Source organism: Drosophila ficusphila, unplaced genomic scaffold, assembly GCF_018152265.1.
Source record: "Drosophila ficusphila isolate 14025-0441.05 unplaced genomic scaffold, ASM1815226v1 contig_412, whole genome shotgun sequence".
NCBI lineage: Eukaryota > Metazoa > Arthropoda > Insecta > Diptera > Drosophilidae > Drosophila > Drosophila ficusphila.
The window spans coordinates 4,554,935-4,824,104 of NW_025064326.1; the positions used below are offsets into that span (position 1 = coordinate 4,554,935).

At 47.0% G+C, this 269,170-nt stretch overlaps 33 protein-coding genes, 2 long non-coding RNA genes and 1 other non-coding gene across 50 annotated transcripts; 16 read left to right on the plus strand and 20 right to left on the minus strand.

The window, feature by feature from the left end:
* Nucleotides 1-1,532: 1,532 nt before the first annotated feature.
* On the minus strand, nucleotides 1,533-2,652 carry LOC108101265. Its single transcript, XM_017205520.1, has 2 exons — nucleotides 2,451-2,652; nucleotides 1,533-2,105 (listed from the first exon to the last, which is right to left on the minus strand). The coding sequence occupies exons 1-2, from the start codon at nucleotides 2,497-2,499 to the stop codon at nucleotides 1,756-1,758; spliced, it is 399 nt and encodes a 132-aa protein (XP_017061009.1). The 5' UTR covers nucleotides 2,500-2,652; the 3' UTR covers nucleotides 1,533-1,755.
* Nucleotides 2,653-7,093: 4,441 nt separating this feature from the next.
* On the plus strand, nucleotides 7,094-7,946 carry LOC108101298. The gene is made up of 2 exons (XR_001772069.1): nucleotides 7,094-7,363; nucleotides 7,417-7,946. It is a non-coding gene; the product is annotated as an uncharacterized LOC108101298 (long non-coding RNA).
* Nucleotides 7,947-14,433: 6,487 nt separating this feature from the next.
* On the plus strand, nucleotides 14,434-23,203 carry LOC108101296 (TNF receptor-associated factor 4). The gene is made up of 2 exons (XM_017205599.2): nucleotides 14,434-14,925; nucleotides 21,358-23,203. Exons 1-2 carry the CDS (start codon nucleotides 14,659-14,661, stop codon nucleotides 22,549-22,551), a joined length of 1,461 nt encoding a protein of 486 aa, XP_017061088.1. The 5' UTR covers nucleotides 14,434-14,658; the 3' UTR covers nucleotides 22,552-23,203.
* Nucleotides 23,204-23,268: 65 nt separating this feature from the next.
* LOC108101295 (vacuolar protein sorting-associated protein 53 homolog) lies at nucleotides 23,269-26,524 on the minus strand. The gene is given in 5 exon segments (XM_017205598.2): nucleotides 23,269-24,464; nucleotides 24,533-24,873; nucleotides 24,875-25,708; nucleotides 25,764-26,270; nucleotides 26,334-26,524. Coding segments are annotated over 5 exon segments (2,688 nt in total). The 5' UTR covers nucleotides 26,430-26,524; the 3' UTR covers nucleotides 23,269-23,554.
* A 132-nt stretch (nucleotides 26,525-26,656) lies between these two features.
* Nucleotides 26,657-27,597, minus strand: LOC108101297 (probable DNA replication complex GINS protein PSF2). Its single transcript, XM_017205600.1, has 2 exons — nucleotides 27,139-27,597; nucleotides 26,657-27,080 (listed from the first exon to the last, which is right to left on the minus strand). Exons 1-2 carry the CDS (start codon nucleotides 27,381-27,383, stop codon nucleotides 26,714-26,716), a joined length of 612 nt encoding a protein of 203 aa, XP_017061089.1. The 5' UTR covers nucleotides 27,384-27,597; the 3' UTR covers nucleotides 26,657-26,713.
* Nucleotides 27,598-28,664: 1,067 nt separating this feature from the next.
* LOC108101305 (alpha,alpha-trehalose-phosphate synthase [UDP-forming]) lies at nucleotides 28,665-33,118 on the plus strand. The gene is made up of 5 exons (XM_017205607.2): nucleotides 28,665-29,179; nucleotides 30,540-31,080; nucleotides 31,143-32,035; nucleotides 32,099-32,720; nucleotides 32,788-33,118. The coding sequence occupies exons 1-5, from the start codon at nucleotides 29,046-29,048 to the stop codon at nucleotides 33,025-33,027; spliced, it is 2,430 nt and encodes an 809-aa protein (XP_017061096.1). The 5' UTR covers nucleotides 28,665-29,045; the 3' UTR covers nucleotides 33,028-33,118.
* LOC108101306 (protein YIPF6) lies at nucleotides 33,097-34,238 on the minus strand. The gene is made up of 5 exons (XM_017205608.2): nucleotides 34,111-34,238; nucleotides 33,842-34,055; nucleotides 33,602-33,773; nucleotides 33,379-33,536; nucleotides 33,097-33,320 (listed from the first exon to the last, which is right to left on the minus strand). Exons 1-5 carry the CDS (start codon nucleotides 34,126-34,128, stop codon nucleotides 33,208-33,210), a joined length of 675 nt encoding a protein of 224 aa, XP_017061097.1. The 5' UTR covers nucleotides 34,129-34,238; the 3' UTR covers nucleotides 33,097-33,207.
* A 1,500-nt stretch (nucleotides 34,239-35,738) lies between these two features.
* Nucleotides 35,739-41,719, plus strand: LOC108101315 (transmembrane protein 94). 2 transcript variants are annotated; one of them, XM_017205617.2, is made up of 9 exons: nucleotides 35,739-36,011; nucleotides 36,071-36,704; nucleotides 36,762-37,476; nucleotides 37,538-37,700; nucleotides 38,323-38,419; nucleotides 38,556-40,679; nucleotides 40,745-40,916; nucleotides 40,976-41,222; nucleotides 41,281-41,719. In XM_017205617.2, the coding sequence occupies exons 1-9, from the start codon at nucleotides 35,863-35,865 to the stop codon at nucleotides 41,351-41,353; spliced, it is 4,374 nt and encodes a 1,457-aa protein (XP_017061106.2). In that variant the 5' UTR covers nucleotides 35,739-35,862; the 3' UTR covers nucleotides 41,354-41,719. The 2 variants fall into 2 exon arrangements, with proteins under 2 accessions (XP_017061106.2, XP_017061107.2); XM_017205618.2 differs by having other exon boundaries at nucleotides 37,538-37,655.
* Nucleotides 41,720-42,649: 930 nt separating this feature from the next.
* Nucleotides 42,650-45,045, plus strand: LOC108101259 (extensin-2). 2 transcript variants are annotated; one of them, XM_017205513.1, is made up of 3 exons: nucleotides 42,650-42,980; nucleotides 43,041-43,489; nucleotides 43,755-45,045. In XM_017205513.1, exons 1-3 carry the CDS (start codon nucleotides 42,811-42,813, stop codon nucleotides 45,002-45,004), a joined length of 1,869 nt encoding a protein of 622 aa, XP_017061002.1. In that variant the 5' UTR covers nucleotides 42,650-42,810; the 3' UTR covers nucleotides 45,005-45,045. The 2 variants fall into 2 exon arrangements, with proteins under 2 accessions (XP_017061002.1, XP_017061003.1); XM_017205514.1 differs by having other exon boundaries at nucleotides 43,041-43,414.
* A 172-nt stretch (nucleotides 45,046-45,217) lies between these two features.
* Nucleotides 45,218-45,879, plus strand: LOC108101331 (thioredoxin-like protein 4A). Its single transcript, XM_017205640.2, has 2 exons — nucleotides 45,218-45,374; nucleotides 45,435-45,879. Exons 1-2 carry the CDS (start codon nucleotides 45,297-45,299, stop codon nucleotides 45,783-45,785), a joined length of 429 nt encoding a protein of 142 aa, XP_017061129.1. The 5' UTR covers nucleotides 45,218-45,296; the 3' UTR covers nucleotides 45,786-45,879.
* A 115-nt stretch (nucleotides 45,880-45,994) lies between these two features.
* LOC108101320 (flocculation protein FLO11) lies at nucleotides 45,995-86,658 on the minus strand. The gene is made up of 6 exons (XM_017205627.2): nucleotides 86,494-86,658; nucleotides 84,614-84,901; nucleotides 51,563-51,684; nucleotides 50,767-51,490; nucleotides 50,206-50,516; nucleotides 45,995-50,137 (listed from the first exon to the last, which is right to left on the minus strand). Exons 3-6 carry the CDS (start codon nucleotides 51,665-51,667, stop codon nucleotides 48,077-48,079), a joined length of 3,201 nt encoding a protein of 1,066 aa, XP_017061116.2. The 5' UTR covers nucleotides 51,668-51,684; nucleotides 84,614-84,901; nucleotides 86,494-86,658; the 3' UTR covers nucleotides 45,995-48,076.
* Nucleotides 61,628-61,699, minus strand: Trnaw-cca. Its single transcript has one exon. It is a non-coding gene; the product is annotated as a tRNA-Trp (tRNA).
* LOC108101322 lies at nucleotides 78,632-79,784 on the plus strand. 3 transcript variants are annotated; one of them, XM_017205631.2, is made up of 6 exons: nucleotides 78,632-78,806; nucleotides 78,919-79,048; nucleotides 79,111-79,245; nucleotides 79,319-79,433; nucleotides 79,492-79,615; nucleotides 79,671-79,784. In XM_017205631.2, exons 4-6 carry the CDS (start codon nucleotides 79,337-79,339, stop codon nucleotides 79,771-79,773), a joined length of 324 nt encoding a protein of 107 aa, XP_017061120.1. In that variant the 5' UTR covers nucleotides 78,632-78,806; nucleotides 78,919-79,048; nucleotides 79,111-79,245; nucleotides 79,319-79,336; the 3' UTR covers nucleotides 79,774-79,784. The 3 variants fall into 3 exon arrangements, with proteins under 3 accessions (XP_017061120.1, XP_017061119.1, XP_017061118.1); XM_017205630.2 differs by having other exon boundaries at nucleotides 79,111-79,433; XM_017205629.1 differs by lacking the exons at nucleotides 79,492-79,615; nucleotides 79,671-79,784 and having other exon boundaries at nucleotides 79,111-79,338.
* Nucleotides 79,826-80,514, plus strand: LOC108101321. The gene is made up of 3 exons (XM_017205628.2): nucleotides 79,826-79,936; nucleotides 79,990-80,122; nucleotides 80,295-80,514. Exons 1-3 carry the CDS (start codon nucleotides 79,834-79,836, stop codon nucleotides 80,395-80,397), a joined length of 339 nt encoding a protein of 112 aa, XP_017061117.1. The 5' UTR covers nucleotides 79,826-79,833; the 3' UTR covers nucleotides 80,398-80,514.
* On the plus strand, nucleotides 83,249-83,694 carry LOC108101323. The gene is made up of 3 exons (XM_017205632.2): nucleotides 83,249-83,301; nucleotides 83,361-83,510; nucleotides 83,566-83,694. The coding sequence occupies exons 1-3, from the start codon at nucleotides 83,274-83,276 to the stop codon at nucleotides 83,637-83,639; spliced, it is 252 nt and encodes an 83-aa protein (XP_017061121.1). The 5' UTR covers nucleotides 83,249-83,273; the 3' UTR covers nucleotides 83,640-83,694.
* A 515-nt stretch (nucleotides 86,659-87,173) lies between the features above and the next one.
* Nucleotides 87,174-88,790, minus strand: LOC108101258. 2 transcript variants are annotated; one of them, XR_001772064.2, is made up of 3 exons: nucleotides 88,557-88,790; nucleotides 87,409-87,557; nucleotides 87,174-87,351 (listed from the first exon to the last, which is right to left on the minus strand). It is a non-coding gene; the product is annotated as an uncharacterized LOC108101258 (long non-coding RNA). The 2 variants fall into 2 exon arrangements; XR_001772063.1 differs by lacking the exon at nucleotides 88,557-88,790 and having other exon boundaries at nucleotides 87,409-87,958.
* A 3,308-nt stretch (nucleotides 88,791-92,098) lies between these two features.
* On the minus strand, nucleotides 92,099-92,686 carry LOC108101257. The gene is made up of 2 exons (XM_043207915.1): nucleotides 92,436-92,686; nucleotides 92,099-92,372 (listed from the first exon to the last, which is right to left on the minus strand). Exons 1-2 carry the CDS (start codon nucleotides 92,645-92,647, stop codon nucleotides 92,270-92,272), a joined length of 315 nt encoding a protein of 104 aa, XP_043063850.1. The 5' UTR covers nucleotides 92,648-92,686; the 3' UTR covers nucleotides 92,099-92,269.
* A 337-nt stretch (nucleotides 92,687-93,023) lies between these two features.
* LOC108101279 (protein FAM32A-like) lies at nucleotides 93,024-93,615 on the plus strand. The gene has a single exon (XM_017205572.2). It carries the CDS (start codon nucleotides 93,120-93,122, stop codon nucleotides 93,474-93,476), a length of 357 nt encoding a protein of 118 aa, XP_017061061.1. The 5' UTR covers nucleotides 93,024-93,119; the 3' UTR covers nucleotides 93,477-93,615.
* On the minus strand, nucleotides 93,491-95,304 carry LOC108101275. Its single transcript, XM_017205563.2, has 2 exons — nucleotides 95,093-95,304; nucleotides 93,491-95,021 (listed from the first exon to the last, which is right to left on the minus strand). The coding sequence occupies exons 1-2, from the start codon at nucleotides 95,234-95,236 to the stop codon at nucleotides 93,690-93,692; spliced, it is 1,476 nt and encodes a 491-aa protein (XP_017061052.1). The 5' UTR covers nucleotides 95,237-95,304; the 3' UTR covers nucleotides 93,491-93,689.
* A 45-nt stretch (nucleotides 95,305-95,349) lies between these two features.
* On the plus strand, nucleotides 95,350-97,357 carry LOC108101274 (elongator complex protein 3). The gene is made up of 4 exons (XM_017205562.2): nucleotides 95,350-95,448; nucleotides 95,503-95,744; nucleotides 95,826-96,691; nucleotides 96,746-97,357. Exons 1-4 carry the CDS (start codon nucleotides 95,427-95,429, stop codon nucleotides 97,275-97,277), a joined length of 1,662 nt encoding a protein of 553 aa, XP_017061051.1. The 5' UTR covers nucleotides 95,350-95,426; the 3' UTR covers nucleotides 97,278-97,357.
* Nucleotides 97,304-99,503, minus strand: LOC108101276 (solute carrier family 17 member 9). 3 transcript variants are annotated; one of them, XM_017205567.1, is made up of 4 exons: nucleotides 99,464-99,503; nucleotides 99,009-99,335; nucleotides 98,557-98,944; nucleotides 97,304-98,503 (listed from the first exon to the last, which is right to left on the minus strand). In XM_017205567.1, the coding sequence occupies exons 2-4, from the start codon at nucleotides 99,068-99,070 to the stop codon at nucleotides 97,640-97,642; spliced, it is 1,314 nt and encodes a 437-aa protein (XP_017061056.1). In that variant the 5' UTR covers nucleotides 99,071-99,335; nucleotides 99,464-99,503; the 3' UTR covers nucleotides 97,304-97,639. The 3 variants fall into 3 exon arrangements, with proteins under 3 accessions (XP_017061056.1, XP_017061055.1, XP_017061057.1); XM_017205566.2 differs by having other exon boundaries at nucleotides 99,404-99,491; XM_017205568.1 differs by having other exon boundaries at nucleotides 99,445-99,479.
* Nucleotides 99,504-99,562: 59 nt separating this feature from the next.
* On the plus strand, nucleotides 99,563-101,762 carry LOC108101273 (zinc finger protein 182). Of its 2 annotated transcripts, none has more exons than XM_017205561.2 (2): nucleotides 99,563-99,698; nucleotides 99,756-101,762. In XM_017205561.2, exon 2 carries the CDS (start codon nucleotides 99,760-99,762, stop codon nucleotides 101,266-101,268), a length of 1,509 nt encoding a protein of 502 aa, XP_017061050.1. In that variant the 5' UTR covers nucleotides 99,563-99,698; nucleotides 99,756-99,759; the 3' UTR covers nucleotides 101,269-101,762. The 2 variants fall into 2 exon arrangements, with proteins under 2 accessions (XP_017061050.1, XP_017061049.1); XM_017205560.2 differs by having other exon boundaries at nucleotides 99,565-99,694.
* Nucleotides 101,763-101,955: 193 nt separating this feature from the next.
* LOC108101272 (PHD finger protein 14) lies at nucleotides 101,956-105,646 on the minus strand. 2 transcript variants are annotated; one of them, XM_017205558.2, is made up of 2 exons: nucleotides 103,381-105,646; nucleotides 101,956-102,924 (listed from the first exon to the last, which is right to left on the minus strand). In XM_017205558.2, exons 1-2 carry the CDS (start codon nucleotides 105,551-105,553, stop codon nucleotides 102,110-102,112), a joined length of 2,988 nt encoding a protein of 995 aa, XP_017061047.1. In that variant the 5' UTR covers nucleotides 105,554-105,646; the 3' UTR covers nucleotides 101,956-102,109. The 2 variants fall into 2 exon arrangements, with proteins under 2 accessions (XP_017061047.1, XP_017061048.1); XM_017205559.2 differs by lacking the exon at nucleotides 101,956-102,924 and adding an exon at nucleotides 102,965-103,266.
* Nucleotides 105,647-105,828: 182 nt separating this feature from the next.
* LOC108101277 (tRNA selenocysteine 1-associated protein 1) lies at nucleotides 105,829-107,052 on the minus strand. The gene is made up of 2 exons (XM_017205569.1): nucleotides 106,940-107,052; nucleotides 105,829-106,877 (listed from the first exon to the last, which is right to left on the minus strand). Exons 1-2 carry the CDS (start codon nucleotides 106,973-106,975, stop codon nucleotides 105,906-105,908), a joined length of 1,008 nt encoding a protein of 335 aa, XP_017061058.1. The 5' UTR covers nucleotides 106,976-107,052; the 3' UTR covers nucleotides 105,829-105,905.
* Nucleotides 107,053-107,408: 356 nt separating this feature from the next.
* LOC108101280 (NADH dehydrogenase [ubiquinone] 1 alpha subcomplex subunit 2) lies at nucleotides 107,409-107,974 on the plus strand. The gene is made up of 3 exons (XM_017205573.2): nucleotides 107,409-107,571; nucleotides 107,635-107,741; nucleotides 107,804-107,974. Exons 1-3 carry the CDS (start codon nucleotides 107,474-107,476, stop codon nucleotides 107,884-107,886), a joined length of 288 nt encoding a protein of 95 aa, XP_017061062.1. The 5' UTR covers nucleotides 107,409-107,473; the 3' UTR covers nucleotides 107,887-107,974.
* LOC108101278 (probable pseudouridine-5'-phosphatase) lies at nucleotides 107,945-109,530 on the minus strand. 2 transcript variants are annotated; one of them, XM_043207971.1, is made up of 4 exons: nucleotides 109,432-109,530; nucleotides 109,121-109,240; nucleotides 108,847-109,065; nucleotides 107,945-108,474 (listed from the first exon to the last, which is right to left on the minus strand). In XM_043207971.1, the coding sequence occupies exons 2-4, from the start codon at nucleotides 109,182-109,184 to the stop codon at nucleotides 108,062-108,064; spliced, it is 696 nt and encodes a 231-aa protein (XP_043063906.1). In that variant the 5' UTR covers nucleotides 109,185-109,240; nucleotides 109,432-109,530; the 3' UTR covers nucleotides 107,945-108,061. The 2 variants fall into 2 exon arrangements, with proteins under 2 accessions (XP_043063906.1, XP_043063908.1); XM_043207973.1 differs by lacking the exon at nucleotides 108,847-109,065 and adding an exon at nucleotides 108,590-108,808 and having other exon boundaries at nucleotides 109,434-109,523.
* Nucleotides 109,531-110,370: 840 nt separating this feature from the next.
* LOC108101326 (60S ribosomal protein L27a) lies at nucleotides 110,371-111,537 on the minus strand. The gene is made up of 4 exons (XM_017205634.2): nucleotides 111,453-111,537; nucleotides 110,901-111,218; nucleotides 110,541-110,675; nucleotides 110,371-110,457 (listed from the first exon to the last, which is right to left on the minus strand). Exons 1-3 carry the CDS (start codon nucleotides 111,453-111,455, stop codon nucleotides 110,547-110,549), a joined length of 450 nt encoding a protein of 149 aa, XP_017061123.1. The 5' UTR covers nucleotides 111,456-111,537; the 3' UTR covers nucleotides 110,371-110,457; nucleotides 110,541-110,546.
* A 149-nt stretch (nucleotides 111,538-111,686) lies between these two features.
* On the minus strand, nucleotides 111,687-112,329 carry LOC108101327 (39S ribosomal protein L27, mitochondrial). The gene is made up of 3 exons (XM_017205635.2): nucleotides 112,190-112,329; nucleotides 111,976-112,139; nucleotides 111,687-111,924 (listed from the first exon to the last, which is right to left on the minus strand). The coding sequence occupies exons 1-3, from the start codon at nucleotides 112,251-112,253 to the stop codon at nucleotides 111,721-111,723; spliced, it is 432 nt and encodes a 143-aa protein (XP_017061124.1). The 5' UTR covers nucleotides 112,254-112,329; the 3' UTR covers nucleotides 111,687-111,720.
* Nucleotides 112,330-112,603: 274 nt separating this feature from the next.
* Nucleotides 112,604-114,462, plus strand: LOC108101287. The gene is made up of 2 exons (XM_017205587.2): nucleotides 112,604-112,834; nucleotides 112,902-114,462. The coding sequence occupies exons 1-2, from the start codon at nucleotides 112,679-112,681 to the stop codon at nucleotides 114,270-114,272; spliced, it is 1,527 nt and encodes a 508-aa protein (XP_017061076.1). The 5' UTR covers nucleotides 112,604-112,678; the 3' UTR covers nucleotides 114,273-114,462.
* On the minus strand, nucleotides 114,289-115,639 carry LOC108101288. Its single transcript, XM_017205588.2, has 2 exons — nucleotides 115,279-115,639; nucleotides 114,289-115,219 (listed from the first exon to the last, which is right to left on the minus strand). Exons 1-2 carry the CDS (start codon nucleotides 115,601-115,603, stop codon nucleotides 114,468-114,470), a joined length of 1,077 nt encoding a protein of 358 aa, XP_017061077.1. The 5' UTR covers nucleotides 115,604-115,639; the 3' UTR covers nucleotides 114,289-114,467.
* Nucleotides 115,640-115,685: 46 nt separating this feature from the next.
* Nucleotides 115,686-116,954, plus strand: LOC108101289 (gastrula zinc finger protein XlCGF8.2DB). The gene is made up of 2 exons (XM_017205589.2): nucleotides 115,686-115,827; nucleotides 115,884-116,954. The coding sequence occupies exon 2, from the start codon at nucleotides 115,888-115,890 to the stop codon at nucleotides 116,950-116,952; it is 1,065 nt and encodes a 354-aa protein (XP_017061078.1). The 5' UTR covers nucleotides 115,686-115,827; nucleotides 115,884-115,887; the 3' UTR covers nucleotides 116,953-116,954.
* A 227-nt stretch (nucleotides 116,955-117,181) lies between these two features.
* On the plus strand, nucleotides 117,182-120,104 carry LOC108101286 (polyphosphoinositide phosphatase). The gene is made up of 3 exons (XM_017205585.2): nucleotides 117,182-117,364; nucleotides 117,427-119,050; nucleotides 119,117-120,104. The coding sequence occupies exons 1-3, from the start codon at nucleotides 117,284-117,286 to the stop codon at nucleotides 119,986-119,988; spliced, it is 2,577 nt and encodes an 858-aa protein (XP_017061074.1). The 5' UTR covers nucleotides 117,182-117,283; the 3' UTR covers nucleotides 119,989-120,104.
* Nucleotide 120,105: 1 nt separating this feature from the next.
* On the minus strand, nucleotides 120,106-129,597 carry LOC108101285 (sodium- and chloride-dependent GABA transporter ine). Of its 5 annotated transcripts, none has more exons than XM_017205582.2 (10): nucleotides 129,388-129,597; nucleotides 126,615-127,545; nucleotides 125,778-126,069; nucleotides 124,146-124,324; nucleotides 123,222-123,356; nucleotides 121,997-122,126; nucleotides 121,841-121,933; nucleotides 120,810-121,761; nucleotides 120,518-120,694; nucleotides 120,106-120,459 (listed from the first exon to the last, which is right to left on the minus strand). In XM_017205582.2, the coding sequence occupies exons 2-10, from the start codon at nucleotides 127,255-127,257 to the stop codon at nucleotides 120,214-120,216; spliced, it is 2,847 nt and encodes a 948-aa protein (XP_017061071.1). In that variant the 5' UTR covers nucleotides 127,258-127,545; nucleotides 129,388-129,597; the 3' UTR covers nucleotides 120,106-120,213. The 5 variants fall into 5 exon arrangements, with proteins under 5 accessions (XP_017061071.1, XP_017061072.1, XP_017061069.1 ...); XM_017205583.2 differs by having other exon boundaries at nucleotides 126,615-127,513; nucleotides 129,378-129,597; XM_017205580.2 differs by having other exon boundaries at nucleotides 129,378-129,597.
* A 441-nt stretch (nucleotides 129,598-130,038) lies between these two features.
* Nucleotides 130,039-238,809, minus strand: LOC108101266. The gene is given in 72 exon segments (XM_043207965.1): nucleotides 130,039-132,332; nucleotides 132,407-132,832; nucleotides 132,900-136,127; nucleotides 136,238-137,233; nucleotides 137,294-137,488; nucleotides 137,555-137,755; nucleotides 138,067-139,752; nucleotides 140,044-140,979; nucleotides 141,046-141,705; nucleotides 149,498-150,020; nucleotides 150,022-150,461; nucleotides 150,528-151,175; nucleotides 151,236-151,550; nucleotides 151,614-153,212; nucleotides 153,276-153,590; nucleotides 153,654-154,916; nucleotides 154,979-155,317; nucleotides 155,378-155,689; nucleotides 155,753-156,400; nucleotides 156,461-156,766; nucleotides 156,824-157,138; nucleotides 157,195-157,527; nucleotides 157,591-157,908; nucleotides 158,016-158,966; nucleotides 159,027-159,326; nucleotides 159,387-159,731; nucleotides 159,792-160,103; nucleotides 160,167-161,123; nucleotides 161,187-161,495; nucleotides 161,559-162,209; nucleotides 162,267-162,911; nucleotides 162,969-163,583; nucleotides 163,651-163,986; nucleotides 164,044-164,361; nucleotides 164,416-165,063; nucleotides 165,118-165,420; nucleotides 165,475-165,771; nucleotides 165,832-166,176; nucleotides 166,234-166,554; nucleotides 166,612-166,938; nucleotides 168,469-171,654; nucleotides 171,734-173,326; nucleotides 173,407-173,733; nucleotides 174,131-174,422; nucleotides 174,424-174,440; nucleotides 174,507-174,845; nucleotides 174,908-175,537; nucleotides 175,740-176,063; nucleotides 176,139-176,465; nucleotides 176,871-177,188; nucleotides 177,427-177,753; nucleotides 177,821-178,156; nucleotides 178,220-178,537; nucleotides 178,717-179,040; nucleotides 179,334-179,651; nucleotides 179,724-180,341; nucleotides 180,404-182,836; nucleotides 182,900-183,385; nucleotides 183,636-183,818; nucleotides 185,186-185,263; nucleotides 185,322-185,465; nucleotides 198,219-198,311; nucleotides 198,372-200,180; nucleotides 200,308-200,616; nucleotides 201,105-208,382; nucleotides 208,965-209,321; nucleotides 209,561-210,070; nucleotides 216,537-216,653; nucleotides 216,725-216,826; nucleotides 216,906-217,134; nucleotides 220,740-220,798; nucleotides 238,192-238,809. Coding segments are annotated over 71 exon segments (48,000 nt in total). The 5' UTR covers nucleotides 220,794-220,798; nucleotides 238,192-238,809; the 3' UTR covers nucleotides 130,039-132,090.
* On the minus strand, nucleotides 185,480-194,024 carry LOC122320022 (mucin-2-like). Its single transcript, XM_043207964.1, has 2 exons — nucleotides 191,882-194,024; nucleotides 185,480-191,572 (listed from the first exon to the last, which is right to left on the minus strand). The coding sequence occupies exons 1-2, from the start codon at nucleotides 192,966-192,968 to the stop codon at nucleotides 186,621-186,623; spliced, it is 6,039 nt and encodes a 2,012-aa protein (XP_043063899.1). The 5' UTR covers nucleotides 192,969-194,024; the 3' UTR covers nucleotides 185,480-186,620.
* On the minus strand, nucleotides 224,227-224,870 carry LOC108089874 (chromobox protein homolog 1). Its single transcript, XM_017188328.2, has one exon. The coding sequence runs from the start codon at nucleotides 224,796-224,798 to the stop codon at nucleotides 224,298-224,300; it is 501 nt and encodes a 166-aa protein (XP_017043817.2). The 5' UTR covers nucleotides 224,799-224,870; the 3' UTR covers nucleotides 224,227-224,297.
* Nucleotides 238,810-269,170: the final 30,361 nt, after the last annotated feature.

The following is a 269,170-nucleotide window of genomic DNA, read 5'->3' on the forward strand; positions in this document are numbered from 1 at the left end:
GGTACGAGAATACAAAGGCAACAACTCATTTGGTTAGCCCCCAAAGGCCTGGCCAACATGATTTGTAGTTTCGAAGGGCAAAGGGGCTTAGGTAAAACATTGTTTACACATGAAAATACCAGTAGCCGATTTATACAATTTATACAATACAATACGAAGATCTGCGAGGGATCCAAAAGAAGGGCGGCTAGAACGAGTGATATTCTGGGAGCAGCGTGGGAATTGACTTATGTAACTCGGTGTAAGGTGAGGTGTCCCTCAGATTCCCAGAGCCCCATTAAACACCATGAGCTGGTGGTAAATTCTAAGCTGATTTGGGGGAGACCTTTCGCAAATCAATCAAGGGCGCAGAGAATCCCCCTGACAACTCAATTACAAATGCAAATGCTGGAACTCAGGCAGGGAAAATTGCAAAGGCCAGAGAAATAGGAATTAAAAATATCTTTAGAACTGTGAAATCGAAGTAAGGGGAATATTAAGTATTTAAAGACCTTGTCACAAGCACTTTCTTTTGAATAATAAACTTTGCCCGCATCAAATTTTAAAGATATTACCATAAATCACTAAATAAACGAAAAACCATAAAAGTAGCAATTATAAGTTGTTCTACGTTCATAATTAAAGTGGAATTGCCTGTTAATTAGCAATTATGAGGGCACACTTTATCGCTTTCGGACGGATTAAAAGGGGCAAAGCTCTGGAAGCTCAGCCCTCCGAGGCATTTGGCGAATCTGATGGTGCCACTGGCATAATCCAACCACCATGCATCTCCAGATCGAAACCGCTCTTGGTTGCACCACACTCTTGCTTTCATGTCGACCAGCCATTATAATTATGACGACGAGTCTGTTCTCCTTCTCAGTCTCCTTCTCTTGGGCATTTTCCAGAGCTCTTTTCATTACATTTAATGCCACAAAGGAATTTGAAAAGCATAACAACAACAAAGAAATACTTCGCTGCTGACGTCGCACTGGTCGGCCAAGTAGAACTCGTGGAAGTGCACTGCGAAAAATACCAATACGATGGAGAAACATCTCATTTCAAAAACATCGGAAAACATGGAAAATTTTGCATCAAAAAAACTGAAAAAAATTTGGCCAAAAAATAAAAAATTAACTAATGGTGCAGTTCGATATAGGATTAAAATACAAACTTTTAGAGGTATGCCATTCTGATTAAATCTAGAAAAGTTATTGACTTAGAGTTAGTGAATTTTAATCAATTTTCAGCCAACCCATTTTTTGGTAATTAGAAAAAATCGGTAAAAATATAGAAAAATCGTCATAGCTTCAATGTTTTTTTGCCTTAATGCAATTTGCTTGACATTTGTAATGACTTCGGCTTGCCGAAGCTACATTCCTTTCTTCTTCAGTAACATAAGTGGTATCTTTTCAAAATATTCTGTATTTAATCTTTTATTTAAGAGACACTTTTTTCTCAGTGTGCTGGCAGTTGGGGACGTGGCTTGGCACTGGATGGATGCGACGCGCTCGGTTGACTTTCATGGATCAGTTGGGGCGGGCTCGCAGCTCCGCAGCTCCACAGCTCCGAACTCCAAAGCGGTAGCATGTCGCAGTGTTTTTGTTGCCGCTCGCCGTTTGTTCTGGCATATACTATATAGTATAGTATAGCTGGGTATTTGTTGTTATTGCTGTTGCTGTTACTGCAGTCATTACCGGCATGACAAGCACAAAAATGCGTCGTCGTTCGTGCGCAGACGATGCCGCTGCCCGCAAAAACTAAAGTTGCATTTAACTAGTCGAGGAATAGGGCTAGTCGGGGCACTAAATAGTCACTCCAACTATGCAAGTGCCCGCTGCAAGCCCATCGATTGATGGACTCGGAGTCGCAGTTGGAGTTGGAGTGAACTTGGTTGAACCCATCCGACGGACAACACGTGTCCAAGTCGACGGGCAGACGGGAGCTGATTTCCATATCTCTATCTGGCGGACGCACTTGGCCAGTTTGGATTGCAGATACGAGTACTTGGAAGCGATCTTCTCCTCCGAATGCAGCCGAGCGTTTCGCCAGAACAAGATCAAAGGGGCCAGCGGAGCGAGCCACTAATTTGATCTGTTTACTAAGAAGGTTAGAAGTGGGAGCCACTGCAAATAGAAGATTAGGAGAGTTTTGCTTAGGTAATGCAGTACAAATTAACAACAAAACAAGCTTAAATAACTTTTGGGTATCGGAATGATCTGGGAATGAACTGAACTCAATAATATTTTGACAAGCAATTATCATATTAATTTTGATCAGCACCAAGTTGGATTGTGCTAGTTTATTTTAGAATCTTTTACAGTATATCCTATAATTCATATCAGAACTTGCTTTATGACCTTTAGCTTAATGATTAACAATCTTTTCTGTCCAAAGGTAACATCAAGTAAACAATTTTCTGTGTTCTATGCGCACATCAAATCTCCCAGCAATTATGCCCCCTGAATAACCTGAAATCCAAGCCCAACTATATTTGGCAATCAGCGTAATCGAGCACATAGGCCGCACCCAGATGCCAGATGAGAATGTTCCGAGTCCAACAAGTGGTGGTCAGGTTTCCAGTGCCGAAAGCTCCAGCGATTGTTGCCGGGCCAGTGAGCAGCTCCAATCTCGGATCTGAAACAAAAACCCGAATGGCACACGAGTATAGAGTTTAAGATTTTTGTATAGCCGTTAATAATAATTATGATACCCCAAAATGGTGCAAAAAAATGCCAGGAAAAAAAAGCACAAAATGTTCTGACTTCCGTTGGGCAACTCATCCTGTTCGGGATCGAGATCGGGATCCCCAACTCGGGTTTCCAACTGAGTAAGAGGCTGGACAACCGCAAAGTGGAAACGGAAGTGTCGCCAGGCGAACAGGTAGAAGATGCCCTCTATTAGCGATGACCTTTGGGTTTCTTCGTCTGGCACAGAAACCCAAGAAATGCGAGTGCAGCAAACCGAAATCGAGTCTGCAACCAGTTCCAGTGCCACTTTTTGTCGCACTTGGTAGATGGAGCCGAACCGGTGGCTCTGATGGAGATCATTTAGCAGCGGAGAAGGCAGCTATGAATGGTAAATGGCAGTGCGGGCCACTCGGCAATTACATGGCCAGCTGCCAGTTGTTAGGCTCCAAAAGGTATGGGATTCAGGAGGGGATCGGAGGACCAAGCCAGTGGCACTCATCACGTATTGGGAGGTAGCCTACATGGGCATACTTAAGGAGCATTAATGTGGTTTATCGCTGGAGAGCCACTGAGTTCGATACGGGCATGTTATGACAAGGATGAGATGTGGACAAGGCTCGAGCCCAACTGGTTGGGAAAACTCCACTTCTGCTCTCCCAAAGGGTTGCTTGGATCCAGTGATGCTTTTTCTAATTAACAATTAAATATGTTATATACTTTGAATAGTTGGGAAAAGGGAAACTTAATATAACATTAGCAAAGGAACTATTTTTTATTACTTACTGAATTACAATGGCTTTCTTACAACACCTTTTTTTAATCTTTACTTAAGATACTTGATATCTGTTTGTAGGTCGCTTCTCGTTTCTTGAATTTCGCTACTTCCTTTACAGATTTGCATCTATTTTTTCTGGAGTGTAGTTCTCTGCAGATCATTAAGACGCCAGACCAGAAAGAGATGGAAAAGCAGAGGGAGAGAAAAAAGAAAAGTGCACATCCGTAGAAGGACATCTGATCGCTTTTTGTCGAGGCATTACACAACCGCAAGATATCCGGGGAGGAGTGCCGGGGATGGAGTATCTTTATGAGGGGAGTGCAAAGAAGATTTAAAGATGAAAGTGCAGACAAAGCACTCGCTGGGTCCCCAAGCCGAAAGTTGTTGTTTCCACTATTTCTTTTGCACCAAGAGAAACTGTCATCGTTTTCTACTGGAAACCTTTCTTTTTAGGTATTATGAGATATTTACTGTCTTTCTCTTGTAGGCATTTACTAGCTTTCCTTTTCAAATTAACAAATATTATTTCATGTTGCTTAGCTTTACAAATAGGTTACATCGTAACAGAAAAAAGCTAATACATTTTCTCCTTATTTTGTTAGGAAAGTCATTAACTTTTCTGAGTGTACTTGTGGCTTCCTGCAGCTTACGACGTGTGACGACATGTAGAACTAATTGTCGTCCACATTGGCGAGGTAACCTCGACTTGGCGCAGGAGGAGGCACTGGGGGGCAGATCCCGAGGAGCAGGAGGAGGAGGAGGGAAGGGGAAGGGGGAGGGCGGGAGAGGAAAGACTGGAACCGACTTGGCAGCAACTCTGGCTGCAATTGGCTGCGCCGTTCGCCTTGTGACAGGCATAAATCAGTTTTGTTTCAGAAATCGGCGCAGCAAGAAGTCGAATTCGAAGTGGAAGCCACCTGTCTGCAGCTCGAATCTTGCATCGCGGTGATCTTGAGATTTTCGCGTGTGTTGCGTCATAATTGAAAATGATCGCGGTGTGACACCTTAAAAGGCATCTCCCCACTGGTGGCAGACACTCTGCTATTTCTTCACAAAAACATTTTTGGACGGCGACAACTTCGCAAACGAGTTAATTAGAGTTCGGGTCGTGTGCTCGGGGGAACGAATTGTTTTGTTTGGCTGATTTATGTTGGAGCGCTGGACAGCCATTCCTTGGCCAAAAAAGGCGCAGCAGCAGCGCTAGAAAATAAACCAAAAATTAGCAACATTTAGTTAATGCACATAAATAAGATACGGCTCGCAGACTCGCGGAGATTCGATATTGCGAGACTCCAAATTGGGCAAGTCGCTCGTGTGCCCCGAAAAGTGTGTGTGGGCAGCAGTCAGGCAAACAAAAAGCAAACAAATGACGAGTTTAAATAACACTAACAATCGGCTTTGCTGAAGCTTTGTTGGTTAATGAGCGAATCCCCATATTTGGCCGAATCAAAGTCGTCGCAAGATGCCCGCCCCGTCGGCCACAGTGAAGCCTGGCTCTGCTGGTCGCCCGACCAAGCTGAACAACAATGGCAAGTCTGGCAACAACAGTAGTCACACCTTGTGCAACTCCACCGCCCATCTGAGCGATTCAAGGACCAATCTGGCCGTCAACACGCCCACCACCTGCCAGCGATTAAGGTATGCGATTTTAACAGCTCTTCGTCTCCGATATTGGAACTAGTTTATCGGGCAGAAACTACTATATATTTCCCCGATTGTCGTCTTAATAAATTAAGCTGTGGCGTGGGTCTTCGAGAGCCCTGGGAACTGATGTGTGTTTGGTTCCATCTGGAGAGTTTGGCTAATTGTGTGTCTGCTAATAAATGGAATTTGTCAGTGTAAATTATGCCAGAACGGATTGTTTAATTTGAGATAACTGAAATGGGGGATCTCTCTACTCTATCAAAAATAAATTGGGATGTAAGACATTTTCATATAAATTCAACAAATGAATTACAATTCACCAATACAGATAATAATTTACATATCAATTGTTAGAGCAAATAAAATATTCCCACAATGTTTCAATGTTTAATTGTCTTGTATTCACAGCGAAATGTTTCGGCGTTCGATTGCCAGCAGCACCCAATCCAGTTCCAGGGAAAATACCTACGAGGAGGTAAGATATATTAACATATGAATACCCATCAGATGATCCTTAGATAAGCCATTATAATTGTAAATGTAGATCAGGAAAATAATAAATGAAGTGTTGTGCGTGAAATGTCTTGAGATCTTGCGGGGAGGCGGCAAAGAAAAGGGAATTCGAATTAACCCCAGAGATGGAAAACTGATCGCTCCTACCTGCCCCATAAGTCTTTTGTTGAATGCCCATCACAATTCGACTAATTAATCAAACGAAATGCCAAGACGCAAAAGGGGAGAAAATTCCTGCGAAGTTTCCGTTAGCTGGAGAAGAAAACTCTCGAATTTCCAGGCGTTCCGAGTTGATTTGCTTTTCATAATAAAATCTTTTAGCTAGGCCATCAAAGGAATATTATTTATAAACAATTCAGGGGACCTATCTGTATCTTACGTATCGCTATGTATCTATAAGTGCGCGGTGTGTAACCTGAGCCATTTTCGGGATGGGGTTTCGCCCAGGAGCCGTCGACTGTCGATCGATTTATAAACAGGCCGCGCTCAAGTGTTCCAGCTGCCGTTGGGATGCGTTATATCTTTCTGAGATACCTTTCCTATTGCTAAGAAGCTGCGAGGAGCCAGGACCAACGCACCGCATCTTTAAGGACAGCAGGCATTGACCTGCTTCGGAATGCCAAACGAAAACATCTGTCGCCCTCGTCTTCAAAAGGGATCGTCTCGGCAGATACTTACTATATATTTATGAGTCTCGCCCGGGTGTCCTTTTTCGTTTTGTTACAGGCGTCGTCCTCGATTTGGCGCGCTCATCGCTCTAAGACTCGGGGAATATCAGGTCGATGCTTGATGGAGCTGCATTCCATACAGGTTTCTCTGCTGCCTGTTGTCTGATGGAAAACATCTGCCTGGCTTGAAAGCGGGTCCTTTCGATAGCCAGTCCAACAGACCAATAATTGAATGTAATTTCCCTGCACTCCAACGATGGCGACAAGGTGATAAGCCAGTTTAGTCGACGGCATCCTGCAAGGATTGTTGACTGTTTCCGGTTAAGGAGAAATCTTTATGGCCCAGCCAAATGCTGTCTGAGGTTAAAAGGATCAGGATCTTATCAGAGCAGCAAGAGTATTTGGGTTTATTTCTAGACTTTTACAGTCCTGAGAGCAGTAACAATTACCTTAATCCTTAAAGGAAGAGTTATTTGTGGGGCACTAAAATAAGTTCCTTTTTTTCATTGGGCTTGAATTGTTTACAAACTCCACATTATAATTGTGTAACAAATGCAAAGCGTGAAGCCAGAAGGTATTATCCGCAAGTCATTCGATGCAAAGCGACCGCAAAACTCTCGCATGCCCAACTAAGTAGTTCTGCTGCGTGGAAATGTATCTGGCAGATACATTCAGCTCGCCATGGATACTTTCAGCCAGACAACGCGTGTAAAACGCATAAAATAGCAAATTACCGCGCTCGAATGCATTTCGTATGACGATTTCAAGCTTCAGCTTTGACTCGATTTCATTTGAATCTGCGCGACCGCAAAAGGCAGGCGGAGATGCAATCCGAGATGCCGTTCAGATGCAGATACAAATGCAGATGCAGATGAAGTCGCAAACGAAGATGGAGGCGATCTCAAGTTGAGCGTGTGGCAGGCAGACGGCGATCTCTAATGGGCAATGGCATCATAATCATCATCATTGACAGGCGGTCTCATGTTGCATTTACTATATACTCGTATGCAAGTTAGTGAACCCCGACTTAAACCAAGTTAAACCCCCTTCCCCTCTAAAAGAAAACCTCATCGCTTAATCTCTGGAAAGTGCAAGTGAGTGCACTCTACTCAAATATTTCTCTATGTCTGTTTGCGTTTTATTGCAGCGGCCTAATCACAAATCAAATATTTTTGTACGCCTCGAGGGTTTTATGGCCTTTGCTCCGCTGCAGTTCATCGTCTTTGGATCGGATCGGAATGGGAGTACTATATAGTTGGGTAGACTGATTGGGTGCCCTCAAATATTTGACAAGACCCAGTGCATTCGACTTCTGTGTGGGACTCAAACTATCCGGTTGACTTTGGCCGGATTGATAGCCTCTAATCAGTTGCTCTGTTTGTTGTCGAATGGGCCTCATAAATTACACTACTTTGCATTCTTCTTCAAGTGCTTAAAAGGGGTGACGAACCATCCAGAAATGTTTTCAATTTCTGTGCCTAATTACATGATTTATGGCTAAGAAATGGAAAATTTAAGATCCGAATTTATCAAATGGGAGTATAGAAGTATAGTTTAACATCAAATTTTAGCAAATATTTGATTGTAAATTATGATATTAATGATATTCTGAGATTTTATCAATTTCGAAACTTAATGAATTGATATCCCCGAAAAATCTTAGATATAGAATGTAAATATCTGGTTTTCTTTAAAGTTTTCCGACATGATCCCACGGATTTCCCAACCCTTTCCCTGCCAGATTTCCCACTTGGCTAGACCGAATAATGTCGCCTTCAATAACTGTAGAGGTTTCCAATCGAGGAGATATCTCAAGTCAAACATGCGATGGTTGCACGGACTTCGGGTCATGTGCCCTTCATTACTGTCTACTTTTCAGGGGGTTCTTGAGGAGGTTCGCCCCCCGACCTCATTGAAATGCAAACAGTTACGATACGCCCTGCCATTCCCCGATCCCCCGATCCGCTGATCTGTCCATGTTATTATTAAAAACACCTAAATGGGTCGCCGAGAAGTGGGCACTGCGAAGTGGGGATGGGTCGTGGGTCCGTGTGCTTTGTAGTGCAGCACGTACAATAAATTAGTGACATTATAAAAAAATTAAAACGTGAGCTCCTCTAGCCGAACATATTTTGACAATAATAAGCAGCTTTGTGTGTTGCTTTCTTGCCTTTGCCTCTCCATATAACATTTCTCGAGAGCCGCAAATTCACAGCGCAAACAACGTGACATGGGGATCGGTTTTTTTTTTTTTGGTTTTTGGTTTTTTCGGCTTTCGGGGGGCCTGTGAATTCAGATTGTTTGCCTTTGCTTTATGCGTTTTATGTTTTATAGGCCTCCTCATTAGCATGCCGATCACGAGAAGCTTATAATTTTGAACTCCTCGCTTTTTTTATTTTGGAGTGGAGTGACTAGGACAAGGCACAATTGTCAATAAAATTGCTGGCCGAGCTGACGGCACGCACTCGCAGCGTTTTGAGACATTTTACAGCGGCTCAGAAATCCGTATCTCAGCTCCGAACAATTAACGAAAAAATAAAAAGTCCGCTCCGCAGATCCCACGCTTTTTTCGAGCGGCGGGAAATGTACGGCATTTAAATAATTTTTCGATGCCAGCCCACACAAAACACCGCAAGCTGATTATTTGTACACATTTTATAGTTTAATTTATATGCGAAAAATGCACATGCGAACCGAGATTCATTCACAAAATGCTGGCGCATCTCGAAGTTCGTCGTTATCATAATCGTATACGGCGGAAATAAAGAAGACACAAACTGGATGATAGGAGCACACGAAATCTACCTGAGGGAAACTGGTGAATGAACCGAGAAAACATCTCACTATCTCTGTTTGGCGCGGGTTTTTCCCTCACCGAATCTTCGGGCCATTAGCAGCTTTTTAGCCGGAATTAGTTTGTCTCCGTGGCCGCACTTGACTTTATCTTGTCCCAGCATGTTGGGAAATGGAAAGTCCTGGGTTCCGAACATGTTTTGCACACATTTCGGGCAAATCCTGTGTGGCCTTTTATCGGCAGGTGGTCCCTGAAGGCATTCAAATGAAGGGTGCAGGGTGCCGAAACAATGGCAAAATGGCAAACCCAGCTAAAATAATTTTATGATCCGCAGTTAAGTCCATTAGAACTGATTGATTTATCAGCTAGGGAAATTATGACAAGATTGTTTTGTTTACAAAGATAAGATTATGGTTGGGTTATCAGGGTTAATAACTATATTTTATGAAAATGTTCTTTATATTTCTCTTAAGTAGTTTGCTTATTTATTTATACTCAGAACCAAATCGTCTTGAATCCATCACAAGCTGATTACTGTTGCCTCTATGATCTATTCATAGATAAAAAAACTTTCTTTTGCGGCTTTCCTCTGTTTTTCAGTCAACAAAATTCACAGCATTTCCTCATTAGTTTTTTGCGGCACAATGGAAGCTGGTCCAAGTTGCCACTGCTTTTCGTCGCTAATGATAATTAAATCAACGTTGCATGACACAACTTAATCAAAACTGAGCCGGACTGAAAGTGAATTCGGCTGGCAAAAAGCGCGGAGATGCGAAGACCGAAAACGAGGTCAATGAACACGGTCCAAGTTGTCAACTGGCACTGTAGGCAGAACCCATTAATGTTTCTTTGGGGCTTTGAAAAGTTTCCCTAAACACAAAAACAAAGCCTCGGCTTTGTATCTTTTTCGTCTGCCGCTTTTATCAGCGCATTTACGTGCCAAATCAGCGGGTGAAAGTGTTGCAAAATGAGCGAAACGAAACAGCGAAATTGCTCCGAGGTGAAAATTGTTTTTCCTCGCTCCACAAGGAAGGAAAATTTGCAAGCGAGAAATGCACCCAGAGCACCCAGACGCCTCCAGGTTTGGAATTTTCCCACACTTTGCAGGTGGACGTGTCTGAACTTTGATTAAACAGCACTGAGTTTTCCACCGCTCCAAAGTCGGGTAATAAATGTGTAACATTTTGTAATGGCTGGCGTGGTGGCATGAAAACCGATCTCTGAGTCATGCTCGATTAGTCAGAACAATTTTCGGGCAAGTGAACGGCCTTTGAGTCACTGCCACTGCAAGAGTTTCCCACTTCACTTTTCCATTTCCCGCGCTGCCAGGGAAAACTATGCGTGTTCGCATTTAATGAGTGTCACTCGTATCGATCGCAGTGGCACCTGTTTCCGTTGCATAATTTCGTTGGCTCCAGACACCAGAAACACACGAGTTCTTTCCTCTTGCCACATTAGTTTGTTCCTTGGGTGACCAAAATATTTACACATTTCTGTGAGCAAACGAACCCAGGCGCTACTTCTAATGAAGTTGCGAGGGAGTGTGGCAGGTGTCTGCCGAGGTCTCCTACGGACCATTTGTGGCCCAAAAGATCCAGTTTGCTCTCTAATGAGGGATCAGTAGGTGCACAAATAACTTAGCTGCTAATGAGTTAGAGGAAGTAGAAGTGGTCTGGAAATTATGCATAGTAAATTTCTTAATTGAGTTTAAAATATCTTGAAAAAGGAGCGAACAACTTGCACTACCTGAGAAGCCTGTTACTTTATCCATGATAAGATACATATATTTATATTTTAAAGTATAAATTTAAAAATAAAAGCTATATATTTTCATATAAGTATCCCTTCAATAAATGTAGTTTGTTCAAATACATATATGATGTTAGTTTTCCAATTATTTATTGTGGGTTTAGTTAATTGTAGTAAATCTTATATCCCGATCAGCGCCATTCTTTTACAAATGCATATCTTCAAAGAAGCCTTGACTGATAGAAGTACAATTGCTTGGATCATAAATCTTGCTACCATATCACGGATCTCCCGTCCTGAGTTCTGTTCCCAGAAACGAGCGTTTCAAGTACATCAGAGGGTACACCTCGTGATTTTCGTCATTTTGGCACTGCTAACCATCCGCAACTAATGCGGCAGAAGGAAAGATAAACTCGGATGGATCTGAAGGATCAGCCGGAGACGGAAGGCCCGGCGTGTGCGGTTGGCCAGGCTGCTTATTGTTGGGAAATCATAAAAGATCATAAACAAATAGACGGGCAGCGGAGATTTACATTTTCGGGGACTGCCGAGGGTCGGTCACACTTTAATTGCTCGAGATAAAGCGAAACTAAGCGGATCTTTTGGGCTGGGAAACGTACACAGAGTGCGGTCCAGTGATTCATGCTCATCCCTCTCGCTCCCACTCACAGTTCGAGCATCTGGCCATCTCACTCTGGGTAATTGATACCCGAGGTGTTGATTTGTAAAACAAAAAACTGTTTGCCTATAAACAAAAGGCCTTGTTATGTGCACGTCGAGCAGCGGCAGCAAGATCGGTAGGAACAACAACTGAATTTTCGGGAATTTAGATAAGAAGCGAAAATGTTTTCATCCGAAAACTGGGCACAGATAGAGATAGGTCACACCCGATGAAGGTCCGAGGTCCCAAGTCCCCACCCAAATGCAAATCAATGGACCATTAGCTCAGGGAAGCCGCGTTGAATTGAGTTCCCGCCCGAACCGCTGATGTGGGTCTCCGTTTCAGTGACTGACAGGCTGATTGTGGGTCTTCAGTAAGTAACATACCCACCCGGCTGTTTCACTACCAATCTTATCATATCTGCGAGAGGGGCCCAAATATTTGATCTGCCTGTTATGATTTCTTGTACAAACGCTAATTGTTTGTGCAAGATTAATGGTCAGGCGCACGCCTTCCTTCCTCGTAAAAGATCGCCCTTCCCCTTCCGAAAGTTCAGTTCGTCTACGAGTTACATCACCGCCGACTTTCCTCTGATCTTGAACTATTAATTAGGCGAATTCCGTTTTGATTTGTGGGCTGGCTAAGCAGCGGATGTGCCTAAGTGGAGATCAAAAACTGGAGCTTAGACTGGAAATGTCTGGGAGTGGGAAACAGCTCTGTTTTATCATAAAAAAAATGCAAATAGGAAACTTTTATTAGATAAGAATTAAGATGGACCAAATCGACTAAGCTTAAATAAGATAGATTTGAAGAAAAAGAAAATTGAATCTTTATATTTATATATTTTTTTTATATTTAACTTCCATTTTTCCATTTTAAATGGTTACAAATAATAAGGTATTGAATTCGTTGATTCAATCATGTAAAAAATGGTATTATATGTCTTAAAAAGATATATATAACACAAAGCCAAAAAAAGGAAAATTTCTTTATACAAAATGTAAAAAAGTGGATACAAAAGATCCGAAATTCTTTTGGCTACACGGCACATTTGTCCGGAAATCTGCACACAGCAACAGACATATTGTCAAACATCGGGCATGAAGGATCCTTTTGCTACGAGCCTGATCCTCTTTTGTGCGACACCTTTGGGAAACTGTCAATAAGCGAGGGCATTGTTCGACCTCATCGAAATGCAGCTGCCTTTTGGCATCGAACTGCGAATCATTTCCTAGGCCTGGGAACAAAGCCGGGGCACAGGATCCGGCAAGGACATGTGGCAGCCAGAGGACGGCTTATTGGCCAGGCAGAGAAATCACAGATCGAACGAGAGCATCTGCATCTGTCATGGCCGACATGTGCCAGCAAGATGCGAGTGGTTTTTGGCGGTAAACTGGAATTAGCACAGGGATTTTGGTAATGAAATGGTCGAAAAGGGGAGGGCAGTACTAATTACTTTAGATGTCAGTTATTTATGTGACCAAAAATTCCAGTTAATTAGTAGTTATGGCGAACAGTTTTTCCCCTTGCTTTGCATTCGAAAAAAAAGGTTTAAATTGTTTTTATTTTTACTAAACAAATTCTAAAGATCTGGTCACCCTGAGCAAGTTTTAGCTGGAAACTGAAGCCAAAGCTGAATGAACTCATTTCCCATTGCTCATGGTGGCTCAGCTTCTTAGCGGCTTTCTGGCTATCTGGCCATTAACAGAGCGGAGAGAGAGTCGGCTCTTCTCTGCTCTCTCCTCTTGGCCAGAAAAAGAAGCAGCAACATCCACGGCAGCCACTTTTCTTGTTGCCGCTTGGTTTTATGGCTCTTTTTTTTCGGCAACATGCTCAGTCAACCTTGGCAAGGCCGTTGTTGCCGGTTTTTTATGCTTGCTGTGTGCGCGTGTGAGTGAGTATCTGTGAGTGGGCCCTGTGGCTGTGTGTTTTTGCGTGGGTTTTCTTTGGTATGTGGCCAACGGAAGTCGGGAATGGGTCATAATCGACATCCCTATTCCCCTGGCCCCTCGATCAGATCCCTCTCCCCCTTCTTACCACTCCTGGCCAACAGATGTTGTGGCCCTTTGGATAATTGCACTTGGCAATGGCTTGTTGGCATCATTAGAGCCGAGTTTGGTAAATATAGCAATTACTATATCCGCAGCATGTCCTGTTGCCAAATTGAGCGGAAAGCGCGAAGGGGAAGCCCATAGAAAATGGAAAATGACAAAGGAAATCGAGTGTAGAAATTAACAGTTAAGGATATTTTGTGTGGAAGGAAAAATCAGCCAGTGAAATGGGTTGTAAAGTGCTGCTTCAAACATTAGCTTGAAAATGTTTTATTTTATTGCGGGTTAAAAAGTCTGCAAATATTTATTGCATTTTTAAATTTTATAAAAAACTTAAATTAATAAGTTCAGGATACTTTAATGATCATGTCCTACATTGCAAATGCATTATTAAAAAGAGTTTATTATTATAACCCATCAACCACCACCTTCTGGTCAACTTGAACGATTTCAACCACCGCACAGTGGTAAAAAAGTACTCATATTTGGAAAGACTACTCGTATTTCGTAGCTTAGCTTAAGCCAGCTTGCAAGTTTCTATATATAAATCGGAATTTTACAAGCTACTTATTGCTAACTGTAAATATGTGAAAAAAGGGGTGTATATAATTAACAATTTTCATCACATCGAAGACAGAATAAACACAATCCCACCCCACTGTGCAACCCGTTGGACAACAAAACTATCTTTCTCTCTTGTTTTGGCTCCACACTCTCTCCCAAAAACCAAGTTCCATCTCGCTCTAAAGTGCATTGCCAGAGGAGATCGGTAGATGTTGTCTCGCTTCCACAACCCCTACGCCGTGTCCGTGAGCATCCGGGTGCGCTTGTGTGCGTGAGAGAGCGAGAGTTTCAGAGCGGCTTGGACGTTTCTGCCGTGGCTGCTTGAATTCAATTGCTTTCGAGAAGTCGACGAAAACGGTTCGTATCCGTGAAGTTCGCATCTAAACGGAGAAAAAGATAAACGATGCGCGTGCGCCGTGTGAATTTCGCAAAGTTTTGAAACAGTCAAGATCTGTGTGATGTGCCTATAAACAGTGAATATTAGCAATCAGCTAGCAAGACAAGACCTCAAACCTGCCAATTGAAACACTTTTGGATTAGTTTCAAAGCAAACAAACAAACACAAACAATATGGTTCGCAGTTTGGCCCAGTGGACGAAGACGCTGAGTTTTCCCTCGCGCCTCTCGCCGAATCGCAACTCCAAGGACTGCTCCACTCTGGCAGGTCCTGCCCCACCACCCACTCCGCCCCGCAACAAGACGACCTCGGGCAGTGGCAATTGCGCCACCTCGAGATCCTCCTCCTCGACGGTGTCCTCCTCGCACTCGTCCTCCCACAGTTCACCCACTCCCGGAAACAACAACAACAACATGCCCATCACGGAACTGGAACAGATTGTAAGTTTACCACAAAGTCGGCTAGAATTATATACAGATTGTCAAAAGATATATTGGTAAATATATCAGAGTAATCAAGAATTTTTATCTCATGGAGAGTCAGTTCTAAAAAAAGGGTACTTTAGTCATAGTTATTTCAATAAATCTATAAAAATCTATAAAATTATTAGGACCTTTTAAAACCTTCTAAATGTATTTCACAATATGATGGGTATGAAGAGGTTATCAATATGAGTAAAGAGTGGAGTGGGTACCAGTAGGGATCGCATCCGTTGCCCTGCGGATGGGACTTCCTGTTTTGGCGAGCCAGCTGTGCAAACATTTAACAACTAAAGCCCGTATAGTAATTTTCCCAGCCATAAAAGCCTTGCCAAGTTGCCAACGCGAGTGCATTCCATTCCATTCCAGATAAAGCTCATTGACCCAATTGAGTGGGCCCTAGAGCAGAGACCAGATACTAGAGCTTAGCCGGCCCTTATCATTATCAATCAATCAGTTTCGTAAAGCAAATAGCCGTATGTAGAGCGTGGGGACTTCGCCTGATAGTGGATTTCCTCACCCGATAAGCGGACTGACAACTATCACATATTTCACGGGTCTGAGCCCCGCCGTTTGATGACCAAGTCAAGAGCAAATTGCCAAAGCTGTGCGACAGATTGCCGCGGCTCAATCAAACACATGGCATGAAAGTAGGAATACAACACAAAAAAAAAACCGAAAGAAATGGAAATAAAAATCTGGAAAACAAACAGGATGTAGACTTGAAGCGCGTCTGGGAATCTTTTTAGGGATACAGACAGGCCGATCTTGAACGACAACATATGTTCGCAACGTGGCCCGATTTCCACTGGGAAGAAGAGTCGTATCGAATGGGGAAAAAGGTTTATTGAGGGGCATAAACAAGCTGCACTTTTGAGGAAAAGGACTTACCTAGAAACTATTTCAATTATTTATTATTTGTTGTGAAAGAAATAAGAAAGCCAAACTAGAATTTCCCACCGACTAAACCCATTTCAATGCGGATCCGAGTGGGCCATGCAATCAGAATTCCCGTACTTCGATTTCGCTGGCATTTTTTCGCAATCCGCTTTTGACATTCTCCCCGGTCAGTGGATTCCGCAGACGGAGCCGCATTCATTTGCAGACCCAGACCCACTGCGAGCCACACCCACGCGGCACGACCGAGTGGCGCTGGCTGGACAAAAAAAAAGGCATTAATATTGAAAACTTCGACGGCACATGAACATGCCACAGTTTTCATCGGCGGCAGGGAAATTGAAAATCGTGACCAGCGGCGACGAGGCGCCGGCGACGCATCTGCGGAAAATGCCAAAGTTGAAGAGCACTTAAGATACTTACGATTGCCCACCGTTAGTCCGAGGAAAACCGAAAATGAGTGCCTAAGTTGGGCTTATGTAAGGCAGGCTCGCATTTTTGCCATTTGCGAAAAGCACAACAGAAATACAAATCGGCAGTGCAAACACAAAAACAAGTTTCTTGTTTTGGTTTTGGTCTTAAGACTAACGAATAACGAATCGGTCGGAAAAGTTGCCCAACGGCTTTTCAGCTGCTGCGGTGCAAAGTACAAACATCCTTGGCCAAAGGTAAACCAGTTAACCAGTTCCAGTTGCCAACTTGCTGACGACGGGGGCGTCTGCCCTGTTTCCCCAGCAGTGGCATTCCAGGAATTTCGCAATTATAGTGCAACCCGTTAAGTGGCGGAATGGGTGCTTCCGTCTGGGAAAATATTTCCCACCGATCCAGAATCCAGCCACTCAATTCCCGTTGCGTTTCCCACAGTGGAAGCCTAATAAAGATATGGTCAGCAAATTAGTTTGCCATGAGATCTCGGTTATTATATATTCAATGAAGTTTAAGGAATCCTTATAATGCTTCTAGGTTTTCATAGATACTGATAACATAATTTTATATACTGTTAATTCTCCAACTTGAATACTATATTTTTTTGCCAGCCTATAGAACGTGCTATACCTCTTTTCCATAAACATTTCGCTTTCGGTTAGCAATCAATTAACATATTGCTGGTAATGACACATTTCCCTCTCTCGCTGACTCAACGGATTTCTCCCATTCTCCGACTTTTGGGGACCTTGTCAATGCGAAATATTTACGCTAATGGCAGCAAGAATTTTGTCCAAAGTCTGACGACCCCAAAAAAAAAAAAAAAAAAACAAAAAAGAGCGATGGTTAACTGCATTTCCTGTCGCTTTTCCAGACAACCAGCTGCCAACAAGGCTTGAATAAAGGTCAGACCCGCATGAAAAAAGAGCCACAAAATGTGGCAGCTGCGGCAAAGTTCACCTGCTTGCAATTGCAGAAGTTTGGCAACAATGTCGAGGGGGCTACTATATAATGTCGAAACTAGAACATCTGATCACTGGGGATCGGAGTCATAATTTATCCATTTCTTGCGGCGAACGCATGCAAATTCATCACCGTGATTAACAGCGGCAAAAAGCGGCATTTAAGCGGAATGGATGTTGCGGTATTGCAGGTGCAGAGGGAGCAACAAATACAGATACAGATACAGATACACAGATACAGGCAACACGGTGTTTTTACCTGTTTAGAAATCAGCTGCTGCTGCTCTGCTCCGCTTTGTCCCCTCTGTGTTTCCCAGGTGAAACCAGTTTCTGGCTTTGGCCATGTTTTGTTTTCATCACTTTTTTTCCTCTCTTCGGCAGCTTGTGTTTTGTATTTTGCAGCTGTCTGGGCTCTCGCATTCGCCCATTGTGAAGATGTTGCTGCTGTTTCTTTGTTTTTGTTGCTGTTGGCTATTGCTGAAATTACATACTGGCCGAGTATTTTGTGAAATTGACAAAACTGCGCATCAGCTGTTTTATCGGTTTCCTTTGTGGCTCGCCCGTTTCGCTTACAAATTCGCCATCGATGCACTTTTAAATCCGGCATCGATGCATTTTATTAGGTCACAACAATAATAATAACAAATACAACAACAATAGCAGCAGCAACAGCAGCAGTAATAATTTACTCAGTTAGCCAAGTTTAGCAACCTGTTGGACTGTGGGAAGTTTTAGCCTTAGGCAAACAGCCGAAAAGCTGAAAAACCAATCTAATTAGTGTTCCAGCTGCGGGTAAATATCAAAAACATTTAGCACAGTTTTCATAGAGCTTATAATGTTGATACTGTAGCTCCATATGAATGCTGAGAATTTCTTGGGCAAACACCACAGTCCGGGTCTCGAAATATAAAAGCGAATGCCAATGCTCACGTACCAAATAAAAAGCATGCCAGTGGAGTTTTTTTTTGGAGGGGGTTTGTGTGCCTCAGACCCATGCCAAGTTCCCCCCTCCCCTTTCCCCTCCCCTTCCGCCCTTTGTGCATTACACAAATGAACGTCAACATATTTTGGTTGGGAATATTCTGTGTTAACTGAACAAACGGAAGTTCTCCCAGCGGGAATTCGGGGATGGGGGCTTACCAATAATGGAAGGTGCTAAGTCCCCTTGCCCCAGAACCTGGTGATCTTTTGGTTAGCAGCCCGAGAGATCGTGCTCTGGAAAAATAATAGAACATTCTTACGGCACAAAAGATAATGCCTATATTCAGATTGGGTTCAAGTTGCTGCTTTACAAATGAAATAACAAAGAGTGCTTGTTGATCAACTAATAAACTCCTTTCTATTTATGTGGGAACATGTAATAATATCCCTTCCTTATTGTAGTATTATTTAGAGCCACTTTTTAAATAGACCCAGCCAGATCCCGCATAGCTTCAGAACTCATTTGGATAATCGGACAAACAAATCAGTTTATCCCAACGGACTGCAGCCCTTCAAACTAAAGTGCCTCCCAATCAATTTGTCTATTAATAAAGCCCCAAGAGCAATAGACCTTCGGGAAACAGGCTCGAAGCCAAAGTTTTGGCCGCCAGAAACTTTCAGCAGAAGCATAAACAATGCCTTGGCATGGGATGTTGTCTGATTGAAGCCAGGCCAGGCCATAAAATCAAACAAACTTCTTCGACTACGAGCGCCTTGAACTTTGAGGGAAATTGAAAATAATGGTCGGGCGGGGGAACAGTTCCAAGTAGGAGGCACATGTCTTACACGGAATCGAATGGATTCGATGTCTAAAATTATAAATTTGTTTTCCTGCCTCTATTCCTAACTTAATTTTTATGATCTGTGCTCCCGAGTGCAGTTGGAAGGGGGGGAAGTTGCCACTCCAGGAGGCTTTGCGTCCCATAAAACTGAAACAAAATGCGCCAACTGCTGTTGCCCATAAATAATGCGTTGTTCACTCATTTTCTGTTCGGTGTTTCCACTTTCATTGGCCCAAACATTGATTTGTTTTGGAGTTGCTGTCCCTCTTTTTTATTCGTTTTTATGTTATTTTTTAATTACCGCGGCCTGAAATTTGGCCACGCTTTCGTGTCCGAATCGGAATTTCAATTGGTTTTGTCTGCGGCTTTACATAAGAACCAATCAAACTGAATGACTCTGAGCAGTTGAATAACGATATTCTTTACTTCCCTGCGTTTATTTGGCATTAGGAAAAAAGCAAAAGTTGCCCAAAAGATCGCTTAATTATATAATCATCCGACGAAATCTGGCAAACGACCTCCATCTCCAGCTTTGTGTGGTCCCCGTTGTGGAAGTCCAAGTAAATTAACCTTAGCAGAGCGGCAAGTAATTGCCACTAAAAAAATGGCTCTCCTCCCCCTGTTGTTCCTCCTCGATTTGGACCATAATTATTTGGTTTCCCCGTAAACATTCGGAGCCGGTTGACAAACAGTTGGCCGGGTGGCAGCTTTTGATCTCTGATCTTCTCGGATGCTGCTGCACGCTCTCCATTAAACCATCCACTACATGATATTTGGAATTTGTGTAAACACCGCCGCTTGTTTACGGCATCTCTCCGATTGAGTGGCAGTTACTTCCTCAACGATCTGGTGTGTGGGTGGCTTGGTTTGGATCGGTTTGGCTCTTCGAATGCGATTCCAATTGCCTAATTGGTCCATGGCCCCATCGAGAGTTCAACGCGGAGTTCAGCACTAAAAAACGTTGACATAAAACAGCGGATCGGAGAAAAAAGAGCAGCAAACTCGTTTTCACGTTAAATGAAATTACCAGCAAGAGGCGATTCCATAGAAATAATATTTTATTTTGTTTTTCCTCACTGCGCCCATTTGGAGCGGAGGGCACATGGGATCCAAAGCAATCCGAAGCGGAGCGAGATTTCCCCTTCCCCTCCACTCTACTCCCTCCCCATGTGTTAATTGCTTATTATATCTTCGTTTTAATGTCGCCTCTACGAGTCTGTTTCTGGGACCAGAGACCAGAGCCCAGATGCAGCGACATGTTCATTTATCAAAAGTCAGGCTCTGGGACAAGCCCCACGACAAACTGCAGATAAGGTCAATTAAAAGAGTCAACCGGAAATGTCGCGACGCTCGGTTAGGAGCCACAGATCCCGTACAACATCTCTGTTCTTCTCCAATTCGACTGCCCATCACTTTAATTGTTTGTCAAAATATCTCTATATCGAACAATTACCATACAAACACCCAAATGTGGGTGGTTGGCTTTGCATCCGAGAAATGGGGGCGTTTTAATTAGATTTGACGACCGGAGCCAGTCATAAATATTTTCGCACAACAACGCAATTTATTATTTTAATCTACCGGATGTGAAGTCGCACTCCTCTCGCCTTCCCCGGCAATTAAAAGCATAAAACAGAAGTGCATTGGGAAAAAAAACTGGAGAACTGGGGAGCAGAACCAGAAGCGGGTGCAGTTCTTTAGTTCTTGAAACCCGAAGTGCGAGTATGGGCAAAGGCAGTCAAGCGACGAAGTTGGGAGAGTGCCCAAAAAGAACGTTAGAAGGTAGGACAGGAAGTGCCTGTCTGGGTGTGCCTAGGAACCTGAGGAGCAGTCGAGTGTGAAAAACAAGAACCTTAAGGGAATTTGCTGGCAGGAGGAAGGTGCCGGACAGGTAGCTGGAAAATCAATATCAGCGATGGACTGGATAAACAGCAGGTCGAGGGGATCGTCGAGATAAGAGGTGCCATCTCCTGTCTATCAGCTTGGGAAAGCAAATCTTGAAAACACCTTTATAAGGAGGGGGCGCCCAGGGAACTCATTAGTTTCAGTCCAACTTCCGCACTCAAAAAGTCAGCTCGCACTCGCACTCGATGGGTTTATGGAAGCGATTTGGCAAGACAGGGGTTGCTCTTAGCTGTGAGAAGGTAAATAATAGTACAAATATAAATATTTACAAATAAGTATCCCAAACTCCATGTCTTAAGTCGAAGTACTTTTATCGATAATGGAGGGTATAGGCAAATAAGAAATGTATTTGTTACTTTACAATTCTGAAATGCAACTGATTAATAATGTGTTCTTTCCGATTAATCTAACCCATTGGTTTTCCTCTGATCTTCTTGCAGATATATCCTGGCCCCGATCCGAAGCACATCATGGGCTCCCTGGTGTTCTGCATCCACCACAAGCAGGGCTGCAAATGGTCCGACGAGCTGCGCAAGCTGAAGGCCCACCTGAACACCTGCAAGCACGACGCCACCCAGTGCCCCAACAAGTGCGGCGCCCAGATCCCGCGCATCATGATGACCGACCACCTGCAGTACACCTGCACGATGCGGCGGACCCGGTGCGAGTTCTGCCAGAGCGAGTTCTCCGGCGCCGGGCTCGAGGAGCACAACGGCAGCTGCGGCCAGGAGCCGGTCTACTGCGAGGCCAAGTGCGGCCAGCGGGTGCTCCGCGGCAGGATGACCCTGCACAAGTCGAAGGACTGCGCCAAGCGACTGCGCCGCTGTGCCCACTGCCAGCGGGAGTTCTCCGCCGACACTCTGCTCCTTCACGCCGCCCAGTGTCCACGGGCTCCGCTGGCCTGTCCGCAGCGCTGCGACGCGGGTCCGATTGCCCGCGGCGAGCTGGAGGCCCATCTGCGGGACGAGTGCCAGTCGCTGGCCGTGCCCTGCAGCTTCAAGGAGGCGGGCTGCCGCTTCAAGGGCCCCCGCCAGATGCTGGAGGCCCATCTGGAGAGCAATGCCGCCGCCCATCTCTCGCTGATGGTGGCGCTGAGCTCGCGGCAGGGACAGCAGATCCAGATGCTCAAGTCGGCGGTGTCCAAGCTGTCGATCAACTACACCGGCACTCTGCTGTGGAAGATCACCGACTGGTCGGCCAAGATGGCCGAGGCGCGGGGCAAGGACGGACTGGAGCTGGTCTCGCCGCCCTTCTACACCTCCCAGTATGGCTACAAGCTGCAGGCCTCCATGTTCCTCAACGGCAACGGACCTGGGGAGAACACACACGTATCCGTGTACATCAAGGTCCTGCCCGGGGAGTACGACGCCCTGCTAAAGTGGCCCTTCTCGCACTCCATCACCTTCACGCTGTTCGAGCAGGGCGCCCAAAGTGGCCAGGGCGGCGTGGCGGAGTCCTTCGTTCCGGACCCCACCTGGGAGAACTTCCAGAGGCCGTCGAACGAGCCCGATCAGCTGGGCTTCGGCTTCCCGCGCTTCATCTCCCACGAACTCCTGCACAGCCGACCCTTCATCAAGGGCGACACGGTGTTCCTGCGCGTCAAGGTGGATCCCAGCAAGATAGTGGCCGTCTAGGTGCACTTAAATCCACTTAGATATCTAAGACACTTACTCGCCTTGTGTAAATACCGTGTATTTAAGTGTGCGAGTGAGGCCCTTAGCCTAGCCCGTAGTCTAGCCCGTTTCAGTCCCAGCGGCGGCTTCAGGCGATGTTGGCCAGCAGGCGCTAACTGGCCTTGGAACGCCGACCGCTGGGCCACTGCGTCATAGTCATACATACTATCGTTTCGTTTAGGTTTTTGCAGTGCTGGAATTAAACCAAAGCATACTTACGCATAGATTTAGATACACTAAGAGCTCGCTCGTTCAGTTCATCCATAATTGTACGCCTAAGTTCGTGTCTTAAGTCTTTTGTTTAGAGATTTGTATTATTGCGCGCGATGCGATCACTTTCAAAAGATCTTCAAACTAGACCGTACGCTCAAAATCAGTTAGACCATAAGTTGCATGTACATAGCGTTAGAATGCGGAGCAGCCGCAGCAACCGCAAGCCTAGTTCTAGATGTAGCACCTAGTTAGTAGCCTAAGCCAACGCATTAGTCATTAGTACCATCAACACGAACATAAACATGAGAATCCAAGTTTCAACATAGTCAAATAAGTTTATGTTTAAAAGCTACGAAGTCAAACATACAATAAAACGAAGTAATTTAAATGCAAATAACAATTTTGAGTGTTTATTTGAATTTGGGGGAAAATGGGAATCGCCAAAAGATTAAGGCATGCCAAAAATTGGTTTGGGTCTTTTATTTATTTTTTATAAAGAGGAGAATATTAAATTATATAAGTCTTGTTAAACAACAGACTAAATTTTAATAAACAATTTTTAAATACATACGTGGATGGATTGCAAAATAATACAGAACTACAAATCTAAATGTGTCACTTGTCTCAATAAACTTAAATACACCATTTCAATCGGATTGGAACAATAAATTAAACAAATAAGCATTACCCAATGTTGTCAAACTAAAGCAAACTATGTGGAATGATTTTTTAGAGTAGATAGGTGTTTGGCTTAGGGAAAGCGCTTCTTCAGCAGGCTCTCCAGCTTCCTGATTCCAGTCTGGGAACTGCCATCGGCGTTCTTGTCAGCGCTGCCCGTGAAACTTCCCACGCTGAAGATGAAGGCTCGCTTGGGTGTGGATGAAGATGCAACGCTTGTGGTTGTCGCCGTTGTCGTGCCGGATTCTGCGGCTCCTGTCGAGGGTTCGGCATCGTCGGTGGTTCCAGAGGTTGCGGCACCCTGATCTCCCCCTTGAGCCTCCTCATCACCAGTTGTGGGCTCTATTAAGCCACTAACCGCAGCAGCCGAAGCCGTGTGCTTGAAGAGATCAATTAGCTGCAGTTGATCCACCCGCTTGACTGCCTTCATGTCCAGAATCTTTTGATACTCTGCAATGGTGATGTCGGGCAGGAGTTTGAGCACCTGCTGAGTGAAGTGGGCAGGTGGCTGGACTGGGGTCATCACCACCTTGATTATCATCTCGGCCCGCGTCATGTCTTTGACCACCACCTTGGTGTAGCTGGTGGGCGCCTTGCGATTTACGCTTGAGCCCACCGAAGGAAGCTCCAAAAGAGCAGTCTTTAGCGAATGGGTGTCCAACAGGAGCTGCTCGCAGCCCAGAACATTATTGGAGCCATCCGAGAGTGTAAGCTTGCAGCGATACAGCACGTTGATGAACTTCGGAATGAAGGCAGCCACGAAACGATGGCAGAACTGTGTGAAATATTTCCGCGAACTGGCCAAAGTGTCCCTGATGGTGGGCACCGTCTGCTTGAAGTTGCCGCAAAGGCTGTTGATGAAGGCGCTCTGATCGCCCACGTTGTTTATATGCTGCCACTGCACCTTGGCCATCGCCTGCAGCGAGGCCTCGCAGCCAGCCTCAAGATCCTGGACTAAAAGCTGGATGCAATTGGATATGATACTGTCAGGAAGCAAAAGAACACGATATCCAATTAAAAACTACTGTACTATAAATTTTGTCTGACTTACCGATGGAATACGTCCCTCTCCTCGCTCATGTCAATCTTGCTCACGTAGGCAGATGTCACCTTTTCCTTGAGCTTATCTTCCAACTGCTGGACAGTCTCCAAGCAGTATTCACCGGTGGTCAGGACGCAGCAGATGCGCACCAGGTCATCCCTGGTGAATCGCTGGGTGTCACCCTCTTTTAGGAAATTGTGAAACACTTGGCCAGCGGCAGTGGACAAGTTCTGCATGTCGCGCGTGAGAAGCGATACGCTTTTGCCGATGGAGCTGCCCGCGGTGGCTGGCACCAGCTTGGGGGTACTGCCCTCTAGAACTTTAGCGGCGTATTCACGAAGATACTTTTTTAAAAACCAGGGCGAGGTCGTACATAGGCTGTTCGTTGCTCAATTGGTTGCACTGCACCATGCACTTCTTGTAGAACACAAATAGGTCTCCGGAGCTTGGGTACACGGTGGTCTTGGCCTCCGCGAACTTGTAAGGTTCCCGCGACATCTCCACAAACTTGTCCATCAGCTCCGCGAGGTTTCGATCGATGCTGCGTATGTAAATATCCAAGTGCGACTTGAAGCATTGCCCGATTTGGTCATGAAAGACGGTGACGCCCACGGGAGCATCTCCCGCAGATGGGTCTGTGAGCACCCGCGCCGGCTCTCCCGGCTTAGCTCCCAGAGTGACTCCTGTAAAGCGTTTGGAGAGCAGCTGCTCGAAGGCCTGCGTCTTATTGATGGCGAACAAAAGTAGCCTTACATCGATCTCGTTGGTGCGCTTGGCCATAATCAGCGCCAGCTGCTCGCGGGTCTGCCGACAAAACTCGACTGTAATCCGTTCGGAAACCTCCCAGTCCAGCGGAAAGACCGGACCGTACTTGTCCTCAAAGTCCAGCAAATGCCGCTTCAGCCAGGCGTATCTTTTGTCTATTTTGTCCAGCCAGGCAATGTCTTGGTTCTCGTGGAACAGATGTGTGTATTCCTCAAGCTGCTGGGCAATAAACCACTTGAGCAACTCCTTCTTTACCTTGGGATCCAGCACGGACATCACCTTGCAGGCGTCCGCCAGCTGATTGAGTCCCAAACGGTGTTGGTTTTGTGCCGCAGGCTTGGCCGAAAAGGCCTCCTTGAAGTCCTCAGTAATTTGCTGTGCCAGTGTTACCTGGATCTTGTCCACGCTCTGGGAGAGATTCTGAAAGAAAGAAAAGTTTTGTAAGTAAATGGTTTTTGTTAGACTTTTGAGTTACCTTGATTTCTTCGATGTCGGAGAACTGCTGGAAGTGTTGGTTAACCTCGGTAATGGCCTGCAGGGGATTTAGTATCTCTCCATAGGATCGCCGCTCGATCAGCTTGTTTAAGCTCTCGATTCCGCCCACTAGCATGTGCAGGTGGTTTAGCGTGGTAATTGCAGCTGTGAGATTGCGCTTGGCGCAATCCAGCTGCTTGATGTCGCGGGTTATCTCCTTGACCATCTCCTCGGTGCGTTCCGCTCTCGTCTTCACGTCGATGATGTGGCTAAAGAGGGAGCTGATCACCTTCTGCGCTTCGCACAAAGCCAATTGACCATCCTGACCGGTGTTTGTCTGGCCACGAACCACGGATCGGATGTTGTCGTCGATCAGCGACACCTCGCACTGCATTTTTTGGATGGTTTCGTCGATCCCCGCCAGCGACTGCTCATTGGGGAACAGCTGGTTGATGTAGTCCACGGTATTGAAGTCCGGCGCATCCATTGGGTCGTCTGTTTTAAGGACCTTAAAGGGAGATTTTTATTGGGTTGGGTAAAAAGCATATTAAACATATGTTGACTGACTCACCTTGTCGATGACCTGTTTTACCTCCTTTGAAAAATGGATCTTGTTGTTGGCCACCATTCTCTCCTCCCCCTCCACAGCTACCGCAGCTTCGCTCATTTCGCTTTATCCTAAACAATTTTTACAAAAACTTTTTGTTTTCTTTCGTGGATGCCAGGGATGGAGAATGCGACTATCTAATAACAGCTGATTCCACTGTTATTGTGCTGTTAGAAGCAGACCGGTTTGATGACTTTATATGGTTATCGGAATGGTTATCGAGATTCAAATTGCCTTATCAGTCATATATGGAAGTTAGATGAATATATTTAAAACGCAACCAGATCTTCACTCATAATTATTTTTACTTATAAACCAACTGCAATGATATTTATATGTTAATATCACTGAGAAAATAGCGAGTTACTATTGGGACCCGAACTGGATCCCGCCATAGAGGCACTCAGCATCGAGGTGTCCCGTTGAGATGCAGTGGCCGTCCGCTGATAACGAGCTATGTGGTCAAGGGAGTACGGCAGGATGGGCCTTACGCTGTGGATCTCCAGCAGCGTCAGGTTGTCCAGCTTCGCGTAGGTGCCCTCTCCTTTAATGAAAGCATCTATCGAGGTTCGCAGCTTGGACTCGCGAATGTCGAAGATGTCTTTGATCACAGTGCGCAGCTCCTCGCAGCGGGGCACATCATCAGGAGCTGTGCTCATGACCAACTGGGCCACCACCATGTAGTGTTCGCAAGGCATTTTGGTAAAGAATCTGGGGAAGAAATATATTTAGAATGCGCTCTTAAAGGTTCAGCCTCTTTAACACATACTTCGAGCGCTTCTCCTCCTCCTTGATCTCTTCCAGTATGTCCATGTCCATCCATTCTGGCGGCACAATCCGGCACTTTTGTTGCTTGCGCAGATGCGTCGCCATCCACAGGGGCACGAAAACTGGAAATCCGGCACGGAAAGGGCCCACAGATCCGTAAATAAGATGCAGGGGTTCGTTGGAGAAGTTCGGTATAATGCTGATCATGCACTTTTCGCCAATAAATTCAATAATTGAAGGATCCATAGTTGCTGCGCCGAAAGTAAACAAATGCGGGACAATACGGTCACTCTGTGTGGTAGAGATGGCTATCGCCTACTATCGATCCTTCACCATTGGGAATCCATTCGAGAAGGTGGATAGCTCTATCACTATCGACCGTTACAAATCGTTTTGCTTCTTCAAATCAATCTGCTTGCATCACGAAGCTATTGCCTGAAGACTGCGTCAGCTTAATAACGTCAAACCATAGACGCCTGCGACTTAATAGCCACAGACCGAAACTATAAATATGCAAGCGTAATACGGCGACCTCCGGCCAGGTTATCTCACTATCGCCGGCCGGATCGGTTCGATCCGAATCAGATCGCATCACTGCACCGGTGGAGCTGACTAATTTGTGCTCTCGATGCGAAACTGTTATTGCAGATTCCGGCTAAGGCAAGGGGCAATGGGAACTATCACCAACAATCACGTAAAACGCCAGCCGGGCGTCGTGATAAGCGCATGAATGCCAAACATGATCAAGCGTTCAAGTTCAGCCAAGTTTTCCATATTATAATATATAAGCTAGTCCACCCGTAATCCCTTTGCACCACACCGCTGTAAATCCTAGACTAAAATGCACTAGATAGCGCTGCAAGTCTTATCAGCCTTGTATCTTTTCAGGCAAATACCAGGCCAAATAAAACTATTCGCAAGGTAATGAAACGGCGGTCACGGCAAGGTTAGAATTGCAGGAAAACCAAGAGATTTCCAACTGCAATCTGCAGACAAGTTCAACAGAGAAACGAAAATAGAAATCTTCTGTGTACAATTCGGATGTTCTTTATAAGGCAGAGACCCGGAGCGTAAACAACAGCATCGATTCTGTTGACTTATCGCCTTGGGAGACAACATCGATGGGTGGTGGTGTTTGGGGGGTGGAGGCTATATAGCCGCCATTGCCGCGAAATGTTCCCGAACTGATAATACCAGGCGCGGCCAGTTAATTCTAGAAAACTAGCTGCGATGTGTGAGGTGTGGCTCGCAAAGATCACAGCGGGCACCATGATCCCCGACACCTCTTTCTCAAGGATGCCCGTGTCCAGTTGGTCGGTTGACCAGGACCGGAGCCAGCAGACGGACATGTTCCGTCAGATTTCACAGACACAAGTCCGTAGAAAATACGTAACCGTAATCAGCCGGAGAAGCAGAAGCTGGGCGATTTTCTGATAAGCCGGAGAGTGGACTGTGGAACCCAAGAGTATGGAGGGGGATGGCTGGGCGGCATTCATTTTTAGCAGAAAAGTGCGACTTGAGCGACTAGTTGGCTTAGTGCTTGTCTATTTTCGGCAGGGTACGGAGCTGCTGGCTCTCGCGACCAACAAACCAACCCGCAACGCAGCCAGGAAAACTGATTTCCACGTAGAATTGCATCTCGGAGAAGCACCGATAAGAAGACAGGTCGGATTCCCAGTCTTTGCTCAGCGAATTCGAATTTAATTTCGGCAACGGTCGTTCTCCCTTCGAGAGACCCATTGATAAGCCAGGTTTCACCGCAGACAGTCGTCTAACGTCCACATCCGCGGGCATTCGCATCAGTTTTGGCCAAAAATTATGTTCTAACTTCGATCGCAGACGCCAACAGAAGTTTTTAACCAGTTCGCCAGCTGATTTACCTTCTTAGCTGATTTACCAAGGATCGCTATGCCTGATACGGAGATTATTGTCACCAATGCCGGAGAGCCGTCCACGAAGGCGAGTCTCATCGTGGTTTCCAATCGCCTGCCATTTGTGCTGATCCGGAACCCAAAAACCGATGAACTGGAACGCAGGGCCAGGTGAGTCGCGTTTTTTTTTTTTTAATTTGAAGTGTATATTTAAAAAATGTGCGTATTAAAATAATGTTTAATTTTGCTTATGTAATCCTACTTAAATTGCTTCTACTGCTAAGCTTGCTTCAAAGTACTGAAAGGCTTAAAATGTTAAAATTTTTCTGACCGAAAAAATACATTTAAAAATAATAAGCAAAACTTATAAACTAAGAGTGAAGTATAAGCAAGAAAAAGTTTCATTTCGTTTATCAACCTAAATACACAGTTCAAATTCGTTAATAAGGTTAAGCCAATAGTAAATTAAATTTGAACTGAACAAAGGAAAGTTTTAAATTGTCAGCGAGATCAAGTAATTCGAAATTTCCGATCGTTTCGTAAGCACGCTTATCAATTCTCGGGAGCTGGTGAGCTAAAGCCGAACGAGGGCGAATTTTCATGTTCTTCGCACTCCCGAAAATCCCAAGTAACCCAGTTCGATCCTCGAGCCCACAATTTGCATAGACAATAGATAAGCAGGCAGGTCCAATCGCCACCCAACTAGCAGCCCCCAACCGATTCTCGATCCAACTATACCTATAGTTCGGTTGATCCGCAAGGCTTTCAATCTTATCAGTGCAAAATACACAGAGAATCGAGATGGGCAGAGTCTGGGCTCTGGAATAGAAAACAAATTCAATAATAATGGCGGGGCCTTATCAGCGAGGTTTGTTACGCGTTTTTGACCCATCCGAGTGTCTGGAAAAAGGGTCAAAACGAGAGGCGTTATGGCGAGGCTGTTGTCGTCGTCCCGTGGAACCCGAACCTGAACCTGACCCTGAAAGCCATAATCACGTGAATGTGATTGCCCCGGTATGGAGCCGACCTATGCCAGGAACGCGCTTCTTTTGGGCCTCCGCTCTTCCAGATTGTCTCCGGATTCCGCACGGAATTGACCGGGGCCGAGTCCAGATCTTGTTGTTTACAATCGCTGGCTTAATGGGCATCTCGTTATCAGCGCACGGGTGTCATGCACTCTGCACAAAATGGGCTGGGTCCTCACCAACACACACACATTCGCCTATTCCGTTCGGTCCAGTGGTTGTGGCACACCTGATTACATCTTCCATATGTTGAAGATGGGGAAGGGCACGTTTTTGAGGAAAATGATTTAAAAAAAAATAGTTTTGGAATTATAATGATAACCTTTTTGTTGATTAGCACTTAAGAGACATTTATTTTTGAAAGGGTTTGAAAATTGCTATAAACTGTTTGAATAGCCACTTACCCATTATATTCAATAAAAGATATATTGAATATCTTGTATCTGTACGAGGATAAAATTCGGACACTAAGAAACGACACTTAAAATATTTCTTCTACATTCCAGCGCTGGTGGCTTGGTGACTGCCGTGTGTCCGGTAGTGATTAAGGGCAGCGGGCTCTGGGTGGGCTGGTCGGGCATCCACTTGAAGGACCCCAACGAGGCCATTCCCGAGTCCAATCCCAACGACCAGACGCCCACCGCTGGCCTCAAGTCCGAGCAGGTGGTGTCCGTGAACATCGACTCGAAGATCTTCGACAGCTACTACAACGGATGCTGCAACAAGATCTTCTGGCCCCTGTTCCACTCGATGCCGGGCAGAGCCAACTTTGGAGGCGAGCACTGGCACGACTATGTGACCGTCAACAAGCACTTCGCCGTCCGCACCATCGAGGCGCTGGAGAAGTGTCTGGCCAAGAACCAGGGCAGCGAAAAGAGTCCACCGATCGTTTGGATCCACGACTACCATCTCATGCTGGCCGCCAACTGGGTGCGTGAGCACGCCGAGGAGAAGAACCTGCCCTGCCGGCTGGCCTTCTTCCTGCACATCCCCTTCCCGCCGTGGGACATCTTCCGCCTGCTGCCGTGGTCCGATGAGATCCTGCAGGTGGGTCAATATCAGTCTAAACTCCAAGATCGGCGTTAACTCCTTTTCAATTGAATTTTTAGGGAATGTTGGGCTGCGATCTGGTGGGCTTCCACATCCAGGACTACTGCCTGAACTTCGTGGACTGCTGCCAGCGGAACCTCGGCTGCCGTGTGGACAGGAACAACCTGCTCGTGGAGCACGGCGGTCGCACAGTGCGCGTCCGTCCGCTGCCCATTGGCATTCCGTACGAGCGCTTCGTCAATCTGGCCACGACCGCACCCAAGGTGCTCAAGACATCCAAGATGCAGATCATCCTGGGCGTGGACCGACTGGACTACACCAAAGGCCTCGTCCACCGGCTGATGGCCTTCGAGGCGCTGCTGCTCAAGTATCCGCAGCACAAGGAGAAGGTGAGCCTGCTGCAGATCTCGGTGCCGTCGCGAACGGACGTGAAGGAGTACAGAGAGCTGAAGGAGGAGGTGGACCAGCTGGTGGGCCGCATCAACGGACGCTTCACCACCGCCAACTGGGCGCCCATCCGCTACATCTACGACTACGTGAGCCAGGACGAACTGGCTGCGTTGTACCGGGATGCTGCCGTTTGCCTGGTCACTCCGCTGCGCGATGGCATGAATCTGGTGGCCAAGGAGTTCGTCGCCTGCCAGATTAACGAGGTGCCTGGTGTCCTGGTCATCTCACCCTTTGCGGGAGCCGGCGAGATGATGCACGAGGCGCTGCTTTGCAATCCGTACGAGGTGAACGAGGCCGCCGAGGTGATCCACCGGGCATTGACCATGCCCGAGGACGAGCGCGTCCTTCGGATGGCTCGTCTCCGCCGGCGGGAGGCCGAATGCGATGTGAGCCACTGGATGCGCTGCTTCCTGAAGGCGGTGGGCGCCCTGGAGATGGACGACGTGGGCACCACCATAATGCAACCGGTCTCTGTGGACGACTTCGATGACTACTTACTGAAGTAAGTGGCTTGACATTACAATTACAGGAATAACATTAGGTAATCACGTTTCGTATCTCACAGATACATCGGCTATAACCACAAGTTGGCTCTGCTGCTGGACTACGACGGCACCCTGGCGCCCATTGCTCCGCATCCGGACCTGGCCACGCTCTCCCCTGAGATCAAGAACGTGCTGTACAAGCTGTCCAACCACTCGGATGTCTACGTGGCCGTCATCTCCGGTCGCAACGTGGACAACGTGAAGAAGATGGTCGGCATCGAGGGCATCACCTACGCTGGCAATCACGGTCTGGAGATCCTCCATCCGGACGGCAGCAAGTTCGTGCATCCCATGCCCATGGAGTACGAGAAGAAGGTCAGCGACCTGCTGAAGGCGCTGCAGGATTCCGTATGCCGCGACGGCGCCTGGGTGGAGAACAAGGGGGCGCTCCTGACGTTCCACTACCGCGACACGCCAAACCACCTGCGTGGAGCGATGGTCGATAAGGCGCGCTCCCTGATCGAAAAGTACGGCTTCCGGGCCACGGAGGCGCATTGCGCTCTGGAGGCCCGTCCGCCGGTCCAGTGGAACAAGGGCCGTGCCTCGATCTACATCCTGCGCACTTCCTTCGGCGTGGACTGGAACGAGCGCATCAAGATCATTTACGTGGGTGACGATCTTACGGACGAGGATGCCATGGTGGTAAGTAGTCTTTAGAGGCCCGTTTAAATTACTGCTCTTCGATAATTTACACTGTTTCCCTGAACAGGCTCTCAAGGGAATGGCGAGAACGTTCCGTGTGACCTCGTCGGACATTGTGAAGACCGCTGCGGATCACCGACTTCCCTCTACAGACTCCGTTTACACGCTGCTGAAATGGGTGGAACGGCATTTCATGGGACGCAAGGCGCGCGCCAATTCGCTGACCTACCGGCCCACCAAGGGCGATGGTGTCCAAATGCAAATGTCCCTGGAGGTGGCCTCTTCTGTGAACAGCCTGGAGGTGTGAACCCAGATATACATTGGCAACCCCGTAACTCAGATAACTTGTAGGATTTTAAGAATAAAAAATGAATCATAGCTTAAAGAAATGTACAATAGATTTCGGATTCTTCTTTTCTGGTTACGCTATGGAACGTGCACGGTTTTGTTTACGAACTAATCACTAAACGAAGCGTCACGAGTTGAGCTAGTTGTGGGACAGGACCAGCCACGAGATGATGAAGAAGAACAGAAAGATTGGGTAGACGGCCAGCGGTTTGCGATGCGGTGGCTGACTCTGGCCCAGGAAAACAAAGGAGGCTGAAAGAACACTTCTGTTAAAGAGGTTATCTGCAGGTTTTTGAAGTGTTCCAAATACCGTAAGTGGCCCAGGCAAAGCCCATTGTGGTGGTCACGAATCGCAGAAAGAAAAGCAGTCGCGTTTGGGTGGCCAGCAGAATAACCCGGCACACAATTAGGGAAATGGCCACAGGCGTGAGGCAATAGCCCAACACGCAGACGGATTGGAAGAACGAGCTGGCGGGAATTTGCAAAAACAGACATTAACTTCTAGGTTATTTTATGGGCGGGATTCTGCTCACATATTGCCGCCAAGCAGCTTGGAGTTCAGTGTGACTATGGCCGCGCCTATCCAGACGATGACGAAAACCTGTGCAAACTCCGGTCCATTATCGGACATGCTGTCGGCGGATGATGAGCCCTGCAGTATGGTGGCCATAAAGGTGCACAGCACCAATGGTCCCCAAAGGTCCCCTGAAAAGCGGGTAAGCCACATAAGAAAACTGTCCACGAATGCAGAAGAAAACCAACTGATGACGTACAATCGCGGAGCAGGCTGGACTTCTCCTTGGGGTAAAGCACGTGATAGAACTTGACGCCGACGGCGCGGATGTCCCGAAGCACTGTCTCTCGGATAGGTTCATCGAGGGTGTTGTAGTCCGGCACTCCACTCGCGGACGTTGCAGTTGTAGTTCTTTTGCCTGGAATTGACATGTCGCCCTCCAAAGAAGGCGACGTGTTAACGTCCTCAAACATCTGCGGGTACAAAATGGTTGTTATTAATTTTTAGCTTTTATTGCTTGACACTCACGTCTAGCTTGGAGTCCATTGGTTTAGATTTTTCTTTTGAAATAATTTACGTTTACATGGACAAAAAAAACAGTAAATACGCCAGCAAATAAGAGTGAGACCGTTTGATGTGATTTGCCAAGCTCCAAATCGTTGATATCAGTTATCGATAAACAGAAATCGGGCCGCCACAACTGTTGTCTATTGTAATTTAAAGGGTAAGAATATAAAAATTTAAAAAAAAGAATCATAGCAAATAGAGAGTTATAAAACATTAGAAAATAAAGACCTGTGAAATCTAGTACATACATGTCTCAAATTTCTAGGAAGCGTGCTTCTTAAAAAAGGCTTGGCAACACTTTCGCGCAAACAAAACTAAGGGATTCCCATTTACCTGAATTCGCACAAAAGCTTTGAACTATGAATTACCCAAGCGCCATACACAAAATTATAACTCCGACATACACAGATTCCTTTGATCTGCAAGATGCCTTCGCGGCAGAACAGTTCGAATGGCTTTTGCAGTGGAGTAAGCTTTTTTGCCTGGACTTGGAAAAGAATAATACGGACCTAGAAATGCAGCTGCATTTCATTAATTCTCAAAATCAGAAGCTCGTCATGGAGAGAGATCAACTAAAGGAGCAGTTAAGAGAAGAAAACCTGGAAAACCAGGAACTCCAAAAGGCGATTGAAAAGGCTACTTATGGCCTTCAGTTTGAAAGTGTGTTAAAGGAAGAACTTCAAATTGACCGTGATGGCATGATAATACAATTGGAAGAGCAGAAGATCATGTTCAAAGGCATCGTGGCGAAATTAGAGGAACAGGTTCGGTCAATGCAGGTCATTATTTCGGAGTCACAACAACAAATTTCTCAAATAGATGCAAATAGGCAAGAGTTGCTTAAAACGATCGAAACTCAAGAGCGGGAGCATATGCATCAAATAAAGAGCCTAGAGGATAAGTACCAGGAGAGCATAACCTGCTCCATATGCCTTGTGACTTGGGATGAGATTGGAGATCATAGAGTCGTCTCTTTGCCATGTGGTCATCTCTTCGGAAATTCTTGTATTCAACAATATGCTTTGCGACATCCTTACTGCCCGATGTGCAGAATTTTTTTCTCTACTTCAAATATTCGCCCTCTTTTTGGTCGTCAAATCGTTCCAAACTAAGTTTTTGAATTTGTTTACATATCTCTAAACTAGGCCTTTCGAATATGAATTCCTAATTTCTTATGAAGTTTAATTTAAACAAATACAAAGAATATTGCTTTTTGCTTTGTTTACATATCAAATTCATTGGAAATCGCTTTTGGAATAAAATGCTTTGCAAGCTTTGTTTTAAATATATGAATACATATGTATGTGTATGGATATACATACATACTGTACACACTGTTTGAATTTTGCGGTTACCTAAGACGTAGAATTTTTAATTTACCACAAATATTATATACTTAAATTAAGAAACTGAATTATTTTTTGTTAATTTCGGACACATAAACTAATAGAATAATAAAAAACCAATTTTTAAAAATGTAGCAAATATGAATATCGTTTACCTAAAATTAAATTCAAATTCTACCACGCAAGCCGATTGTCGTTAAAACCGCTAAAAGGGACAGCTCTATCCCAAAGTGACCGCACTTTCTGCAGACGGCTGTTGCGAACACTTGATCGGCGAACCCAAATCTAAACAGACGCGAATTCTTAAAACTATGCTGTAGACAGATTTGAGTTCTTAAACTGCAGTCGCAGGAGCACGACGAGAAACATGGCAGCCAAGCGGGCGGAAAGTCCCGAAAAGCGAAGAAGTCCGGAGCACCAGCAGCGAGGACTTACCACAAGGGTGGCACTTCGGCGTCTGCATGAGGAGATAGAACGGGTGCTGCTGGAGCAGGAGCGGCAGTATGGCGCGGAGAGGTGAGTCAGTATATATCTGGTGATAGGCACTGATAAAACGCAATCCCCTGTATTCACAGCTCCTATCGGAAGTTGCGGGCGGCTTTTGTAAAGCGGTACGATAGTCCGCTAGGCTGGCTTTCCATAGGCGCCACTTTGTTGGCCAGTGGAGCACTACTCATCACGGGCATGTTGTGGCCCGCCATATGCCTGCTAGTCATCCTGTCACTTGACCTCTTCGTGGTGGTCCGGGAAAACAATCTGCGCCGTACAGAGATTTATCGAAAAACGCGGCATGCCCTTGGGGAACTCCATTTGGCGGAAAAGCACTTCAGTGACGACTGGCAGCCGGGCAACTACCCACACCTTAGCAACCCCATGTCACCGTGCGTCTCCCTGCAGTGGACCTATCGCGACGGGAAAATTGTCAATCTACCGTGGGCTTTGTTAGTGCGCGGGGACCACATCGTCCTACGGCCGGGTCACATTTCGCCCGGCCCATGTCACGAAGTAGAGACTAACAAGTTCTTCGCGGTGAATGAAATCTATGGAGCGGCTCCCCATGGCGATCCTCCCGTGAAGCCAGTGGCGCGACCGCCGCTGCCCGATCTCATTTGTTGTTTGGAAAGCACGCCCTACCTGGACAACTTGAGCGTTTGTCTGAAAAACTCGCTTAAGCGCCCGCCCACCATCTACAATCAGCAGCGCTATCTGGTAAGCAGATCTTCGAAGGAAAATGAAACCCCTTCTTATCTTAGTTTGTGTTGACAGCTGGTGACCAAGTACATACAGCAGTGGGGCTTCATTAGTGCTTTGGTTATCACGCTCATCTCCGGTCTGCTTCGCCTCCATGGTTACGGCCTGCCCACCGACGAGAAGCACAACTGGCGCTTCGTGCTCATCGAGTCTCCAGCGGCGGCTATCATCCCGCTGTTGCCGCTGATCTTTCCGCTCATGTGGATATCCATGAATTTGTGGGGAATTGCCCGGTTGCAGTGCTTTCTGAAAACGCCACAGGCTCCTCTGGAGAGGAGTTCAAGCAAATCGTTCGAGGAGGATCTGGAGACGCCATTTTACAACTACCAAAATGTGTCGATACTGCGTTCCAATGTACTTCGCATCTGGATGGATCTTTGGCGCGGGGATAGTGAACTTCTGCCGCGCTCCGCAAATCTCGTACAGGTGTTGGGCTCCATTTCGGCTCTCTGCTGTGTGGACAAGAAGGGTATTTTGTCGTGGCCCAATCCCACCGCCGAGAAGGTATTCTTCCTACACAACACGGACGAGGAAGCGCGCGAGGACGGAGCGGGCAGTCAGTCGTCGTCGCAGAGCGAGAGCGACGATGTGCCGGACGTGGACGAGGATCACAAGGAGCGGGGCATAGTGGCCGAAGTGCTGGACCTAACGCACGACCAGCACTGCCCCTTCCGTCTGGAGTTTGACGATCACGAGTGGAAAGCACACATCAAGTCATTGAAGCCACTGGGTGACACTACTGACTCCAATTGATTGTAATAAATTCCCTAAAGTGTTTTTTTGCTTTTTAGGCCTCGCCATTTTGCTAAACACCTGTTCTCCGCTTACCCACGAGCATTACGCACAATTCTGTGGCCATGTAACTGCCGTGGCCATGCTCGACAAAGATCTGGTGCCTGTGACTAATCGGTATGCGTATGCACTCATTGAGTCGAGTAAAAGCTTTTTGCATGGGTACGTAGTTCATTGCCATACTCATCGTTAGTTTCTGTTTAACCAAACCATATATGTGGTCGATTTCATTGACCACAAAACTACTACTTATATAGTCTAATGATTTTCTCCAAAGTGGTATTGCATACCATTGCATCCAAAGCCAGCCCGATCAAATTAGTTTTTGCTTTGGGTATTTTTGATTTTTGAATCCAATTGGACGATTCCCTCACAAAAACAAACACAAGTGATTGGTAATGTTTTAAAAATTACAAGCGTAAGAAAAACGTATTTTTCTTTTGAAATAACTCGCTATTTCTAATTGTTTTGCTCTATAATTTCCCACATATCATTCGAGCCTTAAAACTAACTGCAATGCCGACACATCAACCTTGTATTTATTATTCTACCTATATTAATTTGTTTGTACTCGTAAATCGATCTCCCTAGCCTTCCTCCCATCCTCGTTGGCATGCTATTTTAAGTAACAAACGTTCAAGAACGCTTAAATATAGTAGCCCCATTCCCGTCACCGCCCCCATCCGCCGACCTCTGCCCGCCACGCTTGCCTGCATGCTCACGCACCGCCGTCGCATCCAGCGGCAGTGGGAACCAGTTCTAATCGGTTGCTCTCTATAAACAGGCGCTGTCTCTGCGAGCTGGCCAAGCAGATTGGATTCACCGACCATGCCACGGATCGGTTCGCACTGGAGGGTCAGCTAGCTAGCTACCGGCATTTGGTGAGTTAGTATTCAGATGACCAAATACAATGAAAATGTTTCATTTTGAATTAGTTCAGGAAATTACCATTGGGTAGTGCGGTTTGAACTAGGTTATTCAAAAAAAATTTGTTGAGAATTAACTTGTTTTTTTTAGCAACCGGATGTGGTACGCAGGGACATTCGCTTTGCCCGGCAGTTGCAGCTGTCCTCCAAGGTGAAGGTTCCGTTTCCGCATTCCCTATCAGTGGTTATGCGCGAGAATCCGGGTGGCTATCTGTCGCTTTTCACCCAGGGCACGGCGGACATCATCTTGGACTGCTGCGATGACTTTTGGGACGGCATGGATCTGCGCCCACTCTCCGCCCAGGATCGCAAGCGGGCATTGGACTTTTACCAGCGCAGTGCCTTGACCTCCTACTGCACGGCCTTTGCGTATCGGCCTCTAAGGCACGGCATCCACGGAGCCCTGAGCGGCCCCCAGCGAAACGGAGGCGAGTGCTTGTATCTGGAGCTGCCGCCGGAGTCAAAGCTGCGCATGCAGCACGTGGACAAGACGCACTGCGACTTCCAGGGCGGACACCATGTCAAGCTGAGCCACAGCATCAGCACTGATTCACTGCTGTTCTCGGAGAGCAAGGACGAAGAGTGCAACGATGTGGAGGGCTGCTTCGAAATGCAGTGCCATCAGGTGTTTATCGGCATGGTGACAATGCAGTACCAGGCGCAGAACGATATCGTTCGGCTGGTGGAGCATCTGGAACGGGCCTGTATTCGATTTGTGCACTTTAGCAAGGAGAACGAGCTGCGCTCGCGTGTCTTTTCCGAGAAAATGGGTCTCGAGTCCGGCTGGAACTGTCACATATCGCTGCTAAGCGAACCGGAGCCCGATGGTGAAAAGGATCGGATCACTGCCAAGGCCAAGGAGTTGCCGGAACATATTGGTAAACCCCAAGCCACCACCTCAACCACTGCCACCACTACCACCACCACCACCACAACTGACCATGAGAATAGCCATCATCCCAGTGCCAAAGTCATGTACATATCGCCCCCAGCACCCGCACCTGCCACCGCATCCGTATCCGAGTCCATATCTGCAGCTAAAGCCACTGAAATTGTAGGTGATGGCCCAGAAATAAGCTATCTTCTGGGGCCGCCAACCAATCTGGAGTCCTCGAAAAACCTCAGCTCCTCGGCACCGGGTGCCATCTCCAACCCAGATGAGTGCAATCCACTGAATACTGCCCTCCAAAACGAGGGTCCCCAATCCCCGGATAGCGAGGGCAGCAAGGACAGCTCGCAAGGTAGCACCCCGAAGAACAATCTGCCCGGAGACTCTGAGCTGGATGCGGAACCCGATCCCAGCAAGCACAGGCAGCGCCATTCGCTGGACTCCGCCATGGACGAAAACTGCCGCTCACTGAGCACACTCACAGAAAGCACAGACCAGAGTGCACCCATCAACTTTGACATGTCCAACAGGGCGAAGCTGCCCAGAGGCATTGAAAACATAAGGCCACATTTGGAGCAGGTGGACAACGTGCCTCTGCAGGTTTCACTGTTTACGGACTGCTCTGCGGAGGCCACACGCCAGATGCTGGACATCATGCAGTCGTACGGCGAGATCGTTGTCTGTTTGGGAAGTTCGGCGAGCAATGCCAACGCGGACATTTTTCTTCAGGCTGACTGCAGCATAGCCGTGGAGCCTCTATACCCGCAGGTGTGCCAGGACGTGGACGCCTACACGGAGGCGAACATTGCGCAAAACAAACTCTTGTGGCAGCGACAGGCTGGGAAGTCCAAGGCACACGATGATGAGCAGCTGCTGGAGGGCGGGCTTCAGGGTTTCGCTATGCAGTCACCCGCTCACACCATCTCGCCACTGTACCTCAGCCGGCTACTCAACTCCCTGCCCTGCTCCATTGCCGTTTGCCGCGACGACCCGCTTTCGCTGGTGGCCATAATTGAGCTGTCACGGCGCTTCTCTCTGGGTCTTTGGAATTGCATTCAATACTGGGCCTGCTGTGCCGGCTCTATCTCCATTCTGAACGTGCTGTGCGCGTGCCTCTCACTGCCGCCGCTCCTCACCCCGCTGATGGCCATCTATCTGATGTGCGTTCCGGTGCCGCTAATAGCCTTCTCGCTAGCCCACATCGACGTGGATCCAAAGATCATGAATCGGGCCACCGGCAAAAAGCAGACGGATTATGATTCACGAGCGTTTGCCTTTGTCATGTGGTGCTACGGCTGCAAGTTTATCATTCTTCTCGCATCTTTGGTAGGTTTGCTTTTTTTGAAACTCAAATATTTCTTGTCTTTTAACATTCAATATAATTTTTTTAGCTTGTTTCCTACTGGATGTTCTTGCCTAAGCCACAATTGAGCCCTGTTATTGAAACTACAGAAGAACCTGTATTGGAACGCGAGAAAGATGATGATGATGATGACAAGGACTTTTATCAGTTTTTATACTATGCTCGAAGCTGTGCCGTACTGGGCATAATCCTGCATTTTGGTAAAATAACTTAATGCATATTATTCAATTCGATGCTTAACTGGATTACTCTGTTTCAGTTTTCATCTCTGTTACTTTTGTTCACCGCGATCATGCGCTCTGGCAGCGCAATCCCTTCTCCAATCGTATCTGGGCTACTACCTGTTTGTTTTTAGTCCTTGCCCATGGTGTAATATGCAGTGTCCAACTGCTTCTTCATGATTTTGAGGAACAGCTGCCCAATCTATGGGTGGCCTTGTTAATCTTATTTGGAGGCAGTTTGCTGAGTATGATTGTCAGCGAGCTGGCCAAGTTCCAGGAGAACAAGTAAGTGCTACCTACTCTGTGGGGATAATCTACTAAATGTGTCCCTCGTCTATTTTAGGGTTAATGCGCGCTATCAGCGTCGAGCGCGTCTTGACTTTGGCACAAAGTTGGGAATGAACTCGCCCTTCTAAGAATCACGGCTAAGACTTACCAAACGAAAAGACGCCAATGTTACACATGTACTTAGTGCCAAGGCTGTATATAACACCACCACTCAAAACGCTTCTTCTTATTAGTTTTACCATTCTTCCGACTAACCATTGGGACTATGAATACCGTCGCTGTTTCTCCCAACATATGCTTGACTTTTTTTTTCTTCAGCCTCGTTATTTCGCCCATTTAAAGTATTTGACACCACCATAAAGTAACGAAACACATTTGTTATTCTTGTTTCTAAAACTATTTGTTCCGAGTTCCTTGTTTCAATAATATGACTTTGTGTACTAACATTTAAAAGACTTGCAATTATTGTATGAAATATATGTATGGTAAATCTTTATACCCATCTTTAAACAAGTAAAAGTTGCTGGCCTTTTGAGTGGACCAATTGGGAAAGTGGCAGACCCAGAACTGGTTCTCTGAAGATACTTTAAAATTGAGCTGTGAAATAGGATGGTCAACACATATATATAGCACGCCTGAATAGGTGATAATCGGGGGAGACACGCTGCAACAAGTGTCGCAGTAACTGACCCACATCCACAGCATATAAAGTTGACAAATATTATTGTCTTTATTTTGTACTAAGAAATCTATAATTTGGGTTACACATGGTAGTAGTACCAGAAGATTGAAGGGGTTTATATTAATTATCACTTTTGTGGCGCCAAAAAGGGGAATGTTCGCCGGTTTGGAATTCTTTGCACATGTCATTCATTTCTTAAAAGTGAATAACGTAAAACTTATGCATATGTTTGCGTAAAAGAAGGAGAATTCTTTGAATAAATATTTAAGGAGAATAAATAAAAGTAATTTTTTGTATAACCGGTTTTGGTAGAACGTATTTTTTTATGGTAATCCTAAATTTTTACTGATTAACTAGAATCATAATGATAAAGTTGTAGGCACATGCCATGAGGATGCTACTAACTATTTGCAAAATTGGAGCCACACGCTCCCAACCACATAAGCATTTTATGAAATAGTCACGGATTGGAAGTCTAGTTACACTCCGCACTCCAGATACTCGAATACCAGGCAACCGGGAGCACATAACGGAAGATGCTATCAGAAATGTGGAGTAACAATTAATTAGCACCTCCGAGGTCGACGAAATGAAAGTGCTGTTCTGCCCGCTCGGATTCGTCGTATATAGATCACTTCTAGTAGCACCTTTTGCCGGGAATCTGGGTCATGAAAAAACGAAATCACGAACTCCGCTGAACGGACTTGAATAAAACCAATGGCCATCCAAGTGATCCGCTGTATTCGACATTTTCACGCGACTCGGATCGGTAGTTTTATTTTCGAGCTCCGGCGGATATGGGGAAAGTATAGCCCCTAAGGATATTAAGTGATAGTGCGGATAAATAAAAATATTTACAAAAGTGTCCTGGTGTGAAACTAAATATCTGTAAAAAATACAACGATGAGATTAGAAAGCGCCAAGTGGGCGCTGTTGGTGTGTCTCGGTATTTTTTCTTTATCTGTTCGGATTCAGGCCTATTCACAGGTTTTGGTCAGTGGCAATGGAGCTGAAAACGACCAGGGACCGCGCATATTTAAGGCTCTTAATACGGACTTAATATTTCCAAAAACGTAAGTTTACCGAGTTCAAGTGGAGGTGACCGATATACCTGACAATCCTTGCCCACACAGCTTCAACTCCAGTGAGAATGTCTTCTCAACTACTGAAGCTCCTGCGACTATTTCCACACCCTCGACTATCCTTCATCCTCTTCCCTACAACCATCAACCCGAGAGAACAACAAACTCGCCCATTTTTGTGACCCCTTTGGTCGCCTCGGAGACGGAGAAACAAAGTGATCCTGCTCCCAATCCTAAAACTGATCCAGAACCGGGTCCTGTTTCCGAGGAGCAACCAGAACCAGTTGTGGAAGGAGCGTCCACAGGACGCGCCGTGGATTACCGGACAGCGTATCCCTTCGGTCAACTGATTACCCCCTTGCTGAGAGGCGGAAAACCACAACAGTACAACTCAAGACCCTCCAAGACACGTATTTATCCGCAAGGTAGACCTTCTTACTACTCCTCATCGTCACGAAATCCATCTCGCTATCAGTCTTCGAGGCCCAGCTATAAAAAAGGTATCATAACCATCCACATTTTTAAGGTTTAGGTTTTGGTTTGCTTAAAACTATTCATATATAAAAGGTATTTAAAGCGGCTTATTCCAAAAAGTAGATACCCTGTAGATTTATTAACTGATCTTTAATGACTGGCTTAGTTTAATTGAATTTTCCAGTTAAGTTAACACTCATTTTTAATTTCATTATTAACTTCTCCATTACTGTTTTTATTTAAAAAATTGTTGTATCACATTCTTAAAATACATTATTTCGTTTTTACCAGGATTCAGAGATCGCTTTGCTCCTGGCGAGGGAACAGCCGCCAATCTGTTCAAAGGTCAGCACGACCACAGCCACGATCATAGTCACGATCACAGTCACGATCATTCCCATGGCCAGGATGGCAAAGTGGCCGCCGGATCCAATTCTGTGAACTCCTATGTCGCTCCCGGCGATACCTACTCTTTCCCGCCCTTGAACACCAAATATCCGTCGCCCTCGCAGGATCCCAAGGCAGCCTTGCCTTCGGATACTGTGACCAGTTACCTGCCACCCGCCTCTGGAGGACTGAGCAATGCGGGGTACAACTATCCGGGACCTTCGTTTCCGGGTTACAAGTACCCAGGACCACTGGCCAACTCCAATGGCGACAAGGATGCGGCGGCCAGTATGGCGAGTGCATCGCCTCCGGTCGACGACGACCCCGGAAACGATGATACGATTGGAGTCCTGCCCGCCAGTGCCATGGATAACCTTCCCACGAAGGATCAGGATGCGAAGGATGCTGGCGCAGCGGCTCCTGGAATGGGAGATGGCATGGATATGGGTCCGGCAGATGGCGGAGATAATGGCGGTGGCGGCGGAGGGGATGGCGACGATAGTCCCCTGCCAGCTCTCCACAACGACGGTTCGCATCCGGAAGACGATCACAAGTACGATCCAAATATGGAATATGCCACACCACCTCCGGGATGGCTGGAATCTCACCCAGAATCGGCTGCCCCCAAGCCAGAGGATCACGATCACGACCATGCACCCGATCACGACCATGTCCACGATCATGATCACCACCACGATCACTATCCTGGTCACTTTGATTACCAGCCCTCGTATCCGGATGACTCGTATCCGGATGTGATATACGACGACCATCCACATCACCACCACCATGTTCACCACCCGCCGCCGCCTCCTCCGCCACCACCACCACCACCGCCGCCACCACCACCCACCGAACCCCCACCACCGCCTCCGCCGCCGCCAGAGCCTCGTGTTAAGAAGTACAGCTACTTCTACATTGGCCGCAAGCTCTGGTACATCCCATTGTACTTCACCGTGTGGTTCAGCTTCTACATCCTGTGGCTCATCATCAAGTCCATCGGCCGCCACAAGGTCAACCTGCCCAATCACTACGTCTCGCGACGCAGTGCGCCCGATCCGTTTACGGATCAAGGTCGGGACGAATACATTAACGAGATGACCGTAAGGGTGCTGGAACACATCGATAGCTTTAAGCAGAAATACTTGAGCTGATAAGGACGCTAACCAATTCCTAACGACTAATAAAAAATTACTTTTACACCAAATAAACAAGAATTTTTAATCTTAAGTTCGAAACTGCTTTAACTGAAACCACATTTTTATTATACATTTGCATTTGAAAAGTCGTTACAAAGCGCCACACTACAAGAAGTCATCGATAAAAGCATCGATTTTTTATAGACAAAAACATCGAGGCGCGTCCATCTCTAATTTAGCAGGTTTTGTTTACGTTTTGTTCAATTATTTTTGCGCTGAATAGTCTGGAAATAAATAACTCTTCAAGATGTCTTATATGCTTCCACATTTGCACAATGGCTGGCAGGTGGACCAGGCCATTCTCTCCGAGGAGGACCGTGTGGTGGTGAGTGATTGGAATCAGTGGCTGCAACCACTTCGTAACCTCCGCTTTTTTCTGTTCCAGGTGATTCGCTTCGGTCACGATTGGGACCCTGCCTGCATGAAAATGGACGAGGTGATGTACAGTATCGCCGAGAAGGTGAAGAATTTCGCGGTCATATATTTGGTGGACATCACGGAGGTGCCAGACTTCAACAAGATGTACGAGTTGTACGATCCCTGTACGGTGATGTTCTTCTTCCGCAACAAGCACATCATGATCGATCTGGGCACGGGTAACAACAACAAGATCAACTGGCCGCTGGAGGACAAGCAGGAGATGATCGACATCGTGGAGACGGTGTATCGGGGAGCCCGCAAAGGTCGCGGTTTGGTCGTCTCCCCGAAGGATTACTCCACCAAGTACAGATACTAAGGTCGGCCACCTTTTCACCTGAGCTTAGTTTAATGTATCCCATTTAGTCGTAAAGAATTGATAGTCCCAAATACAAGCGACAGTCTCTTGGCAACTTGTGTATATGTATTTTCTTCCGGTTTATTTTTCACTTGTCACATTTCTCATTAATATCGCTAACATGTACATCAATTTTCTTTGTTTTTCATATATATAACATTTAACTAAGTTTGTTCTTTAATAGCTCGTACTTTTTAAAAATTTTAATCCATTCTTTAAAGTAATCTTGCATTAATAATTCTTTTTTTGCGCGTTAGTAGTACACATATTTGTTTTAATTTCGAATTGCTTTCGTTTACCAATTTGATCAATTATGCTTTGAGTTTAGCTAGAGGTACATATAGACATCGAGTTTATAAACATTACGCAAATCAGATTGGACCAAAAAGAGGGAGTTACTTAGTACAAAAGTATAAAAAAACATCGCAACAAAAGGGGGGTCGAAGGAGGAATTGTCTAGTTCACAAACTGAATGCTCTACGCATTTATTGGGCTTGGCGTCGTTGTCCAAACATTGTCTTCAACATTGTTATTGTTCATTTAATACAACAGCTCAGTTTTATTACAGATTTTTTATGCTTAGGTTTAACAATTGGTTCCGCTACTCTTTGACTTACACAAGTTAGGTTTGCTCATTGGTTTCATTAAATATAGTTATGTATATTTAGCTACGTTATTAGTTATATGTATATTTCTGCTCATTTGAAACAAATCAACGCTACAATTACAATATTTTCGAATTTCATTTACTCGTACGTTCTTCAGCATTTAACCAACAATTGGATGTTTTGTGTTTTTTTGAGGGGTTTCCTTTTGATATACCATTTGCATTTCATAGGCGCCTTTCGAGTTGATCTCGTCGTACAAAACACTTACTAGTATTAAAAAATATTCAAATAGGGCTCGATTTATACATACATGTGTGGTGTATATAAATATATACTTATGCATAGGAAAGGTACAAATCAGGCTCAGGCTGAGGCTCAGGCGTGTGATAAAGTCTCTAGGGGGCGGGGCACCTCAAAATGCAGCTCTATCGTAATATCCTGTCCACTAAATATTTTGATTTGAATAATACAAGTTATTTGATTTATTTTCCGTACCGTCTATATTCCATCCTTCCCTTGGCTTTTCATAGAAAAATAGAGATGCGTAGGTGGGATGAGTTAGGAAGTTGTTTACATATATGTATGTACTTTTTGTGTTTCTTTTCTCAATTTTTGGTTTTGGTTTTCAATTTTAGAACTCTATATTCTGACAACAATTCTATTATAATTCCAACAATTCGTTTTCGAACAGGCAGGAGCGGGGGGAAATGCGAAAATGTTCCTAGAAAGTCTGCAACTTTTGTCTAGCTACGCGTAAAAGACATTTAGGCATCTTCGGGCGGACCTTTCGAGGTCCTTAAGGTCTTCTGTCAGAGTACTTCTGTTGCAAGGATAACACTCGATCTCTGTCGAAGTTGTTGTGCAATCTATAAAATTTCTAAATTACAATACTTTAAGTATTTGGCTGCTGTTTAAGACACTAGAAGAGTTTTCATTCCGTAAGAGAGGGCGAGTGAGGGATAGAGATAGAAGGAGCGACAATTGCTGGCGCCTGGCGATATATGGTATGTACCTATAGAAATATATAAACTTTCTCCTATCGCTCTATAGATAAAGTGTGAAAAATAAATCCGAGTATCACTACTTAACTTTTAGAGTTCTATTAACAATAATAGACAACAGTCTCTAAGTACGAATACGTTGTTGTTCATCTTGCTGTTCATTACCATAACTCCCTTCGTCATTTGGATCGATCTACTATAACTTTCGTACGCCAGACCCAACTAACTCATATTTCGACTAAATGCGCTTAAGCTAATCCATATTATCTATGCCTAAATACTCGTCAATACTCGCGTTTCATAGTTCCGGGTCTTTAGCAATCCAGGAATTTGGTTGCCAGACCAAGCACTTAAGAAAACTACAGTGAAAACTCTCTGTTAAATATATTTTGAAAGATGAAAAAGGTTTAGAATAGGATTACCTTTGGAGTAAAGAAGGTTTTATACTTAGAAGAAGTGAAAGGATCTTTAGTAAAAGATTGCATTATTGGAAGAATTTCTAGCATTTTTCAAATATGAGGGAGTTATGAGGGAGTCTTCACTGTAGCTCGCTTCAGCATGCGTTCAAAGTCAGTTGCTAAGCTCTTAAATAGTGGCGTGGCCCAGGGAACTGCCTTCGTTGGAGCAGTGGAAACCAGCTGGGCTAGAAGAGTGTCTCCTTGGACCATTTCCTGGAAGTGCCGGGCAGGCTGGGGTCCCGCTTCTCGCCACCCAGCTCCCTGGCGCGCTCCCGCTGCTCCGAGTGGTGCTTCTGGGGCTCCTGACCCAAGTCCTGGTCCTCCTGGTTGGGCAGCCGGATCAGGGGAAGCTCTAGCACGACGGCGGGCGTCGCGGTCGTTGTGACCGCCAGTGCTCCGGTGGCTCCACTCTCACAGCTCAGATTGGTGGCACTCCGGCTGATCCCAGTGGGCTGGGCAGGCGGCGCCTTGCGCAGGATCAGATCCTTAAGGGAGGCGGGCACACAGATGCTCTGCTGCCGGGTGGCTATCACCGAATCGGAAACGGACGAGGCGCAGGGATCGTGCGCCATCCGGATGGCGTTCGTTGGCAGTTGAGCTGGCTGCTGGCTGCTGGTCATGTGGGAATGGGCAGGAGCGGGACCAGGAGCAGGAGCAAGAGCAGGAGGCATAGGAACAGGAACGGGACTGGGCGTGGAGCGACCCACACTGATCACCGTGTTGAGGCTGCTGTACTGCGTGTGGGTGGCCGACTCCGGTCCACCGGCTCCTCCTCCTCCGAGCGCAGCTCCCGAGGCCTCCACCAGGCCCAGCTCCGTGTTCAGCGTGGAGCAGGTGTCCTCCTCCGTCGTCGTGGTCGTTGTGGTCGTCGTCGTCGTCTGCGGATCGCTGTACTGCTGCAGGAGTGGCCCCCGCCGCGGCGGACTCTGGCTGACCACCACCGCTCCGAAGTGCGTCTCCAGCGGAGGCGCCGCCTCCGACTGGATGGGCAGGCCCATGTGGAACTGTTGCAGCTGCAGTGGCTGGTTGATCAGTGCCACCCGATCGCCGGAGGAGGTGGCGCTTATGGTGCGGTGTCGCTGCAGCAGTGGCCTCCGGGGGCGAGCTCCTCCTCCGCCAGCAGCCAGCGGCGGAGGAACCGAACTCAGGCTCATCCTCTTCGCAGCTGGCATGGCCAGCTGGACAGGATTGGGCTTCGCCTCCGAGCCACCACTAGCAACCCGAACGGCGGCAGTCTGCGCTTGAGCGGCGGCCTGGGCAGCCGCCTCCTGCTCCTCGCTGTCGCTGCTCAGCTGCTGCATGTCGTCGTCCGTGTCCGCTGGACTCTCCAGCCCGAACACCGAGTCCTCGTCTAGGGAGCGCAGCTCCGAGTCGGGACACTCCAGCGAGGAGATCTTGAAGGAACTTAGTGAGGCCAGCGGCGCTCGCTTCTCCGGATTGTTATTGCCCATCGCCAGGGGCAGCTTGTTGGACACCGAAACGGTGGCCAAACTGGCGCTTCCGCCGCTCCCGGCGCCGTTCAATCGCTCCAGGCTCACCGGTGTGCTGTCTACACTGAGGCTGCTCGAGCTGGCCGCCGTACCCGCTGCTCCGGAGGGAACCGCAGTTCCGGAGGGAACCACAGGTCCGGCAGGAACTGCTGCGTTCGCCGTGTACGGGAAGCTGTTGTTGTTGCTCTCGTTGCGCTGCAGCTCCACCAGTGTCAGCTTCCGGCGGACGCCCAGGCGCAGCTCCTCGGAGGGCGAGTCGCAGAAGTGGAACGCCTGATGGGCGCTGGTGGGCGGGGCCGATTGTACCGGCTTGGGCAGGGGCAGGGCCAGGTCGACGGTGCTCCGCTGGTTGTAGGGATACACGTCCACGGTGTCCGCACTGATCGAGTGGATCTGCTGCTTGCGACCCGCCTGCGCACTGTCCGGATCGTAGGAGACGATGCTGTGCTTCCGCTTGATGTTCGTGGCACTCAGGTTGGCGGTGGAGGTGCGGCTACCATTGCCAGATCCCTCGTGAACACTCCGCTCCGAAGGACACGGCGAAGCCTTGGGCGTCGGCTGGATCACCTGGATGTCGGGGTAGTAGTAGTCCCAGTTGTCGATGCTCGACGTCCGCGAGGCGGTCGATAGCTTCCTCTGCAGCGTGGGCGGCAGGTTGCCCATGCAGCCGCCCATGTAGGCGGAGGTGCGCCGCTCCAGGTAGGAGCTGTCCGTGCTGCAGCAGGTCATGGCACTGCTCCTCCGCGAGTCCTGACCCTGTGCGGGTGGTAAGACAAACTCATTTCGATATAAGCTCATTCTGGGGTAGAACCACCACCACTCACCGCCATTGGTACGGACAGAAATCCCGGCTTGCTGCGCGTGGAATCCGTGCGCTGGTGGCTCGGCTCCTCGGCGGCACCCGGCTGCAGGTACTCCTCCGCCTCCAGCTCGTCCTCCGTCTCCACGAAGTAGTCGTCGGTGCCGAAGCTGCCGCCCATCGGATAGTTGCTGAAGATGCGCGACGACTCCGAGCCGCTCTTGCGCCGACCCACGTGGCTGGATCCGGGTCCTCCGGACATCGAGGAGTAGGAGAAGCGGCGCGGCGGCTCCAGCAGATAGCTGTAGCCCACTGGAACGCCCACGCCCACGCCACCTGGAGAAAATAAATCATTAAAAAGATGATTCACAAAACATCCAGAGAAATCAATAAAATTTGGTTGTTTCTTGCAAAAAAAGAAAAAAAATAAAAATAAATAAAAAATAAAAAACCAAATGTTTATTTTCTATGTTTTTTTTCCTATTAATTATTGTAATAAAATTAGTTTTCCTGCCATAGTGAACTAATGAAATGATTTTGAATAAGTGGTATCCCTCCATTCAAGAATCCCCTTCGAAGAACTCACCCATCGACCCGCAGCGGTATCCTCGATTCAGCAGCGGCGGCGCACTCACGTTGCCCAGCGAGAGCATCCGCTGCCTTCGGTAGACCATCGCATCGTACTCATCCGGATACAGGGACATGCCCGTGGCCACGATGGCGTCGTGGATCTCGCGCTCCTCCTCCTCCTGCATGCAGACGGCGGCCACCGCCGCCATCTTGGGATCCTTGAGGACCTTCAGGGTCTCGTTGCTGCTGCTGCGGCTCTTCCACACGATCAGGAAGACCATCAGGCCGAAGAACCCACCCAGGGTGGCCGCAATCCGCACGCCCGTCATCACGTCGTAGGTGGCGAAGAACTCCTCGCGGATCCTGGCCCGCTCCGCTGCGCTTTCCGCTTCCGTCAGATTCTGCTCGCCCGGCGGCAGCAGCGGCATGTAGGGCGTGGCCGTGACGTGGGCGTGGGCGGGTGCTGTGGGCGTGGCAGTGTTGCTGTGGTAGCTGCTGTTACTGTTGTTGTTGCTGCTGTTGCTGTTGTAATTTGACAGCGCCGCCGGTGTCGGTGATGGCGGTGGATTCTCGTGCCGGACATCAGGACTTGTGTCAATGAGAGCTGCCGCTTGGGGTTTGTTGCTGTTGTTGTTGTTGTTGTTATTGCTGTTGCTATTGCTGTTGCTGTTGGCTGCACGACGAGCAATGCGTTGCTGTTGCTCCGGCTGATGTTGCTGCTGGTCTTGCTGCTGCTGCTGCTGGTGTTGCTCCTTCGGCGGATGTTGCTGCTTGGTATGCTGCTCCTCTCGATGAAGGTTGTCGCCTGTGGCATGACTTGGACTGACTGATGTTGCTCCGGTACTCGCAGTGGTTGCTGTTGTTGCTGTGGAGGGCGTTGCTGCAGACGACGAGGCACGTCGTGAAAGTTTGGCCATCTCTATTCAAACATTTTCTGCAAGCAAAATAATAAATCAATTTAATTACTAATTTGATTGCAAATATCATAAAATTACTTCAAGGCAGCTTAACATAAGCTACAATGAATGAATTTAACTCTTCCTTTCAACTTTCTCAGATCATACATTTATCTCCATCCACAATTTTAATCCCTTGTTAAACACAACTTTGTATGGTATTTTTCTTTATCTTCTATAACTTTTCTATTGACACAAAATCGTGTTCCGATTGTTCAGCTTACTGAATACATATACTTGGCTTATTCTTTGCTGCTACTCTCCACCACTCGCCGATTTTTGGTGAGCAAACAGTGGCAGTTTTATGCTCCTCCACTGGACATGGCTAACAGCCCATGAAAGTGTTAGTCACGAACAAATTGGCCATACAATATCGACGTGACTGCCATTCAGGCCAGCTGCGAGCTGCTGTTGCCAAGGATGAAGAATGAAATTAACGGATATCCACTTGCGGCGAAAGTGCGGGAGTTAAATAGCAACATAAAATGTGTGGCATAACATCCCGAATAAAGTGTTGGAGGTTCTGTTGTACTTCAAATGTCTAACCATTTTGGGTTTCGAATTTAAGTTGCAAACATTAAATTTCATCACTTTATTTCCTGCTACTTTTGCTCAGCATCATCGCGTTTCCCTTCAGTTTCCCTCTAAAAATGATTGGGAAAATGTTGCTGATTGATGACAGGAAATGAAATATTGAGAATGCAGCAAAATAAATGGCAATCAAAGCACGCTCAAAGTATTATTGATTTCCAAGGACTCCCTGGCAGTTTGCCGTAACAAGCTCGAACACCTTTTGCTTCTAGTTTCTGGCATCCTTCGTCCCTTCAAGTCCTTCGCCCATTAAAACGCCATAAACCCATCCACATTCCGCGGCGCATTCTTCGGCAGCGCCTCAAAGTTTTTAATTGTTTCCAGCGAACTCGCTGCTTTTCCGCTGCTACCTCCTTCTCTAGGCAGCATTCCCGTGGGGAAATAACTTGGTAAATTTTTAACATTTTGTTGAAATGAGTAAATTAAGGTAACACATACACACACACACACACACACACACACAGCTTTTGCCCGCAGCATCTCCTTTGGCGGTATCCTTGGATTTCAACAAGTTGCACGCTCAATAATTCAGAAGGACACTCTGTAGCCTGTTGCCGTTGTGTGTGGCCATTGTCCATTGTCATTGGCAGCTAGTTGGTCAGCTCCTTTTGCCATTTTCCCCCACCCCCTCCCCTCCCCTCTCCCTCCCCTCTCCCTCCCCTCTCCCCGTTGGCCACCATCTAATTGTTCGTTTTGTATTGACAGTCGCGCAATTGCGGAGCTCCGCTCTGATGAATTTTTCTATCCGAGCTCTTCTTTCCTTCCCCGGATTTTTTGTCTTTTTGTTTTACATAGCCATTTTCGAGCATATATATCCTGCCAATGCTCTGTATGTCCTGTCCAAGGACAGCGACAGTCAGTCAGGGAGCGAAAAGATTATTGCAAAAGTTTTTTGGTCTAACACTCGTATTCCACCTCAAGCTCGTACCTTGACTTATTTCGGTTTTCCATTTTCCGGCTCGCTCGACGTTTTCCTTCCTTCCCGTTCCCTTTTTCCTTTCAACTTGCCGGGCAAACAAGAAAGTTTTTAATGGCTATTATACATTGGCCATAATTCGTGTCCAACTTCCGTGCAAATAATGAGGGGAAAAAATGTAAAACACAATTTGCAGTCTAAGCAGTTTGGAGTGATTTTTAATGGGCCCACAGTTGGCGGATTCTTTTGCCGGGCAATTATATTTGAATTCCACTAATGGCTGCGAAATTTGTCTCGTCTACTTTTGCAAACGGACTTGGAAAAAGCGCAACTTTCCAAAGAACTTTTTCCCGCAGAGGAAAATGGAAAAGCTTCTTTAAAAAAATTGTTTCTGATACTTTACGTGACTAGCCTTTTCTTTATTACCTAAATTTAGATTCTTCTTAAATAGAATCTCTAAATTGTTTCGGACTCTCTTTAAAAGACAATACTTTTCCTGTTCGAGAAAAAAAAGTTATCGAACACTTGTAATAAGTTGCAGCTTCCGTTTGGCGCACAATTGAGCATGTTTAAATGTGGTTGGCTCTCCGGGCTCCAAAAGAAGACAAAGTGTTGAAGCTCCCGTTGAGTCCTGGTGATGGATTAGCACATTTGGGGATTGGGTTTGCTGCTAGGCAAGGATAATTGCCTTTGGCTCCGCTTGAATACTTGTGGGTGTGTGGGCATCGAGCAAAGAAAAACATATACGAAGAATACATTAACAATGTCCGTTCGATGAACGTGTGTATCAACACCATATCGATGTCAAAGCCGGTGGTTTTTGGGGGAGGAAGAGGGACAGAGTGGAAAATGAGCGGAAAATGGGGGGCTCAAGCTAACCAAACAACAACAAAACAATGTGCTGCTTGTTGCGCCGTGTTGTTGTTGCAGCATGATGAATGATTGTGGTTGGGTTACCGGACAAGCGGACAAACGGACTGCGAATAACGGACAACGGACAAACATGCTGACAGGCGGCCTCGACTTGGATTTGAGTACACGGTGCGTATGCGTAATGCCTGAAACGAGTGGGTTTGCGAGGTTTGCACATGAGGGAAAATAATAATTCATCATGCCGAGGGGCAAGTCTGTCCCATTTATGTACACGCTATATATACGGCGAATTCTGGCGTATTTTGGGACTTTCGTATTTTCACTTTGGCAAATGAAATTGACGGCAAATCAATTGAAATTGTGTACAAATATATAAGCTCATACAAGAATGCCTTTGTCGGATTTTCGAATTGTCGAATTGACTTTGCCTCCAGCCAGCCAACAATGAAATCATTCATGTGAATTCAAGCGTTGGCCATAAATACAGAGTCCGCGGTTTGAATAGAAACAGTTGAAACAAAAAAGTTTGAATTGTTTTTATGTCTCTCTTCCCTACATAAAAAAAACATTTTTGAATCCCTGATATTTATTTATAGTATAAATATATTTATACCCCAAATAAATACATTTGGTATAAAAATGGAGGCACTGGTGATTTATTGATCAAATTGTTTTCAAGCCATTGACTTTTCAACACCCCATGAATCCCTACTTAAATGACCATCACTGTCAACACGCACACTCTCACGCCTGAGCAACTTAAGAGCGTGTACATATACACAAAGGAGACCACATACAACCACCTAAGCGGCTTAAAGGAGCATTAGGCAAATGAAAATACTCGACGGCAGAAATTTGTGGCCCTTTTTCGATTCGATTTACTGCTGTCCCCACACTTGACCTTCATTTGATTTTTTTAATTAGCTAAAACGCCGACTAAGCTGCGGAATTGAATATTTTAAGAGCTTAACGGCGAGTGGTGGCTTTAAAAAGGACAGGATAAAATAGAGAGTGGTTTTCTGCAAGTCTGCCTGCCTTATTAGTGTCTGCTTTGTCTTTTCCAAAGGAGCGCACAATGGCTCACAGTCGGGCCAAATTATGAGAATTACGGCATTCCACAGCCGCGCCTACCGAAAGTCCTGCCCGCCACCTCCCTTGGTCCTGTATTCCTGCACTCTGCACCCTTCCTACTCCTCTGCTGCTCTTCCCCCGCCCCTCTCCCCTCCTTCGCCTGCCACACAGCCGTGCGCCATTTAACAAACATTCCGTTAATCTGCTACACTTGGCAGCGCCATGGCCACGAGCCTGCCTCCCACATCCGCTGCTTTATCCTGATCCTGCGCCAGTATTTGTGCCTCCTTCAGGCCTGCCAACTTGGCTATAAAATATAACATTCTGGGTTTATACAACAAGGAGTATATCTTTAAATAGCTCGAAATTGGAAAACAAATATACATAAGAAGAAGAAAAATTGTAATATACATATGTATAAGTTTACTATTCATATTACCACATTATTAAGTAAATTTAAAATAATTTTATTTACATTAGACATTATTTGAAGGTGTTTTAAATTTGGAAATTTTATTGAATCGAATTTCATTTTATTACCAACACACCCCAAAAATATATTTCAGTAGCTTAATGAATAATAAAACATATTTTGCTTATTAAATAGTTTAGTGTGGCCAAGCATCGACAAGCCTTTGGGTGTTTGAATGTTTGATGTGGCTTTTTCGGAATGCCATCACTGGCGTTGTGTGTTTTACCTCCGCAGAGCCGTAGAGCGCGGCAATGTTGTCCTCGTTGTTACTGCTTATTGTTGTGCTTTTATTGTTATGGCCATGTTTTTTTCCCAGCCCCGCGCCTGCTCTTTTTTGTTTGCTGTTTCATTTGGCGGCATTGTTGCTCCGGCCCCTGCCACACCCACCCCACCTCCTTCGTCCTCGTAAATGTATATGTGTTTGTGAGCTGGCTTTGTCTTTGGGGCTAAGCGTTTTACGTTTATGATCGCAGCTCAGGCCAGACGATGAAACAGACAGGACCCCGAGTCCCTGACCCCGCTGCTCGCTGCACGGTCTTATGTGTCGCTTACAAATGACTTTTGAATCGCATTCCGGTTATTGCCACCCATTCGAGCGCAAATTATGCACTTAAAGTTCATTTTTGACACCCACAAAACGGCAAAACCGGGAATCGGCCTGCGGGAAAAGGAAAATTCGATTGCTTTCCGCCACCCAAAATGTGTGTCACGTCTCGAATTTGTTCTACTTTTAATATTTGCTCAAATATTTACCAGGATTACGTGCTTCGCCTCGGCAAGGGACAGGTCCTGGCAAGGATGGCAGCGATAACCGAGCGAAGATTGCTCCAGGTCGAAATGGGTTCCTTAAGCTGCTGCTGCTCCATTGCTCCTTTGCCCAGCTCCCTTCCCTTTTAGCCACGTTAATAATTTACTGTCAACTTGTATATTTATTGCTTAATCACTCGGAAGACCACAGATAATGCGCCAAACTGTGTGTGCTTGTGGTCTCTCCATAAATCAAATTCATTTCGGCAAATGAAGTCAATTTGTAGTCAAAAGTGAATGGAAACAGAATCAGTGATGCTTCTGTGACTTTTAGGTTAAATGTTTCTTGTCTAATAAATTTAATGGATCGAGTGTGGAAAGAATAAGCTTATGGTAAAACTTGATAAAAGTAGGATGATAATTCGGGTTTATTACAGAATTAATATAAAGTTTGAAATCCCTTGAAGGTGGCAGCACTAAATTAAATATCTTACAGGCAAACCCAGATATCAATAGAGATTAATGCTTGAGAAATGATTTAGGAAATCGAAGGTTGAGAAAATGTTCACATTTAATTACATTTGTTTTCATCTCACAAAATAATCATTCAATCAATGAATATCGTTTGTTTTATGTGAATTGATTTACGAATTGATTACAGCTTAATGCGATTTTCATTTGATTTTCTGCTTATGGTTTTGTGATTAGACTTAAAGTAATCATTAGCTGCTGAGCCCGTAAAGCTCTTAAAGTTGTGAATTAAGATCAACTTATTTCTAATTTTCCTACTTTTTAATGCGAAACGAGGCAATAAAACAGCTTTCCCTTTTAGTGCCCGCCAAGTAAACGATAATCCCAGTGACTGGCTAACAACCCCCCTGGTGAACCCATAAAAAGAGCCATTAGCCGTCTTCTATGGCCAACCGCTTGGCAGTTGGCTTTGGCCAAAAGCCGGCAAGTAGTTAAATTAACAACTAATTTAAAACAATTTTTATGTGGCAGCCGGACAAATGGCCGGCCACCCTCGCTTCTCGGCGAACAAAAAGCCATGTCACCATGGCTGTCCAAGGACTCACTTTTGCGCCAGAGGACGGCGGATGGAGGATGGTGAATGGTGGATGGTGGATGGAGGATGGCGTGGTGTCCTGTCATGTGAGTGGACAAAGACGTCTAGACAAATTTATAACGACTGTTGTTATCCTGTTGGCATCAGCGACAGCAACAGCAGCAGCAACAGCTAAAGTAGCAGTAGAAGCCACATTCCGGGCATTCCACTGCGGACATTTAATTTTGACACCAGGATTGACAAATGCTGGCGGGGTTTTGGGGTCAGCTGCCATGGCCATCGCATCAGTTGCTTGATGTGGCACTTGTGTCCGGGGAGTCAAGTGTCAATTAAATGCCCCTGCGGGCCACACTTCATTTTGCGACCACTGTGGGCCACACACATGGCGTATACGTAATTTACTTCAACGCAGCAACAAATGAAATTAAGGGTGCCTTCTTTCCCCCACCCTCCTCCTGCCTTCCCCCGCCGCCATTTTCTGTGGACTGACACTTGACTTGTGCTTCCTGTTTGTTTTGTTCGCATATGTACCATCTGTATCCTTTACAGCGGCGTTAAAGTGCCAAGCAAAGAAGTATAATGAAAGCGCCACAAAGTATGCAGCTGAAGCACGCACACATGCACAGGAAATAAACGTCGCTTGAGTTAACAATTACTGACACCATTAAAGTTGTTGCCTGCCACGCCCAACGCCCATCGCCCCAAGCGAAACGCCCACAGCCCAGCAACGCCCTCAACCTTTTGTCTAGCGAAGGCTGTCATTGTGCACAGCAAAAATCAAGAAGTGTGAGCTTATAGTAAGAAAATATTTATAGAGGTTTCGATTTAGAAAAGAAGAAAAACAAGTGGATTTTAATTTTATATTTCAGGTTCAGAAAGGAATGGAAATGATTTTTTTTTTAACTATGTATGTTTTGAATCACAATTATTTTCCCCCTGTGCATTCTTCTTGTAGCTTCATCTCCATTATCCTGTGCTCGCCTCATTGTTGCTCCTTGTCTTTGTGTGTGTCTTTGTGTTTGTTCCTCGTACGTGTCTGGATCTGCCTTTGTGTATGTGTGCTGGTGACATGTGCCTGGCACAGATTGCACATTGTCTGCAGCAGGCGGCTCACATTTTCTGTGGTCCTGCAACTTTTTGTCCTCCAAACCGCCATTCTGCCCAACGACAACTTGCAAGCAACGAGCATTTTATGCAAACGACGGCAAACTTTTGCCACAATTGAGCAAATTGCTGTCCGGAAATGTGCTTTGATTCAATAGCCAGGGGCCACGGACACAGGACGCGGGACACTCGCACAGGACGCGGCCGAAACTTTCGTCGAGCAAGTAATTTAGAAGTCCATTCGCCCACTGAAGTTGCAGTGGCCGCCCAAAAGTGTATTTATCATAATGCCAATGGCTCTCGCCACTCCTAACTGCAATTTTGCAGGGGGAAAGGGGCCGCAGCCGGCGCCATTAACCCATTAAAGCCCACAACAAGGACCGCATCACGTAGCAGTCGAGCATTGTACACTAAACAGAAATTAGAACCCTTTAAAACTTTGAACAAATTTGAACCTGAGGGCTACTCAATATAGAATATTTTAATAATAAAGCTTAATAAGAGCAAACCATCCAACCTTTATTATTTCCAGAATCAATTTGCATATGATTTGTACTCATTAACTCCTATGCTTAATACAAGTTTTTCGCACAGTGTAGCCCACTGCATGAGGCATCCGGATGGATCTCGAGCGCCGCAAACACAGCACGTAGCCACTTCTGTTGAGCAGGGCCAAACCGACAGATACGAAAGGGTTGGGGGTCTTAGGAGTTGGAGGGGGTTGAGGGGGCTAAAGGGTCCGAAGGGAGGAGAGCAGTTAAGTACGGTCGAGCACGCACACATACACACACAGGACCAGGTTGTTGCAGGTACTGCAACGTGGCCATTAAATCAGAGTTAACAACTGCCTTTTCCCTTAGCACAATGGATGAAATAAAAAGGAGATAAATATTGTTACCAAATCTTAAACAGATTTACCCTTTTGATTTATGAACTATAACTGGAAGAGATTCTAAACTGCATTTTAATTTAAGAATTGAATCTTTAACAAACTACTCTTAAATTATAATACATGCTAGTTTAATCTTTAAACTATAATATTTACGAAATTAATTTTCCGTATATTTTAATCAATTTCTTTCAGGAATCCTTTCGCTCAGCTTTTAACCACTGTAAGCCATCCACCCGAACAGTTTGCATTAGCCCCGCGCTTCTGGAGCAGCTGCATCCGCCAGCCTGCAGCTGTTGAAATCACGACGATGAAAAAGATTAAGCTGCGGCAACAACTTTGGCTTTATTTGCAAAAAAGTGCAGCGAGCTGGGTGGCTGGCTGGCCAAAAACAATTATTTGTATAAAAGCGGGCGAAAGAAGTCGACTGGCGGGGGGTTAAGAGGGGGTACTGTATATTTATTCTAAGGCCAGAGGCGCCCGGCCACGCCCACCCACAAGGACGTGGGCGTGGAAGAGGGAAAAACAGTGACAGGCGAAATAAATCGAGGGAGGTAAATGCCAGCAGACGCCACCTAGCGGACGATGACAGCGAAACTGCAACATATGCGGGAGCCACCTGTTGTTGTAGTTATTGCAACCATCGCTGCACTCCTTCCACACAGTTTCCCTCCCTTTCTGCCACTGGCATTCATTTTCATCCCGCAGTTTTATTTCATTTCACTTTTCCATTCGCTTTGTTGGTCTTCAGACCGACCGCCCCCTAGATTTTTCCGTTTTTCCCTATTTTTCCGAGCACTTCCCCCTTAGTTTCATCTCTTTTATTTCGTGCTGCGTTGTTTTACATTTTGTAATTGAATACTTTAAGTGATTTTTGCTTTGACTTCTCGTTGGTTAATTGACAAAAAACAAAACTAGTCTAAGCAAGGGCACATCAACGTATTTGGCTTTGAAGAGCGTCACTTAAGCGAATTGAAAAGATTTATTTGCAGCGCAAATGAAAAGGTCCCTTAACAGATTCTGTACGGTCCATTGGGTTGTAAATAGATGAGTAATTGATGGCATTGAGCTGATTTTTCCCAAACCAGGGATAAGCAGTAGAAGTAAGTAAAGTAAATTCAAATATTAGGTGGGGTAAATTCTTTTAGGAATAGCTAAGATTAAACTAAAATAAATGTTCCTATTGTTTCTGTAAATCGCACCGGCAGTGCCGGATTAGCCATATAGCAGGAGTAGCAAATGCTACGGGCCCCGCGCATTGGGGGGCCCCGCGCGGCCGCGCTCCAACTCCTACCTATCTGATCGTAAAAAAAAAAAATTTAGATAGGAACCTAATTTGCATGACTTAAGCGTGAAGCGCTTAGGCTATGCTTTACTCCCATCTGAAAATATAAAACTCGATTTCGTCACGTTATATATTATCTGAAATTAAACCACATTTCTACCCTTCAAGCGACCAGATTTTCATTTTTTTTATATAGGTATACATTTATTTTGCGAGTTTACGTAGATTACTAGTGTTTTTAAAGTATTTCGACAGCTAAAATCTCTTACAACAGAAGAGATTTTGGAAAAATCCTCAAGTATGGTCAGTGCTTGCGAAGATGATTTGGAGAACAGCCTAGGTGGCGAATTAGTGCAGTTCGCAGAGCTGCTGAAAACAGATGTGGCTAGTGCCACAGCACGAAACAGGAGCCTCTGGAACAGCAATTTTATAAACTTTTATTAAATAATTCTTTAGAATCGTGTTTCCCAAACTTAGAAATTGCCTTGCGCATTTACTTGTCTCTCATGATCACTAACTGCAGTGGCGAACGTTCTTTTTCAACATTAAAACGTATTAAATATGAATTAAGGAACACGATGGGCCAAGAACGTCTTAATCATCTCACTTTGTTGAATATAGAGCATGATTTGCTTAAAGAAGTCGATATTGAAAGTGTTATCTCTAAATTTGCCCATATTAAATCCAGAAAAGTTTATTTGTAACAATTTTGTTTTATTTAATACCGTAAACTTGAGAACCTAAAGCAAAGCAAGGGCCCCTTGACAGAATTTGCTACAGGCCCCGCGCTAGCTTAATCCGGCACTGCGCACCGGGATCAATTCAGATTATGTTGCTATGAATTTTACTTAATGCTATGCTAAATACGAAAAAATAAAGAAAATTTCTAAAAAATATATATCCGAATTGACCCCGACGTGATTTGAACACGCAACCTTCCGATCTGGAGTCGGACGCGCTACCGTTGCGCCACGGAGTCTTCTTGAAAAAAAGGCTACCCGAAACTCAAATATAATGCTCTGCTGCTGATATTCACGCGGCTAAAAATAATATACCCCCACTAAATAATGCGCCCGACTTTTCTGCTGCCGCTCGACGTCGACGTCACTGCGGTCCCCTTCCACCCCCCAATTGCCACCCGCCCGCAAATTGGTTTATCTCGTTAAATTAGTGACTTTCGTTGTTGTGTTCAATTTTAGCTATCATAGTACTTTAAAAGACCTCACCAACATGTAATGTAACCTTTAATACATAGTTATTTCTAAATTCTTAAGATTTATAAATATTTTTGTTACTTGTGTAGATCCTCATTAACAGTAAATATAAACTGGTGAGCACTAAATCATAAATTTATACTATCACATTAAGCTTGATTAGATAAGCCATGATGTCCGCAGCGCAGTTAGCGTTGCTGCAGCAGAATTACCAGCTTAGTTAGATTTAACCCACTGAGGTTGAATATAATCAAAAACTGGTTTTGCAGAAATTAGAGCTGCAGTTAGATTACTGGTAACTAGTTTTGAGCAACCAATAAATGCCAAATTAAAAAAAAATCAATTGGGAGAGTGGCTAACAGTTGAACAAACTACAGTGAAGTCATAAATTGTGTAAACGAAGTATCGGTAAAATATGTATTTATTAATGTTAGATTATTAAGGGTTATTATTTGAATTTTGGTCCAATTCTCGCCACGCACTGTTTAGGCAGAAATTGCAATTTAAATATTCATAAATCCTGAATAACGGTATATTTAATTAACATATATTGTGGTATATTTGTGTTTGCTTAGATGGTTGGTGAGCTTATTAAATTGTGCTACATTAGCCAAATCACCGTGAATAAGCACGCTAGAAAAGCTTTGAAAGCAAACACGAAATGATTTAACGCCATCCCTTTAAGGGGTTATATACCTTTTTGAGCGAAAAAAATGAGGGAACTTTGGATTTTTTTTCAGGTGTGTAGCAATTATTTTATGATACTGAGGTTATTATTTATTGATAGTACATGTTTTTATAGACACTACAAACGTTTGTTTTTAAAAAAATATAAATAACTTTCGAAGTTATGGCAATTCTCTCATAACCCTTTTTTTGTTATAGCGGCTTGCGGTGACCACGATGGAAGTCCAGCGGGTCAACTAAAATCAATAAACCAAAAAATTTTTATTAGTTTAGTATTATTTCTAGTTCGTCATTGAATTACTTCAAGAATATTTGGTTTTTTCTGCATACAGTAACAATTTTTCCCAAAAGTTGATTTTTCGAGATCTAAAAATTTTATTAAAAAATTCTTATCTGCAAAATCGAAATTGCCGCATAAAAACTGATTCAATGACGAACTCGGCACAATCATTACGAATATTTAAAAAAAAATTGAAGAAGATCGATCAAATAGTTCTTGTGCAATCGCGGTCACAGCAAAGGCACTTTTGGAAAAAAACGACTTTGAGATAATCGCATTCAAAGTTTTACGTTGCGGTACAAAGAGTGACGTACCGCGCCTCAAAACGCTGTTTTGCTATCGAACTATTATTCGGATCTCTTCAAAAATTTGGGAAAATGTTCTCTAGGGGATATACTTTAGGAATCAGCTTAAAAAATTTTTCGTTTTTTTGAAAAAAAAAAGGTATATAACCCCTTAAAGAATCCCCATTCTCATGCTGTACATTTGCAGCTCTTGAATATTAAATGCCCCGAAAAAAAGAACATAAACACGAAAGCTGATTGAAATCTCCAGTGGTTCGCTCGCCAAGTTCAACGGCAGTATCCATGAAATACCAGAAAACACCTGACTTTATGGGAACTGTGCGCCTATTTATAGATTCCTGATTAGTTTGCCCCGAACTTTCCACTGCGCACTTGAGTACTATACATTCTCTATAATTGTATTCAAGCGCAAATCCCCATGGGAGCCACACGAGCCAGACCCCCACTGCAATCCCCGACCCTCGAACCCCAGAAATCCTCCTCTGACCCTCGACCTCTGCACACACGCACACACAGAAACCATTCATGCTTGTGGAGCAACACTAATAAATACTCAACAGTTGCACATTTGAAAATTCTGTGGAAAATGAGCGGCAAAAAGAGCCTGGCGAAAACTGAAACTAAATAAAAACGAGATATTCATGCGGCCTTCTACTTTTTTGTCAGTTTGTAAATACCCTGTTGAAGGTATTTTTAATTTTGCCTACATTTCGCCAAAGTACTTTTGTTGTTCAGTTGTAAAACAAAGGACAATTTAAAATGAAACATTACACATGTTTATTCCAAACAAATGTTTTCACAGCGTGGTAGCGTAAATATGTTTCCCTTAAAAATATAATTTTCAAATGAAAAATAAATATTTATGCAAATAAAACGATGAGGAATTGTAAAGGGTTCGCCCTATGGAGATTACTAAAGGATATTCCCTACTTCGACCCTGTTTCCCTGACCTTTCCTTCGCATTTTTTCTCATTTCAGCCGCAAACTTTTCCAGCTCGTCCTTTCACGCGGCTGTCTGTAATTGTGTGCTGCAGTATGTGTGTGTTTGCCGTTTGTGCGTCCTCCGCATCCTGGCTGTTTGTATGTGAGGAGAGCACGGAATTGCCAGCCAGGCGCTCAGATAACTGCGCTGGTGTCCTGGCTCCACGTGGAGCAGCACATCCTGGCGCAATGTGCGAATGTTGCGAGTACACCGAGCCAAAGGAGGCGGAGTGGGCGGACCAGGATGGCGGAGAGAGCTCTCATTAATAAGTGAGCAGCAGCACAAAGAGAGACACAGAACAGGACGAAACAGAAGCAGGAATCAGGCATAAGGCTAAAACACAGACACCGACACACACACATACGCACACGCACACCGAGTGAAAAGCTCGCATAAAATCCGAGAGTTAATGGCCGGCCGAGTTTTTTGCTCAGTTAAGTAGTTACTGCTGAGGGGACCCGGCATAAGCTCTACTTAATTCGTTTAAGGACAAAGCAAGTGGCTTTGTCCTGCCCTTCGCCCAAAAGCCCTGAGTCATATGGATCCTGGCTTGAATTTTCCAACCAGCCGGAGCGTGTCCAAAAAGAAAGGAGCAAATGTGGATGGGCAACGAACCGGAGACCATTTGTACCAAGTCCTTCTTACCAAGGATTCTTAAACGAAGTTACTATTTAGTTAGCTTCCTGTAAGTCATCTCATATGCAAATGCCTGATTTTATGGCACTGCAGTTCTTTTAGTAAAAAAGGGAACATTACAGCAAGGAAAGAAAAAGTATGCCAGAAAAACTATATTTGTAAACTATTTTTCAACTTATATAAAAGGGCATCGAAAGTTGCCCTTTAAATCGCTGTTTGCATTAATTTTGATTAAGAATGACAATAAAACTTGATTAACGGCTTCGACAACAATTTATGGCCGAGAAAGGTTGTCGTAACTGCAGATAAGATATGGCCATGAATATCTATAGATAACTAAACGCCATGTTGACAAGATAAGGTGGTTGAGAGCTGTTCGCTTATTGATGGTTAAACATGCACCTACCCGTGGATAAATAAATCATCGCTTTCTAGCCAATTTGTCTTCGATAATCCGAATCAATTTACAACCTAAGTCAAGCACTCATAACTTTGCCCATCGCAAAGTTGAGAACTTTGCCTTAAGTTGGTTAAGTGGCAAGGATATTTCCCAAGGTGCCTGCGCAATTTCATCCTTCCCTGCCTGTTTACACTCTGCTGCATGTGTGGATGTGTCAACATTGCTTTTTTAATTAACTTTACAGCATCGACGGCAGTTGCACAAACTTATTTAATTAAATTTCGCCATTGAAGCAGCTAATTAGATTTTTAAAACACCACCATTGTGTTTGTTTCCCTTCCTCTTCCTCTTCCTCTTCCTCTTCCACATCCTGCCGCCGATGTTAATGATGATGTTGTTATTTTGTCGGTCGGCTGTTCGTCCTGCCGGTTTTTACTGCCCCGCGCCGCTTAACATAATTTTTGGCGAGCTGGCCATAAAATAGTTACAATTATGTTAGCTCAGTCGGCTGCGGGCCAAAAACCAAGGCCTCGTTGGATCCTAGCCAGCATAAATTTGCATAAATTTCGGAGCTGCCGAAAATCGATGAGAGAAATTTACAAACGAACGGCAACAAATTAATATGATTAATTGGCACGTTGCTGGTGCGTGGCAACAAGAGAAAAGTCGACATTAAGTCAGGCTGGGATATCGAATAAAGAATACTTTACAAACACTAGGTATGCATTTTTAATGGAGGTTCCAATTCTTATTTAAAAAGTATCATTCAAGAAATTGGCAAATCACTCTGGCTTAGTAAACAGAGAAACCAAGGAAAAGTGTACAGAAAAGAATCAAATTAAAATGGAAAAATAGATAAATAAACAATGTTAAGAATTGTTTTCTGACAATAAACTAAATGTTAGTTAGTAGTTCTATATGAATGCTCAAAATAATTTAATAAGAAAGGTAAGTAGACCAGTATACCCTCCGAAAAAGCTGCTACCCCTTGAGATTGTGGCCACTGGCATTGGGAGTTAACCTGGCACTGGGATCGGACCTCGGCAAACAAAATCACAACGAAAAGCTCGCTGACAGCAGGGTTTTCCAGCGGGGACGAGGTCAAAGGGCAGTCAGCGGTGAAAGAGGAGGCGGAGGAGGAGGAGAAGGTGGGGCATTTGAGGTTACGCGCGAACACAAAAACCGGACTGAGGTGGTGCTACTGATTGACAGCACGTGTAAAAATTGATGTCGGAGGTCAAGAGGGGCAGGGGTCAGCCAGGGGTCGTGGCAATTTGATAAAAACTGTGTGCGCAGAGAGGGATTTCATTGGCAGTTTAACTGGGTGTTAAATTGGCCAACAACTGATGCTCTACAAAAATATCAAGTATCGCAATTATTTAACACCCTCTTTTGAGTGGGTGTGAAAACACTCGACTGTTCTTGTGTCTGAATGAGTGAATATAAATAATTAAACGGGAGTCTTGTATGCTTTTCAATTTCATTACTCGTTCGCTATATTGTTATGGTTTTACCATAGAAATTTTTTAGAATATTTCACAGGCGCACACATTAATAAAAATGTTTAGTCAGTCTGCCTGATTTGTTTTTTTCGATCGAGAGAATGATTTAAAAATGGTTTATGTTATCCAATTTTCCAGGTGTCTGATCATATAAAGCTTTATGTATATATACTGAGCTTTTTATCTCTGCCAAACGACTTTTCTGGGAAAAACTCATTTCAAACAGTTCGCAAGACCATTGTGTTATTTGCTTCAGCGAATCCAGAAACCAGTAAAGTTGTCTCACTTTCTTGTTATCCTTGGAGTGCGGCAACCAAAGTTTTCGAGGCGGATCCCAATCGTCCATTTGTCTCGAAAAGTTTACCAGCGAAATAAAACGAGAATTTCTGCATAACGTTCTGAGTTAATTCAAACCAGGCAACGAACGGCATAGTGAGCTCAATAATTGCGCTTGTTAAATATTTAAAAGCCAAGTGCACACAGCGGGCCGAGAAGAGCGAGCAACAGGCAGCGGATATGGACGGGATTTTGTATAAGCAAGGACGAGCAGGCGCAACTATAAAATTCATTGAGAGCAAAGTTAAGCGCAAGCCAAAGCAACAAGTTATGCAATGTCAGGGGAGGGGGTGGAAAAACCCCCTAAAAAGGGGCGTTTTAGGGCGGAATGGGGGCCATGATGTCGTGCCGTGTAAGCGTCACTTAAAATGAACCGAAGCCGTTGGTAAAACGTGCTCCGTGCTCACTTGAAACAAGAACAAGAACAGATTTAAGTGCACCGCCCACACCCAAACACACTCGCCGAAAACACACAGAGCACAGAGCACAACCAAGGCTGCTCCGATATATTTTTGTCACTAAGCATTGGGCGCTCCTCCGACTGACAAACACTCGGGCGTATACGTAATCTGGATGCGGGGGCGGGCTAACGGGGCGTATGCGTGCGCGTGCTTTAATGAATGTGCGAGTATATGCGATAAGAAGCCCGGCAGGTCTCTCCGGGTCTCCGAGTCCCCGATAATGATGAGTATCATTAACTGCCTGCTGTTGACATTAAGTTGCCTTCCGCCATTGTCCTCAAAGTCCCCTTAGCCTCTTGTTGCTCACTTTAAGGCGATTTTCTGCACTCCACAACCTTGATGGTCGCCTTTCTTTTCTTTTTTGTTTTTGTAATTTTCTCAATTTTCCCTTTACGCCAGCCATTTTGTGACATTTCCCGTTTTGGATAAACGCATTTCGCGCGACCTTCGACGGCCGAATAAAAAAAAAAAGAAAAGCCCAACCAAACGCAACCTTTGACACTTTTGCAATCAAGGCAGCAAAACTGGCAGTAAGTGCACCTGTGTGGGCGTCATTGTGGCAGGCGAAAAATAAAAGGACCCTCAGACGGGCTTTGGCTTGCATTATTGCAAATGCATTATGCTGAGCCCACACTATTTTTCCCTTCTGTCGGAGGAACTCTACTTCAGTTTATGTGGGAAAACATATTCTATACAGGTTTATAAAATCATTTTGCGCACAGCTTTCCGCCAACATAATTCTAGGCTAGTTTGAAATGTGAAAGGGATTCCAGTTGGCATTGTGGACATATCAAAGAGGAAAATATTCAACACAATAACTGTTTGTAATAATCAATATTATTCACCTGTAAAAATATATTACAACTCATAATATTGAGTTGATAATATTTTATTAAATAAATACAACACATATTTGTTCATCCCAACTACATTGCTGATGATTGTTTTTCTCAGCTAATATTATTAATTTGTAATGCAATCTCTTACTAAATATTTAATTATCCAGCGAATCATGAAATTTAGTTCGTTTTGCGTAAAGCCAATGGGAAATTGAATACAAAAGAAGGAGAATTAAACAGAAATGCGGGGAAGTGGGGGAAAATGGCGGGCAGTGAAAATAGACCGACTATCAAACCGCATTTGTTGGCGTTGGCTTAACGCAGTTCTATCGATTTGCCATGTCAGTTATGCTGCACACACATACACACACTCGCAAAAACAGCAACTCACACATATAACAGCACACACATAGCACACACACAGCACACATGGAAACTGCTGATTGCTTTGCCGCTTTCGCTCTATTTTTTCAGGCTCTCTCCACTTTTTTCCAGCCATTTCTTTTCATACTGCCATTCATTGGTATATGTGAACGTGTGTCCTGCGTTTGTGCCGAATATCAAGGTAAAATTCCAGCCTCTGCTGGCTGCAATTGCTTGGCAGAGTTTACACGGTTATCTGATAGCTTAATTTGATTTGCTGCTCACAGATACTCGCACACAAAAAAAAGGACGTGCACTTGCACCCAAACAATGGCATTTTCTCGGTCTGTCCCTGTCTCAATTTCCCTTCTTGTCTGTGGTTTCCACGCTCGATTGCCGCTGCCTTTCCATTTCCATTCCTCCGTGCAACAATTTTCGGTGCAATTTTTCATAGCATACTTTGGGGAGCATCGAGTATTTGGGTCCGTGTTCGCATGCAAGTTTCTTACAATTGATAAATGGCCTGATTTCTGGCAAATCACTGGCAAATTATTGCATTTACATACACAGCCAACCAGTTTAGCAAAAGAATTTCCTAGTTTATCTGTGAATTGGGAAGCTTGCCTCTAGCAATCTTTACTCATTAAGTCGAAACGAAATTATGGCAATTCGATGTAATCCAATAATGGACCAATTTTCATCTAACAATTTTGTTTACTTGGTTTTGCAACTGGAAGGTAGCTATTTTTCCATAAATCTTTACTTGGCCTCTATAATTTGAAGTCTTAATTAGAGTAGACTTCATTACGAAACAAAAAATTATATTTATTACGTGCAACGCGTCTTAAGCTCTTTTTTCACGTGAGCATGCCAAGTTCGCAGGTTTTACATTTACATTTTTTAATTAAAAACAGAGCTGGGGAGACTGACTGACAGACTGAGAGACAGACAGACAGGAGAGCGTTGCACGTGGCGTATGAGTGATGTGAGTTTGGGCCTCAGTTTGGATGTGGGCGTCCATCACCTGGAGCCTTTGGAGCCGCTGGCGCTCTCGCAAATTTTCTTGGCTATTAAGCATGCATAAGGAATGGCAGATGCTTTTTAAGATCCATTTAAATTTATTTCCCCTTATTGTTTGGCATAAATTATTGAAATGGCATTTCCATCTGCCGCTGCCATCTGTCCTTCGGCACGTGTCCATGGTCCATGGTCCATTTGCCAGTCCACCCAACGCATGCAGCCACACATCCGGTCAACGAACGTGCCGCCCACTGCCCCGCCCACTGTCCCTCCGCCCCCTTGCCATAACACGGCGATAATTTGGGTCCACAGCCTTGGGCAGTTGACCCACAATTGGGAAGGCCAAGAAAAGACAATGGAGAGACAGAGGAGGCCGATTAATTACAAGGAATTCCTTGAAATCTCCGAAAAATCCCAGGGAAATAAAAATTGTCTGTAAAATAAACGAATGGACAGTTGTCGAAGGCAAAGAATGCAACGTGTTGCCTTTTATGTCAGTTTTTGTGGAAAATATAAAAGACTGAATTAAACTTAAAACCTTAAAACTGAGCAGGCTTAAAGTATTTAAAATTTAAATGGATAAGCTGTTCTCTTATCTTATTTATGACTGTCTTTTATTTGAGCATAAACCTAGAAAACAGAAGTTAATATGCTGTTGGTGAATTGTTCTTAAAAGCCCCATGTATTTTTAACTTTGTCTTCACTGAAAGAGAAAAATACTTCGGTATATCAGGCTAATTTAAGACATCGCGATAAAGCAAAGCTCGTAAAAGCCTCTTCCATATTTTTCAAATATCCTGTCAAATATTCCTTCTAAAATTCCAGCACTCTTAATCGACGTGTTCTCTTTACTTTTCATTTTTTTTTGTTTTTGGATTTTTCGTGTTTGCAAAAGTGCTGTTCCTCTGCTTCCTTTGCGCCGTGTTTTACATGCATGTAGCCCCCGAAAAGAGCGGAAATATGTATAAAATATACATAAAAAATAAACATTACTTATGCTCGACACGTTGCCGTTGCCGTCGACGGCTTTTTGTCGATGCAATCGAAGGGCCACGAGCGGCTCACCTGTTCGCCAGTTCGCCATTTCACCAGCTTCACCTGTTGTCCTGTTTCACCTTGCTGACGGGCTTTGTGTGCTTGTGTTGGTGTTAGTGTGCTATCGTTGTCCTGTCTATACAGGTGCCAGCCTGCAGGCGGGAAAGTCACAGGCGATGGCGATAAAAGCACACATACACACACACCAAAACACACTAACACCCAAACAAACACACGTTCATGCACATTCAAATTGTTTGGGCTCTGGCATTGGCAATTTGCTATCACAGTGCTCGGTGGAAATCGCAAATTGAATACGAAATTGAACTTTTGCCTTTGGGGAGACGGCGGAAATTTGCCATAATTGCGTTGAATGTCGATGACATTGAGAGCACAGGAAACTGTTGCAGTAGCAGTGTTCCTCTCCCCCAGAAAAAAGTACCAATAAAATGGGATGTTTTGCGAGGGCAAACTGTAATTTGTGACCTGCAACTTATTTGAGTCAGGAATCACTCTCAACGCCTCGCATCAGACACAATCGATACACATCGCGTATACGCAGCGTGGACAGGGGGACAAACACGCGCCACACAATTCATAAATGCCACGCCTCGCTGGCCCACCTGGCCAGGTTGAACAGTTTAAAAAACCGAGAGCAAAAAAAAAGGCGAGGAGAACGGATCAATATTTCCCAGCAGCCGTGAAGGCAGAAAAAGCAGCAGCAGCAGCAGTTCAGCCCTTGGCTAAGACGTTGACGTGGCAGCTGTGTGTCCTTGTAAGGACAATTGTGTCGCCGCGCCCCTCCCTCCCCACTAACCCCTCCCCCTCCCCTTTTGTCGCACATTTGTGCTCTGCGTGTGAATGTGTGAATTTGATTTTTTCTTATTTTTCCTCCTCTTTTTTTTTGGCTGCCAAGGCCCGACAATGGACTCGGCTTTGACCCGGTCGCAGTTCTGGGATTCCACGCTCAAGTGGCAATTAGTGGGGCATGCCACGTGCCGCAGCCGAAACGAAATTAACTCAAAAATACCAATGAGTACACTCGGCATATATTCCTTTTTACGTTTTGAGAAATTACCTTAGCGGCAAAGTAATAAAACAGAAAGCGAGCTATATATGTTTACCATATTTTGCACTTCAACCTTCAAAAGTGATTAGAGCAAAATCAAGGCTAATTAAACTTGATTCAAAGGAGGAAAACATTTTTATCCGTAGTGCAAACTATTTGAGCGTTTACCTTGAACGCAACCAAAGCGAAAACCCAAACCAAACACAAGCATTCAACAAATACCAGTGTAAATATCATCATCATTGGCGAGCAGCTAAAACAACAGAGAAGCATGTTAAAATAAGCCAAATTGTTTACGAAATTGGAAAAGTAATGGCGTTTAAATTACAAAAGTTCGATTTATGTCCAAAAGCTGAAAAATACAAAGGAAATTTCCCAAAAGGAAGCGGGAAGAAGATGTCAAGCGGCAGACGGGCTATATATTCTAATCCAAGGGGAAATCGTGGAAGAGTACAGTATAAATAATTGATGGAGAGGAAAATCTACTATATTTAGTAACTAATTATTTGTTTAACCTATAAATAATTGCATTGTAGGGTTCAACTGAAATGGTTAGTGCATTTGAGGTAGGGAATCCAAAGCGGCAACCGCATCATTTCGCAGACCGCAATGTGGAAACGGTTTGGCAAAAATTGGCTCAGCTTTGATTAATTAACTTAAAACAGCTATTGACATACGTGTGAGCCATCAGGCACGACACACACACACACACACACTCGCAGAGGGAAAAACAAACACACACTGAAAGGCCAGCAGCACACGGACATTGGCATTGGCATAAATTTAATTGAATTGTGTGGCCTGGTCGAAAGGGAGGTGTCGATGCAGTTGGCCCGTCCATTAATGAACTGGGCCACGAACGAATAACGGCACATGGGATGTGGCCATAAGGAGGGGGGAGAGTGAGGGGGAGGGGATGCACAGCTAGATATATCTTTTCTCTGGATGCCCCGACCATATTGACATGCCTTAATTCATATTGGAATCGTTTCTCCTTTGGCTTGTTTAACTTAAATAGAAAACAATTAATGGAAAAGGCAAATATTTATACGATCAATATGTGGTTGGGCAATGCTCATGGTCAGCAATAAAAAACCATTAAATAAATATTTTCACTGATTTTTATTCGCAGCTTGGAAATTCATTCCCGGATTGGGAAAGTCAAACGGAATTTAATTATTATATTAAATACAAAGTATAATTAAACTGAATTCCATCTGCTAGATTCTTTGTCAATTAGTTTTAGATTATTTTTTATGATTTCGCTTCCCTTTTAAAGTTATATGAAATATTAAGAAATATTGTTATTTAATAGTTGTAAAGGAATTACAAATAAAATGGTTTATTGATTGCCTCGGAGGGATGTATTTTTCATAGTTTGCAAGTGCGGCTAATCTTTGTGAGCACAGCGAAACTCATAGCTAAAACATTTTAGATCGATTGGGATTTGAGTCCATTAGCCAACTACTGACAGTTCCTGAGAGCCTATGGCGCGTAATTGTTTCGTTTCGCTTTGTTTGAATTTGGCTTAGTCTTTGTTTTGTTTTGTTTTTTTGTGTGCAGGCGCCTAAAAATAACCAACAAATCGGCACGAGCACGTTGTCTATATAAATACATATGTACACGCCAAACAAACAGCCCAGATTGGTATATACTACGTGTATCGTGTATTGGGAAGGCATTTAGCTGATGACTACACACATAAAAGTGAAATTGAGCAAAGGCGGCCGAATCGGGCGAAACGAGACATCAAAATTGAATGTGAATCAGCAGAGTCTGCTGAGCCCCATTGTTGCCCCTCGATTTTTCTCGGGTTTCTCAGGGGTCTCGTATGGGACCTGATCTCCTGACCTCCCCACTAAGTTCCTTATTTCTCCCGTCTCTTTCGTCCTTCCTCGTGGGTTCCTCATGGGCGTTGAAAGTCCAGCCTACATGCAAAAGTCAGCGGCAGACAAAGTTCCAGCCACCTTGGGGCACTCGGCCCTTTGCCAATCATTCGCAGGGCCACAGCAAACAAAGTACAACAGAAAGCAGAGAAAAAATAAATAAAATGAAATCCCACTGAAACCGAACTCGAAGCCCATTAACTGCGCTCGAGTGGATAACCTTTTTTTTTTGGGGGCCCGTTTTCAAGTGGAATTTTTAATTGCGTGAAGGAGAAACGCTCGGCGAGGGAGGCTCGAAATTCATTTCAAAGAAATCGCTTCCTTCGAGAAATGTTCGAGGCCCGAAAATTATTACTGGCGCGCATCCTTCGCGTCCTTGCCCGCCCACTTGTTAGCCTTGCGCCTTCATGGCCAGCAAAACAAAGCCAAGTCGACCTGCACTTGCCACAAATTCGGATGTAAAAAACTCAAGGTTAGTGGGGGAAAGTAAAATTGAGAAAAATATAGCTGGGGAATAGTTATATATGAAATGGTCAATGAGCCAAATAAAATAAATATTCACATCTATAAATCAATCGGTTTTATTTTTAAATTCAAAACTTTTATTTTGAATTCAAGGCTTAAAACCTTATCTCTTCCATTTCTAAACACAACCCCAATGTTTTGCTTTCCTTAACGGCAAGACAGTTATCCATAATTTTCCTAGACAGCCGACTGAAATTAAATGCTAATCAAATCATAACAAGCTAAGCTAATTACATTATGAATACTAATTATTTTCAGTGCAGCCAGGCGGCAAAGAAGGAAGGATAAAGGGGCGGGTGGCGGGTGGCGCCCCGCCGAGTGCTGCTTTGCATTTAATTACGCTTAAAAATTAATTAATTTCTTTTTGTGCGGAGTGACTCGGGTCTCGAGTCGCGAGTCTCGAGTCCCGAGACATAATCAAGCTGCCGCTGCCAAAGAGGACTTTAGTGGCGGCGTCGCCACCGACGCCTTAATGTATGCTACATTGCGGCCACTTTTATCTGCTTGGCATTATCCTTGTACTTGATGCTGGGTGGCAGTGGATGAAAGTGGGTGGTGGAAGTGGGCGGTGGCTGGTGGGTGGTGGGCGTTCTGTTCGCTGGTGCGCACTTGTGTGTCTTAAATAATTCAACAAGCGCAGTTTCGCGGTTTCCAACAACAGCAGTAAAAACAAGAGAGTGGCAGGGCAAGTCAAGCATTGTTAAATGCCAAGGATAAATTCCCGGGTCTGGGTTAATCCGAGCTGTTCGGTCACACTCACACAGGCGAGCAGCCACAAGTCCATTATCCTGCGACTTACAGCGACTTGATATCCCTTTGATCCCTGATAATAATTCCCTAAAACAATTACGAAGGTTAGGGCCACGGTGTAACTTTTTGGGGAATAGATTAAAGAACCCCAATTGTAACTCCATTCGCATTTATTAATTAAAGGGAAACGGATTACATTTTCTTCTAGCAAATCGAGTTAGCAATAATAGCCCTGAATAAGTTATGCCATAAATATAATTTTACTTGCCAGATCAAACTCCAGTAGAACCAAAATCCATAAAAAGTACTCACCTGTAAGTAAAACAAAAGAATAATTTATCAATATTTATTAAGTAGCATCTTGATTTCTTCGTCTACCGAAGAGAATTCTTTGCTCCAAAAATGTTGAACCCAAGAAATTATTATTTATAGCTGAAAAGTGCATTTCCATTCTCCCTTTTCACAGCTCTCGAATTGTTTATAATTGGATTCCTCTCAGCTGTTGCCACTGCGTTTTTTGGACACAAAACAGAGATCTGTTTTCGAGAGCGTTTCGAGTGCTGCTCGAAGTGAAACAAAGGCTAAGCGGTTTATAGACTGCAATTGCAAAAGCAAATTTTAATAACTCAGTGTGTAGGAGCTGTCAGAAACAATGGCTGCAACTACAACAGGATGAACAAACAAACTGGGAAGCCACCAGCAGCAACAACAATTGACTCAATTTTAGAATTTTCAAGGTCGTTTGCAGTGGACGCTGCAGTTGATTTGACTATTAAATATGCACACAAAAAAAATTGTTAAGCAAATTGTGATTTCAATTTCGAAGTTTTAAAATTCTGTCACTTTTCTTGTATATTTTCTTCTCTTTAGCTAACCTTTTGAATCAGATTCTTCCAGTGTATAAGGTTGTATATATAAACTGAGGGATAGCAACTTGACTGACTAAATAGGATTTTGCTGTTATCCAGCATAAATAGCTGGATTCGAAAGTTTTGTTTACTGCACTTCACTCACTCAGTGTGCGTGCGTGTGTTTGAAATTTTCGTTGTTTTTCCTCGGTTTATTTTTGGGGCATGAATTATTCAGTTGAGCGTAACGCTATTGAATATTTCAATTTTGCAATGCAATTATATATATATAAAATACGGGCAACACACTGTACGTCTGGCCAATTATTGTAACATTGTATTTTTTGGAAATTAAATTGAGATCGAAAACAGTGCGTATACTTAATATGAATGAAAATAACCAAATACCAGATTTCTTTCTGAATTATTTTGAATGAAAAATATTCAACAACATTATGCACGGCGTAGCTAAAATAAAAACTGTTCAAAGTTAATGTGACGGAATATTCTTATCCGATTTTGTGTAAGGTAAAATGACTTTCTTTTAAGTGAAAGCTAAAAGGAAACCTTTATATAACAAACATGTGCCTGACCTTCAGGTTGCTCATGCCTGCGCCTCAGTCATATCTGTTTCCTCGACTATAAATACGGGGAAAGCTAGAATTACAAATACACAAAGATATGTAGGCAGCCGTAAAAATATACGTGTGTTTGGATGAATGACTTTGCTTAAAAGCATTCCTTGTATCGCATATATTTCTCGCCCTTTTATTTTGGGCGGGGGGCTTTCGCTGCCGGCGAACGTAAATAAATGCCGAATAAAACACATGGCCGTTGGCCTTTTAACGCAGACATTTCACTGGGAGTCTGGGACAGGAAGCAATTTGGGTGCGAGTGTGTGCTCAGGTGGGCAGGCGAACAGGTGAGCAGGTGGGCAGGTGAACAGGTGAGCACCTGAGGTCAGCGGGCGTCACAAAAATTAAAAGCGTCGAAAACATAATGCCAGGCACAAGTCGAAAAAGTAGAGCAATAAAAATGAAGCATTTCGCCTGTATCTCATTCACTTTGTTTGATATGTTCTTTAATATCATTGAAATTATAATGATGTGTGCTTTTATGTGCGTCCATAAAAAAGGAAACAGAAATTCACACAAAACTCCGAGCCTCGATACCAATCTCTACCCTCAGGACCCAAAAACAAAAAAAAAAGAGGAAAAACTTGAACGGTCGGTCACCTCCGATCCCCTGAAAAAATAGAGGCCGCCAGGCCAAAAGTTGACCGGCCATTTGACCCTTATTTGGACACCTCCATCGAATCCAATCCCGACCCAACGAATAATGCCTTCACCTGGCCAATTTGTTATTTATGCCGGCGTATACGTGTTGATTCCCTATATATGCAAATACCTCGGCCAAGTGCGTGTGTAGATGGCCCTATTGCTCTATCGATCCAAATATTTTCGGCCTTTATTTATGCCAAAGCGGAAACAGGAATTCGATTGCTCAGGTGTACAGAACGGAATGAAAAAGTTAGGTAAATGGAATAATTGTGTTCACGGGTTATTTTAGGGAATTTAAAAATATATTTAAGTCCAAACTTGGTTCAATAGTCTACCAAATAATACCATTTTGCCATGAAGAATAATCATGTCATTCGAATCTGGCTAAGATTTAAAGAAGGAAGCCACGGACAAATCCATCGGCCAGCGAAAATATTGGCAAAGTCGTTAATTTGCTTGTCAACTGAAGCTGATAATACATTTTCAATTGAACTTAAATTGTATACATTGTTTTTGAATTTAAATTTATTTAATTGTATATATATTTTAATTTAGGTCCTGACCTGTGTATATTACACCCATATTTGCATAGCTTTTGCTTTGGGATTTTATTCAAAGCACTTGAATTATGTATTATCACCTGGAATAAAACGACCTGAGCCAAACATTAAGGCGTGTCAAGTAAATAAATACTTAAATATCTTAAGTTTGCCAGGAATAGAACGCCTTAAACACTTTGTTTCCTCCTCGAATTAACGTGTTGTGGCTGGCACATTGTGCCTGTGTTTATTTAAGCTTCGAGTGGGTCGGTTAATTAGCCAACCTCTGGGGTCGAGATGAGTTCATTGAAGTGCATATTTCGAGCCCAGCTGAGGCCACTCGATTCAATTAATTTCAACTGGCGAACAATGGAGGTCGCTGGCTAATTGGTCAGCCAGTCAGTCAGGCAGTCAGCTGGGCCAGAGGTAATCAAAACAACACACCGGCTAGAATCGCATTTGCTCGTTCTTGGCTCAATACTGTGGGTGACCCAAACGAGATGTGTGTGGTGGGTACACACAGCGGCATCAATTAGGTGGACCACAAATTTGTCTGCCTTCTGGGTGGCATTGCTCCGAATGGATTAGGGTCGACCTGCTGAGTGCCACACGAACAATCACAATTTACACAAGACAGACGGGCAAATAAACCAACATTTGCATTTACCCGGCGAAGAGAGGAGAGAAGGAGAATAAAGGGCAAGGGGCAAAGGGCAAAGGGCACCGGAGACAGTCGCACTTAATCGAATTATGCAACAACATCAACAGATGACACAAGCTGAATGCAGCTGCAAATAACTGCATTAACATATTCGATAACTTCATCAGCATATCCTCCCTTCGTCCTGGCCATATACATACACTCGTATATTTCCCAGCCGCCTGTCTGGCTGGATTTTAATTAAAATGCGCATACGGAATCGGCATCGAGGCAAGCCGGGCACTTTACAGGCAGACAGCACAGAAAATCGAATCTTTTAGTCAAATTTCCTGAAATACACCAGCGACACGAACACAAACACAGACAGGATGCCGCAATCCCGAGCCCTTGCTATCCTGCCACTAATGATTATAATGATTCACGTCATTTTGGCAGCCAATTTTAACTATGAAATACTTGCAGATGATGGTAAGGGGTAGGAAAAATAAAATAGATATCACTGGTATTGCTTGATTTTTGGGATTAAGACCTATTTCTTTATTATTTTTAATTACTCAAAAAAAATTATTGAATATTATAGAACATCCCAACAAGTGTGTTCTTAAAGGCCCCGCGGGAGATGAGATCGTCGAGAGCGGCAATTCAGTTCGTCATCCCACAAAGTGCGCCCAAATTGAGTGCGGCCGGAATGGCTGGGCCTTGGTTTACAAGTAAGTCAATACCCATTACTTATTAATTGAACTTCAAATATCCAACTAATTGAAACACCTAGCTGCGAAGAAGAACACCCCCCAAAGGGCTGTGAACATGATGGTTATGTGAACATAAAGGCTGAATTTCCCGAATGCTGTGACATGAAATTAAAGTGCAATAACGTTTAAAATTAATAGCTTACACTTATCAAATGGTAAACGATATCGAAGTAGCTTTTCAAAACAATTGTAAAACAATACTTTCCTCTGAAAAACTACTTGGCAAAGTAACATTTTGGGTTACACATGGCAGCCTACTCACTTTTCCTTGCAGTCACGCTCTTTGGGAGCCTTTTAATCGCGAGTCAGTCTGCCGAATGCGAGGGAATCTACAGCGATCCGAGTGAGTGAAGATAACCGCAGATGGCAGGCGAAATTCCACCGGCAACTTTCCTCCGCAGGACATCCCGGTAAGTGCACCATCAACGAGGGACTCGTCCTGAATCCGGGGGTCAGCATCAAGGACACCACGCACGAGTGCCGCAAAATCGTGTGCGGACTCAACGGACGGGTGGTTTTCCACAGGTGAGTTTCCGCACCACCAGTAGGTAGAAATGCAAATCTGATTTCCCCTTGGCAGCTGCGGAGTGACGGTCGCGTCGCCTCCTTGCCACTACAGTGGCCACTTGAGTCCAGAACTTCCCTATCCGGATTGCTGCAGACGCATCCTCGTTTGCAACTAGGCAGGCCGATGGCTCCCCATTCATAGAAATTCATTGAACTCGTATCGAACAACCTTTAGCATGTCGTTAACCCCGAATACTTTCATTGTGTTCTTACTCATCTGGAGTCTAGTTTTTTGGCAGGCATTTGCAGATTTTTCCCTAAACAACTACGGGGATTCCGGTGAGTTGAAATAAAAGAGTTCGAAAACACTTAAGCAGGAGATTCAAACGCAGCTTTCCCGGATCGCTGTGTACTCGACATTGGATCTTCGATGGTGCTGCTCAAAACTGGAGAGTCATTCCGCTTGAAGAACCTGCCCTGCACCACAGTTTTCTGCGTTGGGGATGGCTATGGCATGCTCTCCACGTAAGTATTAAGACTATAATATTTTATGTATGATTCATCCAACCAGCGAAAGTTAGAAACATTCCTTCAAGAAGATTACTTACACTTTCACCATCACCAAAATCACAAACGTTTAGAGGAATATTTCTGCTGTTCTTTTTCTAGAACATCTTGTAAATACATTTTATTTTAGATGCGATAAAAAGGAGCCACCGGAGGGTTGTCTCTACACTGATTACTTGAACTGGGACGATGACTATCCGGATTGCTGCAACCGGAACACTGATTGCGATTAAAATTTCTTGCTGGAAGATGTTTAGTTCCGAATTAAGTCATTTGCAGCCAGCGTATTATGTCAAAATTGGTTAAGCAGTCAAGGCACTTGTCGAATAAATCAATTTTACCCACTTGAATTATGTTAATTTTACAGCTCTTCAGTTTATGGTCGTAATGCATAAGTTTGTTTATTATTCAATGCACTCGGGGTCATAATTTTGAGCCCAGCCAGCTAAACTGTTTATGGGTTTTTGCCAGGCTGCTTGCAAGGGACTCGTTCTGGGCCAGATTTATTGACCGCTGGCCAAGGATCCGGATGCGGCCCTTCCACCTCGGCCTTCAAATGCTCGATGCCGATGGCTTCCCGGGGGATTGGGAAAGTGGGCAGTCGAAGCCGGAAAGATAAAAGGGCAGCGTGGAGAAATTGAAACCACAGCAACAACACTAATTGACATTTGAATGCGACTGTGGGGCAGATTAAGCCCTGGCTGCCTGCATTGCGGGTCAAATGTGACGACCTCGACAGTTGCTCCCAATTCACAGCCACCTCGGTTTAAGGCCAATTGCCATCTGACCCCTTTATCCTCTATCCTATCCACTCGTCCCCCTCCCGAGGCCTGGATTTTTCCCCCGCTCTGTGATTTTCCACAGCGTGCGATGCAATCAAAGTCGCATCTCAATTATGTGATCGATTGCCGATGGACAGTTGTTCCCAGCAGCAAGCTGCTTAATTATTCAATTCGATTTACAACCATCAAATCAACATTTAGTGCCAGAGATGCGAAGTGAGTTTAAGGACTTATACACTTTAATTTTAAAAACTAGGAATAAAAGAGGGATTTTATGTGCATATATAATTGGTTAATAAATCAATCAATTTTATTGATTAATAAAAAATCCAGCCTGTTTAAGGCTTCTCCAACTTATGATTGAAACTAATGACTTCACGATTATATATTCAATTTAGCATCTCTAATCCAGTTGCGTATTAGCCCAATAAGAGGCACTTAGCTAATCCGCAACACAGAAACTGATTTGATGGCCGTGTTAAACGCATTTAACTGAAACTAATTAATTCCGGCGACGCTGTGTATTAGCAGCGGATTTAATTTTAACTTACACGCACACCATTTGTAGGTTTTCCACTAAAATTAGCGTAGGCTTATCAAAGGTCACAAATGCCTCAGATGGAAAATGAGGAAATGTGTGTGTGTGTGGTGGTGCCATTAACCCAAATACGAATGGAGAGGACCGAAAAACACGCCACAAAAGTTCCGATTCGGCAAGGACTGGTCACTGGGCAAAGAAATCGGGCTTTCTTTGTTTGACCAACCGAAACTTGACCATGGGGCCTCGAAACTTTCGAGAAATGTGAGTGCCAATGTGTGTGCTAGTGTGTGTGCGAGTGTGTAAGCGAGTGTGCACTGTACAGAGACCGCAGATGGTTTTCAGTCGCACGCGAGAAGCGCCGGGCTCAGCATAAAAACTGAATATTACACTTTTTGCGGGCCGGGCCAAAGTTAAAGCCTTGTGAAAACACATGTACATACAGCATTTATAAATTGGCAGGGAACGGTGGTGACCTCTCGCAGCCAGCTGGTAGTGTGTGTGTGTGTGTGTGTGTGCGAAAGGTGAAGGTGATGTTGGCCGGGCTACAAATGTGTACATAAACGGAAACTGAAATAAAAGTCGGCGCAGGATGCGAAAAACGAAGGTCCAGGGGCAGTCGGTCGGTCGGCGGCTCAAACTCAAATTCGCCCGCCACACGGCATACAAAATGTAAAAGGTGCAAAGGAGCAGCTTAAAATATGCAAACCCACCAGCCAACCCACCCGCCCCCTCCTCCTCATCCAGCTCCTCTTTACACATCCACGTGGGCTGGCAAAATCTTAAACTGCTCCGATGGCGAACTACAGCCGAACTTTATTTATTCATCAGTTTTCACGCGGTGTCTTTGGCCAAAAAAAAAGGGGCCGCGACTCAGAAAAGCCAGCACACGAAATTGAATTTTGTTCCTTATGCAGTAAAATTCCTTTTCGCCTGCCAAGCACATATATTTATAAGATATTTATGAACCAAAAAAAAAATTAAAACGTATATTATAATATTACCATTACACGACTAGCATAAGAAGACTTTAAAAAAAAATCCCAATCAATGCCACATTATGACCTAAAAACGTACTACAATTTATAAATGTCAATCAACATTAGCTTTGTGTATACATAATCGCCATAAATCAAATTTTCGAATATGTTTTTTTTCGCAGGAAACAAAAGTTTTTATGCCGTCAAAATAGTTGTCAAATTGTCACTGCTCTAACGAGTAAACTGTTGTTTTCCTAACCTCACACGATTTTATTTCATTTTCCGTTGTTGGAAAGGGAAATATATATATTATTTATTGTACTCAATGCTTTTTATATTTTTTTTCTACAGAATGATGTTGCGGTCCCCAAAAATATCCTCTGAAATTGAATTTTCCCCCAATGCTCGCTCATGTGTGTTTGCAAGGAGTGTATCCTTGTTGCTCCGGCGAGTTGGAGTGTGTATGCAAAATAAATTATGAGAGTAAAGCACTGCGGACTGTTGCTCTTGTTTTACGAGCTGTTGGCAAAGATGGTTGCCATAAAAATGTTTCTGTAGTCGGGCGAATTTTTATTCGCCATGATTTGTAGTAGTCGAAACGTAATGTTCGCCATGAATTATGAAGGAGACATCCTCTGACCCATCTGCTCGTTTGCTACTCCCGGGATAGAATTCAATAGGTATGTATGCTTCGTTATAAAAATACAATCGATGAGTACTTTTTATGCTTGACTGAATATTATATTTGGTTGATTAGTCATGGCAATTTCACAGTCAAAACTTAGTCAACTAGTAGGTCAGTACAACAGATGAACCTTCTCTGGCTGCTTTCATTGGGTAAACAACGAAAAAGTCGATATTACCTTTCAACTTAAAGTGTATCTTACTACTAAAAGCTGTTGTTGCCGCGCAACACTGCGATAAGCCCTGCCCCATTAAAGATAACCCCGGATGTGCCAGGAGGGACGGAAAATGCTATTACACCGTTCGCAATCCGTGTATTTTGGAGGCTATCAACTGTTATCGGAAATCAAGGGACTTATCTGGTTAATATCGATTGAGACTTGCACTTAGTTGTTGCTCAAACATTTGATTTTCCAGCTCTGATACCCGTTTCTCGCAACAGGTGCACTAAAATGCAAACTCCAGTATGTGAGAATATTGATACATCTTGAACTAGTTTACGAGGGAGCTCTAAAATAAAGTAATAGTTTACCCTACCAAACGGAATTCGATGACTTGTTCTTTTCGATTCCTTGAAGTTGTTTACACAGAAAACGTAAGCTATTTATTTGCACACACTTGGTGAGCAGTGAAACGAGTTTCAAATTATTCTTTGAAAGGTAATAACGTATACGACCCGTTTGCCCTCCAAGCGCACAAAACTAGGCAACATTGTGGCCATTAGCAAGTAACTAGTTTTCACTAATAGCCGGTCACTGCTGCCTAATTATAACAAACTGTTTTCATTATACGCCCATCATGCCACGCCCTGTCTGTAGAGTGTCTATATTTATGGGCGTGTTAGGGGCGTGAGCCACCTCAATCTCAGCTTTAGAAGCTCGTTTATCCACGTATATTGCAGAAACGCCGACGTGACACAAATCGAAAAGTTTATTGACATTTTCCGCTGTTTGTATCTGGCTTGCCTTCGTCATCGCTTAAAGCACTATTCCTTTTTAGACAAACGGAAATTTTTGCTATGGAAATAGCCAGCAGGCTTACAGAGAAAAAAAATAGTTTAAGTTAAATAAAATACTTAAGGATTTTTATTATGTAAATGTTATTACAAAATGCTATAACAAAAACCGATTGTGTTAACCACCGTTTGTAAATGAAAGAGTTTTGATTATTATCATTATCGCCCCATTGTAAACATTTTCACCAAAAAATCGATTATCTGACTGACAACCGCTACAAGCAAATAAAATAATTTATCTGTGTCGAATAAAAAACACATTCATTGAATAATTTGGTGATGTGGGCGTTTTCATTGAAATTTTTATTATGCGTTCGATTTTTTGCTCGAACCGAATGAAAATGAATTTTACATTTCGCTTTTAAGCGATTTTTTGGCTTATTTAGGTTTGAGCACAGTTAGGGAATAATCGATTGAGCAAACGGGCGGGGAGCGAATGTTTGCACTCACCTTCAGAGTAGGCCACCAACTAGAATCTGCTGCGCCAAGGATTCGCAAGAGATGAGGATAAACGTGGGGCCGCGCCGTGGAAAAGAGCCAAGAACAACCACAATGGGCAAGTAGATGGATGCTCGGATGCTTGGATGCTTGGATGCTGCAGGATGTTTGGATGGTTTATTCTTGTCCAAGGTAACGTAGACACACGCGTGCTCCGGCAAGGCAAACACAAACAAAAACGGAATCAACTCGCTGAAAACGACCACGAAATGTTGCCAATGTTGTTTTTTCTTTATTTTGCTGTTGTTACACAAAAAATTCACGCATCACCACAAGGCAATCTTGGCCTTTGTTTTGCCTGCTTTCCACTCACTTGCCCTCTCTCTTCTTTAATTAGGCCAAACTGCCTGGCATTATGGCCCCCACTTATCTGCATTCGTAATGATTATGGCCAGTATTGTTCCGTCCATATTAATGCAAATCTCTGCCCACCTGGCGGGCCCCCGCGAATAAATATTATCTCAATGCCAGATTGCGTATACGCCGCGTCGGCGCAATGAGCATCGCAGGAATTTCACTAATGGCTTTTCAATAAGAACTGCGGGAAAAACTGGCTGACCACAGTGAAGCCTTTGCATGAATAATGCATGCCTTTTATTACACAGTCCAAACACAGACATCATGTGTGTGCTGAATAATACAAAAGCTGGCGCTTAATAATGCACAGCATTGGAAGCGTCAGGAAGCGGGGAGCTCGAGTCCTGCGGGGAGGATGTGACTGGACCCGTTTTGCATAAAGGTCATCCAGCATACGACAAACTTCAACTTGATGTGCAACAGTAATGAAAAAGTTGGCGACTTTTCAAAACCCCTTCGCCCCTCCCTTCGCCATTAAACTTTGGACATTCAAAAAGGGATTAAACAAACAGGACAAAGTGTAGAACAACATGTGCTGGCAGAAGTTGTACATTTCAAAATTAAGGATGTTCTGCTATTTAAATATTTGGTAAAGCTCTATAGCATTAAATTTAATTTTAAAGTTCCAGAAAGGGAAGATAAGAAAAAATTGTTTTTAAATTTTATAATAAATCTTTATTGAAATCAAACAAATTTATACTACTAATCTTTATTTTTTGTTGGGCTTTCGTTTCGGTTACTCTAAAAACTCTATATTTATTTCACTTAACCCGAACCTAACTTCATTTCATGACATTGAAATGGCTCTTTGTGGCAACTGTTGTTATTGACGGAACGAGTATTACGGGACCTTCCGCAAAGGAGGCCCGGAGAGCGAGAGAACGTCGGAAATACAGAGCGAGACAGGTGTCAATTGTGTTGTTTTACCTGTTACATGCCCTTGGCTAGCTGCATGTGTGTGTGTGTGCTTGTGCTCAAGGAGGGGGAACCGCAGCATCCTAAAGGACTTAACCCGTAGGATTGTCCTTTTTGGAGGCTACGGGAACCGTAAATCGTATGCAAATGCCCTCGTATTGTCGCATTCGACGGCGACTGTCGCATAAAACTAAGTGACAAAGAAGGACATTAAAGTTTGTGAGCCGAGAGAGCCTGCGAGACACACACACCCAATCAGATTAAATTGTAATATTTTCGCTCGCCATGAGAATGACGATGATGATGATGATGATATTTTCTGATATTGTTCATTACATTGTTGTGCTTTTACGACTGTTATCCTTGAGTGAAGAACTTGCTACAGGATGCTAACACGAGCACACAGACACTCTCAGGCTGGCACCCACACTCTCACACGCACACGCATGTGCGAGGTGAGCGAGCTTTTACGGTACTTCTTCTTGTCAAAACCGTTAGTTTCCGCCAGAAAAAGAGAGAGAGTGGCCGAGTAACAGAAAGAGAGTGAGCAGAATTTTCACCTTCGCGCTTTCAACTTTTTGTAAATAATTTTTTAACACTTTTTTCTGAAATGCTTTTGTTATGATTTTTAATACTTTGTGTATGGCCAAAAACACGACTTTGGCTCGCACTGGTCACTTTGAAACCACTCATTCGAAATCACTTCGCGGCTGGAATTTCTCGCAGTGTTTCGGCCTGGACCATTTATGAATGTGTTTTCAATTTTAAAATATTTACAGACGCGCCTCGAGCGAGCACAGCACACACGGTGTGTGGTTCCGTCGTCCGTTGGATTTGAACTGGACCTGAATGGCGGAATGCGAACAAGTTCGCGAGCACAGCCGCAATTTCCACCCATGGTAGAATAGGTATAAGGTAGTCTGTCGGGTCGGGCAGTCCGTTAACAATACCTCCCATGAGTGTGAGTGAGGGGGTGTTTTTGAATAAGTGCGAAAGAAACAGCAAAAGAGCTTGTAGTCTAACCCTTATGCGATGCATGGGGCCTAAAAGCCATAAAATTACGTATGGCAAATAATACTTTAATTGTAATTTTTTTTTTTAACTTTGAGCAGAGATTTTTTAATCATTGTAACTTTAAGTTTTTTACGCTCTCAAATCTGCACAGGTAATCCCATACAGAAAGCTTTAGCTCTCCGGACTCCGAACATAACACGTTAAAAAAACACTTCTTCAAAATATATATAGTCTTTTGAAACGGTATCGATTTAATTTTGAATTAAGTTATTTTTCGAATTTAAAAATATTTTTATTGCCTTTATGCGTTGATCACCTCGCGTTCACAGCAGTCTGGATAATCGGCATTCGGTGATTTTTGTCTTCCAAATTTGGTACCGATGGGGGATCCAGCAGAAGGACATCTTTATGTAAGCAAAATCATTTAAGTAATAATGTAAATAATTTCTGCGTCAACTTACGATAAGATCTCCACTAAGCTATTCTCAAAACAACTGTACTGCATACACGATTCGGAAGTAACCTGCTCACCAGCTTTTAAAACATATCCATAGACAACACACTTTCCGGGATGTGCTGGGTCATTAAAAATTCCGCCCGCAACCCCCGCCTTGAAGCCAGGTAACATAATTAAAAAGAGAAAGATTAGCATAGAGATTTTCCCGACAGGTCTCATCTTTTTTAAATCAGAACTCATACTGAAACTCAGATTGGAAAAATTTTGCCACCTAGTGTCATTTTCTAATCTACACAATGAACAAATAGCCCCTAAATTCAGATTTGTATAATTATTTCCAACTTTTCAAAGATTAATTTGTTTGCATCCAAAATCAGAAATATCTTCCAAGTTCTTACCATTGGTTTATGTGTAGTATAATTGCTTTACCGAATTTATAGATGATTATTAGAAATGTGAGAAATGAAACTGGATGAAAAATACTCTAACTATTTTTAGGTCAGGCTCACGATTGGATTATTGCAAAACTTTTTTCTTCACAGATAACTAGTTCATATGCTTGGGTAGTCGCCTCCTCACCTGGGCTTATGATAAGGTCTTTATACACGCATTTTTCTGGATGGTCTGGATCGCTCAAGGTTCCTCTCATTTAAGCTGTTTAAGAGTCTGCACTGATTCTAGCAATCTCTGAAGCTTAGTTTGCTTATCAGTTAAGTTCTGAAACGTGTATACAATATTGAACCCACACATAATCGTCGATTAAAGTTCTCTGATCATTGAAAACTTATATGTTCATTAAGCTTTTTAACAAGTGTTACATTAGTGATAGATCAAATTTAATTAATCATAAATGTAAAGGCAGTAATTGATTTTTTTCTGTCTGAGTTTATAAATTTTATTTTTTTTTCTTTTAGATGGAATTTTTACATTCGCGGCTTTACTTTTCCTAACTTTATTCGGCCGTGACATCTAAATATATTGTACTTTTATAGGGTATTTTAGAGCAAATACAGGCACAACATTTCTTCACATCTTTCTGGGTGAGTTACACTTTGGCCTCGATTCATAACTTCAATCCCTTTAATTGTAAAATGTCCAGGGCGATCGGGGTTCCTGTATACCCTACGAATGACCAACAAAAATAAACCGTACCTATTGAACCGTATATCAGAATTGAACTCGCAACGAGGACTGAAGTGCACACCCTATTGTATGGCTTAATAAACTTATATATCGGCAGGTAGTCGAGCCATAAAAAATTAATTTTTGACAAGGCCAATAAAAAATAAATAATTAACTAGAAGTTAATTTTCAAGTTATTGAACGGCTAGAATTTAATATCAAGACGTGATCTTCGGAATAAAAGTTGGGACTGAACTTATTCTACTTATCGATCCGCTACCGGGTACTAGGGTAGGGTAGGTCCGTTGTTAATGTTGGCTTATTTTTTTTTAATCTTTTTTTTTTTTTATTATTTCTATCAAAAATCTCGCGCTCGCAGCAATCCGGATAATCAGCGTTTGGTGCTATGTACTTTCCGAATCTTTCACCGCGACTAAGTCCATACACACCACATCTAAACTTAATAAAATTAATTAATTGGCTTTCGTTAAAAAGAATTGACGTACTATGCCTGTAACTTACGTTACGGTCGACGCCCAGCTATTGGCGAAACAATTAACATTCCCGCAGCCGCGTGAGTATCTAGCAATTTCACCTTTTTTAAGGATTTTGCCATCAATAACACACTTTCCAGGGTGTGCTGGATGTTTATAGAACCCAAAGCCAACTGCAGCCTCGTAGCTGGAAACAAGTAGTACTAATACTAGTAAAAATAAACCAGTACCTAGACCCATCCTAATGCCTTCAAATAGCAGCTTAGACCGAAAGCCTCCGACGAAGTTGTGATTTATTTAGCGGAACAGGTTAGGCATAGCAAAAATATTGAAAAAAGCGTATCATCACAAAATAAATCAGCAATGCTACGCTTAATTATCAACAAGTGTTTTTACGTTGTATTTTGATTATAGAATGGAACAAGTTCGTAGAAGTTCAAACACCTGCTCTTGTATACAAGGCACTTGATAACAAATTTGTTCACTTAAAGCTTGTATATCGGCATGTAGTGGAGTCATAAAAAAATTAATAACTAACTAGACAATCGCTTAATTTTATTGACCGGTTGTTAATTTACACTTTTTATATTGTGGGGAAACATGTCAACTTGTCAATGTAAAAATTCGGCGTTCGAAGCAGGCCATATCACCGTTTGGTGATATGCAGCGTCCAAAGGATTCTTTGAGATCAAGTTGAACAGGGTGACATCTAGACATCTAGATTTAATAAAATAAATTAATTGGATTTCGTTAACTCGCTCGCACCTTTTTGGGTGGCGCGCACTTTAACCTTTTTCAAGGATCAAGCCATCAACAACACACTTTCCAGGATGTGCTGGATCCTTAAAGACCTGAGAACTGTAGCCTTATAGCTCGAAACAAGTAGTAAGGATAACAACAAAAACAACACACTAATGATGCCGCAGCCTCCGTATTCCCCAGATCTGGCCCCCTGTGACATTTTCTTGTTTCCTAAATTGAAGAGGCCCATGAAAGGACGACGTTACGCTACGCTTGACGAGATAAAGACGGCATCGAAAGAGGAGCTTAAGAAGATAAAAAAAATGATTTTTTGAAGTGCTTCGAAAATTGGAAAAACCGTTGAAGGGGACAAAATAGATATTCATGAATAAATAAATATTTTTTGAAAAAACACAAAATTCGCGATACTTTTTGAACACACCTCGTAAATATGGCGCTCGCAGCAGGCCGGATAATCACCGTTTGGTTTTGTTTTTTTCATTTTTTCATTAACCATTCTAACTTTAAGTTTTTCACGCCCTCAAATGTGCAATGTGCATTCAGAGAGCTTAAAAAACACTCCTTTTAAAATATATATTCTTTTGAAGCATTATCGATTTAATTTTTAATTAACTCAACAGCACTGCAAAGTAATTTAAACGCTTTCGCAATTAAACATATTTTTGATGCCATTACGCGTTGATCATCTCACGGACACAGCACTCGGTATAATCGGCACGCGGTGCTATTTGTCTCCCAAATTTGGTACCGATGGGAAATCCATCAGAAATACATCTTTATGTAAGCAAAATCATTTAGGTAATAATGTATATAATAACGTCTATCATTTTTCTGTAAACTCACATGTATATGGTCGCTAAGCTTTTCTCAGAACAACTTATGAGCATACACGATTTGGAAGTAACCTGCTCACTCGCTTTTAAAACATATCCATGGGCAACACATTTTCCGGGATGCGCTAGGTTTTTATAAACTCCCCCGCCTCGAAGCCAGGCAACATAATTAAAAAGAGAAAGATTAGCATAGAGATTTTCCCGACACATCTCATCTTTTTTAAATCAGAACGCATACTGAAACTCAGATTCGAAAAATTTGGCCACCTAGTGCCATGTTCTAATCCACACAATAAACAAATAGCCTCTAAGTTCAAATTTGTATAATTATTTCCAACTTTTCAAAGATTAATTTGTTTGCATCCGAAAACAGAAATATCTTCCAAGTATTTACCATTGTCCTACGTGTAGTATAATTGCTCTACCGAATTTAAAGATGATTATTAGAAATGTGAGAAATGAAACTGGATGAAAAATTTATTTCAGAAAATACACATACGTATTTATTTACGGTTTACACAATTCTTATAATTTAGCATCACGCGTTAATCATCTCACGGGCACAGCACTCGGGATGTTCGGCTCTTGCTGCTGTTTGCCTTCCAAGTGTGGTACCAATGGGAGTCCCAAAAGAACCGCAACTATAGGTAAATTATTTTGTTTCTGTGTTTAAAATGTATATATATATTTCTAGATCAGGCTCACGTTTGGATTACTGCAAAACTTTCTTCTTCGCAGATAACTAGTATACAGCTTTGGGAAGTCGCCTTCTCACCTGGGCTTAAGATAAGGTCTTGAAACACACATTTTCCTGGATGGTCTGGAGAGCTGAATGTTCCTCTCATTTCAGCTGTTTCGGAGACAGCGAATAGGAACACGGCGACAACTATAAAAATTCCGGTAGCCAGACGCATCTTAATGCTAGTGAAACAGAACCACCACTAAAAACATATCAAACATTCTAGCAAACTCTGAAGCTTAGTCTGCTTATCAGTTAAGTTCTGAATCGTGTATACAATAATGAATCGGCATCTAATCGACGATTAATGTTTTCCGACCTCTCTCTTTATTGTGGCAATAATCAGTACCGCTCATTAAAAAGTAAATAAACATTAGTGATAGATCAGATTTAATTACTGATAAATCTGAATATCATAATTGATTTTTTGTTAAGACCATTCTGTCTAAGTTTATAAATATATATTTGTTTTTCTTATAGATAACAACATGCTGAAAATTTCACATTCGACGGCTTCACTTTTCACTTCGTCCGGGACATCTAAACAACTAAAAAGAAAAACGACGACCAACAAAAATAAACCTTAAGATGAAGTAATCTTAACGTCTTCACGGTACTCGGAATTGAATTCGCAACGAGGACTGAAGTGTACATCCTATTCTATGGCTTAATAAACCCTATATAGCGGCAGGTAGTCGTGCCATAAAAAATTAATTTTTAGCTTGGCCAATAAAAAATGAATAATTAACTAGACAAGCGCAGCATTTTATTGACAGGTTGTTAATGTACACTTTTCATATTGCAAGGGAACACGTCAACTTGTCAGGTAAATAATTTTTCGGAAAGCCTTTAAGTCTCTCGAACTTTTTCAATAGATTAAAATATAAATTTGTATATCTTTTAAAAATCAGTTAATCATTTATTAATAATCTTGCGCTCGCAGCAGGCCGGATAATCACCGTTTGGCGATATGTATTCTCCGAATTTTTGACCAGGAAGAAGTCCAACAGAACCACATCTAGATAAAATTAATTAATTGGCTTTCGTTAAAAAGAATTGACGAACTATGCCTGTAACTTACGATTGGATCTGCGCATTGCTATTGTCTTCACACACAACTCGCTCGCACCTTTTTGGGTGGCGCGCACCTTGACCTTTTTCAAGGATCAAACCATCAACAACACACTTTCCAGGATGTGCTGGATCCTTAAAGACCCCCCTGACAACTGCAGCCTCGTAGCTGGAAACAAGTAGTACGGATACTATTAAAAATAAACCGGTAGCTAGACCCATCCTAATGCCTTTAAATAACAGCTTAGACTGAAAGCCTCCGATCAAGTTGTGATTTATTTAACGAAACAGATTATGCACAGCAAAAATATTAAAATAACCTTATCATCGTAAAATAAATCAACAATGGTACGCTTAATTATCAACAAGTGATTTTACGCTGTATTTTGATTATAGAATGGAACAAGTTCGTAGAAGTTCAAACATCTGCTCTTTTACGATGGCGTTATATAGGCACTTGGTAACAAATTTGTTAACTTAAGTCAAATGTAAGAAATATGTAGATAAATGTGTAATAAAATCTATACAGATTTATCTTACATTTTATTTTACATAGATATTCGGAAAAGTAATCGATTTTTTTCGTGGCAACCATGAGAATGCCACCTCTAGACTTCCCTGTTTATAAAAAAAAAAGGAAAACTTGCACCAGTTGTTTTTGTTGAATTTCTCTAACAAAATAATCACCTTAACCATGTCCGACGAGTACGCATGCGTGGCCAAGGGCAAGCTCAAACTTAAGAACGACTCGGATCTTAAGAAGAAAAAAAAGAAGCACAAGAGCAAGGACAAAGAGAAGGAGCTCCAAAAGTCGTACGTAGAGCAGCAATTGGCGGAGGTGGGTTCCACGACGTCGTCCGGCACCAGCGGATACGAACGCAAGCTTACCAAGGCGGAATTGGCCAGTAAGAAGCAGCAAGAAAAGATGCGAAACAAACGGATCATGGACAAGGCACAAACAACCCACAAGGAGCGCGTAGAAAAGTTTAACGAGCACCTGGATACTCTCACCGAGCACTTTGACATCCCCAAGGTGTCCTGGACAAAATGAGGCGACACAGCTCGTAACTTAAAGCATACGTTTATTATTAGGTTAAGTAATTTCGACTATGTTGTGACCTGGGGCGCGGAAATAGTGAGAGGAAGGCCAAAATAAACAATCCGGATGGCACAACTAAGCTAAATACACAGACATATGTAGTTACAACGTAAAGAGGGGTAGTTTCCAACTTTCAGTCCAATGTCCTCGAGGGTTTTTAATCTCCTAGCGCGGTGCGATCAACTCGAACATGGCGTACTTCCAGGTCCATGAACGCACCAGTTGCTCAAACCGCTCGCGCTCGTGCTCATAGATGTAGCCAAGCTCTGGCTCCATGCAGACCTCGGTGTACGGATCGGTCAAAAGGCTCTGCACCGACAGCAAAACCTTGGCCACATTCAGCGCCAGCGACCAGTTGTGCTGCTGGAAGATGTCGATGCCCACGTCGCCGTGGCGCGAGACGTTTGGGTGCAGGATCTTCGTTAGGAATCTGACTGTCGGCGGCGTCATTGGGTAGCGCTCGGGAAAGTAGATGAACAGGAAGAACTTTCCGCCCTCGTACGGACTGCCCGGAGGCCCAAGGATCGTGGCTTGCCAATAGTTATTTTGTCGATCCAGCGGTATTGCCGAAATTCCTTCCGAATCGTAGCTGTTCAGCAGATTGGCCTCGCCGCGTAGGAAGTTGTTGCGCATCACATTGCCCGGCTCCCGTTCGTCCAGCTGTTGGTCTGCCTGCTGCGCCCCCTGACCCCGTCCGTTCATCTCGATCAGACAGGTGCGGCAGAAGCAGGAGGACATCAGCGCTCCATACAATCGGTACCAGTTGGGATTATCGGCCAAGCTCTCGAACAGCGGCCAGCGCTGCTTGATGTACGCCTTCCACATGCTCTGAGCCGTGTTCTTGCCCACAATATCGTGCCATTGCTTGCACACCTCACTTGCCATCCACAGCGACATGTCGTCCAGATAGGCAAATATCTTCAGCATCACCTCGACAGGAATTATGTTGACAATGTTTCTGCTGCTGCCACTCGCTCCACTTCCGCTGGCGGCGTTGTATTCATGGACTCGGGCCCGTCCATCGGCCAATTCGTGCACATAGTGGGGTAGGGCCAGTGGAGCCATGGCCCGTGGGCGCTTTATAGGCAGCAGAAAGGGATTGACGGCACGCTCGTGCTCAATGTCACGCTCTGGAGATTCGCGTCTTGGTGGCGCCGCTTCAGGCGCTTGCTGGGGCAGATCGAGAACTGGTTGGGCTGGCTGTTGATCCTGCGCTTCCGGCGCTGGCTGCTGATTTGGGTGCAGTGGGACGGGCGGTGGTTGGGGATCCTCCAGATCCTCGAATCCCATTATGTCCACATCGTTCTCTGTCTCCTCGTCCTCCTGCTTGTCTTTAAAGGGCGGCTCGTCGTTTCCAGAGTCCTCGTCGTCGGAGAGCTCCGTCAGAAGCTCCTCAGCCCGCTGGGCGTTGTAGAGAAAGGCATGGCACGCGCCGCACAAAGGCTCCCCAAAGTTGGGCCCATAATAGCCATTGCATACCCAGCAGGTGTTGCTGTTCTGCGAATTGGAAAGGCAGCAGGCGCTACTTATCAGTCCGCAATAAAAATAGTCGCTTGTTGTATACACACCGAAAAAGAGAACGTCGGTTCAACCAACTGCTGCTTGTCTTGGTCCGGATCGTCCGGGTCTTCCATCTCGTCGCTGCTATCGGCCAGTTCCCTCAGCAACTGCTCCTGGTCCTTTTGCTGCTGCGCTGGCACGCAGCTAGTCATTTTTATCCAGAACTCCCGAGAAACTGGTGCGAAAACAAAAACTTTGTGCGAGTAAGTGTGACCAGCGTTCTCTGCTGCCAAAACACCAGGACTCCAAAATTTCCTAAGCCCACCTCTAGATCTATCGCTCGATAGCCAAAACAAAACAGCTGCGACGTCACACGTGCAATTTATGTGAAATTCAAGCAAAATGAAGCCGAAAAAGAAATTAGGCAAGTTAAAGGCCACTAATAGCCTTAAAAGCGCTGTAACCAATATTTTTACAGGAGTGGGCCTAAGTCGCGAGGAGCGCCAAGTTCTTGTCATCGGCGAAATTATTCAGGAGCTGCTGCGGGCACATGAAGCCAAGAAAGATGTGAATCTTAACCGGATGAAATCCTTGGTCTCCTCCAAATACGGACTAGACAGTTCACCTCGTCTGGTGGACATCATCGCAGCTGTGCCACAGGATGCAAAGAAGATCCTGCTACCCAAGCTTAGGGCTAAGCCCATTCGCACAGCAAGTGGGGTAAGTTAAGCTGGTTTTTTAATGTCTTAAGTAAGTCTATCCAATCTTTACTTATACCCACTGCCACTCCACTTACTCCAGATTGCAGTTGTAGCAGTGATGTGCAAGCCGCACCGCTGTCCTCACATCAACATGACTGGCAACATCTGCGTCTACTGTCCCGGCGGACCGGACAGCGATTTTGAGTATTCGACGCAGTCGTACACGGGCTATGAGCCCACCTCGATGCGGGCCATCCGAGCGCGGTACGATCCTTTTCTTCAGACGCGTCACCGTGTCGAGCAGCTAAAGCAGCTAGGCCACAGCGTGGACAAAGTGGAGTTTATCGTCATGGGCGGCACCTTCATGTGCCTGCCGGAGGAGTACCGTGACTTCTTCATCCGTAACCTGCACGACGCACTCTCGGGTCACAGTAGTGCCAACGTGGCAGAGGCCGTTCGGTACTCGGAGAAGTCGCGCACGAAATGCATTGGCATCACTATTGAGACACGTCCGGATTATTGCCTAAAGCGACACATATCGGACATGCTGAACTACGGCTGCACTCGGCTGGAGATCGGGGTTCAATCGGTTTACGAGGACGTTGCCAGGGATACTAACCGAGGACATACGGTGCGGGCGGTATGCGAAAGCTTTCAACTGGGAAAGGATGCAGGCTACAAGATCGTGGCACATATGATGCCCGACCTGCCAAACGTTGACTTTGAGCGCGACATCGAACAGTTTATCGAGTACTTCGAGAATCCCGCCTTCCGTTCTGACGGTCTTAAGATCTATCCCACGCTCGTTATTCGAGGAACTGGCCTCTATGAACTGTGGAAGACCGGTCGCTACAAGTCTTACCCGCCATCGATGCTGGTGGACTTAGTGGCCAAGATTTTGGCACTTGTTCCTCCTTGGACCCGAGTCTATCGCGTCCAGCGCGACATTCCCATGCCGTTGGTTAGGTAAGTTTTGTCAGGACGAGATCTTTAAATGTCTAGCATACTGTTCCTTTCCAGTTCTGGCGTGGAGCACGGCAATCTACGAGAGCTGGCACTAGCTCGCATGAAGGATCTGGGAACAACATGTCGCGACGTCCGGACGCGAGAGGTTGGTATTCAGGAGATTCACAACAAGGTGAGGCCGTATGAAATTGAATTAATTCGCCGGGACTATGTGGCCAACGGCGGTTGGGAAACGTTCCTTTCGTACGAAGATCCCGAGCAGGACATACTAGTCGGACTTCTCAGACTGCGCAAGTGCTCGCCGGATACGTTCCGGCCGGAGCTACAAGGCTCCTGCTCTATTGTGCGCGAACTTCACGTATATGGCTCGGTGGTGCCAGTAAATGCCCGCGATCCCACAAAGTTCCAGCACCAAGGCTTCGGTATGTTGCTGATGGAGGAAGCTGAGCGAATTGCCTTAGAGGAACACGGCAGCACCAAGTTGGCGGTCATATCGGGTGTAGGAACCAGGAATTACTACCGCAAGCTGGGATACACCCTAGACGGACCCTACATGTCCAAAAAATTGGCTTTCTCGAGGGACTAAAATAAATAATTTTAACACAAATGTACTAAGTTGGCATAGCTTGATGAATTAAACAATTATATTTAATCACGCTAGGAGCAGAAAGATTTCGCTACTTAAAACTATAGCCTTAGATATATACATTAATATTGAGTGAGTCGATTTATTGACTGAAAATTATTAGTTATTGTTGTATCCACGATACATTTTTTTTTGGCTTAAACACTCACGAGAAAAGTTCACGATCGTCATTCGTAAATAAGAGTTAAAAATAATAGTTCTTGCATTTTTAATTGAATGCAAAAGTATAAATCGAACCACTCTAATATACACACACATAAATAAATAGGTTAGTTTCCATTAAGAAAGTGTGCAAGAGAATGTTAAACAATGGCTTCCGCCGACCCGAAGACGATAAATATGATCCAGCCCACCAGATTAATGCCAGCCGCTGCGCTAAATACCATCGGCCAACTCTGCGTAAGCTCCAGAATGTGTCCGGCTAGATAGACGCCAAGGAAGCCTGGAATGGCGCCCACCGTGTTCATGAGGCCAAATACGCTGCCCGAATGCAAGGGAGCCAGATCCTGAGGATTCACCGTCACCGCGTTGTTGTGGAAGCCCGTGCCGGCAATGATAATAGTCATGCAGATCAGTGCCGTGTGGAAGTCCGAGGTGCGACTCATCACAAAGAGTGCCAGGTTTTGGGCGGCGAAGCAGCAGCTCTGAATAAACTTACGCACCGTCGTTGTGTGCCATTCTCGAGCGAGCAATCTGGTAGTCAAGTATTTGGCGAAAAGCGTGCACGGCGGCAAGGCCATCCAGGGTATCATGTTTACAACCCAGCCCTTAGCATGCGGGAAGCCGTCATGGAAGTAGGTGGGCAGCCACGAGAGCAGCACAAAGAAGCAGTTCATCTCACAGGCGTGAGTCAACACACAGGCCCAGAAGGACAATTTACTAAAGTAGCGCAGCCAGGGCACAGCCGTGGCCTCCGCCGGACTCTTATTCGCGCACAGACGCGAGGGCGTGGCAATGTTAATGATCCGATTGCGTTCGCCGGCCATTGCATAGTAGCGCAGCACTAGCGCCCATGCAACGCCCATCAGTCCAATCACACGAAAGACGTATGACCAACCGAAATAGTCTAGCAGGAACGAGCCCATGATCCCGGTAAGAAGAGTTCCCAAAGCGGAGCCAGCTGTGAGCAGGCCAAAGAAGCTGCTCCTCTCGTTGGGGCAGAGGTTCTGAAAAAAAAAAAAATTAAGTTCGGGTACAAATCACTATATGCACGTCTTACCTGACTAGTCAAACTGATCATGCTGGGAAAATGGACGCCCTGAAGGGCACCATTCAGGATGCGAATGGCCACGATAAAGGGAATGGCATAGCTTTTGATAGAGCCCGCCGACCAGATGATCGTCGGCATTAGGAATGTGATTAGCGACCAACCGAAGGCGGCGCAGAGAATAACCCGCTGACCTCCAAAGCGGTCGCTAAAGTAACCGCCCACCACCTGCGTTAGGGTGTAGCCCCAGAAGAAGGAGCTGAGCACGGTGCCGGAATCGGTTTTGCTCCACTTTTGGGCTGATGCCACGGCCGGAACAAGGAGCGGCATTGTGGTGCGGGTGGAGTAGAGCATGCAGGTCCCCGTTATCAGTGTGATGAACCACACGCGTTTCTCGTGCCTGAAAAAAATGAAGAATGGAGTATTTAGTTAAGGGATGAGAACAGTGAATAAAACGAACTCACCTGGTCCATATGCTCTGCGTATCCACCAGTTCCCCGCGCAGCAGCGAATACTTGGCGTCCATGGTCAACAATCTGAGTCCGGATTTATTGCCACAGCTTCATGTCACATACCAACTCCAACTGCTGCGTCGCTTGCCGCTGTGGCATATTCTAATAGTTTTTGTTTACTTTCATTCAGTTGGGTTTGTTTGGGCACGCCAAATATTTTGGGCCTGTTAAAATTGGGTTTTACGTGGCCGTTTTTCCAGCAGCCGTTGGATTAGAGTATGATCCCGTCTAGTCGTGGCCAAAATGCGCTTCTCTTTGAAATCATTGTATCAGTCCAAACTATCACACCGAACGAAAAGAGAAAAGTTAACACAGTTATGTGATAAACAGTTTTTAATTAGGATAACCTTCAATTTTATAGTTAATTTTAATTTAAAAATTAAAAAACCTAAAAATAATATTTTCACTTGTTATAAAAGATATTTTCATCGGCCCAAGTGTAGGGTGCTCAAAACAATGTGCCCACATTTCGCAGTTTATGATTTGTTACGTCGATATGCCATAAATCGATTGTTATCGATAAAGCAACATATGTTCCTATGCATAACAGAACATTTAACATTGTGTTTAGAAACAGAGAAAGTAAACAAACTACTTGGAAAATATTACCAGGCAAATACGCGTGGAAAAAAACAATCGTAGGTACGCATACTGCATACTCCCGGGCAACGGTTTTAAGCAGTGAATTATTAATTTCAGAAAAATGAAAGAGAAGTGCAGAGTTTGCTTAAATAGACACCAAAACATGGTCAATATTTTTGAAGAAATTCCGCACCTTAAGATTTGCATAGCGGATATGATTTCGGAAAATATGATCCTTCCAGTTCAAAAAGAGGACTCACTTTCAGAATACATTTGTGCGCCTTGCTTGCAGGATGCGCAAAACTCATTCAGGATAAAACAGCAGTTAACTTTCCAATTCAAGGGGGAGATTATCGAGGAAGATTCACCGGATGAAAAACTTTACAATGAAGAGAATTGCACCACAAACGCACCGACTAGCTACGAAGAAATTGACGAGTTCGAGTGCCAGGTGAAGAATGAGCCATTGGAAGACGACGTTGAAGAGGAGGTCGCCCAAATAGAGCAATATAGTAGCCATGTTAAATTTGAGAGTTCTGAACGAAAAATGGAAGAAGAAGATCCCATTAATGACGCCTATTTTTTAAACCTTCACAAACCAGAAGATAAAAGTGGAAAAAATTTCATTTGCGACTTTTGTTCCAAAACTTTTCTCACTTTAGGTCAACTTAAAACGCACGTGCAAACACACATTGGAAATCGAAATTACAAGTGCTTGCATTGTTCTAAATCCTTCCTCAATAGTTCCAATCTACTGGCACACACTCGAACTCACACTGGCGAGCGACCATTCAAGTGCTCCAAATGTCCAAAGACTTTCATACAAAAAACTCATTTAGTAAATCACAATCGCACTCACACCGGAGAACGTCCCTATGAGTGCCCCCAATGCGACAGGTCCTTTATACAACCTGCTAATCTTAACACGCATATCCAAAGTCACTGTAAGAAGTCGACAATAATGAGTTTTCGCCAGAAAAATATAGTTTCTAGCACAGAGAAAACAGTTTTTAAGTGTAGCCGCTGCACCGTGTCATTCGACAATCCAGATGCTCTTCAAGACCACATCCAAACCCACAACGCGTTGTTTGAGAAGGAAATCTGTCAGATGTCAGACCCAATTTATAAAATCGAAGAGGATATTTTAAAAGGCGATGAGAAAGTCGATGAGCCAAAAAGAAACGGAAATAGTAAGGAAGAACCTCCTTTCCATAAATGCCCTTTATGCGCAAAGGTGTGCGAGCGCCGGTATGACCTTAACTGCCACCTAAAGGAGCATTTTGAGGAACCTCAAAAGTGCCCCCAATGCCCAAAGTATTTTCGTATCATTTTAAAATTTAAAAAACACTTACAGACCCACGTGGATCGATCGTTCAAGTGTTCATATTGCCCTAAAGCCTTCAGGACTGAAGCACAGCTTATGGAACACACGCGATCCCACACTGGGGAACGTCCTATGCGTATTCACACCGAAGAGAAACCATTCAAGTGCGACCAGTGTATAGCATCGTTTGCACAATTATACGATCTAAGGGTGCACATTCGCAGGCATTACAATACAGAAACCAATCCCAAAACTTCAAGAACACTTCGACAGCATGCTCACAAAAAGAAAAATGCATGTACGTAATTGTTCTGATTGCGCACCGAGTTTTCCTGGAATCGTTTCTTATAAAAACCACCTACTACTGTCTCATTCCAAAGGAAAACAGTTAAAAAGCCTCGAATCCGCACCTAAGGAAACTTCAGTCGATGAGTAACATGACTGCAGTCATGAAAAACTACACTCAACATAGATTTTTAAATGATCATCATCCTAAAGTTCACTCCTTAGCCAGCTCTAAAAGGAACCCCCCACCCCATTGCACTCACTGTTCAAAAACTTTTGTAAACAACCAAGCTCTTATTTCAGAATTCACACGGGCGAAAAGCCGTTTATTTATTCTCATTGTTTCCAAAAACCTTCGCAAGAAAAAATGATTGCACAAAGCACATTCTAAGTCAACATGGAAGAATCGAAGAGTTTTAAACATTATCTGGTTTTTGAACTAACTAACTAACTCCTTAACGACATAACTTTTTAAAAAGTTAAAATAAAGTTACATTGGTCTCTATACTTTAAAAGTACTGCCTTTTATTTTTGGTATGTAATGATTACAAATCATTAAAAAGAAAAATTAAAACTGGTCTGGTATCTCATTGTTTTACTAATAAATCCTGCACAAATACTAAACCTAAACCATGACAGATTTAAAAATGTTATCGCCAAGTAAATTTTAGTGTTGACTTTAACGAAAAAGTAAACAATAAGTGTACGCCATGGCCACAAAAATAAATAATAATACTTTATTGTTATGAAATCTAAACACGGTTTTATTTTTAATGTTAGATTTTGTTAATATCGAAAAGTCTGTCAAGTTATTACGTCTCAGTATAGTAAAAAACCTAAGCTAAATAAATAAGTTCAGTTGCTATTTCTTAGGCAGTGCATCCTCGTCAGTGGGATCACAATCCGCACAGTGCCAGGAGTAGCCACGGATCTTGGGCGATTTCTTTAACGGCGGATCTAGGCAGGCAAAGTGATAGTGCCGGTGGCACTCGTCGCAGGTCACAACCTGGTTGGACTTGCCCGTTTGACTACACACGCAACAGCTGATCTCCACATTTGGCTTGGTGTTGGACACCCGGGGTCGTCCGACGCGCGGTTTACGAGGACTTTGCTTTCGGGGGCTGACCTTCCGCTTCGGCGATGGATTGGTGATGGGGACGGCAGCAGTGATAGGAGCCTCCTTAGGCTCGCGAACCTTCTGCGGTGACGCTGCCGGTAGAACAATGGGGGCCAGCGCCTGCTCCGCTCCCTGGATACTATCCTCGACCGTTTCAACCGAGGTGGGGCGCGAGGCCTCGTCCACGGAACGCACTGCGTTGGCCGGCACGTAGAAGTACTGAGACTCCGGAGCATCTTCGCCGGGCAGTCTCAGAGCCTTGAAGATGATCTTGATGGTGCTGCCCGAGGAGTTCGCAACGTTGTCCAGGTGAGACGACGATTCGTCGAGGTGTGATCGTTTTTTTCGCTTGCGCTTGTGCTCCTTGCCAGTGGTCTTTTCCGTATCCGACGAAAGGTTGTGTTTGTTTTTGTGCTTGTCCTTGCGCTTACCCTTGCGGGACATTTTTCCGCTCGGGTCGTCTATCGAGTCCTCGCAGCCAGATAGATTCACGGCGCTAGCATTGGGCGTGGGCAATGCAGGAGCAGCCGCAGGAGTGGGAGTGGCACTGGCGGCAGGAACTAGCGGAAGAAGATCCGTGATATTAGTTTTAACTTAAAATCAAAAAACAATTTACAAGCGTTAAGTTCAAGTTAAAGATACCCAAGTACTCACCAACTTTTTTTTTAATATTTAAAGTGATACACACAATTTTTTTTTTTCTTATGCAACGTAGAGTACCAAGGGTAATACTTGAGATCCATTCTAACCACAACTTGTTTGTTCAACCCAAATAAATCCAATTGTGAGAAAATTAACATTTTTAAGGAAAACAATTTTCATATTTCATTAGCAAACTTAACGGTTTTGAAAGCAAATAGTCCTTGAAAATCACGAATACATGCAACCAAAAAGTTCAACTTCTGGTAAATAAAAAATTAACATTTAAAAGTTTTCATAAATTAAATCAACAAACTCCAAACCGATTTTGCTTTAGTAAGAAGTGTGCAAAGTAGAGCTCTTCGCATCGAACTCACCATTAGTTGGTGTTTTGTGTGGCGATTGGAGTTTAGGACGTTTCGGCGACTTGGTCAAATCCTCGATGTACTCGGGTGCAGGTGCTGGCAGGGATTTGTTGAGCGCTCGTTTTGCCGGCACCTCTTTGGGGACGATGGCAGCGGCAACTGGTATATCGTCCAGCGAGTATCGATCCACGTAGACCAAGTGGCCATCTTTGTTAAAGCGAGTGCGAGACTTTCTCGGTCCCGTAGAGATCTCGGTAACGGCATCGGAACCATCCGACTTGTCGCAGCACTCCGAGCATTGCCAGCCGTACTGCTTAGATTTCTTTGGCGGACGCGTGAGGGGAGGATTTAAGCAGCCCAGATGGTAGTGCAGATTGCAGGTGTCGCATTTGACCAGCAGGTGCTGATCCTTGCTTCTCTTGCAAATGCCGCAGGCAACCGATGGAGCAGCATCCACGTTGGCCGAGGAATTGCCGTGCTTGCCCTGTTTGGCCTGAGTGCTAAGCATGCGAGAGGAGTCCAGTTTACTGCCCGGCGGACCAAGGTGGTTCAATGGAAAGCCCACGCCCATTTTTAGGGCAGCCGCTGTGGGCACCGAGATGGGTCGCTGGGGCGGAGTGGGTGTGCTTGTCTTTAGTGGCGCCTCTGGCAATGGTCGGGCAATGACCTCGACGCTGGGTAAAGTCAAATTGGGTGCGATCTGAGCAAGATTGGCGTGCAGACTCTTAATGCTGGTAAGTAAGGAATCCTTGTTGGCCTTCACTGCCTTGCGCTCCTCCAAAGCTGTGTCATACTGAGCTCTAAGTACATCCTGATCCTTGGACAGGATGGCGTTGTGCGAGATTAGGTTCCGTTGCTGCTGGCGGAAGTCTTCCATGCGGACTATGCGGTCCATGTAGTAGGCGGTAAACTCAACACTAAATGCTGGCGCTATGTGCCACTTTTTCCGGATGTCTGTTAAGGCATTGATGTGAGCCTCACGTTGCTCCAGATGCTGGACATCCACAGACATAGTCTCGGCCTTGGCCAGCAGACGCCGACAGGCAGAGGCCGATGTGGTAAGCAATCGAGACATTTTCTGCGTGGGAACCCACGGTGTGGGTTTGAGCTCCTTGTGCCGAGCGTACTTGTGCTGGATTTTGAGCAGCTTACGTTGAATGCGCGCTTGAGCTGGATTTGGAGGAGGAGCCGCTGCCTCGACGTCTCCAGCTGCCGCCTCCTTTTCCCTGGCCCGCTGTAGCATGTTGAGCCGAAGTGTGTGGTAGTTGCGTCGCCGCTTCTTAATCATTTCCTTTTCCGAGTGCACCTTGCAGTGGGCATAGAACGGATCGGCGGCGTCGTCTTCATGGTGGGCCTCAATCAAAAAGCCGGCCACCTGGGCGCAGGTCACGTGGAAATAAGTCTTGCACATGCCAGCATCGCAGCCGATACAAACGCCGGAACGGGCAAACAGAGCGTTGTCGCACAGGGAGCACACCTTAGCGCCCCACTTGCTGTACTGCATCTCGAAAAGCGTCACCGAGGACAGTTGCTCTACCTCTCCAAAAGCAACACCGGGCACGTAGAGGGCGCAAATGAGGTGCACCCACTTGCCAACGTCCGTTTCCTTGTAGATGCCGCCTTTGTTAGGACACAGCTCGCAGTCGGGCTCCGAAACTCCAGCGCGGCAAGCCTCGCAAAACCACGGTTCTGTGGAACAGGTGGAATTGGTGCTGGAGATGCTCACGTTGTCGCTGACGCCGTAGCATCCCTCGTGGACCGAGACTCCGCAGGAATCGCACTCCACGATCTCGTTCACGTCGTCACTACGCTCTCCAAGACATACGCAGCACATCCGCTTAGCCGGAGCACTGGACAACTGGAGAGGCGGCCGACTAATGATTCCCATCGCTGGAGCATCTGCTGCATGGTCCACTCCGTTAATCCCATTCTCCAAAGGCAACGGCTCGGTTTCGGCCAACAGCTGACGCAGCTGAAGCGTGGAGTCCCCGCTCTCGGCATCCGAATCCGATCCAGAATCGGAGCCACTGCTCGCGTCGCTGCTCCCATCGCCATCGCTCTCGTCCTTCGAGCCGTCTGAGCAATTGTCTATGTCCGGCAGGAAATCACTATCCGAGGAACTCTCGCCCAGGTCAAAGTCGAGCAGAGCCTGCGTGGTGATCTTAGGCTGGCGCGCTCGCTTCATATTTTAAAAGATTACACGGACTTTTCCGCAACTATCTCAACAAATTCGACACCTGAAACGGAAAATTCTACTAGCCGATAGTTCACTAGAGGTGTGCTACGGTAAAATACGGTCCGACATCGATATATCGATTACAAAAATTGTAACTTGTGTCATTTTCAAAAATAAAACGGATATCATATGCTTCATTAAAGTTAATTTTGTTTGATTTTTTCGTTGCATTGAAAACCAAAAATTACATAATTTCTTGGCGAAAAAGAGCACCGATAAAAAGATTTACCGTTAAAGAATCATGCGTGTATTTCCTTTAAAAACTAATTTATATTCATTAAAGTAAACCTAGATTATGGACCTAAAACACCTCCAACTGTTCGATGGGCAGCCACTTGGAGCTCTCCAGAGCGTCATATAGCCGGCGATCGGCCTCCATTGCTTCACGGTTCAACTTGTCTGTATCCAGGACAAATTTGTGCTCCACCAGTCCATACTGGTCCTCAGCTCCGTTGGCAGCAGACTGTTGCTGCTGCTCGTACTGCGCGCTGCGTTGAGCGCTCCAGGCTTCGGCGTGCTGGGCAAGAGTTTGCGGATTGGAGTGCGATTGTGACATGGCCTGTTGGTAGTAGGCTGCAGCATCCGTGATTGAGGGTCCTCCCTGCTCGTAGTAACCTTGCCAGGCCTGGTACCCCTGCCAATAGGTACTGGTGGGGTCGTAATACTGCGAGTAATCCGTTCCTCCTCCGGTAGATGCACTGCTTCCGGAGCCTCCATAGCCATAGTTGCTGTTCCCGTCTCCTAAGGCAGCACTTAACTCGGACTTTGGCTTGGGCACAGCATTGCAGATCTTAATGGGCTTGCTACCCAGACCAATAAAGCCATTCATGTCGTACAGCGCTGATTTCTGCTCATCCTCTATGCCAAAACGCACGAAGCCATAGCCCTTCGAGAAGCCCAGGCTGTCCAGGATCACCTTTGCGGTCTTGATTGAGGTAAACTTGCTGGAGAAGACCTTATACAGCTGATAATCGTCCACATCTGAGCTAAGATCTCCTACCCAAACGCTAAACTCACGCTCGTTTCCTGGCAGTTTGTAAGAGTTGCTGGCGGAGTTGAGCCGAAACCGCACGATAGGGTTGGTGCCGGGTATGGGTTTGCCATTCAGCTTGTGCATCGCGTCTAGCGCATGATCATCCGATATGAAGTTAACAAAGCAGTAGCCGGCCGGCTCGCCCGTGTATTTATTACGCATCAGACGCACTGTTGTGGGATCTTCACCCATTTTGCGGAAAGCGGCAATTATGAAGTTTTCCGTCATGTAGGACTCCAACTGAAATTGCAATCCTAGAGTTAGGCGAACATGTAATTGGTGCATTGCACATTGCTACTCACGCTCCCCATCCAAAGTTGACAGTGAACTGACGCCATAATAGCTTAAATTCGAATAAAATGCTATATTTTTTTAAGGCAAATGATGTGTTTACCAAATACGACTAGGGATGACAATTGAGTAATAGGACTGTCAAAGTATATCGATATTGTTCGCTGTTGGTTACTTTCCAACACAGCCAAGTTTCAGCAAAGTTTACCTCCATGTATTTGGCAGACATGAGTCTTTGGAAAAACAATGTCAAATAACTTGACCTACAAAAATTGAATTTAACGTATATTTAAAGATAGTTAGTTATAAAATAATTATTGCTTTCAATTCTAGTTATATATTAAATTTATTCCATTTAATTTAGTCTGTAGTATATATTTCTGCAAAAGGGTACCTCACCTATGTCGACAAATTATGGCTAAGGAATTAAAAAACAACTTTATTTTTAACATTTAATCAAAGGATATTTGACAACCCTATACTGTAACGACATTTAGATACAGTTTATTTTTTATCATTTCAAAATCTAGATCATTTTACCTAAAATGCGTATTACTCTGTCCCGGTTGGCCAGCTTCACTCCAAAATTAAAGGAGCTGCGAATCATACTTGACCCCAGAGGAGACACTTCCAGGGGAGCCAGGTAAAAACAGTAATCATCCCATTTAAGTTATATAATTTACCCTCAGGAATATTCACTTTTCAGGGAGTATGTGGAAAGATTCTATCCCAATCTGAAGAAACAGAATCCCGACCTGCCAATCTTGGTGCGCGAGTGCTCCGGCGTCCAGCCGAAACTCTATGCCCGCTATGGTGAGTAGTGATTGAATTTATTGTTTTTTTACGTCTCCCACATTCAATGTAATCTCCGCCAGGCAACGGCAAGGAGATCTCCCTGTCCCTGGCCAACCAGGCTGCTCCCGACATCCACAAAAACCTGGAGGCTGTTGGAAAGTAGTACTTACGCTTAGAAAACAACATTATAATCCAAAATAAAGGCTAAAGCATTAACTAAATATATGCACAAATACGTGTATAATAAGTAACACATTACACTTAAAATCATTTGCTTGGTAGGTACATCGATTTCCAGCTATAGCGTCGACCGGCTACAAAAAGTACATTCATTAAGCTCAATCCGTGAACGGGGGCAGTCCGAATTGCTCTGGCTTGAAGTCCGCCAAGGAGCGCAGCACCTGAGTGGCGTGGGAGGTCTTCTCCTCGGACAAACGCGGATCCGGTACCATGACCACCTGCATTCCAGCGCTATTGGCCGCCGTCACGCCGTTCGGAGAGTCCTCGAAAACCAGGCAGTCGGAGGCAGCTGCAGGCTTGCCGAATCTCGATGCGGCAACCAGAAAAATGTCGGGCGCTGGCTTGCCTTGGGCCACCTCTTTGTCGGTGGAGCCACACACCTTGTGGTTAAAAAGGTTGAACAGCTCGCGGTGTTTGTTGGTCTTCAGCTCGACCATGTCAGCGCCGGAACTAGTTGCCAAGCAAAACGGAACCTTGTTCGCGTGCAGATGGCGCAGCAGGCGCTCAGCACCTAAGAAAAAGAAATAAAAAAATTGAATAACGAGATTCAATATAAGAATTTCAATAGAAGGCTGAAGGTATTTATAGAGGAAAAAGCGGCGTAGTGTTCTGGTCGTAGTGCTAACCTTCCAGCAGGGAAACGTCATGGAGTCGCTCATGGCACATGTGAGAGTACCGCTTCAGGAAGTCTTTCGGCGTGATGGGCAGCTGGCACTCGGTGATGGCAATCTCCGCCGAGCGCTGCTCCGTGGTGCCCATGACCCGGAACCTAACGTCCACCGGATAGGGGCGGCCAAAGGAGGCGGCTATTTGCCGGGTAACCTCCTCGTATATCCGCTCCGTGTCTGAAACGTGACGGCAAAGTGAGAACGGAGATTAGTACCTGGCATCAAGGGAGCGTCCTTCATTAATGTCTCGGCGTTGGCGCGCTGCTGTCGGGCGTATTCTTCCCACGAGATTGGCAGATTATAGTACTCAACCATGAACCTGGCTAGTGGCTCCGTCTGGAGTCCCATGGCTTTCTCCTTGACCTCGAACGGATATGGCTTGCCGTATGGCTCGAGGATCATTTCAGTGGCCACCGTATACAGGCGCTCGGTGTCTATTCGGCAAACAGTTAACACATAATAAGTAGGCACAAGCACGGGAAGACTCACCCAGCAGGAGGCCATCCATGTCAAAGATGCAGTGCGTCACCTTCCGCAGTACTTTGTTGGTCATTTCAAGGCAGTAGAGTTCCTTTCAGTTATGCAATAGCAGAGTCGGCAAGGTCGGGGCTGTAACACAGAGATCATAATTAAGTTGCTAATTTTACAAAAACATCCCCCGCCCACTTTCATGTTGCCCACACTTTGACCTTGCTGGAAACGGTGCCACTCATTCGGTCATGTCCTTGACCCAAGGTCGTGACACCCTAACAGACGGGTTAAAGATAAGGGTTTCCCGTAAGTATATGGCCTTGACCTACACGTAATTTTCTTCCGCCTTTTGTAATCGCGCGTATCGAACTTTTCCGCTTCTCTTCCGAATTTTTCCGCGAGCTTTCTGGTTCGCAGTGTGACCGTTGTTGACGAAGTAAGAAAAGCTTGCCATAATATCGCACTAAAAGGGGTAAAAATACGAATATGGTATTTTCAAACCAACGATTTTATTCCCATTTAAGTTTAAGTTAAATGAAATATTATATTTACTTTTAATTTTTTTTGAAATAATTGAAAACACCCTTTATAGCTTTAATATAACATGCCTTGTAACATTAGCATGATCAAGAAAGGATGCTAGCATCGGCGAGACGAAGCATATATACTTGCAGTTATCACAAATGTCGGACAAAATGCATAAAGGCTAAACAATAATCTAAGCTATGACGATTTGTTTTTAATTTTCTTTATTTTTACTGAAAGCTATAAGCGATTTTTATAAAATTTTATTAAAAATCAAGTGTTTACAAAACTTTAAATCCAATAAATAATACTTGGACGATAAAATCGATTTTATAGTTTTCTTACGTTAATTTTCAGAAGCTTTTTGGGACTTCTATAGCAGCCATATTGATATTTATGATTTTTTTTTTCTTTATTTCATCGTAATTAATAAACTCGATATTCCAAAATTATCCTTGGTGAAATGGAAATGCTGATTAAGAATATTTTTACTTTATGGGGTTCTGAGGACTCTTATTTACTACGTTGCGAAATCATGACTAAAATTATAATACCATCTGCAAGGCTATAAAACTCTTTCAAAAATGTTACGGTAAAGCTTTGCTAAACTATTTAAAACTAATTTAAAAAATACGTCTGTCTAAATTACGCTTTATTTAAATAATTACTTTCAATAAAAGTTAATAACTAAACGGGCCCCACAAGCATTTAGTAAATACCAAAGATTTTGGGAATAGCAAATATTTGTTTTTCTTTTAAGTTTATTAAAAAACAAATACATTTTAGATGGTCGAATGTAGTCCACTTGCTTTTTCTTGTAGAGGAGGGATCTAAAACAGAAACAAAAGGCAGTTAAACACTGTATCGGTAAAAATGAATAGGGATTAATGACATGTTTGGAACAGAATCTCACCTTAACTTAGGCGCTCAGCAAGCACACGCCACCGGCCTTCTTGATCTTGTCCTCAGCCTTCTTGGAGAAGTACTTGGCCTTCACGATAACGGGGCGGGCGGGCAGGTGACCACGGCCCAGCAGCTTGTAGTAGCCCTATGGTAAGATTAGAGCACGCATTAATTAAGGTCCAGACATAGGGTTTGAGCATTGAATTCTTTTCTAACTCTGCTTGCTTTGATCTGAAAGGCTGTCCTCTACACGGTGAGAGCAATTGTACGGTCGCATTAAGTCCGCCCATCGCCTTGGGTGTCTCTTCATGTTCAAAGCAGTAGCAGCAGCAGTAAAGAATCTAGGCTCTTTTTGCAGCTATATACTTACGAATTTTACCAAGTCGATGACGGGGGCCTTGGTGCTCTTCTCCTTCTCCAACTCAGCGAACTTCTCGGCTCCGACGAGGGACCAGAGCTTGTCCAGGTTAATCTCGGGCCTGAACTTGTGCTGGCGGCGCAGATGGAAGTTCCTCATGCCGACCTTGCCGAAGTAACCAGGATGGTATTTGTCAAAGTTGATGCGGTGATGATGCATGCCACCAGCGTTACCGCGACCTCCGGGATGCTTGCGGTGCTTGCCGATACGGCCGTGACCATGGCTCACATGACCACGCAGCTTCCTGGTCTTCTTCCGCTTGATATTCGACTGCAAAGGAGAAAATAAACGTGTTTTTATTCATAGTTGCTCACATTTTCTACACACGTGCTAGAGGTTATGTTTACGTGCGGCATTCCCTCCAGCCGTAGGTCTCACTTTTACATAACGGTCGGCGAGCGGGCAGGTTGCGGTAAGTTGATTTATTTTTTCTAATCATCTCTTACCGCTTTACTGCCCACAAACCAAATTTTAAGTGCACCACATTTACCGACGTCCACTCACCATCTTTAAAATTTATGGAAAGAAAGAAGCGAAGTTGGCTGCGCTTCACGCAGTGTGACCCCAGCTGGGTGGATAGAAATGTACTCAAAAATACCGGTAGCACAAGTTCGAACCAAGGTTCTTGTCATTGCTGAAAATAGATTTCTGAGCAATATCAAGGCTTGAAACTCTAATAACCGTCTGTTAAGTTAACATATGTTACGGTATCTGTTAATCAAAAAAAATGTAAATATGTAATTGATGTATGTGAAATTTAATATTAAACTTTTTAGATTTCCTCCACTAACCGAAACCGCTGGTGCTGATTTTCAGGTATAACATTAAAGAATTTCTTATAGATGGTCTGGTCCTGGCGGCCGGCGTAGTTGCGCTGAATCCAAGTGTGATCCCAGTTGGGGTCGATGGGCTCGCAGGTCACATAAACCTTTCCGTGCTCCATGGCAAACAGGGTTCCATTGCGTCCGAAGCCCACCTGTTAGAGGCACAGGTTAATCCCCGGTCAACACCCAGTTAGGCTACTTACATTTAAGCCCGGGTGAAAGCGTGTGGTGAGTTGGGTGGCTAGGATGGTGCCTTCTGAGACGTGGTGTCCATCCTGAACGCGCCATCCTCGATGCTTCGGCCTCGCGTGCCCCTTCTTGTTCCGCGTACTACCACCGGTTTTCTTGCTGGCATTACGCACGGTAGCTAGAACCAAATTGAATTAAAAAATCTGTTTTTTTGGAACGAACACTTACTCATCAGTGGCTGGTCCGCCTTTAGGCACTGCATGGTCAGTTTTTGCATTATATTAAACGACATTTTAATTATTTCTTTCCAGTAACGAGGTTTGTTTATGCAATTTCTACAGCTGAAGACCGGTGTTGCCAGAAGATTTGGAACTCAGACCAACTGAATACTGCTAAACTTAACAGACAGTGATGCTCTCACATATAGGTAATTTTAAACGCAGTTACAAAAATAACAATATTATATTGTTAATAAAAAATGTGCAACTATATTAATTCCCAGCTTAAAATTTAAAAAGCTTAATAAAAAGGACAGTTATAATTTTCAAACTACAATTTTATAAATTTTATCTACGAATGTTATTCAGCTTAACTGTTACTAACAGGGCGAATTGTGAAAATTTTGTTTTCTTGGTAGAGCCACACTAGCTGGCGTCGAAAAATTTTATTTGTTTGTTTTGTCCGGCATTAGCATTAAGTATAAAGTTTATAATTAGTATGACGACGTGGGGCAATATCTGCCGCATCTGTAGCAGCCCCGCGAACTATGAGATTTTCGCCAAGATTCCCACTTATCTGCATGGCTCAACAAACGAGTTTCTCAACTGGCAGAAGCCAATTAACATTTTGTTGGAGGAGACTACCGGCCTAAAAGTAGGACTCCATTGTTTGGTACCTTAATTTAGATACGTATATCTGTACGTTACTTTTCGCACTGTAGAATTCAACTGACGATGGCCTTCCCCGCAACATTTGTGCTCCGTGCATCTCATATCTCAAGCACGCCGTGACATTCCGAGAGCAGTGCATCAAGAACGCACTGAGTCTCAAGCTGGCGGAGCTCTACCAGGAGAAGAGGGTGAACATCTCGGATGCCAATAAGATAGACAAAGAAAGCGCCCTGTTCACCGTTGAAGATCTGTGCTACGTGGAACAGCGACCCGTGCATAATCTTCTTCTAAACAACTCCTCTAAACTAGAAGGCGCCAAGGACAAGGTGCACAAGCGACTGCTCAATCAGACGGCTCCCCAGTTGGACGACAGTTCCCAACAAAGGATTCAGTATCTTAATGGGTTGTTTAACAAGCAGCAGCATCTCAATAATCTGCCGCGCCATTCCCGGGATGCGGACATGCCCTCTAGCAGTGGCCAAAATGAGGACGAGGAAGAGGACTATACGGTCAGTTCCAGTGATGACAACGAGGAGGACGCTCTACTGCGGAAGCACAAGAACTGCTACAATTACAGCGAGACGAACTTTGAGGAGGACGATCCTATGGAACAGGATCAAGTGCAGTTGCGCGACATCAAGGTGAACATACCCGAACCAATGTGGAGGGAGCGCAAGTGCCCGGCCTGCTCCAAGAGGTTCATGTTCGAGGACTCGCAGGAGTCGCATCTGGACAACTGTGTGGAGTACCAGTTCGTTACGTTTGTGACCGAGGTAGCCAAGCTATTGGAGATCAGGCGACAGAAAATGGTCTCGCCGCACGAGTTCATCCGTCGCATGATTTTTGTTCTGCACAAGACCTGCACTTGGTTGCAGGAACATTCCATAGACTCGCTTCTGGCCGAGAAGCTTAATCAGGTTAAGGTCTCTAATGGCGAAAAGCCGGCTGAAGTGCCAATTTCTTCGGATATTCCCGAACATCGACCCTTGGAGGAGCAGCCCTTTGCCCTCTTCGACTTTGTCAGCGGCACAACGACTCCAATAACAGAGGAGAACAATGTGCTTTACGCCATTGCGCGCTCAGAGAGCCGCAATTCGCAGTCCACTCCGACGGTAAAGAAGCCCATTCCCATTCGTGGAACGGCCACTGGCTCATCGCTGGGCTTGGGAATCGTTCCCGACAAGCACAAGGAGCGGGCTACGTTTTTGGAGAAACTGCAAAGGGCTGTAGTTTCTCCCGGCACCGTTTCCCAAGGCTCAGCACCCATATTCTCAGCCCGTTGCGGGCAGTGCAATTTAGTATTCGACTCGGTCTCCGAACTAGAGGTCCACAATCATAGTGTCCACAAGGGCAGCGAACTGAACGCTGACGACGAAGCAAAGCGGCGACAAATAATCGCCCTCTTTGAAGATGACATCTAAGTTTTCCAAAGACCTGTTTTTTTTATTTGTTTGGTTATTATTTATTTTATTGTATTTTATTTTGTCATCCCTTCGGGGTAAATTCCTCCATAGTCGTAATCCATGTTTGTTTCCCCTTCTTAAATACTTAAAGCCCCTGGCTTAATATTTCTATGTATACTCAGACCAATAAAGAGATTTGCAAGACTTATAACCTTAGGCCTGTGCGTATATCTTCAAGCTATCCAGTAGAAGTTCGCAGTCCACGATGCTTAAACTAAGATAATTCTTAAGCAATCGCATCAAGTCCATATTGAGATTGGAATTTCGCAATGCAAAGAGTTGATTCAGGGCTTTTACAAATTTCTGTGGGTCTACGAAATTTCCCATTAGGTTTCGGTCTCCTAGGGCTGCTAAATTGGTTATCACGCGCATTCCGTAGATGAGGCTAAGGCTTTCAGGTGTTGGGTCTAGGTCCAAAATGGATTCAAAGGAGTTCACCAAGTATTCAGCCTGCTCTGCATTTAGATCATATTCCTGTCCGACAATTCCCATTTGATGCACAATGTACATATAGAGCTCGCTGCTGGGATCCATTAGGCGATTCCGTTGCAAATGTTGCGCTACGTACCTTCGATCTTCATCACTGACATGCCGCAGACAGTGTGTTACCACCAAAGATAGGCAGACGCCTGCATCCTCTTGGCAGCCATGGGGTTCATTGTAGAGTCTCCACAATTTCGGCACCAACTGCATCTGCAACAAAGTCCTGCCTGCCTTGTCGCAGGATGCCAAAATGTTAGCCAAAGACCACAGACAGCAGCGCTTCAGGCGCTCCTCCTTGCCATCTAGATAGGTGATCATATAGCTTCCCGCCAAACTGACAATCTTTTCGGAGACATGGGCCTCTCCCAGCGTAAGGTTACACAAGCATTCAACAGCATCAATCTGGCGCTGAATGTGAGGGCCTGCAAATCGAAGACTTGATTTAGATTATAACAAAACTCCTACAGTATCGCCTGCGTACCAGTAAGCTCCTTAACCAACACCTGAATGGCGCCAGGAATGGCAGCAAAGGCGTCAATGTTTTCGTTTCCCTGGAGGAAGGCCAGAGACAGGCGACACATATCCTCCGAGCTGGCGTGCTTTCGCCGCTTAATTCTGGCGGCCATTCCCGTAACATCCTTTGTTCCGAGGCTTTCCAGGGCCTCCACCTCCTGCTTCACCTGCCCCAAACCAATACGAAGCGAGTCCTTGACCTTTATGCGGCACTCCAGTCTGTGATCCCGGTCATATCCACGAATCTTGCTACGGAGATGCGCATTTTCTAAAAGATTCGTCGAGGACTCCATTAACTTGTTTTTTATTTGTAATCGATATGATAAACATTTTGGTTTTTAATAATTTGAGTACAGAATATCGATAATAAAACGATAGAGCACACACAGGGTGTTTAGTGCAGTGCGCACTAGATAAACAAACTTCTAAGCCAGTTTTTTGAATAAAAAATTATACCTATGAGAGTCTAATCATTAGTAAAATAATTGGCTTAAACAAGAAGTTTTGGAAGCTTCAGGTAAGTATGAATGTGTTTAATCTTGGTTTTAATTACTGATCACTTCCCTTTATAAGGAACATGGAACAAATGTGTCGAGTTTGCTTAAAAAGATCGGAAGACTTGATCAACATTTTTGATGCCAGGCGAAAAACCAGAGTTTCCATTGCCGAGATGATCGCGCAATGTACCGGGTTTGCAGTCAGTCGAGGAGATCTATACCCGGAAACCATATGTCCGCCTTGTTTGGAGGATGCAAAAAAAGCATTTGAAATAAGACAAACCTACGAGAGAAGCCACCAATTCTTTTGTCAAGTCCGTGACGAAGGAATTGAAGAGGCACTATGCACTTTGCTTGAAGAAGAGGACTGGGATTTTTCGGAAGATGGAGATGCATGGAATGAAGCCGCTTCCGATGACAATGATGACAATATTGATGATGAGGAAATCGATAGGAACCGGGTTTTATTTGAATGTCGTGAATGCCCGAAGAGATACCAGAGAAAGGGCTCCTGGTTAAGACACATGAGAACCCACTTGGATGGAGAATCCTTTCCATGCACCTATTGCTCGCAAAACTTTAAATTTAGGGTCACGCTTAAAGCGCACATTAAAACCCACGATAGAGCGAAGCCGTACGAATGTTCTCATTGCTCTAAGACTTTTGCCCAGCAGTCCACATTGCAGTCACACGTAAGGACACACACTGGCGAAAGACCGTTCAACTGTTCCCAGTGTAAGAAGACTTTTATGAAATCCTCGGATCTTCAGCGGCACATTCGCACGCATGAAGGACAGCGGCCGTACAAGTGTCCAAATTGCACGAAAACCTTTACAAGGAAATTTCACCTTACCGAACACCTTCGCTCCCACACTGGAGAACGCCCGTACCATTGCTCCCAGTGTTCAAAATCATTTGCCTCAAAGCAGCACCTCAAAGATCATACCCTCACTCATTCGGATAAACGCCCTTTTAAGTGTTCCCAGTGCTCCAAGTCCTTTGGTCTCAGGAGCACACTCCAGGAACACAAGTTTGTGCACAGTACAACACGAACATTCAAGTGTACCCAATGTAGTGGCTCCTTTAAGCAAAGAAGGACGCTTCTTAGGCATATTCAGCAGGTTCACAAATCAGATTCAGATTAAATGGACCTAAGTAATATAGTACGAAGTACAAAGTTGATCACCAAATACATTTTTTAATTAAATATTAGCAGTTTCGTATTTTAGATAAGAACACATATACAAATGTTGTTATTTTTATGAAAAATACAAATGATTGGATAGCAGAATTAAGAGGAGAGTAAGAAATGGTTCATGCAATTAAAAAATATCTTATAAAATATCGAATTCAGGCCTTTCGCTTTTACGTTGTCAACACTGATTGCTTTTCGCAGCCCTGATGCCCAGCTGATCAGCTGATTAATGTTTGTGTGGAGCGCCTAAAAATCTTGTACAAACCGAAAAACTATATAAAATGAGCCATGAAAACCCGAATATTGTATTTAATCCCCTCATAAGCTGTATCCAGAAGGTAGTACTCTATGAAACACGAACGGTGAGTATCCCTGCCAGCTAACATTATTTAGTGACTAATGGGGTACCTATTGTCCATTTCAGCGGCTCTATTTGGTAGGCAGCAACAATCGAGAGACTCGTTTTCGCTTGCTCACCATCGATCGACTGGCGCACAACCGGCTGAGCATCGAGGAGAATGCAAATGAGTTTAATAGTTTGGAGATTCGACGCTTTGTCGCCTCCCTCACAGGATCGCCAAAGGTAACGTCCGCTTATGGAGTCCTGGGGTTCGTGCGCTTCCTGGAGGGCTACTACCTCTTGCTAGTGACCAAGCGCAAGTGCTGCGCCCATATTGGTCGCCATTTGGTGTACACCATAAAGGACACGGTAATGGTTCGGGTAAACGAGGTGACCTCGCAGCGACCACCGCATCCACACGAGGATCGCTACAAGCGGATGTTCCAAAACATTGACCTGCGCAGCAACTTTTACTTTTCATACTCGTATGACTTGACGCGTACCTTACAGTACAACGAGTCCGCGCCGCGCTTTGTGGGCGCCAAGGTAGATCTGGATAACGATGAACCGCTTCCCGATTGGAACACTCTGACCAACAATGTGGCAAAGGCCCACGAGCGGGTGGATTACGCCTTTCGCAGCGATTCCCGCAAGCGTTTCGTGTGGAATGCCTACCTGCTGCAACCCATGGAGGGCATTATGCTTAAAGATTGGCTCCTGGAGATAACACACGGCTTCGTCAGCCAATCCTGCATAAGCATTTTTGGGCGGCACGTTAATGTTTGCCTCGTTGCCCGCCGCAGCTCACGCTTTGCTGGCACACGCTTCCTCAAACGGGGAGCCAACTTTCAGGGTGACGTAGCCAACGAGGTAGAGACCGAGCAAATTGTAAGTGACGGCCAAAGAATGTGCGCTTTTACCCAGATGAGAGGCTCCATACCTTCACACTGGTCTCAGGATATCAGCAAGATGGTGCCCAAACCACAGATTCAACTCGATATATGCGATCCCTATGCGCAGACCCCATCTCTACACTTCGAGCGTCTGCTTTTTCACTATGGTGCTCCACTTATCATGCTTAATCTGGTGAAAAAGCGGGAGCGTCGCAAGCATGAATCCATAATCTCCAAGGAGTTAGAGTACAGCATTCGCTATCTGAACCAGTTTTTGCCGCCGCCCCACCGCATGAAGCACATTCATTTCGATATGGCGCGTCAAAGTCGTCTAAGCGGAGGGAATGTTATGGAGCAGTTGGCCATTCATGCGGAAAGTATCGTCCAGATGACAGGCATGTTCTTTAAGGCGGCGGGCAGTGAACCGGGCTTGCAGACAGGAATTGTACGCACTAACTGCGTTGACTGTCTGGATCGTACCAACTCGGCCCAGTTCGCCATTGGCAAGTGCGCTTTGGGTCATCAACTGGAGCGTTTGGGCTTTGTAAAGTCTGCCAAGTTGGAGTTCGACTCGGATTGCGTGACAATGTTGGAAAATCTGTATGAGGAGCACGGCGATACATTAGCTTTACAGTACGGCGGCTCACAACTAGTGCACAGAATCAAGACCTACCGAAAGACGGCTCCCTGGGGCTCACAAGGAAGCGATGTAATGCAAACCCTTAGTCGCTACTACAGCAACACGTTCAGCGATACCGAAAAGCAGCACAGCATAAATCTGTTCTTGGGTATTTATAAGCCGAGTTTGACAAAGCGTGAGTATTTTTTATATCCCACCATTAGAAATTGGTCAAATTAACTGATATCTTTTTTTTCCTTAGAGGGCCCACCGATCTGGGAGCTGCAGACCGACTACGATATGCACAACGCCTTTGTGCCCAGAACGGACAGTAAGCCTCTTACCGATTGGGTGCGCCACAAAGTTCGCGAGTGCCTGCCCCACTCCTGTGCCGATTCCAACAAACTTGTCAAGGAGCTGTTTCGCGTGCACAGTAGCGGCCTGGAAATGATTGATGCCTACTCCAATTACCACCAGTCCTTCAAGTGGACAGATCTTAGCGAGCACATCGCTTTTGAGATCAGCCAACTCGCTCTGCGTTACATGCCCACATTCCGCACGAATTACAGTCCATTCCAGAGGCAGATCCAGACCTCGCGAAAGGCTCGTCAGAATCCCTCGATGACCGGACACAGTTCTACGGGCTCGATGAACAGCAATTCGTCCAGCTCCAGCGAGGGAGATGACAGTTCCAGTGATGAGGAGTTGAGTGCCAGTTTTGCTGAGAAGGAGGCCCACCAAACGGAATCGACGGAGCCGGCTGCGTATACTTTGGCCTCCGGGCTGCCTTCGATGGAGGAAATTTACGGCTGCACCATTAGTCCGCCTTCCAAGCAAAGTATGGCTGTCTACAAGAAGTACGTTCAGATGGGCAAACTCTCCAGCGGAGGCGCTCGTCCCGCCCAGACGGCCGTTGCCCAGCGCGACCAGGAACTGGCCAAGATTATGCGAGGCATAACGCTGCGTCCGCTTAGTGACTACGGCACTGACTCTTATCTCAGCGTGCGTCCTCCGGTCGTTCCCCAGCAAAGTCTACTCATCTATGCCGAGTACTGCCGCACCAGAAGCACCTTCAACGCCGTTCCCAAGTTGGAGGAATTCGATATACTTTATCAATATGTGCAGAAGTTATAATTAGCTATAGTCAGATATATCGTTTGTTCTCAAATATGGATTATGTTCTCAAGTGTATTTAACTTTTATAAATAATAAATAAAAAGCTCTCGAAGAGTTTAAAAAACTTTACAGAAATATACTCGTTCTACAATTTATTTAAATACTTTAATTTCTGCTGATAACTTACAAAGGTGATTCGTTAAAAATACTTAGAAATGGCTATCGTTGGAGCAAGTTTGACCACTACTGACCACTTGGCCCACCTGCCTCCATATGGGACTTGGAATAATCCGCAGAGGACGAAGCATGCATGGCATTGTAGCCCGACTTCTGGCCGAGATGGAGCAGGTGGTGGTTGGTGGGCTTGTAAACGGTGGCCAGCTCCTGGGCCAACATGAACTGCTCCTGCTCCGGAAAGTCGTGTTCGCAGTGGTGCTCGCCACAGATCTTACACTCGTAGATGTTTGGCCTAAGCGTGTTTCGAATGCGCTAGAGAAAAAAAAGAAGTGAGTTCAAAGCATTATTGGCAATTTTGGCTTCGACCTACTTCCCAAAAGGTATCTCCACTGGATCGCAGGAAGTTAATTACTGCATAGCCAGGTATGCAGATGAGCGAGAAGGAGGCGAACATCCAGCCTATTCCATAGGCCCAGTCCGGATAGGTGTAGCGTCCATTGTGGTAGGTGGGTTCATGGTAGTTGATCAGACTCAGTACCCAAATGGCCTGCAGTTATGAAATTTATTTTTAAGTTTTTTTTCGCCATATCTTTATAATAACATATGATTTATATTCCTAATAAAATATTAAATTCTAAAAGCTGGCGAACTGTTTTACTTACAAAGAGAAGACAGGGTCCCAGGACAAGCCAGCAGGACTTGAGATAAAAAGAAGGCGCCTTGCCGGTCATCTGTTTGACGTTCTTCGACAGTCTTCCCGTGCCGTAAAACCAGGCGATGGCGATCATTTGGCAGAAGGCCAGGAACATTATCGTCACGGAGGCAGCATAGTGGTCCATCAGCTGGAAGTAGTAGATCCCACCCTGGATGATGTTGGGCATTCCGAACAGACACGAGATGACGCACACGAACAGCACAACGATTTCATGATATCCCAGATGACGCTTGATCCACCGCGGGAACCCATCCTGTATAGAAGTCACCACCACCTCCACGATGGCAAACTGGGAGTTCAGGCCGAGGCAGAGGAGCATGAAGAAGAACATGACCGCCCAGAGCTGGGCATATGGCATCTTGGCCATCGCCTGTGGGTAAACCACAAAGATCATGCCCGGTCCGTCACCGATGACGTCGCGCACATTGGTGTTCTGCTCCAGGGCCAGATTTCCCAGTGTGGAGAAGGCGAAGATTCCAACCAGCAGACTGGTTATCATATTCACCGCACTCACTGCCACCGTGTCCCGCAGAATGTTATTGTTGTACTTGTTGTAGCTGGCAAAGGAGATCATGGATCCGAAGGTGATGCCCAGCGAGTTGAAGTTCTGCGAGGCGGCATTGATCCACACATTGGCGTTCTTAAGCTCTGACCACCTTGGTCGGAAGAAGAAGCGCAGTCCCTCCGCCGCTCCGTCCAAGGTAACCGCCCTCGCCATCAGAATGATGATCAGAACGAACGGAAAGGTGGCCGTGAAGTATCGCACCTTCGCCGATGACTTGATCGACTTCCACGTGGCGAAGTAGACCATCAGCCAGGCGCAGATGAGGCAGGCAAACAGCTCCCAGCGCATCATACCAGGATACTCCAGCCCACCACTTATCTGGAGCACCTTATTTCTAGAGGGGGGATTTAAACAAAATTAGTTATTTAAATTAAATTAATTAAAAGGAATATTAAGGATTAAGGAATTCTTACTCAAAGAATTCCTCGGAGGGAGTTCGTGAAGTATCCGGAGCACTGGCATTTATCCCCTTGCGCTGCGGCACCCAGCAGTCTGGTGTGTTCCATCTGATTATTAAAATACGACATTAGCAGAAACTGCAATTTTTTTTAGAGTACCATGAAACCCACCTGTTGTTGCAGTCAATCCAGGGCATCTCCGTTTTGAACGAGGTGAAGAAATAGTATATAGAGTAGCCTATAATAACACTGTAGTAGGTGGACATGAGGAAGGAGACGACCACGCTGGCGAGTCCGGCTCCTGAAAAAATGAAACAAGACAAATGAATAGGAGACCTGAGACATCGCCGAGATCCAAATCGGGGATCTCTAGCTGCAGCTCGACATTATGGAGATACATGGCAGTTGCATTGAGTTGAGCATACAAAAAATTAGCCTTAATTAGGCCAGATGAAAGTCGGACCGGTTTCGTTTGGAATCACATGTCTAGACTGGCACTCATCTGCATAATTGGCCATGTGTCGGCCACATACGGCGACAATTGGATCCGTTCGAAGTCGCTCGCGAATCTTGGTTAAATAGTTTTACACGTTATTAATATTTATTAGCTTGGCTCTGCCTTGCAATGGTCGCGTGGGCGTGGTTTGCTTGCAAAATATTGACAGTAATTAAGCGTTTGGCAACGGCAAAAACAGCTAAATGCATTGTGCATTATTTTTTTTTTTTTTTGCTAGATTCACGGCAGTAATGACAGATGTAGCCTTCAACCCAGGGGGTGGTGAAACGGGGGGAGGGGGATTTTCCCGCTTTGCCTTCGCGTTTTCACGCCACCTCCACAACAATGAACCCAGCTAATTAGCTTCCGCTTGTGTGCAAGTGGAGCATCGCACGGGAAGGTTGTCTACGGATGCGGATACTCGGTGGAAATCAGAACTGAAATAGTGCTCAAAAAGCTGGCTAAACACTTAGACGACCTTGGCCATGGACTTGGCCAAAACAGCGACACTGTGTTCTGTTTGTCATGGTACTTGGGCAAGCCTAGTTTTGCGTTGTTTTGGTTGGCGGCCTCTGAAGTTCTGAAAAGCGTGACGCAATTTTACAAATGACGCTATGAAATTTATCACAAAACAGAAGTTTTAAAAATTGTAAAAAAAACATAAATATGTACTTGGCATATAAGTTAATTGTTGTACTTGTCGTATAAGTAATATTTATCACTAATTATCGATCATACGACCTGTTAACTGAAAACTAGAAAAGCCGATTACCCCAGCTACAATTAAATGATGAACTGACCTAATAAAACTTTTAAGAATAAGTAATAATTTTTATAATTATTTTTTTTAATCAGGATGCCATCTGCAACATCAATTTTAGGATCAGAAGAGCAACTTACCTTTGAACAAGGGACACAGTTGACCCAATGCTCCGATGGGTCCTCGACCAGTGTATTGGCCCACAGATAGTTCCATGAAGAGCAGCGGAATGCTGCATATGAACAGTATTATGCAATAAGGTACTAAAAAAACACCTGTAAACGACAAACAGAGATAAACATTTATGTATGTGTGCAGCCATGGACGGGAGCAGCTAAGCAAATAATTTAAATTAATTATAAATATTTGACATAAGCAAATGCAAATTGCATAAGGCGCTCGTCTATCGCTCCGCCCCGTCATTTTCAGGAGGTCGTGTGCCAGTTTTCCATGGCTCATTACGATACCCATTCCCCTGAGAAAAGGCGAGGAATGTAAATGTAAGTGGGGCCCCAGCTCCGAGTCTCCGAGTGCAAATGAAGATGGACGCGGGTCGGCGAGCTCGCGTGATCAAGACACCGTCGAAATGATGACAGTGACCGCTCTATTCTGAGTCGCTGCTCTGAGCTCAAACAAATTTTAATTTATGACTTTTAAACGCTTCAGCGGAAATGCCGCTTAAAGCGCAAAATTGTCAAATGTTTTTAGAGCGACTACAACAAACAAAACCAGAAAGTAAAACCCTTATTCCCGGTACCGTCGCACAAAATCAAAGTAACTATCTCTATATCTGCCTTGTCGCATGTGGGGCCTTTTGGCGGCACTCTTAGTCACTTGATACTCTCTCACGATGAACTTCCGCTAAGCCTTCCCCTGGGAAGGCCTCTAATTCAGTGGGAATTTCGAGAAATTGCCCACGACTGACCCCTATTCTTAATTTTCAATTGAATCGGATATCTTTTTTAGGAAACAGATAAGAGTAAAAATAGTTTTCCTCTAGGATTCATTCTTAATATTGAAAGGCTTTTAAAAATATATATAAATCCACTATTAATTCTTCTTACCACCGCCACTTTTGTAGCACATGTAGGGGAACCGCCACACATTTCCCAGACCCACCGAGTATCCTATGCAGGCCAGGACGAACTGCATCTTGTTGGCCCAGTGCTGCTGGCGAGGCTTCAGGTGGGCAGTCTCGTCGGACATGTCCAGGTAGCTATCATCGTCATCGATGCCCAAGGGCCTGAAAAAAGGGGAGGAGTGTTGAACAGCCATAAGTACCGTGATTAGTTGATGCGTCAAATAGCTTAATTGCGGTAATCAGTAATGTGCAACGGGCAACAAAATGGGGGCTGGCCATTCCATTGAAGGTGCCAACTGACGTTGCATTGTGCTCGGAAAATCTGAACCGGGGCTCTCATTTCACGGGTGGCTGCTGAATGGGCTGCGATGAGGGTGGAGGTGTCACGAATTAAACAGCCGTTCGTGTCGACTTCCCCCATTTAAGTGTTTTGATGAAATCGGGGAAATATTGAATATATGCAGCTTTGATGTTGCATGTCATATCGAGTCTTTTCAACACGTTGTTCTTTATAAAAGCTATGATAAATCTGTGTATTAGTTAATGGAATTTAAATCATTGTGGATCAAAGCATTATAAAAATGTAATAAACATGTTGTGTGAATAATAACTTTATAGGTATATTATTAGCAAATATATTTTCCACAAATAAATGGATTATCAGCACTTTTAAGACTTACAGCAGCACTATATATAGGCAAAAAAAAAAAACAATATATTTACTCTCTTTTGTGAGTAGTGCTAAGTCTGGTATAAACACTCCACTTAACCATTTTATAATCGTTCATGTTTAATCAGCGCTTGACCGCTAATGCTCTGGGTAAATAAATCACAAGATCATATATGTACTCAGATTGGATAGCCTGATTCGAGGCGTTATGCAACTGAAGTTTTTCGCTCAGGTTCTTACACTTTTGCCACCCGATTGAAGCGGTAAAAGGACTGCTCCGAGTGCTTCGAGGACTGGGCATCGTAGTCCTGGCGATGCGGCATCTTGATATTAACTGGCTTTATGCAGGATAAACTTTTGTTAATTTCTTATGTCACTTTATATATCCGCCATAACTGGGTTCCAGGAATATCTGGGGACGTGGCCGAGGATACTGGGAGGAGCAGCTGGATTGGGAACTGAACAGTTTGTGGGTTAGCGCGCTACTGACTAAAATTCCGGCAATTTTTCACCGGGTTTCGGCCTGCAATCCCGCCGTTTATGGAGCTCACAATGGGGAGTGGTAATTGCCCTGGTCAACACAAACACTACTGCTCAAATCGAACTATTGATCTCGTTAAGGAACGTTGCTTAAAAATAGCTGATGCGCGATCGGCACGTTTCGTGCCCGTTGGCAATCATGTGGACCCGCGCCCAAAGATGCCATAAGGGTGTTAAAATCGCCTGTTTGCCAAATGTTCAACACCGAGTTTCTATGCTAAGGTGCCAAATGCTGGCCAAATTTGCCCCAAATGTTAGATCGTCTTATCACCACCCCTTTGTCAAGCTAATGGCCCTAACTATGCACAGAAAAAAATTGGTCTGAATTTATGGATTGGTTCTTATCAGAAACATTTTTTAAAAACTTTATTTTATCGTTTTTAATTTTTAATATATTTTACTTACGGTGGCGTCTGCGGGTTGACCATGTCGAAGAGCTCATTGGCGGTGGTGGGAACCCGGCGGATGACCAGCTTACGTCCATCCGTCGATCCGATTCCAATGGAGGCCAGCGAGCGCACGGAGGTCACATCGGAGTAGATCTGGTTGCCCGCCAGATCGTGAAACTGATAGGAACTGCCGCTCAGCGAGGCCTGCGGTTGCATATAGAGCGGATTGGGGGCCTGTAATCCGGAAGGGGGCATCGATATGCCGCCGACCAGATTGCCGCTGCTGTCGCTCAAACCCGGAAGATAGCCTGAAGGGGATTATCGGAGAAGATTTTGCAATACTTAAACAATTTTGCAATCAGAAAACATTTTGAATAATTTTAAACAATTTGAATGAACTATACAGTCCGCTCAATTGCTTACAACCGCAAGCGACTAATTCGAAAAAGCTTTTACTCTACATCTCTCGACTTTAAAGTCTGTTTTTTATGGCCATTCAAAGATTACTTTTTATACAAAGTATAGCTTTTAAAAAAGGAAACTAATTGTGATTGCAAAGTACTCTAAACAAATATTATGAAACTAGTTTAATTACCGTTTTCAGTTTATGGTTCTAAACCACTGAATCACACTTTTAATCAATGTAATGTACCTAAAGTACTTAAGAGCGACACATTTAATTACATGTATAACACTATTTTCAAATGCATTTTTGAGTACATGTAATTAAACGATTTGGAGAGGTTACCAAGCAAAGCAATTGAGTATGAGCAATTATATATGAGTTTGAGTGCTTGGGAACTCAATATGCGGGTGAGGGGATGTTGGAGAGTGGTTTTTGAGGGTCACCAACCTGAAACCACGGACCGCATGCTGCTGTGGTGGCTGCCCATCCGAGATCGCAGCTCCATGCTGAGTGGGGAGACGGCCATCGAGTCCCCGGCCATGGTGGTGGTGGTGGTGCAGGTCAAGGTGGCGGGAGTGGGTGAGATGGCGGGAACGGGCAGAGGAGCGGGAATTGGAGCAGCTGCAGCTGGCCCATCGCAATCGTCGATGGTGAAGGTCACCGTGGAGGTGGACTCTGCCGCTGTGGGTGGATGGGTCTGCACCTGGCCTGGCTGCAATACCTCCGAGTTTGGCCTTGATTTCACTGAAATTTGGCGGTGCATCGGCTGCTTGTGGAGTGCCGCTGCCATGGATGCCAGTGCGGTGGTGGAGCTGGTCTGTCGAAAGGGCAGTGGACCAGGTCCTGCACCAGTTCCAGGCGGAGTTCCCGGCGTCGCCGGAATGATGATGAACTTGTGGGCCCGAGATGACGAGGAGCGTATCAGTCGCGCCTGCTCGTCGCCTTCGTTGCAACTTTCTGCCCCACTATCGGAGAGCTGGCTGTGCCTCAAGGGCGTTAAGCCACTTGGTGGAGCACGACTGGTCACCACCTGGTCGGGTGTGGTGGTGCTCGTGGTCGCCACCTGGTTGGGTTCTTTGTTGTCCGCCATTTGGAAGGCTGAGAGGGAAGGCCTCTCTACGGAAAATTCGTGTTGCTGCGGTCGCTGAGTTGCTAGTTTCTGGTTGCTAGTTGCAGGTTGCTGGTTGCAGGTTGCTGGTTGCTTGCTTCTGGTTGCTGCTTGCTTTTCGCTTTATCATAACATCGTATTTAACACGGACTGTTGTTGGTTTTCGCACTGGTCCACTGATGCTGGGGCCGCTTTCATATCTATCATTTTTAATGTTCGCAATCTGTGATTGCGAGTACTGGTTGACACAATTTTAAATCACATTTAAACCTTGAATTGCACAACGTTGTTATTTGTTGTTGTTTGCCGCGTGAGGTTGGGCTTTTAAATCAAAATAAACTAAATCATGTGAAAGCCAGCACGAGTTATCTTTATTTGCTTTAATAGAGGTGATTACTTTCTTAAAAGTAGCTGTTTAAAATTAGACTAATTTTGTTGTTTTGTTGTTTGAATTATATAGTTTTTACCAATTGCTATTACTTTCTTGAGATTATTTTTTGCAACCCGAAATTACAACGTTTTGAATTATGTTCACTTGCTTTACGAGTATTTATTTATTTGTATACACAAACCATCTGAAGTTATGACCCATTTTTATTTATTTCAACATTTATTTTGTTTTATTTTAGTGCTTTGTCGTTTAATACCCTCCTCAGCAAATTGTTATCACTTTCTGCGAAGTTCACTTTCCCAACTCACTGCTTTCCCATAAAACTGACTAAGATTACTTTTCGAGTGGGGAATTTTTATTTGCACTTTATATATTTTTCATATTTGTTTATATAAATAAACAAGCTTGAGTTTGTCCCATTTTTATTTGATTTTATCACCGAAAGAGATAAACGTCGCACGAGCTCTTTAGAAACTCACACAGGTAAAAAGCGACTCACACTCGACTCCACAGATACAAATTTGTATCTTATCGGCGGTCTGGCCCTAAAAAGTTGCCCCTGGCTCCCCCTTCTCCCTTAGCCACATTTTTTGACAGCATGTCTCCGGCTGCTTTCGTTTTGTTTAGGTACTTTTACCCATATGTGGGCTCCTCTCCAACAACCAACTGAATTTGAAAGTTTCCGCTTAAACAATAATGCGATGGCACTACGTCATATTCAGGCGATTTGCTCCAGTGACTTTTCGGTCACGACCGCGTTTGAAGGGTCACCGAGTTCGCAGAGAACGGCTCAGCTATGCCGTAATTAATAATTACGCATCTTGCAGTATATCGTATATCACATATCAAGTGTTTGGCACGCTAGGGGGTTCCATTGTAATATGAAAATCAGCCGCACTCAAGTAGGGAAAATGTAAATTTCAGCTAGAGCGCGAGGCACGAATAAAAACATTCCAATAGCGGTCGGTATTTACATAACTGTGCCGCAGTAGTAAGCTTCTTAAAATATCATCTGTTGGCTTGTGGGGCCATTACTCAATTTCTCCAAAAACCTGATTGATTACCTATGCCGGCCAATAAATCATTTATGGTGTGGTGTGTCAACTTAATTGGTTTTACTGCTTGGAATTACACCTGAGAAAGCAAAGTCCTGAGAAATGTTTTGGTAATTGACGCGAGACCGGAGGTCTAACAATGGGACATCGTATAAGATACTTATACTTTATTGTAAGTCGTAAACCTTGTAGACAAAGCTGCGGCATCATTAAACAGATGTTCTATTCTGGGCATTAATCTTTCCTTGTAGCAGGCTGGACTATAAAACGAAATTAGCACTCCGAGTTGTTAATGAAAGCTGTGCCCATCTAGTGCTGAATTCTTCATTATACAACCCACTTGTTTGCCCAGTTGCTGCCCCAAACAAACATCCATAAAATGCTGTTCTTATTGACTTTCCCTGCTGCACTTAAAGACCAAACAATTTAAAATTATTCACGCCCGAACCGATAGATAATCACAGAGTTTAATTATGATAATCGGAGCGACATTAATGGACGCTAATAATGGTAATTTCATTCATTTAGCAAAAATTTGAATCACTTTTGGCTGCAGTTTAATTCATTTGCTTCCATTTTCGTGCGGTGCTTCTCATTCATACGCCGAACAATGCCTAATTTCAATCATAATACGACTAATAACATAATCAACGCACATTAAATTACCCGACAACGGCAATCGTTTGGATCGAGATAACGCCGCGTATACTTGATATAGAGATTGCAGTTCGGGGTGTTCAACTTTCTGTATTTCTTTGGCAAGGCACACACCGCACTTTCGACGACTTAATGGCCCCGGCGTAGTGGCTGTGAATATTGGATCGACCGTCGAGCCATGGAGGAAAAAAAGCCCCGAAAACGTGCCAACACGCGCGCTGTCAAATGTCAACTGATCCAATCCACGTTTGCGAATATCGTTTACACTTGCGACTGCTGCGGCTCACCACAAACCCGATCCGCTCTCGCTCTCCACTCCATATGGGTTCAGCTATATGTCCGCGCTCTCTCCATATCTGGCCCGACCACTCGGCTCTCCCGATCCGGTATTATGTGTGGGGCCTCAGTTGATAGCGCACAGATACGAGCAGCTCTACGGGTTAGTCTCGTTCTCGGTCCACGAAATGCCGGAATATTAATTCAGAATCAGATTATATGACCGCCAAGAAGAAGCTACAATTTTCGCCAAGTATATCAAGTATGCCTGCTTGATGAGCTAAATGGCCAGATTCAAGTCGAGCCCAATTGAAATGCTGGCGGAATACTTAATTTAATTATATAGCAGCACCCGCCATACCCAAGTAGCCAGGGGATTGTTTATTTATATTTATTTATTTATTAGTTTACAATAAGCGATTACAATTATTTTCGTTTCTCGTTTTTTCCTTTTAAATACATTTCTTTATAAGTACAATTTAACTATTGTTTTCTTTTTACAATAAGAACGGGTTCTTATTCGTTATTATTATTTTTTTTATATTTGCTGCCAGTGCAAAAAGTTCTGTCTTTATTCAATGTTATTCTAGTTAGGATCAGATTTTAAGCGGTTCTTGTAAAGAAAAATAAAAGTGTTTGGTAATTGTGAACGGTTGGCAGTTGCAAAAATTTGTGCACTTGTTGAAGTATTCTATGGTTATGGAATTAAGAAAATAATTTTATGCCTGGCATCGGTTAGGGTTAGAGACTTTGATTTAGTTCGGATTTGAGAGTCAACGTGTAGAAACCTATACACAATAATGCGCTACTAAAAATACCATAGAGTTTGCCTGTGTATTATTTACAAATTCTGTCTCTTTGTGTTCGTGTCTGAGTGCGAGTTTATTTTGTATGGTATTTTACTATAAAGAAAATTCTCTTTCTTCTTAAAGTAGTGACTATACATTTTGTTTACGTTTAATAATATTAATTTAAAACTTCATTTTTAATAATTTAATTATCCAGGCCCGCCGATCCCGTTTTGACCACCAACTCTGTGATCGCACCAGGAAAAGAAATGCTCTGTGAAACGGGCGCCGGAAACGGAAATTCGCTGCATAGTTTCCGGCGCGTTGACAAACGCATGCTTGACTCTGGCGGAAAATGGAGAAGGGGCGGGGCAGGGGCGCTGGTTCGTTGCCTTTTTAAGTACGCTCTATACTTTTGTCTCTACGTATTAGTAAATTAGTGGAAGTATCTCTTTTGCATTAAAAACAATCACAACAATTTAATATTAATTGACTATAAAACTACAAAAATAATGGTTAATCATAGTGGAGTGTGTAGTACAAGTAAGTGGTCGAGGGAGAGTGGTCAAAATCAAATCCTCCATTAGTCGTCGTTGCGATTAAAATTAAAACAAACCTAATATTTCCTATGCAGTAGATAAGTATCTTTTGTGCGCTGATGACGCCTCAGTGGCAGTTATAGTTCTTTTCCCTCTTCTTATTCCGATTGAGTTGGTGCCTGGATCTTGTTGGAACTATTTCCACGTGCCAAAAGCTTTGCAGAGTGGTCTGATTTCTTCGGTGTGTGTGTGTGTGTGTTTACTCTTGAGCTTGTGTACAATCCAACTGGGACAATCGTTTTCATATTGTCCTGTGGTTATAGGCGAGACACGCGAAAAGTCCTTCAGACAGATCCCAACTATCTTTTACATACTGCTAGAGAGTATTCTCGGGGTGCATTGTTCGTTCTTGTTGGAAATCAAAGGCAGTTTTCAATTTTAACGGGCGAGTTGCGTTCTAAATTACAGGAAGTAGTTGCAGTTGCGTGTGTCTGTGCTATAATACAAAGTGTCGTTGCTACTACCCACACCCTAAATATTTATAGGAAGTCTTTAGTTATATATATAACAGTAAACAGTATTAAGTATGGATACCCGACTAATGAAGAAGTTGTCGTTAGAGGACGAGAATTCGTTTGTAGCTGCACTCTCTCTATGGGCGAATTCCCTCTCATCTGTTTGGCAGTTAGTGGACTCCTTGCGGCAGCTAAACGTACAAACACTACGCGGAATTCTCATATTAGTAGGAGGGAGAATACTAAACGTTAATACAATTAATAAAATTATCTTCTTAAGCTACTAAATTGCTTTCATTCATTGTTTATGCTTCGTCATTTTTGCTTTTTACAATAGTTCAATCTTTCATTGTTTGATAGTTTCAGCTGCTCACAACTGAACCTTTGTTTTTCTTTTCCTTCGATCTTTAGAATCGTTCGCGATTTGATCTGTTTTGCATTTTGCATTACTTTTTGCACTTGCCTTTCAAATATTCACATGTGTAATTTTCTTACTCTTTCTCATTCGATTTGCTTACAGACTAAAGATATAGCTAGGTGTGTGTTGTTGTGTCAGTGTGTCGTTACGTTATGTTACGTTACGTTACGTTACGTTTAGGAGATGTAATCCGGCGTTGGCTCGGGCACAGCGTCGGGATTGGCGAACAGCGGGTTGGGGAACTCCGGCGGATGGGGCAGTGGCGCAATGGTCTTGGGCCGCCTCCTGTAGGCCATCAGCCAGCAGGACACAGCCACGGCCACGGCCACGAGGGCCAGCAGAGCCGTGATGACCAGGGCAATGATCAGGCCCACCATCGACACGCAAATATCCTCGACTCTCTGGGCCGCCGGTTTGACTGGGTTTAAAAGAGATTCAGAAAATAAAGTTAGTATGTGTTTAGTTAATAAATCTGCTGCAAGGAGTACTTACTGTTGGCATCATTCAGACCCTGACCGCTGCGCTTCTCGAACGTCAAAATGGCATTCGACGAGATGGTGATCTCCTCGCGCAGCTGACCCTCCACACCCGAATTGGTGGCAATGGCGGTCGAGTCCGTGGAGTTGTCCGCAATGGAGCGGCGACGTCGTCCGAAGGCGTTGTAGCCACCACAGTTGACCGGCTGGCAGCGTCCGAAGCAGACGCGTATGTTGCACTGGAAGCGGATGTTGTCGCTCGACGGGAACTTGAAGGCATTGAAGCTGGCCAGCAGGCTGTTCGTGTCCGGATTGTACTCCCAGTTTCCGAAGATACTGGTGTCCGTGGCGCAGCCGTTCTCATCCGTGACCAGATATTCGTTCTGCACATTGTCCTCCATCGTCTTGGCAATACAGGAGCGGGCAAAGCCTCCATAAATGGCTGGAAATTAAATAAATATCAAATTAGTATACTGTTTAACAAATCCGTAAATATATTGTAGACTTACTGGCTGGCTCCACATCCACTTGCAGCTTCAGGTTGTCTCCGATCTCGGCCGAGTTGATCTCCTCGCCCTCGTTGGTGATGATTCGCATCTGGCAGATGGGCGGCGGTCCTGTGTTGGCGATTGTTCCGGCCGTAGTCAGCATGGACACGTTGAATCCTAGCGTCACATTCTTCTCGCCCGTCTGGTAGACACACTTGATGTTGTACGCCTGGGCCTTGTAGGTGACCAGCTTGGGATGCTTCTGGATGACCAGCACGAAGCTGGCCACGTCCTTCACCGCCTGCATGCCGCAGCTGCCGAAGTGGACGCGGAAGATCTCGGTGCGGGGCACGGTCTCACCAGCCAGGTTGACCACCCGGCGGCACTCCTCGTCCTTGCTGTGGCCCTTCACGTACAGCACTCCGTTGAATCCGGGCTCAGTGATGTGGATCTCCACCTGGACGCCGTCGGCCAGACAACTGACCACCATGTCGGGTCGCGGGAAGTCGGTGCGGAAGTTGGTGTGGTTGCAATGCAGCTCCGGATTGCCCTGGTAGCCAGTGATGCACTGGCACTGGGCCCGGTGGTTCACCGCATTGCAGAAGGCGTTCACGCCACACACCTTGGTCAGGCAGGGATCCTCGCAGGTCTTGGTGTCCAGGTTGCAGAACCGGTTGTCGGCGCACTGCTCGTTGCTGGTGCACTCTGGCGGCTCCTCCGGCTGGCATTCCCCGCGGGGCGTCAGCCGGTAGCCCAGCTCGATGGGACAGGTGCAGCGACCGCGCTCGTCGATCACCATTCCGCGCTCCAGAGCGCACACACAGTGGCCGCTCTCGTCGATGCGGAAGCCCTGCTCCTCGCGGCACGGGGTGCAGTACTCGTAGATGTCCAGAGCGGTTCCAGGCGGACACACACACTGTCCATCCACATCCCTAACGAAGCCCTTCTCGATGACGCACAGCGATCGCTTGTCGCACTGCACGGCCGGGTTGCCGGTGTATCCCTCCAGGCACTCGCAGATCATCGTCCTAACAGGTAATGTATCCCGAACGCTGCAGAAGGCGTTCACTCCGCACGGCTGGGTGGCATTGCAGGGATTCACGCACTCGCCGCGCAGACAGGCCTTCTGGCTGGGACAGTCCGCGTCGCTGATGCATATGGGCACATGGCGCTCCGACTCGCAGCCGTTCTTGCCGGGCACAGTTCCCGCTGGGCAGGCACACTGCGGCCGGTGCTGGTACACCTTGCAGAGCTCGTCGTGTCCGCAAATGGCGGTCGTGGTGCAGGGATCGTTGCACTTACCATTGACGCAGGCCTTGTCCGTGGGGCACTCGTCGTCGGAGCGACAGCCCAGCGGAGTGCAGGCGATCCTGGCGTTGCCGCCATGTCCGGGAATGCACTCGCACACCGCCCGATGCTCGATGGCCAGGCACTGGGCATTGCTGCCACACTGCTCGCCCTGGCAGGCGGGGATGCAGAGCTGGTTGCGGCACACGTGCGATCCCGGACAGTCCGAGTTGATGCTGCACTCGATCTTGGCGCACTCGAACTCGGGGTTGCCCTCGAATCCTTGGCGACACGTGCACACCGGCTTGTGGTCCTTGATGCGGCACTCGGCGTTCAGGCCGCAGTTGCACGGATCCCGGCAGACGCTGTTCAGACAGGCCTTGTCCGCCGGACAGTCCGAGTCCGAGATGCAGCCGCCCACCTCCTTGATTCCTGGCGTCGGCTTGCAGCCTCCCGATCCGCGGCTCACATAGCCATCCGGGCAGATGCAGAGCATCGTGCGCACCGGCGCCGTGGGGGTGACTTCACAGAGAGCAGGTCTTTGGCAGGGCTCCAGCACCACGCAGGGATCCACGCACTGCTCGTTGATGCAAGCCAGTCGGCCGGGACAGTCGGTGTCCAGCTGGCAGATGGGCTGCGGAGCCGGTCGGCAGTCTACGTAGGGATTGCCCAGGAAGTCGGCGGGACAGCGGCACACGGCCAGGTGGTTCTGGGCCCGACACTCGGCACGCGGGGCACACGGGTTGTGGTAGACGCAGGGATTCACGCACTGCTCGTTCTGGCAGGTCTTGTCCGTGGGACAGTCGTTGTTGCTGCTGCAGCCGATGACGCGGCAGCGCTCGTAGGGATTACCCCGGTAGCCACTCAGGCAGCGGCACTGGGCGCGGTTCGACTGCACGTAGCACTCGGCGATGGGTCCGCAGGGATCGTTGATTAGACAGGGGTTGATGCAGTCGCCGTTGATGCAGGCCTTGCCCGAGTCGCATTCGCCGTCCACGCGACAGCCGATGGAGCGACAGGAGGCGTACGGGTTGCCCTCGAATCCGTCCTGGCAGCTGCACACGGCGCGGTGCTGGGTCACCTGGCAGACGGCGTTGGTGCCGCAGTTGCACGGGTTGCGGCACTGGGCGTGGATGCAGGCCTCCTGGTCTGGACAGTCCTGGTCGCTCTCGCAGCCAGGCTGCCTAGGTGGCACCACCTTGCGGCACGCTCCACTGGCATCGGGCACCTCGTACTCGGCGCACTCACAGACCATCGTTCGGACCGGAACGCTGTCCAGCACACTGCACTGGGCAGTTGGGTGGCAGGGCGAGAGCGAGGTGCACGGGTTCTGGCACTTGTCGTCGATGCAGGCCAGCTTGCTGGGGCAATCTCCATCGTCGCGGCACACTGGCTCCTGGAGTCTGGGTTCGCAGTAGGCGTACGGATTGCCCAGAGGTCGTTGATCCGGACAGCGGCAGACAGCGCGATGCTGCAGAGCCTGGCAGAGGGCGTTCTGGGCACAGGGGTTCCTCTGACCGCAGGGACTCACGCATTCGTTGGACACGCAGGCGAGGTTGGAGGCACAATCGTAGTCCGAGTGGCATTCCAGGCGCAGGCAGCGCACAAACGGATCTCCCTCCAGTCCCACGGGACAGCGGCAGTTGGCGCGATGATTGCGACCGAAGCACTCGGCGTTCAGGGCACAAGGATCGCTGGCCAGGCAGGGATTGATGCATTCGCGGTTGAGGCACTGCTTGTCGCCGCTGCACTCGTCGTCCGACTGGCAGCCAATGGGCGAGCAGCCAAACTGCGCGTTTCCGGAGAAGCCAGGCTTGCAGTAGCAAATCGGATGATGGTTCCTTACCGTGCACTCGGCATTCGGTCCGCAGTTGCAGGGACTCACGCACTGGGTGTTGATGCAGGCCTCGGTCGCGGGACAGTCGGTGCTGGACTTGCAGCCCACCAGGATGACATCGGATGCTGGGGAGGTAAAATTCAGATAAGTATTGATATACCACAAGGGAGTATGTTCTTAATTTAAATCATGAATGAGCTTAGGCTTTACATTTTGAACCTATTTATACACTTACGTGGCACACAGCGATCTTGTGGATTGCCGGAGTATCCAGGTGGACAGCGGCAGATGGCCTTGCGCTGCTGCACGTGGCAGTAGGCGCCGATTCCGCAGGCATCCGAGGCGCAAGGACTCTCGCACAGCTCGTTGCGGCAGATCTGGTCCCTGGGGCAGTCGTTGTTGCGCGAACATCCCGGCGTGGGTATCCTCGGTCTGTCCACCTCGGTGGTGTAGCACTCGATGCGCGGATTGCCCTGGTAGCCCTTCGGGCAGCTGCACTGGGCATAGTGATCCCTGGCGGTGCACTGGGCATTCACGCCACACCTCTCCAGTCGGCATGCATCCAGGCAGTTTCCATTCGAGCAGATTTCGGGATTGGCGCACTCCGAGTTGTGCTGGCAGCCAGTCACGACCTTGGGCACATTGATGGGCACGCAGTTGCGCGAGATATCCGTCACGGTGTCTCCAGGACACTTGCAGGCCATGGCCCGCTTGGGTAGGGTGTCCAATACGGTGCAGGTCTGTTGCGGAGTGCACACATGGGGCGTGGCACAAGGATCTGCGCAACGCTCGTTGATGCAGGCCAGTTTCGAGGGACAGTCGCCATCCTGGGTACATTGTGGCTTTGGTGTCTTCACTGGAATATCGCACTGCACATGCGGATTGCCCTGGTATCCCGGTCGGCACTCGCACTGCGGCTGGTGGCGACGACCCACACAGATGGCGTTCAGGGCACAGGTCTCCAGATCACAAACCGGTCGGCAGACGCGATTCAGTCGATCGCAGGCCTCGTGATCCGCACAGTCCTCGTTGTACTGGCAGTGACCCGTGATGCAGGAGATGAAGGGGTTGCCCTGCGTTCCCGACGGGCAGATGCACACAGCCTGGTGGTTCTGCGCCAGGCACTGGGCTCCACTGCCGCAGCGCACTTGGCCATGGGTGCAGGGATCCACGCAGTTCTCGTTCAAGCAGGTCTTGTCGTAAGGACAGTCGGCATTGATCTTGCACTCAGCTGGAGGATAAAAGCTTATTTTAACACTCGTAAAATTTCAGAAGAATAATGGGTACTTACGTTTGTAGCATTGAACCTGTGGATCGCCACCCCAACCAGCTGGACAGAAGCAAATCGGACGGGAGTTCTGCACGCGGCACTCGGCATTTCCGGCGCAAGGATTCGCCTCGGCACAAGGATCCTGGCAGCGTTTGTTGATGCAGGCCGTTGTCGGCTCGCATTCCGAATCGTGAGTGCAGCCAGTCTTGATTTCAGCTGGTAAAATAATATATTGTTAGAGGATATTGTTTCTTGATAATCATTAAAACTATTTATACTTACGTGGCTCGTAGCAGTTGGTGAATGGATCTCCCTGCGTTCTTTCCGGACAGCTGCAAATGGCGCGATGTTGCTGGGCCAAACACTGGGCTGTTCGCGCACAAGGCGACGAATCCAGACAAGGATTGACACAGTTTCCACCTCTGCAGGCTTCCGTATCCTGGCACTGATCATGCGAGGTGCAGCCTTGATCTCGCGGGGGTTCTATGTCAATAAAATCATAGATTAGTATTGCATATTAAGATGGGTTTAGTATTTTTGCTAAGTGTTTGAGTGCAACAGTTAAGAGTTACAGAGTGCAATAAAAATATATATAGTGCAACTGCTCAGGAGGTGCATCACTATAAATGATTCAATCATTAAAAAATATATTTGTATAAGCACTTTATATAAAAACTGCTGCTGCAATGAAAGAAGCAAACTCAAAAATAAAGCGTATTTAAATAAGCTGAGCCACAGGCTCTTTTGGATTGGGTTATTCCAATGGTCATCGAAAGACTCCAGCGATAACTTACCTTTGTGACATCCAATGTCTGCCTCACCCACGTAGCCAGGCAGACAGCTGCACATCATGGTGCGCAGAGGAAGGGTGTCCACCACCTCGCAGATGGCGTTGGCGCCACAAGGATGCGTCACATCGCACGGGTTCTTGCACTCTCCTCCGAAGCAGGCCAGTTTGCTGGGGCACTCGGCGTCCATGGTGCATCCCTCCGGCTGAGTTGGCACCAATTCGCATCGCACTGCCGGATTACCACTGAATCCGGCTGGGCAACGGCACTGAGCGCGATGGTTCTCCACGCGGCACTGGGCTCCAATGCCACAGTTGCAAGGATCCTCGCAGCGTTCATTGCGGCAGGCCAGGTGGAAGGCGCACTCCTCATCCGAGCGACACTCTGGACGCTCGCAACGCACCAGAGGATTGCCGCGGTATCCCTCCAGACAATGGCACCTGGCTCGATGGTTGAAGTCCGCCCGGCAAATGGCTCCGGTTCCGCACTGAGTGAATCCACAGGGGTCCACACATTGCTGGTTGATGCAGGCCTCGTTGGCGGCGCACTCTCCATCCGATCGGCAACCCAGAAGGTAGCAGTTCTGCAGTGCATTTCCGGTGTATCCTTCATTGCAGACACAGAGTGGTCGATGCAGTTGGACGTGGCAACGCGCCTGTGGGGCGCACAGGTTCGATTGCTCGCAGGGATTGCGGCAAACCTGGTTGATGCACGCCTTGTCGTTGGTACAATCTCCGTCGCTGATGCACTCCGGCTTTGGCGGCTGCTCCGGTATCTGCCTCAAACACTGGGCATAGGGAGAGCCGTAGAATTCCGGTGGACAACTGCAGACGGCCTTGTGGTTGATGGCCCGACAAATGGCATTGATGCCGCAGGCATTCAGGCAAGGATCGCGGCACTTCTGACTAACGCAGGCCCTATCCCTCGAGCAATCCTCGTTGATCACGCACTCCGGATAGCTGCAGGTGGCAGCTCCGTTGTACACGCGGCAGATTCCGTTGCTGCGACACGGCGATGGCTGGCAGGGATCAACTGGTTCGGCCTGGCGCGGCTCCTCGCACTGAACGAAGGGATTTCCGACCATCTTTCCGGGGCAACTGCACACCGGACTGTGGTTGATCGTCTGGCAAACGGCTCCGAATCCACACTCTCCCACGCAGGCGTCCACGCACTTGGAGTTGATGCAGGCCCGATCCTTGGGACAGTCCGAGCTGAGGGTGCACTCCGGGCGACAGCCCTGCACCAGGGGATTACCGAAGAATCCTGGCAAGCACTCGCACACAGCCTTGTCGTTCTGTTTCCGGCAGATCGAGTTGGGTCCACATGGCGACGGGTAGCAGGGATCCGATGGAGGAGGCGGGGTCAGTTGACGGGTGCACTGGGCAAACGCGTTGCCAGTGTATCCTGGCGGGCAGGAGCAGATCGGAATGTGGTTGTTCATGCTGCAAATGGCCTCCAGGCCACACACTCCTGGACAGGGATCCTGGCACTTGCTGCGGATGCAGGCCTGGTTGGCCGGACACTCGGAGTTGCCCACGCACTCGGGGCGACAGCCCTCGTAGGGATTGCCAATGTAGTCCGACGGACTGCACTCGCAAACGAAGTTGTCTCCTTGGACGCGGCAAAGTGCGTTGGTTCCACATGGTGAGGGGTAGCACGGGTTCTTAGGAGTCGGCGGGACCTTCGGTTCTTCTGAAATCGGAGTGGTCATGTGTTAGGATATTGTATATACAGGGTGTATAAATAGGGTGTCCCTGCCTAATTACAATATGCAAACTTGTTGGGTGGGGAGTTTAAATATAATCTTGATAAAAGAACATGGAGGTAAAAATCCTATTAAATGGTTTGAAATTACCACAGGGTAAAAAGGGAGTTAAAAATAAACTGGGTAAAAAGTTTTAAGAATTGGGAATTCAAGTGATTGGCACTTCGCGAGATAGGTACGATTTTTAAGAGTCATAAGTCTTCTTTGGAGGATCTTACCAAGGGGAATAGGTCGGCAGAGTCGGAAGGGATCGCCAGTCATGCCCACGGGGCACTGGCAGATGGGAGTGTGCAGGCTGACCGAGCACTGGGCACCCTGGCCGCAGCTTCCGGGACAGGGATCGCCGCACTTCTGGTTCATGCAAGCCAGGTGGTTGGCGCACTCATCGTGGCTGACGCACTCGGGTCGGCAATTCGGCGGGGTTCCCTGGAATTCCGGCAGACAGCGGCACTCCGCCTGCTCGTTCACATTTCTGCACTGGGAGTTGGGACCACAAGGCGACGGTTGACAAGGATCGCGAGCTATTTCGGGTACCCGGGGCACGGGAATGGGATTGCACAGAACATAGGCATTTCCGGTGTATCTCGGGATGCACTCGCAGTGAGCTCTGTGTTGGATGGCCTGGCAAACGGCATTCTGGCCACATTTTCCTGGACACGGGTCCACGCACTTGTTGTTGATGCATGTGTGCACTTGGGCGCAGTCGGAGCTGGAGTAGCACTCCAGGCGGCAGTTGGGCGGCTGGCCAAAGTAGCCAGTGAGGCAGGAGCAGATGGCATTGCCATTCCTCTCCAGACACTGGGCATTGGCTCCGCACGGCGAGGGCTGGCAGGGATTGGGCGTCGGTGGCGGTGGTTCGTCGCGTATCGGCTGGCAGGAGACGAACGCATTGCCCGTCATCCGCTCGGGGCAGTGGCACATGGCAATGTGGTTGACGGCATCGCAGAGCGCATTGGCTCCACAATGTCCTGGACAAGGATCGACGCACTTCTGGTTCACACAGGCCCTGTTCCTGGGACACTCCGAGTTCAAAACGCACTCGGGTCGGCAACCAATGTAGGGATCGCCTTGATATTCCGGCAGGCAAGAGCACTGACCATTGTTGCAGAGGGCATTGGCTCCGCAGGGTGAAGGCTGGCAGGGATCTGAGGGAGCTGCAAAATAAATGGGGCCTAACTTAGGGGAATCTTCTTGGGGTTCGGGCAAAAGGTCGGGCATACTCTTTGGAGGTGGCGGTGGTGGCAACAAGCGACAGCTGGTGAACGGATCTCCCGTGTAACCGGTGGGACACGAACAACTGGGCGTATGATTGATGACACTACACTGGGCGGCAAAGCCGCAGGCTCCGGGACATGGATCACGGCACTTCTCGTTGATGCAGGCCAGATTGCTGGGACACTCCGCATTGATGGTGCACTCCGGTCTGCAGTACGGCGCCGATCCCATGTAATTCGGAAGGCAGCTGCAACTGGCTCCGCCATTGACCACCCGACATTGCGAGTACGGTCCACAAGGCGAAGGCACGCAAGGATCGCGGATCTCCTCCTTTTGCGGTGGTTTCGGTGGCGGTACTGGCAGACAGCGGGTCAGGGCATCGCCGGTGAATCCTGGCTGGCACGAACACAGCGGACTGTGGTTGCGCACATGGCACTGGGCGTTCAAGCCACAGGCTCCGGGACACGGATCCTGGCACTTTTGGTTGATGCACGCCTTGTCCGAAGGACACTCGGCACTGATCACACATTCCGGACGACACGATGGCGGAGTGCCCACAAATTCTGGCAGACAGGAGCAGATGGCCTGTCCCTGGGACTCGCGACACTGAGAATTGGCTCCGCACGGCGACGGTTGACAAGGGTTCACGTATTCCGGAGGTGTGGCTAAATAAATTGAATGGTGGAATTTTTAACATTTGCACAATAGCGGGCCAAAAGCGAAGCAATCATTAAAAGCAAACCAAAAGCAAGGTTAAGTAAATCTAGTGCTAGCATATTGTCACTGAGCAGAGTCGATGGGTTTCATATAATACAAATGAGGCAGCTGAAAGAAAATCAGTCTTAATGTAAAGAGTAGAGCGTTGCATAAAATCGGTTTAAGAAAACCAGAGCAATATCACAGAGTTTTTTGATGAAAGGTTTGATGGATTTGTAAAATATGGTATTGTTGAAGTTGAGATCATCATAGCAATTTATCACAGCATATTATCAGAGAAAACCTCTCAACAGAAAAAAAGAGGAGAAAATGAATGTTTGGTCAAGTATGGAATTAAAACCTTGATGATATGGGCAGATAAATAAAAGGCACTTAGGAAGACACAAGGCAACTGAGACGGAGAATTGAGTACAGCGTTGTTGTTTTTGGCATTAAGGGGTATAGTCGGGTTAAGATCAGTCTTTAATAGCAATTGAGGCAGCAAAATATCACAGAGAATTATCAGTAGGCTTAAAGGGTCGACGAAGTAAGGCAGCGGAGTAAAGACATTAAGTACGGCGTTGTTGTTTAGGGCAAGAGAACGCATTGGGGTCGGTTTTAGATAGCAGAAATTGAGGCATAAACTAGGAGGTCTGGTCTTACGTTCACGCAGCGGAATGCGACAACTGTGGTAGGGATTGCCCACGTGACCCGGGTGGCACTCGCAGACCGGGTTGTGGTTAACGACCTGGCAGATGGCATTGATGCCACAGACTCCGGGACAGGGATCGCGACACTTCTCGCTCATGCAAGCCCTGTGGCTCGGACAGTCGGAGTTGACAGTGCACTCGGGTCGGCAGATCTCAGAGGGATTGCCATAGTAACCCGGCAGGCACTGGCAAACGCTCAAGTCGGTGTGGGGCACACAAATGGCGTTCACCCCACACGGGTTGGGGCTGCAGGGCAGGACAACCACGACAGGTGGTCGCGGCTCTGGTCGTCGGCAAAGGCTGTAGGCATTGCCCACATAGCCCTCGGGACAGTAGCACACTGGACTGTGGGCCACGACACGACAAAGGGCCGACTGACCACAGCTGCCGGGGCAGGGATCAATGCACTTGTAGTTGCGACAAGCCTTGTCCGCCGGACAGTCGGCGCTGTTCACGCACTCCGGCCGACAGAAAGGCGGAGTGCCGTGGTAAGTGGGCAGGCAGGAGCACCTGGCTCCGCCGGACGTGGCTTCGCACTGGGAGTTCGGGCCGCAGGGCGAGGGCTGGCAGGGATTCACTTCGTCGCGTTCTACGGGGGGAATAACTAAAGTTGTTGTATTAGCATCGTGTTCTCTTGGGTTTGGGGTTTTTCTAAGTATACCTATGGGTTGACAAGCCAGGAGCGGATTACCCGTCAAGTGAGGTGGACACACGCACAAGGGACCGTGGTTCTGCACATGACAAATGGCACGAATGCCACAAGCTCCGGGACAGGGATCGCGACACCTGAGATTCAAACAGTACTTGTCGAGTGGACAATCTGAGTTCGAAGTGCACTCCGGTCGACAGGCAGGTGGGGTTCCAATAAAGTCGGGCAAGCAGTAGCAAATCGCCTGCTCATGGTAGGCTCGACATTGGGCATTGGGTCCACAAGGTGAAGGCTGACAGGGATTGATCGGAGTGCGTTGTGGTACGAGGGCAGGTGATGTTGTAGGAGGTGCTGTAGCAGGAGGTGGTGGCTTTGGTATCGGGTCACATCTCACGAATGCATCCCCTTGCATTTTCTCCGGACATGTACATGTAGCAATATGATTGTAAACATGGCACACGGCATTAAGTCCACAAGTTCCTGGACAGGGATCTTGACACTTCTGTCGAATACAAGCCTTATCCCTGGCACAATCCGTGTTGAGAACACATTCCGGTCGGCACCCAACATAGGGATCTCCATGATACTCCGGAATGCAGTTGCACTTTCCATTATTGCACACGGCATTGGGTCCACAAATTGATGGATAACAAGGATCCTTTGCCTCAATGGGTTCACGTTGTACCGGTGGTATCGGTGTGGGTTGACAGAAGTCGAACGGATTTCCGGTGTAACCTGGCTGGCAGAAGCAACTAGGCACATGCTCATGCACTCGGCAAAGTGCATTGTATGCGCAGGATCCTGGACAAGGATCGCGACACCTTTCGTTGATGCACGCCAAGGCTGATGGGCAATCCGAGTTAACCACACATTCCGGACGGCAATTGGGTGGAGTTCCTCTGTAGTTTGGCAGGCAAACACATGCAGCCGCTCCAAATCGATTGTGACAATGGGAGTAGGGACCGCAGGGCGATGGATAGCACGGGTTGAACTCGAAACCGGGCCTGGCCACATCGTAATTGGGTCTAGCGGGAGTTGATTGCGGTACAGATGGAACGTTGACCACACCAGGAATTGGCTGTGGTCTCTGAGTATCGTATTGAACCTCTTGTACCGGACGTTGAGGTGTTGAAGGTATCGGTTGTGGTACGGAGGGAATGTTTACAATTCCAGGTCTTGGTGTCGGTATCGGCTGAGATGGTTGTGAGGGTACGTTGATAACTCCGGGAGTTGCCGAAGGCACAGGCTGAGGCAGCGAGGGAATATTAATAATTCCTGGTATCGGTGGATTAGGCTGTGGAGTTGGGTAACTCACGTCCTGGTAAGAAGGCTTTTGAGTCGGATATTCAGGTTGTGGTACCGAAGGAATGTTTATGATTCCTGGTTTTTGAACTATAGTTGGGGGTGATGGTTCTGCGGGAATGTTGACGACACCAGGCGTTGGTGATGGCACTGGCTGAGGCACAGAGGGAATATTGATAATTCCAGGTGCCGGAGGAGTTGGCTGTTGTGTAGGATAGCTGACGTCGTAAATAGGAGGATTTGAAGGTTGATACGTCGGTTGTGGAACCGAGGGAATGTTTACAATTCCAGGGGTTGGTACTGAAATTGGTGGTGAAGGTTGCGAGGGTACATTGATAACTCCAGGAGTTGGCGATGGCTGAGGTTGAGGCACCGAAGGAATATTTATAATTCCTGGTGCTGGAGGAGTTGGCTGTGGTGTCGGATAGTTGACATCATAAATTGGTGGATTTTGTGGTGGATAAGTCGGTTGTGGAACCGAGGGTATGTTCACAACTCCAGGGGTTGGTACCGAAATAGGCGGCGATGGTTGCGAGGGGATATTTATTACTCCAGGAGTGGGTGATGGCACAGGTTGAGGCACCGAAGGAATATTTATTATTCCTGGTGCTGGGGGAGTTGGTTGTGGTGTCGGATAGTTGACATCGTAAATTGGAGGATTTTGTGGTGGATACGTCGGTTGTGGAACCGAGGGAATGTTTACAATTCCAGGAGTTGGTACTGAAATTGGTGGTGAAGGTTGCGAGGGTACGTTGATAACTCCAGGAGTTGGCGATGGCTGAGGTTGAGGCACCGAAGGAATATTTATTATTCCTGGTGAGGGGGGAGTTGGTTGGAGTGTCGGATAGTTGACATCATAAATTGGTGGATTTTGTGGTGGATACGTCGGTTGGGGAACCGAGGGTATGTTCACAACTCCGGGAGTTGGTACTGAGATCGGAGGTGATGGCTGCGATGGAATATTTATCACTCCAGGTGAAGGTGATGGCACGGGTTGGGGCACCGAAGGAATATTGACTACTCCTGGTGCTGCAGGAGTCGGATGAGGAGCCGGATAAGTAACATCCTGGATAGGTGGATTCTGATGCGGGTACGTCGGTTGTGGTACTGAAGGAATATTGTGTATAACTGGTCTTGGTGCAGGAATATTCAAAACGGGTGCTGGTACGTAGATTGGTTGTTGTGGCACTGGGTAAACGGGCCGCGAAGACGAGGGAATATTGATCACACCCGGTCTCGAGGGAGGTGGTGGATAATACACATCGTATATAGCCGGTCGTTGCACAACAGGAGGTTGATAGGTTGGGTGAGCTGGCTGTGGCACTGAAGGTATGTTTATAACTCCTGGTTGGGGAGCGGGTGTGGTGTTCACAGGTGAAGGTATAAAGACGGGACGTTGCGAAACCGGAGGCACTGGCTGTGGCACCGATGGAATATTAACAACTCCAGGGTGTGGTGTTTGCACAGGCGGTTTTGTTGGGTAATTCACATCATAAATTGGTGCCTGCGGCGTAGGGTGAACAGGTTGCGGCACCGACGGAATATTGATTACTCCTGGTTTTGGAGCAGGCGTGGGAGTTTCATGAGATGGTATAAATACTGGAGGTTGAGGAGTAGGTGGGTACGATGGTATATTATGAACTCCTGGTTGTTGGGGAACCGAAGGTGTCGACGGATAGTTCACTTCGTAAACTGGTGGATTGGCCGAAGGATGCACTGGCTGAGGTGCTGAAGGAATATTTATCACGCCAGGCTGATGAGGAATTGAAGAAGGAGTCGTCGGATAGTTTACATCATAAGCAGGAGGCTGTGGTGTTGGGTGTACAGGTTGTGGCACTGAAGGAATGTTTATCACCCCTGGCTTGGGAGCTGGAGTCGGGATCTCAGGTGAGGGTATATAAACCGGAGGTTGTTGTGGCGGAGGTGTCGGTTGCGGTACAGAAGGAATATTGATTACTCCAGGTTGTAAAGGTGGTGACGGCGTTGGATAGTTAACGTCGTAGACTGGTGGATTTGGTGAAGGATATGCTGGTTGTGGCACAGATGGAATATTCACCACCCCGGGTTGTTGGGGAATCGGAGCAGGAGTAGTTGGATAGTTAACATTATAGACAGGGGCCTGTGGAGTAGGATATCCAGGCTGCGGCACCGAAGGAATGTTTATAATTCCAGGCTGAGGTGCAGGCGATGGGTTCGTGGATGTCGATATAAACACAGGTCTCTGAGATATGGGAGGCACCGGTTGGGGTACCGAGGGAATATTCACAACACCGGGTTGTTGAGGAATCGGATAAGGCGTTGTTGGGTAGTTGACGTCGTAATTTGGAGGCTGTGGCGATGGGTAGACTGGCTGTGACACGGATGGTATATTCACGACTCCAGGCTGCTGGGGACTCGTCGGTTGTGGTGTCGGATAGTTTACATTGTAAACTGATGGCTGAGATGGAGGATATCCAGGTTGAGGAGCAGAAGGAATATTTACTATTCCCGGTTGTTGTTGTTGAATGTAAACCAGGTTTGGTATAGCAACCGGATAGGGAGGAGAAGGTGTGTCGTATATTTGGGGTCGCTCAGCTGTTGTAATAAGAACGGGGAAAAGGTTTTTGTTAACCAATTTATCATACGAAGTACTAAATCGATGCTTACGTTTGGGGGTCTCATAGCAACGTGTGAAAGGATCACCCGTATGCGAAGAGATGCAGTAACATATTGGACTGTGGTAGTGCACGCGACACTCGGCATTAATGCCGCAAACTCCCGGACACGGATCGACGCAATTGTGGTGGACACACGCCATATCATAAGAACACTCTGAGTTCAGGGTACACTCGGGTCGACAATTAGGAGGGGTTCCGTAGAACTCGGGAAGGCAGGAGCAAACTGCTTCATTATTTGACGGGTGACACTGGGCATTGGGTCCACAGGGCGAAGGCTCACAGGGAGTCAAGGGTGCTAAAGGGAATATCGTAAAGGGACACAGTTGATTATCTAAGTTCTGGAAAGATGTTTCTAAGAATGGGTGCTTACATTGTTGGACTATCGGCACAGGAGCGCAGTAGGCCAAGGGGTTTCCAGTGTAACCACTGAAACACCTGCACTGTGGCAGATGATCCAGGACATGGCACTCGGCATTCAGGCCACAGGTGCCAGGACACGGATCGCGGCATTTCTGCTGCACACAAGCCCTGCTCGAAGGACAATCGGAGTTCAAAATGCACTCTGGTCGACAGGCTTCGTAGGGGTTGCCGAAATAGTCGGGTAGACAGACGCAGGAGACAACTCCTCGCCGCTGATTGCACTGGGCGTTAGCTCCACAGGGGTTGGGTTCACAGCCGTTGATCAACGGCTCTTCGTACTGCAGCACCTGAATGGCAGTTGTGGGAGGTGCAGGCAAAATCTCAGGGCGAGTGGGCGGCAGGCAGGAGTTGAAGGGATTGCCGACCAATCCAGGCGCACAAACACAGTTCGGCTGATGGTTGTACGTTCGACAGATGGCGTTGTAACCACACAAGCCTGGACATGGATCCTGGCATTTTCGATTAATGCAAGCCCTATCGCTTGGACACTCGCTGTTGGCAATGCACTCGGGTCGACAGTAGGGCGGTACTCCCAAGTATTCCGAAAGGCAGCGGCAGACCGCATTACCTCCTTCATTGCTGCATTGCGCGTGAGGACCGCATGGAGACGGTGAGCAAGGATCAATTGGCTCGCGCTGGACTGGTCTGTAATCTTCCCGTATCAACTGACATTGGGTGTAGGGACTTCCAGTGTAACCAGCAGGGCAGACACACTGCGGACTGTGGTTAATCACATGGCACTGCGCCAGATAGCCACAAGCACCGGGACAGGGATCGCGGCATTTCTGATTTACACACGCCAGACTTGGCGGACATTCTGGATCGCTGACACACTCTGGTCGGCAGGCTGGTGGATTTCCATAGTAGCCGGGCAGGCAAGTACAAATCGCTTGCGAGCCGACTTCCCGACATTGCCCGTGGGGTCCACAAGGCGATGGCTGGCAGGGATGAAGCTCCACGGGAGCCTGGAGAGGGGTCTGCTGGCACAGCACAAACGGATTGCCCTGATAGCCAGCCGGACACTGGCACATGGCCACATGATTATGCACCTGGCACGTGGCTCCCAATCCACATGTTCCCGGACACGGATCCAGGCAACGATTGCGAATGCAGGCTTTGTCCCACGGACACTCCGTACTCAGAACACACTCTGGACGACAACCCACGTACGGATCACCAAGGTACAGGGGCAGACAACTACACACCCCGTTCGAACACTGGGCATTGGGACCACAGGGCGAGGGGTTACAAGGATCATCCGCCACGACAGTAACGGGGGTTGGAGGTGGCGATGGCGCGGGGTAACAGCGGTAGAAGGGATCTCCCACAAAACCTCGGAGACATGAACAGCTGGGCACATGGTTGAGCACATCACACTGGGCGTTCAGACCACAAGCCCCGGGGCAGGGATCCACGCACCTTTGATTAACACAAGCCCTATGACTAGGACAATCTGAATTCTGAGTGCACTCGGGACGACAGTAAGGAGGAGTGCCGAAGTAGGATGCCAGGCAGGAGCACACGGCTTGCCCGTACTCCACGCGACACTGAGCAAACTGTCCACAAGGAGAGGGCAGACACGGATCTCTGGGTGAGTCCCTAACAGGTTGGGGCGGGGGCAATGGCAGGCAGCGCATGAAGGCATCACCTGTGTAGCCAGGATGACACGAGCAATGAGCTCTGTGCTGATGCGCCCGACAAATGGCATTCTGACCACAAGCACCCACACAGGGATCGGAGCATCTTCTGGCCACGCAGGCCCTATCATTGGGACACTCAGGGTTTGAGGTACACTCGGGTCGACAAGCTGGTGGGGAACCAAAGTAATCGGGCAGGCAGCGACAAACCGCCTGACCCTGGGACTCGGTGCACTGGGAGTTGGGACCGCACGGCGAGGGCTGACAGGGATTATAGTGGACAACTTCGATAGCTGCTGAGGGACATAAGAGTGCAGATTGGGGGTAATGGTAAATTTGTGGGTTAGTGCAAGGGTTAAACGATTGACTGGATGAAGACTGCTTACGTTCCGCCTGGACGACATGACAATGGCGATATGGATCACCACTGTATCCGGGGTAGCAACTACAGCTGGGCACGTGGTTAACCACTTGACACTGGGCATTGGGGGCACAGCTTCCTGGGCAGGGATCGCGACAATGTTGATTCAGGCAAGCCAAGTGGCTCGAACAGTCCGAGTTGAGTACGCATTCGGGACGACATCCCTCGTAGGGGTTGCCGTAGTATTCCGGCAAGCACTGACACGAACCGGCTCCTCCGCGTTCTCTGCAAACGGCATTGCTTCCGCACGGGTTCTGGAAGCAGGGATTGATCTGCTCCCGCTGAATCTGCGGTCGAGGGTGGCATCCAGTGTACGGGTCACCAATGTAGTCCGCAATGCAGATGCATGAAGGCACGTGGCTGACTACTTGGCAGGTGGCTGCGTTTCCGCAAAGCCCAGGGCAAGGATCCTTGCATTTCTGCGCAATACAAGCCAACTGATTCGGACACTCCGAAGAGGTTATGCACTCCGGTCGACAGTTGGGGGGGTGTGCCCACATAATCCTTGAGGCACTTGCAAATGGCCTGGCCATTTTGATCAGAGCACTCCGCATTGGCTCCGCATGGCGATGGTGAGCAAGGGTTGAGTGGCTCCCTTTGAACTGGTGGTGGTGGTGGCACACGGTGGCAGAGGAAGAAGGCATTGCCTGAGAAACCTGAGGGACAACTACAGTGGGGCACATGTCGGATGACTTGGCACTGAGCAAACTGCCCACAAGCTCCAGGACAGGGATCGCGGCACTGCTGATTCGAGCAGGCGAGGTGAGGGGCACAGTCCGAGTTAATGGTGCACTCGGGGCGGCACCTCGGAGGGACACCAAAGTAACCGGGTAAGCAAGAGCAGATGGCCTGCTCGTTGACCTCTCGGCATTGGGCGTTGTTTCCACACGGCGATGGTTGGCAAGGGTTCAGGGGCACCACAGGTGAAGCTAAACAGAATAAGGAGTTGTTAAACGGGCTCTTAAAATCGAGTTGATTCTTTGTTTGCAACCTACATTGCACAAGGGTACACTGGACGAACGCGTTGCCGGAAGTTCCGGGCGGGCAAGTACATGTGGGTACATGGTTGCGAACCTCGCAAACTGCTCCAACACCACAAGCTCCTGGACAGGGATCAGTGCACTTGCTGCGCTGGCAGGCCTTGTCCCTCGAACAGTCTGTGTTTAGGACACACTCGGGTCGACAACCCACGTAGGGATTGCCCTCGAAGTCAGGCAGACATGTGCACTGGCCTCCCGAACTGCAGATCGCATTGGAGCCGCAAGGCGAGGGATTGCAGGCATCGCGAAGGATTGGAGTTGGTGGTGGTGGAGTTCGTTGGCAGCTCACGAAGGGATTGCCCTCATAACCCGATGGGCAACTGCAAATGGGTGTGTGGTTGATGACGTTGCACTGGGCATTGAACCCACAAGAACCGGGACACGGATCGCGACACTTTTCACTGATACAAGCCAAATGAGAGGCACAATCCGGATTTATCACACACTCTGGCCGGCAATTAGGCGGTGCTCCATAGTAGCCAGTAAGGCAAGAGCAGATCGCCTGGTTGCCCTGGGCACGACACTGGCCAAAGGTTCCGCAGGGAGAGGGTACACAGGGATCGCGATAGGTTTCCTTGGGGGCATCGTAAGTAATCGCAGGGGCTGCAAAGGGTTTGGGGTTAAGTGAACTCCTGGGGTTATATAAAGAATTATGAGTCTTACGGATGCGTTGGCAACCACTAATGGCATCACCCGTGAAACCAGGCAGGCAGCTACAGTGCGGACTGTGGTTAATGACCCTACATTGGGCACTGCTGCCACAGACACCTGGACAGGGATCGACACAGTGTTGCTGGACACACGCCAGGGTCAAATCACACTCGCTGGAAATAGTACACTCCGGCCTACAGGCGGGCGGGGATCCAATGAAGTCGGGCAGGCACTTGCATATTGCCTGGTTGATCGACTCCCGACACTGAGAGTTGGGACCGCAAGGAGATGGCTGACATGGGCGTAAGGGAATCGGTTCGGGCAGGGCTGTCGGGAAAATTTCAGGGTAAATTTCAAGTCGAATAACTATCTTTCCGAGAATCTGCTTACGTTCACGCAGGACGCTGCAGTACACGTAGGGGTTGCCCTGGTATCCCGCAAGGCAGTTGCATTGCGGCAGGTGATCGCGCACTTGACACTGGGCATTTGGACCACAGGTTCCGGGGCAGGGATCGCGGCAGTGTTGGTTGAGACAAGCCAGGTGGCTGGGGCAGTCTGAGTTGAGCACGCACTCGGGTCGGCAGCCCTCGTAGGGATTGCCGTAGAACTCCGGAAGGCACTGGCAGGCTCCAGCTCCATTCCTCTCCGTACAGAGAGCGTTGGCTCCGCAAGGACTGGGAACACAGGGTGTAAGCGGTTGGGGAACATCACGCACTGCTTGACAGCCCACGAAAGGATTGCCGGTTTGTCCAGCCGCGCATGTGCACATGGGAGTGTGATTGATCACATAGCACTCGGCATTTGAGCCACAAACACCTGGACAGGGATCGCGGCACTTCTGATTCAGACAAGCCAGATTCGTGGGACAGTCCGAGTTAGACACACACTCTGGTCGGCAATTGGGTGGTGTACCAATAAAGCCATCAAGGCAATTGCATTGGGCATTGCTTCCCTGGGATCGACACTCCGCATTAGCTCCACATGGTGATGGCTGACAAGGATCAATGGGGTCTCTCCTAATCGGTGGCGGTGGTTGCCGGTGACAAGCCACGAATGGATTTCCCGTAAAGGAGCCAATGCAATGGCAGTTCGGACTGTGATTGATCACACGGCACTCAGCGTTCAAGCCACAAACTCCGGGACAGGGATCTCTACAATGTTGCTGGAGACAAGCCAAATGCAGCGGGCACTCCGCGTTGCTGACGCACTCTGGTCGGCATGATGGTGGAACTCCCACGAAATCGCGGAGGCAAGAGCACACTGCCTGTCCGTTGATGTTGCGGCACTGGGCATTTGGTCCGCACGGCGAAGGTGAGCAAGGATCAATGACATCGCGAATCGGAGCTGGTGGTAGAGGTCGACATTGGCTGAAGGCATTTCCAGTCATTCCCGGTGGACAGTGGCACATGGCCACGTGTCTGTGCACCTCGCAGATGGCATTGGATCCGCAGGTTCCAGGACAGGGATCGATGCACTTGTTCCTCACGCACGCCTTGTTCCAGTCGCATTCCGTGCTAAGCACACATTCTGGACGACAACCCACCAATGGGTTACCCACGAATTCAGGCAGACAGATGCACTGTCCCTGGTTGCAAACTGCATTCACACCGCAAGTTATCAGAGAGCAGGGATCCTCGATTGGTAGGGGATCCCGTGCGACTGGCGGTGGGGCATGGCAGGATGTGAAGGGGTTGCCGATCAGTCCAGGAGCACATTGACACGTGGGATTGTGGTTTATAACCGTGCACAGGGCATTGAATCCACAGGCTCCGGGGCAGGGATCGCGACAACGCTGCTGTTGGCAAGAAAGATGAGCGGGGCAGTCTGGGTTGATGGTGCACTCGGGACGGCAGTTGGGTGGAGTGCCGAAGTAGGAGGGCAGACAACTGCAGGTGGCAGTTCCCTGGTTATCCCGGCACTCTGCGTATTGACCACAAGGCGAGGGTACACATGGATTTCGATACACATCCAACTGGGGTGGTCGTGGGGCTGCAAGTTAAAGGAAGGGCAAGTGAACTAAAGTAAGGGGCAGCCGTCGAGGGAATATCTTACGTGGCAGGGGCAAGCAGCGAGTGAAGGCGTCTCCTGTGAAACCAGGTCGACAACTACAGATTGGGGCATGCTGGATGACGCGGCAATCGGCATTGGAGCCACAAACACCAGGGCAGGGATCACTACACTTTTGCCTAATGCACGCCTTGTCATGAGGACACTCTGCACTAGTGACACATTCTGGTCGACAATTGGGCGGAGTACCCACATACTCAGGAAGGCATGAGCAGATGGCCTGCTCGTTGTTTTCGCGGCACTGAGAATTTGAGCCACAAGGCGATGGCTGGCAGGGATTGACATATTCTTTAAGAACAGCTAAAGTTAAGGAAAGGGATTGGTTAACATCAGACCTCAGGAGACGCACAGCAAACAACTCACGTTTCTCGGGAACTTGGCAGTAGCGGTAGGGGTCACCAACTAGGCCGTTTTGGCAATGACAAGTAGGCAGGTGATTGATCACACGACACAAAGCATTCAAGGCACAGACTCCTGGGCAGGGATCGCGACACTTCATCTGCTGACAGGACTTGTGCGCCGGGCAGTCGTTATTCGTAACGCACTCCGGACGGCAGATCTCGTATGGATTGCCGTAGTATTCGGGCAAGCATTGGCAGGAACCCACATTGCCTTCTTGGCGACACACGGCATTGGCTCCACACGGATTTGGTGAGCATGGCTGGATAACCTCGGCTTGCTGAATCAATGGAACCTGACGGCAGGACGTGAATGGATCGCCTGTGTAGCCTGGTAGACAGTAGCACATGGCAGCATGACTTATAACGTGGCAATTGGCATTTGCCCCACAGGTTCCTGGGCAGGGATCGCGGCATCGTTGGTTGAGACAGGCCTTATCGAACGGACACTCCGAATTGGTCACGCATTCTGGCCGGCAGTTCGGCGGTGTTCCTATGTATTCAGGCAAGCAGCTGCACTGCGCCTGGTCTCCCACGGCCAAGCACTTGGCATATGGACCACAGGGAGAAGGCTGGCATGGATGCCGTGGAATGATCTCATCACGTCTCACAGGTTCTGGGAAACAGCCGAGGAAGGGGTTTCCATTGTGCCTTGGTGGGCAAGTGCAAATCGGTGCATGATTCACCACGTGGCAAAGAGCGTTGAAGCCACAAGTTCCTGGACAAGGATCCATGCAATGCTGCCTCTGGCATGCCAATCTAGGCAGGCAATCCGAGTTATGGGTACATTCCGGTCGACAATTGGGTGGCGTTCCAATGAAGTCCTCAATGCAGGAACACACAGCGTTGTTGTTCAACACGCGACAGCGACTATTTGGCCCACAGGGCGAGGGATAGCAAGGATCCGGAGGTGCCAGCGAAACTGGCGGAGACTCGCACTGAATGAAGGCGTTGCCTGTCATTCGCTCCGGACAGCGACACATGGCTATGTGGTTCAGCACATCGCAAATGGCGTTGGGGGCACACGTCCCCGGACAGGGATCCACACACTTGTGACGAACACAAGCCCGATTGCGCGGACAATCCGCATTCAACACACACTCCGGGCGACAGCCAACATGGGGATCTCCTTGGTACTCGGCTATACACGAACATTGGCCATTCTGGCACAGGGCATTTGCTCCGCAGGGGGAAGGATTGCACGGGTCGTCAAGGGCAATGGGAGTCGCTAAGGGTAAGGGCAAGGAATTACACTTGAACCAAGAACAATCACACATTTTCAATTCTTACGTGGCGGAGGAGGTTCGGGATGGCAGCTGGTGAACGGATCACCCACATAGCCCACTGGGCACTGACAACTGGGCACGTGGTTGCGCACGTGACAAAGGGCGTTGTAGGCACAGGAGCCGGGACAGGGATCCGCGCATCGCTGATTGATGCAGGCCAGACTGGGAAGGCACTCCGAGCTTTGTGTGCACTCAGGTCGACAATTGGGCGGGACACCAAAGTAGTTGGGCAGACAGGAGCAGATGGCTTGGCCCTGGGACTGTCTGCATTGAGCATTCGCTCCACAAGGCGAGGGTTGGCAAGGATCACGCACTACGTCTTGGACAATATGCGTAGGTGGAGCTAAACGAGAAGGGGGAGACATAAACACCTCTGCGAGTTTTTCAAGCTTGAAACACTTACGGGGAATGGGGTAACAACGTGTGAATGGATCGCCTGTAAAACCTGCATGACAAGAGCAGAGTGGAGCATGGTTCACAACCCGGCAACTGGCAGAACTGCCGCAGGCCCCAGGACAAGGGTCAATGCACTTGTGACGAACGCAGGCCTTGTCAAGACTGCACTCTGAAGAAACCGTACACTCAGGCCGGCATCCCGGCGGAGTGCCCACATACTCCGGAAGACAGGAGCAGGTGGCCACACCATTTTGTTCACGACACTGAGAGTTGGGTCCGCAAGGAGACGGTTGACAGGGGTTGACATATTCCCGAATTGCTGTAAAAGATTTCAAGGTGTCTAAAAACGCGTTCAGGGGTTGCAATTGGTGGGACTTCTTACGTTTCTGTTCGATGTTGCAGTAGCGATAGGGGTCACCCACATAGCCGCTGAGGCAGTTGCAAGTCGGCAAGTGGTTGCGCACAAAGCATTCGGCATTTTGGCCACAACTTCCGGGGCAGGGATCACGGCACTTCTGATTGACACAGGCCAGCTGAGAGGGGCAGTCGGTGTCGACCACACACTCGGGGCGACATCCCTCGTAAGGATTGCCGAAGTATTCCGGCAGACATTGACAGGAGCCGACTCCGTTCTGCTGCCGACACTCGGCAAAGGAGCCACAAGGATTCGGGTTGCAAGGCTGCACAATCTTAACCGGTTCTCTCTGAATGTGTGGTGCACAACGAACGAATGGATCGCCGCTGTAACCCGGCTGGCAGTAGCACATAGCACTATGGCTGATCACCCGACAAACGGCATCGGTGCCGCAGAGACCCGGACACGGATCCCTGCAGCGGTTATTCGTGCAAACATGCAGCTGGCTGCACTCGGAGTTGGAAACACATTCGGGCCGGCAGTTGGGTGGAGTGCCAAAGAAGTTCGAGAGGCAAGAGCAGGAGGGCGTGTCTCCCACTCGACGACACTCGCTGTTGGGTCCACAAGGTGAAGGCTGGCAGGGATCTTGGGGCACAAGGTCTCGTTGAGGTTCAACTAAAGGTGGGACATTTAATTTATGCTCTTGCTTCAAGGTATTTGTGCTTCCAAACTTACTAATCAGGTGGCACTGGACGATGGGATTGCCCGTGTAGCCGGGTCTGCAACTACAGATAGGACTGTGGCTCACAGTTCGGCATTCGGCATAGGCCCCACAGGATCCTGGACAGGGGTCAACGCACCGCTGGTTTTGGCAAGCCAAGCTTGGGGAACAATCATAGTTGGTGGTACACTCTGGTCGACAAGAGGGCGGTACCCCAAAGTAGTTGGGAAGGCAGCTGCACACAGCTTGACCATTTTGTTCTCGACATACGGCATTGGAGCCACAAGGCGAGGGATTACATGGGTTACGGTATACATCCACTGAGGGATAGGAAAGAAATAAACTGGGATTCTCACAATATGGAGGGATTAACATACGTTGCACTGGGGAACACTGCACAAAGGCATTGCCCGTCATTCTCTCGGGACAATGGCACATTGCAATGTGGTTGACCACATCGCAGATGGCATTGATGCCACAGGTTCCTGGACAAGGATCAGTACACTTCTGCTGTACGCAGGCCAGGTTTCGGGGACACTCTGAACTCAAAACACACTCGGGTCTGCAGGCCACGTAGGGATCGCCCTGATAGTCGGCCAGACAGGTGCACTCTCCCTGATTCGAGCAGATGGCATTGCTGCCGCAGGGACTGGGATTGCAGGGATCGCGTGGCTCTTCTCGGGCTGGTGGGGCTGTGAAGGGGTTTTTGCTTAGTCGGGATAAGGGTTAAGCTTAGGGAAACTCTTACGTGGTGCAGGGTGGCAGGCCAGGAAGGCATCGCCCACATAGCCCCGCAGGCAAACACAACTGGGGACGTGACTGATGACCCGGCACTCGGTCTGCTGACCACATGCACCGGGACAGGGATCTCGGCACCGTTCGCCGATGCAGGCCAAGTGACTGGGGCACTCCGCATTGATGGTACACTCGGGACGACAATGCGGCGGAGTGCCGAAGTAGTTTGGCAAGCACGAGCAAATAGCTTGATCCTGTTGATTCCGGCAGGATGAGTACAGACCACAGGGTGAGGGCACACAGGGATCGCGGTAGGGAACTAAGTCCCTCAGGGGCGGTTGGGGAACTAACATTGGACAGAGCGGGTTAGGGTTGGTCGAGAACACAATTGAGGTTTCTTTCTTCTTACTTATTGGTCGGGGCAGGCAGCGCACGAAGGGATCGCCGGCCATGCCGGTGGGACACCTACAAATGGGGCTGTGGTTGCGCACCTCGCAGATTGCCTGCTGGCCACAGACACCGGGACAGGGATCAACGCACTTTTGGTTTATGCACGCCCTATTGGGGGCGCACTCAGAGCTCGAGGTGCACTGGGGTCGGCAGTTGGGCGGGGCACCTTCGAACTCGGGACGACAGGAGCAGACGGCCTGCTCGTTCACCTCGCGACAATTGGAATTCGGTCCGCAGGGAGACGGTTGACAGGGGTTCACATACTCATGGACAACAGCTAGTTATGGTTAGAGTACAGTACAAAACAACGCTTAGAATTAGTAACTACATCCACGACTACGACCAAGTTTAGTAAGACTACTTGAATAATTGGAACTCGCTTACGTTCTGGCGGTTGGCTACAGTAGCGATAGGGATCGCCAATATATCCCGCGAAGCAGTTGCACATCGGCGTGTGGTTCACGACATTGCACTCGGCGTTCTGTCCACAGCTTCCGGGGCAGGGATCTCGGCACTTCTGCTGTTGACAGGCTCTGTTCGAAGGACAGTCCGAGTTCAAAACACACTCCGGTCGACAGCCCTCGTACGGGTTTCCAAAATAGTCCGTAAGACACTGACAGGCTCCAGCTCCATTTCGTTGGATGCACTCGGCATTGGCGCCACAAGGCGACGGTTGGCAGGGATTGATGATCTCCACATCCTGCACAATGGGCTGGCATTGGGTGAAGGGATCCCCGGTCAAGCCGGCATCGCAAATGCACATTGCTGTGTGGGAAACTACGCGGCAAGAGGCACTGAAACCGCACAAACCGGGACAAGGATCGCGACACTTCTGATTAATGCAAGCCAAGTTCGAAGGGCACTCAGAGTTGGCCACACATTCGGGCTTGCAATAGGGCGGTGATCCCACGAAATCAGCAAGACACGTACAAGTGGGCGTTTCACCCACAGCGCGGCATTCAGAGTTGGGACCACAAGGCGAAGGACGGCAAGGATCCTGAGGCACAATGTCCTGACGCGGTGGCTCGATAATCTGCTGACAACCCACGAACGGATTGCCAGTAAAGCGTGGCAAGCAAGTACAGAAGGGATTGTGGTTGACCACACTGCACTGCGCATTGCGACCACAGGACCCGGGACAAGGATCACTGCACCTTTGGTTCACACACGCCAGATGGGTGGGGCACTCCGAGTTGGATGTGCACTCCGGACGACAGAGTGGCGGCGTTCCAAAGTATCCCGACACACAGGAGCACACAGCTTGCTGGTTAACCTCGCGGCATTGGGAGTTGGGTCCACACGGAGAGGGCTGGCAAGGCTGAATGCGAACAGGGGCTGAAAGGAAATCATGGGTTGGGAAATCGCTCGGTTTCGGACATGCCCTAAAATATTTACGTGGTGCAGGTTGGCACTGAACGAACGCATTGCCATTATAGCCCTCCGGACAAGTGCACATGGGCACGTGATTGATCACAGTGCAAATGGCGTTGGGGGCACAGGTTCCCGGGCAAGGATCGAAGCACTTGTGGCGCGAGCAGGCGAGCTCACGTGAGCAATCTGCGCTGGTGATGCACTCGGGACGGCAACCGCTGTAGGGGTCGCCATGGTACTCGGGAATACACGAGCAGACTCCATTGTTGCATTGAGCATTCGGACCGCAAGGCGAGGGGTTGCACGGATCGTCCAGTTTGACCGCTGAGAAAGTTCGACATTTTGAATCCTTCTTACACTTTACAGTCGTTTGATGGGGCTTACGTGTTGGTGGCGGTGGTGGCAAGGGCTGGCACTGACTGAACGGATCACCCGAGTATCCCGCCGGGCAGGTGCAACTAGGCGTGTGATTGATCACATTACAAATGGCACCATAGCCGCAGGAGCCCGGACAGGGATCCCTGCACTTTTCGTTAATACACGCCTGACTGCTGGGGCACTCGGCGTTGATGCGGCACTCGGGACGGCAGTTGGGAGGAACTCCCAAGTATCCACTTAAGCAGGAGCAAGCGGGAGCATCTCCCTGGGCGCGGCACTGCGAGTAGGGCCCGCAAGGAGAGGGCACACAAGGGTCGACCGGGGTCTTTTGCACAGGTGTGGGTGGTACCGCTTTGGAATAATGAAGGCAGTTAAGACTGGGGATAACCGTTTTGGGAGGAAACAACTTACGAGGCTTGGGGAAGCAACGATAGAAGGCATCGCCCGTGTAACCGGCGCGACAGGAACAAATGGGGCTGTGGTTCACCACTCGACAGATGGCCTGATCACCACAAGTATTTGGACAGGGATCTACGCATTTCTGGTTTACACAAGCCTTGTCGATTGGGCATTCTGAGGATATCGTACACTCGGGTCGACAAACAGGCGGGGCACCCACATATTCTGGCAAGCATGAGCATATTGCTTGCTCATTGACCTCGCGACACTGAGAATTGGGGCCACATGGCGATGGCTGGCAAGGATTGACGTACTCCTTAACGGCTATAAATGCAAGTAACTCTTTTAAGTTTTTTAAAACGAATACACTTTGACCATTGCTCTTACGTTCTGGGCGACGTTCTGGGAGGCACGAGCGGTACGGATCTCCGGAGTATCCTGTTGTGCAGCTGCAACTGGGCACGTGATTCAGGACATTACAGATCGCATTCTGACCGCAAGTTCCAGGGCAAGGATCCTGACACTTCTGCTGCTGGCAAGCCCTGTTCGACGGACAGTCCGAGTTGAGAACGCATTCAGGGCGACATCCCTCATACGGATTGCCAAAGTACTCAGGCAAGCACTGACATGAGCCAGCATCTTGTCTAGCGGTACAGCGGGCATTGACTCCACAAGGACTGGGATTGCAAGGGTCCAACTGATCTAGTTCCTGAATCCTCCTCTCTGTGCAGAGAGTAAACGGATCACCTTCCATGCCTTCCGGACACACGCAACTTGGGGTGTGCGAGATCACTCTGCACTCTGCAGATTGTCCACACAGTCCTGGACAAGGATCGCGACACTTCTGCTGAATGCAGGCTTGGTTCGTGGGACACTCTGAGCTGGTAACGCACTCAGGCCGGCAATTTGGTGGAGCTCCAATGTAGTCCGGCAGACAAGTGCAGGAAGGTGACTCGTTCACTTCACGGCACTGCGAGTACGGTCCACAAGGAGACGGCAGACAAGTTTGTCTTGGTGGTGGCACCGGTGGCTCGATGATCTGCTGGCAACTTACGAACGGATTGCCCGTGAAGCGCTCCAAGCATCGGCAGAATGGGCTGTGATTGGTCACATGGCACTGGGCACCACGACCACAAACGCCTGGACAGGGGTCTATGCACTTCTGGTTGCGACAGGCCAGGTTCAAGGGGCAATCCGAGTTGGTGGTGCATTCCGGTCGACAGAACGGTGGACTTCCTATGAAAGGCGTAATGCAGGTGCAAATGGCCTGCTGGTTAACAACGCGACACTGAGAATTGGGTCCGCAGGGCGAAGGCTGGCAGGGATTTTGCACAACGTCGAGCTCTGTAAATTTCGTGACTTTGTAGTAACTGAGAAGGGAAGGGGCTTGGGGTTGAGTTTTCTTACGTGGAATTGGGCTGCACTGAACGAAGGCATTGCCTTGCATTCTTTCCAGACAGCGGCAGTTGGGTATATGGTTCAAAACTTCGCATATTGCGTTGGTGCCACAAATACCGGGACAGGGATCAACGCACTTGTGACGCACACAAGCCTGACTACGGTCACAATCCGTATGAAGGACGCACTCAGGACGACAACCGGTATACGGATCGCCATGATATTCGGGCAGGCAAGAACACACTCCATTGTTGCACTGGGCATTCGAGCCACAAGGTGATGGGTTGCACGGATCCTCCGGCGGCAGTGGGTCGCGTACTAATTTGGTAAAAGGGAAGTTATGTATTATGAACTTCGGATTCAATTGAGAACAGTTCTTACTTTTCTCTGGAATTGGCTCCGGATTGCAAACACTGAATGGGTCACCGATGTAACCCGCTACGCAACTGCAGATGGGCGTGTGGTTTATAACATTGCACAAAGTGTTGAGGCCACAAGAGCCGGGACAGGGATCGCGGCACTTCTGATTAATGCAGGCCTGATGACTGGGACACTCGGCATTGATAGAACACTCCGGACGACAGTTGGGTGGAGTTCCCAAGTATTGGGGCAGACAAGAGCAGGATGGAGTGCCGTGAATCTCGCGACACTGAGAGTTCGCTCCGCAAGGCGAAGGAACACAAGGGTCGAGGGGTTCACGTTCAATTTCGACTGGTGGCGGCGGCTGACGGTAACAACGGGTAAATGGATCACCCGTGAATCCACTGAGACAGGTGCAAATGGGATTGTGGTTGCGCACGCGGCACTCAGCCTGCTGACCGCAAACATTTGGACAAGGGTCCACACACTTGCGGTTCACACAAGCCTTGTCAGCAGCGCATTCCGAGCTACTGGTGCATTCCGGACGACAGGCGGGCGGAGAACCTATAAACTCTGGCAAGCAGGAACAGACGCCCTGCTCGTTGATCTCCCGACACTGCGAGTTCGGACCGCAAGGAGACGGCTGGCAAGGATTCACGTACACGCGTTCAGCTAAAAATAACCATCGATGATCACAGAGTCCTTGGGCAATCGGGGATTTATTCTTACGTGGCTCGTTGACAATAATGCGACAGAAGCTGTACGGGTCTCCGGTATAACCAACCAAGCAATTGCACGTGGCCAGGTGATTGACCACCTGGCACTCGGCGCTTTGGCCACAGGTGCCCGGGCAAGGATCGCGACATTTCTGGTTGACACAGGCCAAATTGGAGGGGCAGTCAGAGTTGAGAACGCACTCGGGTCGACAGCCATCATAGGGATTTCCGAAGTAATCAGGCAGGCACTGGCATGATCCTGCACCACCACGTTCCTCGCACTTCGCGTTAACGCCACAAGGACTGGGGTTGCAGGGCTGCAGAACTTCGGGAGGAGTATCCCTGATAGGACTGCACTGACTGAACGGATCTCCGGTGAAGCCACTGTCACACAAGCACATGGCACTGTGACTGAACACCCGGCAATTTGCATTTTGACCGCAAAGTCCTGGACAAGGATCCCCACATTTCTGGTTAATGCAGGCCTGGTTTGTGGGACACTCCGAATTGGATATACACTCAGGTCGGCAATTTGGCGGGGCACCCACAAATTCGGGCAAGCAAGAACAAGAAGGTGAGTCTCCCGACACGCGACATTCGGAGTTGGGCCCACAAGGCGAAGGCTGGCATGGATTTTGAGGTCTTTCATCGCGTATTACTAAAAGAACTTCGGATGTCAGCATGTGAGTGGGATAGAATAACCGAGGTTGCTTACTTAGCTGCTGGCAGCTCACGAAGGGATTTCCGGTCATGCTAGTGGGACAGCTGCAGAAGGGACGGTGGTTGACCACGTTGCAGAGGGCGTTGAAGCCACAAGTTCCGGGGCAAGGGTCGCGACACTTCATATTCTGGCAAGCTTGGTCAGCTGGACAGTCGGAGTTGGCCACACATTCCGGCCGGCATCGCGGTGGACTGCCCACGTAGTCAGCCAGGCAGGAGCAGACCGCAGTCTGTTGCACCACCTGACACTGACTGTTCGGACCGCATGGCGATGGCTGGCAGGGATCCTGAATCTTGGCAGGCGGCACCGGTCGACACTCGAAGAAGGCGTTGCCGGACATCTGCTCTGGGCAGCGGCAAATGGGAATATGGTTGGTGACCTCACACAGGGCATTCACGCCACAAGTTCCGGGGCAGGGATCGATGCACTTGTTGCGCACGCAGGCCCGATCTCTCGGGCAATCGGTGTTGAGAACACACTCTGGGCGACAGGAGACATACGGATCTCCCTGGTATTCGGGTATACAAGAGCACTGGCCATTGCGACAGAGCGCGTTGGCTCCGCAAGGCGATGGGTTGCAAGGATCGTCGGCGACTGGAGGTGCTGGAGCTACAAAGGGAGGTACATGGAAAGGAGGTAAGCTCTTTGGATCCGAAAAACCTATCGAAACACCTACGTTCTGGAGGTTTGGGATTGCAGTTGGTGAATGCGTTGCCTATATAACCATCGATGCAGGCGCAGAGTGGAGTGTGGTTAATGACACTGCAAACAGCGTTTTGACCGCAGGCTCCTGGACAGGGATCGCGACACTTTTGGTTGATGCAGGCCAGCTGACTAGGACACTCCGAGTTTATCGTGCATTCGGGGCGGCAGTTTGGTGCCTGGCCGATGAAGTTAGCCAGACATGAACAAGCAGGAACACCGTTGATGTTGCGACACTCGGAGTTAGGACCACATGGTGTTGGTATACAGGGATCCCTCAGAGGTTCTTCCTTGGTCTCAATAATCGGTGCTGTGGTACGGGAGGTTTTAATATTGGTTACCCAAGGATTAACAGTCTCGGGCTTACGTGGAATGGGGAAACAACGAGTGAAAGCATCGCCAGTGAAGCCGCTGAGGCAACTGCAAATGGGGCTGTGGTTTCGAACTCTGCATACGGCATTGCTTCCGCAAGTGTCCGCTGTGCAGGGATCCACGCATTTCTGATTGACACACGCCTTATCCACAGAACACTCCGAGGAAATAGTGCACTCGGGTCGGCAAGAAGGTGGCGCTCCCACAAACTGTGGCAGGCAAGAGCAAACCGCTTGCTCATTGGAGACGCGACACTGAGAATTTGTACCACAAGGATTGGGTCGACAGGGATCCACATACTCGTTGCGCGGTGCTAAAATATTGGACTTGAGTAAAGGGAAGGAAAATGTGGACGGTTGCCGCTTACGTTCTGGCGGCAGGTTGCATAGGCGGTATGGATCGCCCACATATCCGGTGAGGCAACTGCATGTCGGTAAATGGTTCACCACTTGGCAGTTGGCATTCAGACCACAAGTTCCTGGGCAAGGGTCCTGGCATCTCAGTTGTTGACAAGCCCTATTGGACGGGCAATCCGAGTCGAGCATGCACTCCGGGCGACAACCCGCGTACGGATCTCCGAAATATTGTGGCAGACACTGGCAAGATCCAACTCCATTGCGATCACGGCATACAGCGTTCGGTCCACAAGGACTCGGGCTGCATGGGGTGCGGATTTCGTTTTCATAAGCGATCTCCGGTCTGCACTGCACGAACGGATCTCCGCTGAAGCCCTGCTGGCAAATGCATTGCACCGCATGGCTGACCACATGGCACTCGGCGTTGAGGCCACAGCGTCCTGGGCACGGATCGACGCACTTCTGGTTAACACAGGCCAGTTGACTGGCGCAATCCGAGCTGGTCACACATTCTGGCCGGCAGTTCGGTGGACGTCCTATGTAGGTTTCCAGGCAGGAGCAGGCAGGCGCCTCGCCGACCGGACGACACTGGGAATAAGGTCCACAGGGAGATGGGCGGCAAGGGTCAACGGGGGCAACGTCGCGAACAGGAGGCTCGACTGGGAAAGGGAACTCTTGTAAAGGTGACTCTTTTGTTGGCATAATATCCTTACTCTGGGGCTGGCAACGAACGAAGGGGTTACCCGTGAACCTCTCGGGACATGTGCAGAAGGGACTATGGCTGACGACAGCACAATTGGCGCCCACTCCACATGTTCCGGGGCAGGGATCGCCGCAGCGCTGGTTGAGACAAGCTTGGGTGGGTGCACACTCGGAGTTCGAGGTGCACTCGGGTCGGCAGGATGGTGGGGCTCCAATGAAGCTTGGCAGGCACGAGCAAACTGCCTGCTGGTTAACCTCGCGGCACTGGGAGTTGGGACCACACGGCGAGGGTCGGCAGGGATTGATAACTGAAACTATGGTGGGGATGGTTAGCGGAACAGTTGGGAGGGGTAACCATTTCGACGTACTCTGCACCGGGGAGCAGCGGATGAAGGCGCTGCCAGCAGTGCGCTCGGGACATCTGCACATCGGAATGTGGTTAATGACATCGCAGATGGCATTCTCGCCACAGGTTCCAGGACAGGGGTTAACGCACTTGCTGCGACGGCAAGCCTTGTCCCGGGGACAATCCGAATTCAAAACACACTCTGGCCGACAGCCGGAGTAGGGATCGCCGTGGAACTCGGCCAGGCAAGAGCAGACTCCAGCGTTGCATTGGGCATTGGCGCCACAAGGTGATGGGTTGCAGGGATCCACATATTCCTCTGTTAGGTGGGTTGATTGGTTAAAGCTTTGGTTTCTTGTTGGTTGTTTAGTTTTCTTACGTTGCACTGGCTCGGGTGGCGGGGCAGGTCGGCAGCTGCTGAACGGATCCCCCGTAAAGCCAGCTGGACACACACAAATGGGCGTGTGGTTGACCACATTACACTCGGCGGCATAGCCACATGAACCGGGACAGGGGTCTATGCACTTCTCGCGTATACAAGCCAGGTTCGAGGGACACTCGGCACTGATGGTGCACTCGGGTCGACAGTTGGGCGGCACTCCCAAGAACTCTGGCAGGCAAGAGCACGACGGCACTCCCTGGACATTGCGGCATTGACTATTCAATCCGCAAGGCGAAGGCAGGCAGGGATCGCGCTCAACCCGTTGAATTTCAGGTGGCGGGGCTAGGGAAGGCATTACCATTAACTGAGGGATCGGTACTATTGGGGGTACACTCTTACGTGGAAGGGCATAGCAGCGAGTAAAGGAATCACCGGTGAATCCTTGGCGACACTGACACAAGGGTGCGTGATTACGCACTCGGCACTCGGCGTTGATGCCACAAGTGCCGGGACAGGGGTCCTGACAACGTTGACTGATGCACGCCTTATCGGTGGGACACTCGGTGCTCAACACACATTCGGGTCGACAGTTGGGCGGCAGACCGATGTGGAGCTCCAGGCAGGAGCACACGGCCTGGCCGTTGAGTTCGCGACACTGGGAGTTGGGACCGCACGGTGAGGGACGACAGGGCTGAGAAGGTTCGGTCACACGGGCAGGGGCTAGAAAGGGTCGAAGGTCAGGGGCGAACAGAGCGGTTTTAGGGTGGACAATCTTACGCTGGGGTGGTTCCACATGGCAGTAGCGGTACGGATCGCCCGAGTATCCAATGCGGCAGGAACAGGTGGGCAGGTGGTTAGTGACACTGCAGTCCGCATTGCTGCCACAGGTGCCGGGGCAGGGATCGCGGCACTTCTGCTGCTGGCACGCCTTGTTCGAGGCGCAGTCCGAGTGGCGGACGCACTCCGGACGACACGACTGGTACGGGTCGCCAAAGTGGTCGGGCAGGCACTGGCAGGAGCCGATGCCGTTCCTCTCGCGACAAACCGCGTTCGAGCCACAGGGATTGGGTTCGCAGGGGGTCACCTGCTCATTGACAATGCGTTCTATTGGGGGTAGAGTGATTCGGAGAGAGGGGAGAGAGAAACGTGGAGAGGTGTTTTCATTATTTACTCTCGAGTGAATCGGTTTTAGTACAGTACAACACACCTGGCGTTGGGGTTTTCAGCTGATTAATCCGATTGCAGTTGTGGTATTATTGTAGCGGATTAGAGTACAAGTACGAGTTAGGTGTTCGCATTAATCGCTCCAATCGAGGGAGTTTACGTTTCAGGTGCAGTGGTTCGAAAGCCACTTCGTTTAGTTTGGTTAAACGCTGTGTGCTGAGTGCTTTTTGGCGGTGTTATGTAAGTGCAGTGTGCCAATTTGATTGGCCTCGAGTTATGTTTGTGTCGTAAGAAAAACAAGTGTCCTTTGCGGGGTTATATCATTTGATTTATTGCTCAATGTTAAACAATTTTCATACGCTACAGTTTTATGTTATACGAGTTCGGTTTTAATATTCTAATTAGGTGCTAACGCAGTTTTTGGTTTGCTTTTGACTAGTACTTAGTTAATTTCCTTGGCTATCCGTAGGCAGAATTTTGGGTGGGGGTCAACAACAACGCAGTACTCAATTTCGGGTATTTGGGTTAGGATCAATTTGGGTAGTAAGCGAGTGGAGAGACAGGGACTTTTGTGTTTTGGGCCAAATAACGAATTAGGTGAAAGCGTTTCGCGAGGATTATCCCCCCATTCAACTTCAACAGTAGGGGCGCAAGGTAATACTTTGGAGGCAACAACGATATCGTCAAGGGTTAAAGGCAAATATCAAGGCGGGTGATTTGGTGTGAGGCATTAAAGGTTGTATAAGGAAGCAATAAGGCGTGGCAAGTTTGCATATTGTAATTGAGGCGTTAGGGGCAGTAAAAAGCAAATTAATAATTGACTAAATTTAATCAAAATCTCTGACTAGCCCAGCATACAGACACTTCCAAGAGCACGATCACTCAGACAACTCGTACAGAGTGCGTGCTGCTTGAAATTTGCATTTCGCTCGAGTGCATTGTGATTTCGTGTAAAACATAACTGGAACGAACACTCATTATTTTGCAATGCATTGTGCCTGTGCGTGCGGTAACCATAGATTTCGATGAATGTAAAAAGTGTGATATAAAAACTGCCTAAGAGCGCATCAGAATAAGTCACGCGTTTGAAGTGAAACACAAGTGCCAACATTTAGTGCATTTAAAACAAGTACAAGGAATTGCAACGATTGCAATTGCTTTTCAGGTGATAATTGTTCTTTTATTCTAATGCGCTTGTAATGAATGTGAAACTTGTTTTTAAAGGGCATTTAAACCTAGGGGAAACATGGATTTTCACTGAGATTCCAAAGGTTGATAATACTGAGATTTTGCATAAGTTTCACATTCTTTTAAATCACTCAAGGCGTAAACAAATGTCTTGGCTGTTCGGTTTTAATAATAGCAAGTGTTGTACTGGGCGCCCAGTGAGCAACCAAAACCATGAATTAACTTTTAAAAGCTGGTCTACGCCTTGGCCTAGCTACTAGGTAAATGAAAAGCGGGTCCTACCTTGCTCCTTCTGACAGCCGGTGAACGGATCTCCAGTATAGCCCACATCGCATGTGCAGATGGGTTGATGATTGGCCACATTGCAGCGGGCATTGAATCCACAGGCATTCACGCACGGGTCCGAGCACTTTTGCCGTATACAGGCCTTGGTCGGCGGGCATTCCGGATTGATGGAGCACTCGGGTCGGCAGCTCGGCGGCGTTCCAATGAAGGTGGCTGCGCAGGAGCAGGCCGCGTTGCCATTCAGAACCTTGCACTCGGAGTTGGGTCCGCAGGGGGACGGCTGGCATGGGTTCTCCGGCGTCGGCGGCGGCTTTCGCTCCTCCTGGTAGCAGCGAGTGAACGGATCGCCCGTGTAGCCCGAGTTGCAGGAGCACGACGGGTTGTGGTTGATCACCTGGCAGCGGGCGAACTGTCCGCAGGCTCCGGGGCACGGATCCACGCACTTCCTGTTCACACAGGCCATGTGCAGGGAGCACTCGGAGCTGACGATGCACTCCGGCTTGCAGGCCGGCGGGGAGCCCAGCATTCCCGGTTGACAGGCGCAAACGGGTCCCTGGCCGGAAATGTGGCACAGGCTGTTCGGTCCGCAGGGATTTGGCTGGCACGGGTCCTTGGCCACCGGCGTCTCGTGGCGGCAGTGGACGAACGGATCGCCGGTGTAGCCCTGCAGGCAACTGCATATCGGTATGTGGTTGGAGACGTCGCACTGCGAGTTCTGGCCACAGACTCCCGGGCACGGATCCACGCACTTCTTGTTCAGGCAGGCCTTGGTTGGCGGGCAATCGGTACTCAGGGTGCACTCCGGGCGACAGCCGATGTACGGATCTCCCTGGTACTCCGGCAGGCAGCTGCAGACGCCGTTCCTGCACTCGGCATTCGATCCGCACGGCTGCAGATCGCAGGGATCCTGGCTGAGTGGCGGTGACTTTGTGGTCTCCTCGATGAATTCAATGCAGCGCACAAACGGATCGCCGGTGAATCCTCCGCGGCAGGTACAGATGGCCAAGTGGTTCTGCACACGGCAGTCGGAGTCCAGTCCGCAGGAGCCGTCGCAGGGATCGCGACACTTCTCGGCGATGCAGGCTCGGTCCGGCGAGCAGTCCGTGTTGACAACGCACTCCGGGCGGCAGTTGGGCGGTGCTCCGATGAAGTTGGGCAGGCACGAGCAAGAGGCCTGGTCATCGCGCACCCTGCACTCGGCGTTCAGACCGCAAGGCGAAGGCTGGCATGGCCTCTTCACTGGCTCATCTTTGGGTCCTGGCGGCGGTGGTGGAGGTGCCGGGTAGCAGCGGGCGAACGGATCGCCCGTCATGTCCAAGGGACAGCTACAGATCGGGTTGTGGTTGATCACCTCGCACTTGGCATTCAGACCGCAGGTCTTGGCGCAGGGATTGGCGCAGCGGAACTTGTGGCACGCCTTTGTCGAGGGACACTCGGCATTCACAGTGCACTCCGGCTTGCAGTTCGGCGGGGATCCAGTGAAGGTGTCCAGGCAGGAGCACACGGCCAAGCCGTTGGCCACCCTGCACTTGCTGTTGGGTCCGCAAGGCGAAGGTGTGCAGGGTTCCGGTGCCGGAGTTGCTGAGATCTCTACGCGGCGACAACTGGCGAACGGATCACCAGTGAAGCCGTCGTTGCACACACAGTTGGGCACATGGTTGACCGCATAGCACTGGGCGTTCAGTCCGCAGATTCCGGGACAGGGATCCTGGCACTTGTTGCGGATGCACGCCTTGTCCGTGGGACAGTCCGAGCTGAGTACGCACTCGGGCCGACATCCCTCGTAGGGATTGCCCTGGTACTCGTCGATGCACTTGCAGGCGGCGGCTCCGTTCCGCTCGATGCACTCGGCATTCGCTCCGCAGGGAGACGGCTGGCAGGGCTTCGGTGGCTCAGCCTGCTGCGGCACACACTGGACGAAGGCGTTGCCAGCGTAGCCGGACGGGCAGGAGCAGGAGACAGCGTGTCCGATGACCCGACACTCGGCATTCGTGCCGCAGGACGCCGGGCAGGGATTGCTGCACTTGTTGTTGATGCACGCCTGCGTGGACTGGCAGTCCGGATTGATGATGCACTCGGGTCTGCAGTTGGGCGGCGAGCCAAAGAACTCGGGCTGGCACTGGCAGACTGGTCCATTCCTGTCCGGCTTGCAGATGGAGTTGGGTCCGCAGGGCGACGGCTGGCAAGGATCCCGAGGAGTGGTCTTTACGTCTGGCGCAGGAATCGGTGCCGGTACAACGCACTGCTTGAACGGATCACCGGTTCGTCCAGGTGGACATCCGCAAATCGGGCTGTGGTTAATCACTTCGCAACGGGCCTCCAGTCCGCAGGCAGCGACGCAGGGGTCCACGCACTTCTTGTTGACACAAGCCTGCAGGGCGGAGCACTCGCTGGACACCACGCACTCGGGACGGCACTGAGGCGGCGCTCCGATGTAGCCCTCCAGGCAGGAGCACACCGCATGTCCGTTGACGTCGCGGCACTGGCTGTTCGCTCCGCACGGCGATGGGGAACAGGTCTCAACTGGCGTCTCTTCGGCGATGGGTTTCACGCGGCAGTTCACGAACGGATCGCCCTCGTAGCCCTGAACGCAGGAGCACACCGGAATGTGGTTCATCACCTCGCAGATGGCGTTGTTGCCGCAGATTCCCGGGCACGGATCCACACAGCGGTTGCGCATGCAGGCCTTGTCCCTGGGACAGTCAGCCGAGAGTGTGCACTCCGGACGACAGCCCTCGTAGGCGTTTCCTTGGTAATTCTGCTGGCAGCGACACTCTCCCGCAAAGCAGTCGGCGTTCTGACCGCACGGATTCGGATTGCACGGATCGTTCACGACGGGCGTCTTGGGCTCCTCCTTCTTCGTGCAGCGCACGAAGGGATCGCCCTCGAAGCCCTCGATGCAGTTGCAGATGGGCAGGTGGTTAAGCACATGGCACTTGGCCTCGAAGCCGCAGGATCCGGAGCAGGGATCGGCGCACTTCTGGTTGATGCATGCCTCCGTGGGTCCGCACTCCGAGTTCAGAACGCACTCGGGGCGACAGCGGGGCGGCGCTCCAATGAAGTTCGGAAGGCAGGAGCAGGCCGGACTGTTGCCCACAATCTGGCACTTGGCGTTGGGTCCACAGGGAGATGGCACACATGATGCGGGCGCCGGCGATGGAGTGGTGTTTTCATTGGTGATAGCAATGCAGTTACACAATAACAATCATAAGTTATTAGGAAACCCCCAAGATTTAAACTTAAAATATTTCAAAGCACTTACCAACTTTGGTGCACTGAACAAACGGATCTCCGGTCATGCCACGTGGACACGTGCAGATGGGGCTGTGGTTCTTGGTGGTGCAGATGGCCCGGATGCCGCACGTGTGCTGGCAGGGATCCACGCACTTCTTGTTCACACAGGCCCTTTCCGGAGCGCACTCGGCGCTGACGACGCACTCCGGCTTGCAGTTGGGCGGCTGGTTGATGAATCCGGCCTGGCAGGAGCACACCGCCTGGTTGTTCATGGCCCGGCAGTTGCTGTTCGGTCCGCAGGGCGAGGGGTTGCACGGGTTCAGCGGCGGACGCGGGGTGACCGGCACTGGCTTGCAGCTGAAGAACGGATCTCCAGTGTAGCCCGGCGGGCAGTCGCAGGTGGGCACGTGCTTGTCAACCGTGCAGATGGCATAGTCTCCGCAGATATTGTTGCAGGGATCGACGCACTTGAACCGCGAACAGGCCTGCACGGCGGAGCACTCATCGTTGCTCTCGCACTCGCGACGACATCCCCGTTGGGCATCATACGGATTGCCCTCGAATCCGTCGTGGCAATAGCAGGCTCCGGCTCCGTTCCTCTCGCGGCACTCGGCGTGCGGTCCGCAGGGCGATGGCTCGCACGGAGAAGTGGGCGATTCGGTGGGCGTTACGGCCCGGATCAGCTGGCAGCCGAAGAGCGGATCGCCTTCGTAGCCATCGGCACAGGAGCAGACCGCATTGTGCTGCACCACCTGGCAGATGGCGTTGCTGCCACACGAACCGGGGCAGGGATCGACACAGCGCTCCTGCTGGCAGGACAGGTGGTTCTGGCACTCGTCGTTGTTGGTGCACTCCGGCCTGCAGATCGGCGGCCGTCCGACGAAGCCGCTCTTGCAGGAGCAGGCCGCCTGGTTGCCAATCTCTCGGCAAATCGAGTTGGGTCCACAGGGCGACGGCACACACGGGTTCTCCACGTTCTTCACCTCCGGTGTGGGCTCGCAGCCCGAGATGGGATCGCCGGTCATGCCCGGCTGGCAGGTGCAGATCGGATTGTGGTTCACCACCTGGCACTTGGCATTGTTGCCGCACGATCCGCGGCACGGATCCTCGCACTTCTGGCTGATGCAGGCCCTGTTCTGGGGGCACTCCGAGCTGACCACGCACTCCGGCTTGCAGCTCGGCGGCGCTCCAATGTAGCCCTCCAGGCAGCTGCACACCGCATGGCTGTTGGTGTCCAGGCATTGGCTGTACGGTCCGCAGGGCGATGGCTGGCACGGGTTCTCCGGTCGCCGGGTGACCACCTCCACGAGCGCACACGAGCGGTGCGGATCGCCGGTGTAGCCCTCGAAGCAGTTGCAGTTGGGTCCGTGGTTGAGCACCCGGCACTCGGCATTGATGCCGCAGGCTCCGGGGCAAGGGTCCTGGCACTTGTTGTTGATGCAGGCCAGCGAGCGATCGCAGTCGTCGTTCTGGACACACTCGGGCCGGCAGCCGCTGTACGGATCTCCGAAGTATTCCGGCAGGCAGGTGCAGGAGCCGGCTCCGTTGCGCTCCCGGCAAATGGCATTGGCTCCGCAGGGGCTGGGATTGCATGGGTTCCTTGGCTCGTCCGGTGGAGGAACTAGAGGGGAAAAGGAAAGATCATAGAATGGGGTTAGATGGATGTTTTATAGATTTAAATGGCATGCAGGTGATTATTACTTTGCTGCACGATTGCACAGCCGGAGAAGGGATCTCCGGTGTAACCGGGCACACACTCGCATGTCGGCCGGTGCTTGATGACCGTGCACACGGAGTGCTGGCCACAGGCACCGATGCACGGGTTCGAGCAGCGCTGGTTCACGCAGGCCAGATTGGCCGGGCAGTCGGCGCTACTGAGGCACTCGGGCCGGCAGTTGGGCGGACGTCCCAGGAAGTCGGGCAGACAGGAGCATGCAGGCGAACCGCGGACATCGAGGCATTTCGAGTTCGGTCCGCACGGTGAGGGGATGCAGGGATTACCGGACTTTTCAACGGGTGGGGGCTCCACTACATGCCACATATTTTTTAGCCATGCCAGATAGTTGAAGTAGGTAGGTTCATAGCACATTTAGACAAACATTTACATAGGATCATAGGACAGTAGATAGTGTGGTTTACATAAAATGGTGTACATAAAATAGAACAAACATAGGGAATAGAAGAACAAACATTATAGAGTGTATATACATGCAGGAGGTTGAAATCTTGGGTGGTTTGGCAAGCCAAGTGGGGGAATACCTACACATCAAATCGTGCTTTGGGGTTTTATATATTCTAAAGGGAAAGTTACCATGCTCTTAATTCGTAGTTAAATAAGGTAGAAATTTTTTTCCGAATTTTCCCCCGATTTCCGATTCAACTCCATTTGGCTTGCCCTCCTTAATTTACAAGCTATCATGCTTACACAATATCTTAGTGCACCGGTTGAAGGGATCGCCGGTGAAACCAGGGGCACAGGAGCATGCGGGGTAGTGGTTAATGACCTGGCAGCGGGCCTCGATGCCGCAAGTGCCGGGACACGGGTCCACGCACTTCTGGTTCTGGCAGTTGAGGTCTTGGGCGCAGTCCGAGCTAATGATGCACTCGGGCCGGCAGTTGGGCGCCGAGCCAATGAAGCCCTGCAGGCAGGAGCACACGGCATGGCCGTTGACCTCGCGGCACTGGCTGTACGGACCGCACGGCGAGGGTCTACAGGGGGTTCTCGTCCCGTTCGGCTGGGGAGAAGGGAGGTGGAATCAGTTGGATGGTGCTCTCCAGCCGGGAATTAGCAGTGGACCTACGTGGTGGGGGCAACTGGGGAATTTCACGGCACGCACTCGACGGATTTCCAGTGTAGCCGGCCAGACAGGAGCAGCTGGGCAAGTGATTGGACACGCGACACTGGGCGTTCAGACCACAAACACCTGGACAGGGGTCCACGCACTTCTGGTTGACGCACGACTTGTCGCGCGAGCAGTCACTGTTCACCACGCACTCCGGTCGGCAGCCACTGTACGGATCGCCGAAGTACTCCGGCAGACACGTACAGGAGCCGGCGCCGTTGCGCTCGCGGCACTCGGCATTCGGGCCACACGGCGAGGGTTGGCAGGGGGTCAGGCGTTCGTCGGGCACCGAGGGAGCTGTGGGGGCCACAAAGCGGATTAGGACTTTCGACTGAGAAGAACTCTAAGCTCTTGCTTACGTTGCGGATTGCAGCCGGCGAAGGGATCGCCAGTGAAACCGTTGTCGCAGGAGCAGACGGGCGAGTGGTTCACCACACTGCAGTAGGCATTGAAGCCACAGGAACCCGGACATGGATCCTGGCAGCGCTCATTGACGCAGGCCAGGGTGGCGGGACACTCGGTGTTGAGTGTGCACTCTGGCCGGCAGTTGGGGGCCCTGCCCACGTAGTTGGGCAGGCAGGAGCACACGCCCGTCTCACCGACGACACGGCACTGGGAATTGCGTCCGCAGGGACTCGGCACGCAGGGATTCTCATTGGACTTGGGCTGCTCCGGCTCCTCCCGCCACGGCGCACAGCGCACGAAGGGATCGCCGCTGAAGCCGGCGGGGCAGGAGCAGATCGGGTTGTGGTTGGTCACCTTGCAGAGGGCCTCGTTGCCGCAGGTGCCGGGACACGGGTCCACACAGCGCTGGTTCACACACGCCCTGTCCTGCGAGCACTCGGAGCTGACCGAGCACTCCGGACGACACGCGGGTGGAGTGCCAATGTAATTGGTGACGCATGAGCAGACCGCGTGGCCGTTGACCTCGCGGCACTGACTGTAGGGACCGCAGGGCGAAGGGCGACAGGGTTCAACGGGTGCGGCCACTAAAATCAGGCTCAACGTTATTAACCCCTCTTATGACTTTTAGATTAAAAGGAGTAGGTCGAGTTTTAGGGCTTCCATAAAGAAAAAGGTAAGGAAACTTTGAACTCAGATTGAAAATGATTTTGTATAGAACTTCTTTGGACATCAACTGTAATCTCCAACCCTAAAAGTCGACCCCTCCTACGCGGAACTATAGCCTACATTTCGGTATCTCCCGACAGTATTGCGAGGGATTTCCAGTAAACCCGGATGGACAGCTGCAGCTGGGGGCGTGGTTGATCACATGGCACTCGGCGGAGACGCCACAGACGCCCGGACAGGGATCGCGGCACTTGTTGTTCAGGCAGGCGCGGTTCTTCGAGCAGTCACTGTTCAGCACGCACTCCGGACGGCACTCGGTGTACGGGTCTCCGTTGTACTCCGGCAGGCAGGAGCAGGAGCCAACGCCGTTGCGCTCCTTGCACACTGCGTTGGCGCCGCAGGGACTCGGGTTGCAGGGCTGTGCCACCTCCGGCGGAACAATAACTAAGAGGGGTGGGGGAAGGGGAGAGGTCAACGGTTTAGTATGCGGCTAAAACCCTACGCTGTTAGATCCCTTACTCTTTGGACTACACTCTGAGAATGGATCGCCCGCATAACCCTCAAGGCAGCGGCAAATGGGTCTATGATTATTTACAAGGCAAGTGGTCTGGAGGCCGCAGGTACCCACGCATGGATCCCGGCAGCGCAGATTGATGCACGCCGAATTGCCGGGGCACTCGGAGTCCGAGGTGCACTCCGGCCGGCAGTTCGGCGCCCTGCCCACGTAATGTTCCAAGCATGAGCAGACCGCCTGCTCGTTGGCAGCCGACACCCGGCACTGAGAGTTGGGCCCGCACGGCGAGGGCACGCACGGATCGATGCGATCGTGGGTGATGGGCGGCCGCTCTACTTTCACCATTTACAACCATCACATGAGACACCACCAAGTACGATAAACATCATGCACCAAAATAAGCCATACATAGAGTACATATAAAAGAAATAAACATAATGGGGAAAGAGATATATATAGAGGATGCGAGCAATGTTGTCAAGCGGGTATGGAATGGATAGAGTGCAAGGAGCTCTCTTGATTGATAAAATGATTCGGATGAATGGTTGACTTAAATACCCCTGCAGGAAGAGAAAGTCCTCGCCTTGAAACACTTTCTTCTATCTCAACTAATTTTTGAATGGAGGACAGGGTATATATTCTTTCCATTAATAGAAAGACGACATCCCTGCAGGGGAATTTAAATCTTCGGCTGGCCGAAGATGAGCTTCCTTCCTTCCGTTGTCGTCGATGCTTACTCTCTTGCGGGAAGCAGCGCACGAACGGATCACCACTGAAGCCGGGACTGCAGGAGCAGATCGGATTGTGGTTGACCACGCGGCAGAGCGCGTTGTTGCCGCAGGTGCCTGGGCAGGGATCCTTGCAGCGCTCGTTGAGGCACGACTTGTCCTGCGCGCACTCCGAGCTGCTCATGCACTCGGGCCGGCAGTTGGGCGGGGAGCCAATGTAGTTGGGCACACAGGAGCAGACCGCGTGGCCATTAACCGAACGACAGTTGCTGTAGAGGCCGCAGGGCGAGGGTTGGCAGGGATTTTCGGGTACTATTGGGTCGGGATCTACAGACGTGGTAAAGGCTGGAGTTAATGGGGTTCCTAACCATCAGGGCTTCTAACTTGCAGTGGAGGAAGGGAGACCAGGGTAGAATGGAAGATATAACCGAACATATTTAACGTAATAAAGCCCTTCGAATTGGGAATTTCTTTCGCTTTAGAATTATTTTATATATTCTTCTTTTGAAAAACCCTTCTACCTAGGTACTTCCCCTACTGCTACGCGATTGGAACGAGATCTTACAGCGCGGGGCTTCAGGAATCAGGTGGCAACCAACGATGGGGCTACCCGTGTAACCAGGAAGGCACTCGCAATTGGGAGCGTGATTAAAGACGGCGCACTGGGCGTTGTGGCCGCACATTCCCGGACAGGGATCCACGCACTTCTGGTTGACACAGGCACGCGACCTGGAGCAGTCCGAGTTGATGACGCACTCGGGGCGACACTCGACATACGGATCTCCGAAGTATTCCGGCAGACACTTGCAGGCGGCGGCTTGGTTCCGCTCCTCGCACAGGGCATTCAACCCACACGGACTGGGGCGACATGGTTGGATCACTTCAATGGGGGCTGTGTGAACGGGGCAAACTGAGGAGTGAGTATCTGATGCTCAAAGGAAACCCTCCCAGAAACCTACTCTCTATGATCTTGTAGCAGCCCGAGAATGGATCTCCGGAGTATCCAGGCTCGCACATGCAAACCGGAGCATGCAGACTGACGTGGCAGAGTGCGTTGTTTCCACACGATCCGATGCAGGGATCGGCACAACGCGAATTGATGCAGGCCATTCGGGCTGGACACTCGGAATTGATACTGCACTCTGGTCGACAACCAGGCGGACGTCCTATGTAATTGGTTACGCAGGAGCAGACAGCTCCACTGCTCGAAACTTGACACTGGGAGTTGGGTCCGCAAGGTGAAGGCACGCAGGGATTGGGCGGTACAATGGGATCGGGTATTGGCGGTGGTGGTTCTACAAGTATAAACTCTTCAGTTGGAAGCTACTCTTGGGGGAGACAACCGCTGGTAAACCTACTTCTTTCAGGCACGCACTGGTGGAACGGATCCCCGGTGTAGCCTTCATAGCAAGTGCAGATGGGCGAGTGGTTGGTGCAGCGACAGCGGGCATTGTAGCCGCAGGTGCCGGGACAAGGATCCTTGCAACGCTGGTTGATACAGGCCCTGTCCGAAGGACACTCGGCACTGGTCATGCACTCGGGCCTGCAGTTGGGTGGAGCGCCCATGTAGTCTGGCAAGCAGGCGCACACGGGACGATCCCCAACCACATGACAAGAGCTGAACAGGCCACAAGGCGAGGGTCTACAAGGGTCTTTCGGCAGGGGCAGGTACATATCTATGTGGGGTGGGACAAGGCAATTAGGTCGGGTCTGAGAGGTAAGAAAAGGGTGGATCGATTTGCTTAGAGAAGGGGAATAGGCTTTTTCTTATTTATCGTCATTTGAAAGTTCTATTAAGCTCAACATAGCAATCCTTTCTTTATACAAGTCGACCCACCCAAGGACAGAGTCATACTTGAAGGCCTCTCGACGCATGCGCGCAGTGGATTGCCGGTGAAACCAGGCTCACAACTACACACTGGCTGGTGATGGGCCACCCTACAGATGGCATTGAACCCGCAGGCGTTGGCGCAGGGATCGCGGCACTTCATGTTTATACAGGCCCGGCTGCCGGGACAATCGCTATTCTGCACGCACTCCGGGCGGCAGTTGATGTACGGATCACCGAAGTAGTTCTGGATGCAGGTGCAGGAGCCGGCTCCATTGCGCACACGACAAATGGCGTTCGCACCACAGGGCGATGGGTAGCATGGATCGGATGGTGGATCTGGCACCACGACTGTCATGGTCATGAAAATAGCAAGCAGGCAATGCGGATGCATACAGAGGAATGTACAAACCCAAGAGACTAAACACTAATAATACATAGTAATAATAATAATAATAGTAAAGTAGGTTGATAGATGGAGGCTACAATATGTACACAATACGAGGAACATGCATAAGATGTACACCACAATACCATTACTTCTAGAGCACCACTGAAAGGAACATTTAACATTAAAGGCGCGTCTCGGGCACACATCCGTGCCCTTGGAAAGGATAGCAAATAGTCGGGAGGTCGGTACTCACTCTCTCGCATTCTGCAGGCGGTGTACGGATCACCCTCGAAACTCTCGAGGCAACTGCACTTTGGCTGGTGGTTCTGGGTGGAGCAGACGGCATTGAAGCCACAGATTCCGATACACGGATCCTCGCACCGCTGACGTATACAAGCCCGGTTCGATGGGCAGTCCTGGTTAATCACACACTCCGGTCGACACTGTGGCGGAGCCCCAAACATTCCGGGGGCACAAGAGCACTCGGCTCTGTCGTTCACATTGCGACAAAGGGCATTCGGTCCGCAGGGACTGGGCAGACATGGATCCGCATTGCGTGACGGTATCGTAGCTGTAGTTATTTAAAATTAAGGGGTAAATAAAAAATGAATGTTTCTAAATTTACAGGCAAACTTCTACTTACGTTCGCATTGCTCGAACGGATCGCCACTGTAGTTGTCTGGACAGGAGCAGATGGGATTGTGGTTGTTCACTTTGCACTTGGCATTGAATCCGCAAGTCTCCGCACAAGGATCGGTGCACTTCTGGTTGATGCAGGCCAGGTGCTGGGCACACTCGGAACTGACCACACATTCGGGCCTGCACTGCGGCGGAGCTCCGAAGTATCCGACCTGGCAGCTGCACGTGGGATGACCCTCGACGGTGCGACAGATGCTGTTCGGTCCACAGGGATTCGGTTCGCACACGCTCACGGGCCTCACGATTGGCACTCGCTTGCATCCCTCAAACGGATTGCCCTCGAATCCATGGGTGCAGCTGCACGAGGGCAAGTGGTTGACCACCGTGCACTCGGCATTGGCTCCGCAGGCAGCCGTGCAAGGATCGCGACAGTGCTGCTTGATGCAGGCCAGCGACGAGGGACACTCCGAGCTGTAGATGCACTCGGGACGACATCCGGTGGAATACGGGTCTCCGTTGTAGGGCTCAATGCAGGAGCAACGGGCAGCATTGTTGTAAGGCGTGCATACAGCATTCTCCGCACACGGATTGGGGTAGCACGGATCGATGCGATCTCTTGGTTCTAAATAAACAAAAGTGATGGGTTTAGGAACTTCCTAAAATATCAGCAGTGTAAGCACTTACTTTCTGCGATTTTCTTGGAGCAGCCGATGAAGGCATCTCCCTCGTAGTCATCATCGCAACTGCAGTGAGCAGAGTGAGCAATCACAGTACAGCGGGCATTGTGTCCACACACGTTGGTGCATGGGTTCTGGCACTTCTCCTGGATGCAGGCCTTGTCCGCCGGACACTCGCTGCTGAGAGTGCACTCCGGCCGGCAATAAGGCGGGCTGCCTATATAGTTGGCTACGCAGGAGCAGACTGGTCGGTTCTGTTTGATCTGGCAAATGGAGTTGGGTCCGCAGGGTGATGGCACGCATGGGTTCTTTGGCACAGCGATTTCGCGACCTGGATCTTGGATGGGCGAACATGCCACGAACGGATCTCCCTCAAAGTTGGCCTCACAGGAGCAGATGGGGTTGTGGTTGAGCACCTCGCAGCGGGCTCCGCCACCGCAGATTCCGGGACAGGGATCGGCACACCGCTGGTTCAGACAGGCCTGGTTGGGAGCACACTCCGAGCTCACCACGCACTCGGGCTGGCAGACTGGCGGGGCTCCCTTGAAGTTCGGCAGGCAGGAACAGGCGGCATAGCCGTCGGGCGTGGCCTTGCATCGGGAGTTGGGTCCGCAGGGCGACGGTTCGCACGGATGTGGTCGCACTGGTGGTGGCAAGTAGAAGGGATTGCACGCAATGGAGGCGTCTCCGCTGTATCCCTCGGCACAGATGCAAACTGGTGCATGGTTGACCACGCGGCACACGGCATTCACGCCGCACACTCCGGAACAGGCCTCCACGCACTTGGAGTTGAGGCAAGCCTTCTCCGCAGGACAGTCGCTGTTGAGCACGCACTCTGGCCGGCAGCCAATGTGCGGATCTCCGAAGTATCCCTTCCGGCAGACGCAGGCCAGTCCGCTGTGCTGGCGCTTGCACTCCGCATTGGCACCGCAGTGCAGCTTGGCACAGCTCGGTTGAGGCGGTGGCTCCACCACCGACTGAGTGGTACACTGTTCATACGGATTTCCAAAGAGACCCGATGGGCAAGCGCAAACGGGGTTGTGTTCGTACACATTGCAGATAGCATTCCTTCCACACGATCCGGGACAGGGATCCACACAACGCTGACCCAAACAGGCGCGATCGAACGGACAATCCGAATTGCCCACACACTCCGGACGGCAGCGGGGATTCTGCTGGGCATTGGGTCCAAAGCAGGGATCACAGAGGGCGACTCCGTCACCGAACACCGAGCAGACATCGTGAGGTCCGCAGGGCGAGGGTGCGCACGGATCGCGGGAAACGTTCTTCAGTATTCCAACTGGGACGCACTGCAAGAAGGCATCGCCAACGAATCCATCCAGACAAAGGCACACCGGTGTGTGCTGGCGCACATTGCAGATGGCATTGATGCCGCAGATCGCGCCAGCGCACGGATCCACGCACTTGTGGTTAATGCACGACAAGGTGTCCCCGCAATCGGAGTTGATGTCGCACTCTGGCTGACATCCCGACTGGGGATCACCCAGATAACCAGGGATGCACGAGCAGACAGCTCGGTTGTTCATCAGCTTGCACTCACTGTTCTTGCCACACGGACTTGGCACGCAAGGATTCGTCTTGGGATGATCCAGGGCATAGCAACGAACTCCGGGGTTTCCAGTCAGTCCGGGGTTGCAAGAGCAAACTGGGTGGTGTTCCTCCACTCGGCAATGGGCTCCTTGGCCACAGGCTCCAGGACAGGGATCGTAGCAGCGGTAGCCCATGCAGGCCTTGCTGTTCGGGCAATCGGCATCCACTTGGCACTCGTAACCATGGCAGCCAATCAGAGATGTGGGATCTCCCGACAGACCATCGGGGCAAACGCAAGCGGTTTGTCCATCGCCAGCCACCACGCAGTTGGCGTTAGGTCCACAAGGGTTGGGATCGCAGACCGTGCGACTTGGCTCACGGCATCCTTGGTAAGCATCTCCCACATATCCAGAGCGACAGTAGCACTCCTCCCGGTTACCAGCCACGTAACAGTCGGCATTCCGGCCACAGGGTCCTGGCTGGCAGAGCTCAATAGTAACTGCTGGCTTGTCGCACAGCCTGAAGGGATTGCCAATCTTGTTGTCCGGACAGTAACAAACGGGATCGCGGGATGAATCGCAAATGGCCCCAGTTCCACAAGGGTTGGGGTCGCAGGGGTTAATGGGTTCGACACAGCCTCGAATTGTGTTCGGGCTCTCCACATAATTCGGCAAACAGGTGCACTTGGAGAAACCGTTGCTGAGTACGGAGCACTGGGTATTCGGTCCGCAAGGCGATGGATCGCAAGGATTCGAGGGCAGCTCACAGGGAATTGCCGGCGGCTGACCTTCGTACTCCGGCAGGCAGAAGCAAATCGGATTGCCTTCCACGCGACGACATCCGGAGTTGGGACCGCATGGGTTCGGCGTGCACTCGTCTCCTTCAGGAACTGTAAAGGATGAATAAAGGATGTAGGTTTCCTAAAAAATATCCGATGCTTTTAAGTACTCACTGCAATTTTTAAACGGATTTCCGGTAAGACTCTTGGGACAGTAGCAAATGGGGTTGCCATTGTCCAGCTCGCACAGAGCATTCAAGCCACATGGGTTAGGTTCGCAGGGATCTTGGGGCGGACTGCATCCCACCTGAGGATTTCCGTTGTAGCCCGGTGGGCACTTGCACACCCCGCGATGGTTGACCACATCGCAGAGGGCGAAGGCGCCACATTGGCAGGGCGATGAACACTTTCCGTTAATGCAGGCCTGACTGGAATCACACTCTGAATCGGAACGGCAACCTTGACTAGGAAGACACTGCACATAGGCGTTGCCCAAGAATCCGGACAGGCAGCGACAATCGGTTCCGTGGTTAACGGGAATACACTCGGCGTTTTCGCCACAGGAGTCCTCCAGGCAGGGATTAATGCAGCGCCTATTGAGGCGATCGCAGAGCTTCGTCGGCGGACAGTCCTCGTTGTATTGGCAGACTTGGGGACGTGCTGTGGTTTTGGTTAGGATTACGGTGCGATTCGGTTGGATCGGTGGGTGTATTTATAATTTGTTTGTTGGTTTTAGAGTTGATTTCGTGTCGGGACGGTACAAGTTTTATACATGTGTCGTGGTGTACGGGGATTTGTACAGTGTATGAAAGAAAGAGATTTTCGGAAACGAGACATTGTGACACATTAGCAGAGGATTTTTTGGAGGTCAACATAGGTGCGCCATCGTGTTGAACAGGGGTGTACTAACCTGGCTGACAGCCTACAAATCCGTTGCCCTGGAAGCCATCCGCACAGCTGCAATCGGCTGCATGGTTGGTGTTGATGCAAACGGCATTCGTGGCGCAAGGATCATGGACATCGCATGGATGCTGACAGAGCTGATTGATGCACGCTTCCGTGACTCCACAGTCCGAATTGTCGGTGCATTCAACTGTAAGTTCGTTAAATAATAGTTATATCAAGCAGAATCAACTCAGAAAAGAAAGTTTAAGACTTGGTAGTAGATCCCATGCAATGAAGTTGTTGATTATTTGATTAGTGTTCTTACTTGAAGTTTGAGTGGTTACGCATTTGACCATCGGATTGCCTTCGTGGCCCTGCGGACAGGTGCAAACTGGTCGGTGACTCTTGGCCGTGCACTTGGCAGTCGCGGCACAAATCTTGGCAAACTCGCAGGGATCCTGGCACAGACCCATATAACAGGCCTCGCTCTCTATGCAGTCGTTGTTAGATTGACAGGGTTCGGGTGTTTTCGGTGAACCCGGCGGTTCTACTTGTTAAAGAGGATTTAGTGGGTTAAAAGTTAATAAATGATGTTGATTGATAAATAAAATTAATTGATAAATATGCAGGGCTATCCTAATTATGTACAATTTTTACAACAAAATTAGTTGGTAATGCCAGAAAACGAGCCCTTTACATAAGAATTTATGTACAATTGATCAGTTTGGTGCCACTTTGGGATGAATAGTAAAAGTAAAAAAGGATATAATTTAAACAATCGGTATTTAAGATAAAATCCCAAAGTGGCGTGCAGATTACATATAAAGTTAATATACCTTTCTTACGGCAATGGCCCAGCTTACAGTGCTCGTTAGAGGCACAGTTAGTATCTACTGTACATGGGTTAATTAATGAGATGTCAGTGGTGTTGCCCAGTGGGGCGATCATGGTGTTGTAGACCTCCGTGGTGGTGCCCGCCGTGGTTGGCAGTTCCATCGGCCACGGCGTTGTGGTGTCGGGCACCTCGTTGGAAGTATCCAACCGAGTGGTCTTCATTTTGGGCGTTGTGGTCGATCCCCTCTGACTGTCACTGCTGATATCTTCGCCTCGCAACGTGGTCGTCTGGACCGTGGGCCTCGGAGTCGGCGTATCGGTGATGTTGTTCTCACCATCGCGGTAGCGCCTCGTGGCATCGGTGTGGGAGGTGGTGCTTTCTGTGTCTGGTTTGTGGTTCTTACTGGTCTGGTTAGTAGCGCTTGTGATTGTGCTCGATTCAGTGCTAGTGGAGGAAGTGGTAGTAGTGGTTGTGGTCGTGGTGGTGGTTCTTGTGTTGACCGCTGTGGTTGTCGGCGTCGATTTGACGCCTGTGTTTGGGTTAGCTGTTGTTCTTGGTTTCGTTGGTATCTTGGTAGATGTGGAGTTCTTGGTAGTAATAGTTGTTATTGTTACATTAGCTAAGGAGAGAGATGTATTTACATGGGTAACGGGAGGTTAATTTTATGTACACATTGTATTTACACTTAACACTACAAGTTTTATGTTGATTAAACGGGAAGAACTGTGAGCAAAACTTACCCTTTATACAAGCACCGGTCGTGGGATCGCAGTTCGAACCTGGTGGGCAGTGCTCACAGCCAGGCGTGCGACCATGTTCTGTAGGATTCGAATGTTTATCACATGGATTTGATATCATTTACATTTTGAGACTCACCGGCTGAGCACAGAGGCTGGTGGTTGAGAACACGGCAATCTTCATTACGACCGCAGGGATTGTCGTAGGTGCAGGGATCCACGCAGAGAGCATTGATGCACGCCTGCTGGGAGGGGCACTCATCACTCGAAGCGCAACCGATTTCTGTTCGTGCGTGGAAAGCGTAGGACATTAATTAGTTAGGATCCCCCAAGTCATTTTATCTTAGCACATTAGTGCGTTAATATAAGGTCGTTACAATTTAAGTCATTCCTTTTATTTATGTCAAGAATCCTGTTCGGTAGGTTGTTTTCTTTTTGAATTATTTTTCAATGCAGTTAGTAGACTTCTCTTTAAATATAGAATCCTTATTCTAGCCTTTCAACTCCAGATTCAAGCAAACTAAATGGTTAAATATAGTTTAGTTTTCAGTTGTTGCGTATAACAACATATACACATGCAAAAGCATTAAGTGAGTTAGTGCATTTCATTATTAGCTAAGTTTTGTTATTGTTAGTAATCCAAATACCACATGCAACGGTTTTTCTACGGACTAATACACTTACGATACATGATTACGACAACGTATGTACTAAATACAACAAAATCAACACAGATTTAATCACAACTGAAATATGTCGCGCTGAGAATAGAAACATGCGAGTTGAGATCATTCAGAGAACAAAATGAGAAACATTTAGGTGGTGTGGACGATGGCACAGGTTTGGATGATGTTTTTTGCAGCAGGCAGACAAAAAGCAGGCAACTAACATGAACGATCAACATTGCAACACAAATCGACATGCAAAACGACTGCGCTAGAGAGTGACCTCCCAAGGACTAGCATTCGATCAAAAGCTTTTTTTTTTTTTTTGACACACATATGTTGAACTATCTCGGGTGCTGCTTGTGGTAAAGAGAACGGTGGGTGACGGTGCAAGGCCTTTATCGAAATACAGCCGGACAAGCAGTAAGAAGAGGGGAACAGAGACAAATGCAATTGGAAAATTGGAGAACAAAGAACACACGGGTATTGCGGAAAAATCCATATGGTTGCATGCAAGGTGCCCGCACGATACGAATGGCCGATCATACATAAGTATACGATATGTGCCACCAGAAGGATAATGGCTGAAAATCCGAGAGAAGAGAAAGAACACATGACATCAAACTGAAGTAGGCTACTACAATTTGCCAGTTATGTGAATGGCGTTGAAAGTAGTCAGCGATGCCACGATGCCGGTTTACCGCAACCCTGAGGTTCCTTGCAATTCATTCAATATGATTCGATAACAAGACTTACAGCTTATATACACAACTTTAGTTACCTGCTTTCATAGAGCAATCGGGTCTATTTACATCATCGGCGGTATCACAGAAGCACATTGTGGTGTGGTTTGATGTACGACAAATAGTCAGGTTCTGCACAGTGCAGAGATTAGTAAAGTGTGCACAAGGCGATATGCAAAGCCCTCCTAAGCAAGTTTGGTCGTGTAAGCAGTCCTGTTCTGTTCTACAACTCGTCTCAGTGTCTGTTACTTGGGTAACTGTCATGTCCGTTGTACTTGGCATATCACCAGAACCAGGTTTTAGAACCGATATAGGAGTGGAATCGTTTAAAACAGGGGAAATGGTAGTCAATGGCGGAACATAAACCTCTGTTGAGGTATAATAATGTATTGATCCTTCTGTAACATGTGACATAGTTTCCGAATGTGGTGTGTCGGTTTGTTTGTCCATTGTAATTTGAACAACAGGTGTTGTTGTTTGTACTTCGCTTAAAGAATCCGTTGTTTGTTCAGTTGTTTCTGTAGTTCCAGAAGGTAAACTTGTGGGTAAGCCGGTAGCAGTATCGGCTGTTACTGGACCAAGAGTAGATGCACCGACAGCTTGGGTTGTTGTTACTTCTTCTAAGGATTCAGTCGTTTGCTTAGTTCTTCCACTTGGTGTAGTGCTAGGAGACATAGTTGTGGGTGGCTCGGTGAATCTATCCATTGCGACAGGACCAAGAGTAGAAGTATATACTGCCTTTGTTTCTTTCCCTAAAGTCTCAGTCGTTTCAGTCATTCGAGTATCAGTAGTGCCTGGAGGTAATGTTGTGGGTTTGTCGGTTGTCACTGGACCAAGAGTGGATCTATCGACCGACTTTAAAGTTGGTACTTCTGTCATTGGTATTTCAGTTCTTGGTACTTCTGTAACAGAAGCCGTCGTTTGTTCAGGAATTCCAGGCGGTGTTGTTCTAGGAGGTAATGTTGTTGGTATGTCGGTGTGCCTATCCGTTGTTACTGGACCAAGAGTAGAAGTATAAACTGATTTCGTAGTTGATTCTCCCCTTACAGACTCTGTTGTTTCAGTCATCTCAGTAGCAGTAGTGCCTGGACCTAAAGTTGTGGGTCTGCCGGTGTCTCTATCGGTAGTCACTGGACCAAGAGTGGATCTATCGATCGACTTTGTAGTTGGTATTTCAGTTCTTGGTTTTTCTGTAACAGATGCCGTCGTTTGTTCAGGAATTCCAGTAGGTGTTGTTCTAGGAGGTAATGTTGTTGGTATGTCGGTGTGCCTATCCGTTGTTACTGGACCCAGAGTAGAAGTATAAACTGATTGCGGAGTTGATTCTTCTCTTACAGATTCTGTCGTTTCAGTCACCTCAGTAGCAGTAGTGCCTGGACCTAAAGTTGTGGGTCTGTCGGTGTCTCTTTCGGTTGTCACTGGACCAAGTGTGGATCTATCGATCGACTTTGTAGTTGGTACTTCTGTAGTTGGTATTTCAGTTCTTGGTACTTCTGTAACAGATGCCGTCGTTTGTTCAGGAATTCCAGTAGGTGTTGTTCTAGGAGGTAATGTTGTTGGTATGTCGGTGTGCCTATCCGTTGTTACTGGACCCAGAGTAGAAGTATAAACTGATTTCGTACTGGATTCTTCCCTTACAGACTCTGTCGTTTCAGTTATTCCAGTAGCAGTAGTGCCTGGACCTAAAGTTGTGGGTCTGCCACTGTCTCTATCGGTTGTCACTGGACCAAGTGTGGAACTTTCGATCGACTTTGTAGTTGGTACTTCCGTAGTTGGTATTTCAGTTCTTGGTACTTCCGTAACAGAAGCCGTCGTTTGTTCAGGAATTCCAGTAGGTGTTGTTCTAGGAGGTAATGTTGTTGGTATGTCGGTGTGCCTATCCGTTGTTACTGGACCCAGAGTAGAAGTATAAACTGATTTCGTACTGGATTCTTCCCTTACAGACTCCGTCGTTTCAGTTATTCCAGTAGCAGTAGTGCCTGGACCTAAAGTTGTGGGTCTGTCGGTGTCTCTTTCGGTTGTCACTGGACCAAGTGTGGATCTATCGATCGACTTTGTAGTTGGTACTTCCGTAGTTGGTATTTCAGTTCTTGGTACTTCCGTAACAGAAGCCATCGTTTGTTCAGGAATTCCAGTAGGTGTTGTTCTAGGAGGTAATGTTGTTGGTATGTCGGTGTGCCTATCCGTTGTTACTGGACCCAGAGTAGAAGTATAAACTGATTTCGTACTGGATTCTTCCCTTACAGACTCTGTCGTTTCAGTTATTCCAGTAGCAGTAGTGCCTGGACCTAAAATTGTGGGTCTGTCGGTGTCTCTTTCGGTTGTCACTGGACCAAGTGTGGATCTATCGATCGACTTTGTAGTTGGTACTTCCGTAGTTGGTATTTCTGTTCTTGGTACTTCTGTAACAGATGCCGTCGTTTGTTCAGGAATTCCAGTAGGTGTTGTTCTAGGAGGTAATGTTGTTGGTATGTCGGTGTGCCTATCCGTTGTTACTGGACCAAGAGTAGAAGTATAAACTGATTTCGTAGTTGATTCTTCCCTTAGAGACTCTATCGTTTCAGTTATTCCAGTAGCAGTAGTGCCTGGACCTAAAGTTGTGGGTCTGTCGGTGTCTGTTTCGGTTGTCACTGGACCAAGTGTGGATCTATCGATCGACTTTGCAGTTGGTACTTCCGTAGTTGGTATTTCAGTTCTTGGTACTTCTGTAACAGATGCCGTCGTTTGTTCAGGAATTCCAGTAGGTGTTGTTCTAGGAGGTAATGTTGTTGGTATGTCGGTGTGCCTATCCGTTGTTACTGGACCAAGAGTAGAAGTATAAATTGATTTCGTAGTGGATACTTCCCTTACAGACTCTGTCGTTTCAGTTATTCCAATAGCAGTAGTGCCTGGACCTAAAGTTGTGGGTCTGTCGGTGTCTCTTTCGGTTGTCACTGGACCAAGTGTGGATCTATCGATCGACTTTGTAGTTGGTACTTCCCTAGTTGGTATTTCAGTTCTTGGTACTTCTGTAACAGAGGCCGTCGTTTGTTCAGGAATTTCAGTAGGTGTTGTTTTAGGAGGTAATGTTGTTGGTATGTCGGTGTGCCTATCCGTTGTTACTGGACCAAGAGTAGAAGTATAAACTGATTTCGTAGTGGATACTTCCCTTACAGACTCTGTCGTTTCAGTTATTCCAGTAGCAGTAGTGCCTAAAGTTGTGAGTCTGTCGGTGTCTCTATCGGTTGTCACTGGACCAAGTGTGGATCTTTCGATCGGCTTTGTAGTTGGTACTTCCGTAGTTGGTATTTCAGTTCTTGGTACTTCCGTAACAGAAGCCGTCGTTTGTTCAGGAATTCCAGTAGGTGTTGTTCTAGGAGGTAATGTTGTTGGTATGTCGGTGTGCCTATCCGTTGTTACTGGACCCAGAGTAGAAGTATAAACTGATTTCGTACTGGATTCTTCCCTTACAGACTCTGTCGTTTCAGTTATTCCAGTAGCAGTAGTGCCTGGACCTAAAGTTGTGGGTCTGCCACTGTCTCTATCGGTTGTCACTGGACCAAGTGTGGATCTTTCGATCGGCTTTGTAGTTGGTACTTCCGTAGTTGGTATTTCAGTTCTTGGTACTTCCGTAACAGAAGCCGTCGTTTGTTCAGGAATTCCAGTAGGTGTTGTTCTAGGAGGTAATGTTGTTGGTATGTCGGTGTGCCTATCCGTTGTTACTGGACCAAGAGTAGAAGTATAAACTAATTTCGTAGTGGAAACTTCCCTTACAGACTCTGTCGTTTCAGTTATTCCAGTAGCAGTAGTGCCTAAAGTTGTGGGTCTGTCGGTGTCTCTTTCGGTTGTCACTGGACCAAGTGTGGATCTATCGATCGACTTTGTAGTTGGTACTTCCGTAGTTGGTATTTCAGTTCTTGGTACTTCCGTAACAGAAGCCGTCGTTTGTTCAGGAATTCCAGTACGTGTTGTTCTAGGAGGTAAAGTTGTTGGTATGTCGGTGTGCCTATCCGTTGTTACTGGACCAAGAGTAGAAGTATAGACTGATTTCGTAGTGGATTCTCCCCTTACAGACTCTGTCGTTTCAGTTATTCCAGTAGCAGTAGTGCCTGGACCTAAAGTTGTGGGTCTGCCAGTGCCTCTATCGGTTGTCACTGGACCAAGTGTGGATCTATCGATCGACTTTGTAGTTGGAACTTCCCTAGTTGGTATTTCAGTTCTTGGTACTTCTGTAACAGAAGCCGTCGTTTTTTCAGGAATTCCAGTAGGTGTTGTTCTAGGAGGTAATGTTGTTGGTATGTCGGTTTGCCTATCCGTTGTTACTGGACCAAGAGTAGAAGTATAAAGTGATTTCGTAGTTGATTCTTCCCTTAGAGACTCTATCGTTTCAGTTATTCCAGTAGCAGTAGTGCCTGGACCTAAAGTTGTGAGTCTGTCGATGTCTCTATCGGTGGTCACTGGACCAAGAGTGGATCTATCGATCGACTTTGTAGTTGGTATTTCAGTTCTTGGTTTTTCTGTAACAGATGCCGTCGTTTGTTCAGGAATTCCAGTAGGTGTTGTTCTAGGAGGTAATGTTGTTGGTATGTCGGTGTGCCTATCCGTTGTTACTGGACCCAGAGTAGAAGTATAGACTGATTTCGTAGTTGATTCTTCCCTTACAGACTCTGTCGTTTCAGTCATCTCAGTAGCAGTAGTGCCTGGACCTAAAGTTGTGGGTCTGCCGGTGTCTCTTTCGGTTGTCACTGGACCAAGTGTGGATCTATCGATCGACTTTGTAGTTGGAACTTCCCTAGTTGGTATTTCAGTTCTTGGTACTTCTGTAACAGAAGCCGTCGTTTGTTCAGGAATTCCAGTAGGTGTTGTTCTAGGAGGTAATGTTATTGGTATGTCGGTGTGCCTATCCGTTGTTACTGTACCAAGAGTAGAAGTATAAACTGATTTCGTAGTGGATTCTCCCCTTAGAGACTCTATCGTTTCAGTTATTCCAGTAGCAGTAGTGCCTGGACCTAAAGTTGTGGGTCTGTCGGTGTCTCTTTCGGTTGTCACTGGACCAAGTGTGGATCTATCGATCGACTTTGTAGTTGGTACTTCCCTAGTTGGTATTTCAGTTCTTGGTACTTCTGTAACAGAGGCCGTCGTTTGTTCAGGAATTTCAGTAGGTGTTGTTTTAGGAGGTAATGTTGTTGGTATGTCGGTGTGCCTATCCGTTGTTACTGGACCAAGAGTAGAAGTATAAACTGATTTCGTAGTGGATACTTCCCTTACAGACTCTGTCGTTTCAGTTATTCCAACAGCAGCAGTGCCTGGACCTAAAGTTGTGGGTCTGTCGGTGTCTCTTTCGGTTGTCACTGGACCAAGTGTGGATCTATCGATCGACTTTGTAGTTGGTACTTCCGTAGTTGGTATTTCAGTTCTTGGTACTTCTGTAACAGAGGCCGTCGTTTGTTCAGGAATTTCAGTAGGTGTTGTTTTAGGAGGTAATGTTGTTGGTATGTCGGTGTGCCTATCCGTTGTTACTGGACCAAGAGTAGAAGTATAAACTGATTTCGTAGTGGATACTTCCCTTACAGACTCTGTCGTTTCAGTTATTCCAATAGCAGTAGTGCCTGGACCTAAAGTTGTGGGTCTGTCGGTGTCTCTTTCGGTTGTCACTGGACCAAGTGTGGATCTTTCGATCGACTTTGTAGTTGGTACTTCCGTAAGTGGTATTTCAGTTCTTGGTACTTCTGTAACAGAAGCCGTCGTTTGTTCAGGAATTCCAGTAGGTGATGTTTTGGAAGGTAATGTTTTTGGTAAGTCGATGTGTCTTTCCGTTGTTATTGGGGGAAGATGTGTCTCATCGTCGTACTCTGTAGTTGGTACTTTGCTCGTAAATTCTGGCCTTTGTTCAATTATTCCTTCAGGTGTGGTTCGTGCCGGCGGAGTTGTAGGTATGTCAGTATGTCTGTCTGTTGTTACTGTGGGAATAGTGGTTTCGGGACGTTCGGTTTGGGTAGTTCTAAGAGATCCAGTAGTGGTTGAAGTGACGTTATAGGGATCGGTAGAACTTATATCAATAAACAGTTGTTTTGTTGTTTTATAAGACTCGGTTGTACTTGTGTAGGAAGCTGTAGTTTCCGTTTCAGCTTCTATATCGGTAAAGCGGGTTCTCATTTCGGTTTGATTTGCCAATTGCATAACAGTGTATTTAATTTTAATAGAGTCGGTAGTAGTTTCTATTGGTTGTGGTGTAGTCTCGAGTTCTGTATCTTTTGGAATGCAGTTAGAGTTCGTCGTCACGGTGGCTGGACAAATGCATACGGTAACCCTATGAGCTGACGTTACACACTTTACACCCTTTGCACAGAAGGTGTGACAGAGATCGATACATTGACCTAACGGTCCACATTGATGCATTTCACTGCAATCTTCGTCTGAGGTACAGTTGCCACCTGGCTTAGCTTCTTCAAATTTTCATTTTTTTGTTTTTACACAATTTTGATTTTTTGAGTGGAGTATTTTGTACATATTTTTAAACAAAAGTGTAAAATTTAAAAAATAAAAAATACGTTAAAATATTTACAAGTATGTACCAAATATAGGATAGAAAGTGTAAAGCTACAACAATAAGGAAGGTGCACTATATATACAGAGGGGCGTACCTAGGGGAATACTGATTGAGATTTCGGTCTAACCTGTTGCATACGACTGCAAATGTAAACAAATATGGAAAGCTTTATAACTATTATACGGTTAATCAATTTCAAATTAGAAACGAACGCCTTTACTATTAGTTAGCTACATATTGGTGTTGGTTTAATTTTACCATTAGTATTACATCTTATTACCGTTTATTTAGAATCAAAGGTTAAAATTTTCATAGTACAAGTATTCGGGAGGCTTTGATTAATAAATTAATTATTATCACTGTGAGCATGAGCGTGTGTGAATGTTCAGAAGAGTTTTCTTGTAAAAGTGTCTTTTTGTTATTGGTAGTTTTGTTTGGCGACTTTAATTGATCTTCAGATCAAGCTTCAATAACTCTCTTCATTAACGTGCTTCAGCTTGGTTGCTGTGCTTGTGGCGTAAAGCACCTGATTGTGGGGTTATAAGTCGTTCGACTCGGACTTTTGGCTTGTAACTAAGCATTGGGAGTATAAGTTAACCATATCAATTGGCAAAAGCTTGATACGGCTACAGGCAGTTAACTTCTCAGTCCTATGTACATTGACACAAACATTTCGAGGAAACAGATTGACATGGCCCGAAACATTAAACAGGTGTGGACGGCTTTGGTCAATACATTTCGACGGGATATTTGCTTGTGCTTTATCGCTGTTTGGTTTTTGTGAGGGGACAGACAATAAGACAGAGCTAGCAAAAGGTGAGAGCGTGTGTGAGAGAGAGCAGGAAACAGAGATAATCGAGACAGAAACTTTCACTCGACAGAGAGCTGAGTGATAGCGAGTACTTTTGGTGCTTTACCTTTTTGACATCCATTCTTGGCATCGGCTATAAATCCAGCTGGGCAGAATTTACATATCGGCTTGTGATCCTCGACAATGCATGGCGAGTTGGGCGCGCACGTGGCAAACTCGCACGGATCGACGCACTTGAGCTTCCGGCACGCCTGGCTAGCCGGACAACCGGCATCGCGCAGGCAAATCGATATCGATGGCTGGCAGTCGCGCATGCAAATGCACACGGGCTTGTGGTTCTGCACCTCGCAGGACTTGTTCTCCGCACAGATCGCGGCACGGCCAAGGGGCACGATGCACGGGTTGCGGCACTTGCCGTCCGTGCAGGCCATGTTCGAGGCACAGTCATCATCGCGATAGCACTCCCGCTTATCCGGAGCGCAGGTCAGTTCCCCGAATTCGTTCACTATGAAGCCAGACTTGCAGATGCAAACCGGCTGGTGGCGTCGCGTTTCGCACTTCTTGTTGCTCTCGCAGATGAAGAGCGGATTGTTGCACGGATCCGTGCACTGACCGTACTGGCCGCACTGCAGCGTTTCGGGACACTCGGAGTCCCTGGAGCACGGGATCTGCTCCTTGGTCTTTGGATCCGTCTCCTCGGACTGGCATTTGGGATCGGGCTTGCACTCGACCTCCGGCCGGCCGATGTGGCAACTGGGACAGGAGCAGCGCGGACGATGCAGTACGGTTTTGCAGAGCGCATTCGAGCCACACACGCCACGCATTGTACAAGGATCGCTGCAGTGTCCTTGGAGGCATGCCTTTTCACTGGGACAATCCGTATCTGAGTAGCATTGTTCGGTGTCTATAATATTACATCCAGGGCAGGGAAGAACGAGAGAGAGATAGACAGGAGTTGTTTGGTTGTTTAAATGTTAATCGTTGGTGGGTGCATTCAACTATTCGGTGGCATAAACGGTACGGTACGCTACTAAATAGATATATCTTTCTGGGGGTATGGAAACACATAGAAACGAAAGTGCGACATTGAAATCGTCGAGTCAAAGTTGGGGCTTGAGCTTGAAAGACGATAGTCTGGTGGAATTTTCGGGGCTGGTTTGGGTGTTTGCGTTAGATGGTGTAAACACAACATTTTGGAAACGAGAGTTTTTGGTGACTCGGATAAGACTTAAAGCTAGATGTTTCTAAAAACAGAGGGAGAACACTTAAACGAACAATGTATAAAAATTATATTCAATTTTTTTTTTTTTTTTTTTTTGGTCTGGGCCTCTTTTTGCTTGAGTGTTTTGTGTGGTTTTTTTTTGGTGTTTGGGTTGGGTTGTGTGTTTTGCGGTGGGTCGGTTTCTGTGTTCAATTAAGTGTCAGTGGGATTGTTGTGGACTCGATTTCGGGGGTTTGGGGTTTTGTGCATAGGGTTTGTTAGAGTAAAAGAAAATTTTAGCTGGGATTTCAAACAAGTTAAGATCAGAAACGGTGCATACAGAAATCATAAGGTAACGTAAACGAAAATAACAATATATTTGTGAAATTAACAGTTTCACTTAATCGGTTTATTTTAGTCAACTGGTGTAGTTAGTTTAAGAAGCAAACTATAGAAAAACTTAATTGTTGATTTGTTTGTCTTTTTCAAATTGTAGAACTGTGAAGGGAACATCTCACAATAAATGGGGTTGTATGTTTCTATGGGCAGGCCAAAACAACGCTTATCAATAAGGACGGCTGCTTTTGGTTTTTGTCATTGGTTGGTATGAGTTCGATTCTGTTATCGATCAGCGGTACAAGTGAGCGAGGTGGGGTAGCAGTGTGAACAAGTGAGCATAGTTACAATCCTTGATGATTTACCATTTTTCGAGCGAGCATAGAGCAGGAGAGCCTTGTACTTTCCCAATTCGCCCAATTAATTTGATGCTGTACTAAAGGCAGACTTAGCTGAGCAATGATTATCTCGGGATTAATGCGAGTTCGAGCTATTATATATTTTTGTTTATTGTTTGTTCAGTTTGAGTAATGGCAAAAATTACACGACATCCAACACATGCGCTCTGCCCTCACGAGAGACACGTTATTGGCGATTGGTTTTGTGAGTGAGTGATTGATTCAGAGGAGAGAGATATAGAGATCTATTTGAAGAGGTAAAAGTGTAGGTACAAGTCTGGCAGTAGGAAGATTAGCTTTTTGGAAAAGGTTTTAGCAGAAATAGTAGTTGAAATTCGATGGGTAAATACAATTTTGAAAAGATCGTTAAAAATATACGTGGCTAGTTTGTTTCATCTGGGTTATTCATAATTCACAGTTTTCAAATTTGGTTTATATTTACAGATTGTTTTTTGTGTGGTTAGTTTGATCAGCCACTAAGATGCAGCCTTTTCGGTTACGAGTATATAACCAGGTATGTACAAATTTCTGTATATACAACTTAATTACTAGTCAAATGTACCAAAAAATAGTTGAAATGTTAGTTAAATTTAGTTACAATTTAAGTCAATTCGTGTTTTTGTTTCTATAGATTTTAACCAATAGACGAGCTATGCAGAGAAGGGGAGATAGGTAGAAGTTTTCTTAATAATTACTTTAAAAGGATCTTTGTACATAATAAACGTTTGGTTTTATTTCGGTTATTCAGTAGACTTGCTTTGAGGATGCATTGAAAAGTAGTAGTAGCTGTTGATGTTGCTTTTGTTTTGGTAATCGTTCTGTACACAGTTGAAATGGATCTTATTTTGATAACTATGTCCCTCAATTGGTTTTCGAATTGTTTTCAAGCATATGTGAACTATGTGTGAGAATTGTCCCGTCCACAGTTCCCAATCTGAGACTTTGTTCATTTGAGAAATGTAACAAAAGGGTATTAGCAAAGGGAAACGACAGAGCGATAGGAAAATAACACTTGGGGTAAAAAGGGGTGGACAGAGCGGAATTGGAGGAAGGATGGGATTTTTCGGGCTGGGATTTCGATCATATTTTGTTTTCAGTATCAAGGATGTGTTGAGGATTGTTGTCTATATGATAAGCGTGGCATTATGTGTTGTTTTTTAATATTGGTTTAGTTCTAATTTTTGTGCCTTCTTTGCACGTTCTGTGATTAACCAGTTGTTTTATTTTTCGCTACACATTTTACTGACTACATATCGCTATCGCGGCGTTTTTCGTTAGACTAAGTGTTAAATAAGGATGAACCAACTTGTTTACTGATCTGTGCGTTAACTGTTTCCAAGTTGTAATGAATGCCGCATAGTTGAGCGCCAATACAGATGGTTATTCAAAGCCAATTGTATGGTGACCACGGAAGGAATTCAATGAGAACTGAGCTGAGCTTCATGAGAGCCAAATGAGAAATGAGAAGGCAAGCTTCAAGCTTTATGGGAACTAAAACTTTTTCAAGAATTTGTTCTGTATAGAATGCACTGATTGTGGATGTAATTTTTAGTAAGATAGTTTAAATTTGCTTACGACTAAACTTAATTTTGCTGCTTGATTTCGGTTTTCTTTTCGAGTAATGTGTGTTTTTCAAAAATGAATTGTAGGCACAGATTGGGTAACCGCGATAGCGACAGCAACATTTCACGAATCTCCATATGCGTTGATGGGGTATTGTAAAGTAAGGTGCTTAAAACTAGAAAAACTCAAGTAAAACTAAAAACAAAATTGCATAATAAAAACTGTGCACTGAATTATATTCATCGGCTGGCCGGTTACTTAAAAAGCAACCCAGTTGCCTATTGGGATTTGGTTGTGTAGGTGGCTTTTTGGTGTCTTAGCGTGTTTTTTTTTGTACGTGCGGGGAATATCGATATTAGACTAATACCTTGAACTTCGCACATGTGTATAGGTTGTTAAGAAAAAATTAAAAATGTGTATTACGAATAACGTATTAGCTTTGGTATTTTAAACACACACACACTACACTGAAATCGGATTTGTTTTTGGTCAATTGTTCTAAGCAGCCGCGAAGGCCGTTGAATTAGTGGAATTAGCTAATTAGCTGGTTTAATTTTTCGTGTTTAAACAACTCAAATCTATGTAATTAAACCAAGAAAATAACAACAGAAAAATCAATTTCAATCGGTTACTAACAAACTTCCAGTTATATTGGTAAGGGTAACTTCAACGAAAACGCTTACTGGTTACAATAACGATAACTTGTAAGAACGCTGGTTAACATGATTAGCAATAACGGTACGGTTTGGTCTAAAAACACTTGGAAGGTGAACGCAAAATGGGCACTTACCCTGCTGACAGACATATTCGTAGCCCTGGCGCACACAGTCGCCCACCTCGCATCCTTGGGTGCGACAGTCCTGTTTTGGCGGGGTAAGATAACCTGCAAGATAAGATCAGTTAATATAATATTGATCTGCTATTTAGAATCTGCCACACTTACATTGCACATAGGCATCTCCGTTGGGGAAGTCCTCCGGGCAGTAGCACTCGGCCTGGTTGTTGTCCAGCACATGGCAGGCGGCATTCAGTCCGCACGGCTGATCCTGGCAGGCATTCACCAGCGGTCCTCCGCAGAGGCAACCCTGATGGGCATCTCCGATGCATCCGTCCATGCAGGCGCACTCGTAGCCACCCGGCACCTCGGTGCACTTGGAGTTCTCGCCACAGGGCTTGCTGGAGCATCCTCCCTCCAGGGGTCGGCACTCGCTGGCCGGATTGCCGAAGAAGTCCGGCGGGCAGGAGCACTGGGCCTGGCGACCCACCACGCGGCACTGGGCATTGGTGCCACAGGCGCCGTACTCCAGGCAGGGATTGCGGCACTTTCCTTGGTCGCAGCGCTTGTTGCTGTCGCAATCGTCGTCCACGCGGCACTCGAACTGCACGCACTCCTTGCTGGGCTCACCCTCGTATCCATCGGGGCAATAGCAGAGCATCCGGTGCTCGGACACCGTGCACAGGGCGTTCCTTCCGCAGGCCTTGTCGTTCGCACACGGATCCGAGCACTTGCCGTTCACACAACTCTGGTCGGCGGCACAGTCGCCGTTCGACTTGCAGCCGGCGATGCAGGCGCCCCGCTCGCACAGCTGACCCACCGTACACTGACGCTTGGGTCCGCACTTGTTCCGGCACTTTCCGCGGGCACACTGCTGGCCGCAGGCGCAGTCCTCGCTCCTCGAGCACTTGGCCGCGCAGTAGGCGCCGTTCTCATCGCACTCGCAGCCGGCATGGCAGCGTTCCGGCGGCAGTTGGCAGCCAGTCAGCCCGTCGCCGATGAAGGAGGCCGGACACTGGCACTGGACGCCATGGTTCACCACTAGGCAGTCGGCACATTGGCCACATTGGCCCGGAGTGCGACAGGGGTTCTGGCACTTCTTGTTCACGCAGGCCTCGTCGCTGGCGCAACTCAAGTCGGTGCGGCAGCCGGTCTGGCACATGCGATTCTCGCAAATCTGTCCCTGGGCGCAGGCCTCGTCCGTGTTGCAAACGGTGCGGCAGGTTCCGCGCATGCAACGCTCGTCCGCCAGGCAGTTCTGGTCGTTCCTGCACTTCCCCTGGCAGCTGCCCGCGTAGCAGAGCTGGTTCGTCTGGCAATCCTCGTTCCTGCCGCAGGCAATGCGCGGCACCTTGCAGGCCACGTTGGCATTGCCGTCGAGGCCCTCGGGGCAGGAGCACTGTTTCCGGTGATCGATCGTCTGGCAGAGGGCGTTGGTGCCGCAGGCCGTGGGATCGGCGCATGGATCCACGCACTGCTGGCCCACGCAGGACAGGTCCTGTGGGCAGCCCTGATCGGAGCGGCAGCCAGGCACACAATTCAGGCCCAGGCAGAGCTCTCCATGGCCGCACTCGTTGTCGTGGCGGCAGAGCGGCTTGCACACTCCCTGCTGGCAGCGCTCGTTGGTCAAGCAGCCGGCATCGTCGGCGCACAGCGGACGGCAGACCGACTCGAAGCAGGCCAGGCCGTTGCCGCAGTCGCGGTTCTCGCGGCATTCCAAGGGGGGCGAGCGGACGCAGCCCACCTGGGGCGTGGGATTGGGCACCATGCTCTCCAGGCAGCTGCAGCTGGCCCGGTGGTTCGACACCGAACAGGCGGCGTTCGGACCGCAGGGATTCTCCAGACAGGGGTTCACGCACTTGTCGTTGCGGCAGGACTCGGAGGCACTGCAGTCGTCGTCCACATGGCAGCCGTAGACGCACTTGTTGTGCAGGCAGACGTGACCCAGGAAGCAGTCGTTGTCCACTCGACAGGTCACTAAAATGGATAGTGCATATTAGAAAGGATTTACTGAATGATGGATAATGAATCGCATCGTAGGGAAGTGGTTTATTCCAATCCATTTTATTTGCTTAATGGATTCTTAACAAGATGAATTACTTACACATGCAGTTGCCCTTCAGGCACTTCTCGTTGGAGGCGCACTCCAGATCGTTGTGGCACTCGGGCAGGCACATGGAGTCACGGCAGGTGTATCCGGGGGCACACTCGCCATCGCAGGCCACCGGCACACGCACGCACTCCTTGGCCGAGTCGCCGGTGAAGCCGTCGGGGCAATGGCACTGTTTCAGGTGATTCTGAATCACGCACTCCGCGTTCTGTCCACAAGCCTGCGGCTGCAGGCAGGGATTGAAGCATTGGCCACCTTGACACACCTCCGATGCTCCACACTCGGTGTCCAGCACACAGGCAGCTGTTTGGGGCAAGATCGTATAATTAATATGGAATTCTCGAGGGAATAGATATACATCCCGGTTGGCGTTACGGTCTCGCTTTGTTCGTTTGTGTAACTTCATATGTCGCATGTGTAGATTGTTGTATTTTCATTTTAGTTTGCAGTTAGTCTAAGTCTAAGATAGCATTTGGTTTAGTTCGTAGGCTCTAAGCCAGTCCAAGGTAGTAGAAGTAGTTATTGAAAGATGTTGTGGCAGCTTAAATAACTTTTAGGTAGTCTTAAACCTTTGAAACAATTTTGAAGGCTTGAATTTATGATTTAGTGAATTAAACCCCATCAGAATTTGACTTCTCTTGCCACAACATCTCTTGTAAGTAGATCAGTGCTAGTTTTGTAAGTAAGTAGGTGGTACTAAAGGTTGTTATGAGGTAGGTTAACCAGTTTACGCTGTCTGGTGGTCGGTGGTTGGTGGTTATGGCCCGGTGCTGGGTGGTGTTAGTACTTACGTTTGCAGACGCTATCCGAGCAGTAAGTGTTGGTCGGACAGTCGCCGGTGACCTGACAGGGAACGGGCAGCGGCTTACAGCCGGCCACCCGGTCGGCGGGTTGGCCATCGTAGCCGCTGCGGCATGCACACTGCGCCACGTGGCCCTTCGGAACACATTCCGCGTTGGGGCCACACTGCAGCTGGGCGCAGACGTCGCGGCACTTGGCCACGCCGTTCGTCTGGGTGCATGCGGCGTGTGGGGGACAGTCCTCGTTGGTCTCGCACTCGACGGAGCTGCGGCAGCCCTCGTTGTACGGATCACCAACGAGTCCCGGGGGACAGGTGCACTTGTACGACCCCCTCGCGTTCCGACACCGAGCTCCGGGTCCGCACGGAGCGTCCCGGCAAAAGTCAATAACATCGCAGCGCACGCGGGGATCTCCGCTGAATCCTGGCTGGCAGTGGCACACCTGCTGGTGGTGCTCCGTGGTGCACAGGGCGTTCTCGCCGCACGGCTGGCCAATGAGGCAGGCGATCTTGCACATGTGGTTGTCGCAGCTCTTGTCGTTCGAGCAGTCGTCGTCGGTGGTGCACTCGATCTTGCGGCACCCGGACTTGGCGTCCCCGAAGAATCCCTCCTTGCAGAGGCAGTCGGGCGCATGGGATCGGGCCACGCACTCGGCATTCCGGCCACAGGCCGCTCGTCCCAGGCACACCGACTCACACTTGGCCCTTCCGTAGGCGTCGCTCAAGCAGGTCTCATCCTCGCCGCACTCGCTGTCCGAGCGGCACTCGAGCTCCTTGGTGCAGATGTTGTTCGAGCAGAACTGGAACTGCGGACAGGTGGAGTTGGACTTGCAGGTGCCCTGGCAGACGCCCTGCAGGCACAACTGCTCCGAGATGCAATCGCGATTGGTGCTGCACAGGGGACTGCAGATTCCATGGGAGCAGATGCTTCCCTGGGCACACTGACCATCCTGCTGGCAGTACTGCAGTTGCACGCATCCCAACTTGGCGTCTCCGGTGCTGCCCGCCTCGCAGGAGCACACTCCGATGTGGTTCTGCACGGAGCAGCGGGCCTGAGCCCCGCAGGCGTTGGGCAGCGAACAGGGATCAATGCACTTGGAGTCCAGGCAGGCCTTCTCCCCGGAGCAGTCGTCGTTGTCCGAGCACTCGATGTGCAGGCACTCGACGGTGGGATCTCCGCGGGAATTCTGCGGACAGGTGCAAACGGCCTGGTGTCCCTGTGCCTGGCAGTTGGCATTCAATCCGCAGGCGTTTTGACGCTCGCAGGGACTACGGCATCGGGAGTTCTGGCAGCTGGCCGAGGCCGGGCAATCCGCGTCACTCAGACACTCGTTGGGATCCCGACAGCCGGCCTGCAGGGGATCTCCGATCAGTCCCTCGGGGCACTGGCAGCTGTAGCTTCCCGGCTGGTTGTTGCAGAAGGCGGTGCTGTGGCACGGCTGCGACAGGCACTCGTTGATGTCTTCGCACACTCCGTTGGCCAATTGGTATCCCTCGTAGCAGACGCACACCGCCTTGTGCTCCTCCACCTGGCAGTTGCCCTTGCCGCAGCTGGTCAGGTCGCAGGGCTTGATGCAGCGATTGGTTTCCGCATCGCAGGCGCGATCGCCGGCGCAGTCCACATGGTCGATGCACTCCACCTTGAAGCAACCCACTCCGGTGTCGTTGGGGTCGCCCAAGAACCCGGCCGGGCAACTGCAAAGGGCTTCGTGTCCCTCCGACTGGCAGTGGGCATTCAGTCCGCACACTGTGTGCAGGCAGGGATCGGTGCACTTGCCATGGATGCAGGCCAGGTTGTTGGCACAGTCGTCTGGCTGGTGGCACTGCCTGGGTTGCGAGCAACCCTGCTGGGAGTAGCCATCGCCGACGGTTCCTTCGGGGCAGACGCATCGGTAGGATCCAGGGAGGTTCTCACAGCGAGCACTGGCATGGCACGGCTGCTCCGTGCACTCATCGATGTCCGAGCATCCGAAGGGAGTTCCTATGAATCCAGTGGCGCACTTGCACTTCCCAGTGAGGCACAGCTCAGTGGGCGGACAGTCGGCATCCGAATCGCATCCCGGCTGGCAGGTCCTGTCCGAGTTGCAAATCTCTCCTGCCAGACAGTTGTTGCTGGTGTAGCAGACCTTGCGGCAAACCTGCTGGTAGCAGCGTTCTCCCACCGCACAGGCCGAGGTTTTGGTGCAGGGCAGGTTGCACTGGTTGCCAATGCACATGTGCCCGCTGGGGCACTGGTTGCTGGCCAAGCAGGGAGCCGGCACCCGCACGCATCCCTGTTCCGGGGTGGGGTTGCCCTCGAATCCCTCCGGGCAGCTGCACTGGCTCCGGTGCTGGGCAATGCTGCACAGGGCGTTCGGACCGCAGCTACTGGCCGACTGGCAGGGATTCAGGCACTTGTTCTCGATGCAGGACTGGTCCTGCTTGCACTCCTTGTTGCTGCGACAGCCGATGGTGCAATGGCCCTCCACGCAGGCCAAGCCACTGCCGCACTGGCTATGGTCCAGACAGGCCACCACACAGACGTTCTTCAGGCAGCTCTCGCCATCGGAGCAGTCCTGCGAGTCCCGGCAGGCGATGCGGCACTGTCCGTTGTAGCACAGCGCTCCGCCGCAGTCGACGTCCGTGAGGCAGTTGGATATGGTGCGGGCACAGCCATCCTTGGCGCTATCGGAGACGGGCTGGAATCGCAGTGGGCAGCTGCAGACTGGCTTCCTGTTGACCACCTTGCACTCGGCGTTCGATCCGCAGGCGTTGTCGCAGGGATTCTGGCATCTTCCTCCCGCACAGATCGTATTGGCTGGACAATCGGCATCTCCATTCGGGCACTGACCGTCTGGGCGACAGCCACCCGACTTCGGATCGCCCACAAAGAGCGGTGGACACTTGCAAACGGGTCCTTCCGGGGTAACCTCGCAAATGGCCGAGGGGTGACAGGTTCCGGCGGCACATCCGCCTTGTTTGGTGCAAGCCACTTCCGGCAAGGGATCTCCCCTGAATCCAGGTGGACACTGGCACACGGCGCGATGATCCTCGGCCAGACAAATGGCATTTTCTCCGCAAGACTCCTCGTCGCACACATCGAAGCACGTGTGGGTCATCCGGTTGCACATCTGACTGGGCGGACAGTCATGGTTGTAAACACAAGGAACACTCTGGCAGCCATTGAAAGGATCGTACGGATCGCCGGCGAAGGGTCCAGGTGGACATTGGCATTGCGCTTGGTGGTTGTTGGTGACACAGACGGCACGGGGTCCACACTTGACGGTATCACAGGCGGGTCGACAGCCCAGCGTTTGGGTGGCCTCATCCTTGATGCAGGCCTCTGACTCCTGGCACTCGGCGTGGTTCTTGCAGTGATGTTTCTGGGCCGGCTGGCAGCCATTCCTATCGTTCGGGTTGCCCACGAAGCCGGTGAGGCAGTCACAACGTCCCTGGTGCTGACGAGCCACGCAAACGGAGTTGGCTGGACAGGTGAAGGCATCGCAAATGGCAACGCACTTGAGCACTCCCAAGACGTCGGGACGACAGGCGGAGGCATCGGGACAATTGGCGTCACTGGTGCAGTCCGGAAGCGAAGGTTTCTCGCAGGACGAGACAACTGGGTTCCAGACATAGCTCTCTGCGCAGTTGCAGATCGCATGTCCCGCCGGGTTGATTTTGCAGAGCTCGTTGGGTCCGCAGACGACGTTGGAGCATAGATTAACGCATTCACGAGTTCCATGCGGACTGGCCTGGCAACCGAATCCTCGTTCACAGTCGCGGTCCGTCTTGCATTTGTCCTCCTCCTTGGGAGCCGTTCGCTCCGGCTGGCAGCCAACTTGCAGGTTGCTCGGGTTGCCGAAGAATCCATCGGAGCAGATGCACGAGGAACGATGATCCTCGGACACGCAAATGGCATTGGGTCCGCACTGAATCTTTGAGCAGGCGTCCACGCACTTGCGCAGACCCTTGCCCAACTGGAAGCAGATCTCGGAGTGCTGGCAGTCGGCATCATTGCTGCACTGCCCCCGAACACTGCAACCCTGGACCTGGTCGTGCGGATCACCAATGTATCCCATGGGGCAGATGCACTTGCCGGCATCGCAAATTGCCCGGGGACCGCAGGAAGCCTGTGAGCAGAGGTTCTTGCACTGGCCCTTCTGGCAGCTGTAGCCATCGGGACACTCCACCCGCTCGTTGCACTGGCACTTGTTCGCGTCCTGGCAGAACTTGCTTTCGATCGGTTGACAGCTGCTGTAGGGGTTTCCAGCATGACCAGAAAGACAGAGGCACTCGAATCCTCCGGCTCTGTTCAGACAGGCAGCATTGAGACCACATGGCTTGTTGGCACACTCATCCACATCGTGGCAGCCAATGTATGGATTTCCACTGAATCCCTGCGGACACACACAGGTGATCTGGTTGCCCACAGCACGGCACTCGGCGTTGGATCCGCAACTGTTCGGCTGGCAAATATTCTTGCTCTGGGCTCCACAACCCTCGTAGGGATTTCCAAACGTTCCCGGGTTACAAGCACAACGACTCTGGCCCAAACCATATTCGCAGTGGGCATTCTCACCGCATCCCGGCGAGCACTTGGCCTGCTCAATGGGCGGCATGCAGATCAGGTCGGGATTACCAATAAAGTTAGCTTCGCAGACACACTTTCCGTTGTTCCGATCGCAGGTGGCTCCAATGCCACAGACCACGCCCTCGCAGCGCTCCTTGCACCTTCCGTTGATGCAGATCTGTCGCTCGCCACAAGGCCTGGCCGCCGAGCACTGATCCGTGCTGCAGCTGCCGCCGGGGAAGGGATTGCCCAGCTGTCCCTGCGGACACTTGCAGGTGGGTCCTTCGCTGGTGGGAATGCACAGAGCTCCCTCCCCGCAGATCACATCCTGGCACTGAGACACGCAGTCGCCGTCGCCGTTCTTCACGAATCCCACGCGGCAGCGACACCAGCCGGCATGCTGCTCCGTCTCGCAGTAGGCATTCGATCCACAGAGGAGACTGCTGCACGGACTCACACAACTGCCCTCCAGGCAGGCCAGGTTGCTGGCGCAATCGTCGTTACTCAGGCACTTGCTCTTCGGCGTGCCGCTCTCGAAGATGCAGCCACTCTTGTAGGGATCCCCGGTGTAGTCCTTGGGGCAGACGCACTGGTAGCCGCCCTTCTTGTTCACGCAGTAGGCTCCGTAGGCGCACGGCAGGTGGGAGCACTCGTCCTCATCCGTGCAGCCCAGCAGGGGGTCGCCCTTGAATCCAGCCTCGCACATGCACTGCGGAGGATCCGAGGGCGTGCACTTGGCGTTGATTCCGCAGGGGAACCGCTCGCAGGGGCTCTTGCACTTGTTGTTGTCCTGCGGATCCAGGAAGTAGGGCGGTGGGCACACGCACTCTCCCGGTTGGATGCACTTCTCGTTGCTGGCGCACTCCTTGTCCGCCGCGCACTTCCGCTGGGCCATGGCACACAATCCGTTGTAGGCGTCTCCTTGGTAGCCCTCGGGGCAGTGGCAACTGTAGCCTCCCGGTTTGTTCACACACTGAGCTCCGAAGGCGCACAGTTGGGCTCCGCGTTCCTCGCACTCGTCAACATCGGCGCAGCTGCCGTCCGGTTGGGTTTGGTATCCCTTGGGGCAGGCACAGTAGCTCACGCCTCCGGCGATGGAGATGCACTCGGCACCGCTGGGACAGGCCTGTCCGCTGGAGCAGCCAGACAGAACGCAACTGTTGCCCACCAGCTTGTAGGGGGACTGGCATTGGCATTCTGGAGTGTTGCAGATCTCGCACATGACGAAGGGGTTTCCGGTGTGTCCCTGCGGGCAGCGGCATTCGTAGCTGCCGGGAAGGTTCTTGCAGAGGGCATTCAAGCCACAGGCGGGCTTTCCCCTCTGCACCGAGCACTCGTCCACATCCTGGCACTGGCCGTTCTCCGGATTGCGTTCGTATCCCTGTCGGCAGATGCACACACTGTTGCCGGTGTACGAATCCTGGACGCAACTCTCGCCCGTCGCACAGGGATTGGAGTCGGAGCAGCCCTCCGACTTGGAGGTGATGCATCCCTCGCGATACGGATCTCCACTAGATCCTCCCGGACACTGGCACATATAGCCTCCAGCCGTATTCGAACAGATGGCCTTCTCCGCACAGGGATTCGCCCGACACTCATCGATGTCATTGCATCCTCCCGGAAGAGCCGAGTTTCCTGTATAGCCGGGAGCACACAGGCACTGGGCCTGTCCATTGGCCAACATGCACTGGGCGTGGGCTCCACAGTTGAGCGCCTCGCAAGGATGGCGGCAATCGTTTCCGATGTTCGGTTCCGGGCAGAGGCAACGTTTGGTGGCATCGCAGATAGAGTTGCCCGGGCAATCCTCGTTGGAGGCGCAGCTCACGATGGGCACGCATCTCACACTGGGATCCGGATCGGCAATGGTGTTCTCGGGGCAGCGACAGGTGTATCCACCACCCGGTACATTCACGCACTCGGCTCCAGCTCCACATTTGCTGGCTCCCGTGCGGCACTCGTCCACGTCCACGCACTTGGAGTGCGGATCTCCCGAGAAGCCAGGCGAGCAGGCGCACGTGAATCCTCCGGCGTTGTTCGTGCACGTGGCATTCTGGCCACAGCTCCCGAAGGGTCCGTGCAGCACATCGCACTCGTCGATGTCCACACATCCTGCGGCCACATCGCTCGGGTTGTAGGTCCACCCATCCTCGCACACACAGTAGGCTTCGTTCTGATCCGGTTTGCAGTAAGCGTGTGCTCCGCACTTCACATCCTCGCACGGCTGCTTACAGGCCATCCTCGGCGGACTGCCCACATAGCCAGCCTCGCATTCACAGCCATAGGATCCGGGAGTATTCAAGCACTGGGCATGCGGGCCACACACCTCCGCGTGGGTGCGACACTCGTCGATGTCCACACAACTGGATCCGATGGGTTCGAAGCCGTCCAGGCAGAAGCACTGGTTCTCGATACACTCAGCGTTGTTGGTACAATCGAAGTTGCTCCTGCACAGGATGTTCACGTCCACCTGCTCGCAGGCAACCTTGGGATCGGGTTTTCCATCGTATCCCTGCGGACACTTGCAATTGTAGCCGGGAACGGTATTCTCGCATACCGCGTGCTGTCCACAGGGTTTGTCCAAGGCGGTACACTCATCGATATCGACGCAGCCGCGGAACGGATCGCCGGTGTAATCCGGCTTACAGGTGCACACGAAGCTACCGACGGTGTCCGTGCAGATCGCGTTCTCCCCACACGGATTATCCTGACACTCGTTGATGTCTACGCGCATTCCAATCGGCGGTGCAGGGACAGGGGTGATGATTGATTGGAGGAGGGGCACGCGTGTTCGGTTGCGGGTTGGGGTGAGTTAAATATATATTATAATTAATTAAATTAGTATGCAAGACAATACGGATTCGGATGACAGGCGAGGGAGCATAGCGTGAAGTGGGGGAGCGGGATCGGGTGTGGGATACAAAGATACAGAGAACAGTACGGGAAAGGTGGGACTACGGAGGCTCAAAAGGAAGCTGTCTGAAAAGCATGCATCTGCCAGGGAAGCAAATAAGCCAAGCCTGAAGCTTGCAAAACAGCTTGGGGAACACATAGCAGGTGATGGGAAGCAGGGAGGGAAGCAAATACAAAGGTGGCAAAGGTCCTTCCAGAAAGAGGACCATGCCAACCTTGGCGCTACTCGAATGCCTGAGCTCTACAGGCAGTGGGATTTATCTGAGCAGTACCCACAAAAAGAATTTCGAATTTTCTAGAACTTCTAAATTTCCAAATATAACTTTAAATTATTATAAAAATTCTTCCCTATATAGAGCTCAGGCAGAGGCATAAAGCAGGCAGGATACTAACTCTCGCAGTGCAAATAGCCCTGTCCTTGGAATCCGCTGGGACACAGGCAGCGGTACGAGCCGGGGAAGTTGATGCACTTGGCATTCGTGCCGCACTTGGCCACGCCGTCCGGCTGGTTGCACTCGTCGATGTCCAGGCAGGCCAGACCGGCGCCCGAGGTCCGCTGGTAGGGCGCCACGTCCGTCGCCCCCGGCCCGTAGCCCAACTGTTGGGGGTTCTCCGGCTGGGGCAACTGATCCGCATGAGGATCGTGCTCCAACACAAAGCCGGAGGGACAGCGGCACTGGAAGCTACCGCCCAGGTTCACGCATTCAGCACCCAAACCGCATGGATTGTTAGTGGCGCATTCATCGACATCTGCCGGCGTTAGGCATTATTTTTGTATTAATGTTGCATGTTGCATGTTGCATGTTGCGGTGCATTAATGTACGAGTATTTAATAATAGTATGTGTGTGCGGGTGTTGGTTGTTTGGTTCGTATGTTGAAGGTGCCGCCAATTCAAAGTCAAAAGAACAAGTGCAAAAAATACCAAAATGGAACAATGTCAAACGATGAAATAATATACGCTGGCTACTTTTTATGGCTATGTACTCACCCTCGCAGCCGTGCATGGGATCTCCACTGTAGCCGTCCGGACAGAGGCAGCGGAAGCTGCCATCGGTGTTCAAACAGTCCGCATTCCGGCCGCAGGGCGTCCGGGCGCACTCGTCCTGGTCCACGCAGCCGGACTCCGATCGTCCATCGCCGTCGTATCCCGGCGGGCAGTCGCAGCGATAACTGCCCTCGAGATTCGTACATATGGCACCGGGTCCGCAGACATTCGGATACGAGCACTCGTCCACATCCTGGCAGCCCTCCCTGAACGGATTGCTGCCCACATAGCCTTCCGGGCAGGAGCAGGTGTAGTTGCCCGGCGTATTCGTGCAGAGGGCGTTGGGGCCGCAGTTCTCCGGGTTGCGGCACTCGTCCACGTCCGTGCAGAGAACCTCGCCGTCGCCCTCGAAGCCATCCTTGCACTTGCAGAGGAAGTGCGCCGGCAGGTTGCAGCACTCGGCGTTCTCCACGCAGCGCGCTGCTATCGCGGGATCTTGGCATTCGTCAATGTCTGCAAGGGAAATGGAAAGGGAGCGGAGGTTTGATTAATCGAATGTGCCACGCAACAAATGACAAGTAATTAAAAGTCGAACGCAGCGCATTAATCTCCACCTCCGAGCGTACACTGAGAAACAATTGATATAATAGTAAATCTCTTGAAATACTTCACAAATCAAATAATACCAAACTCCCAAAGTTAAATTAAAATAGATTTTCCCTTTTAGATGCTTATATATTTAAACTCTATTTTTTGAAGGGAATATTTATGTAGTTATTTGAAGTAACATATGGAAGTGTATCTACCCCCCATAGACATTCGGACAGAGTCCAATCTCAACCTCATTCTAGACCTCTACGCATTTTGCCGCTTGAATGCGCTTTGCTCGGTTTGCAGCCGCACTTGCAGTTGGAATGAATCGCTGCTGGAGTTGGAGCTTCAGTGGATGCATCCGAGATTTGCATGTTACGCATGACATTTCAGTGTCATTGCAGCGGCGTGGCAGCCACTGTGTGCAATGTCACAGCACAGGATGCACCAGTTGCATACGCTTTGCATACCAATTGGCTGTGTGGTCAATGTTAATGGGGCAAGCCATTTCCATTTGGCATTCCGATGCGGAATACATCTCAAGTTTGGGGATATTTCACAAATTAAAGCTTTCCTTCATGGAATTTTAATAATCTTGGAAAGGAAAGAAGCACAAATAGCTATGAAATTATACTCCAGCCAGACCCTTTTGAATAAGTAGCCATAGCAGCATTAGCTTTAATGCATTCACCAGAATTCTCGAATTGCATAAGTCGGCAAACCATCTAACCTTTCAGCTAAGCCAGCTCAGCCAGCCAGCCAGCCAGCCAGCGTTCTCTGTGTCCGCATCCGAGTCTAAAGCTCAATTCAGGCGGAAGACTGGCTTAGGATGAGCCGGTGATCAGAGCTTTCTGCTCCAATAGCGCGCAGCGCATTGAGAATTCAATATCGCAGACAGTCGAAGCCAATGGAGCGGCAATTCGGCTGACTGGCTGGCTGGCTGGATGGGTTGGATGGAATCGAATGGAAGTGGCCGAGTGGTCAGAGGAGGGCGGAATTATGGGCATGGGCAGCCGCTCCATCGCAATCAGGGGCCATTAATCACGGGGCCGGCGAGCAGGCAAAAGTTGTACATTTATAGCTAATATGACATAAGTACAAAAGTTGGCAAAAGCCAAAGACAAGGATCCTTTGAGTGGAGTGGAGTAGAGTGGAGTGGAGTGGGCAATGGAGAAATAAAGGGACTGCGGCGGCGGGCGAGTGAGTGCCTTATAATTACAAGCAGAACGAGTCGGCTGTTCAGTTATAATTACTAGTTTTTAGCTTATAAATTAAGAGGATCATCACTCGGGTGCGCCGGGGCAGAAACTGGTATTTGCTCTTAACAACCGAACCGACTGATATGACAGCATTCCATGTTTGGCCGGCATCGCCGCGTTGTTTGTTGCAATTGCAAACTCTGATTACTCAATGTCATCATCCTCATCCTCATCCCCGTCGACTCCGAGACTCTGAGTTGGCTCTCATGCCAGTCCGGGAGAGCTCTTCCAGAAGCAGGAAGCGTTCTGTGTTCTTCTAAGTTTCAATGTCAGTTTAATTACTTTATGCAATCCGACTGCAAGACGACAGCGTACCAAGGATCTCTTCTCCTCGCACCGGGACCGGGCCATTGACCAAAGGCTGTCTAATGAACTTAGCACGCCCGTTGCACCTCCTGCCAGGAATGATATTCTCACAGCCCGTTGAACGACAGCTCTCAGCCGGGAAGTGCAAATTTAATTTTACCTCCACTCAGATTAGCTTCTTTCGCTCTCCAACTCTTGCAAATCCGTGTTTAGATTTTGGCAAAAGCTTTTTTTCAGTAGGCGTTCTTTTTGCCTCCAGCCATTGGATTTGACCGCTTTAAAAGCAATCAAATACATATGCGTGACTCGATGTGATTAAGCCGAATGATTGCCTGAAATGATGCTGACATAATTCTCGCTGGCTGCCTTAAGCAGGGTCGACTTCTTGGGTTTCCTGTTCGTCTGCTCGCCTCCGAATGCTAACCATAATCGTCAGAACGAGACCTGTTCCAAGTGGCATTTTAAAAGGCGGTGATCTGGTCATTAAAGCCACACAGAATAAGGGAAAGGCTTAGAACATTATTTCATTTCTCTATTTCTATGCTTTTCAGGCGAAAGAAACTTTGGTTTTGGAGCATGTCTTAATTTCTGGTTAGCCTGATGGATTCTGTGTTTCCTGCTCGCTGGAAAATTATCTATAATTCAGAGATGATTTGAATACAACTTAAATTTGCATTTTCCAATCCAGACTTTGCACTCTTTGCTCCAATTAAAACTAATTACCAATCAGACTTTTGCAAAAATCAACAAAGGCTAAAGCTAATCCATATATGAGCAGTCTGGTCTGGCTGGCGTCCGCCTAATAAATTGTGTAATTATTGCACTAATTAGCATTCGGTGCATTTGTTGCGTTCGTTGTTCCCCGAGCAAAACAATTTGAATTATGACATTCGTGCCTCATAGAAGAGATAAAATTTACGAGCGGACATGACTTTCATGCTCCACTGCGGGGCAGTGATTAGCAGCTTGGATAAATAACAATAAGCCAACAGAAAGCCAGAAATGTCTACAACTAAGTCAAACAGGCAAACAGTTGAACTTGAACCCGAGCAAAAAATAAGTAGTAATAAAGAAAACCAAAATTAGTTAACAATTTGTTACGCAAGTAGCAGTCGCCGTGCGACTAAGTATGCTCTAAGATCAAGGTGATGTCAGCCGGATTCGGATCCGGGCCACTGGTAAAACCAAAGCCATGGGTGGCTTTTATCGGCGAAGCCGCCCCTCATTTGTGCGTAAATGTGGCAACACACGCGCGTATAATTAGGCGTGTCAATGCCGCCGCTTTGGGCCATTTTCATGCCTTATCAGCGCCGTCTTCGACATGAGAATTAATTGCTGCCATTTTGATATGCAAAAAGTGCCAAGCACCTGGTAAAAAAAATAACATTGCACTAAAAAGAGACCCAAAGTAAGAAGCCACAGAGCAACGGATCAAGGCGTTATATGTTCTGACCGACAATAAAAACAAAGAGGGGAAAAATCGGAATCTAAAGAACGAATAGAGATTACCCTACAGAAAAGTATTTTTTTAGCTAAGGTATTAAATTTCAGGGCTATCTGTTAATCCAACACATTTGATATATAGTCAAGGAAAGACTTAAAGTATCTAAAAGACTCACTTTACAATCATTTCTTGTTGAAATCTTAATACCCTCCTTAAAGGGTATTAAAACAAAAACGGAACGAAGCTGTGGCAAAGCTTATCAACTGACGTTGATCTCCAACTGGTGCGTCGGCCAGCCCAAGTCGGCGGATTGAAGTTGGTGTCGGTTTTTGGCTTTGGTTTCGGCTGGGAGATGGAGCTGTATGGCTGGGCTGGAGCTGCAGCTCAACATGGAGATGGAGATGGAGGCAGTGCCGTTTCGGGCTTTTTGAGGACAGGCGGCATTAAGCGCCGACAACGCTACCGCCTCGAACCTCAAAACCTGAAGACCCCAAGAGGCTGGAGGGGATCGGGGATTGGGGATCGGAGCTGTGACGGCGTCGCTACGTGGGCACAATCTATTTTATCCGTTTTAATGATCTGCCCCAGTTAGCGAATCGAAAGGGAGCAGCCGCCGTTGGTGAACGTGCCGAGCTGAGCTGGAGCGGACCCAGTCGATCCAACTTATTGCCATACGAGAGCTGTATTCGCGCCTTGTTGTCTTTTGGCGCTGCTGGCCAAGTGGAAATAAGTTTTAGCACTCGGCGGCTTGAAGAGGCTCACTCCATTTATTGCAAGACAAATGCATTAGAAGGATCGATGGCGGCAGACCCACTCTCTCTCTGCGTGCGGATATTTCATTTTTCAATAGTCATTGCATAACTGGACTTTTGCGATGCGTTAACGAAGCCATCGAACGCGTTTGAGTTATGAACATGAAATAATGCGCCAGAGAGTCTGGAACAGGTGTTGCCGCAAACCACCGTTAGACGAATAAAAAGGAATAAAAAAAAAAGAAACGATATGGCCAAATGCGAAACAGGAAAACAGGTAGATCTACCTGCAGCCGAGCGAACACTCACATAGATTGCACGCAAAATGTGTCTCTGAGCCGGCGAAGAGTGGGTTTGTCAGGCCAAGAGCAGTGTGATTTGTTGCTAAGTTTATTGGGTGAACTTGATTCAGAAACTGGATTTACATAACGCTGGGGGACACCACGAGTCCCACGAAAAGCCAGGGCGTTGCAGGATGGCTTTCCTGCTTGCAAAGGAAATTCACTTCAAAATAGATTTAAGACCCACATTAAAATACTGGTATCATTGCTGGGGGAGGCAGTTATTTTTAAAATAAAAAGTAATCTTTACAACCAATAAAATATAAAGTGTCATATAGCGACCTTAATGTCTGTAATGTAGTACTTTAACGACCAATAAAATAAAAACCTACACAACATATAGTATGCTCATCAGTTAATTTTCCAGTCTATTACAGAAACACATGCTAATGCAATCTGATACTCCATCTAAATCAAAGAATTATGCAATCAGCTACTGGTAGTGCCCGGATTTAATTGTGTATTTAAGAACACTCGCCATGAGAAACGTTGTGCGTGCCCCTGATGAAGATTCCAGTATTCCACGCACATGTGCGGATGGCGAGTGAAACTTTCTCAGCGCATTTAAAACTAATTCAGTTGATTACAGACAATTGGAGGTTCTGGTTCTGGTTCGGATTCGGGTTCGGGTTCGAGTTCTGGGTCCCGAGAAGAGCCCTGTCCCCAATGCAGCAACATGGCGGGCGCAATCATGCCATCGTGAATAATATGCGAGAAAAAGTTCTATAGAAAAGAATTAGATAATGCGACTGAAATGCGATGCCGGCGTTACACGTCGCTGCTCGGAATTTATGCATGCCTGCCGCTGGATGGGATTCTCATACCGGGAGACGGAGACGAGGGACGGGCTCCTCCACATCAGTCGTCACATGTAATCTAGAATCTTGGCAACGTCTTCATACTTAGAGGGGTAATGTCAGGGTGTCTGTGAAATTTGCGCTCGTTATCGCATTGGATCGAATGCAGGTGGGGCGTGGCAGCGACTTCTCCCTCCTCCTCCTCCTCCTCCTCCTGCGCAGCTCCTCCCTCCTCCTCTGTTTGGTCCGTTGGGAGTGTTGAAAGTTCTGGCGTGTCCATGTTCGGGGTCAGATTACATGACACTGATTCCCCGTCTAACAGACAGCCGCGATGTGTGTTGGTTGGTTGCATGGCGCGAAAGCATTGCCACAAATGCTGCGGCTTTTTATTGTTCGGTTTCCCCGATCCGGCCGCATCATTATCACCGCCATCATCATCATCATCTCCTATTGAGAATGGGCTCTCGGACTGAACTACTTCGACTTAGAAAGAGATCCGGAGGAGGGAAAGAAATAACCTCTCGGTAAGTACACTTTCCTAGTTATTATTGCTGTGCGCGCCGTTGTTCTTGTTTTCGATTCGTTCCTCTTTGGTTTTTGTGATGCCATAATGTGTTTTATTACGTAACATTAGCCGCAGTCCAATTACGGCAGCCGGTTTCTCACTGTCATATAAACGTACTCGTACTCGCAGTCGAACATATGATGGGGGAAACAGGTGCGCCAGAACCCGGAGAGTTTCTCCTCGATCTTCTTGGCTTTTTTTGGGCCCCTGCTGTGCGGAGCACTTAGGCTAACGAGCAAATGGAACCGACCCCGGGATCGAAACTGTAGCAGATCCGCGGAAACTGATTGAGATATTTCGGAATTTGTTTGGCCAGGAATCCAGGGATCGAGACTCCGACTTCAACCTGGGATTAGATTTGCCGCCCGTGGCTCTCTAATCCGCGAAAGCCTTGCCACAAAGCACTCAAGTGTAATCGCTACACGGTCATTATTATTACCTCGCAGATAAGTATTACTCTATTTTAGCTGAGAAAGCTTTCATATTATTGTCTGGCGCGTCTTTTGTTACATTTTCAGCTCTGGAGGCTGGCCACTTGAGACTTCTTGGCTGGGAATGGCGCAAACCGTTAGGCCAAACTACAAAAAGGCTTTTGGTCTGGGCTAAAAACAGACGTTGACGGAAGTACAAAACGGCAAACAACAATCATCTGTACGTTGCTTGGTTCGCTGGTCAGTCATTATGCCAACTAATACAATGGAACCAAGACGGAGGCTGAGTACTTGGGTTGCACAGAAAGAAATGAGCGACGACTACTTGTTTGTAAAATAAGTTTTAAGAAAATGTATCAGACTAACCAAAGAAATAGTTCTATACAGAATTAGAATCCTACACTCAATGGTGGATTGGTAGCTCGGTTGTCCAGTTTAAGGTGGAAACTATATACTATATACTAACTAGTTTTGATCTTCGAGTGGAACTTACCTTCACAATGGAAGCCATTGCCGCGATAGCCCGGAAAGCAGGTACACGTGAAGCTGCCCAGTGTGTTTGTGCAATGGGCGAACACATCGCACGGCCGCTGTTTGCATTCGTTCTCATCTGCGGGCGGGAAAATTGGGGTGGGGATTGTAACGGTTATGTAAGTTAAGACCGGATTCAATCCGACTCACCTTTGTCCACGCAATTGCAGCCGCCGTAGCCGTCATTGCAATGGCAGACGCCGTTCAAACACGCGCCATTTGTGCACTGGGTGCCATCCTTATCACAGTCATCTGCGGAAAAGCGGAAAAACACGATCCGGGGTTAGGCAAACCCATTAAGCTTTTTGGCGATTCGCATCGAGATACTCACTTGTGCATTTGAGCTCTTTGCTCAGCTCATCGGCACCCAGAAAACAGTCTTGGGTGCCGTCGCATAGTTTCGATAGGTTGAATAGCTGCAGATATTCGGTGGACTCGTTGACTTGGCAGCCAAAGTAGCCATTCTCGAGGTTCAGATAGAAGACCTCGCCGCGAAACCGACTATTCGGCTTCAAGTTCGTCTTGAATGGTTGCGGTTGTTGTGAATATTGTGAATGTACCTGCAGGCAAACAAAACAATTGAGTTAGTTAATTACACGCAATAAAACGAGGAAGTTGTAGGCGCCCTGTTAGTCAGTCACCTGAATTAAACCTTTGCAAACTAGCTATTAAATCAAGATTAAATTACTTCATTTTATGATATCATCGGCTGACCATATTTATCTATAAGACAAAATGTTAATAAAGAAGCTCTGATTGCCTGATATTTAAGGTAAAAAAACAGATCAAGTTTTTAAAACCAGACACCTGCTCAGAATGCAACATTGTTTCTGCAAGGAGGGAAAATCTTTTATGGTCCTTTATTAATATTCTTATTACATAAATTTCCCTGCAACCCAACAAAGGGTTAACCCTCTTCCGAGTGGCAACCTTCGCTGCAACCTCATTTCGTAGATCATAGTATTTAGGCGTTCCCCAGCTGGTTTCGCTAAACTAATTTAAATTCAAATTAGATACAGCAAGCTTAGCAGGCGTAGCACCGGCAGCGCTTCTTCAGATTTCTCAACCCGATGTGGTCCATATGGGCACGACCCGATCGTACAGGTACGAGTATATAGACACACACCGGCCCATTCTCCACTATATTGTAGCCTTTTGTGTTGCTGTGCCGCCGCCACTTAATTGTTACACTTGGCTGATTTTACTTTTAGCAAAACAAAAGTTGTTCGCCGCTTGCCATATTTTCTTGGCCGAAACTCTGGCGACTGGCTGGCAGCAACTCGAGTGTTTGTGTTTCTGTTTCTGTGTTTCTGTTGCCAGCATATTAGATAGCTGGCTGGGAAACAAGTTTGTCACTTAAGACCTTTTTGTGCTCCAGCAAAGATGAATTAAAACTAGTTTCTATACCTGTGTGCTTGGTTTGTCGCATTGCCGTTGTTATACATTTGCGATTGTACTTCTATTTTTGTAGCCTGTTCAATTTGACTTCCTACGCTCAAATATAGTTATTAAGTGGTTAGATCAGATTTGGAGGCAACTTAAATGTTTGTAAAACAAGATAGAGCTGAATTGGTTGGGATTTCTTCAATAAATAACAGAACCGAATTCCTTCAGTACGTGAACGTTTCGTTTAATGATTACTCTTAAGCAACAAAAGCCAACTCATTTATTGATTAACTTTTCAAGTCGAGGATTTTACTGTTACTTAAATGGGTTACGATTCATTTAACGAATGCCTTTTAAGTTTTTTCATTTACATTTTATAGGTTTACATTGATTTATAGAACTCAATTTACAGATTATTTACGCTTTTCTTGCAATAAATTTTTTAACTATTCGAGTTTTACTTATTTTTTCCTTACACTTGAACAATATATCCAAAGCCTTTTCAGTTTCATGCCATTAGCCGTTCGCAGAGTTCAGTGTCTCAATTAAGTAGAAGGCCCTTTTCTATTGCTGCTTTACTACAGCAAGAACACTAGCGAATTTTCCCAGTTTCCTCGTTCGAGGCAATTTTCTCAGGTTTTTGTTGTGGGCGCCTAATGAGCTGGGGAGGCCATAAAAAAGGCAACTTAAATTGCTCCACGACCCCTTAGTCGAAGGTGTGAACATGAGCCACTGGCTGTCAAGTTCAAGTTTAGCCGCGAATTGTTTTAGGCAGATTCTTATCGGGAGGAAGACGCGGAGTTAGCACCCGCACGGGCTCCCCTCTCTCGAGTTCTAGTTGGCTTTGGGTTTTCAATTGCTCTGTGCTGCCACTTCACGCCATGCAACGCTAACGGCCTTGCTAAACAATAGATTTCGCCGTCTCTGCGACTTTTATCAATTGACAGGCGGCACAATGAGCAGCACATGCACTCAACTGAGGCAGCAATACGGCGCGATGCAACAATTAAAGGCGTGCGAGTAAAGATGGGCGAATCCGATGTGGATGTGGCTGTGGCTGTGGCTGTGCCTGTAGATACTGAGGCTGATGATGCCTCCTGCTCTGCCAACGACGACGATGATGATAATGATAATGATAATGATGATGATGATGATGCGGCTGCTGAAAGCTCCCATGACATTGAGCGGCGTGCCAGCGACTACAATGCGCAATTTTTCGTTGCCAGCTTGCTTGTTAACAGGCGCAATGACAACGGCAGACAGATGACGACGTTGCACGTCAACGCTCAAGTGCATATCCGTTATAACTGTCGATGGGCATTAACTCTACTTTATTTTGCAACAAACTAAATTACTCCGCTTTGTTTTGAACTTCTGATTCTGAAAGAACTCAAGCACTCTGAGATTTGTAGTGGAATAAAAGTATATCCTGATTTCAGATGAGTAATTATTATTTTTAGAAGCTTTCTTTACTACAATTAACTAAAAATTATGTTCCCAAGATTATCTTAACAGGATTTATTATCCACAAAAGGAAAACTGACTTCACATCGAAGCTTAACCCTTGTATATTTGCATATAAGGCGTGGCTATAAAAGTTTAGTTCACAAGACTCCGACATTTCTCTCGCAAACCGTTTGCAAATATTGTCTTAAAATAAACAAGAAATCCGTCAGCCAGCAAGTTCGTTGCCTGAGTCTTTTGTTTACAAAAAAAAGGGGATTTGAAAGAGTTCACAATTAATTATGATCCCATCTAGCTAATCAAATGAATTATGACTGCCTCGCATAAATCAAGTTCCGACGCACAAAGGAAAGCAAATCCGTAAAAGAATCTCGACATGAACCATCCATTGACAGAGTGTCGCAAAGAAAACCACAAGCGGGCGAGCGGAGTCAATGAACTTGGCTTTCGGCTTAGAGAGTTCTCTTGGCCAATTTCTCAGAGCCCCGCGACGGAGTTCCCTCATTCACACCGGACACCCTTTCCCCTCTTTCTCCTCCTTCGACTGCATAAATCGATGACTATCAAAGCGTTTTTACAGCTAATGCGGCTATTTTTATTCATTACGTTTTCTTGGCTTTCTTCCATCGATTGGCTCGGTTTGGTTTGGTTCGGTTCGGCTGGGTTTCTTGGCCCAGTCGTTGACCGTGGTGATTCTGCTCTTCCGCCGGCCCTATCATTACTAGTCACTCTTTCTAGCCTTCATTTTTTGCTGTTTGGTTTGAAATTCTTCTCCGTTTGCGAAATTATTTGCCCAGCGCCATCGCCATCCTCTCACTCTCTTGCAGATTTCACAGCTAGCTGTTAGTTTTAATAAATATGGTCTACCTATGGCCAAGTCATTTTGCAGTAATTTCTTTTTATGGCTCATTTGCATGAGACCCGACCGAAAACCGTTAGGTCATCAAAATGTTCCATCGTTATAATTTGTTCCCTCTCTTGGCTTTCGGATTCTGTATTATATCTATCCCCTGAAACGAACATTTGTTAATTATTGGAGTTCTTTCACTTTTGGGATCTTTCTTCGACTGTTTGTCCAGAAATTTGTTTCATAATGAGGTGGCGGCTCGTAAATTTAATCATATTTCTCTTCTTTTCAGCCGACGGGGCGTGAAAGCCTCTTTGTGTGCGCCTTTCAAGAACCCATAAATTAATTATGACCCCTGCGCTAACTGCCGATGGCCACCTCTGATCTAATCCCATCGATATTCAGGTTTAACCCCGCCAACTTAACACTAATTAGCTTAATAACGTATAAGGTTTATGGGGTACTTACTGCACTCGAGAGTAGTAGCACTATCCACGTGACTAGGGGCAAAAATATTTTCATTTTTGCTGCAAAGAGAACAAAGAGAAAAAATCGCACATTAAAAACCATTGAAAAATCAATTAAAAGCATGTTAAGTAACAAAAAACAAATACAATTAAGGCCACCCGAGAATAGCCACTTATGGGATAAGGCGCTTTGCGGCTCAGGCCGCCGCTCTCGCCAGCGCAAAACAAATAAAAATAATTAACTTAAAAATGTTGAGCACGCACAAACAAAACACAATTGGCCTGGTCATCTCGGACAGGTGCCAAAAAATAACAACAAGGGAGAGAAACAAAAGACAAATGCGAGGACGGGTAAATGACACTTGAAATTTATGCGCAAACATGAGTCTTGAGTCCCCAGGCTTATCGCTTCCTTTGCCTTTGCCTTTGCCTTTCCCTGAAAACTTATCCAACAACGGGACCGGCATAAAAAATAATGCCCGAACGAACACCTTTGGCGAAACAGAAAATGTTTAATGCCCGCAATATTCATTGTTCGCTACCTGTTGGCGATTTTCTCACGCATTCATTTTCCACTTTCAGTTTTTAGTTTGTTAGTTTTCAGCCGGCGACTGATTTTCATTAGACTTTGGGCTGGGCGACGAGAAAAACGAAAAACGGGCTTGGACTCCGGTGTTAATTGGGTAGAATGACAGAAAATTGTGTCTCCCCAGGCGACGGGGTTTTTGGGATAACGTAATAATTTTGTGTGAAGTCCGATAGCATCTTTATATGGTAGGTGGGCGCTCTCATGATTATGACATAAGACAGCTGGAGACGGAAGTGCCTGGGAAGAAGGCGTTACTCTGTTGCAGGTCACCAAAACACAGCCGAGTTTCCAGTGAATTGGGCATAAATAAATTATGTTGTAAAAATAATAAATAATTACTTATTTAGAGTATATATACTATTCAATTGAAAAACATACTCAAATGTTATGTTAAGAATGCGCCTGAAGTAAGTACTCTTCTAAACTTCTAGAAGCTGTACTTTATACCCAAAGGGGCGTGGACCGACAACTTTCTTAGCCGGGCGTAAATGTTTTAACGTGTGTAAAAATATTTGCCATTATCTATCTGCAAGTGGAAACTGGAAAAGAGCGCCTTCGGCTGGCCATAAAACCTTCAACGGGCTAAAGGTAAAAAAAAGAGGCAAAGGATTGGGTTCCCTTTTGGGCCACGATTTATCTGTTTCGGTTTATCAGCTAATAAACGCTTAAATAAAATACACACTCTGAGCCAAATTACATGCGCTCTGCAGTTTGCAGTTTGCAGTTTGCAGGAGGAAGTTGGTCCCGAAGTCGTCGGGTTGTTGTTTGCTGACTTGGCCATAAAGGGAAGAATTGGCCGGGTCCGAAGATTTGCTCCGTTCTAACGACATTTGAAGCTCGGCAGCCCAGGCGTCTAATCTTGTTTTGGCCGTTTCCAGATCCAAGTCCGCGGCCTTTGGCGATTTGTGTTTGCCCATGTTCATGATCACTTAATTAAAGTTTCCCGAGCCTTATGTTTATTATTGTGGGGCTGCGAAAACACTGTGTTCTGTGATGCCCGATAAATTTATGTGGCCGCGAAATGAGCGTAATTTGGTGGGTTCGGGTTAACTCCCCGACCGCGATTTCCTGGGCAGCCACCTTTGGCTGACAAGCTGATATATGTGCGTGATAAATGTGGCAAATGCGGTTTCTTGTTTTCCATCCGATTGGAAATCACGAAATGCAATGCGGCAGCGAAAGAAACACGGCGCTTAATCTCCAGCACGTATTTCGAATTTCCAAATTATCGGGAGCTACGGCAAATCGAAGCCGCACTAATCTCAGATGCTCTTAATGGCTTTCTTTGTGCTTTTAATTGTAATTGGCGGGTTTTTACCACAGGAAAAGCGTGCAGTTGCGCTTAATTGAACAGTAAGAAGAAGAGTGAAAAAAATACTATCTATAACAAAAAAAAAAAAAACATGTTTACAGTTTCAGGAACACCAATATCTTATAGAATTATTTTTTTTAGTTTTTTCTTACTAAAATAATATTTTTGTTTATCTTTCATCAATTTAAAGATTTTCGTTTTTTAAATGACATACAGCTCTGCCTAAATCCAACTAACGGCACCTTTGACATGAATGCCCGCAGATCTTATCAAAATATTTGTACAATGTCAAATAATTTTTGAGTGAAGGCCAAACAGCCCCCGGTCACTTAAGGTTTATAAGACTAAGCCCGTTGTCGGGAGGCAAAAGACGAAAAATTCGTTGAATCTCTTGATCTACGAAACAAGAAACTGCCCCTTCTTCTTGCCCCGATCTTGCCTATTTCCATCCTGCTCTGATGCGGCGGCTGTCAACGCTATCACCGTCGTCATCAACGTCACTGCCGCTCTTGCTATCTCTTTCTGCCGTTGGGGATGATCTCATCTGGTTTTAACCTGTCTAGCCACTAAATCAAAGTCAAAGAAGCGAGTGACACATTTTTGCCCGATCGTCCGAAAAAAAAACACATTCTACACGAAAACACACAGACGCAAAATTAATGATGGCATCTTTATTAAAAATAAATGCTGATAGCTTGAAAAATGTGTTTTCGCAAGCAAACATTTTGTGCATCAGCTGAAAAGTGGATGGGGGATTTGCACAGTGTGAGTGAACACACCCAAAAAGATTGCGACCGGATGCTGACGCGTCATCGATGCAATCGACAGTAGTTGGGAATTTTCATGTTTACCTGCATATTTTACCTGTAATTTTACTTTGCATGTTGTGTGTGAGTGGCAATTGGGTTTTGATTGATTTCAAAATTGCAGGCGGCGCCCCTTTCGTTTATTTAATTTCCCATTTCTTGTTTTTTGTCATAAATCTCGCATAAATCGATTTAATCTGCCCCTGGCCACGCCCACCTGCTGGTGGGCACCGTCAATTAATTATACTTTTTCAATGTCAAAATGTCGCTGCGAAAAAGGTGCGTCGCCTGCTTAACCCTTTTTTAAGTTGGCAGCATAAATCTTAAGGCGCCTGCAAAATGAAACCTGTGAGTAGGGTCTGATCCTGCGACTTAGTTTTTTTTCTAATTGCAGGTCTTCCAACGCCACGATGTGAAGGTCACTGACAGGATTAAGTGCACTGGAAAAAATGCCTTTTCAAAAAAAGTCCAAAAATCTGCACTTGAAATCCCAAAACTGCTCTAATTGAACAGAACTACATGTATGATTTCGCGCTTGGCATAAAACGCCGCCGGCTTGTCTCCAACAACAAACTATGGCCAGGAGGCGGAGGGCGGGGCCGGTACTGGGCTAAACCAAAGCCACTTATTCACCTGCCCGCATGCCACCAAACTGGAGAAGCAGCAACCAGTTCACATGAAAATGCATAATCAATCACCAACGACAACAGAAACCAGAAAAAGCGGAGTCTCACAAGCAGAAGATGAAATACCCTAGATAAAAATAATTTCACAATCAAAATGGTGTATGTAACTTTTTATGTCATATACATATTTGTTAGTGGGTTAATGGCTCTAGCAAACCAAAGATTACTACTCGCTAATCTTTTCCGACTTGACTTCCTTGTTCGGTTTGTTGTCCGAAGGATCGTTGGTGGAGCAACCACCATCCTCGACCGAGGTCCAGGCGATGCGCTCCTCGTAGAACTTGATGACCAATTGGGGGCACAGCTGGTTGGCCTGCTCGGCGGTCACAAAATCCGCATTATTGCTTCCCTTCCAGTTAACCAGAAAGATCAATTTCCCATCCAAGTCGCTGGCGCCCAGGATCTTCAATGGTTCCAGGCCGCGATCAAAGCCACTTGTCCCCTTTTTCTCCGGAGTTTTACTGCTTGACTGCTTGCGCTTTTTGGCGACCACGTTTTTCTTCTGCGACTCTTCAAACCGAGCCAATAAGTCCGGGCAGTTGAGCTCCTTTTCCGACTCCCAGGTGTTCTTGCTGCTCGGAAGTCCCTTCCACTTGATGAAATATTCCGTCAGATGGCCCACTACCCGCTTGCTCTCCACGCGTTCTACTTTTTTTGCTCCGTCCATTTCTCAAAATAGTTGCTGTGCGAAAACTTTAAAAAAAGGAAATGACTTGCCAATCAGTGTGCACACACCTAGTTCTTGATCTTTCGATATAACTTTTTCTAGTGTTGGGCAACACTTAAAGCACATCACATTTGATTTCGTATCACGACAATCGATTAAAATATTGCCATGAGCTTTATCTAGAAAATTTATGCCTTAGTAAGGGTATTCCGCATTCCAACGCCAATGGGCGTATCACTGGTGCATCTTCATCTGACATTTCGCACGACTCGAATGTCAAGGTGCGATTGCGCGCCTTACTTGCGATATATTCGCTTTACTTCACCGACTTCAGCTTGTTAACAATTCGTGTAAAGTTGCCGCTCATTAAAAACTCATAAATCAGGGCGGGCAGAGCGGAGTGAACCGCTGGCAGAAGTAATTGCCGTTTCTGGCCCAGTGTCAAAATAAATGAAAATAAAGGAACTCGTCGGCGGAAATGATCGACCACCAGGTGGTGGTGGTGTTGGAAACTGCAGCAAATACAGCTAGATACGAGTAGTTTCCGCATATTGATGGGTCTTTGATTAATGATAAATGTGTTCGGTGCATCCGCCGCTATGACATTTATCCATTTAGACGCCGCCTGAGAACCCGCTACAGTAAGAACTGCCGAGCCAACGAAAGAACTACAAAAGTCGGTGGCAAAAGCCGAGGTCCCCAGTTAAAGCCATTAAACCCCGCTGGAGCTGCTTGGGCGCACAATTTAAAGCAGAAACTAACGCAGTTAGACAACAAACCACTTTCAAGAGCTGGCTGGCAAACAGGGAAAACGGCTTTCAACTCGTTTCGCTGGCCGCTCAGTTGCAGTTGCATGCACAGAGAGAAAATATATTATCCAAGTAAAGTAGAAAAATATAAACATTCTGTTGTTTTTAGAATGTTAACCTTTTTTAGAATTTGTTATCTTTTCGATCAGTTATAAATTTTAAAATCAAAAACCAGTTATGATGGTTTTATCAAACAAGAAAACTGCTAACATATCTTCTAATTATCTTCTTATTAGATCATCTAGTTATATGTTTTCTTTTAGGTGTACTAGAGCAGTTGATGTTGCTGCTGCCGTGGGTGCAGCCGTTGCATGTTGCATGCTGCCAGTACGTTCAACTTTTGCAGTTAACAGTTAGATTTTGAAATAGCCAGCAGCAGTGGCATCGGCTTCGGCTTCCACTTCGACTTCGACTTGGGCATCGGGTCTCTGGGATTCCAGTTTTTTTCTGGCCCGGCCTGAGAACCCGGTGATCAAGATGCGCAGCTCCACGACGGAAGGAAATTGCGGTCCGAGTCGCCGCTCCGATCGGCGATCGTTGCAGTGCGCACATCAAATAAATACTGGTACTTGGCAATTTTGTGTTAAAACAAAATTAAAGCAATGCCAGGCGCTGCTGCTGCGGTGTAACATTAACCCAAATACTTAATTCCCGGCGAATCGACGGACAAGGATCGCCGCATTAATCATTGGCAGGGGACAGCTCTTTGGCAGAGTCAGCATATTTGGGTTTATGGGTGAGCCAGGGTATCCCAAGCAGGAAATCATTAGAGTGCGGTCCAAGGAATCCGCAGGGGCTTGTATCTTTTTCGTTGGAATTCTTAGCTTGAAGGTCAGTTTCTTAGATCTCAGACAGAGATCATCCTATGACAGGGAAACAAAACCCGAAATATTTCTTAAATGTTATACATTTTATTATAGCTATTGGGTTATGAAAGCCTTGACTGTCAGTTATGAAAATGATATGTTGGTTCTTTAGAAACTAAAATGTATAAGGAATGGTTTACTAGATTTTTATTAAATGGTCAGAGTTTGTTTAAATATTTCTGTTTGAGTTCCAAGAAAGATGTTATTACAAGATTCCATGTGGCTATGTAAGTCGTAAATACAAAAACATTGTTTAAAGACTTGCCAAAAACAGGTTAACCTTTACTATATAGTATAACCCCCCCCCTACTCCTCACTCACTTCATCTCAACAATATATTGATATGCGACCAGGCGAGTGAGACATTACAAGAGATATCCGAGAACAATGTATATATCTTGTCAGCAGGGAAGCGGCCCGATCGGATTGACTTTAGCTGACTGTTGACAAGTTTCTGATAAGATTAATATGCCGCACGAGCTTAAAGGTTAAGCATGCAAATCGGGGGAAGCATTGACCGCTCAGAAGGACATGCACGTAGTCGTACTCCCCCTCGGTGAATAAAGGAATCCAGGAGGAGCTGCTGCAGCAGCAGGAGGCTGCATAGCCACCAGGTACGAGCTACTAAATCTCTTTATTGCCTACTTGGCAGTTGGCCAACACAATGGGGGAACTGAACTGCAGACGCCGACTTATTTGTACTAGCTGCAGCCACTACGCACTGCCCGTCTGATGTATTGTCTTTAGCTTTGGTTTCTTATTTTTTTCTTTATTTTTTTTTTTTTTTTTTTAGCTAGCCCCCTTGTTTATGGTGTGCTGCTGGCCTGTTTTGTTTATGCACCCAATGAGATCGAGTCGATACGCTTCGATTTGTTAAGAGATGGCACCTAAAGTCGGAGGGGAAATCCGTGGTGTCGCATTGACATAATTGAGACATTATCGATGGCCTCATTGGCGGACTCTATTTGCCGGCCAAGGAGAGGAAAAGAAAAGAAAAGCCCATCGATGATCGGCGGGAAATGTCAAGGTTGCATTGTCGACCTTTTGCCAGGCACGAAACAATTTAAATGCAATTTTTGCTTAAATAAGAAATAAAATCGCCAAGCAGGCAGAGAACATCTGCAGAGCGGAAAAAGCGAAAAAAAACAAATATTTGCTAATTTATCCTGTACGTGTCCTCCAACTAAGTGCACAGGTTTTGGGCCTTAAGCCGGCACGTTGCCCATTGACCCTCCTTCTGTCTTCTGCCTTCCGTCTTCAGTCTTCTGTCTTGGGTCTCTTCTGTTTTCTGGCTCTTTGGGCCGTGTTGATTGTTTGCGTTGGACGCTGGCTGTTAAAATGCCTTTGATCTTCTGATATTTCTTGGCCAGGGAAACCAGGCAACCCAGAGAACCGGCGGACATGCCAAAAAGACCAGTCCCCCGAACTCGTAGTCGAACTCGAAGTAGAAGTCGAAGTGGAAGTGGAAGTCCAAGTCCCGTCGACGCACGGCGGGCGTATTTAACTTGACTTTGACTGGCTGGGAGATGGGAGCTCTAGGCCCTTTTCTGGTCTCTGCGGGCAACTTGTTAAAAAGAATGTCGACTCCGGGCGACGCATGTTTTTCCCTCCTTTTTTTTGTTTTTGGTCTGGGCTCCTTCTCTTTCGGCGGGCTCTGAAATTTCGCTTTCATTGCCGGCCATGACTATGTTCTTTTGCCTCCTTTTTCCCCATATTTAACCCAGAAATTAGCCGCTAACCCACCGATCTGTAGTGGCTGCACCTTCAACTGACTTACCACAAAAGACGAGGATCGTCGGAGGGGAAGGAGGAGGGGGGAGGTGTTAATTAGGCTTTTTATAGCCTTCGAATCTCTGTGCCACATTATTGGCAAAGCAATCTTCGGGGGCCCTCTCGCTAAACATAAATGTCAATATTTATTTACGCCGCTGCGGTCGCAATTTATTTCCAGTTTTTAATTGAAAAGGCTGGCCTCCGACTGGGATTCTGGATTGCGGCCACAATTTGCGCCACAATGTGTCTAAGCCGAGCCTCGTAAATGTCCAGTCCGCCGTAAATTGTGGCCCACACTGAGGCAAATATTGGTACGTGTAAAAGCCAAGGACAAGGTCTTTTATATTTACGAAGAGGTACGAAGAGGTCTTCAAACTGGTTTTTCTATTGCTTTCAAGTGGAGTCAATGTTTAGGCCTCTCACATCAGAATGTGTGATTAAATTCATAATTACAAAATCGCCGTTACCTCTGGTTTCTAATGGGCTCTTAATTTATATTTTTTTGCTAATAATATCTGATCAGAAAATGTTGTTTCCCGGCTAGGTGAATTATATAGCTTACACAACCCAATTACCAAAAAGTATTTTCCTAATACAAAAAAATGATCAATCTTTTATTGCACGTAGTGCATAGCTATTATACAAATTGAATAAATGCCAGCCATAAAGTCCAGATAATCCGTAATTTATTCCCATTTCCAATTACGCTCTCAGGGGTGAACAATGCCTGCACTGATTCCTGGCTGACACACTTTCTTGGAGTGTACCGACCACGGCCCACATGTGCCCGATTTTGTGGGTTTTTGTGTGTTTTTGCGGCATGCAGCGTGCAGCAAGCAGACCTGACCTCCAATCGACAGAGAGCCTGTGGCGCCTTCGACGGCTTTCCAAACTGCACAATTTTCGCCTACGCCGGGTGAAAGAGTCTGGCCGAGATGGAGATGGAGGAGCCGATGGAGTTGGGCCGGCCTGGCCATAAATGGACACACACGATCTGGGGAGTACAGTCCACCAACAGCGAGGCGGCCATAAATGGAGCTGGCCATTAGAAAGGTAAATTGCAGTCGATTTAATTCAATGCAGGAGAGGCAGTCAACTCTAATTACAAGTGCTGGTGACCTTTTTTTAGACGCTCCGTTGATTTGACTAACTGCCGACTGCCTTGGTCACCCTTTTCTTCGTTTCTGGAGGTTACCTAATGATGATTAAGCCCTGTCTGGGATCCGCCTGCCCAACAATCAATCATAAAAGGGCAGCGACTAACGGAAATGCCCAGATATATATAGTATTTGTGGATTCAAGAACCCAAACCAACAAAGAAGTGGATGTGTAAGCAGGTTTTCCATGTTTCATTTTTAGGAAGGCTCCTTCGGTTTCCAAGTTTGGTTTCTTACAATTCTAATTTATATGATTTTTACGTAGCTATCCGGCGGAAGTAAACCTTGGCCGTCTTGCCACCTCGACGGCTGCTTCTGCCACTTCTTCGCGGCCGTGTTTATTTGTGTTGTAAATTGCGAATGCGCCCCAAAGCAACAACAAAGGGGGAAGAAACATAACGCGCAGTCGCGCACTTCAATAAACAACAGGAGGAACACCACAACACCACAACAGCCACAACAACTATATATACCTACTTGGGCATTAGTTGCCGCTGGCATTGCGTACGTGCCCGGACCCGGCGTCGCCAACTAAAAGCACTGAGAGAAATATTTATGATATGTAGATAATCAGATGTATCCAACCTCCTTCCTGTTTAAAATGTCAGCATACGAAAACCCCATGACTTCTGCTGTAGGTTTCTGGAGATTTCTTTTAAATCAAATCAAAAGCACTTCCTAATTTCTTTCCGTGCAGCCATCGCCATCGAATGTGGATGGTTTCTTTTGGGTTTACCACTGACAAAGACGACAACCACGCATCGTAAAAAGAGTTTTATGCAATTGCCGCTTTGGTTTTGGCTCTGGCTGCCTTGTGGTTGTGTTTGCCTATTGTATAATAGCCCCATGTGTGTGCGTGTGCGGTATGTGCTCTGCATAATTTTATGATTCGCCCGCCAGTTCCTGCAACGCGGGCCAACTCGAAAAGCCATGTCCATTGGCGATTTCCCCTCGAAAGCCTCTTCCTTTGTGACTCTTCACTCTTCACTTTTTTTGTTTGTCAGGGGACGCGTGGGCGATGGACTCCAATGTGCAGTGTGCATGTGGATTTGATGCATTGATTGAATTTAACGCAGCACAATTTGGCCCCAGCGCTCTTGACCAAAAGGGCCAAAGTCGAGCCACAATGGCCCAGCGTGAGTCAGGCGGAGATGTGCGACTATGTGACTCGAATCGCAATCGGAATGTCGGATGAGCGGATGAGGATGGTCGATGGTGGATGGTCGATGGTGGATGGTCGATGGTGGATGGTCGATGGTAATTGTAAATGGCCGGACAGCTCGGTAGCTGCCATTCAGTGTTGCCAATTTAGCCAAATTTGGCATGTGACTAGTTTTTTTTAAAGAGCGGCTCGTAACTGCTGTTTTATCCGACTCTTGTGGAAGTTTCGATGGATTTTATTCCACTGAAAAGTTTATAGTTAAGTGGGACGAGAACAAGATTTCTAAGACCAATGAAAAAGTGGGAAATTGTGCCATCTACATCAAGAAATCTTATTCTTTATTTATATTCGTTTCGCTTTTGTTGAAATTGATTCACTTGTTTTACGGAAAAACCCCGATAAACTACACCAATCCGGTTTCCCATTCCATAGTATATTTTTTCCACCGAAGTAACAGCAACTTTGTGCTATCCCCACCGCATCTTGATTTATTTGGTTGGCCTTAATTTATGACTCCACTTCAAACGATATTTCCAACTAATCCTGCACTCAGCATTCCTGTTTAAATTATCGCCGCTTGTACTTCTGATCCAGTGGCTAGTTACAGGGAGGACCTTGAAGCATCCCAACTGCCAGCGATTTAAATATACGAAAATAACTAAATCTAGACATAAAAAGCGACAACAGCGCTGCGAACAAGAAGTCTTGTAAAAATGCAAATCAATAAGCAAAGGTCCAGTTTGCCTGCCTGCAATAAAATAAATGTAAGGAGGCAGCCATAAAAACATCTACACGGAGTAGTAGTTCCACTTTATTTATTTATTTCGTTTTTTTTTTTACGTTTTTTGTCGCATCTTGTGGCAAGCGGTTGCAATTTGGTTTAGTACCTAGGTGTTAATTATCGCTAAAAGTCAATGGCGGACAATCGGCGAAATCTGCACAGGGGCACATCGCATCGTGCTTTGCATCTGCTGCCCCTGGAGAATTCTAAGGGACGGAACAACACTCGAGTCGACTCTTCTCGACTCGAGCAGGTTGCACACACATTTTGCCGAGAGTCGGACAGCTGTACAAGTGGCCACGATAATTAATATGAAAATATGTGAGAGGATGGCGCAGGACAACTCCAGCTCCGCTCGGCACAAATGTTTGCTGCTATTTTTAGCGGCTTGCAGCTTTTAATGAGCCCTGTCCAAAGTCGTGCCAATGCTGCGAGGGGATTGGGTCGAAAAGGATCCGCAACGAGGGCCACCCGGGTGTCCTAATTATGCGCTCATTTCTCTACGCTTTTATGAATTATTAAAATAAGCAAAATGACGCCGGGGTACTGCCGGCATTAATTGCTTTATAATAGAGATGGCGGGGATCGTGGCCCAAAAGAGGGAACTGCTTCTCGGTTTCCTTAAGTTGGGTTTCCCTTTTTTTTGTGTTTTGCCCATGCTCATATTTCTATAATTTATTGTAATGCACTTGGGGCGTGTTTCATTTCTCGCTTTAAAATGGCATAAATTTTTAAGCCGTGCCCCGTCTCTCTGGATCTGTGGCTCTGCGGTTATTTAACAATTTATTGTCTGTATACATATAACCGCATTTATACTGTACTGGTACATATATTTCTCCCCTCGCTTTTTTTTCTTCTGCAGTTGCATTTTGTCCGAAGTCGACAGCGGCCACGACCACCTTGATGTTCATGTCCCGAACCGACAACAACGACGACGATGACTCCAACAACTGGGGGCCAATTTACTTTGGTTTTCATTCATGTACGTCGGAATCAGCCGGAGCAGAAGGGGAAAATAGGAGAAAAAATCGCAGGGAAAAAACTGTAAGCTGCGTTCATTACACGTTGTTATTTGTTGTCTGCGGTACATTATTGCTCTTGTTCGCTGTTTTGCTCACCAATTAGCTGCAGTCGGCCAAACGAAAGACTCAGGCCACGAACTTGACGGCCAAGTGCTGTTCTCCTCGGATCGAGTTGGATCCCCGTAAGTTCTTTTGTCACGTACTTTCCACGGTCCTAATCCTCTTCTATTGCCCGGAATCCGGCGGAGTCAAAGAACTACCACTACTAGATTTTCTTGCTGACGCACCTTCAACATCAAAATCCTCATCATCCACATCAACATCATCGCGAAGACGATTATGAGCGGCAAGAGGGGCGCACATCAATCAAATGCCTCATTGTACACGGCCTCTTCTTCTGTTGGCTTGCCAAGTTCCTCAGTCTTACCACCAAGGGCCGCCACTTGAACTTGACATTAGGTGTAAGTGACCATTAAGGAAGTGCCTTGGGACCGCGGCGAGCGAGTCGGAAGAACAACTTGGAGCCAGGCCTGCGGCAATTAGCCGGGAATATCAATCAACGCGCCATTTGGGTGTGAAAAGAGCTCAAAGAGCTCAGCTTTTAATTACAAAAGCTCTTTTTGTGTGTGGGTCTCAGAAGTGGCGGCGGTTGAAGGCCTCCCATCATGTCCCCCACGCCCACGGTCACTTTTATGGAACGCCTCTGCGCGATGTTTGTTGCCAACTCGCTTGTTAGAATCCCGCATGCAAACCAGATCTGTCTTGGCCCATGGGTAATAAGCCAATTGGCGTTGGCCATACTCTACACTACATTTTAATCAAGCCAACTGAGTTGTTTGGGCCCACGCACCATCCAAGCCAAATATGTTCCCTGTCGCCGAGTGTGAGCCTCACACCCGATCCAAAGTGTCGCCAGTTGTCGACCTTCGCGGCGTTGAGTCACGGCTCACACTTTTGGCCATAACCGACAACTCGACTGGTAAATCGATGGTGAAATTGGAGGAGAGGCTGCCAGAGCTCAGATATCCGGGAAAACGCATATAAGTGGAATTATCCATATGTTTTGGGCTTAAGCAATTTATATTGAAGTAGCTTGCAAAAACAATTGATGATATAATCAGTTAGGAATTTATATTGAAATCTGAATAAATCTTTATTGTTTATAATGATTTAATTTATCGAAAATACTATAAGGTCAAATGATTGTATATTTTCTATATTTCATTAACACATTACTTATAATGTGATTAGAACTTTATTCAGAAGCCATAACTTAATATAATTACCAGGCTTCTTCCTGAAAATTCTCGTCACCTTGGAGCCATAAAAATGTCCACACTTGCTCACTAATAATAATGGTTCCGGAGACGAATCAAATACCGATAGATCCGCCCCTTTATAGCGGACGGGAACAGACTGTCAAGGCAAATTATCGGGGGCTACTGTTGGCCATAACATATCATTTGCATTTGCCGGGCAGCAGGCAGCAGAGATCAGAGATCCCAGCCTGCGGAGACCCCTTGCCAATTCGATTAGGCCGGGCAAATGTAATTTAATAATTGCGGTTGCCCACGTTGATTAGCATGTGCGGTTTTCGCAATTTACTACCGATGGACGTAGCTAGCCACAGGATATGAGCTGGCACTATGACAATGACAGGATGCATCAATGTGCGGCGCGAAGTCACCTCTTTTCCTCTTTTTCTCCAGTGGCGACGGGGAAATGTTTATGGCTCTGTGCTCGCCTGTGGTGGCAACTTCAAATGCCACACGGTAATTGAATTTTAAACCGCGCTGCTCTCCTGCCCAGATTAATTTAAATGAAGTTATTAGCCAGCCCGATAGCCCAGTGACAGGGAGCACTAACAAAAGACCCCCGGCTCCCGGCTTCAGGCTTTGGGACAACTGGCTCCCACTCCTGGCGGCTTTTTAGTGCCCTGATATGGGGATATGGATATGGTGTGTGTTGTTTGCACTGGTAACGGGTTTTCCTGCTCTTAACTGCTCTTGCGGGCTGCATTTGAAAGTTAAATTACGGTAGCGATATCGGAGCAGACATTCCGTTAATTGGCCGCACAACTTGAGATCAGGCCTCAGATGGCCAACTAGATGATGCCGCCGTTCTGAATACTCTTTTTTGCCTATGAAGTAGAAGAATTTGCTGGAAGTTCGAGATGTTTATTTGGGCTTAAACATTAAGAGGGCTTAAATTTGAGTCTTCCCATTTTTGTTTGTAAATTATAATAAGAGCTGCATAAAGTTTTAACTGATTTGCCCGCCTTAAATATTAAATATAAATTTCAGCGGATAGCAGTTGTTTAAGTGTTAGATCATCAGTTTGTTTTAAAACTTTATGCTCGTTTAGTAAACAAATTATATATTTTTCCTTATAGCTGTTGATTTATTGTTAAGATATAGCTTTACCTTCAGCTTTACCAGATTTTATAAACCATGAAGCCAGCCATTCCAACCCATTTCTTGCTTTATTTGGTTAGTGTAATAAAACTTCGTTGCGCCCCAGCAACCTCGCCTTCTTGATGCCTGTTTTCCTTTGTGTCTCTGCTTTTTTGGTTTTTTTTTTTGGCTAAGTCCGCTTTACAGTTGCTGCAAAAATTGTTGCAAATTGCAGTTTAAAAAGTTTCCGTGTTGGTTTTTTTTCGCGTCGCCGTCGCCGGCGTTGGCTGCAGCTAATATGAGTCATAAATTTAAAGGCTTAACTCGAGGCTGCGACTGCGGCGAACTGCAAGCTGGAGCGGTGCCGTTGACAGGGATTTTTAAATGAAATAAATAAACGGCATTACAGCTAGTTATATGCAGCGATCAGGGTCTCGAGCGGCATAAACCCAGAAACTCAGAAACCGACGACAAAAAGGCAACTGCGGCGAGTGTTGGCGTGGAAGCTGAAAGTTGAACCGAATGTGAACTTAACTGGGCTGGGCCGCCAAGTCGTCCGGCTACTTTTGCATTTGCAGCACGGTCTCCATTCTGCACGAGACGAAGCCATTTTATTGATACAGATACTTGTACAGCCGAAATTTGGGTCCGCCAAAAAACAAAAAAACAGCAAAAAACTAAAGTCTGGTCGGGTTTTTTTTGGCAATCCGCAGCATGACATCATTTTGAGTTACTGCGAATCGGAGTTCGAACCGCTCTTTCAGCTGCAGCAGCCCTGCAGCCACAAAAAAACACAGAAACTGGTCGCTGTTTTACTTTCGCTTTATTTCTCGAAGTATTTCTTATTTCCCTTCGTGTTTTCGGTGTTTTTTTTCGGTTTCTTATTCAGCAGAGATGCTTCAATTTTTGGTTTTTTGGGTCATCCCGAAGAAGTGCGCGCGTATATGGCAATGAAAACGAAACCGAGTTCTGGTGAAAGTGGGCTGCCCATCCACGGAATGGAAATCGAAAACGCATAACAAGTGCAGCATGGCTTTTGGAGATCCGTGGACCACATGGTCGGGCCAAGGCGGATCGATTGTGTCATGGAGCGTGGGTCGATCGCCCACGAGAGGCCTCCAATGAGCACACAAAAAAGCCTCCAAACTAATAATCTTAGACGGCCAAGACGGCACAGGTTGGCACTGACGCACACAGACTGCTCCGTTACTCGGTTTCGTCTTCATTTGTATACTCGTATATATGGTGCCCACACAATATGGCTCTTTTTGGTTTATTCGCGGCAGTCAGAAGAGATCAATGCAAAAAGTTTCGCGAGCGCGAAATTAATTAGAATTTTGTGGCTTTGAAGCTTCGAAGCTGCGCCGTTGGTGGCTGGGAAAAGACCTTGAGCGGCGGTTCAACAGACTGTGTGGGGTGCTGCAAACTAGTCGAGTTAACAACTGAGTCACAGTCTTCGGCTCCAAAAGAGCATCCGAATCGAGACTGGTCTTCGCCATTTGGCCACAATAAATCGAAATCTGTCTGCAGGCTGATGGCACTGAAGACGCACAACATGACTTACGAATTACCCGAAAATCTATGGAATCAATCTCCGGGTTTCGCCGACGAAAGTGGCTAAAAGTCTTTCCCACGAGTTTCTCCAGTCATTAGGCAATAATAAAACCTGGCTTTTATTTGCATTCAATAATGGTTTCATTTCCTAACGTCAAGTTTGTGTCTGCAGTCTTTTGTTTTCGCAATGCAATTTATCACTGACAGCTTTTAGAAATAATCGTTTGCCGATTTCATTAACGACTCAAACAAGTTTGGTTTCCGAATCGATGATTTGGCTGCTAGAATTTGCATACATAATTTAGTTAGTGCAAAGCATTAAAGTAATTTTGGTTTGGCTCATAAAAACATGAAGTTCGTGTCTTAAGTCTTTTGTTTTGGCTCATGGATTTTGCAAAATGAAAGATGGTAGAAATTTCTCTTGTGCAAAATGTGAAAGATATGTCGCCTTATATCTTACGCCAATTATCTTGGCAGAAGAATCGCAAAGCAAAGCATTCACTTTTTCACTGGGTCCCTTAACTCATTTATTTGCGGCAATTTCTTTCGCCCACGCAGGCTGAGTCAAGCGCTTTGGCTCATAATTTATAGTCATTATTATTGTAATTTCTCCCGGCAGACAAACGCAGCAGCTCGCACGCAAAACAATAATACATAAAGTGAAAGTTTTGCACCTTTTGCCGCGCAGACAACAAACAGCGAGTGGCAAACGCATCAGCATAAACAGCCGAAGAAAAGCAGAAATAGTCAGTCAGTTGGTCGGTGAGATGGGATAAGATGAGCCACGAACTGTTGGGGGAAAAAACATCTCACAACAAAGTACCACAGCCCACGACCAACCACCAAAGCCAAAGACAATGGCTTACAAATGACTGGCAGCTGGTTAAAACCGAAACTGGCTGACAAATGAGACGGCGCCGGTAGCTTCACTTGTGTTTTGCATTTGACCAAAAAGATACACCTACACCAATAAGCCAAAAGCTACACAAATATCTTCGAAATCCCCCAGCAAATCTCCCAAAAGTCAAACAATCGCAAGAAAGGTGTTTTTTTGACCTCAGCGCTTTGTCGTGGACCATTTGTGATTTCTCGGTAAACTCTTTCTTTGCGCCCACGAAAAGTGTGTCAAGCGAGTATTTGAAGCAATTATTTGTCATATTTTCTATTTGCGTTTCGGTTTCGTTATTTCCGAAATGAGATGCAGAGAAAACAAACAGCATTAGCGAAGGGGCCCTGACCAAAGAGTCGGTGACAAGGCGTCTTCGGACTCGTTTCCATCTGCGTATTCATCTCCATCGTCTGGCAACTCATCAAATCTCGCAGTGACTTTGGCCTGAGATTTTTACACGAACGAAAGTGAACGTTTCATTATGCCGACTCTGTTTGTTATTATTATTATTTTTTGCTACATTTACAGTCGCTGCTTTGCAGACATAAGTCTGCACTTGGGTGGAAAAAAACGGAAATTTGTCATGTAAATTTTATATGCCAACGGTTTTATGCTCAATGATTTCAGACCTTTAAGAGAAAATGTCACGGGAATTTGATTTCTTTTTACCGAGGTAAGTGTTGCTATAAGGTAATTCATTAAAGTAATTTTTAAATAAATAAAATGGATTGAAATTATAAAACATTTAAATATGATTTATGGATAAAATAAATTTGTTTTTTTTCAGCTGGCTCATTTAATTTGTCTTCATTTCTAATTTACAAAAATGATTCTGGTCTTAGCTTTTTGTAAAATGATTTAGCTTTTGTCTGAGAATAGCACTTGGCGTGTTCCTCGTGAAACTCCATCAAACTTGTGTAAAATTAAAAATGTTTTATATACCACTTAAAATTTGCACTTAACAGAAGTGGAAAAAAGTGTGCTCACCATTTTATTCATCAACTTTCGGCCAAAATCAGTTCATACTGCCAACAGCTGCCAACGGAGAGCGACGCCAGCAAAAAAGCCTTGTTTCTTACTTGGCTGCTGCCAAAGCAGCTGCCAAAAGCGATTTGCCGTCAAAAGCGCAGAAAGACACACACACACACACACGCTGCGCGGCGACGACTTTGGCAGGCTCACAGACACTGGAATATTTTTCAACTTATTGTTGTACTTAACAATATTTAACGCTTTTCTTTTGAACACTTTTGATTGCTTTGCGCGCGTTTGGTTTTTCGGAATTCGGAATTTTCACAGGGTTTCAAATTGGTTGAAAACGCCCGGCAACTTTCACTGCAATTAGACGATGGCCGTTAGATTCCCCCGCCTAGGCAAATAAGGCAATGATCTCCGATCCAAGATTATTATTGAGTGACGGAGCTCAGCACTTAGTACACTTGGTCCACGGGAAGCCAACACTTGGTAGAAGAAGCCAACTTGGCAGAGAACCGCACCGCACGCGCGCTGAAAACGAACTGAATGTGCGGAGCTTGGGCCGCCGATCGCGAGCCCCACTGGTTACCTGTATTGCCAAGAGTTGCTTGGCCAAAACCGAGAGAGTGTCTATGTGTGTGTGAGTTGGGATTTGTGTAAGAGTGTGAGTGTGAGTGTGGCTGGCTGTTAGGCAACTTTGCTGCCCACACTTTACTTTGCTCGGCAAAAGTCGCCGCTCTGCTGGTCCATTTTTGGCTTGGACCGCTCAGCAATAATTTTTTCTCTCTTTTATTTTGATATAACCAAGACGCCTTTGCAGAAAAAAAAAACAAAAACCTAAGAAAAAATGTATAGGCATAACCTATACGATTTGTGGCTTCCAAGTTGCCAGTTGTGCTTTGACTTTTGATTGACGTAATTTCTGCGCTTGATATTCACTTGAATTTCTTGTATTTCCACATTTAACTGTTTTGGTGTCGGGCGCACACTACACGCCCACCACACCCACACCTCCTCACACACACACACACACCACTACAGTGGGCGTTTCTTTTCTTTAAACATTTAAATTCACTCCGAACATTTTGTTTCATCAAGAGTTTTGTGAACTTTCGCTCGGCACGGAACTTAATGGAATATGTGGGTGTGCTGAACCGACCCTATATAGGCTATATAGTGCCTGACTCACTCGATCTCGATCTGCTTGGCTGGCTTGCTTATGCTAATTAACCAGCTTAAACTTTGGTATTTAAGCGTTTCCCCAAAACGAAAGACTTAGGCAACGAACTCGCCCCAAATTGCTGGAAAACCTTTGTGGGTCGCCATCGACCTTGCTGCCGCTTAACTGCATTGCAGCTCCGAAATGAGGTCCTTATCGAGCAGGAATCTTTATTGCAATGAAGTAATTTCCGCATGTAATGGGAAGAACGAAAAAAAGTTCTTCCATCTTACGGTAACCTTTTTTTTTTGTCGACATTACCTTTCGGGAACGCCTTGCTTGCACATTAATTTCTACGCCCCGCAATTATTTCATCCAGCAAATGAAGTATGAAGAAACATAAACGGAAAACGTGTGCCACATACTAAGATGGGCCAAAAGCAGCAACAAAACGGGCCACTAAAAAAAAACATCGAAAATTAACAAGCATAATTAAAAATGCACACGTTGCGAATGGCAAAAGCGAAAATCTCAACAAAAGGATGCTACATGAGGACCGCCAAGACTGAAACTTTTGCCTCAGGTTGCAAGTTGCGGGCGTGTTGAACTCGAAAATACACAAAGCCGAAGCTTAAAGTGCTCTAAAATCTTTATGGCTTTTAGTCAATTTTGGGTAAGAACTTTCTGACTTATTGCCTGAACATCGCTGAGACACATAAAAATTGTTATGGGAACATGAGCCAATCGTTTACGGTATGTGGAAAGATGAAAGGTCAAAAGATTGTTGAAAAACGTGAATTATTCAAGAGCTTGAAACCTTTAAAAGCAGATAAACACCAAGTATGTTGTCTGAGTGCTCTCAACAGTAATTTTAAGTTGGTTTCAGAAAAAAGGCGTTTCAGTTCACCCATGTTGGCGAGTAGAAATGTAAATTAAATTTGCATTGAAGTACACTTAACACAAACTAGACAGCTAATAGAAACACTGGTGGATCTGCCTTGAACGCTTAGTATGTAAATTATACCAATTTGAAGATGAGTAAAGTCCCTTGTCCGAACAGGCACTTTATGGCCGGTACTTAACCGGGGGAAAATTCCGACTGCAGCTCGAAAAAAAAAAAACGCCACAGCACACATTTTCCCATCTCACCAGCCTAAACAAACTTGGCGTTCAAGTTGGGTTACCCGTTCGCTCCGATCGCTCCGTTCGCCGTGCATTCCTGAATTGCTAAAACAAGCAATACCGCTGCAACAGCTGCAAGTTGTGTGTGCGGCAGCAACAAGTGCAGGCGGCGGCGGCTAATTTCATGCAGCAAAAGCAGCGAAAAACCCACACGCGTCGTATACACTTGGCATATTTAGCACATTTAATGGAAAACCAACAAAACATCAGTATTTATGATGGGGCAGGCGATCTAGGGCCGGCTCTCTCGAGGCGCCAGTCCCTGTCGGCCGCCGGTTGTGGCTTTATTAAGTTGCTGTTGTTGTCGCTTTTTATTAATAAGTCATATTTTTATATGGTTCAGCAGCAGCAGCAGCAGCAAAGGGGCCAGCAGCCAGCAGCCAGAAGCAGCGACTTGATAATTTATGTTGTTTGCTCCGCCGCGTAGCAATGGGCAGGATGACAAAAGTTGTTGCCGCTGATGGGGCAGCTGGACCAAGGGCAACCAGAGCCCAGAGGGGCTTCTACATTGGAGCGTGGGCTTATTCATAAGTCACTCACTCGCCCATTCATTCCACCATTCCGCCATTCATTCATAAACTTTAGGAAAAAGCTCGAAAAGCCAAGCTCATTTTGTGATTAATTAAATGCAGCTTGGCTGGCTGTGTTGTGATTATTACTCGTATTATATGGTTGCTGTTGAAAAAGTGTGCCGCTGCAAGCGACATGCAACAGGTTGCTGTGATGCAAGTGTTTATGGCTATTTTCAGCTTTTTTATTGCTCTACGAAACACTATTCTTCGCTGTTTGTACTCTTTTTTTGGTTGGCGGTGGGCGAAAGTTCGTTGCCCAAGTCTTTCGTTGTGATGCACTTTGCACCTGACCAAAGCTGGGCCAGAAAGCAACTCAAACGTGGCTGATTGGCCGCGTGATAGCTCCCTAAAAACTGTGTCAAAGCATTAAATACTCTAGATTATTTGCTCATTTGAGCGAGGAAAAAATTCGCAAAAATATAATTGCGGGGGAAATAGCAAAAAACGATAACGATGGAAAAAATTCGCAAACGCTGTAAATAGTTCAAGCATTGCGTAATCGCCTAAACATCCCACTTCTGTTTCACTTTTCGTGATGAAAAAGTTGCATGGCGTCAACGAATTAAGTAAATAGCAATAGGAATTGCTGTTAATTTGTATTGTATTTTATTTGCACTTTTTGCCGGCACAGTTTTCACTCTGCGCCCACACAGCTGTTCAAATGCTGTCGAGTTGCACAAATATTTTTGGATGGGGAACTTTGAGGGGAATTTGCGGGGGGATCGCGCACCTTTTTCCACAAAACGAAACGCAACCGATCGGCGGATAAAACTATTGAGCGTAGTGCACACAACGCGGTGCGCCGGCAGACTGAATGTGAGAAAACCAAAATCGAACTCTCTTGACTGCATTTGCTGGCCAAGTTAGTTGGCAAACAGCTGACGGACTGGCTCTCTCTCTAACGAGCCAAACTAGTTTCGTTTGAACGCGGCGGAGTGGCATTTGAAAATCTGTTTGGCCGTATAACAGTTGGCCAACAAAACTGTGCTAACCGCTGAGAGAAACTGAGAAACACAGAGAAATACGGGGAAAAGAGAGAATCTCAGCGGGCAGGCAGAGTGTAATTTGTTATTGTTATTGTATTTGTCAAGTCAACTGATAAATTGACTTGATATTGAAAATAAATTAATTATATCTTCGAAAAATGGAACAACACGGAGTCGGCTTTCGTGGGATTAGGCAACCATTGAAGCCGGCACAAAATTCAAGCGGATCTGTACTTGTAGAAAAAAATATTAAAATTATAGTTTTTGAATAAACTTAGAAATGAGGTCACAGTGTGCGTCATGGCAGATTTTTAATAATAAAATATAGATATAAATATTGTCTACATATATAGATCCCATCTAACTTGTTTTTTATATTCTTGCTCAAATGACTCACACACAAATTCTGAGAGCAAGACAAATTGTTGCAAATTGAATACAAGTTGTCTAATTGATTTCAACAGTATTTCAACTTGACGTATGAGTATGTGCCTTTTGTTGGGCATTATCTAATGATCTTTATCCATTTGGACTGAGGTCAAAGAAGAGATCATCAGTGCACTGGCTTTATAAATCGAGTCCAGTTATCGTAGATGATATAAAAGAAGTAGGCCACTTGGGGCAATCCGCCAAAGGAAGATAATTAATGATGAACATCGCCGAACAGGTTAAACCGCATAAATCTTTCTTTTTTTTGGGATTATGTCTTCAAATGGTGAATTAAAGCTGCCACTTCCTAGGGCACCTAATGAATATTAATTTTAAACCAACATATTGGGGCTGAAAATTTTTATTGAATTTTTTTTAAATCCTAATCTGTTAAAAATCCGAAACGCCCTTCTACTTGCTTTTTATTTGAACCCATTTAGGTAGAGTTTACCCTACAATAATTTTAAAAGTTTATAGCATATTTGACTCCAAAATGCAAAATGTGCAGCGATTCGCTTCAGTCAATTTAAGTGAACGCTCACGTTTTGTATTTTTGCCAAGATGTTTTGAAAGATATAAAACTCCCTGTCTGTTTTTTTTCGTACTTCAGTTTTGGCCAGGCCCAAAGTCACGTTGCGCCCATAGACGCCACGTACGCAGTAACAGTCGCGAAGTCAGTCACAGTCACAGTTTAATGTTTACGATATTCGCTGGCTGGCTAATTTATGTTTTCGCAGTGTTAAAATTATTGTGGCAGCGGCTTTACTCCGCTTTTAGATGTAAATGGCTTACAAGTTATTGGCCAGGCCAAGGCGCCCATATATATGCCTCGATTTCCCCCTTTTTTGCTGGCAATATGATTTATGCTGCCCCTGCATTGCATAAGTTTCGAGTGATGACGTTATGCGGAGCGCGTGCTGAGCCGGCCGACCCAAAAAGCAAAAAGCCACTACGGTAGTTTGACGCCAACGCGGCCGAGGCGACATTTGGCTTAAATAGAATGCAAAATACAAAATACAAAAGCTGAAACTGCAACAGAGAGCTTGAGACTTACAGAGAGTGGGATAATGTATACTCTATAACTCCACAACTAACAGTCCATAAATAAAACTAAAGACTAGTTCAATAAAATACACAGGTTAAAACACATATTTTACTATCGTTGGCAAGGGCAACGAAAATTGCCTGAAAAACGAGCCAATTTATTGTGTTCCTCCCTTTTTTCAGTCACCTTAAGTGTCTCTCACAGATTTGTAAAATATATGCCCTAGTTGATGGCACCACCTGCAGTTAGAGTGGACCAACTGCCGCGAGCGACGAGCAACGAGCGTAAACAAGTTGGCCTGACAGCGCAGTTAGACATTAGATGGCTAAGTGATGAGCCTGTTGAGCGCGTCGCTTGCCAGCTTTTGCAAATTGACTGGGTTTTGGTTCGGTTGGGGCCGAAAAGATCGCCGCCAGGCGGAGTACCGTTGGTTGCCACACCAACCTACATAGCACATGCCACAAAAAAAAAATAGAAGAAGACAGGAATGCATTTGCTACTTCGGCCACTGGCAGATGTTGCCGTCTATGAGATAATTGAAAAATGCGTAAGTTAAACCCTGATGTCAACCGGACGAAAGCGGCGAGCGGGTCAAGTCGCGAGTTCTTTGCATTTTCCTCACAGATTTTCCCTGCACGCACCTTTGAGTCAGGTTAGCCGAAAGAGCCGAGGAAAACCAGTTTCCTCTGGGTTGTCTATTTTCCTGTCGCCGCTTTTCCCCCCTCTAAGCGTTTGTTGTTGTTTGCGCTCATTTTCGTTACGTACGGAAAGCAAAAGGCATGGCAAGAAGACCCAAGAAGAAGTATCTACCGACTGGATCTTGTGGTGTTTTGGCCATTAGAGGGGAAAACACTCACACACACACACACACACGCACGGAATGCTAGCGGTTATGGAAATTCCTTTGAAGCACGCACACACACACACACACACTGAAACATAGAGTACACACATAAGATCATGGCCAACAAAGGATGTAAGGAAGCAGCAGCCAGGCCAAATCGGCCGGGTCCCAAAACAATGAGGGTCTCCCGAAGTGTTGTTGCTTTTGGCACTTGGCTGCGACCATGGCCATGGAAAATTGGCCGTTTTGCTGGCATAGATACAACACTTGCTCCTCGGGGTATCATCAGCCTCATCATCGGCGTTCGGAATCGGGATCGTGTTTGTCTGGTAGCAACTCAGAGGCATGACACTGCCGGTTTTCCACAACTGCTCTCCTGCCGCCCATGGAAATTCGGCTAGAATCTGTTTGTTTCCCAGTTTGAAAAATGCCTAATCAGCGTTTTATTGTTACGAGTATTACGACTATAGCTTGGCTACCGAGCGACTTTAACGAGCGGAGGAGAGTGAGAAAAAGTAGCGTGACTTTCCATGGAAGTGCCTGCATAATTAGAATATAAATGCCCACTTTGTTGTGGGATCTTCGGGAATGCATGACGGTGATTATGTGGATCATGTAATTGCCGGTTAAGTCCGCTGCATTTCCTTACGGCCAAAACCATCATTGGACTTGGCCAACGAACTTGCCAAATGGGAGTTTTATGTGGGAAATAGGCTTTCGTTTCTTGGTAACCTAAACTAAATTTATTCAAGATGAAATATAAACCATGCAGTTGTAAAGAGTTTTCTTAGGAACCAATATGTTCTGTTTCCGATCAAGTGCATTCAAATTGCTCGAGTGTCTCGGGGCAAAACCGCTCTTAGAACAGTTAGAGAACAAAAGACTTAGGCAACGAACTCGAATGCATTTACAGACGACTGCACAATTATCAGAGAGAGACAGCGACAGCGACGTGCAGCATTCTTGGCTCCTTGCCAATTAATCAAACGGCTGAAGAAACGGTAAACGAATTATGTAACTAATGCACTAACTACGCCCTGGCCCCTCGACGCCCCCGGGGCCACGCCCCCCGCTGGCGAGCATCTCCAGCGAAGCGTTTGACGCCACTAAACTGTACAACATTTCAAACACTTGCCTCGAGGGCAGCGCGCCTCTTGGTTTTGGGTTTTGGGCATTGGGAAGAACTAAAAACCGGCAACGAGAACTGGTAACTGATATGCATGCGCGGAGCGTGTAAATAATTAGAACTGAGAACTGCCAGCCAAGCAGAGCTGGTCGAAAGACAAAAGGCCGCATCATGATTTAGAAGTTTTCCAAGCCACCTTTAGATGAGGGTGTAATGGGTGTGGGTTACATAATGAGGTAGAAGCTAGAACTTATAATAGTTTGTGTTGCCGAATACTTCTTGTTAACCAAATTTGAAATCAAGAATTTTCTAGAATTAATTACAAGGTTAGTCAGTTGAACTATGTGTATTTACAGGTTAGAAATATGAAGACTTTTTAAATGCGTAACATTTCTTTCTGGCCACAAACTTGGTATGTAATAGCGCTAGTTCAAAGAAATATTCTTTCCTTACTGATTGCCCTGGGTATCTCGTCTTCTATCACCGCTCTAACTTCTTTTTCTTGGCCTTCCCTTAGAAACAAAAAGGAATTTAACTGAAGCATAACTCTAGCGGTGGGCAAAGAAAATTTTTATGGTTATAACATTCATTTGCTGGTAATTATGAGCACTGAGTGAAGCCGCAGAAGAGGCTGAGAGGCAGAAAAGGCGTAGAAAAGCTCATTTTGTAATTAGACAGCCAGCCAGCGGCAATCCTTTGCCAATGGGCCAATGAACTGCGCTGTCCAACGAACTTGATTTGGTCTACGGGTTCCGCCTTTTCGCCAACGAAACCCATGTAGTCGATGGAGGCGATGGAGGTGCGTATGCAAATGGATCCGCGAAAAAGGTCAACCTGGGTGCAGACAACGGCGGCAACAATTACAAAATATGCGTTAAAAATGCAGGGCCGCCTGAATCGAACACGACGACCACGGACAACGCGAAAGGCAGGCCAAGCAGATAAAAAAAAGGAAAAAAAAAGGAAAAAGACTCGCAAAAAAAAAGTACTGAAATAATATGGCCACAAATCGTGATAAGCAATGCCGGGGCAAAAACTTATTGGCAAACATTGCCAACAACCGACAGCAACAAAAACAGGCTTGGCCCGGCCAAGAGCACCAAAAACAACAAAAACAACAACAATAACAGCAACAACAACAGCAACAACAACAACAACAACAGCAACAATCAAATGGCCCACAGGACGGCAGGCAACGGCGGCAGCATTTTGTGAACCACTCTATTTATCAGATACAGGAGGGGAATACTGCAGGGGAACAGAGGAGGAGGTGGAGGAGGGGGAGGGGGAAGGGGGTGGTGCACTGGGGGGATCGGTGGGCCAACTAGTTGGCTCAATTGCTATGGCCAGTGTACATATTATTGAGCGATTTTTAGTGCTTCTCTCGCTCTCGCCGCACTGAGCTCATATTTTTTTTGATGGCGCGCTGAAAGTCGAGGCGATATCTCCCCTACATGTGTGTTAGTAGTAAAAGTTGTTGCACATCGAGCTGGGGCGAAGTGGAGCGGCATGGAGCGGCGTGGAGTGGCGTGGAGCGGAGTGGAGTGAACGACCATCAAGGTAAGGCTGCAGCAAACAATGGCCAAAGCGGCACGTCGTGCCCAGCTTTTGCTTCAGCTTCAGCTTCAGCTTTAGCTCCAGCTCCAGGTGAATGTGCGGCTGAACCCAGTTCCTGCCCTCCATCCGAGGTGCTCCACCTCGATCCTCCATCCTCCATCCTCCGACCGCCATCCTCCATCCTCCAACCTGCGCCGCCTTTCGGGGTGTAGCCGCAATTCTGCCCGCAGAATTGTAACGCGTTTTGGCCAAGTATTTGCCGAACCCGGCACTCGCCACTCTTATTGTTTTTGCTTATTTGTTTCTACGTATTAATAACATGTTCGCCCCGCAATCGCGCGCTGCCTGTTTTAAAAATATGCATACAGAGCTGGGGGGATCCTCTCGGGCAGGGCAGGGAAGGCAGGGAATTATGAAAGGATTTCGATGCGATCCCACAGGCTCGGCGTGCGTGTAACCGCCCTGACTGTCCGTCTACTAATAATAGTAATACTCGGCCAATAATAAGTTTTAATCATCGTGATAATGGCGTGGTTATGGCAAGATCCCTTCCCACGACTCCGCTCGCTCGCTCGCCCAGCTGATGTCTCCATAAAAATCCTTGTCCCGGATTTTTATACACATTTGCTTTTAAGCCATCAACTCGGAGTCGAACCGCCGCCGACTGTTGACGTGGGCGTCATATTTGGTTTGACCGACCGCAGAACTGCATTAACATCTGCTAGAAAAATCTATAAACTCTGTGCCATATTTTTATGGCTTTGGAAATCTTGATATTGAACAACAGGAAATTCCTACTCAAATTCCAGAGGCTTCGATTGGCTTCAAGAATTGGTCGGTGTTCTAGCTTTTAAAAGACTTTGTGAAATTATTTTATGCGTGGATTAAACTCATTTTGAAATGGCACACTTATGGTGTAAATTGCAAGCAGATAAAATAAACTTTTAAACTTATGTTTATGTCTTTTAATTAAAGAATTGTGTTTAGGAGTCAAATAATTTCTTATTTGGACTTAATGAAAAATAATGTTCCATAAAGCTTTATGATTTTCCAGTGGAAACGCTTAACGTTTACCATTTAAATAATAGCGTTATTCCAGCCGTTGTAATATTACATATAATGACGAAATCTTGTTCAATCTTATCAAAATCAACTCTCAAGAGGTGCCTTGAAATTAAGTCATCAGTTACCTATCAAATATGGAATATTCGAGAAATTCAACTGAACATATGTTTTCCCAAATCCAAAATTAAAGGCGAAGCAAACAGTTTACAGTTACGATTTAATGCAGATGTGGGTGGATATAATAAATTCCATATATACTGAACGCGTAACAAATGATCGCAATTAAAACGGTGCCAATGAAGGCTTTGTTCCGTTTGCAAATGTCAGAACAGTCGGGCGAGAGTAACTGGCCAAATGCCAAACTGGTTTTGGCCAAAAACAAACATTTGCATACAAGAAACGAATGAAATCAATGCACACACACACGGGACAGACCCCCAAAGTTGTTTGCCTTGAGAGGGGTTTGTTTTTTGCTTTTGAATCGAGAGTGCGCAGAGCAGCCGCGAAATCAGTTTGGAAATTAGAAGCCAGCTCATAAACAGCTGACCAGGTTACTGACGCATCTGCCGCGACAGTTAAATAAATGCGAACAGGTTAAGCTGGCCATAATTGAATTAATCACATTAGCTCTGACCTTAATTACGCCCAGATTTCCCTGCGATCTCGCGAAGTTCAAGATTGAAAACAAAAGACTTAAGGCACAAACTTGCTGGGGGAGAAGAACTTTCCTCGAACTCGCAGGCAGCACAGACTTTATGACAATTTAATTAGCTTAATCGATGCGATGAGACACAAATGGCGGAGCGAGTGCCCGGAGTGCCTGCTCGTGTATTTATGGAAAGCATAAAACTTAATTGTTGCATAAGTTACCTAGCCAACGATGGGATCCGATCGGGTTGGTCCACTCGGCTGGATGGTTGGTCGGGGTGGTTTAAGCTGCTTTAATAGTTTGCTTTGGCTGGCCGATGATTAATGCTTATTGCCCGCGTGGCCCTCTCGGCATTCTTGGCCCTCTCGCACATATAACTGTAAATCGTTTGTGTTATTAAACGCAATTACTGTCAATACTCTATTTCTCCCTTCTTGGCCATAATGAATTGCACGAATTTCGCGGTCTGTGGCCGAAATGCGAAAGTTCAAAGACACGCACGCAGAAAGATGCCAAAAAGGGGAAGTTGGCGGTGCTGTCTGTAATTCATTTTCCATTAACAAAATATATGGGCTTTTGTTTTCGTTTATTGTTCGCATTGGCAACTTATCGAAAGCTCTTAATAGGATTGGGAATTTTACATATGTTTCATACCCCTCGAAATCGTGAATGGGCTCAAGTAAAATCCGATTGCGATGATGCGTGTGGAATTAATTTGGTGATCTCATGTCGTCGCTCAGAAGGCAAAACACTTAAGGTGACATTAAAATTCCTGTGGGAAAGCAGACTTTTTAACCACAAGAAGAAGAATCCTGCTCTTGAAAAAAGGTAATTGGACTGTAAAATTTATATTGCCCGAGACAAAGTTTTTATGTTAGTGTAGTCCAGAATTGGAGGCACTAAATTTTTATTGGGCCCACAAGAAAGTCGGAGGAGTTTTACTGCTTCGGAATACATTTAATTCTTTTCCGCTCTAGCCCTAAGACCAGATGCAAATCATTAGGATGTGATCCCCTAAGCCATTGGTTGGGGCAATAAAATATTGCCTTGCTCTAACCGAACTATACCAAACTGGCCGGCTGATATCAATTGCATTTTGGGCTGGGCACTTAGCCAAATGATTGCATCACCTGGTTTTTTGTTGTCTCTCCACAAAACCATTTCACAAATTCGTGAAATACTTCAGATACACGCTGAGTTTGGTGTGGAAACGCGTGGACTTCCTTCGAAATATTTTTACAAGCGACAAGTTACCAAAAATAGTCAATTAGCAAATGATTTTGAGTTGCGGTTCGGGTTTATTTTGATTATTTATTGACAGTTGCCTGTTATGTGCTCGAGTAAACTGTCGATGGGGAGAAGCGGCAAAAACTCGGATGATTTCGTAAAGAGCCCAGCCCAACCAACAGCTTTCACTTGAGTTGTCTCCATGTAAGCCGCACGATTTGTATTTCATATTGTGTAGTTTTTCTCCCCCCTTTTTATTGCGCTGGAGTCAAGCATTTATTTGTTTAGTTACTCGTACATTTCTGCGGGCATGCAAGTCGCTTTAAGCCAGCTGATTTGCCACACTTTGGATTTGAGCACGTCAAGTTCGTGCCTCGAGTCTTTCGTTTCGCTTGCCTGGTGGCCCGTTGCCCCGATCCCGAACCCGATCTCGAACCGATACGATATGGTTTGGTATGGTATGGTGAGGTACCAATAACCCTTTGTTGTGGCTGTGCCCCAGGTTGAAGCTGCCGTTGCTGCCGGGGCGTATGGTAATAATCATTTTGCACGGGCCATGTTGGCGGCATGCGACTTTGTAGGTAAATTGCGCTTAATGATTATGTTCAGCGGACTTTACAATATATATATATGGGTGTATATGAGGTTCAGGCCCTGAAATAGCCTCCTCTGAGCCGAGGTGTTGGAAGTGATGTCTCTCTTCCTCCGTGACCTGGCAGGAGGCTGACTCAAATTCAATTAGTTGGCAGCCGCTGTAATTTATTTTAATACACTTACTTTTCAGGCCTCCCCATAATAAATTACTTAATATTAGGCCGAACCTTCTACGCGGCTGCTGTTGCTGTTGCCAGCATATCGTGCCGAACCCCGATTAGCAATATTTTTATATTTTCTGATTTATATTCAAGGCTGTGGCCATTCAGGCATCACGGCAAACATTTGTTTGCAATTCTCTGCGTTTCAGCTTTATTTCTCTGGGTTTTCGAAAAGATCAGCCGAAAACTAAGCGAATGCGGACATGACTCCGGGGCAAGATAGATCTGTGTGAAATAACTTTTGAAAATAAGTGGAAATGTCCAAACAAAAGCGAACACTGATTGCAAATTTTGAATGCTGTCAAAGCCAGTTTGGCAAATATTAACACGCCTTGGAATATTTTATGTTAAATAAAACTAAATAATAAACAAAAGCCAGTCAGTCATGAGCAAAATAAATTAAAGTTTTTAAGCTGTGAAACCAATCAACAAAGATAGATATCTTGACCCAGGAGTTTTTTTCCATCCCATTCCATTCATATTAATTCCGCACTCAACATCGAAAATAATTGTTTTGACGAAAATGGATAATTAATAATGGCGCTGAAAAACAAAACAGGCAACTACAAATTTATATCTCATTTGCCGCCCTCAAGTATTTTGCTGTTACCACTCGACCTTCGATGGGCGGTAGACATTACCGTCTCACATCAATGAACAGCAAACGCTAAAGCAAATAAATAGATATAGAAATATACGGACTTAGGAAACATGTGAAACTGACTAACTATTGTTAGATCAGCTGATGAGCAGCAAAATAAAATGAGCAAACTTGAATGTGTCTTGATTGAAAATTAATGCTTCAGCAATTAAATAAATATGTTTGCTAATCTATGAGATCAGATTCTTTATGAGATTGTTGTTTGATTTTAAAGATGTTAAGCTAAGTTACTCAGTTAGCGATTTCTATATTAATTTTCTATATGTTAGGTTCCCATAAGTTTCCCAGTAATGGAGAATAATGTGAGATTTATTTTTAAGAAGTCTCAAATTGGCCGATACTAATTAGGCTTATTATTGCGTCAAAATGTTTGGTTTATTTATTGGGTAAAACCACAGCTCCAAAAACACCACAAAACCAATAAAATCTAATTTAGGTAAAACGAAAGCAATCAATAAGTTGCGATCGAAGTAGAGGTATTTCAAGGTATTTTAAACTTGTTTTGCGGTTAACTTTTAGGCTAATGATTCAACAATATTTTATTTGACGATGTACTTACCAATAATTCGTTGTTACTCATTTCTCCGCAAAGCAAAAGGTGTTAGCCTGGTTGAGATGGGGGTTTCGTAGCAAGCTCAGCTGTTTGATTTATTATTTGTCACTGCACGATTTGAACAATATTTATTTGTTGTACTTTGAGTGCACGGGGCACACTGGGAAGAACACACACTTAGATCCCAGGTGCGGCTATTACCGATATTGCGTTCGGGTTCAGACAGTTTTCTCCACTTCTCGTTCTCTGTCGCTCAGAGATCTGCAAATAGGATGAGTTGTTGGTCAGGGTTATGCAACAGCAACAGCAACGCCAACGCCAACGCTGGCAAAAATCAATTGCACTCAATTGGAGTGGCCATAAATAAGCGAGGGGCAAACATTTATCATGCGAGCTTTCTGGCCCTCTGAGCCACTACAAATTGCAATGGCCCGTTGCCGCGATCATTTGTTGTGTTGGCGTTTAATTTGCCAATTGTGATGAGTTATTGCCAGTGCCAGAATTGCGCTGATCTGTTTGCATTGGCAAATCCTAGCAGGGGCAAATCTGCAAATCGGCAAACAGCGTCAGCAGCCCAGCAGCTTCATTAAGCGCTAAATTTAGACAGGCCAGCGCTGTTGTTCGGTTCGCAGGGCCCTCGAACCGGATATGGCTTAATGCCGAGGGAGCACCGATATCCAAGATCTGGCCACTGTCCACCAGGCGAGATTTTTGTAGGCAGCAGCAGCAGCAGCAACAGCAACAGCAGCAACAGCAAAGGCATCAGCAGCAACGGCAGCGCTCAACTTTATTTAAACACAATTATTTGCTTGGCCAGGCCAAGAGCAAAGAGCCCCCTTTTGCTGCTGTTCACTTACACATAAATTTGCATGCGCAACAAATTTGCTGCAGCTTCGTTTTGGCTCAAGCCGTTGTTGCTGCCGTTGCCTTTGCCGTTGATGTTGTAATTTAGTTAATTTTGCCTATTCCAAGGTGGCAGGGAGCCCAAAGAACAACCCATGTCAGAGCCCGAGCCCCTGACTCAGCCTCAGACTCAGTCTCAGTCTTGAACTCGTACTGCAACTCGAACTGAGATTCAGATTCAGACTTGGAGGAGGCTCACGCCAAAAGGCTCGTGCTCCGTCTGCTAGTTGGCTCGCGTTTTATTTTGTTTTCGCCTCTTTTATAGAGTTGTTGGCTTTTGATTGCGTTGGCGTTGTCGCTCGATACTGCAGGTTTTGCATGTTCCCTTGCTGTTGCCCTCTTGTTTTATTGCTGGCAATTTGGCTAATTGTGTATAGGTAGCGACAAAATATTGCTTTAAACGATTTCGCTGAAGTTTATTATGCACTAAGTAATTTGCAACTAATTTAAGCTTGCGGTTTGCTTGCTATTATTGAATTGTACTTTGTTTAACCATGCCACTCAACATAATTGAAGACAGCTAAACTATCTTGTTCATGAAAACTTCTTTATTTTGTATTGCTTTAGTAAGGTCACTTATTTTATTTGTCAGCCAAAAATGGGTATTAAATGGTTTATTTATAAACTTTTTCAAATAATTATGAGCCACATTGAAGAACAGTTTTTTATAAACAAAGTTTTGCTTTTAGACACATTTTTAAAAAGTTTTGTTAGAAAAGTTTTTAATGGAAAAACACTTTTTCACAAACTAAAAAAAGGCATTTTGAACAACAGAAAGGTTTCGTTTTCAGGGAATATTATAAATTGTATTTTTAATTTCAAGAAAAATATTATTTTTTTTTAATTCGTTTCACAATTTGGTATCTGTCATTGTTACTATTAAATCAATTTTATTTTTAGCCATTTATTTATCACATCATTCATAATTGTTAGCCCCACTAAGTGTTAAAAGCCTTTATAAATGTATTCAATTTTTTCGGCAACACTTCATCACATTTAATTTCAGTTGTTGAAAATCTTTAAGTTTTAATTATTTTAATAATAATAATAATAATAATAATAATAATTAATTATTTCAATTGAAAACTTTGAGCGAAGCGCGCACACGAGAAATGTTGTTTGAGGCAAGACGAGATTTTCCTCTTAATTTTTCCTTCCTCTTTTCCGTGCGACGATGCGCGCAGACGACTTGGCTGGTTATTAAGCGCGACTCGGAATGCGGCAAGTTGTCCAGGCACTGCCCCAACAAACCCAGCAAAATCCCCAAAGAGCCCGCAACGTAAGCGGCCAAATGACGTAAGCGGCGGTCAACGAACGACCGACGACGTAAGAGCGAGATGGCCTGAGTTTTCGATGGCGAAGGGGAGGCAAGGGGGAACTGTTCACTCACAAAATCCACAAAAGAACACAGATCGCTAGCGACGATGTCGAAACCTCGCACGTTGAAGTTCGCAGCCGGACTGAGTCGCGCGCGCCGTCGAGCCGAGATTATAAGTTGGCCCAAACCGGCGAAAAGAAACCCACCACAGCCAGCACAGCCATCCCAGCCACCACACTTGAACTTGACCAAATGCACAAATTGCAGAGGCGGCCTTAACAGCACGTGAGTCGCCACTGAGCGAGGCGGTCCGCTCTCGCAGGTAAACAAACACTTCCAGCTGGAAAGCTGCGCTCGCCGCCAAACGAGTTTTACTTGGCCATCATCACGTGGCCGGCATCGGTTTGTTTTGGTTTTTCGAGTGTTGTTTACAGTCGTGACGTCATTGTTTTGACAATTCCAATTGGCAACAAGCTCTCGCGCTTGCTCTCCCTCTCGCTCTCGCTCTCTCTTGTGGTGAATTTGGCCGGAGCAAAACGAAAGACTTAGGCAACGAACTTGAATTGTGCGCACTGACGCAACGAAAATAATTAGAAAAATGTGTAATCTAATAATAAAGGAAAAAGAAAATTTGTTTAAGTATTGGAAAAAACTAAAGAAAATCATAAATTAAGAAAATTAAATGAAATATTTTACTAAAAGTACTTGGGGTATTCCTTTTAATATAATTTATTCTATTCGTTTATTTATTTTTTTTTTAATTTTTTTTGCAATTAGCCACACCCGAACTAAAGACTTTGGCAACGAACTTGAACTGTGTGAGCTGACGACACGAAAAAAATGGACAAAAAATGAACAAAAAACATATTGAATTTCGCTTTAAGACGCTGGGCGTGCAAAACTCCGTTCTTACGCTAAGCCGCACATTTGTCTGGCTTTGAAATCAGCTTAAAATCAACGCCTACGTGGGTGTCCATCCACCGCCTCAGAGATGCCGACAACATAAATAACCATCTGCTTACGGACCGCGTCCGTGGCAAAATTCGGCATTCGATTTCATTCGTGGTATTTTCAATCGATGCCATGACATCACACTTGACTGGCAGATCATTAAATTGCATTAGACGTTGCAAATTCACAAGTGAAAGAAACTGCAGTGAGTTGTCTTTCTGCGGTTTTGCTTTTATTTAAGCTATACAGTATGACTCAGCCGCTAGTTTTTACTTATGGCGAAGTTTTAATGACTGTCAAGAACCATCAGCGGGTGGTAACCAAATAAAAATAATTTGGAAAATCTGATTTGTCATTACATGATTAATTCGAGGTGGGGAGACTTTGGCTGTAAAAAACTTATTTTTTTAGAGGTTACTTCACTTGAACTTGACGCACCTAGTTAAGTACTTTTTTTTATTTGATTGAATCACTCGTTTTTACAGAATCCTTCGTTGCTTCAAAGAAAATAATCACCATTTCAGCTTACCTACTATTTATCTATTTTTTTAAACTAAATTGTAAATTATATTTAAATACAAATTTTATTTGCCACCAAGATACATATAATACTCCGGTCCGCGCTTTTAATTCTCAGAACCTACAACGAACTATGAGGTCAGCAATCATCTCGAAAGAAGACTGCCAACAAAACCTGTTAAGCTGAAAAGATGATAATCGCACAGAAGACGGAACAGAGCAATTCCAAATATTAAAGATAATTATGCACTAATTTGAGTGCACCAATTTCGAGCTGAAATCTTTCTAGGAACTTGGGGAAACGGATTTCGCAACCCACTAAGTGCTAAGACCCAAACCAACTATTTTCGCAGCTCTTATGCGCAGTCGGTTGATGGATTGTTTGGGCGTTTGGACAAGGTGTTCATCATAGTCAGAGCTCGCCGAATCGTGCCATTGTTGACCTGGTTGCATAACCGCAAGACCACTTCCTACACCTCCGCGTGGCCATTAGTCAAATGCAGGCGCGCACAGTAAACCAAAACCGAAAAACCAAACAGAAGCCGGCAAATAACAGGCAACAGCACTTGGCTCTCATTTGCGGCCGTTGAGTGCCTTCGTCTAATTGAATTAGCGCCGTTTGCGCATACTTTGCAACCATCGAGGAGCCCCCTATTTTTATGTGCATTTAATTATGGATTTGGCATTGAAGTTGGGCAGCCAGGGAAGGTATTAAAGATCGCAATCTGCGCAGTTTGCTTTTATGGTCTCTGGCACTGTGTTTTATTGGCGCAGACAATGTAACTAATTTGCAGGGGTTCCCTCTCTCCTCCTCCTCCTTTACGACGACCAAGTGGTCAAGGATCTGGCTGATGAGAAGTGGTGGTGCGAGGTGCGTTGACAAGCGACTGGCGGTGTGAAGTGCAAGTGGTTGGGAAGTGGAAGTGGCTGGGGAAGTGGTTGGGAAGTGGTGCCAAGCGCAGCAAAGAGGCTCTGGCTCCGAGATGTCAGTTTCAATTTGAATGCTCAACTTAATCCGCGCGTCAGGCCAACTAGTCCCATCTCATCTCATCTCATCTGTGGTGCTCCGTTGCGATTCTGGGCCTCGTTTCCCATGGCCAGGAGTTGATGCCTCGGCTAGGCAATTTGCGCGGCGGCTCGTCTTCAAAAGCGGCCATGTCCAAGTCAAGTGCCAGCATATATTCAAAATTAATTTCAACCAGAGCTAAAATTTTTTAATTATGGGTTCGCAGTTACACTGAGATCGGTTCGTTCAGAGGGGCAGGTTCGATTCACGCAGGATCCATTTGGGGCGGCTTAATTGAATTCCAGGTAATTCCCATCTCCTAGATCCCCACATCCCCATATCCCTTATTCCAGATCCCCACATCCCAGGTTCAGTGTGGTGGTCCTTTCGGTTCGTTGGGTATTTCGATGCAATGCAATGCCAAATTGATTCGTTTGCAACGGCCGGTGGATAACGTGTTTGTTTTTACAGTTAACATTGAGAGATGAAACTGTTGCATGTCGACTGCCAATTAAAGATGAGTCGTCCATCTGAAATCCCTTCCTAGGTAGCCGCAGTTTAAGTAGCTTTAATGAAGGGTCTACTCTGGCTGAATTGCCGCAAGGCCTTCGGCCAGGATTGCACTCTGCCCTAAACAAAGAAACAGACAAATTGATGATGGCTCTCGCCTTGATCTGGATTACACTCAAAAACAATTGCTTCTAAATCTGTTATTGAATGGTTTTTTCACAAGCTAAAATATATATTATTTTAAAATGATTTATTATGGTAATCTAGTAATTTAAAATTTAAGAGTTATATTATGGTTTTTAATAAAAATATTTCCAATTTATACCCAAAATATGGACGAAATGAAATGAATTAAAAATACGAAAGCTAGTTTCATTTAAGCTTCTTAAAGAATACTCTATGCCTGAAGCTTATTTCGGTGGATTATTTGGGGTACTTTATCGCAAAGATCTTGACTATAAGATCGCTACAAAGTAGCCAGATCAGTCCATCTGTCTCGCGAATTGAGTCTCCAGTAACGGGAGCTCGGCGAAATGATTGATCGGACACCCACCAGAGACAGCCAATTAAGCCATTGACACACTTTCATCTCCTGCTGCCAGATCAATTCGAGTGCAGCCAGGCCGGCAATTACCAATCGGCGGAGACGTCTTCTGGCCAACCGCTCGTTCACACATAACTGCAAATTCATGACCGAATATTAAATGGAAGAACTCATAGATTTACTGCTCCAAAGAAGAGGCTTGGGGAAACCAGTTGCGGTGGCTGCTCATCGGTCATTTGACTGCTTAAGTGTCGTCTCGGTTTTGGCCGATTGCCAAGGAGGCAAGTGAATTCCCGGCCAGGCGATCCAAGCGATCCGAAAGCCATTAAAAATTGTAGGCACACACACGATCCGAGCGAAAGGCCGCACCCATCGTAGAAAAAGTCAGTTCCCCAGATGCTGATTTGGCAGACGACTCCCAGTCGCCAGAGATGACAGCTCGGATCTCAGTTCTTAGCCCACGGAAAAGGTCCTTGGCACACGTGTGCTCTGGACTGCCATTTGAATGCTAAGTGATTGGTTAATTTGCTGAAGGCTGATGGCCCAGCTTTGAGTGGCTTTAAATTGAAACCATTAAATGGTTTGGCAGAAAGGGCCAGAAAAAGGTTTGGCTTTAAAATACTTTGACTGCGATTTGAGAAGAGATTAATAGAGGGTTTTAAATGGCTCACATAATTAAAAAGGTAATGGAGCAAAACCATAATCAAGCATTTTAAATGATTTACTAATAGTCATAGAATAGATTAAGGAATAATTTCTTGTTAAACAAATACATTGTAAGTAGAAATAGAATCAATGTCTTTTCAACCCACAGTTTGAGAGTCAGCACACTCCAAACTGTGCGCGCGGCACTTCTATTAGCATAAAAGCCTGTCCCTTGAAACGTGCAAACATTTGGCCGTGCCTCTGCAAATACCATTCGGTGACAAATTAGCAACTCCACTTGGCCGACTGTCAGCACTCCAGCTCCTAATGAGCCACCAAAGGCAGCGAAGGGCCCTCGAAACGGCAGCCATTTGTAAATGCTAATTAGAAAAGCAAGTTGCAGTGGCAACCTAGAGTTGCAGTTGCAGTTGCAGTGGCAGTGGCAGTGGCAGCTACCAGTGCCAGTCATAAATTGCGTAAGCCAGCCTTTCTTCTCCATCGGCCCCTTTCGAAGGTGCAGACTCCGGGCAGCAAATCACATAGGCAAATGAACTGTCAACTGGAATGTGTGCGCCCCGAGTTGGCCAAGAGCGAGGGGCCCGCGAAGACGGCCAAGACGGTGGAGGAGCTCAAGCATGATCTACGGCAGGGGCGGGAGTGTGTGTGAGCCAAATAACACACGCAAATAATAAATCAGCGAAGGCTTCCAGGCCAGGTTTACGCCAGAATCGCAGTGGTTAGAAAACATTTTAGCCGTCATTTCTTTTTTTTCTTTGCTGCTAAGAAGGCGCGAATCGCTTAAGCGCCTGTCTTACCTCATCTGCCACGCCCACACATTTTTTACTCTCACACGCTTGGCAACTAAAAAAGCTAGGTGCTAAAATATCTTGGCCAGGCCATTTCTAATGAGACCAGTTTGTTTGATCTGGCCTCGAGTGGCGGTGTCAATGGACATTGACGCGGGTTGAGTGCTCCCTCTGGAATAAGAAACCACTCCTCGGGAAAAGAATGCCCAGCCTGAGAGTTCGGTTTGTCGGCCTCTACCAATTTAGCGCAAATTGCAGAAATATGCCGAAGAAACAAAGGCAGAAAACTCATCCGCAAAACAATCATAACACTGACCTCAATTTCCTGCCAGCCGCAATCACATTTCCTAGCCAGTTCGCTCGGTCTGTAATTCTAATCAGATGCACAGAACGAGCAGCACCGCAATTATGACGGACGTTCTATACGAATGTACAGTGGGTCAAGAGATTAAAGGGAAACCAAGAATGGAAATTATAGGTGAATAAGTGGTATTTATTTAATTTAACAGAAAATAATATTTAATTATAAATACTTCTGAACAACTCTTCTTTTGAACAAATCTAAGAAATATATTTGCAGTTTACCCTTTTCGAATTGGTGGAAATGTGGTCTATAAAATTTTAAGAGTTAAAGTAGTTAATCTATTATTATAATGACGTCTATAAGTATTTTAAAAACTTGGTTAAATATTTGTTCTTCTAAAATAATGGCTTATTCAGTTATAAGTACAACATTTCCCCTAACCAATGATCAATAAAACTATATTCCGAAGGCCAAATATCTATCCCTTTGCTGGCATCGTAAACCGAGGAATATAAAGACATTAAACAATTTGAATAGCTAATTTCTTAATCCAGAACCACTGTAAGCCCGGTCGGGGCAATTGTAAAACATGAAAAATCAATAAAACTACGAAGAAATTTCTTTTGGCTGGAGGTAGCGGTGTGTACGTGGAATGGCATTTCTATTTTGGCCGATGATTTGCTTTTGATGATGCGCACGAACAGGAACGGTCCGTCCAAGATAGCGAAATACAACAGACAGGCAAAAAAAAAGGAGAAATAGAACTGGGAACGCTGTTGTGGAAACCCGAGCCGATGAAAGCTGAAAGTAGCACAGCAATTGGCACAGAAATGGAAATAATTTGCATTTAATGGCATCGCCGCGTGGGCCGCATGTGAAGGGAGTAAGGTCCGCGAAGGGGAGTGGCACTCGGGGGGGAATACTCCTCGATGCCGCAATCCGCAATCCTCAATCCCTGCATTATGCACTAATGTCGGTCCAAGTTCAAATCATTAGGTATGGCTGCGTCCAATGTTCCTGGGCAATTTGCAGAGTGCGCTGTCACGATTAATAACGCTGTCATAATAACACTTTTCTGTGATTGATTTAAGACAATTACAGAAAAGAGGAACACAGCGCTCACGTTTGATGATGAGGAATGGAGCTGGAATAGAGTGTTGACCAAGGGTTCTGGGTTCTCGATTCTGGGTTCTGGGTTGTGGAGCTCTGCTGTTCTGCTGTTCTGCCGTCCTGAAGTTCTGCGTTCTGGGCCCTGAGTGATTGGCGCTGGCCGCAGCGCTTAAGAAAGAGATTATCAAGTTGCCAAATGGGCACGTCCGTCGAGGGAATGGGAATGAGAATGGGACTTGTACTTGGACTTCAGATTCAGCTCCAACTCTGAAGTAATGGACATGGGGCAGCCGATCGGAGCCGACTGGCTGCGAAAAGTGTTGAGCCGCGCAGACATGCTAAATTAAGCTGAAGAAGATGGCTATCAACACCACCAACACCGCCAACGAGTGCTGGCTTCACTTCTGGCTGGCTGGCAAAATCGCTTGATGTTGATGGCTTACAACAAGTAATTGGCAGCATCCACATGTTGGCCACAACAACCACAGCCCGGCTCCGTTTTGTGCCCAACCAAGCGTCGCTTGTGTCAAAAGGTTTAATTTTTTACCCTTTTTCATTCTTATTTTTTTTGTTCGTGAGCTCCCCTTACCTCCCCCGCGTGTAATAACATTTCAGGCCGTGCTCTTTGCTCTTCAACTTGAACCTCTTACACGGCCGACTGACCAGCGAGCAGACCTCAAACCCTAAACCTCAAAAAGCAGCCCAGATCCACTGGCCGGGCGTCAATGTCAGCTCTTCGATTTCGCTTCTCTGTGTTATTGTTATTGCCGCTGCCGCTTCTGCTTTTCGATGCCTTTTGGTTGCCTTTTGGCCGGGTCAAGTTCAAGGCTTCCCATTTTGCGAATTTTATGCGTTTTTTGCCGCCTCGGAAATATAAAAGCGAACTCGACTGGGCACACGACTCTCCGACTTTCCTGAGGATCTGCCCTCGGAGGAGGTTATTTGTTACCAAATCAAGATTTGTTTGCTTGCCCAGCCAGGATAAATAGTTATGGCCAATAATTTCAGAGGCTTGCTTCTAGGTCACCTCTCTGCAGGCCAACAAAAAGAATGTTCTCCGAAGAAAGGAAAATCAATAATTGTATTTCTTTTATGGATATTATTGCAAATGTTAAGAGGTATGGGCTATAATTCCTAAATTTATGGGCTTTGGAATTTCGTTTTCGGTTACCTCATTGCAATCCTCCAAAACTTCGAAAAAAAATCAAACATGAACAGGGGTCAAAAAATCGATCATATGAAATCGATTACGAACGTTTGGAATCGCTTAAGAATTGACAAAGTTGTTGAAGTACCTCTTTATTCATCACAATTGTTCTGCGTTAATTAATTTTATAATCGGATAATAATTGAAAGAGCAGTGGACACCTTAAGTGCAGGTATTTGGCCACCAGGTTTTAGAGGAATGCCAATTCAAAGCCGGACATCAATGAGAAAAGTACTTGACGGTCTCCGTTCGCTGGGTAAATGCTTCGCAGAGAAGCTAAGGATGGGTTCCGTTCGAGGGGAGAGGACAAAATAGTTTCGTTTTTATGGTATGCAGTGGGTATAAATTCGTAATATTTGCTAAATGCCGCTAAGAGGCTCTCCGACTCATTGCCCCGACCCGCGATCGCCTTCTGCGGCTTAGCAACTTAGCTCTCCCCTTTCATGATGGACAATAATAATTCTTGGCAAGAGCCATTTTCGTTTACAAATTGCCGCATAAATCGCATATTCGATGAGAGTTCTTGGGCTGCTGCCCGCTTCAAAAAAATGCATAAAATGCAAAAGGAGGCAAAAAAAGGCAGAAAAAAGGAAACCAATGTTAGCAGCATGCAATTTCTACCGGCTCGGCGCTCAAAGTCCCAAACAGGCAACCGGCCAAAACCAAAACCGTTAACTGAAAAAGAGCAGCAACAAGGCAAAAAGACGGCGGCGGCGGTGGCGGTAAGTCAGTTGAAATAAAGCAAGTCGAGTGCATATAATTCGTTATGCTTTATTACGAAATTGGATATCCATAGAGTGGGTCGTCGACTTCCCCCGAGTTGGGCATGAAATTACAGCCGAATGCCGATTCTGGATCTGGATTCGGCCGCGGTAGCCCCCAAATGACATACTTCTAATTTATGGCCACCATCGCCATCTCTCCATCGCCATCTCTTCATCAGCATCCAGTATCCCCGATCACCCAGCTGCGAACCCCCAAAAAATATTCAACAAGCCGCGCACCGCCCACGGAAATGGCTGGAAACTACGAAAAAATTACACCAGAACCGCTAGATTCCGCGGCAGCCACATAATTAGTGCGATGTGTGGACAGGCCACCGCTGCCAGCACATCCCGACACAGAAACTGGAGTCAAAGTCAAGTGCAAGCTAGTACAGTGAGAGAAAAATGTTGTAATATTGTGAGACTTATGAAAATATTTTAAGGAACATAGAAAAGGATTTGTAGAGTCTAGTAAATTTTGAAACCTTTTTTATTTTAGTACGAATAAGTGATCGATGGAAAGTTAATATCTGTACCCTTTTAATATTTTTACTTCTCAGTGTTTTTTCCGCATTACCAGTGAATTTCTGGGCGATCGTGATACGGATACGCGGCGGTTGGCAGTCGTCAATGATTTTATCTGGCTGCGCACGGAGCCTCCTCCTCCGAATCCCCCTTCCCGGCATCCCAGTAAATAAACAACTGAACTGCGGCTGCTATCACAGTCCGCCGGCGGCTTCTTCGGTGCCCGATATCCTGAGGATACGATGGGTATAATGAACTTTGGATCAGCTTGGAACTGGGCACTAGTGTGAAGAATTCGAAAATTGCTTAGATGTGTATAATTCTGGAGAGAATCTAATGAGAATTTTCCTGCGGGCATCGCATTTAATGGTTTTCCTCATTTTTTTGTTTGTGAGAATCATTATCTATTTTATGTACGAGCGTTCCACATTTGGATAAGTGCAGATTCAGAAATAAATATGGTTTTCTTTAGCCAAATGTTAGAAATCTTTATAATACTAAAAATTCTAGTAAGGCGAACAAGTTGGTAAGAAAGGTAGCAAAATATTCGTTTCCCCAACCAAAAATCCTCGTTTTCGCGACCTCGATGATGCCGTAGATATATTGTCGCTTCAGGTACAGTTAGCCGCTACATATATATTAGCCAGCTGCGACCGACATGGCCAAAAAGCGAGCCTGTCGCGGCCAATGTCAGGGTAAGTGGTTTATGGGCGAGTGGGTGGCCAGCTGTTGGCCACTTTGTTCATTAACGCTGGCCACAAATTAGCCGCTCAACTCGGACTAGTTGCGGAGATAACTCAATTGAAATGAAAATCACTGTTGGCCCGGCTAGCAAAGTGTTACCGTTACAGGAGATGCCATTTATGGCCAACTGGCTACAAATTGTTGAATCTCGTCTAACCAAGTCGGACGAATTGGCATTAGAACGGCGAGCGATTCGCGATTCGTTCACCTAATCAGATCAGATCAGCCGACTTGATTTGGTCACAAACACTTAGGCGCCAATTGAGCATCTTTGGCATTTCGTCTAATTAGATTGAAATGCCTCGAAACCCGATGAAATTCTCGCAGCGGATGCCACGCCTTATAAAAGGACCAGATCCCCTGGCATGCAACCATCTTAAAATCGGAAAGACTTGCTGGTGGCTGCGTCACACGCACATGTTTCTTTTATAAGATTTATGTTCTTCCCAAGGAATCTCCCCGAATCGCTCAGCGGGATCAACTGGATTAACTCCGAATTGCATTCGATTCTGGACTCTGGATTCTGGATCGCTCTTCCTGTCGAAATGAAAGCAGCAGCAGGCGAGCAATCGTTCTGAATTTATGAAGTCTGCTCCCTGTAAATCGCGAATTTTAAATTCGGGGCATATGGTTTTGGTTTGGCAAGAGGGAGCATCGCGGAAATTGAAGTCTTGCCCTTGGGCTATATCCGTTTTGCCGAAGATATATGATCTCAACAGCGTGCGGATAAAGTATGTAAAATTTGAATTTGGGTAATAATTGCAATAAGGAAAGATTGAAAAAGAATCACACACAATATATTCTGTAGGGGATTCCCTTTCCTTTAATAGCCGACTCCAGTTGCAACATCTTACTTTTATTATTTATTTTAAATTTAAATTTAAATTATACGCTTGCCTTGAGAGAAAAGTGCACGGCGCTATGTTTTAAACATTTACTTTTGCTGCCTCGGCCGGAAAAGGGGGCGGTCAAGGGGGCGGGGCAGTGGCTATAGTCCGACTTCATGCACGATTGGCAGTTGCAATTCAAAGATATTTCAAATTCTAAAGCCAAAGCCTTGGCCCGCAGGCGATTGCTCTGCAGTTGCTGCATGCGATTTGCATTCGAAATGACCGCCTCGCTGGCTGCTCGAATTTAATAAAAAATGTTTTATTAAGTCATAAAAATATTTCAATATTTTGCGCATCGTCTCGGGGAAGAGACGAGTGCTCGTATGTGTAATTTGCATAAGTAAATGCGCATTGCAATTGTGCAATTTTGCGAGCGGCGTGCAACCAGGAAGTGCCCCGTGGTTTTTCCTCCACAGTGAGTGGGTGGAAGGGCTGAAGGGCTCAAAGGCTTTTCGGCCAGTTAGCCAGCTTAGCCAAGAAACCAGGCTGTACCTTGGGTCCAGATCGCAGAAGCAGAAACACTGCCGATCACGCACCATCAATTAACGTTTATCTGGCTGTCACAGGGCTTGTCACAAAGGCGGATTCCTGCGGACCCGCCTCGAATTGGAGGCAATTACACGAATTCCGGGGCATCAATGAGGAGCGACTATTGGCATCCCAGTCGCCACATCACAGCGACAACATGGCGTGCCGATCTCACATAAAGCCACACGATCCTACGACTCTCCACTCTCCACAATCTCACTGGCAGCCCATTGACCCGCAAATTTGTCAAGAGATTGCGAGACGTCGTCCAGATTTTGGGTTAATATTCAATTACCATTGGGCCGGCAAGAGGCAGGCATTAAGTGCAGGCTCATTAGCGGGGCTGAGAACAGTTTTCCCGCCTTTCCGCCTCTACCCGTCGTCTTTCGTCTTTCGGCCACTCAGAAAGATGTTATCGTTAAATTACCGCAATTTGCATGTAAATGTTGTTTATCAATTTAAACGCTAAATGCTTTAGAACTAATGACGGGTACTGAATACTGGGTACTGGGTACTGGGTACTGCTCGCTGGGACCCAAAAGAATGAAGAAATTTTTTCACCCTCCAGCTCTGGACCGACTGGTAGTAACGGTTCGGTTTCAGGTTCGGGTTCAGCCATCTCGGCCAAGTCCACGATACCACGATGCCAGGTCCACGTTTATACACGATGTGAGTGCGAGAGTACTTGCGGCTCACATTATAACAACAATATTAACGTAATGACGTGTCATTAATTTTATTACAAAATGTGTATGTGAATGGTACGGTTTGCCGGTCCGGTGGTGCTTCTCTGGCGGTGCGGTGGTGCAGGCGGTGCACTGCGACCAGGTCCGTCATGAATATCCCAATACCCCATTTAGCCCATTGGCGTTGTTTTATTGAAATCTTCGCCAGACTGCCGGTCTTCCGCTTTTCATGGCCCGGCGTGCCGGTGAAAGCCGATCGATGGCGACTCTATTGGTCAATTGGAATCGATCAAAGTGTCCTCTCATGCACAACAGCAAACACATTGTACACTTTGAAAAAAATAAAAAAATCTATAGAAAATGTTTATTTAAACTAATTTACCTTCAATAATCAAAAACAAAAACCAATTCACAAAAAGAGATTCAATCTGTATTTAGGGTTACGATTTCCAAATAAGACTACTTCAATTAATTGATTGATTATGTATAGTTTTTATTTGATTAATCAAAGCCCAATCAGAGGACACTGGGAAGAATATTTTACATTGTGATGAAATGTATATAACAACGCGCATTGGGGTTTTCTGGCCAATCTGCAGGACTGAGGAGGACTGGGGAGATATTTTCTATGAACTGTTGACTGCATAACTCACTTTCAGCGAGGCGGCGAGGAGGCGATCCCCAGCCGATTGGGCCCTTCCTTTCCAGCAGCCGCGGCCTGACACTGAAAAATGCAAACAGAAATAAAACAAAAGACTTAAGCAACAAACTGAGTGATTGCAATTGCTGCGGTATGTGTGTGCCGGCCGCTATTTTTAGCCGGCTAAATAGTTGCCATTGGCATGGGCATAGCCATCGGGCCCAAAGGACGTTGGCGAGGATCCGAGGATCGGAAGATCGGAGGATCTGGGGAGCAGGGCTTGCATTGCCTGATCCGCACCCCGTCTGCGGATCTGCGGATGTGCGAATCGTCTGCGGATGGCGTTGCCATGGCAGCATATTATTTTATAGCCGCGCGCATAAATCTTGCAAACGCAGATAAAAAGAACGCTTTATAGAAAAATAAAAATAAATAATACGATCGCGCGAAGGCAACCGGATCGGCAGCCCTCGCATTGATGGAAGCAATTTATGGCAAAATTAATGATAGATTATGGTGCTGCCAATTAAAAACCAACAAACAAGCGCCTATTTTATGGACGTGCTGTTGTGGTATCAACTGGAGTCCCAACTGGAGCCTGCGATAGAATCCGAGACGCTGGCGCATGTTTCTGCCGAAGAAGCGAGTAGGTGTTTGGACGGATTGTGGTCATTGGCATTGATTTGCTTGGCTGCTTGATGGGTGACAAATTAGCCGGCTGGATGGGGTGACATCATACCGAACATGGCCGTGATTCCAGACAATTAAAATACAATAAAGGGAAGACGCGCGTTACCTCTTTGATTAATAACCTATACCGCGGCGGCTATTAAAATCAGTCAAGCGCAATTAGAACAAAGCGAAGACGACAACAACAAGGCATCGCGCCAAACAAAGCGAACTACTCACTCAAATCTGCGTATTTCCTTTAAGGGGAAGTCGCAGAACTCGCGTCTTCGGCGGAATTCTGCACGCCTGCTTCTTTTGGCCAACAATGAGATCACCAAGTTAATCGGCGGCACAGTTTGGCAGTCACTGAGCTCGCATTCAAATGTCAGTCAAAGATCTTCGCGGACGGAACTGGAATTTGTTCGAATAGCAGCAGCATTAATCTAGCCAAATCTGGCAGACAATCTGGATTTAATCTAGATCTTCTCAAAACCAGCTCCAATTAGTTTAAGATTAGTTTTATTTTTTTTTTTACAGATTTTATTAAGTAAAGAAGAAGAAAATAAACAAGTGCAAACTCCCTCTTACTTTATTATAAACCCAATTCTAATTCGAAAGCAGATTTTATAAATTGATTGTTATATAATAGAATCAATCAAATTCCAGTTATCAACACTTATACCTCCAGGCCTTGTTTTTTCTGGCTACCATTATGCAACGACCCTTCAACTGAGAGCGGTGAAATACATTTTTCAGAACTCGAAAGCTGATTGAAAGTTAATTAAGTTGCCCTGTTGTTGGCGTGAGTTCAAGGAACTGGCACACGCTTACCATCGCAGCTAAGCCAAAATTAGAAACCCCAATCCGATGGCCAGAGGGGCTCCGAGTAAGAGTCGCCATCAACACCAACGGCGGAGATTCGGTCCACGCAGGAGGACAGGCAAAATTAATGAAATCACATTGAGAAAGTCATAATTCTTATTGGAGCCGCGGCCGCAGACCGCAGGGAATCATTAAAGTCGTGTGTAGCGCTCTTGTCAAACACAGGGCGAAGCAAGAACAAAATGCCAGGAGTGCGGGGTAGCAAGTGCTTGATCAGCACGCGATTTGTAAGAACAAGATAGCAACGACATGTACATCGAATTCGAGAACCGAACAACAGACCAACAGGGAGCGGTGCCGCGAACGGGCCACAGTTATGAATCATTATTCATAAACCAAAAGCCAAAGAGGGTAAAACCAGAAAGCTAGATTCAGTAATCGAATGTTGTATACCCCTTTCCAAAATATCTACATAACAAAAATTAACATCTTACAATAAAAATTCAAAATAAAGTAATATAACAGAAAGCAATATTAAGACTAAAAATAAATTATGGAAAATTCTTTTGCCGAAGCTTACTGACTTTTACATTTTAAAGAATATTTTAAACCTTTCATCAGTGAATACTATAATCTCTTTGAGAGTATTTCCATAGGGAGAACTAATAGTTAAAGAACCAAAACCCATCAATGGAGGCACCTTGAATTGGTCTCTTGATTATCGATTGGTGGGCATTTGTTCGGCCAAATCGATGTGGAGAATAATGTTGTTTGTTTTTCTATGCCACTCTTAGCACTCCAGTTAGATTTGATTTGTGCTCAGGGCGGCGCCTCGAGCGCCAATAAAATACATTTAAGTTGAAACTGTGCCACTTCTGGCCAGCTCGAAATCCCGTGTTACGCGTCGGAGTTTCAGGCGGGGATTCAGTCCCGATTCAAGCTCATTAAATCATCGTAAATGTGTCCGCCGCCGACTGGCGGTCTTAATATTCCACTCACATACGACCGTTTAGCGAGTTTGCTCAGCGGC

Excerpts from the sequence above, each read along its gene's own strand:
- LOC108101327 (XM_017205635.2), bottom strand. The coding sequence starts at position 112,253 with ATGTCGTTTAATATAATGCAAAAACTGACCATGCAGTGCCTAAAGGCG. Across the intron at positions 112,140-112,189 it reads GGCGGACCAGCCACTGATGA|CTACCGTGCGTAATGCCAGC; the intron begins GTAAGTGTTCGT and ends ATTTGGTTCTAG. Across the intron at positions 111,925-111,975 it reads GCTTTCACCCGGGCTTAAAT|GTGGGCTTCGGACGCAATGG; the intron begins GTAAGTAGCCTA and ends TGCCTCTAACAG.
- LOC108101276 (XM_017205567.1), bottom strand. The coding sequence starts at position 99,070 with ATGGACGCCAAGTATTCGCTGCTGCGCGGGGAACTGGTGGATACGCAG. Across the intron at positions 98,945-99,008 it reads ACGCAGAGCATATGGACCAG|GCACGAGAAACGCGTGTGGT; the intron begins GTGAGTTCGTTT and ends CATTTTTTTCAG. Across the intron at positions 98,504-98,556 it reads TGATCAGTTTGACTAGTCAG|AACCTCTGCCCCAACGAGAG; the intron begins GTAAGACGTGCA and ends TTTTTTTTTCAG.
- LOC108101305 (XM_017205607.2), top strand. The coding sequence starts at position 29,046 with ATGCCTGATACGGAGATTATTGTCACCAATGCCGGAGAGCCGTCCACG. Across the intron at positions 29,180-30,539 it reads GAACTGGAACGCAGGGCCAG|CGCTGGTGGCTTGGTGACTG; the intron begins GTGAGTCGCGTT and ends TCTACATTCCAG. Across the intron at positions 32,721-32,787 it reads CGGACGAGGATGCCATGGTG|GCTCTCAAGGGAATGGCGAG; the intron begins GTAAGTAGTCTT and ends TTCCCTGAACAG.
- LOC122320022 (XM_043207964.1), bottom strand. The coding sequence starts at position 192,968 with ATGCATCAATGTGGACCGTTAGGTCAATGTATCGATCTCTGTCACACC. Across the intron at positions 191,573-191,881 it reads CGACAGACCCACAACTTTAG|GCACTACTGCTACTGGAATA; the intron begins GTCCAGGCACTG and ends CTTTAGGTCCAG.
- LOC108101306 (XM_017205608.2), bottom strand. Across the intron at positions 33,774-33,841 it reads GTCCAGCCTGCTCCGCGATT|GGGACCTTTGGGGACCATTG; the intron begins GTACGTCATCAG and ends CCCGCTTTTCAG. Across the intron at positions 33,537-33,601 it reads AAGCTGCTTGGCGGCAATAT|CTCGTTCTTCCAATCCGTCT; the intron begins GTGAGCAGAATC and ends AATTCCCGCCAG.
- LOC108101331 (XM_017205640.2), top strand. The coding sequence starts at position 45,297 with ATGTCTTATATGCTTCCACATTTGCACAATGGCTGGCAGGTGGACCAG. Across the intron at positions 45,375-45,434 it reads CCGAGGAGGACCGTGTGGTG|GTGATTCGCTTCGGTCACGA; the intron begins GTGAGTGATTGG and ends TTTCTGTTCCAG.
- LOC108101273 (XM_017205560.2), top strand. The coding sequence starts at position 99,588 with ATGTTCCTATGCATAACAGAACATTTAACATTGTGTTTAGAAACAGAG. Across the intron at positions 99,695-99,755 it reads ACGCGTGGAAAAAAACAATC|AAAAATGAAAGAGAAGTGCA; the intron begins GTAGGTACGCAT and ends TATTAATTTCAG.
- LOC108101279 (XM_017205572.2), top strand. The coding sequence starts at position 93,120 with ATGTCCGACGAGTACGCATGCGTGGCCAAGGGCAAGCTCAAACTTAAG.
- LOC108101280 (XM_017205573.2), top strand. The coding sequence starts at position 107,474 with ATGCGTATTACTCTGTCCCGGTTGGCCAGCTTCACTCCAAAATTAAAG. Across the intron at positions 107,572-107,634 it reads GACACTTCCAGGGGAGCCAG|GGAGTATGTGGAAAGATTCT; the intron begins GTAAAAACAGTA and ends TTCACTTTTCAG. Across the intron at positions 107,742-107,803 it reads GAAACTCTATGCCCGCTATG|GCAACGGCAAGGAGATCTCC; the intron begins GTGAGTAGTGAT and ends AATCTCCGCCAG.
- LOC108101321 (XM_017205628.2), top strand. The coding sequence starts at position 79,834 with ATGTCGTTAACCCCGAATACTTTCATTGTGTTCTTACTCATCTGGAGT. Across the intron at positions 79,937-79,989 it reads AAACAACTACGGGGATTCCG|CTTTCCCGGATCGCTGTGTA; the intron begins GTGAGTTGAAAT and ends ATTCAAACGCAG. Across the intron at positions 80,123-80,294 it reads GGCTATGGCATGCTCTCCAC|ATGCGATAAAAAGGAGCCAC; the intron begins GTAAGTATTAAG and ends ATTTTATTTTAG.
- LOC108101277 (XM_017205569.1), bottom strand. The coding sequence starts at position 106,975 with ATGGCGTCAGTTCACTGTCAACTTTGGATGGGGAGC. Across the intron at positions 106,878-106,939 it reads GTCAACTTTGGATGGGGAGC|TTGGAGTCCTACATGACGGA; the intron begins GTGAGTAGCAAT and ends TTGCAATTTCAG.
- LOC108101278 (XM_043207971.1), bottom strand. The coding sequence starts at position 109,184 with ATGACCAACAAAGTACTGCGGAAGGTGACGCACTGCATCTTTGACATG. Across the intron at positions 109,066-109,120 it reads CATGGATGGCCTCCTGCTGG|ACACCGAGCGCCTGTATACG; the intron begins GTGAGTCTTCCC and ends TTTGCCGAATAG. Across the intron at positions 108,475-108,846 it reads GGACGCTCCCTTGATGCCAG|GTGCTGAGCGCCTGCTGCGC; the intron begins GTACTAATCTCC and ends TCTTTTTCTTAG.
- LOC108101322 (XM_017205629.1), top strand. The coding sequence starts at position 78,707 with ATGCCGCAATCCCGAGCCCTTGCTATCCTGCCACTAATGATTATAATG. Across the intron at positions 78,807-78,918 it reads TGAAATACTTGCAGATGATG|AACATCCCAACAAGTGTGTT; the intron begins GTAAGGGGTAGG and ends TGAATATTATAG. Across the intron at positions 79,049-79,110 it reads GGCTGGGCCTTGGTTTACAA|CTGCGAAGAAGAACACCCCC; the intron begins GTAAGTCAATAC and ends TGAAACACCTAG.
- LOC108101265 (XM_017205520.1), bottom strand. The coding sequence starts at position 2,499 with ATGTGCTCGATTACGCTGATTGCCAAATATAGTTGGGCTTGGATTTCA. Across the intron at positions 2,106-2,450 it reads TAGTTGGGCTTGGATTTCAG|TGGCTCCCACTTCTAACCTT; the intron begins GTTATTCAGGGG and ends TTCTATTTGCAG.
- LOC108101287 (XM_017205587.2), top strand. The coding sequence starts at position 112,679 with ATGACGACGTGGGGCAATATCTGCCGCATCTGTAGCAGCCCCGCGAAC. Across the intron at positions 112,835-112,901 it reads AGGAGACTACCGGCCTAAAA|AATTCAACTGACGATGGCCT; the intron begins GTAGGACTCCAT and ends TTCGCACTGTAG.
- LOC108101323 (XM_017205632.2), top strand. The coding sequence starts at position 83,274 with ATGAACCTTCTCTGGCTGCTTTCATTGG. Across the intron at positions 83,302-83,360 it reads TCTCTGGCTGCTTTCATTGG|CTGTTGTTGCCGCGCAACAC; the intron begins GTAAACAACGAA and ends TACTACTAAAAG. Across the intron at positions 83,511-83,565 it reads GAAATCAAGGGACTTATCTG|CTCTGATACCCGTTTCTCGC; the intron begins GTTAATATCGAT and ends TTGATTTTCCAG.
- LOC108101315 (XM_017205617.2), top strand. The coding sequence starts at position 35,863 with ATGGCAGCCAAGCGGGCGGAAAGTCCCGAAAAGCGAAGAAGTCCGGAG. Across the intron at positions 38,420-38,555 it reads TAGCTAGCTACCGGCATTTG|CAACCGGATGTGGTACGCAG; the intron begins GTGAGTTAGTAT and ends TGTTTTTTTTAG. Across the intron at positions 40,680-40,744 it reads TCATTCTTCTCGCATCTTTG|CTTGTTTCCTACTGGATGTT; the intron begins GTAGGTTTGCTT and ends TAATTTTTTTAG.
- LOC108101320 (XM_017205627.2), bottom strand. The coding sequence starts at position 51,667 with ATGGCCAAACTTTCACGACGTGCCTCGTCGTCTGCAGCAACGCCCTCC. Across the intron at positions 50,517-50,766 it reads ATACCGCTGCGGGTCGATGG|GTGGCGTGGGCGTGGGCGTT; the intron begins GTGAGTTCTTCG and ends TATTTTCTCCAG. Across the intron at positions 50,138-50,205 it reads TTCTGTCCGTACCAATGGCG|GGTCAGGACTCGCGGAGGAG; the intron begins GTGAGTGGTGGT and ends CCACCCGCACAG.
- LOC108101257 (XM_043207915.1), bottom strand. The coding sequence starts at position 92,647 with ATGGGTCTAGCTACCGGTTTATTTTTAATAGTATCCGTACTACTTGTT. Across the intron at positions 92,373-92,435 it reads AGCAATGCGCAGATCCAATC|ATGTGGTTCTGTTGGACTTC; the intron begins GTAAGTTACAGG and ends AATTTTATCTAG.
- LOC108101272 (XM_017205558.2), bottom strand. The coding sequence starts at position 105,553 with ATGAAGCGAGCGCGCCAGCCTAAGATCACCACGCAGGCTCTGCTCGAC. Across the intron at positions 102,925-103,380 it reads ACACAAAACACCAACTAATG|TTCCTGCCGCCAGTGCCACT; the intron begins GTGAGTTCGATG and ends TTCTTCCGCTAG.
- LOC108101286 (XM_017205585.2), top strand. The coding sequence starts at position 117,284 with ATGAGCCATGAAAACCCGAATATTGTATTTAATCCCCTCATAAGCTGT. Across the intron at positions 117,365-117,426 it reads TACTCTATGAAACACGAACG|CGGCTCTATTTGGTAGGCAG; the intron begins GTGAGTATCCCT and ends TGTCCATTTCAG. Across the intron at positions 119,051-119,116 it reads TAAGCCGAGTTTGACAAAGC|AGGGCCCACCGATCTGGGAG; the intron begins GTGAGTATTTTT and ends TTTTTTCCTTAG.
- LOC108089874 (XM_017188328.2), bottom strand. The coding sequence starts at position 224,798 with ATGGACGGAGCAAAAAAAGTAGAACGCGTGGAGAGCAAGCGGGTAGTG.
- LOC108101289 (XM_017205589.2), top strand. The coding sequence starts at position 115,888 with ATGGAACAAATGTGTCGAGTTTGCTTAAAAAGATCGGAAGACTTGATC.
- LOC108101274 (XM_017205562.2), top strand. The coding sequence starts at position 95,427 with ATGAAGCCGAAAAAGAAATTAG. Across the intron at positions 95,449-95,502 it reads GAAGCCGAAAAAGAAATTAG|GAGTGGGCCTAAGTCGCGAG; the intron begins GCAAGTTAAAGG and ends ATATTTTTACAG. Across the intron at positions 95,745-95,825 it reads CCATTCGCACAGCAAGTGGG|ATTGCAGTTGTAGCAGTGAT; the intron begins GTAAGTTAAGCT and ends CACTTACTCCAG.
- LOC108101288 (XM_017205588.2), bottom strand. The coding sequence starts at position 115,603 with ATGGAGTCCTCGACGAATCTTTTAGAAAATGCGCATCTCCGTAGCAAG. Across the intron at positions 115,220-115,278 it reads GTTGGTTAAGGAGCTTACTG|GCCCTCACATTCAGCGCCAG; the intron begins GTACGCAGGCGA and ends TTCGATTTGCAG.
- LOC108101326 (XM_017205634.2), bottom strand. Across the intron at positions 110,676-110,900 it reads TCATCGACTTGGTAAAATTC|GGCTACTACAAGCTGCTGGG; the intron begins GTAAGTATATAG and ends ATCTTACCATAG.
- LOC108101285 (XM_017205582.2), bottom strand. The coding sequence starts at position 127,257 with ATGGCGGACAACAAAGAACCCAACCAGGTGGCGACCACGAGCACCACC. Across the intron at positions 121,934-121,996 it reads TGGATTGACTGCAACAACAG|ATGGAACACACCAGACTGCT; the intron begins GTGGGTTTCATG and ends TTTAATAATCAG. Across the intron at positions 121,762-121,840 it reads CCCTCCGAGGAATTCTTTGA|AAATAAGGTGCTCCAGATAA; the intron begins GTAAGAATTCCT and ends TCCCCCCTCTAG.
- LOC108101275 (XM_017205563.2), bottom strand. The coding sequence starts at position 95,236 with ATGACTAGCTGCGTGCCAGCGCAGCAGCAAAAGGACCAGGAGCAGTTG. Across the intron at positions 95,022-95,092 it reads AACCGACGTTCTCTTTTTCG|AACAGCAACACCTGCTGGGT; the intron begins GTGTGTATACAA and ends TCCAATTCGCAG.
- LOC108101297 (XM_017205600.1), bottom strand. The coding sequence starts at position 27,383 with ATGGATCCTTCAATTATTGAATTTATTGGCGAAAAGTGCATGATCAGC. Across the intron at positions 27,081-27,138 it reads GAGGAGGAGAAGCGCTCGAA|ATTCTTTACCAAAATGCCTT; the intron begins GTATGTGTTAAA and ends TTTCTTCCCCAG.
- LOC108101296 (XM_017205599.2), top strand. The coding sequence starts at position 14,659 with ATGGTTCGCAGTTTGGCCCAGTGGACGAAGACGCTGAGTTTTCCCTCG. Across the intron at positions 14,926-21,357 it reads TCACGGAACTGGAACAGATT|ATATATCCTGGCCCCGATCC; the intron begins GTAAGTTTACCA and ends ATCTTCTTGCAG.
- LOC108101259 (XM_017205513.1), top strand. The coding sequence starts at position 42,811 with ATGAGATTAGAAAGCGCCAAGTGGGCGCTGTTGGTGTGTCTCGGTATT. Across the intron at positions 42,981-43,040 it reads GACTTAATATTTCCAAAAAC|CTTCAACTCCAGTGAGAATG; the intron begins GTAAGTTTACCG and ends TTGCCCACACAG. Across the intron at positions 43,490-43,754 it reads GAGGCCCAGCTATAAAAAAG|GATTCAGAGATCGCTTTGCT; the intron begins GTATCATAACCA and ends CGTTTTTACCAG.